Genomic DNA, 243793 nt, shown 5'->3' with positions numbered 1-243793 from the left:
GGGCACCGGATAGGAGAAGTCCAGGAGTTGGCTGAGCCAGGAAGGGCCTGCCAGACACATAGTTCCAGAAGAAAGGAGGGCAGAGTCCAGGAGAGCCGAGATAATGTCCCTAGAAGCAGGTGACACCCAGTGAGCTCCACTGTAGGGTGGAGGCTACTTATCCTCTGCCCATGTCTACACCCACTGATGCGTGTGGGGGTGGGACTGGGAGTGTGGGAGTGGTTGAAGGAGGTCTCGTCAACAATTTTAAGCCAGTGGGAGAGGAAAGCCTCATAGTTCTCCTTGTTCCTGCCATTCTGCCTGTGTCTTCCAGTTCCTAACCCTCTAATCCTGGGCTTTCCATGGAGCCACTCCTCCTTCCTAACAGGCCAAGGCAAGATTAAGGCCCCCAAGGAGAAGGAGCTGTGAGCCAGCACCACAGCTTAATGATTCCTTTCCAAAGGGAAAGGTGCCCAGGAAAAACATGGCTAGGAAAGCTCTGGAATCAGGACTCAAATGACAATGCAAGGGGCAGAGGGTCTCTTGATGTTTACCAAGTCTGAGTAGAAGGACCACAGGGCAAAGAGCAGGAAAGAACCTGATGGAAGAACTTGACAGAGACATTTTGGCAAGACCCAAGGTAAAGCTAGAGGTTGGAGTGATGGATTTAGGCAGAAAAGGCCCCCAAGGGGATAGTGGATGAGGAAGGAAGACCCGGGTGAAGGAGCCCAGGAGAGCTGAAACTGTCCATGAGAGGGAAGAGCATCTCATCCCAAGTGCAAGGTGGGAAGGTCTCAATGGCAATTCATCTACCACCTTCTCAATAATGAAGCAGCCTCTGTGTGCAGAAAGATATAATCACAGATAAAACAATTCCTTTGATGTAAGAGTACAGATGTCTGGGGGGAAAGAGGGGCAAATAAAGGAAAGAACAATCTTGCTTTAGTATGTAAACAAGGTCGATGGGAAAACATTACCAAACAAGCAAATACGCCAAACAAACGAACAGAAGGTTGAGAAGACAAGACCCAGGCTGAGTCGGCACCTCAGATACCCAGGATCCTCTGGGAGCATTGTAGCTGACCCCATTGGGCATTTTTGCTTTTCTTTCAAAGAGTTCACACATGTTCAGGGTGGATGCATTCTTATCCCCTACCTGTTCTCTGCAGAAATTCTCAGCAAGTTTCCAAAGAGGCCTGTTTACTTCTGGAATCAAAGCCCTAGAGAAAGCAGGGTTGCAAAGAGTTTGAATGGCTCCTCCTGGGAAGCAAAGCTAATCGGGAATGGAGCTGAGCTTGTAACCCAGCATCCTGGATGCCTGTCCTGTGATATAACCCCTGAAACACCACTCTTTCTGTTGGGGCCAACTTTATTAGAGAAATCTGTTAATTGGGGGATGGAGGGGGAAGAAGGAGAGAGCAATGCGGTGTTAATATGATTTAACACTTGATGAGCTCTGAAAACAAATAAGGAAAGGGCTTTGGGCTTTAGCTTGGCACATTCATCGTTCCACATACGTGTCACCAAAATGAATATATGCAACTAAGCTATATGCAAGACTCTGAGGGTACAACAGCACAGACTTTGTGGAACAAAAAGGCATTTCTCCTGCCTCCACTGTGTCTCTTGTGGTGCCATTGTCTGAGGCTAAGAACTCACATAATAACAAAAAACAATGCCCCTATGATGGGGGGGAAAACTTGATTTGGCACCAGCAGTGGTGTTTTCCATGGGAATGGTGGTGGGGGCTGTGGCTGGCTGTGGGAATAGTGCAAATCAGCACTTTTTTGTAGATTTTCTTCAAGCCGTTGTTTATTTTGGCTTTGGTCAGATCCGTGGCCCAGCTTGAAGATTCCCACTGGGCTTTCTGAAGCTCACAGACCTATGAGAGATGGAGCAGGGATAAATAAATAATTACAAAACACCCTGCCCCCACCTGGCACTCATGTGTGGGTGTGCCTGTCTTGGTGGGTGTGCATATTCATACATGTGGGTTTCAGTACTGTATATTTGACCCATGCCACCACTGGGGAATTAAAGAGAAACCAAGGTTTTCTCTGGGCTTAGCTGGTTCGTTGTCTCAGTAACAGCTTTCATTTGGGGCAAGAGAGATCAGAGCTGTTTCACACAAGTGCCAGTTTTTGCAAAATGGCCTTGGATAAAGCTTATTTGAAACTGTGTATACACGAGGCCTTCCTAAAGTCCCTTAGACATTTGAACACACATAACTGAGATTGTGGTTCCAACAGAAACAAAAAAATCAGTAATTGTTCTGATAATGGAAGATGAACTTTTATCTCACAGCTCTTAGAAGCTTCTATTCTATGGTAGCCAAAGGATTCAGAGATCAATCAGGCAAAATTTGGCACAAGGTGGAAAATGAGCAAAGAGTATGTGTAGTATGATTATATTATGCTCTAAAATGTGAATACATTGGCTTTAAAATGCCAATTACTAATTGTTCCTGTTATATCAGGAGCAAGTTATCATATTTTTAAAAGTGTACAATGGCTTTCTTGAAGGCTCTGGGAGCAGGTGTGTGTTTATACATACTCTGTAAGTTTCACATGCAGAGTATTTTACAAAGGAATGTACTTTCTCCCCTTTTTTTCAAAAGTTTCCATTTCCAGTAAGAGTCTCTGTGACAAATGTATATGAAGTTGCCTTTGAGCAGGGTGGCTGCACCACACAACTCCAGGGGGCAATATCCTTTGCATCCTCTATGTCAATGTTTCCCCTGGAGGAAACCTCCAAGTGGCTTTGCAAGGTGACAATATGTAGATGGGCTTGTCGTAGAGATGTTTTCTAATGAAGCACAGGAGAGTCTTGTTCACTGTATCTTGTTCCCCTCTTAGATGCAAGTTACCCAGGCTCTTGCCTGGGTGTAGATTGGAAGGAAAAGATCTTACTAAGGGCCAGACTGAGCTAAGTGCAGATAACATTTAATCCACACAAGCACCTTATCAGAGGTTTCAACGATGTGGAAATTTAGGCCAAGAGAGGTTAAGGGACTTGTCCAAGCTCACAGTCTACATGCCCCAGAGCTGGGATTTGAACTCTTCTCTTTGGCACTCCAAAGCAGCCCTCAATTATCCCTCTGACCCCACAGCATCTCCCCGGGGTTGGAAAGCATCCATGGCTGCCCACAGCAACAGCAGTGAAACAATGTCAACTGGGGGGGTCTTCAGAATCAAAGGTGGGATTCAGCTGGGGGGAGGGGAATTGGCTCCTGGCTGCCATTTCTGCCTTTCTGTCAAATAAAAGGGAGCCGGGTGTGGAGGTACCCTGGCGCGAGCTTTGCACAGCTGGACCACCGCTGGAAAGAGGAGTGTGAGGAGACGCTTACATCTCCTCCCCCTTCCTGAAAAATAACTTTGCATTTGAAGGGAGAAAGGAGTGAGTAAATCTGTAACCGGATTTGGGTGGCCTGGGGATTTCATTTGGCTGTTCCAAAGCACACACAGGTGCCTGTATATGTGTGTGGGGTGGTGTGTGTGTGTGTGTGTGTGTGTGTGTGTGTGTGTGTGTTAGTGTTGCGGCGATGGAGCTTCTGGTTACGTGCACGGTTCGAGTCTTCCCATTCGAATTGGGCTTTTATTGTTTTTTAAAAAAGTAACAGCAGCTACCATTTATTGGGGACCTACTATGTGCTAGGCATTGTGCCGGATGCTTTTCGAGGTGTTATTTTTCTGTGAAGAAAATAGTTTGTTTTTACAGAGGTGCACTGAGAGTCATCGAGTATTTTTTCCACTCGGGTGAAAATACAGTGCTCTACACTGTGGCAGGACTTGGGGAGAGGCGGGGAAGGGTGCGGGGACGGCCAGGGGGCGGGCCCTGCCTCGCTAGTCTCCACCTTTTATTTTGACCGGTCCGCTGGCGACAGGCTCGCACTAGGACCCAGGCGCCAGAGCGCCTCCGTCTGTCCTGTAGGTTCATTCAATCTCCCATACACACAGACCCACAGCGAGACCGACACACACTCACACGCACGCACACAACTGCACGCAGCCGGGCTCGGGAAGTCAGGCCGGCTCCTCGCCCGGCGCCTTCTCCGCTCCAGCCGGCTGGGTCTCCCCGGGGGCCCGGAGCTCGGCCGGGCAGCGCAGCCCCGAAAGAGGACGAGCTCGGCGGACCCCCGCTCCTCCATGGGCAAACGCGGGCGGCCACGCAAGGAGGCGCGCTGCGAGGGCGCGGGGCTGGCCCCGGCCGCGCCCCCGGCTGCGCCCCCGGCCGCGGCCGCGCCCCAGCCCCCGGCCCAGCCCGAAGAGCCCGCGGGAGCCAAGCCCAGATGCCCCTTCTCGGACATTTTCAACACCAGCGAGAACTCGATGGAGAAGCACATCAACACTTTTCTGCAGAACGTGCAGATTCTGCTCGAGGCCGCCAGCTACCTGGAGCAGATCGAGAAAGAAAACAAAAGTAAGTTTTGGGGCCCCGGCTCCTCCTCGGCTCCTGGCTCTTTCCTGCTCGCCCACTTGGGCGACCCCCGTCGCCAGCTCGGCCCGCGACCCCCACCCCCACCCCCCAACACACACATCCAACCCTCGGCAGTAAAGCCGATGACACCGGAGAAAGGACACGCACGCACAAAGCTGCTAAAGATGTAACAAAGACGAGCGACGGGGAGGGGGGGGGCTGTCGGTGCGTCGGTCTGTCTGTCTCGGGAGGGCTGAGCGGATGGCCCGGCCGGGGAGCGGGGGAGTGGTGTTGTTTGCTGACAACTGAGAGCTCTTCTCTTCGAGGTCGCCTTTCTTCCTTTTTATTCCACCCCCCCCACTCCCGAGTCTTCTCGGGCAGACAAGTGTTGTTTTTTTTGTCTCTCGTTCCTGGGTGGGGTGAGGATTAGAAGCCGAAAGTTGGAAACCATAGGCAGAGCGCAGAGGCTCCAGAAAGAAAACAGACATTACAACAATAACAACCACACAGCTCTCCGCGGCGTGGGCTCGGGCTCGGGCTGTCTCTGTCTCCTGTCTACTTCGCCTTCTCCTCCCCTCTCGCGGCAGGACTGGGCTCAGGCCATCGCGTCCACGCACAGAGTCCCCCCTGCGCCGCCGTTGCCCGGGGGTGCCACCCCCCCACCCCAAAGAGGCCAGCGGCCAGACAGTGCCAACAGCTCGCCCTAGACCGGCCGTGCGGTGCCGGGGAAACTTGGCCGTGGGGAGGCGACTAGAAGGAAACTTTGGGATCTTGCAGAAACAATAGTTGGGGAAGAAGGTGTGGGCTGTTGTGTGCGGTTGCTTTATTTTCCGGGAGACGGCTCGCGGCTCCTGAGCTAGCGCGCAGGGCGAGGAAGGCAAACGCCTTCCTGGTGGATTTCTAGCGTTCCCCCCCGCCAACCTCCAGATTCAGGTGGAGAGCGATGCGGTGGGGGAGGTTGGGGGGCTGCTGAGAACCCCACCCCGGCCTGGCCTCTTCCTTGTTTGTTTCATTTTTGCCACTGCCAGCCAGGTCCCCTAGCCGTCCCCGAGGCAGTCAACTCAGCGCCCTAACGGGGGCACGCGTGTGCGGCGTCTCCAGCACAGTCCTCAGAATAATAGCTGCGAGAAGGAAAGGGACGAGGCAGATAGACCGACAGACGCGAGGAAACCGGGAGGTTTAATCTGTCCGAACAAGTAGAAAGATCAATGAGGCGAGAAAGAGAGGGGGTGGGGGAAGAGAGAGAAAGGTCCGATTGCAACGTGTCAGATCTTGCAAGCTTCCCCCCACCCAACACAGCAAACCCCAAACACAAAAACACCTTCGCTGACTGACACCCCGGGCCTTCAGGGTTAAAGTAACCGTGCGTTGGCAGCGCAATTGTGCGGACGCTGTAAGGCCAAAACAAGGATTTGTGTTGGGAGGTCGGTGGTGCGTTCTTTTCTTTCTCTTCTCGCTTGTTTTCCCGGAGTGCCTGGGTTGCGAGCGAGGCGCATCGCAGGCTGGGCAGCCGAATCGCTTCGCGATTATTCATGCGGGGGACGGGGGGTGATGGTGGGGGACAGCGTGTGTATTCGTCTGGAGGGTAGTTTTTGAAAAGCCAGAGCTGGGGGGTGGGAGTGGGGTGAAGACGTGGTTTTGTTTGGTGTGTTTGCTTTTGTTGCGGGGGGGAGGGGCGTGATTTCTTTAGCTACCCCCGTCCGGGTCCCCAGTTCTCCGGAGTCTGTCCCGTGGCGTCAGTTCTGAACTAGGGGTGCACCCAAAGAGGGCACCTTGGCAGTGTGTGGCAAACCTGATTTGCCCCACTCCCCAGCGAATGCATTAAGGAGGCGGCCGGAGCCTCCTCAGCGTCCCACCCCCCCTTTGCACCCGCAGACAATCGGAGACCTCCCCCCGCCCCACCCCACCCCCGCCGCCCTGGCAGCCGCCAACTCCTTGTTTACCCCGTGCCGGGGCTCCGGCGTGGCCACCAGTCACGTAAGCAGAGAGCCAGGCGCGCCGGGCTCGGGCTGCCCCGAGCGGGGCTCCAGAGGCTGGTGAAGCCGAGGGGTCTGCGTTGCAAACCTGCCAGCCCCCGAGAGGGGCTCTGGAGCCTTAGGGCCCCAGTCAAAGTCAACTTCGTGTGCGTAATAAGTCCCTCGGCCCCGCAACCCCCCTCCTCCGTCCGGCTCCCCGCGGGAGTATTTTTAGCTCTCTCGCCTCTTTTCGCCGCCGCTGTTTGGCTCTAAATGACGTGATGCCAGCGGCCCCCAGATTTCCCTGAGAGCTTGGGGCGCTGCGCCATGGCCAGCTCGGCGGCAGAGACCCCGCTCCAGCCTCTCGCCCCCTCCCCAACAGCTCACGCAGGCTGGGGTGACCTCCAGCAAACTCCGTGCGACCAACCGCCAGGCCCTCTATTATGCCCCCGGCAAGCAGGAGCGGCCCACGGGACCCACTTTATCCTCCCAACTCTCCTTCCCTCCTCCCGGCTCGGTCTGCGTCTCCTGGTACGGAAAACGGCGGGCCCTACATTTGTCTCGTTTTATTAGGGGCGCTTCTTCGCGCTGGCGGCGCTAGCCGTTGTTTTCTGCTCGCTGCACACAATGCCCGCGCGTCACGGTGGTCCGCGTGTGCACAGCAATAACGCGAGTCGGGGGGCGGGTCGTGCGTGCGCCGGGCTCGGGCACTGCGGGTTGCTCTGCGCGCGCGGGGCTTGTTTTGCTCCAGAGCTCTGCTTTCCGAAACGCTTACATCATTCAGTCGTTGGGGGAGGGAGAGGGATCTGGGCGTTCCGATAGGATTCCAGCATTTCCCAGGTCCCAGGTTTTTGGAAGGAAGCAAGGACCCTAGCTTTTTAGTTATTACTATGATGGGGGGGGGGCGGGTCAGGTTTTGTTTGTTGTGCAAGTCTTTTTATTAGGTCACTACTGCAAAGGGTATTGCTGGCCGGCTCAGGTGCACAACCTCCCTGCCTTCATTTCAGCGAGTTCCCCAGTAATCACTTGATCTCGGTTTCTCCGCCTCCTCCTCCTCCCCCTCCCTGCTAGAGACACATGGTTTCCACATGGAGACAAACTTCTGTCCTCCGACTGGACTTGACCTAGCTGCGTCGTTCAGCCAATCGGCAGCGTCAGCCTCCTCTGACGTCACGCGTTGCTGAGGCTGGAGGCTGGGGGGTGGGGCCAGGATGCAAGCCAGGAAATCTCTGGGAGCTGTAGTGTGGCCAGCTGGTCCAGTCTCTTCTTAAAGGGACGCAATTCTCCCTAGAGATGAGCGTCAGCCTCGATTTTACATTTCAGATTTGGTGAGACCTTCCTGAGATGCACGACAGACCCTATAGTCACGCGTTCACTTGTTCCGTTTTTACTGTTGTTTGCAAAGCACTTACTTAGCAGGAGCTTGCCTTATTTTCCATTGCAGCCAGAACTGCTTTTCATTGCCTCGTTGAGGTTTCCGTAGTAGGAGTGCTCACCAAGTTGTGGCCACAGTGCTGAATTATTTCCAGTAGATAGGGTGAGTGTTCCTAGGGGAAGAGTTCAAATTCGGTCACCTGTATTGACCGTCTGTTGTTTGCAAGGCAAGAGAATCCCTGGGAAATGCAGGTACATTCTCCTGAAATTCCAACTCATGTGTATCCCTATGAATCTCAAATTGGAGTCCTCCAAAAATTCATTAATCTTGAAGACTGTGGCCCTGTTATCATAAATTCAGAAGTTATATGTAAAAAACCACTGGCATCACCTGTATGCAGTTCAAGTCCAGTGGAGGGGTGGCAATTAAAGACTAATAAGTAGAAAAAGATTTAGTCCTTGTTTTGGAAAAGGTTAAAACTCAAAGGGAAAAAGATTCACAAATGCATGTTAGGTGCATAAAAGCTGGTTGGCAGATAAGTGGAAGAAGCAGGTAAGGTCTGGAGGAGAGAAATGGGCTTCCTAGTGTCTCCCAGTCGAGGCAACACTTAAGATAGGGAAGAATGATTACACGGGAGTAGAAAGCCTTGGGTTGCCTCCTCAAGTGGATAACCTGGTTTTCAGGGTGGGGCGCTTTCTTATGGGGCATGGACAGGCCAAGCAGCAGCCTCTTCCTCTTGGTGGAGGGAGGGGCTGTTGTGTGGTGTCATTTGGCCCCACCCTGTCTTCCTGACAATCTCCTCTGCCCCGCCATGAAATCTCTGCTCCTGTCCAGCAGGTCCACCAGCAAGCTTCACAGTCAAGCCACCGTGCTTGACTCAGGCTCTTCCTTCTGTCTAGAATGCCCTCCTCTCAAGACTTAAGTCAGTTCTTGCCTCCTCCAGGAAGCCTCCCCTGGCTATTTCTGCCTACTTGGTTCTATGTCTTAAGTTGGAGTAGTTGAGAGAATGAAAACTTTGCAGACAAATGGAGCAGAGTCCAACTTAACACTCTGCTTACTGGCTGTGTGACCTTGGACACAAGTTACTTAGCCTCTCTGGAAGTTCCATTTCTTTTTTGTAAAATGGGGATAATGAAATAGCACCAGCCTCACATCATTGCCAAACAACTGCATGAGGTACTGCACCTAAATATTTCAAGTACCTGGAATATAATAGGTGCTCGATAAATAATAACTTCTCTGAACTTTGATGACCGTGCAATTCTCTACTTGCTTCCTGTGTATTAGCTTTATTTTCACAGGGAGATTATTAGCATCTTAAGGGAAAAGATCACCTACAGTATTCAGTATATGTCACCCATTACATATAGCATAGCACTGGCATATGGAAGACAATATAAATTTGTTAATTGGTTGGATTTGTCATTTACTGGCTATGGCACAGGGATTGGGTTTGGAGGCCAGGGGAACACATGATAGCCTTTCTGAAGACCTGGAGAGAGTAGGAAATACTGATCTCTGACTGCCCTTGTGTGGTAAGACCAAGGCCTGCAAGATGATAGATCAAGCCTGGAGAGCTGAAACTGCATTATGCCAACAGCTGTGACCCTAAGAATGAAATAGTTACTGGCTTAGAAAGTAGGGGACTAGGGCAACTTGTGCTAAAATTGAAGACTTTGATGGCAACTAATGTTCAAGCTGGCCACATTTCTTCCGGGCAGCCATCTTATGATGAATTCATTCATTCCACAAATTTGTATTGAGCATCTACTATGTGCAGTTGCTTTTTTCTGAAAACCCTGTAAGTTGATTTGTGGTGTGAGTGGAGTCGGGTAATTGTTTTTAGTGGAATTGTGTGAAGAGCATTCTTAAATCAGGCCCTATTTCCTCTGCATCCTAAATTATGTCCCCCGATTCAGCTTTTTTTCCCTAGTTTTAAATATGATCTCTGCCCACTGGTAAATGCCAGAAGACGACTTTTTTTGAGGATATTATTGTGACTTTCAGAGTCCCAGAGTTCTCCAGGACAGGATGCCCGGGGAAGGGGATTTGGGGAAAGGGACTTAGGAAGTTAGTGAAGCTGAATCGTGCCATTCCTGGTTTGGGAGGTAACAGGAGGCTCCATTAGCTATCAAGGCAAAACAGCAGCTGTTCACTCATCTTTCGTCTGTAACCAAAATACTTCCCCATGGACACACCCAGACATGGGGATTTTCCTGAGGATAGCTAGGCAAAAGTCTAGAGGTGAAACTGAGGAAAATGCAGAGGGTGCCAACATGCAGCTACAGAGCAACTAACTGTATCACATAAGATCACTTATTGAGTACTGACCACATACTGAGTGTGGGACTGTCCATGCATTATCCACCCCAATCTTCACTGCAACCCTATGACAGATGCAATTTTATTATCCCATTTTACAGAGAGGGTAAACAAGGAGCAGGGATGCCAGGTAACTTGTCCGAAGGTCGCATGATCACTAAGTGGCACAGCTGAGCCTGCGGTCTTCACCAGTTTTAACTGTATACACATGTACTGATTTTATAGCCAAGGAATGAGGTCCAAAGAGGTGAAATGACTTGCTCAAGGTCACCCAGCAACCTGAAGCAGAGCTGATATTTGAAACACCTTGTTGATTATCCAAGCAAGGTCTTCCTGCACACACCTTGCTTAGAAAAGGGTTAGAAGTGAGGCTGAAGACAGAATAGCCAGCCAGAGAGGATTTTTGTTTTTCAGAGTTGTTCAACTCTGCTGGCCCTAACTCAAGTTTAGGGTTCCTAGGAAACACCACCCCCCTCCTGCTGCCTTTCCCAAGTCTATCCTCTGGGCATATTAGAGGACTTGGGGCTGTTGCTATGGTACTGGGGCCAACAGCAGGTTCATCAAAAGCCCGGTCTTTTGCCTTTTAAGAAAAAGCCCAGCCTGCAGAAGTGAATTGGCCACAAAGATTTGCATCAGTCATTGTGGCTTGTGCTGTTTTAGATCCCCCTGCCTCCCTACCCACCCCCTCCTCCCTACCACCACCACTTTCTATAAATACAGTTGGATAAATATTGATTTAAACTGAGTTTCTGGAGGAGAAGCACATGCTTGCCCTGGCCTGGTCTTCGCTTAGATACCACCAGTATGTCGAGCCTAACACACCTAACCCCCAACAGCTCTGGCTTCCAGATGACCCGTTTGGGGGAGAATTCTGTGGTTTTGTAGCTTTTGAGTTAAAAAAAGAGAGAGAGAAAGAGAGAGAGAGAGAGAGAGAGAGAGAAATAAAAAAGCAACAACCCAGCAAGAAATGGGAATCTTCTTGCAGAATGAGGAAAGCAATTTTCAGCAGGCAGAAGTGGGGGGAGATTGCTGGAGGTCTGGCCTATGGAACCATCTTTTCCCTTCCATTTTTCCTTCTCCTCCATTTTGGGTTTTGTTTTTAAAGGAGGCAGGGGGTAAAACAGAGCATTAGGGCCAGAAGGAGCCCCAGGGATCACAGAGCATCTGTCATCCTCACTATACAGATGTGGAGACTGAGGCCCAGAGAGGGACAGTGGCTTGCTCAAGATGACACAGCAGAGGCAGAACCAAGTCTTCCTGGGCTGGGTTCCCTCTTGCCTGATATGAGAATGGGTCCCAGGCTGAGACCCAAACTGGGCTTTTGTTTTACACGTCCAGTGCTTATAAAGTCAGCAATTCTCAAACCTGGTTTACTGATCCCAGGGTGTGTCCAGTTATTACAAAGGTCATTGCAACATTCTCAATCGCCTTTCAAAATGAAGCTAATTTAAATTTGCCATACTTAGAAAAGTATTTTCTTTTACATTTGAGGGGTAGGAGGAGGGAGGGAGGAGCTAGAATGTGGTGACAAAGATGAGCCCAAGACTTAACTGAGGAGGAGAAATTCATGTCTTGGTGGGGGAGCTCCTTTTTGGGGTGAGACACACACACACACCATGCAGGTTTCAATTCCCCAGGGACAGACATCTACCCTCTGGCACTTCTGCTAAACTTAAAGGAAGCAATTGTCTTATCATGGTACCTGAGTGGCCTGGCCAGAGGTGTTAAAGCTGTCAACAGCTGGCTTGATCTCTCCAGCCAAAAATAATGGGCATTTACTACCATCATGCCCAGCAGGAGGCTACTTCTTTGCTTCCTCATCTTGGCACAATGTGTGCTGGGCCCCTTGCTTGTGAAATGTTTTGAAAGTTCAGGTAACCCCTGCTTTGAGCAATAAGTCTCCAGGAAATATATGTAAACAGAATCCCTTTTTAAAAAATTTAGACTAGAGAAATTCTCTTAAACAGGCCCTTGCAGCAAATATTAATGCTTTGGTAAGATGTGGAATTATGTTGTGTGCCAGTAATTCTAAATTTGTTTTCTGAGTTTGTTCGTTTGTTTATTCATTAAACTGAGACTTGAGGAGCACATACGTGCTTTATGTCAGGCTCTGTGCTAGGTCCTGAAGGTATAGTACCTGGCGTCATGGAGTGTATACTCTATTGCAAAGCCAGGTTTTGGAAATTCAGTTGTCTTAAAGTAAACCCCAAAAATGTGAGATGGCATTTGACTTGGGCTTTGTGTCTTTGTTTCTAGCCATGATTACAGACAGAATAATAATTTATCCTGGGTATCTAAAAGGAATAGTTCCTTCGTTCCCTGCTTGTCCCCTCCATGTTTAAAATCCTTTGTGTTTTTGTGTTTGTCCTTATAATTTCTACATATCTGACTTTTTTTTCTTCTTTTTCTTAACTGCCTGAGCTTAGGAAACCAAGTACCATGTAAGTAACTTTGTAGATAAACAAATCCACTCTCAGTTCTTTACAGATAGGGACCTTCTACACTTGGAGGGTTGTCCGCACCAGTGTGCCTACCAAGCCCACTCTCCCATACGTGCAACATGCCCTTGGCACATACCTCAAATAACCAACTCCAGTGTCTGCTATGGAAATTTAAACACAGCAAAATTAGAAAGATAAACACACTGTCCTGAGGGGAAAGGAGATTGGGAAATTCAAACTAAAGCCAATAAACAGGGATTTGGATTACCTACTATTTGAAATATCATACTCTGTGTCTTCATTGCCATTAGCAAGGATACTTGAATAAAGATGATCTGGGACTAGGTAGGCTGTTGTATTAGAATGGAGAGCATGTGCAGGGCTGCTCTGTTTCTGGCTGTGGGTGGCAAGTGGGAGCTGGTATGGCCTTTGTTTTTATTTCTACAGGGGCCTAGAACTACCATATGGCACACCTGTTTTATCTACCTCTTAACCTCCACCACAGCCTGGCCATCCTACCATATTTCTTGACTCCGAAGACTCTGAGTGTCTTGTGTACAACTTTCTTTCATTCTTTCTACCAGCTGTAAAATTAAGCTCAGTTCAACACATTTCTAAAACCTGCCAGGCACCAAGCACCATGCATGGTGCTTCCAAAGTGAAGCATGTATGGTCTTCAGTTCCAGTTCCATACTCCAGTTCAAATGACAAATAGAAACCAATCAACAATTCTCGTCTGTCTCCTGGTAGTGTAATAACCTGTTCCCAAGAGGGCTGCTGACAAGTGCAATGCCTTCTCTGTTTTCCAAAGGAATAGTGATAATGGCCTCCATTTACTGAGCATTTACTATGTGCCAGCACCATGCTAAGCACTTTATATTAATCCTCACAAACGTCTAAAGGGTGGGTGCTCTAATTACCCTCCTTTTATAAATGGGGAAAGCCTTGTCCTTGGCAAGGCTGACTAACTTTCCCAAAGCTACACGCTAACAAAAAGTGGAGCAGGGACGCAAACCCAGGTTTTTCTTTCTTCCTAGAGAGATCTTAGGACTCTGGCAGAACCTTCATGGAGCAAGAAGTTAGCAAGAGGCAAGAATTTGAATCTGTAATGTTTTAAGTCCAGGCTGAGGGTCCCTTTGGGAATTCCCCCAGGTGGCTTCCTTTTCTCCCCACTCATCTGAGGACAGAGAGAGATTAGCCAAAACCTTCCAGGGCTCTCTGGGCATTGACACTGGAGCCACGTAGGCCCCTTTGTCTAGAGGGCAATGGTCTAGGGTACTGCCGCCTGCACGTGCAATGCTACCTTGCCCAGCAGCCCCTGGGGAACTCACCCAACCAGTAGGGCTCCTGTGGCTCTGCAAGCTAGGGTGTCAGAAGTGTGAGCCCACACCCTGTCAGGCTATACTAGGCTTCCTGAAGGCCTCGAGCTTGTAGGGCAACTGGGCTGGCCTGTATGTGGGGCCAAGGGCTTCTGCCAGAGAAGCCAGGAGAGAGAGGCAAGTGTGAGCTGCAGAGATGAGCTTTAGGCCCTGGCTGCCACTGTAGCAGTGTGCGCCAGCTGGTTCTGGTCAAACGACGTAGGCCCAACCTCTTCCTCTCCCAGATTCAGATCTAGGAAACAAGAATGATCCTAAATATAACTCGGTTCATGTTACTCATTTGATTAAAGGCCTCGCTCTGTCACCCAAGCTGGAGTACAGCGGCACAATCATAGCTCACTGTAGCCTTGAACACCTCGGCTCAAGTGATCCTCCTGCCTCAGCCTCCCAAAGTGCTGGGACAATAGGTGTGAGCCACCACACCTGGCCAAAGCCCTTCAGTAGTTTCTTTCCTGTTTCACTTAGAATAAAAATCCAAACTCCTTGCCATGGCCTTCACCCCTGCTGTTCAGAGGGAGTGTGGTTCGAGGATGGGCCACCTTGGCATCCTCTGGGAGCTTGTTAGAAATGAGACTGCCAGGCCTCACCCCAGGCCTGCTGAAGCAGAACCTCAATTTGCCACAATTTTCAGGTGATTTGGGTACTCTTTAAAGTTTGGGAAAATGTCCTAGACAGCCTTTGTGATTTTCCCAGCTCCCCTACCTACCCCACTGTAAACCTTCCTACCCTTTTATCATTTACCCCTTATCCTATTTATCACAATTTACAATTATGTTACTTGCTTACCATCAGTCTGTCCAGCTAGAATGCAAGCACCTTGAGGACAGAGACCATAAGTGGTTTTGTTCCTTATTCTGTCCTCAGCATCTAGCTTAGGGCCCAGCACATGATAGATGCTTAAGGAATATTTACTGAATAGAGGAGTTTTCTGTCTTAACTTTCTGACCTAGTGTTTCTCAACAAAGGAGCTATTGGTGAGACAGTTCTTGTGCAGATTAGTCTGGAATACTGCTGGATTTAAAATCCTTGGTTTCCACTCACTAAATGCCACTGGAACCCCCACCCCCAGTCATTGTGACATTCAAAAAGACCCTCCTACACGTTTCTGAAGCCTCCTAGAGGGATGGGATTGCCCCTGGTTGAGACCATTGCCCTAACCAATTTTGTTTGACCTTATCTGATTGAACCTAACATGGATGTATGCTGTGGAGTCCAGGAGTCAGAAAGTCTAGGTTTGAATCTGATCACTGCTTGTGTGATCTTGGGCAAATCACTTAACCTTTCTGGTCCTCATCTGTAAAACAGGAATCTCAGAGGTGTGCTGAGGATTAAATGAACTGACTGCAGCAGCAGTTCTGTGCATGTAGTCAGCTCTAGTTACATGGCAGCTAGTGGGCAAACGGATGCACATTGTTCTAGGATCTATGGGGAATCCCGGCATCCTAGAATCAGAATACTAGAGCTAGAAGAGACGGTGAGATCACCTATGTCTTCAGATAGGAAAGAGCCTGGTGTTTTTATTATAAATGCTGCACCTGAAGCTGAGAGAACTCAGACACAAGGCAGCAGGAGCTGAATGTGTGGTTTAGTGTCTAGCCTTGGCTGGGCATAACAGTGACCTCTGCTGCCTGGAGGCGGGTGGTGATGCCAAGGGGTGGGGGCAGGGCAACTCTAGGGCAGCTCCTGGCAGGGGAGGGAGGGTTACCCAGGGCTGTGGCAAGAATGTGGGGCATCCTCTTAGCAGCAGGAGAAGGCCTCTGGCAGCCTTTTTTTTTTTTTTTAAAGGCTTTAAAATCAAGTTGCATCTAACTTTGAAAAGAGTAGATCATTGCAATACCAAAACCCATAAATGCAACAAAAAAGAAAACTATTCTTGCTTTTGAATATAGATGCAAAAATTCTAAACAAAAATATTAACTCATGGAATTGAGCAGTGCTTCAAAAGAATAACATACCGTGGCTGACTAGGTTAGATGGCTGAAAGTCATGAAATCTACCAGTATAAATGATTACAGCCACAAAGTATAGAATAACACGTGACTACAAAAACAAATGATGAAAAGTCATTTGAAAACAGTATTTGGGAAGCATTTCTCATGAAGGAAACTACTTCCATACAACAAAGATTGTTTACCTGTGGTGGTCTTTTAATTATAGTGGAAGAGTGAGTTTGGGCTCAGGGCTTTCGGTCATCACACAGAAAAAGAGTTGACTCTGAGGGCAACCTCTCCTTAGGGAAGAATGAACCATGAACAGAAAAAAGCAACATTGGGATCCTTTGGGCATGTAACTTGATCCTGACATTTAAAGGATTGGGGCCCCATAGGTTTAAAAGATCAGAAAACTTACTCCACTTTGTTTTTTTTTTTTTTTTCTTTAAACATGAATCAACCAGAAACAGAATTGGGGAGATGAGAAGAGAGCACAGGACTGCAGGCCCCAGTTCAACCCTTGTTCCATCAGTTTGGTAGACAGCTGTGTGGCCTTGGGCAAATTACCACACCTCTCTGAGCTTCAGTTTTCTCAACTGAAAAATGGAGACTTACTGAGAAATAAGCTTAATAACATAAATTTCTATGACATAAACCATGAAATGTTCTTTAGAGAAACATTCACTTGGTGAAATCCTCCCAAATATCTTATCAGTTGCACCTGAGGAGCACCCAAGTAGGGTGCTCCAGAGTAAGCAAGCCACTTAGATGAGCATATTAATTCAGTCCTGCAATGCAGATTTCTTCTTGGATCCAGGTTCATGCAAAAAAGAAGGAAAAGGACATTGGAGAGATTAACACGTCCATTATAATCACTGAAATAGGCTGCTGTAATAAGGGCCATTTAATAAAGTGTAAGAAGCCCTTTTCTAACAGGGAAGAGACGGGTCAGGGTGGAAGTCAAGTGTAGCTGTTTGAGTCTTTGCCAGTGTGGTCTGATCTCACCAGAAAAACTGGAGTTAAAAAACAACAAACTTCCAGATTCAGCCATCTCAGATTAACACTGCCTCCCCCTGCTGCTCCCCCCACCTCGTGTCCTTTCCCTTTCTCCCCAGCTCGGACACCTGGTGGCTTGGTGCGTTTCTGTGTGGTTGGGATGTCAGCCTGCAGCTCTGGTGACTGGAGCCCTGGGAGGCGGCAGCTACCTCTGGGTTTAGCATTACGTCATCCCTTCTAGACCCAAATTTATCTCGGCTGCACACAGACCCGCAGCTCTGAGCTGCCGCTGACTTGAGGAGAGCTTACGCATGAAGTTAAGCGAGGCTGACTCACTGGGCAGAGGGAAAGGTTTTCTGCTGCTGTTCACGTTTCTGGGCTCTGAAGAGAGAGGTGGGGAGGAGGGCTGCGGTCTTCATTTTGGGGTGGGGGATGGAAAAATATACAACTGTTATGGTTCAGAGCTCAGAGCTCACTCTCCCTTGTCCCCAACTTTGATTATTTGAGAACCCCCATCCTTAAAGATAACTGCAGAAAACAGTGCCTTACACAGTAAGCACTTTGCAGTTTCGAGGAAGTTCTAAGCACCAGGTGTCACCAACACAGTGACGTGGGACTTGTAACTTAACATCATGGCCTCTTCACCTTGCTCCATCTCGCCTCTCTGCAGAAAAGATATAACATACCAGCTTCTATTGTTTATGAATCTGCAATAAATCACTTGGAAATCTGCACTTAGTAAGCTGTGCTGGAAGAGGACCCCTGAAAATTGAAAGCATTGCCTGCTTCCTTCAGAAGGCAGAATGCCCCCATCCAGGCTGTGATTGTTATGCCTGGGGGACATTCTCCATTTTCAAATGAGACTACCCCCACACCCCACACCCCACACCCAGAGAGGTACTTTAGGGAGAGGACAGAACCAGAAACTATGGGTAGGATTCCTGGTTCTTTTGTCAGTAGACTTTGGAAGCCTTGCTTTTCCTGTTTCCCCATCTGTATTTGTAGTAGAAACTAGATTCATCTGAGCAAAAAAAAGGCCATGGCTGCCTCTGGGTTTCTCCAGGCTGAGACTGTTGCTGAGGGATGGTTTGTGGGTAGCATCGCTTTCCTGAGGATAGCCCTAAGGTTTGTGCTGCAGGAGGCTGGTGTGGCCAATGTCCAAGCCAGGACTTCAGGAGGCAGCCAGAGCAGGGAGAAGGAAGTGGGACCTCAATTGCTTTTAGAAAAGGCTGGAGATTTCTGTACATAAACCAGCCCTTAACACTAGCCACTGCCCATAATCACAATCACCATTACCTCTCTTCTTCAGTATTAGCAGGTGGCCTTTCGGTGACTCTTGCTGTACTTTCCATTTCCTCATCTCTGTCTTGGCCCTCTAGAAGGACTGGTTAATTCACTTGGAGATTAACTATGAAAGGCCAGGCATGGGCCCCAAGCATCTATTTAGCCTTTTACTAATCTGCTATGGCTGTATGACCTGTAGAATTAAATCCATCTTGAATTTACGTATATTTTCAGTTTGCACTACTTTTCTTGTCACATGGGTTTACCGGTCATTGGGCAAAATAAACTTGTATTTGTCATAAACTGCCTCTTTTAAGTTCCTGGGATAGCCCTTGGCAATTTGAGACCTAAAGCTTAAAGGGGTTCTGCAAGTGGTAGAAACTGACTTCCAACCTGATAATGTCTACCCTCAACTAACAGATGTTCTGAATGAATGGTATTCTCTTGTAAATAATTGCATCCCACCCCTACCCAACAAGTCCCTTGTTAAGGGTGGAGGGTGATTGCTATCAACACCCAATAGGAAAACCCAGATCTGCAACAATCTAGCCAACAGCTGAAAAAACTTTCTTTTTCAAAGCCTTTACAAAATAAATAAATTAATTAAATAAAATAAATTCTCCTGTGGCTTACGAACACCTCTCATTTGGGGTCTCCTTACATTTGATGGAACATCTATTTGGTTCTGAAGTGTGGTGCCAGCTGTAGTATTTAAAAGAGCTGGCAGAATTTTAAAGCTTGTGACCTCACTGGAGATTTCATTCACTTTACAAAAAAACAAAAAAGTACAAGAGAGAGGGTGTTAAAATGCAGCATGAAGTCCATAACATTTTTGAGAGGGTAAGATTTCCATCCCAAGATAGTATTTTCTGTAGTAGCCAATGGAGTGACCACAGGCAAGGGGAAATTCTCCCCTCACTAGGAGCTTCCTGTTATTTTGGATGTCAACCAGCAGGTTAAAATAATCACGGCGGGAAAAAGTTATGGATTTGTTTACATAGTTCCCAGCTTGCTCTTGGAGCCTTCGATAGTTAAGATCCTCTTGTCTTTCCTCTCTCTAGATCAGTTACTCTCAACTGGGGGCAGCAGTGAGGGCGGGGAAGATTTTGGGCCCCAGGAGACGTTGGGCAATGCCTGGAGACATTTTTGGTTGTCACACCTGAGAGGTGGTGGTGTGCTACTAAACATTCTACAGTGCACAGTTCAGAGCCCCTGCTCCAAGAGGGAATTAACTAGCCCCAAATGTCAGTGATGCCAAGGTTGAGGAACCCTGGCCTAGACTTTGAGGACTTCGAAAGAAAGTGGCAGTGAGAGTAGCCAGAGGCACCCTTTATTTAGCCAGGGCTTTCAGTTACCTCTCTACAAGGAGAACATTAGAGGAAACACTTACACTCACAGCCTGCACTTATTGAGTGCCTAGTGTATACTGAATGCTGGAGTTATTTCATTTAATCTTCACAATAAACCCTACTAATATACATTCCTTGAGAGTAGGGTCCGAGTCTGTTTCTATAATTACTGTGTACTGTGCAAATGAAGCAATTATATCCATTTACTACATGAGGAAAATGAGGCTTGAAGTCCACACAGCAAGTGTAAGCAGAACCCTGTGTAACTCCAGCACCCAATCACTTACCTACTGAATCGTATCCTTCCCTTGCAGCACCAGAGAGGTTCTTCTGGAAGGCACTACTAGCGAGGGACAGAAGGAGAAAGTTTTAAAAAATAAGATTAAAAAACCAAACCAAACCAAACCAAAAACCTGTCTGTGTGGACCAGAGCCTATGGAAGCCCTGGTGAAATAGTCCCTTGTTTTTGAACAGCGATTTTGACTTTTCAAGTGTTTCTGTGTGTGCTGTCCGTGCAGGTGCGTTACTTTCCCCATTTTGCAGATGAGGAAACTGAGGCACATAAGTTACATGAGAAAGTAGTGGTAGAGGACTGGAACATGGCACTTCAAATAAGGAATGCCTTGACCCCTGGGCACCCGCAAGGAGGGAGTCATTGAGAAATAAGCTTCCTGGGAGTGGGCTTACAACCGGCTCAAATCCTTCCCTCGCACAAGCAAGAGGCGGCAACTTCTTAGTCTTCCACCCTAGAGAAAAAAGGAAGCCCAGCGGGACTACCCTTCCCAGCGGGCACTGCGGAATCCTGCCGGACGCAGGCGCACTGAAGCTGCGTGTGTACTACGATTCCCAGCGTGCAGTGGGCGGAGGCGGGACTACGCTCCCCAGGGGGCAGAGGAAGGGACGGGCGGGGGCGGGCCGCGGCGCTACTCCCGCCCCTACCCCGTGCTCGCGCCGGGAGGTAAACAAACCGCGCGCTGGCTGCTGGCAGCTCGGCGGGCGCGGCGGAGAGCGCGCAGAGCCGCGGCCGGGCTGGCCCGCCCGCCCGCCCGCCGCACATGTCCGGGGGCGGTGTCGGACTGTAGCCGCCTGCGGCGCCTCCTCTCGGCCGGGGAAGGGAGTGTGGGGAGGCCCCGGTCGCCACCCGCGGTGTTCATGGAGCGGGTGCGGATGATCAACGTGCAGCGTCTGCTGGAGGCAGCAGAGTTTTTGGAGCGGCGGGAGCGAGGTAACGGCTGGGTTTCCCCGCCTCCGCCGCCTGAGCCCGCGCGGGGAGTGCGGTGCGACGGGTGAGGGAGGGCGCGCGTGTGCGCGTGTGCAGCGCGAGACGGGGTGCGCGCGGGTGAAATGAGGCGCGCGCGCGCAGGTTTGTGTGAGTTTGTAGGTGGAGTGTGCGTGAGGCACACAGGTGTGAGAGGAGGTGCTCGTGCGAGTGGGGGCAGTGAGGGGGACAGCCTGGGCTGGAGGGGCGCGGGGACCCGGAGGGGGAGAGGGCGAGGGGGCGGGCGGGTGGCTCTGGGGGCCGGAGTGGGGCCGGAGTGGGGCCGGGGCGGGAGCCGGGCGGGTCCGAGTGGACGGGCGAGGCTGTGGGAAAGTCGGGGAAGGAAGGGCATCCCGGTGTTCGGACTGCGTTGAGATGGGCTCCCTTCAGGGGTGGCCACCAAAGGAGCTGTGGAGAGCAGGAACTGTGGTGTCAGGAGGGAGACCGTCCTTGAAGACCGGGCGATTGAGTTATCTGATGTACACAGAAACGTGGGGCTTAGAGAGACACTCTGGAATGGAGAGAGTTAAAGGAAAAGGGGCATTTTGACACAAGTGAAATCACTGAGGGAATGGTTAACTGTTCTCAGAAATTAGGGTATTTATGTCCGAAAGAATTCTTGGAGAAAGGATTTTGGAGAGGAAGGAGAAATTGTTTGGTTTAGAGGAAGTATCCTCTTTCCAGGCGGTGGGTTGGGTCTGTATATGTCTCAAGATGGATGTCTAGGCAAGGACTGGGATTTTTATCTTCCAACTAAAAAGAGTGAAAACATTTTACTTCTTTCAAAAACCTGTTACTGTAAGGACTTCGGATTTGTGGATCCGTGGATTTGGGTATTTAGGTTCTTCTTACATCTTTTTTTCTTGCTCTCTTCAGAGTGTGAACATGGCTACGCCTCGTCCTTCCCCTCCATGCCAAGCCCCCGACTGCAGCATTCAAAGCCCCCACGGAGGTTGAGCCGGGCCCAGAAACACAGCAGCGGGAGCAGCAACACCAGCACTGCCAACAGGTATGGAGCTGGGGAAGTTTAGAAAGGGGAACTGCAGGGAAGGAGCACAAACTCAGGCAGAAGTGCCTGACCTATGGACCTAAGTTTCTCCTCTAATCCTAACTCTGGAGCAACGCTGTGGGTTTCTTTACCACCACCCTGGGGATTTGGCCCTTTTAAAGTAATAAAGTCTAAGAATCATAACCTGGCTTTGTGTGGAAGGGAAGGAATAGGATCTGGAAAGACAATCAAAGAGGTTCTTGCTGGGATTATTAAGATGGGGAGGTCTATGACTGAGAGGACAGTAAGTTGAGAGACTTGGCAGCATGTGTCCATGCATGCAGTAGCGTGCTGAGCATAATCTTGGGCCAGCTTTCATTGTTCTGTCCAAGTTTAAGATAGTCCAAAGAGAATTTTTAAAAATCCGAAATAGCTCTGGCAGGGTATAGAGCAGAATCAAGGACTTTGTTAAAAGAATACAAGCATTTAGGTAAAGTAGGAAGTTAGTGGGCAAGGTCGATTAGTTAAGGAGTAAGGGGAAGACCACACTACGGAAGTTTTGCCTCTTATTTGATGAGATAGGATTGGTAAGCGGGCTTTAAGCAAAAATTGAAAAAAAGATGTTTGTCCTTCAAGCAGAACAGATCCTTTAGAATATGCCTGTCTGGATGTACTCAGACATAGCTGACTTCCATTTTTTAAAACTTTGGGTAGTGTCTGGCTGTCTCTTTAGTGTTTTTATTCCAGGGAGCCAGTGACTTCCTAGGATTCATCTCATACGAAGTTTTCAAAAGGCTTTTCTTAAAAGAAGATCAACAGATGGCTGCCTTTTCCATTGATGAGATTAAATTAGACCTTTATTTCTGATTGCCAAAGCTTTGTCTAGAGAATATAATAAACATTCATGGGGAGGGGGGCTGGGAGGAGCCATCCTTGGGTAACTAAGTTTCCCTGGAGACTTTGTAGAGCTCTAGCCAGGTGGTTGGTCAGTCATCTGGGGAGGCAGATTAGGGAGGGAAAAGGATTAGGGCTCTTGATGCAGAAAACCTGAGGCTCCCATAGATAAAAATTTAGAGCACATGAGGTTGGATTGTCCTCTGTATTTCAGACATCACTGAGGCAAAGCATTCACTCTTCTCCCTTTGACTTATCTTTAGAGCTGTTCGCTTTATTTTATTATTTTTTTTGGCTTCTCCATTAGAACTATTCTGTATTAAGCTTTATTTCTTAAATTATAAAAATAGTCTTAAGCTTAATATGGTACATTTTTGTGTATTTTTCAATCCATATGTAGATTAAACAATTTTTTTTTTTTAACCTGGAGACTTGGAAAGAGTACCAGATAGGAAACCAGACCTAGGTTCTGGCATGCTACAAGTATTTAAGTCTTTCCTATTTTCTAGAAATCAGGTATACGATCTCATTATATTTCCTTTCTGTTCTTTGCCGTTTTCATCTGTAAAATGAGGGGATTTATTAGATACTCACCAAGGTCCCTTCTTCACCTGAAGTTCTATGACTCTGATTTAGTGACAGTTTTAGAGATCAAGTACTGTATTAGTAGTTCAGTATATCTCCCCATCATTGCAGATGTGACATTTTTACTAACAACCCAAGGATTATAGAGGCATAAATAAGATGTACATTTCTAGATTTTACCAATTATGTTACAGGTCATTAATAAGAACGTCTTTGTCATCTGTTGTCTTATATTTTTCTCAGCTTGGGGTTTTGATTAAGTGATGTTTCTGTTTCTTGGTATTCTGTTAGGATTCTACTATTGTGTGTGGAATCATACTGCTAATTACTGTGCTTTAGCACAGGATGTTAGAAAATTTGTAAAACTACAAGAATGCCATGTTGTTCTGATAGGTACCCAAGGGAGAATACATGTACATTGGACTACCTAAGACTAAGGAAAGTACTTTTTCATGGGAATATAAGTATTAAGAAAGAAATAAAAAGAGAGAAAGAAATAGATTTTAGAAGTTAATATCTCAAAGTCCTTCCATGTGTGGGGTTTAGGCTGGGGCACATGAGAAAAATGTGTGCACGAGTGTGTGTATGTGTTTCAAGGCAAGCACCAGGTGAAATTTATTGAGGGGGAGCAAGATAGGATTATAGAGCAAGATATAGGTTTACAGAACAAGGTACATATGCCACAGATGATGACCAGATCCCTTGTAGCAAAGGAGCAAGAAACTAGTATATTAAAGTGAAACATTAGAAATTATTTCTCCTTAGCCACTTATTTAAAATTTCTGCCTCATGGAAGTGTACAGGAGCTGAAGATCAAATTCCAATACTGGGGTATTTGGGAAATAGTGTTAATCCATTTTTAAGGGGGCACTTGTAGGCTTCCCTGTTAACTTTAAGCTTACTTTTGGATTTAATAAAGATTTTATTATACCCGTTACATAAAGTAAGAAGATTTATAGAAATTTCCATTTTTTCATCATCTGAAACAAGGAAAGGAATAGAGTTAATGAATGTATGTGTCTTATTTTTTCCCAGTGAAAAAGCTACCTTTGTGGAAGTTGCTGTTCCTGCTATACATCTTGAGCATTGATCATTGATATATGTCATAAAATGACATTTGTTTTTCTGACCATTGTAGCATCTTTAAGATACAATGGTAGTTGACTTTTTCAGGTATAACGTGATATTCCTGAAAAAATATTATTTTATAAATTTATGCTGAGCATTGACTCATAATATCAATCCTATATGCCCTTTCCCCTAATCCTTGAAATCTTATTTTCTCAGAAGTACAAAGGAGAGAAAATAAATGATATAATACGATATTACAAGTATGTACCTTGCAAATACCAATAATTTTATCATTTGGGATCCTTCTGACAGTTGGGAGGTGACCTATGATATATAATTGTTTTTTAAACACATGCTTGATAGTACTGTGGTCTTGGTCACAGCCTTCTGGCACACTTCCTAAAATCAGTCTTGCTAAGCTGTTACTGCTATTAGAGGACCTGGCTGCAATAGCTGTCTGGCTCATTGGGGAGCATCAGATAAGCTAAAATTCTCTGCTTTACTATTCGGTCTCACAACTGGAAAACCTCAAGTTCTGTCATCTTTAAAACTCTACTAGATGAGCCATGACTTCAGTGTAACACTGATTTCTTCCTCAATGTCTCTTGGATCTGCCTTCTTTTCTCTTACCTTCATTGCTATCCTCCTAATCTCAGATACCATCATCTCTCACCTGGACAACTACAGTAACCTTCTACCTGGTGTCCCTGCAACCATAATTCTCATGGATTATATTGGCTGGCCTTCTTTCACTTCCTTCAATATACCATGTTTCCTTCTACCTCAGGGTCTTTGCACATATTCTGTTCCCGCTGGGAATCATTTTTCCTCTCCCTTTGCCAAGTTATCTCTGTATAATAATACTACAACTTCAGCTCAATTATAACTTCGTCAGGGAAGCCTTTCCTCATCTGCCATAGTAGATCAGGTCTTCACATACTTCATGGCACCTCTACTTTTCCTTCATAGTGTTCATCACGTTTGTAGAAATACAGTTTCTACAATAGGATGTTTCTTATATTTGTGTCCTGTCCTCTGTGAGGGCAGGAGTTGAGTCCCTTCTGCTTAAACATTTATCCCCAATACCTATCACAGTGCCCTGTACACAGTAGGTGTTTCTTAAAGTAGTGGTCCCCAACCTTTTTGGCACCAGGGACCGTTTTCGTGGAAGACAATTTTCCACAGACTGGGGGGGATGGTTTCAGGATGGTTCAAGTGTGTTACATTTATTGTGCATTTTACTTTTATTATTACATTGTAATATATAATGAAATAATTATACAACTCACCGTAGGTTGGGGACCCCGTCTTAAAGAATAGGTTTTCAAACTCCAGGTAGTCTGTCTTACATAGAAACTGAGTTTCTTTTTTGTGCTAGGTACCATACTAGACTGGAAGGAGAAATGATGGAATAGTATGCAACTCCTGCTTTGGCAAACTCTGATTACTTTTATTCTAAGGGATGTTGATTGATAACACATTTGGAAAGGAAAAAAATATGTAGTATTTGAAGAATTAAAGTCTCCAAACTGTCAGTTCTTTTAAACAAGTATATTATAGTAGGGTGCAGAATACTACACTTAATTTTAAAGAACATTTATTGTCATCTTATGTCATGATAAAATGATACCAAAACTTGTATATTCAACAATCAAAAAGTCTATCATATATTGGTAGTAAATATTGATATGAGTCTATGACACATACATAGTAATTGCATTGTCTTAAGGTGACCTGGAAAGTCGTAACTAACCAATTTAATGCTTGAATTTCAAGTTGATACGTAATTTCTTTGTAGTGTCCTATGGATACTAAATCTCACAACAGTGGTAGTTCAGTTCTATCTTCAAAGATTGAGGGCATTAAAACACAAATAATTTTCCTGTTGCTTATAAGGCTTTAGTTTAACTTTTCTTAAACTACAGAGTAAAGAAATGTTTCAGTCTTATTAATATTTTAGAGGGAATTATTGTATTATATTTTCAGCTTTATATCCTTTCTGGCTGTTGTCTTCATGGATTTTTAGTTTTTTGGGGGGAGAGATGGTGATAAAATTCTTTTTATAGGATAGTTAATAGAGGATTTTTTTCCAGTAGTAATTTGAGATGTTTTATAATATCTTCTGGTTTTATCTGTTTGATGTATCTGTTCACAGAAGAATTAAATGAAGCCTTAGTTTCATGAAGTTTCTTTCTACTATCTACTATCTGATCAAGTCTGATGGATGAGGGAAGGCTTCTTCAGGTTGAACATTCTGCAGTCTTGCTTTCACTTACCTTGAACATTTCTTTATGTGCATAGTTACATATCTGTGGACATTATTTTTAATAATTATGTGAGATTATACTTCATGTATGTACCATAATTTATTAAGCCAGTCATCCATTGATGATTTAAGTTATTTTCGGATTTTTTTGTCATTCCAAACTGGGCTGTTATGAAAATCTTTCTACAGATACATTTGTATTTGTCCACCTAGATCCTTAGGGTAAACATGAAGAATTAGAATTGTTGGGTCAAGGGGTAGACTCCATCTTCACTGATGATAATAATAATAATTGTAACACCTTGCATTTAATATACTATGTGTACATAAAGTCCTTTAACATACATTATCATCTCATTTAGATTTCAGGACAGTTCTGTGAAGTAAAGTGGAATTATTTTCCCCATTTTTTGATGAGGAAACTAGACTGCTGTGTCAGGTAATTTCCACAGGTAGAACTAGAAGATGAGACAGATCCCTGGGATTTGTTTCTCCAGCATTAGCAAACAGCCTTTCGTAATAATATACTTAAAAACTAAGACTCAGTGACTGTAACTTGAAATTTTATGTGTTAGTGCTTTGCTTTTCTGCTGTCAAATGCCTGAAATGTGCTGCTGCTTTTAATGCCTTCTTGCCAGTACTATTTTTAACTCTCTGTGGTTTGCTTCCTTTTTCACCAGCTATTGAAACTGCTCTCTTGAAGGTAATTAGTAACCAAATTTATTGAATTTACATAGAATTGTTGCTATACCTGCTACTCTGCCATGAGGCCTGAGCTCCTTGAGGAACTTATGGTATATTTGGAAATAGATTATCTACATAAAATAGAACGGTAAATAATACAAGGCAGTAAGATGCTATAAACAGGGCCATTTTTGTGTCAGATGCAAAGTACAGAGAGTGAATTGTTTAAATTTATAGAAAAAGATTACAATATGTTATTGTAGGAATGCTATAGATTCACAATATACACTTGACCATTGGTTAACTTCAACATGCATTCAGGGAGATACAGGGATTTCATAACTTGGTGTTAGCACTAAATTCCTTACATTTTGTCTGAGGAACTGACTTCTTATAAGACAAAATATTTGGTTCAGTAGATAATTTTGTTATTAATGTTACTGCATACATTTCAGGGAATGTGTTACAGATTTTATTTCACTTGATGACATTGGATAAAAGGGTTTCCATGTGGTGCTTATTTCCTTGCCTTTGTTTATCAGGGGAAATATTTTTGATAGTTCTTTGAGAATACCATGTAAATACATTTTTGGAGGCTGAGTGGCCAGAGTCTTGAAGCCATTTGAAATGGGCATTTCTCAATTGTAGAGAGACATAATTTTAGTCTTTAGCAAGTCATATATTTTGATAAAGCAACTGATTTTCTTTTATTCTGATTTTGATTAATTAGGCAGGGACAATTTAGGATTCTCATTGTTTGAGAAACTGTAAAAAAACCTTTCCTTTTATGTAATAAAAGAGACTAGAAGGTAGTGTATAGTAAGTTTGCCTTGGTATTAGAAGACGTGAATTTTCAGGTGTTTAATTTTGATTCCACTATAGTCTTGTGTGATTGTGTATATCTTCTATATGAATAGCAGAACTAAAGTGATACAATATATAATATGTAAATTATATCTCAATAAACTGTTTAAAAAAAGATTGCCTGTTCTTATTTATTGCAGTAAGTTAATGGAAAGTCTTGAACATGTGACACGTGCTAAGAAGAACTGAAGGTAGACTGGGTGAATAAATATTATGCAGAGATTCCTTTAAGACTTGAAATAAACTGATAAGGGATGATGAGGAGGAATGTAGCCAGTTGGAAGATGGCACTTCCACTCCTGCACAGCTCCCAGAGCAAGGAGACTCAGTCATCCTGCTAGCCTCTCCTCCCATATTCCCTTTGAGGACCACCTTTTTGTGTGGTATACGTCTCTTAGAGACAATAAGATTCTTTGAAATAGTAATAGATGCATAATGTCTCTATAGGGAGGAACTGAATATATTAACAAAAATTAGGAGCAGCTTCCAAAAATGAGCTTTATATTTATTGGTAATGCTGTTAATTATAGTGCCATTCTTTTTTTTTTCCCAGCAAGTATTTACTGAATGTTTATTTCATGCCTCTTTCCTAAAACACTGAATTATTTAGGAAATCGCTGATATTTTCTCCATTTTAAAAGGTTTATAGAGTATTGTTCTGTAATAGAATGTGTTATAAACTGATGAGGTAGTCTGAATAATTAGTAGTTTATCATAAATGTCCTTTTTTAACTTTTGAAAATATGTTTAAGAGCAATCATTAACCTTCAGGATTCTCTGTAGTTGATTATTTCACAAATAATATATAACTTTAGTATGTATAAGATGCTTCTTAATTTCTGGTGGTACTAGGAATAGAAAGTGAACTAGTTATTTTAAATTCATTCTTAACATTTTAAAAAAGTAGTATATGTATATGATTTTAAAAGTCAATGGAAACTAAATAGCTTATAAAGGAATATAACAGTCCCCCTGCACTATCTCTCCTCATCTAATTTTTGCTTCCTACAGGTTACCACTTCTAGTATTTTAGCAGTTTCTTTAGCTGTTTGCCTCATATTTCTAAATAAAGTACATGAGAGCAAAATATTCCCCAAGGGAATGATGTTTTCAAATTATACGCTTCTTAGTAATTTATATTATTGTCTCCTACAATAAGGAATTGATGTTTTACTCTCATCCCTGAGTACTTTGTGGTAGATTATTGCCTCAATTTCATGATAAGGCTTAATTACTTTACTGAAGTATTTCCATACAACAAAATTCCCAAATTTTTAGTGTGTAATTCATGGACGTGATGTGTATACAGTCATGCAACCATCAACACAGTTATTATGTAGACAGTTTCTATCATCCAGTACGTTATCTCGTGACCCTTTACTATCTCTTCTCTCTTCACCTCTGGTCCCTGGCAACCTCTCATCTCTTTTCTGTTAGTGCAGTTTTACCATTTTTAGAATTTCATATAAGTTGAGTCATATCTGTATACTCTTGTGTATTACTTCTTCCATTTAGTATAATGTCTTGAGGTTCATTCATGTTCAGTATCAGTAGTTCAGTCCTTTTTATTGCTGAGTAATATTCCATTGTATGGCTTTATCATAATTTTTTATCCATTCATTTGTAGACATTTAGGTTGCTTATCATTTTTAGCTATGACAAAAATGTTATGAACTCTCATGAACAGGTCTTTTTGTGCATGTGTTTTCATTTCTCTTAGGTAAATACCTAAAGTGTAGTTGCTGGTTAAGTGTATATATAACTTTATAAAGAAACTGTCAAACTGGTTTCCATGGTGGCCATACCATTTTACATTCTTTAAAAAAATATATATATTTATTTATTTTTTAGAGACAGGGCATTACTCTGTCGCTCAGGCTGGAGTGTGGTGACTCACTGTAATCTTGAAACTCATGGACTCAAGCAACCCTCCTGTCTCAGCCTCTGTGCCACCTCACTCGGCTAATTTTTAAATTTTTATAGAGATGGGGTCTTGCTGTATTGCCTAGGCTGGTCTCGAACTCGTGGCCTCAAGCAGTCCTCCTGCCTTTGCCTCCCAGAGTGCTGGGATTACAGGTGTGAACCACTACACTTGGCCTCATTTTACTTTCTGACTAACAGTTTGTGAGACACGTCCTGGATAGCACTGGGTATTGTCAGTCTTCTTAATTTTAGCTATTCTAATAGGTATGTCATAGTATCTCACTCTGTTTTAATTTGCATTTTCCTTATATGACTAATGACCCTGAGCATCTTTTTATGTGCTTGTTTGCTACTGATACATCTTTTTTGGTGGAGTGTCTGTTCAAATCTTTTGCCTATTTTTTTTTTTTTTACTGAGTTGTTATTGAGTTGTAAGAGTTCTTTGTAAATTCTCTATACAAGTCTTTATTTCATGTCTTTTGTAAATATTTTTCTCCTACTCATTAGTTTGCGTTCATCATTTTCTTAACTGTCTTTTGAAGAGCAAAGTTTTTTGTTTTGATGAATTCCAATTTATCCTGTTTTTTTTTTATGGTTCATGCTTCTATGTGTTAGGAAATCTTTGCATAATTCAGGATCACAAAAATTTTCCTTATGTTTTCTTCTAGTAGTTTTATAGTATTAGGTTTTACATTTAGATTGAAGATTGATTTAGAGTTAATTTTTGTAGAAAGTGTGAAATAAGGGTTGAAGTTAATTTTTTTTTTTTTTTTGCCGATGGACCTCCAGTTGTTCCAGCACTATTTGTTGAAAAGTATGTAATACTTTCTACATTAAATTTCCTTGACACCTTTGTAAAAAATTAGTTAGCCACAGATGTGTGAGTCTATTTCTGGATTCTCTGTTCTATTCCCTTGATCTAAATATTCATCCTTACTCTAATACCATAGTGTTGGAATTACTGTAGTTTTTCTAATAAGTCATGAAATCAGGTAGTGAATGTCTTCCAACTTGGTTCTTCTTTTTCAAAAGTTCCTTTGGTTATTCTAGGTCTTTTGCATTTTTACATAAATTTTAGAATCAGCTTGTCAATTGCTACAACAAAGCCTATTGTAATTTTGATTGGGATTGCATTGGATCTATACATTAATTTAGGGAGACTTGACACACCTTAACTATTGAATCTTTTAATTCATGAACAAGGTATGTTTCTGTAATTATTTAGGGGTTTTTAATTTTCAGCAAAATTTTGTGGGTTTTTAGAGTGTGGGTCATGCACATACTTTGTTAAATTTATCCTTAAGTGTTCTTTGATGCTATTGTAAATGGCAGTTGAATTTGGCATGTTTATCTTGTAAACTGACTTTGCTAAACTCACTCCAGTAATTTGTATATTCCTTAGGATGTTCCAAATAGACAATAATGATGTTTGCAAATAAAGACCTTCTTTACTTCCTTTCCATTCTGTATGATATTTATTTTTCTTATATTATTTCACTGGCTGGGACCTCTAACCTGTAGTAACAGTGCTGAATAGAAGTGGTGAGAGTGGACATCTTTGCCTTTGTACTGATCTTGGAAAAAAAAATCTATTCTTTTACCATTGAGTATGATAACTGAAGTTTTGCCTAGATACCTTTAGGTTGAGGAAATTCCTTTCTTTCCTAATTTGCTAAGAGTTTTTATCATGAATAGATGCTAAATTTTATCAAGTGCTTTTTCCACATCTGTTGAGATAATACTGTGGATTTTCTTTTTATTCTGTTAATATGGAGGATTACATTGATTTTTTTATATCAAAATATTAAAGGGGGTACAAATGTTATTGTTACATGGATACCTTTTATAATGCTTACGATGACGCTTTTAGTGTGCTCATTACTAGAATAGTGTTCATTGTACCCAATAGCTAGGTTTTTAACCCCTCCTTTCACATTAATTTTTGAAGCTTAAATCAACCTTGCATTACTGGAATAAACCCTACTTGGTCATGTTGTATTTTGTACTACTGCTGTACTGATGCTAACAACCCACAGTTAGCACAGACTCCACAGGTTTAATAGTTTAGTTTCCAACATGTCTGTCCTTACCACAAATGCCAGCCACAGTGTAAGAGTCCTCGGGTCCCCCTGACTTCTGACCAACTGGCTATAAATTCAGAGGTTCTCACATCCCCCTCAAGTTTAATAATTCAGTAGAACTACTTGTAGAACTCAGGAAAGTGCTGTACTTATGTTTTTTTATAAATGGTACAGATCAGGACCAGCCAAATCAAGAGACACATAGGGTGAGGTCTGGGAGGGTCCTGGACATGGAGCTTCTGTACCCTCTCTGCATGGAATCAGGATGCATTACCCTTCTAGCACATCACTGTGTTCACCAACCAGGAAGCTTACCCGAGTCTCAGGTTCCAGAGTTTTTACTGGGATATTATTACATAGACAGGAATCATTGAATCATTGGTCATAAAATTGTCAACCCCTAGCACCTCTTCACTTCCTAGTGGTTGGGCCAGTCTCAGTGACTCAAAGCCCAACCCTCTAATCACATGGTTGGTCTTTCTGGCATAACCAACGCCCATTCTAGGTCATCTTAGCATAAACTTAACATTTGGTCCAAGGGCCCACCACAAATAACTAAGACATTCCTAACTGCTTGGAAAATTCCAAGGTTTTAGAAGCTCTTTCCCAGGAACTAGGATATTTTCTATATGTTGTTGGGTTTGATTTGGTAATACTTTGTTCAGAATTTTTGTATCTGTATTTATCAGAGATTAATTAGTGTACTTTTTTGTTTTTCCATGTAATTTCTTTGTCAGGTTTTGGTATCAGGCTAATACTGGCCTCATAAAATGAATTGGGAGTGTTCCCTCTTCTTCTGTGTTTTGGAAAGATTTTTGTAGGATTGGTTTTATTCCTTAAATGCTCGGTAAAATTTGTTAATGAAGACTTACAGATTTGAGGTATTTTTGTGGGAAGGTTTTTTTTTTTTTGAGTCAGAGTTTCACTCTGTTCCCCAGGCTAGAGTGCCATGGCATCAGCCTAGCTCAAACTCTTGGGCTCAAGTGATCGTTCTGCCTCATGCCTCCGGAATAGCTGGGACTACAGGCATGTGCCACCATGCCTGGCTAGTTTTTTGTATATATTTTAGTTGTCCAGCTAATTTCTTTCTATTTTTAGTAGAGACAGGGTCTCGCTCTTGCTCAGGCTGGTCTCGAACTCCTGAGTTCAAATGATCCACTCACCTTGGCCTCCCAGAGTGCTAGGATTACAGACGTGAGCCACCGTGCCTGGCCTGTGGGAAGGTTTTTTAAGAATTACGAATTCACTTTCTTTAATAGATGCAAGGCTATTCATAGTTTCTTTTTCTTCTTTAGTCAGTTTTGGTAATGTGTATCTTTCAAGAAATTTGTCCGTATCATCTAAGTCATTGAATTTAAATGATATGGATAAATACCATTGGCATAAAGTTGTTCATAATATTCTCATCCTTTTGATATGTGTAGGATCTGTAGTGATGCATAATACAGTCTTTAATTACTAATACTGGTTTTTTTGTTTTTTTCATCAGCCTTAGAAGTAGTCTATCAATTTTATTGATTTTTTTTTTAAATAAAGTCACTGTTCAGTTTCATTAATATTCACTGTTGTTTCCCTTTTTCTATTTTTAAAATTTGTATCCTTGGTTTTATTACTTTTTTCCTATAGAGTTTCTCAACCTCAATACTAATGACATTTTGAGTTAGATAAATCTGTTTTGTGCATAATAGGATGTTTGGCAGCATCCTTGGCATCTCCTTACAGAATGCTAGTAGCTTCGCCTAGAAGTGATAACCAAAAATGTCTTCAGACATTGCCAAATGTCTCTTGGTGGGCACTTTGCCCACAGTTGAGAACCATTGCTCAACAACTTCAGTTTTGTTTGTTCCTTTTTCTAGCTTCTTAAGGTAGAATCTCAGATCAATGATTTTTGACCCTCCACCCCCAAACATAAAGACTTCAACCTAAATACTTTTCTCTAAGCACTGCTTTAGCCATAGCTAACAAATTATTTTATGTTGTGTTTATCATTCAGTTGAAAATATTTTCTAATTTGTGATTTGTTCTTTGATTTATGATGACATTGTTTCCTTCCTCTTTTGGGGTTAAGCTCCTCTTTTTCTAGCTTCTTAAGGAGAAAGACTATTGATTTTTGACCCCTTTTCCTCTACTATAAGTATTTAAAGCTAAACATTTCTCTCTAAGGATGCTTTAGCTACATCCAGTAAATTTTGATATGTTGTGTTTTTATTCAGTTCAGAATATTTTCTCATTTCTCTGCAATTTGTTCTTTGATTTGTGGTTTATGTTCCAAATATTGGAATTTTTCTAATTATCTAACTGTTACTGACTTCTAATTTAATTCCATTGTGGTTAGAGAACTTACTGTTATGATTTAATTACTTTTAAATTTATTAAAAGTTATTCTTTGCAAAGTGCATATCTTAGAGGTGTTTATGTAGTATGTCATAAAATTTGTCAGAAACTTAAGTCAGGGTGTTTGCCATATTTGAAATATGAATTGATTTTCACATAGTTTGTATTTTTTTGGTTATTGAAGTAAAATGTACATACAAAAAAGTATACAAATCCTATGTACAGCTTAATGAATTTTCACAAAAGTGAAGAAATAGAATATCATAAACTCTTCTCAGAAGCCTCTCTGCTCTTTTCCAGTCACTGTCACCCCCTCCCTGAGGTAACCGCTATTCTAACTTTTTATATCATAAATCAGTTTTGCCAGTTTTGACCTTTTATGAATGAAGTTATGCAGTATGTACTTTTTTGTATGCATCTGGCTTTTTTCATTCAACATTATGTTGAAATTATGGAGATGAATCCATGTTTTTGCATGATAGTTTGGTATATATTAGTTTGGTATGTGCCTATGAGTAGAAATGCTGAGCCATAAGGTATGTGTGTATTCAACTTTGATATGTGCATTTTAAGGAAGAAGATTGTTGATTGTAGTTATTGTCATGTATCCTTTTTGGATACCTTTTATGGGCTTAGTTATTGTGGTTATGTTTTTGTCACTGTTACGGTAGAAGCAATACATTTATTATGAGGTATTTTTCCTAAAACTTTGTAGTATTCCAAATTTTACTGTCTTTAATGTTTTTTTAAAATGAGGTGTACCTTTTGATGGAATCAAATGTACAAAACTACCATTCTGAAAGACTAATAATAAATATAAATAGAAGTTTTACTGTTCTAATTCTAGTAGATTTCTTTCTCAACCTCTTTTAGGTATATACTTGAAAGACCACTGCTCTACTATAGCTGAAATTTTTCTTTTTTTCTTGCGCTTTGAGTATATTGTAAGCTTTAGGATACCAGTTAGAAGATATTCATTTAGCTTCATAGAATGTATTCTTTTCATTGTGTGGAGGACAGCATCCGTGAGGCACTTTAGGATTAGAAACTAACTGAAATGAAAATGTTAACAACTTCGAGGTTGGCTCATTAATTCAGCAAAGATAGAGGTCTTTTCTTTAGAAGAAAGTATTAATTCTAAGAATGGTGGCTTTTATTTTCCTTCCACGGCAGCACTACTCTTGACCCAAACTGTACCATTTTGTGCAGTTTCAATTCTATGCTTCATTTCATTGACGGCCACCAAACTACACCCTAAAGAATTAGAAGTTATGTGTTAGACCTATGTTGTAGTCAATGAAAAGTCACATACGTGGTTGAGATAATGACTCCCATTCAAATAGGGAATACATTAGGATGTCTCTCTTAAGGGGATGTTATTTGTTAAAAAGATTACCTGTGATTCAATGATAAATTGATAGAAAGGTCTTTCTCTCTGTCCTTGGAAGTTGTTAAGCGTTCAGAATAAGGGTGTCTGAAAGGAAGACAGTTCATTAGTGTTTGCTCTCAGAGGTGCATTTTATTTGGAGAAGAAAAGTGGGCTAACCAGATGGATTATTCAGAACATCTCAACCTTACAGGGAGTTTATCATAATTGAATATTTCAGTGGTGCCTTATTGGAAGGACTTAGTTGGACTAAAAGGCTCAGAGAAGCAAAGGGGTTGTTTCTGAGTGTGCTAGTGTGTGATACGTTTAATTACTTGTTTATTGCCAGCACTGTTTGGATTATTATTTTCTCTATATACATATGTAATTAGGCATCTTTCTCACTGTCATAGTCCTAAACCCTGTATTGTCCTCATAGCTGACTAAATGATGTGGCTTCAGTCACCTGTCTTTTCTTTCATTTTTCTCTTTTCAGCATTATGGTTGGTTGTTTGCTTATTTCCAGACTAATTTTTTTTTTTTTTTTTGAGACAGAGTCTCGCTCTGTTGCCCTGGGTAGAGTGCAGTGGCTTCATCATAGCTCACTGCAACCTCCAGCTCCTGAGCTTAAGCGATCCTCTTGCCTCAGCCTCCCAGAGTGCTAGGATTACAGGTGTGAGCCACTGTGCTTGGCCTACTTCCGGACTAATTCTAAGTGTTATCGAGAACCTATCAATTTGTTGTCCCATGTAGTATACTTAATAATGTTCTGGGTGGTATATTTTTAGTCTTGTAAAAAATAGTAAAAATACTAACAGTAGCTAATATTTATTGAATACTTATATGCTAGATGCTTTTTCATATTTTTCTCTAATTCTCTCAGTAACCCAACCAAAGTATAGTGTAATGTGCCAGTTTTACAAATGAGGAAACTGAATCAGAGAGGTTAAATAGTGTGTCCTAATGTTACACAGCTAGTGTGAGTGACAGAGTTAATATTAAACTCAGGACTTTTTCCCTCTAACACTATGGGTTTTTAAACTCTGTATACATTTTTCTGTGATTTTGCTTTGGACTTCACAACTCTGCTTGTTTACTTATCTTATTTCTTTCACTTGGAATGGCATCTCTTTAGCAGTTCCAGAATCTGTTTATATAGTACATGTACCTGTCACTTAAGCCCCAGACCAAATGCTACCTTTTTCTAAAATTTTCCTTATAGCTCCGTTTGGAAGTAAACTCTGCCTCCTTTGAACTCCCATGACACTTTATACCTTTCTTTGTATATTTATTTTGCCTTGAGTTATAATTACTCCTATACATGTCTTCATTTACCAACTGGAGACTGTCTTTGATTTCCTGTAGCCTAAGAAAGGCTTGAACATTGAAGGTACTCTCAGTGTTTGTTGATTAGACATTATAGGCAAAAACTCATCAAAATAGGAGTAAACACTATTCATGCATTTAAAAGATTGGAAGAACATGGCAAGATGGTAATGATTAGTATATTTCTGATCATTTTTGTCTTGTTATTTGAAAATGTTGTTAAATTTTGCTGGTGGTATAGCTAAATGTGGCATGCATTTCCTGGTTTGGTGGAAAGGTTTATATTCTTAGCTGTTTTTTTTTTTTTTTTTTTAAAGATAAATAATAAAGAAAAGTCTGTTTGACAGAGGTAGGAAGAACCTGCTGTTTTAATTTTGTTCACAGCAGTGGGTCAGATTATGTTCTTTTGGAGCTAGCTTTGATAATAGACTCAATATAATATTGGAATTCAACAATTGGTTGTTGTTGGATATATTATCTCTTGCATTTATGGCTATTGGTGGGATTGCCAGACTGTTTAGAATAAGTTTATGGTAAACAGTCTGCTCTTCTCTAAATATAATGTTTCCATTTATTACTTACTCTAGTATTTTACATGTGCATTGTCTTTTGTTTTTGTTATCCTTAGTTTTCAGTAAGGCAATTAAACTAAAACTTATTCAACCAAGAGGGGGTGGGAAATCTCATTATTGATAACCCATTCAAATTTTGAATGATACTTTTTCTTTTAAATCTCTTAAAATATGCCTTTTCTCTGTTCTAACTTACTGATTTACTTTAACACTTTATTCAAACAAAAAAAATTTAACAATCAAAACTTTTAATAAATACTTATATGGTGATAGAGGTTTTATTGTCATTTATTTATTGAGTTTTGAGCTGAGTCTCTGTTAAAATACAAGTTCTGTGGTTTTATAGTTTCTTCCGTCTGAATTGTACATAAATTTGCTGTTAATTTGGCTGAACTCTTGAAACATCCTACGACTCTTTATACCTACTTTGAGGAAGAAATCCTTTTATTAAGATAATCTCTTTAAAATGAACATCAGTCTTTTTCATCCCATGTCACTTGGATTTTATGGAACTGATAATAAAGCAAAAAATGGACAGGAGACAGTAACTCACGTCTTTGGCTCTTGAACTAGGATAGTGGGTAAAATTTCTCCAAATTATGAGGTTGGCAAAAATATTCCTATTGTCTAGGTTTGGGAATCTGGTTATTAAATATCCATTGGAATAATATGTCAGGTTAAAGCAAATCAGTGATGTAATATTCTGAAGGCATTTGATGTTAACCAGAATATATAAAATGATGAAAGTTTTAGTTCTTGTGACAGAAACTTAAATTCTCCTTTATAAAATTTCTGTTGTTGTAAATGCTAAATTATAGCAAAAGTAACGTGTATTCATTCAAGGGAACTAGGATACCAATTCTAGTAGTAGCTAACTTTATGTAGAGTTTATTATATTTTGCTGTTAAGTGATAATAGAAATCATACGAGGCAAGTACTGTTATTTTTCCTATTTCATAGAAGAGGAAAACAAGCTTGGAGAAATGAAGGGACTTTACCAAGGCCACACAGTATTTGAATCTAGTCAGACTGGCCTTAGAGTCTGTGTTCTTAACCTATATTCAGTATTGCTTCTGACCATGTGGTTAAGAATTTGGAGTTGTAAGATAGATCTGGGCTTAAATTATGGCTGCTGCTTACACTCTCAGGACAAGAGTATGTCTCTTGACATCTCTGAGCTTCAGTATTCTTATTTATAAAACAAAGGTGGTTTTAGGGATAAAATGATATGATACATGTTAACTGCTTAGCCTACTGTTTAGCAGGCACTGTGCTTATTCAGTAGGTGGAAGTATTATGACAAATACTGAAAAGTGGCTGGGCGAGGTGACTCATGCTGTAATCCTAGCACTTTGGGAGGCCGAGGCAAGTAGATTACCTGAGGCCAGGAGTTTGAGACCAGCTTGAGCAAGAGTGAGACCCCGTAGCTACTAAAAATAGAAAAATTAGCTGGACTTGGTGGCACATGCCTGTAGTTCCAGCTGTTAGGGAGGCTGAGGCAGGAGGATCGCTTGAGCTCAAGGAATTTGAGGTTGCAGTGAGCTAATGATGATGCCACTGCACTCTACCCAGGGCAACAGAGCGAGACTCTATCTCAAAACAAACAACCCCCAAAAACCTGAAAAGCAACACAAAAAATGTCATCAAAAGAAAACAATCATTTCTATATTGTCCAGTCTTGTAAATCTTGTTTCTTGATCTTACTAATGTATCTTCTTTTCTTTATTTATATTCATATATTTTCTTCCTTGCATAGCTGCTTTTTGTTATTATATATGTCACACAAAAGGCAGGCAGTCTTGGATTTGCCTGTGTCACTTAGCAGTTAAGGCAAGGCTGTTTTAGCGTCTGTGCTAGCCAAAGTTTTTTTTTCTGTGTTTAGGAATGGGTAAGTGGAGATAGAGGAGGACATAGAAGTACACATACCTTTTTCTTTTCTTTTTAAACAAAAATGGGATTACGTTTAAGTTAAAACTTCTGATACAATGTCTATAGATCAACAAAATGCAGGATGCTAGAAGTAGGCAGAAGCAAATGTGCTAGTATTAATTTTCATAAAATAACAATGAACTCCCATTGTTAACTGAAAACACCATATCCTAATGAACAATCCTGATGAATGTAGACTGTTTCCTCTTGATGAGTGAGATCGTCAAAGTGTGACCATATATTGCATTGTTAAATAAATTTACAGGGTGTGTGGTATAGTAGTAACTAAACTAATCCCCCTTTCTATAGCCTTAGCAACAAACCATGGCTAATGCTCTTTTTTTTTTCCTTTTTAGATCTACACACAATGAGCTGGAAAAGAATCGGTGAGTCAGTGATGAGGTGCAGCTTTTAATTATGTTTAGTTAGATGTTCTGAAAATTTGGGTTTTGACCTGGCTTTATCACTCAATAAGCTTGTTTATTGGTGTAAGCCATTAATTTTTTGGAATCTTGGTTGCTTAGTCTGTAAAATGAAGAGTGTATGTTCTACCACATAAAAATATTGGGAGGATAAAATTTGCTAATAAATATGAAAATGTCTACCATAGTCCCAGGCATATTTTCAATGCTCTGTGTATGATTGTCATTCAACAAACGTTTATTGGGAGCCTACTATGTGCCAGGGCTTGTTCTAGAATTCATTCATTAATGATGATTGGAAAGTACCATGATTCAGTAGTACAAGCACAGGCCTCCAGATTGGGACATCTGAGCTTAAGTCCTGCCTATGTTTGTAAATTAGCTGTGGGACCCTGGGCAAATCACTGGCCCTCTCTAGGTCTCTGCCTAGAGACTAGCCAGATGGGCTAGAACTCCAAGGCCTTTCCATTGCTAAAATAATTCATAAAAAAAAAGCAAACTCATTATTTTACCAGTGAAAATAATGTACTAGTGCATATATAGTTGTAATTTTATTTTTCAAATTTGTAGCCCTATCATGATTCTGATATATATGTATTGGCTCCAAAATATGACTTAAACAGTAAACTTATACTATCTAAACGGGAAGAAGTAAATATATTTTTAAAGCTTATTTGAATTTTGAGTTTAGGTATAGCTGCCTTTATTTCTGTCCCTGAAAACAGGTTAAATTGTGATAGGGTTATGGTTTACATATGGTCTTCTTAAAGGATAAGGTTTCTGAAGAGTAGGTAGTAAACGTGACAAATTGGAGGGCATTGAATTTTTCTTTCTTTGTAATTTATCATTCATTCATTCATGCATTCAACAAATATTTATTAAGCATGAACTATATGTCAGTGCTAGGCAGACAGAATGCTTTACATGGGAAATATAGGAGTGTGTAAGATAGTTTCTGTCCTTGAGGAACTCAGAGTTATGTAGGTAATTAAACTACTGTAAAATGTGTAAGTATGGTAATGGAGAAGCAGAGGGTACTAGAGGATACTGAAAGATTATTTTGGAAGGTCACCTGATTCCCCTTTGAAGGGAATCTTGGCAGGCTCTGCAGAGGATGGTGAGTGAGCACTGTATGCCAGGGAAACTACAGGATGGTCAGTATGAGCGTAAAAGATTGTAGCATTAAGTAAGCCAGGCCAGATGTTGAAGAGTCTTGTCAATTTTGCTGAAGAGTTTGAACTTTTCCTGAAACTCATAGGGAACAATGGAATGATTTTAAGATGGATTTTCATGTGATCAGCTTTGTATTTTGGAAAGGTCACTTTGCTTACAGTGTGAAGAATTGATTGGTTGGAATGAGGGATATCAGAGACATGAAAATCCTTTTGAAGGCTATTGCAGTAATCTGGGTATGAGATGATGGTGGCTGTAGAGACAGAAGTAGACAAAGAGTATGGAATAGAATCAATAGAAATTGGGTATTAGTTGGCTGTAGATAGTTAAGTTTTAGATGGTATTACCATTTACTGAGAAAAGGAATATAGAACAAGATTGGGAGAGAACATGAGAATCGTAGGAATAAAATATTCTCTTTTTGATATAGAGATTAGATTTATAACCAACAAACTGGAATTGTCTGCACCACCTATTTTTCACAAACCGAGATCTCATGACCTCCAGCTTTTTTTTTTTTTAATAGATTGACTAGCCCAGCTGCCTCATTGCAGATGAGTTTAAATGTCATCCTCTTGAAAGGGCTTAGCATAGTCTTTCAGGCAGACTTAGTGGCTTTTACCACTTTGCACAATGCTCTGTTCATATCTCCTGTTGTAAGACTGATTAGGTAACATTGTAATTATCTGTTCATATGTCTCTTTCTGCCAAATGACTGTGACTACAAGAATACTTTTCGGTTCAATTTTTTAATCCCCAGTGCCTAGCGTTTGGTGCACGTACAGTAGATGATGGCTTTAATATTGAGCGAAGGATAAAACTGGAGCTCACAGTCCAGTGGTCTAGTCAAAGATTTTGTTAGTTAGTGGCAAAGCAGTTCAGCAGGAGATCTTCCATTTTAAAGACTCTTTTTTCTGCCTTATATTTCTGGTATATTAAAGATCTGGAGGGATTAAAGGAAGTATCTGACTAGTTAAACATAGCAAAAAAGACTAAGAAATGACAGCTCTGAGGATTCTAAAAGTAAAACCTTATATTGGAGTTTACTCTAAATTAGAGCATAGAGTATATTTTGGGCCACCTGGGTTAAATGCTGATAAATATGTGGCTTTTATAATTATTTCACCCACTGGATGTGCTCCTTGAGAGACCCCCTTTGGAAACCTGACAAAAACCTTTAACACTGGAATAAAGAGACTTTTTTTTAGTAATTATTTGGAATGGAGCTTTGAAGTCTTTGATTATATTTTGTTTCGTGCATTTTGCATATTCATTTCTGACTTACTGATAACTTTTTAAAAAAACCTCACAGAGGTGTTATGTGTATCACCCATAGTATTACTTTGATATGCACTATAAGTTGTTTAATCTAGTATCTGACTGTGGCACAGGTATAACACATATATGTGGGTTTTATTACCTGGGCTGTATGTAATCTCCAGTAAAGGTCTTTTGTTCCTATTTTATTTACTTAAATCTAAGACTTTCTGACTAGTTTCCTTCCATACTTCACTTAAGGCATGGTTACCTATACTCTTCTGATAGCCCTAGAAGGGCTAATAGACATTCTTTATTACTTAAATTATTTGTTTCTCCCTCTGCCTTCTTTTCCTCCCTTTTTTCTCCCTCTCACCCTCACTTCCCTGAATGAAAGTTGATACACAATTAACTTTTCCAAGATGTATTTGTTTTTAAAAGGGGTTTTATCAATATTAATAAAACTCTAGTAGCATATGTTGGAGGGTTAGTGCCAGAGGAAAAATCAAATTTAATAACCCATACCCTACTCTGAAAAGTTACCAGCTGTTATCTGGAAAAAACAAAAATTTTGGTACACAAGAAGATTTAAAGGGGGTGGGAAGATGTTTTAGCCAAATAGTAAGAAGGCAGCATAGGAATATTTAAAAAATTTAAGCCTATATTGTTACTGCATTTTTTAGACCCCCACCCAGTCCTTTTTACCAAGGCAACATTTTTATTTGATTTCTTAAAGAAAAAAAAGTTAACCTAGCTTTGGGATCCTATAGTATAAATAGAATTTTGGCTTTACCTTTCATCTGCCTCTGAGTGTGATCTTATATGAAGAAAGTAACTCATTATCAAAAGGGTGATTTAATTTTGTCTTCATTCTGAAAAGACATTTTTGAAGTAATTCATATTCTTTAAATTTTGCCACTGTAAATATAACATATTCATGTCAGAAATTGCTTTTTTCCTTTTTAGCTTGGTTCTAAAATCTTGCATATAAAGCTTCTCTGAGTTGGTGTTTTTTTACCGGGGCAAATGCAGTGAGAATTAGAATAGGTGATTTTAAATTGTTAGTGAATGGCAGAGTAATTCCAGATGGCTGTCTTAAATAAAGCCCTAAGATCGTTGAAGCCCTGGGGTCTGGCCTTGAGGAGATAATAGCCCACAAATGTTGAGATTGGTATTTCCAGATCTCAGAGGGAATCCTAAGGGTGGAGATTTGAGGTATAGCAGGCCCAGAGTAGTTTGCTTTGACCCACAATTACCCCAGGATGCCTACAGACTGTTAGGGAGCTTTACGTAGTTTCAGGACTGATACTACCTAAATTCAGATTCAGGAGGTAGAGGTGAAGGTGGAGGGGAAGGAGAATACCTTTAGATGTATTTTGGTTTGTTAGGAGGAAAAAACAAGATTGGTTTGCAGAACTTTCATTACAACTCTTATCTAGCAGTACTTTAAGGGTATTTGCTTACATTATAGACAAGTTATGGAGTTAGGGAAACCAAACCTTTATTGTAGGTTTCAAATTAACCTATAACTGAAGCTGGATTAAAAGTCTAGAGTTTTGGATTGGGTCCTATGATTTCATATGAGAAGTTTAGTTAGAAGCTCTTAGCCTTGTTTTATTACTAAGACACAAAGGGTATTAGCATGTCTCAATATGAAAATACCTTAGAGTAACTTCCTCAGCCTAATAAAGAGCACTTACGAAAAACCTACAGCTGATATGCAGTGATGAAAAACTGAATGTTTTCCCTCTAAGATCAGGAATAAGACAAGGATGTCAGCTTTCATGGCTTATACTCAACGTTGTACTGGAGGTTCTATCCAGGGCAATTAGACAAGAAAAAGAAATAAAAGGCTTCCAGATTGGACAGGAAGAAGTAAAACCATTTCTATTTGAAGCTCTCATAATCTTATGCATAGGCATACTTCATTTTACTGCGCTTTGCAGTTATTGCATTTTTTACAAATTGAAGGTTTGTGGCAACCCTACATCAAGCAAGTCTATCAGTCCCATTTTTCCAACAGTACCTCCTGTCTCTGTGTCACATTTTGGTAATTCTCACAATATTTCTAACTTTTTCATTACTATTATATCTGTTATGATGATCTGTTATCAGTGATCTTTGATGTTACTGTTGTAATTGTTTGGGACACCATGAACCGTGCCCATATAAGATGGCAAACTTAATCGATAAATGTTGAATGTGTTCTGACTACTCCACTAACCTGCCATTCTCTGTCTCTTTTCCTCTCCTCGAGCCTCCCTATTCCCTGAGACACAGCAATATTGAAATGAAGCCATTTAGTAGCCCTACAATGGCCTCTAAGTATTCAAGTGAAGAGTTACATGTTTCTCACTTTAAATCAAAAGCTAGAAATGATTAAGCTTAGTGAGGAAGGCATGTCAAAAGCTGAGATAGGCTAAAAGCTAGGTCTCTTGTGCAAAACAGTTAAATTGTGAATACAAAGGAAAATTTCTTGAACGAAATTAAAACTGCTACTCTGGTAAACATAAAAATTATAAGAATACAAAACAGCCTTATTGCTGTTATGGAGAAGGTTTTAGTGATCTGGTTAGAAGATAAAAATAGCCACAACATTTCCTTAAGCCAAAGCCTAATCCATAGGAAGGCCCTAACTGTCTTCAATTCAGTGAAGGCTGAGAGAGGTGAGAAACCTGCAGAAGAAATGTTGGAAGCTAGCAGAAGTTGGTTCCTTAGGTTTAAGGAAAGAAGCCACCTCCATAACACAAAAGTGCAAGGTGGAGCACCAAGTATTGGTGCAGAAGCTGCAGCAAGTTATCCAGAAGATCTGGCTAAGATAATCAATGAAGGTAGCTACGCTAAACAACAGATTTTCAATGTAGATGAAACAGCCTTCTATTGGAAGAAGATGCCATGTAGGACGTTCATAGGAGAGGAGAATTCATACAGAAGAGAAGTCAATGCCTGGCTCCAAAGCTTCGAAGACCAGGATGACTTTCTTGTTAGGGGGCTAATGCAGCTAGTGACTTAAAGTTGAAGCCAGTGCTCATTTACCATTCTGAAAATTTTAGGGCCCTTTAGAATGATGCTAAATGTACTCTTCCTGTGTTCTATAAATGCAACAACAAAGCCTGGATGACAGCACATCTATTTACAGTGTGGTTTACTGAATATTTTAAACCCACTGTTGAGATCTACTACTCAGACAAAAAGATTCTTTTCACAATGTTACTGCTCATTGACAATGTGCCTGTTCACCCAAGAGCTCTGATGGAGATGTACAAGGAGATCAATGTTGTTTTCCTGCCTGCTACCAGAAACATTTATTTGCAGCCTATGGACCAAGGAGTAGTATTGACTTTCAAGTTTTCTTATTTAAGAAATACGTTTTGTAAGGCTATAGCTGCCATACATAGTGATTCTTCTGATGGATCTGAGCAAAGTAAATTGAAAACTTTCTGGAAAAGATTCACCATTCTAGATGTCATTAAGAACAGTAGTGCTTCATGGGAGGAGGTCAAAATACTGACATTAACAGGAATTTGAAAGAAGTTGATTCCAACCCTCATGGATGATTTGGAGGGGTTCTAGACTTCAGTGGAGGAAGTAACTGTAGATGTGGCAGAAATAGCAAGAGAATTAGAAGTGGAGCCTGAAGATGGGACTGAATTGCTGCAGTCTCATAGTCAAACTTGAATGGTTACAGAATGTCAATATCTTTAAAGTATGTCTATATAGAAAATCCTAAGCAAAAACTACGAGAGCTTATAAACGAATTTAGCAAAGTTGCAGGGTATAATATTGATACACAAAAACCAGCTGTGTTTCTGTACACCAACAATGAGCAATCCAAAAATGGATTTAAGAAAACAACTTTATTTATGATAGCATCCAAAAGAATAAAATACCTAAGAATAAATTTAACCATGAAAGACTTGTACACTGAAAACTACAAAACACTGTTGAAAGAAATTAAAGAAGACCTAAATAGAAGGAAAGACATCTCATGTTTATGGATTGGAAGACTTAATGTTGTTAAGTTGGCAGTAGTCCCCAAATTGATCTACAGATTCAACACAGGCCCTTTGAAAGTACCAGCTTTCCTTTTTACAGAAACTGACAAGCTGATCCTAAAGTTTATATCGAAATGCAAGGTACCCAGAATAGCCAAAAACAATCTTGAAAAGAATAAAGTTGGAAGACTCACACTTCCTGACTTCAGATCTTACTACAAAGCTACACTAATCAAGACAGTGTGGTACTGATCAAAGAACAGACTTACAGATCAGTGGAATAGGGTCGAGATCCAGAGATGATCCCTCACATTTGTGGTGAACTAATTTCTGACAAGGGTCCAAAGAGAATTCCGTGTCTTTTCAGCAGTGCTTATACAACTGGATACCTACATACAAAATAATGAAGTTAGATCCCTATCTCACACCATACACAAAATCAACTCAAAATGGATTATTGACCTGAATTTAAGAGCTAAAACCATGAAATTCTTAGAAGAAAACATAAGAGGAAATCTTTGTGACCTTGGGTTAGGGAATGATTTCTTACATTAAACACCAAAAGCACAATCAAAAGAAAAAATAGAAACATTAGACTTTATGAAAATTATAAACATTTTTGCTTCAAAGGACACCATCAAAAAAGTGAAAAGACAGCTTTCAGAATGGAAGAACATATGTGCAGAATATATCTGATAAGAGCATTGGGTCCAGAATATATAAACAACTAAATAATACAAAGACAAATAACCCAATCTAAAAATGGGCAAAGAATTTTAATAGACATTTTTCCAAAGAAGATGTGCAAATGGCCAGTAAACACATGAAAAGATGCTTAACATTAATAATCTTTAGGAAAACGCAAATCACAACTACAAGATACCATTTCACATCTACTAAGATGATTAACTAGGGTTGGTCACCAACTTTGTGATCATCCATTCATCATACTAGTCCACTGATGAGGGGAAAGGCCCTGAAGAGTCCATTGATCTTGCAGTTTGGCACTTAAAAACTGCTGATATCATCATCAGTTGATGGCACTGCACAAATGACTCAACACTTTCTAATTACTTAAGACCTGTAATTAACCACAGATAAGTTTCCGATATATTATGTAGTACCAGTGCCTAATGTGGTATAAGTATTTAATAATGGGAAAAGATTGGGCTCTATATAGCATATAAAAACGGTATGTTTATAGATTTTGGAGAACTTCTAATTAACAATGAATTCTAACAAAATGAAGACCAGATATTGAAAGAATGTAGTAATTTTATTAATTTCATTTAAGGTATAATAAAATATAACTTAATTGTATTTGTTATACCTTGAACAACAGAATTCAAAAGTACAGTTGTGGAGGGAAGGAGAAAGAGATTGTCCAATGACCAGGAAGCAACTACAGATCCAGTTTTCTGACTCAGCAAATAAAAATGTTGGTTACTTCCTTTTGTGGAAAACTAATACCACTACTTTTAATTCACGTAAAAGTCCTGAAGGAGATAATTACACTCTTTGTACTTTTTTAGGCAGTAGGAATTCAGTTACAGTACAGAATTATAGAGGATCACTATAGAACATTAAAAAAGTATGTATGTTTTGGAAAGTGGGGGACACTTATTTAGTAAGATTTTCTCATGAAGCTGTAGAACCAGAAAAATATGTCAGTTAACATTATCAAACAGTATGAAGAATAGCATCATCATGTGTCAGAGAGACATAATTGATGTATTTATTTTTGTATGCAAGTAAATAATTTAACTGTATTTTTATAGGGATAGGAATGCTGAAAACTGTAGAACAACTATAAATAGTTGTCAGAAGTGCAGAGATGGGCACCTGTTAGCATTAGAATTGAATGTTATATGAGATAAAGATGAAGTAATGTGCAGGTTTTAGAGATAAAATTTATGGTTAATAGAGGAAATAGAGCCAGGATAAAATTACACATTTAAAATGCAGTCTATGCAATGAAGTCATTGCACTTGTGTCTAGATAGATTCACAGTTTCTATATTGACCTTTGTCAGAAATAGCTCAGTAAGACTAAGCTTTCTACTCCTGACCTAGGCTACACAGACTGCAAGGTGACAGGCTGACTCAGAGAGAGACAAGGACTGCATTCTAGAAACCAAGTGTTCGCAGTACTTCAGCTATCCAATTACTAATGTTTAAATCAGTTCTACAACAGATACATGGGAACAGATGAGATTATTAGGTTTTAAAAAAATAACCCAGAAAGATAACTTGAAACTCAGATTCTAAAATTTTATCTAGAAACAAACAAATTAAGTCAGACCTTGAATAACTGACATGGCAAGTATTGTATCAAAGGTATGGTAGCTTTTTATCCAAGCGATTACATAGTGTCTATCTCAGTGAAGCTGTAGCTTATTTAGGAAAACACTTCTCAAACTATGAATCTGTAATTGAAAAAAAAACCAGGAAGAGTTTAATGGATTTTCCTGAGATATTTTAGATGATGCAGTACATATTTTATATGCAACTTTGAGGAATGTGTTTGATCCATAAAACTGTACCTGTAGTACTGATGCTTGTAATAATTATGCAGCAGAACTCTACTTGATTTTAAGCAATATACTATTTTGCTAAATTATTTTGTTACACATGATGAATTAATACAGTGTAAATGCTCTGATAAATATTGAAAGCTTAATAATAAGCACAATTCAAATACTTTTTCTCAAACTAATGTCTTATTTAAAGAAATTTCTGTTACAAATTTTGTCAATTAAGGCATGCTAAGAGGCATATAAGTAAAATCTTTTTATTAGATGACAGACTGTTAGTATCTTATCTTTATTTTCTAAAAATTAAGAGAGGCAGATTTCTTTTGATATATTTTAGCTGTTGTGAGGAAAACAATAATTATTTTGCACTTGCTTTTTATACTTATTCTGGTGAATAATGTATTTGAAAAAAATTCAGATCTAAATGAGGATTCATTAATGAGAACAGATTTTCTTAATCTGATTACTTGCTACCCTGTTCTTGAAAACAAATTTTCTTGGAAAAGAATTAATTCAGCACTGGGACGCACACGACATATTGCTTATACTGATATCTTCAGAATCAAGAAAAGTTGGAACTTAACTTATAAGTACATGACTTCCTTGTTTTGTTGGTTTTTTGGGGAAAGCCAGGTTTTTTAATACTAAATGTGGTTTGGGAGCCAAATTGTCAAGAAGGATACCCTGAATCCAACACAGATGGCTTTTTTGGGGGATATATAATGCATTGACATGAGAATTGTACCAGGAGTCAGGAGATACATTTTTTCCTTTCATCTCTACCACTGATAGGCTGTGGATGTTGTATAACTTCCTGGAGTCTTGCTTTTTTTGGCTGTAAAAGGAAGAGACTGAGATGATCTCTGAAATCCCTCCCTACGTGAAAAGTTTTATAGTTCTGTGAATTTTTAACTTCAGTAACTATAGGCATATTAGAAACTTAATTGTTACTGTGCTGTTGCTGAAGCGTTTTCCTTAATATAAATACATATGTACATACACATATGTACAGATGTATATATCTGGCACCCCCACACATACAAAATGAAAGGCCAGTGGGAAAAATCAGCTTAGAACCTCACTTCATTTAAAATTTGATACTTTGTAAAATATCTAAAGATTATTATAATACATATTGCTGTACCTATAATAAGGTCTTGTTTTATAATGAAGTACTTTGATAAGTAGTAAATATTTATATAAAACTAAAATTTGCACTAAGAAACATATTTGTGTGTGTGCTATAAATTCATTCCTCAAAGCTGCATATATGTATGCATATATGCATAAATATGGGTAGATATAGATTTGAATTCTGAGATTTAAATGCTCACAAATATTCAGAATCTCGTCCCTTTTGAAAAACTGACTTCTAAGGAAATGTAACAAGTTAATCTGTAAACATTATTGTGCTATGACTCCTAGTCACTTTTTTTTGTAGTCTCTGACAAGTTTATATTTGCTCAGGCTCCAGAAATTCGGTTTTGTGGTTTTAACTATATTGTATTGCTGTATCTGATCAGTCACTTTAATAGCCCCCAGTGATCACTAGATGAGGTGTGCCATACCGGGAGGAAAAAGCACACTGCTGTTACACAAAACAAGGAAGGACAACTTAGTGCATCTAAAATATTTGTCTATAAATCTGAAAAGAAAGTAAGCTGCAGGTCAGTATATTGTAATCTTTCTTCCTTACCATTTAGACAATAAAAGTAGCTTTTCAGTCCTGTCCTCACTGCTTTGATAGTCTGCCAAGCCCTGTTCCTAATTCAGAGACATCTCTGTTTATTTATTTTTGCCTTCAGAGTTGGTAAGAGTTGCTGGAAATCAGAGATGTGCTGACTGGATCCATTAGAAATTTATGCTGTCTTTAATTGCAATCTCCTTGTGGACTGGCCGTTCTTCTTCTTGTCTCCCTTATAGCATTTATCATAGTGACTATTGAAACCCTTGTGTTATTTTACCCCTCCAATAGAATGTGGGGCAAAACCACAAAGCCAGAGGTCATCAAATCATATTCTAATTTACAGATGGGGCTTTTGTTCCTCTAAAGTTAGGTGGTACGATTGAATGATCTTTTAGTCTTAAAAAATCCTGAGATTTCAAGTACCCAATCCCACTTTTTACCCTCAGATCTAGTTTTTACACCCAGGACTAGGATTGGTATCTCCCACTCTTTATTTCTTCCTTTGCTGAAAATATGGATGCCTGGTTTGAGCTTCTTCATTTTCCCCTATATTTTTGATTTTTGGGTCAGATTCATTGACTGTACCCTCACCCCTTTGAATTTATATGCATGCCTAGAGAGACATGAACAAGATATAACAAGTGTTTATAATAACCAGAAATTAGAAGTAACCTGGATTTCTGTCAATAGGGGAATGGCTAAATAAATGATATGTCCATACCATGCAGCAAGTAAAAAGAATGATGTAGACCTGCATGTGCATTATGTGAAGATATTTCTAAGACATAAATGAAAAAAGCAAATTGCAAAATAGTATTTCAATATGATTTCATTTATGTTAAAAAATAATAAAGCAAAATCATATATAGTTGGCCCCCCATATCTGTGGGTTCTGCATCTATAGATTCTACCAACTGCGAATTGAAAATATTTGGGAAAAAAAATTGGGTCTGGCCGGGCACGGTGGCCTCATGCCTGTAATCCTAGCACTCTGGGAGGCCGAGGCGGGAGGATCGCTCAAGGTCAGGAGTTTGAGACCAGCCTGAGCAAGAGCGAGGCCCTGTCTCTACTGAAAATAGAAAGAAATTAGCGGGCCAACTAAAAATATATATATATAAAAAAAAATTAGTTGGGCATGGTAGCACATGCCCGTAGTCCCAGCTACTCGAGAGGCTGAGACTGAAAGATCGCTTGAGCCCAGGAGTTTGAGGTTGCTGTGAGCTAGGCTGATGCCATGGCACTCTAGCCCGGGCAACAGAGTGAGACTCCGTCTCAAAAAAAAAAAAAAAAAAAAATTGGGTCTGTATTGAACATGTACAGACTTTTTTTCCCTTGTCATTATTCCCTCCACAATACAGTATAACAACTATTTACATGGTATTCACATTGTATTAAGTATCATAAGTAATCTAGAGATGATTTAACATATATGGGAGGATGTGCATAGGTTATATGCAAATACTGCACCATTTGATATTATATCAGGGACTGGAGCATTTGTGGATTTTAGTATTTGAGGGAAGTCCTAGAACCAATTCCCCACAGATACTGAGGGAGGGATGTATTTCTGTATGTACATATATGTGTATGTAAATGTATTGGAAAAGGCACCTGTCAAAAAAGATAAATGTCAAAGTGATACACTTGTTAACCTTTGGGGAAGGGAGCAAGATTCAAGGGGAAACTATCATGTACCAAGAATGCATTACTTACGAACTTAAAAAAGATATTTTTAAAAAGGCAATATATGTAACCTATCTGTACATGTCCATAGATAATAAAGCTGAACAGTGCCTCAGAAAATCATCTAGTCTAGTACTCAAAATCTAAGTCCCTGTAAATTATAATATGCTGCACCAAGGTGGTTAATGACAAAGTCAGGGTGAGAACGTAGGTTTTCCGATTCCCATACCAGAGCTTTTCACACTAGCTTCAAGGCACATTGTATATTTTTCACAAAGCCTTTCCTGATTATCCAAAGTGATCTCTCCTCTAAATTGCTGAGATTCACTGTTTGTGTCACTTATATGAATTTTAACCCATACTACTTTATATTGTAATTTCTCCCCTATCTAGATCATGTATATTCTTTCTAGATGATATACATTCCATGAGGGCAGAGGTCGTTACTTGCTCTTCTTTGTATCTGACATAATGCCTTGTACTTAGTACTCAAGGTACTGGGTACTTTGAGTAACAGGTACTAAGTGAATTAGTAACAGACATTTTTGTAGCAGGTTCTACACCTTTTCTTAGATTAAGAGAAAAAACTCAAATGCCAAATCAAATAAATAGCTGTGTTTTTTTGTTGGTTTTGGTTTTGGGTTTTTTTGTTGTTGTTGTTGGTTTGTTTGTTTTTTTGTTTTTTTTTTTGTGAAACTTGCCGTTTCAAGATAGAAAATATTTTAGTAAGGCACTTAGTGAGATATTTGCTACCCTGCAAATATCTTCCCTTTCCAAGAAAAATAGTTTTGTTCTTCACTCCTGTTTCAGAGATAACAGTTTGTCCCCATAGGATATTCTAGGTAATATGACCCACTTAGGAAATATGTGGTGATTGTGCTTTATAATGGGACATCTCTGCTAAAGTTGTTCCATGGAAAAATGCCTCTTGAGTGTGATGGTTTTACAGATGAAAGTACATTTCTTTCTCTGTTTGAATTGGTACAGCAGATCAAGAAACTCGATTGTGATTTAAAGTTTTACTATAAATAGTGTAGAAGCTGTGACAGGTCTTTTTTTGTTATGAAAACATTTCCTCAAAATATTTGGAATTTATACAAGTATCTTGCCCTTGATGCTTTGTCACCCTCTTCTGTCTACATAGCTCTATAATTGGGTATTAGTATCTTATTAAATTTCAACTTGATTTTTTTGATATAGGCTCTTTTCTATGATTTTCATCTGCAGTTGTGTTAATCCTGTTTTGCATCTGATTTTTTAGAGTTTGGTTTATTCTCATAGTTATCTAATTCAACATCACTGAAAGCCTGTAGAATTGTTTAAACGAATAGATTTTTTTCATGGACGTTTCCATGATCAGCTGGAGCAGTGTTCTTGGGTGGGGCCTTGGGAAGACTTACTCCTTTTTGAAAAGCTAATGTCTTTCTTAGTTTAGAATTAATAGCTTTAGGAAAATACAGGATGCTGTGAATTTCCATAAATGTTGCTAGCCACAGAGATTGTTATTGAAATGGCCAGTTGGTGCTTATAGATGTTCATATAGAGCCACTCTTATGTTATTACAATTAAAAGGTATATGTGTGAGAGAGAGAGAGAGAGATAAACATCTTTTTTTACAAAGATATATAAGAGTTACATATATATCCGTTCTGAGTTTGGCTCATTTGAAAGCTGTGAAGTGATTAAAATAGAGACAGCAAGAGGTTATTAAATAGGAAATGATCTGTAACCATTTTAGTGAGTTTCAAATATGGTATATTGAAGCTTGTTCTTGCTCTGTTATGCTTCTTACTAGAAATTTAAAAAATAGTTTTGTTTAGCACCTTGTGATCTGTGCTTAGAAGGAAAGATATTAATGGTTTGAGGTCATAAATTTTAAATTTTCATCCAGATAAAGATTCCTCATATAGATTAATTTACTCATGATAAAATTAATAGGCATTCACCTATCATTTTCTAAATTTTAATTGGCCTAGAATTTGCTATAATAAAATTCCATTTATTTAAAAATTGTGGTCTTATGGTCAACAATGTTTAGTAATATTTGAATGGAATAGAAAAAATGATTTTTTAAATACTAGCTTGAGGGTTAGTGCTTTAATTTTAAAATAATTTTTTTTTCAAATGGCAGTTCTCTAATGGAGAAACATTTTTGGAAGTGGTATAAAGAACTGTATTCTCCTTCTGTTTAGGATTTTTTAGTTTGGATTTGGAAAGCTGGAACTCAAACATATTTGAGCTTGGCACTTTCAATTTGCAAAATGGACCCATCTTTCTTGGCAAGTGAAGGTTAATCTGAGGTTTCTCAACATTTTTGGTAGAGCTTTGAGTACAGAGGGGTTTGATGTTAGTACAGGCCTATCAGTGGTTAGGAATAAAGAATAGTTAAGAATTATAGATCTCCGAAACTGGATGTGGTGGCATGCACCTGTAATCCCAGCTACTCAGAAGGCTTAGGCAGGAAGATCTCTTGAGCTCAGGAGTTTGAGGCCAGCCTGGGCAACATAATGAGGTCCTGCCTCTAAAAAACAAAAATTAAAAAAAAAGGATTATCTTTTAGCAGCAGTTTTACTATTTTTAATAAAGTACAATTTGGCCTCTCCCTCCAACTCTTTCCCCTCCCGTACTTGGCACTTTCAGGTGAGATAATGAGGAATAAATGTTGAAAATTTAGAAGTTTGTTTCAAACTTCCTTGATTACTTGATCTTGAAAATTTAGGGTTTGTTTTGAACTTCCTTTGATTATCAATCTAGGATGAATTATAAGTTATGGGTAGTGCTCAGATATCTACGCTAATGTCTATTAACAGTCTTATGTGCCATTAACCAACCCCAAGTTTGTGTTTTCTAATTTGAAATTTTTGGTGGAAATGGGAATTCATTTGAAGCGGCTTAGTTCCTGGCACTGATAAATGACCCCTAAAGATAATTACAAGTCACTGACAAGCAATTTTATTAGGCATTGACTGTGTGCTAGGTACCAGGGATGGGATAAAAAAAGTAGAAGTCCTGGGCCCTGCTCTTGAGGATTTGTCTAACTAGGTAGAAGACAAAAGATACTATTATAAAGCCCCTATAAGAAGTATATAGTTAAGTGCTAAGTTGTGGTGGGTCCCAGATAGGAGTTGAAGTAAACTCATAGCAGGGGGTTGTCATAGGCTGAAGCTAGTATGAACAACTTAGTCATGAGTGATTATTCCTGTGATGTGCATGGTTCTGTCCAGGAGTGTGCTGAAATTGGTTTTATCATGTTTTCAGTACATTTGAAAGTGCTTTCAGGAGAAATGCTGTGTCTGAATCTTTTTTGCTCTGTCTTCTAATCATTAAAGTATAGTTTGCTGCTTATTCTGGGGTGAAAGTGAATTTGCAGCTACTCAGCATGGATAAGATAGCTATGTTAATGTCCTTTGCCCACTTTTTCTCCCCCAGGATATTATGAGGGTACAAACATTTTGGTTACATTTTATGTCTTTGCCTCACCCAAGTGAGGATTAGAGGCATGCTCTTCCCCTTTACAATACTTACCGCGTCCATTAGTTGTGAGTTTACGCCCCCCAATCCCCTAATCCCTGGAGAATATTACTACCGTGTGAGCACCATAGTGTTGATCAGTCAGTGCCAATTTGATGACAAGTACATGTGGAGCCTATTCTTCTGATCTTGTGATACCTCACTTCGGATAATGGGCTCAAGCTCTATCCAGGAAAATATAAGATGCTAGATCACTGTTGTTTCTTATAATTGAGTAATATTCCATTGTTTACATATACCAAATTTTAATAATCCCCTCATGAATCGACAGACACTTGGGTTGTTTCCACATCTTTGCAATAGTGAATTGTGCTGCCATAAACACTTGGGTGCAGATGTATTTATTATAGAATGTCTTTTGCTCTTTTGGGTAGATGCCTAATGGTGCTATTGGTGGATCGAATGGTATTTCTATTTTTGGCTCTTTGAGGTATCTCCAAATTCTTTTCCACAGAGGTTGCATTAATAGGCAGTCCCACCAACAGTGTAAGAGTGTTGCCATCTCTCCACATCCTCGCCAGCATTTGTTGTTTTGGGATTTTTTGATAGAGGCCAATCTCACTGCTTTGCCCACTTTTTAATGGGGTGGTTTGATTTTTTTGCTTCCTGATTTTCCTGAGTTCTGTATAGATTCTAGTTATCAGCCCTTTATCAGATGTGTAGCATGCAAATATTTTCTCCCATTCTGGAGTCGTCTGTTTGCTCTCGTGATAGTTTCCTTGGCTGTGCAGAAGCTTTTTAATTTGATCAGGTCCCATTTATTTATTTATGTTGTTCCTGTGATTGCCTTTGGGGTCTTCTTCATAAATTCTTTCCCTAGGTTGATGTCTATAAGAGTTTTTCCAACATTTTCTTCTAGAATTCTTAGTTTCATGCCTTAGGTTTAAGTCTGTTATCCATTGTGAGTTGATTTTTGTAAGAGGTGAGAGGTGTGGATCCTGTTTCAGTCTTCTGCATGTGGCTATCAAATTTTCCCAGCACCATTTATTGAATAAGGGTTCTTTTCCCACGCGCTTGTAGCTCTGACTCAGGCGGGGCAAAGGCAATATATGTTACCTACACATTTGTACCCCCATAATATTCTGAAGTTTAAAAAAAAAGGATAGATATGGGCCTAAGAGTAAATTTAGAGAATGTGATATAGCCTTCTTATTCTCTTAATTTATAGTTGCTTTCCTGGTATGTCTCTAATGACAGCTAAAATACAGTGTCATTTTTAATGGCTGTGTTTTTCCTATGAAAGGGTATCTACCATGGTCCATCCTCTTTTTGTAGTGGCAATATTGGTGAGTGCCCAATATCTTGTAAAAACAACCAAAAGCTTCAGCTGGGATAAATAAATCTGCTATACCTCTGAGTAAATAAGGATAACTGAACACTCACTTCCTTAGCCCTTCAGAATCTCTTGGATGCCATTGTTTTGGAGTACTGTTGAAGATGTTAATTTTATTTTCATAAACCCTATATGATGAAGAGTCTAGTAATTTTTGAGATCATATATTTCCTCTTGTACCTTATATTTTATCTGAGTGCTTCTCAATGTGTCCTTTAATAGAGAACCCCAAAAAAGATGTTTGTGTGGGAAATCCTATGCCCTTTTAAACTTTCTGCCTGGGCTAGTACATTGTCCTAGATTATTGATTTTTAAAAATCTTAACCCACAACCTGTCTTTTTAAAGCTTGTCTAAAAACTGAGGTTGATACAAGATTTTATGCTATTACAAAAAAAATTGGTTTTCTCTTTATTTTCCAATACTTTTACCTGAAGTAATCAGAGAAACACTGGCCCTTTAAAATAATCTAAAATTAAATGTGAAAGATACGGGCTTTCTAATCTGGAAGTGTAATGACTAAATTAGTATAAGGAAAAAATCTGGAAATTAGGAAAGGGTACACTTAGATTCCTTCACCAAAATCATAATGACTAAAATTAGGGAGTATAGCTGCTTTGAATCTCAAAGGAAGAAATTTCAGATTAAAAAAAAGACATTCCTGCTTAATACAATGCATGGTAACTATATAGGGACTAATAGAAAATGAAAATAAAATCAAACTAAGTTTAGATGAGTTCTTTGATAAAATATTGCTATTGGGCTTTGGTAAAATGATATTAGGGTTATGTTTCTATAATATATAGGTCATTGTCATGGAGGACAACTGTCACAGTTTTCCCTTAGCCATCCATTGGTGACACTGACAAAAACTCTTTGGCATTTGGACCATTGGTGTGACCAGTGTTGCGTTTTTCTTTGAAATTGTAATGTTTGTATGGTTTTCCTATCTTGATTCACTTTATTCCAGCCTGACTCACAATTATTCCTTTACAGAACAGCTTGTATTTGGCAAAGCTGTACAAAAATCCAGTCCCTTCTAAATAAGGTTCTTTTTCAATTAGAAATTCCATCTTTGCAGTTAAAACATTTGTAAATATAACACAGTTTAGATAGAGCTGAATGATTTTGCCAGACTGCTATTTTTGTAATGGAGAAGGCTTTTCCTAAACAGCAATTTGATGATACTGGACTCTTAGAACTTCCTTGAAAATAGTTGGAATTTACTGCTGTGTGTATTGAGACAGATGAATAGAGAGCATGGGTATATGGGCTTGCAGTGTTCAAGAAATATTGGTATTTTTGAAAATACTGAAAAAATATTGGGTTTTATTTTTCACCATTTCGAAGGATCCTTGATACACATTTTGTTCTGTGGGATGGGAGATATTGGTGATCCTCAAAGATGTTTTAGGCCTTTCATCCTGCAGTATCTAAAAGGAAATGTAGCCAAGTTTGATAAACTTAAACCTCCATACTCTACCAGCTTCATTAGTTGGAATAATAGTCTTTATGTTCTTATTGTTGGAATGTATTCTTAGGCAAGAGAGCCACACAATCTGTGATGATGAACATCCAGGATTTTGACTGGCAGTGGTAACAAAATGAAACATTTTCCCTCAGCCTGGCTCTTCCTTCTTGTCCCAAATCCATGGACCTGTATAGATTTTTCAGGGCTGCTCTCCTGAGCTATTGATGAAATCAAAGTGTGTAATTATTATTTGTCAATTAAAAGAATAAAGAAATACAAAGAAGAAAGTGTAATAGCACTTGTATAGCTGTCCTTGGAACAGAAAACTCTGATAGTATTGAGCTGAGGCTGGAATCACATAAAATAAATCCTACAGCTCTTATTCTTCTCTCATTTAATCTTTTCCTTGGCTTTTCCAGAGGAGAGTCAAACAAAGATTTAGACAAATATAAATAGAAGCAAGTCACACAGTGTAGTGTTGCAACCTAGCCATAACTTAAACTCAGTCTTTCACTTGATGAAAGTTTACCATTTAGGAGATTGTTAATCTTCTGAACACCTTTCCCTTTTCAGAGGGTTTTTGAAAAATAGAATAGTTTTCAAGACATGTTCACTGTCTACCTGCCTAAAAGTGCTCTTCTGTCAGTGCCCTAATATGACACTGAAAAAATTTCTGCCTTATCAGAGGAGAGCATGCCTAGGATTGGTGCCAGGTGTTGTGTTATGCTAGGCTGCCTCCAAAAGTAACTCTCAAAACTACTCTTAAGTTGGGCCCTTTGTGGTCAGAAAAAAATGTGATATAGTATAGTGAAAGAGAAAGCTCAGAACAGTTAAACAATTTAGAACTAAAAAGATATAACAAAACATTAATTCTCTTTCGTTATCAGGACTATGGCAGATTTTAAAGTCTATGACTTTTAGTTTTTTGGAGGTTCCAAATAGCCTGTGAATGCCCCAGGGTTATTAAACAACAACAACAAACTACACAAACACATCAGCCAACAATTGCTCTTTGTACCCTTTCCCTACTCCAAATGTTATCCCCTCCTCACCAAAAAACAAACAGACTGCATTTTGACTTTGGGAAAACTGTGCTAAAATAAAGTTTAAAAATGACTGAATTGGCAGATGTCCAGCAATGCCAAACCATTTGCCATCTGCCAGTAGTAAGCATGGTTACCACTTTTAATCATTTAGCTCTCTATTTCGGGTCACTCATATTCGATATAAATTGTGACTATTCACCTTCCAGTGATACAGTAATTCTTAGGCCAGAGTGTTCCTGTTTCATTTAATAAAATGTCTTTCCTCCTAAGTGAATATATCCCCTTAAAACGGTGGTCCCTAACCACCTGTTAGGGACCAGGCTATTCCCCTGCCCCCACCCCAGTCCGTGGAATAATTATCTTCCATGAAAGTTGAGGGGGGGGGGGGGCGGCACACAGCAGGAGGTGAATGGCAGGAGGTGAGCAAGCAAAGCTTCATCTGTATTTACAGCTACTCCCCATTGTGAGCGTGCGTGCATCACCACCTGAGCTCCACCTCCCACCCTGTCCGTGGAAAGTTTGTCTTCCATGAAACTGGTCCCTGGTGCCAAAAAGGTTGGGGACCGTTTGCCTTAAAATGAGCTATTACACTAATCACATCTTACCAGTGGGGCCATTTTTAATCTCACTTTACTATTTTCATTTTATGCTAATATGAACGGCTACATTACAAAGCCTTCTTCAGGTGTGCTGTGTAAGATCGTTTATTATTAGAGATCAGTAATAGTATTTCTTCATTTCTCTCTGCCATCCTGGACAATAATTTGATGTAATTAAACAGTTATACTGGGCTCTGGGTAGGAGTGGAGCTGTAAAAGTTAGACTTAAACTTTTGTAGAAGAGTAGACTTAATTTTTGTTATATGCATTTTGTGTATAAAACTAAGGCAATGTCTTATGGAACGGCATCACTGTGTCTCAAATCTGACTTGCCAGCACGTAGGAAGTTTGTTTTGGTTTCAAAATGTACTTTACCCCATGGTGGCTGGCAGGGTACAATACTATTGACATCACTGTGTTTCAAATAGAAAATTAACAAGTAGCTACTGTTGTGATTGCAGATTGCCTTCCCAGTCCCTGTGAGAGAATGCTTTTTCTTTTGGACAGCAATACTTCTCAGCCCCTTGGTACCATTAAATCAGCCAATGGGGGCTGCCAGAATAGGGATGAACACCAACAAAAGGCCAGAGAGTAGAAACACTGTTAGGCAAAAATCTTTAATCAGTTTCCAGATTGATGTGAAAGATAAATAATTTTAAAAAATTCTCTCCCACTCACGCTAAGTTTTGACAGTAGTCCAGGTTCAGAGCCTGATCTCTTCAGAGAGGAGTATCCTTTCCCTCCACCCAAACCCCTGGAGAGTTGCCAAAGGAAAATAAGCTATTTTGTATTTAGAACAAATTGCCACTGTTTTCTCCAGTGATGTAGCCCTATTTCCCAGACTTTGAAACTTGGAATACAGAAAGTTCTTGTGTGACCAAAGAAGAAATATGGTGAATGAATGATCAAGTTTTTCTTTTTAACCAAATCCTCATAAACAGATAAGAGAGGGGATATATAGATAGAAACTAAATTTAGCACAGAATGGATATTAAGTGAGGAATTTCTTTTAAATCACTTTGGAGTGGGTTTCTTGTGGGAGTTCTAGTAAAGACAAATGCCTCTGGAACAAGATTTTAATTTTTTTTTTTTTTCCCGAGCAAGGCTGTCAAAAGTGAAGTCTTCCTTAGAGATGGATGCAGGACAATAAAAAAACAATTGTTTATGTGTTCTGCTCTATAGTCTTCAGTCAGCAATCCATTGATCTTGCAAACCTATGTACACATTAGTTTCTCATTTATCAAATGGGACAAAAACTGTCGATTTAATTTTTTTCTTCCTTGCATTGTGCATATTTCTTTTTAGGCTTTACCCTCTCCTACCTGGGTTTTCTTAGCTGTTTCTTTTCTATTTTCTCCTTAGTGATTGCCTTCCTCCCATTATACTTGTTATTATCACTATTTCATTCTTTTTTTTTTTTTTTTACCATGGCATATCTTTCTCTAATTACTATTTCTTGAACAACAGCTGGAACAAAGGTCAAACTTAAATTTAAGTTAGATCAAATTTTCTACTTGCTAGGCGGCCTGTTAAATGAGGTCAAAAAGTTGAAATTGGTGACAAAAAATTGGATTTAAAAAAATTTTCTCTGAATTTCATGACATTGTTTTCCTAGTCCTCCATCACTGTAAAAACTTTGATAAAGTCATTCTGTTGTAATGCAATTCTTAAGCCCTCTGCTTCACTATTAAGAGAGATGTTGACTCTAATCAAGAGTTAGGTTGGATTTATGCCTGTAATCCCAGCACTCTGGGAGGCTGAGGTGGGAGGATCACTTGAGGAGTTTGAGACCAGCCTGAGCAAGAGCGAGACCCTATCTCTATATAAAATAGAAAACTTAGCCAGGTGTGGTGGCATGTACCTGTAGTCCCAGCTATCGGGAAGGTTGAGGCAGGAAGATCATTTGAGCCCAGGAGTTTGAGGTTGCAATGAGCTGTGACGACACCACTGCACTCTAGTCAGGGCAACAGAATGAGACTCTGTCTCAAAGAAAAAAAAAAAAGGTTGGAGACTGTTGGTTACCCGAAATGTAGATCTTTTGGTGGAGCACACCTTAACGTTCACTGGTAACTTCAGCTGCACCAAATACAAACAAACAAATAAGTGTTAAGAGTTTTGGCATTCATAAGCAGATCTCTTATGAATGTTGCCCTGGCATCTGGTTATACTACTTGAAGGCCCCAGTATTGATTGTTACTTCAACTTCGGTGAGTTAGAGAGTCCCAGAAACATCCACTAGAAATTAATGGTGTGTGTGTGTGTGTGTGTGTGTGTGTGTGTGTGTGTGTATTACATATCTCTCTTCCCCATAGTGTGTTTGGTATTGGAAAAACAGAAATGATTGACCGTATGCATTCAATCTCAATTAAAATACAATGTGATTAGTGTAAAAATCAAGTATTAATCATTCAAGGAAGGAGAGTGTGGCAAGGAAGATCTCATGGAAGAAACAATAATTTGGCTGTGGGCTCAAAAGTGAGTTGGATGCCAAGTGAACAGTTGGAAAGAAGGGCATTCCAGGTAGGGAAATCAGCAAGTAAAAAAAAACACATTTGGTTGTGGAAGAGGTTTGTAAGAGTATGAGTAATGGGATGTGAGGCTAGAAAGGTGGTAGGCAGAGAACTAAATTATAGTCTTCAATGAGGTAAAAATTACTACTGGCAACTTTTAAAATCTTTATAGCATCTAGCTTAGTGGTATAATAGGGTGGGACTCATTGTTTACTGATGATAATTGTTGTTGACTGAGTGGCACTTCATGCACTTCATATCCCTTGAGTTGTAAAAACTACATAAAAGTTTAGCCTACATGAAATCTGTGTAGTTTGAGAATATACTATTTCGTCATCTTTAATTTACTTACATCTCTCTCCTCCCATATCCCCTCTGCCATCTCTCCTGTCCCTTCTCCTTCCCTCTCTAAACCTTTGAGACATAATCCCAGCCATGAATCAGAAATGGTGTTCTGAAGTCCAAAGCTCTCATAGTGATCTGTAGTGATTTGTTCTAGCAGTTTGAACACAGATTCCTGGAGGTCCTGGGATGTAGTACAGGTTGAGCATTCCAAATTTGGAAATCTAAAATGGTCCAAAATTCAAAACTTTTGAGTGCAGACATGATGCTCAAAGGAAATGCTCATTGCAGTACTTTGGATTTTTGGAATGGGAATGTTCAGCTGGGTGTAATGCAAATATGCCAAAATTCAAAATCTAAAACACTTCTGGTCCCAAGCATTTCAGGTAAGGGATACTCAACCTGTATGAAATAATGTGAAATTTATTTGAAGACTTCTTTTATTTTATAGGTACATTTTATATTATCTGTGCATGTTTTTATATAAAAATAATGTTTTTCTTCCAATCTTTGAGAAAATTATGACTTACGGAAGGAATGCTATATTTTAACCTAGTAGCTTCAGCTACCCTCTGGCTCAGTATTGAATACCTCTAGGGGTATACATAGCTTTCCCTAAGAACTACTTAGGTTTTATAGGGAGAAAGTGGTTTTTAAAAGTCTTCTAAAAATAAATAACATGTATCTCAATTGATTTTAATTCTCATTTGTATATAGTTGATAATGGGACAGTAGAATATATTATGTAATATATATGTTATATATAATATACAACTTGTATAATTTGCAACTTCGTTATAATACTTGATATTTCTGTTTGGTTATTCTATAAGATAACAATTAAGAAGTATATTAAGTAAAAGCAACTTCTTTTTGAAAAGTGAGGATAGGGTCCCAGCTAGTCTCCTAAGGTTTTACTTCTGTTGTCATTGTGTCCCATGACTACCACAATCAGATCTGACGCTAGGGAAATGCCACTTGCCAAGTTACTACCTGGGAGTTAATAGCCTGTTTATTTTTTGTGAAGTGGATAATATATGTGTTGTAGATGAAACATATAATTATAAAATGCCATTTATAGAACTAGCTTGTCAAGGTTTCTTATTTCATAAACATAAGCTGAACAGCAGAATATGATCATATATGTTTTAGTAAATAAAATTCATGAGGAGCAATGTGCTTTTGACATCTCAGGATCCATTTTTCATATCATTTTTCGTAAGAAAAGTAGGCAGGCAGATTTTTTTTTGGTAACTTTGGAGGTTTTTAGAAAATTCTCAACACATTAAATTTTAGAGAAACGTTGGTATATAGAATGTGTAGGATAAGCAGCTAGCTGCTGTCATGTGCAGGAGAGTGTGGGGAGTTGGGAAACCTGGCCACAAGCCACCACAGCTTTGAAGAATGTGGCTCATGGGAGGACTCGCAGCCCGTTGCATAACATTCAGCAGAGAGGAAAATATAAGCATTGTCCCTATCACTTGACTTGTTTTCCATTTTGATTTAGTTACTTGGCAAAGTCTTGGTATCCTGTAGCGGAGGAATGAAAGACAAGCAAGTTCCAGTGAAGGACCATGCCTCTAAGGGCGTCAGCCAGTGGATAGTTTGTGGGGCCAGATGGGGGTTAGATTTCTTATTGTTGGGCCAGGTGGATTAGAGTTTCGAGAGACTTACATGAAAAACATCATCAGATGATACTTGCAATTTTTTTCTGAAAGGGAATTCTTTCCTCTCTCCTCCCACAACAGTGTGTGCTGCTTTTAGTTGACATACCTGTGCTTTAAAATGTCACAGCTACTGGGAAAGGCCATTTTATAACAAAATCATTTCCCTTCATGTTCTGGGGTATGTCAGTTTGGCAGTAGAGTTTACAGGGTTTGAATTCAAAAGCATTAGTTCCTTCATGGAAAAATGATCCCAATGTACCAAAATAAAAGCCAAACAGACTCTAATTGTTCTTTTTCCCACAGGGGGCTTGCCCTTTTTGAAGGTGTGGTTAATTTTGATAGGACTCTTCTCTCTAACAGGGTTAGTGGCTGGGAATTGCCTTTTCTCCTGGGTAAAACCCATTTTCAAATTTCATTTTAAAACAGACCTGTAAGTGTCTTTGAAAATAAAAGTACCTTGGTATCTCTCCATTCTCTGACCCCCTCCCTCTCAGCAAGGAGACTACAGTTTTTTCACAAGGTACCTCCTGCTGCAATGTCTAATTCTAACTTTGCTTTGCTGTCACTCATGCTAAATTAGGAAACGTTTCAGGTTTATAGCTTTCGTTGAGTTACCTGTGTATTTTTAAAAAGTATTTATGTGTTAATAAAAGTCAAGTAAATGCCAACCAGGGGGCTTAATTTTTTTTTTTTTATCATTTTTCACCAAGTCTAGTTCTATAAAGTTTACAATGCTGGTTTTTTTTTCTACTTGCTGTTGTCTAGTGTTCATCGTAATATTCGGCATAGCACCATTAACTTTCCCCATCCTTCTTTCCCTACTTTGACTAGAGGTGCAGAACCATACCTTTTGTGAATCTTTATTCTCCATGTTAGCTCTTCCACTCCTCAGAGACTTGAAAAATAGCGTATGATATTTGTTATTTTTTTCTCTGTGAATACAGATTTTCAGATTAAACTAAGCCTTTTTCTTCTGTCTCTTGTCCTCTTACCTTCCCCCAAAGTCTTATAGTGCCCGTGATTTGGCAACCCCATGCAGGAGGCTTCTGAGCTAGCAGTCACGTGAGAGTGAAGGCAAGAAAAGAAAGGACCAGATGGCATCAAAAGATATGCCTTTCTAGGTCACTGGTGGTTAAGCTTGCAGTCTGGTTACCAACAGGGAGACTGAGAGGGAAAGGGTGGAGAGCGGCACCATTGTAAGGGAAGAATAATTTTGCCATACAATTCTTGTTCCAAGAATTTGCTGGAGAGAAAAAACTTACACGTGGAAGAGAATGGGTTTTCTAATTTAACCCTTTCCAGTTTTTAGTCACAGGGTACCCATTGCTTTTGGAAGGGTGCATTTACCTAAGTGGCATATATGCACATGTGGTTAACTATACGTGCATTATTTGGATGGGACTCTGAAAAGTGTGGCTCCCTGTTGGTCAGCTGCTGTCCTTCAACTATCATTAGATCGGTGTTATTCCACTCTCCAAATGCCTGTTCATTTACAAGTACAAAAACTAGAGGAAATGACAGTGAGCTCCCACAGATACACCTCTCCCTACAGGAGAGCAGAGGATACCCATTCATTGTTCATCCCTTGTTAGTGTCTATTTTGGAGGACTGTATTTACAAAACATGGAGAATGGGATCACTAGCCTTTCTGAGACATGACACCTCGGGGTATGTTTTCTTGGTGTAAGCTGTATGTCCGAAGAGATTCATAATTACCTGACTGAAGAAATGTGTAGTAGTGGCTGATAAAAAAGTATTTTAGAGGGTATTCTGCCTTCCCTGTTTGTTTAGGCATTATTCAGACTTCCATCTAGGTAGCCCCTGATTTAACAGTGCTATTGCAGATACCCAGACTGCTGCACTTAGCTGGTATATTCTTAACGGAATTCCAAGTCAGTTGTTTTCCCTTAAATGAAAGAAACTGAGGTATTTTTATTTATTTTATTCATTTATTTTTGAGACAGAGTCTTGCTCTGTCACCTGGGCTAGAGTGCAGTGATGTCAGCCTAGCTCACAGCAACCTCAAACTCCTGGGCTCAAGTGATTCTCCTGCCTCAGCCTCCTGAGTAGTTGGGATTACAGGCGCCCACCACCATGCCCTGCTAATTTTTGTATTTTTAGTAGAGATGGGATCTCGCTCTTGCTCAGGGTGTTCTCGAACTCCTGACCTCAAGAGATCCTCCCGCCTCGGCCTCCCAGAGTGCTAGGATTACAGGCATGGGCCACCACACCCGAACTGAGGTATTTTTAATTTTAGGTTTAAACTTGGTCCTAATCTATAAAGTTAGTTCCTTTACTCTTTTAATTATCTGGAAAGTCTTTGCTTCTTCGTAGACAGATTCAGTATCCCTCAAGTCCAAAGTTACGTTTCAACCTCTTTTACAAGTCTATACCTCCTCCAATCATTATCTCTCCATTTATTCAGTTTCTGTTTCCCTTGATATCTGATGACTCATTTCAGTATGAACCAAATGAGACAAAATAGTTATGTTTCGTTCTGAAGTCTATAAACTCTTAAAGTTTACATTTCTTTTTTACTTTTTCTGCAAGTATCTGGAGCAGTGCTGAGTCCGCAAAAGTCATATAATAAATATATGACTGAGTGATTAAAAAGAGAAAAAAGACATTTTAATATTATGTTAGTTATTTTCAGCCTAGGTTTTAGTAAGTCTCACAAAATAGAAAATCGACCTGCCCTTTTTTCTTTGATGTGAAACTACAGTAAGGAATCATTTTGAAGTTTCTTAAACTGAAAAGTAAAAGATAATTCCTATATATACTGAAATTCTGGGGTTAAGTAATTTGAACAAAATTGACAAGCTATTCTTGAGGTAACATACTTGTTAACTTTACTATTTGCTTTGTTAACTTTTTCTAGAAGACTGAATTCAGAACCAGAACCTCTAAGAGAACTGCTGGTGTGTCTCTCCAACCTCCAGTCATATCATATGAGTGCAGTTGTTAGGCATATGTCATAATAATCCTAACGGGCAGTTTGAAGGCACCTTTTTACCCTGTTCTTTTTTTTTTTTTTTTTTTGTCTGCTCAACAAGAGCACTCTATAATCACGTGAGATTCCTCACCTAAGAGATTTTCCAGTGAAAAATGAAAATTCTGCTAAAGGTTCTATGAATTTGGAGGGAGGAGAGTGGCTTTGAAATTGTTAAATATTATTAAGGGGGAATCGATTGATATATGTTTAATGTAGGGAAAATGAAAGCATTCCTTTATCCACATCGGGTATATCAGATTTCTGCCTGGAGCCAGTTATTAGACTTGAGGTATTGAACTCAAAGAGATTTGGAATGGACATACTAACAAACCTTTAGCTATAGCTGAGCTAGTAGGTGCTAAAAGAATCTTGACAGTTCATCAGCCAAACCTCTGACCTCACTACCCTTAATCGTCCTTGCTTGTCAGTGACATAATTGGCTGCATATCGCCTTCTCTTTCAAATTCTTAGCATTTGAGAATTTCATTTGACATTTTTTGTGTATTAAAACAGTAAGCATAGTTTGGTGGGTGAGTTAGTTAAAACCATTTTGGTCCTTTTTGAAAAGAAAATGTTAAGTGTTTTGTTCTGATGAGTTGAGACAGTTGCTAAAGTTCAGTTTTAGCTGCTTTTAAGGAGTAGGGGTGAACATTTGTGGATTTTCTTTTCAGATACACTGTAAACTGCTGAATTATATTATGCCTTATGAGGCATGGGACCAAAGATATGGACTAGTATTGTTTTAGGATGAAATTATATACTTAGAACTCATTCTTATTACCACGATCATAGTTCCTTTTAGAGCCCAGGGAAGGTAAATCCATGGGGCTCTCTGTTAGCATTTTCAGGAGAAATTTCCCCAAACTTTCCCACAGGATGGGTGGATCAGAGAATGCAATAATGACTTTCAGTAAAGACTTTGTCACCTTGTGTAGAAAATTGAAGGCAGGTAGTGAGAGAGAGAAAGGGAGGGAGGGGGAGAGGAAGAGAGGAAAAGAAATAAAAATTAAGCTAATGAGCTGGTACACTTAGATGGGAAGCAGGGGACTATTTTATGGGTTGTTGTTTCAGTGGTTAGAATTGGCCCCAGGGTGTATATTTTGTCCACCACCTAGCTGGTCACAGAATTTTGCTGTTTCATTTGTGTTGGACCACAAGAAATTGGCATTTTTGTAAGTAAAAAATGGTTGAATGTCAGAAATGGTTCAACCTAATATATAACAACATGTAACACACTGTAGGATGGCTACAGTTGCAGAGAGGGGTGTGTGTGTGTGTGTGTGTGTGTGTGTGTGTGTGTGTGTGTGTGTGTGTAAGTAAAAGGTGGAAGGAAATAGAAACTTGTGAGCATTTTATATCCCCTTGGGGTACCACACCTGAAAACCCCTACTCTAGCCTGTGGTTTTAGGCATTCAATATAAAATAAAATTGCCCTAGTATGTTTTCATATTTCCATATTAATACAGTTGAGACAGTTTATGGGTGGCTAAGAAATCAACCATCTCTGTTACAGATTACCATTGGGCATAATAATCTGAAGTCATTTGTATCTACAGAGTATGACAGAAATGGCAGAGACCGAAATGCAGGTATCCCTGCACTTGCAGATACTTTAAAACTGAAGCATTAGGAGTGTAACATCTATCCTAAGGGCTGAATGATTGCAAATTATTATTTGTCTTACAATAGGCTTTATGATGCTTCTAGTGGAATATCTAGGCTGTGCTGATTTGACTTTTTGTCTTTCTTAGACGAGCTCATCTGCGCCTGTGTTTAGAACGCTTAAAAGTTCTGATTCCACTAGGACCAGACTGTACCAGGCATACAACACTTGGTTTGCTCAACAAAGCCAAAGCACACATCAAGGTGAGAAGTTTTACTTTCAGATTTGAACAATTCTCTTGGTTCTGATTTAATTATTGGCAGTGATTTCTATTCATATATATTAGCTAACTCACTATGCCCTCCTTAATAACTGTCCTCAAGAGAAATCTTTCTAAAAATTTACCAGCTAATCTGATGGGAGCAACATAACTTGATTAAACTAAATTGTTTTGACAGCGTGGCCATTTGAAGAACTAGGAACCCTAGGAAAATAACAATTACCCTCCTGATACTCAGAAGGAAGCAGTTGTGCCCTCTGGTGGAGATGACTTCATTCGGCTGTGTTCCTCAGTATTTTTCCATCAAATACCACACTACAGAGGAAGTTTCTCTGTGATCACTGACTTGTAGAATTCCATCTTGTTCAAGTAACATAGGATTCGTTACACACACATACACACACAAGTAAAGACAGAACTATTTTAGATACTTAAAAAATGTGTATTTATGTATATTTTATGTGCACACATGTATATTGATTCATGCTTTCTATGCCAAAGAAAAAAATCTTTTAAGATGTTAGTAGAAATCAGTTTTATTGTTTGTACTGGACTATACACAAGCATCATTTCATCGTTTTAGAAACTTGAAGAAGCTGAAAGGAAGAGCCAGCACCAGCTCGAGAATTTGGAACGAGAACAGAGATTTTTAAAGAGGAGACTGGAACAGCTGCAGGGTCCTCAGGAGATGGAACGAATACGAATGGACAGCATTGGATCGACTATTTCTTCAGATCGTTCTGATTCAGAGCGAGGTAGGCAGTATGCCTCTTCTCTAATGAAATACTAAGCATGTCTCTGTCTGGATTTAGGGAGGCCATGTTGGGTGGCACTATATTTGCCTTCTTTTTAGCCAACACTGTAACATTTTAGATTTTATGTAATAATATCTAGCAGTGCCTGTGTGAAGTATAGAACTTTGTTAAATTTTTTTTTTTTTTTTTTTTTTTTTTTTTGAGACAGAGTCTCACTCTGTTGCCCTGGCTAGAGTGCTGTGGCATCAGCCTAGATCACAGCAACCTCAAACTCCTGGGCTCAAGCAATCCTACTACCTCAGCCTCTTGAGTAGCTGGGACTACAGGCATGCGCCACCATGCCCAGCTAATTTTTTCTATATATATTTTTAGTTGTCCAGTTAATTTCTATTTTTTTAGTAGAGATGGGGTCTCGCTCTCGCTCAGGCTGGTCTCGAACTCCTGACCTCGAGCAATCCACCCACCTCGGCCTCCCAGAGGGTTTAGGATTACGGGCGTGAGCCTCCGCGCCCGGCCTGTTTTCACTTTTTATAATGGAAATTCTCAAACATACTCAAAAGTAGAGAGAATAGAATAATGAACTCCCAATATACTCACCATCCAGTTTGAACTGCTGTCAACATTCTGTCATTCCTGTTTCATCTATTCTATACCACCCTCCCCCTCAATATTTTTTCTGGAATGTTTTAAATCAGATCCCAAATAACATCATTTTGCCACTAAATTTCAGTATGTATCTTGAATAAATAGGACTTTAAAAAATGTAGTTATAATACTAATATCATACAAAATAAAATCAGATAATCTAAATGTCATCTAATACCCAGTCTGTGATAAATTTTCTCCAGTTGTCTCAAAAATGGTATTTAACCATTAATATATATGTTTGAATCAGGATCCAAAATCCACATTGCATTTTAGTGCGTGCCTTTTAGGATACTCCTGCTTGCTTTTTCATACCATTTTGGTAGAAACAGAAAACTGATTTATAACTAACATCTCAAAAAGACTTCTTTGCAAAAGAAACATGAATGAATATACGCGTTTGTGTGTGTGTGTGTAAGAACATACATAAATACATATTCTTTTAACAATAAGAAACTGGACCATTTTTCTTACAGAATTTCCCACATTCTATATTTGGCTGATGGAATCCTCATGGTGTCTTTTAACATGTTCTGTCTCTCATATTTCCTGTAAACTGGTTGATAGATGCAAGATTACTTCATTAGGCAGTACTTTGTACTTCCTGTTGCATCAATATTGTGTCTAGTTGTCTCACTTTTAGAGATGTTAGATTAATCAGTAGGTTGAGGCAATGTCATCTTGATACATTTATGTAAGTGTGTCAACCTTTCACTTAATAGTTTTAGTAATCATTGATAATTTTTGTCCTGATTATTTCATTAGGTGTTATAAGACAGTGATTTTCTAATTTGGTCATTCCTCATGTACTTACTGTTTTTTTTCTATAAAGAACATTTCCTCAACTTTTTAGTTACCCCGAAATAAAGTTCATACAGAGAAGGTGGGATAAATGCTTATTTTTTTTTGCTTTATCAATTTTCCAAATAGAGTCAGTGCCATGGCAGCTTCCAGCGGTGACAAGTTTTGTTTTGCCGTTTTTTTGATTATATCTATAAACTCATATTTTTATGTATTGAATGTGTTCCAATCCCTTGCAGTCATTCTTTTTAATTCTTTCAAATGCTCAAATTGTCCCCTATTTGGTTAGGAAGAGCCTTTTAGATTGGTTTTTGATTCTTTTTAATATACCTCTAGGAGTCCTTATTTTTTGTTTTTCTATGTAAAAGATTATTTTTTATGTGGCACTCAGTTTTGAAGAAAAGTACACCAGAGGCAGTAGCAAGAACTTCAAGGACATGCTACATTTGTGGGTGACAGTGAGATGTAGCAGAAATAACCCTGAATTAGGAGGCTGACCTTGGTCCTAGGCTTTCCTTTACTGCTAGTGTGACCTTGTCGGGTCTTGAGGCTTTAGCTGCTCTCTTATACCTCTTCCTAGTATCCAGTCCTTCCACCTCTAAATTTCACAGAAGGTGTATCTCCATCATTATGGTTCTCATTTTTTTTTTAGTGCTCTCAGTGCCTTGTGCCTTACCAAATACCATTCTTATCCTGAGCTGGCAACCCCCTATTCCCAGTGTTAGGGGCTTTTATTAATAGTAACATCTCTGGTCCATTTTGCTAGAGAAGTTTCTCATTTTACTTTGATTGAGTTCAGCATGCCATGTTGGATATAAGGTGCTGTGATATTATTTCCCAGTTGTAGGTTTGATGAGTGTTCTGTGATGCTGGGAAACACTGAATGGCTTCTAAAGCATTTTGGATGTGAAGCAAATAGTTATGAATTCATAGATTATTTGAACAGCTTGTTTGGACAGCTGCCTGCATTTTAAAAACAATTCTTTAAAAGTTTTGAAGCAACAAGCCCTTTTGAAAAGTACTCTTTGGAATAACTTCACTCTGTCTTTTTGGCCTCAGCAAGAATGCACTTTTCCTAAAGCAACTGTTATCAGTGAGAACCCGTAAAGTCAGTGCCACGTGTGAAATGTTAAGCTTTAAGTTTGTCTGTTTTAAGAGAATTGAAAAATCCTAATTTTCACTTTAGCTCTTAGTGGAGGAAACAATTTTTTAACTCCCTTTTGAAGTGTGTATTGCTTTCTATATATAACTGGTGATTGTATATGTAGTATTTAACAATTCAAGCATCTGTTGATAGCCAGGTCTTATATGTATTAAGGGATTTTTAAAAAATATTTGATTTTTGAAGCTATAAACCACTACCAGAATGCCTTTACTATAATCTTTACTATAGATCTCACTATGATCCAGAGCCTTTTAAGCCTCAGACCCTTACTTCAAGCTACATTTGAGGAAGAAAATTAAATTGAAGACAAATCCCTCAAAGTCTACTTTACGATTGGTTTATTTTAGTTACTGAATAGTCAAAGATCTTTATGATGAATCCTAGAAGCCTGTCAAACTATCTGTAGAATGGTACCACCAAAGGCCTGGATGGATACATTTTCGAGTTTGCCTATTCAGTTTACGTGTTTTTTTCCCCTTTAAGGCAAACCTGATTAATAAACAACACTGAGAATTAGTTTTTGGTTTAATGCAAAACAGATGTTGTTCAAACCACTTGGGGTTGAGATCTTTTAATATTAAGCACTAATTCCCAAATAGGCCAAGTGCTTTTAGTGGGAGGTCCAGACGGACTGGCGTCAAAGGGTTTAGTAAACTCGCTGCCTAAATTAAGACCACCACTGTATACCAGACATTCCCCTTGGCAAAAAATATTCCTGTGTCTGTTCACCTTCACTACCTCTGTTGTCCAGAGTCCACTGATAATAAGCTTGTTGTATAACATTCTTTTATACCACTTTTCCTCATGCCCTGTTAGTTTTTGAAGGGGCACATATACTAGCTTATTAATGTTTTTCTTCTTTTTTTCCCTTTGGCAGAGGAGATTGAAGTGGATGTTGAAAGCACAGAGTTCTCCCATGGAGAAGTGGACAATATAAGCACCACCAGCATCAGTGACATTGATGACCACAGCAGCCTGCAGAGTATCGGGAGTGATGAGGGTTACTCCAGTGCCAGTGTCAAACTTTCGTTCACTTCCTAGAACCCAGCATGACATAACAGTGCAGGGCAAAATATTCACTGGGCCAATTCCATACAAACAATCTCTTAAATTGGGTTCATGATGCAGTCTCCTCTTTAAAACTAAAAACACAACTATACTTGAACAAAAGGGTCAAAAGACCTGTATTTAAGCAAATACTTTAGCAAAAGTGGAGCAGAGCCTCCCCAGCAGAACAAATATTCATATTGGAAAAAAAATCACAATTTCTAACAGCAACAGAAAACTTGTGTGAAATTTTCTTGATTTGATTGAGTTGATTTAAAAGAGGACATTGAAGATTCTATCCTCTTTTCTTTTCTAGTTTGCTCATACTACATTCAGTAGACATGTTTAAGGATGGGGTTATGTACCCTTCCTGAGCTTTATGGTCCTAAAAACAAAATCAAACTCACATATTGAAAAGATAATCAGGTATTAATCTTGGATAGCTAAAGAGCTATTACAGCTTAGCCTGGGACAGCTTATCGTGAAGCCTGTGGATGATCAATTCTGTATTAAAAAAAAAAACATAAAAAAGCTCATTTCATGCTCTGCAAAAGGAGAGACTCCCATGAAGCCTTTTGAAAGGGAACATCATGCAGCTCAGCTTTCTGTTGGATTCCATGCTAAGTAAGCTAACCTTATCCTGCATTGTTAGCACTAGGGCACCCAACCGCCAGCTCAGCTCTCCAGCCCACCGCCCCAGGCCGCTTGGGGGCAGTCCATGCATGACAGCCTCTGTCACACAAGGCCTATACGTATGGATTGGGGGGCCAGAAGGAAAAAGCTCCACCTGCCTCTGTGTCTGCGTGGGTCAGAAGAGTTGTGTGCGCAGATTAGCAGGCCAAGGTCTGAGCCACGGCAGCATTTTTATTTCAGATTTTGATAACTGTTTGTATGTGTTTAAAACCAAAATGACATCTTTTTAAAGCTTGTCCATAAAAAAAAAAAAAATAGATGTCTTTTATAGTGGAAAAACACATGGGAAAAAAATCATCTATTTTGATGCAGCATTTGATAATGATAAAACACCTCACACCTCACTCTTTATTGTGCACAAAATGAATGAGGTCTGGGCTAGGAAGAAAAAAGGTCAATGCTGTTTTTGTTTTCTTTTAGAATCATTACCTTTTACCAGCTTTTAACCATCTGATATCTATAGTAGAAACTATCATAGTTAACATAGTTAAGTTCAGCACTTGTCTCATTTTAATGTAAAGATTTGCTTCCATTCCTACAGGCAGTCTCTCTCCTTCCTCACAGTCCCACTGTGCAGGTGCTATTGTTGCTCTTACAAATATTTTCAGAAATGTAATTTTCTTCTAAGTGAAATTTCTAGCCTGCACTTTGATGTCATGTTCCCTTTGTTTCTCAAACTCCAAGGTTCCCTTCTGGCCCTTTCTCTTACCCTGGGAAGCCTTCTTGGAGACCTTACCCCTGGCTGTTTGGACTTTGTATACTTTGAATAATTTAACTACCCTTAATTACTTAAAAAAAAAAAAAAAGCTTTATGATTTTCATAACTTATTGCTGATTTTAATGGGTTGTTAATTTCAGTCCTGTAGTTTTATTTTATGTTTAGATAGGGCTGGGCAAGGAAAAAGAAAATAAAGACAACCATATTTAGCAGTGCAGTTGAGTTGTGTGTTAATGTTAGACTATCCTTTGTGAGTAGCACTTTAACAGCATTCACTGCTTCTATATATGAAGTGTACCATCTTGGTCATGTTAGGTCTCAGTTTTATTTACTTGTTCTTGTCTTCCTGTGCCTCCAAAAGTTTTCCTTGATTGTGCTATGTTTGAGTGAAAGAAATTCTTTGAAGTAGATGTGTATGAAAAACTGCATGCCTTTAGAAGCCCAATATTAGAACTTGCTACATTTCAGCTGCTGGGGACTTAATGAAAAACATGACAAAACAAATTGTTCTGTGGCCCAGGTAAATTATTTCTAGTTTCATTTATAATTACTCCTGGCTGGGTCAAGATGTTGCTTTCTACATATTTGCTTATTTTCCCAATTGAGACAGCGTAAAGACTGTGGTAACTACCCCGGAAAGTAAATGGAAACCAATAACTAAGCTTCCACTTTGTTATTCCCGTGGTATTCACTTGCATCATTTGGCCTAGGTCTGGAATTTGGGACTTCATTCAGGTGAATTTGAGGTGCTGCCATTTTATTGTACATGTACAAGATGATGGGTTGGGAAACCTTTATTACAAACCTAAAGTACATATTTCAGCTGCCCCCCCCCAAGTAATCCTTCCTTGGGGCGGGTGTACAATGGGTAAGAAGTATTACTTTTTTAAAATGATAAATCAACTTTGAAGGCACAAAAGTTAATTGCAAGAAATAAAAACTGTGAACAAAGAATACCCGAGTTATTTTTGTACCACCCTTCTCTATGAAGGCAAAAATATGGATTAGTATCCACACCTTAGAGGGAACTATCTCCTAAATGTCTGTTGATACTACATCGGTAACTCTGCAATTAATGGCGTTTGAATTGTAGTTGCTATTCCTGTTCTACAATTTAAACAGGTGCTTATCTGATAACTCCATATAACATAAGTGCACATGGTTGAATGTACCCAGTAATCTTAACTGCTTCAGATAAGACACAAAGCCATTTGTCATTCTCATTATCTGTTCTGTTAACTTTTTTTAGGGAATTCTTTTAGCTACACCTTTAGTCAAACTGAAAACAAGTCTGCAAGTTCCCGTTTAGTCCCCACTAACCTTATTTAGGGTAACCTGTTAGTAAAATACCTGTGAGTGATACTAAGAGGTAAACCTTTCCAGTGCATATTACCAAAGGATTCTGATGGTCATTGTGACTCCAGTTTCTGGTTAGGTACCAGAACTATAGAAGTGACTTTTCCAGTTCCCATGACCATGACTGCTTTTAGCATTATGAAGGGATTTTAAAAGGCATGAAGGGCCAGGCACGATGGCTCACACCTGTAATCCTAGCACTCTGGGAGGCTGAGGTGGGCGGATTGCTTGAGCTCAGGAGTTTGAGACCAGCCTGAGCAAGAGCAAGACCCCGTCTCTACTAAAAATAAAGAAATTAGCCAAACAACTAAAAATAGAAAAAAAAAAATTAGCCAGGCATGGTGGTGCATACCTGTAGTCCCAGCTACCCAGGAGGCTGAGGCAGGAGGATCGTTTGAGCCCAAGAGTTTGAGGTTGCTGTGAGTTAGGCTGACGCCACAGCACTCTAGCCCAGGCAACAGAGTGGACTCTGTCTGAAAAAAAAAAAAAAAAAGGCATCAAGGATTGTTGAGGCAAAGCTCATAACCAAAGTCAGAGATTCCCAACACACCTACCAAAAACAGCATATTGTAGGAAAAGCAATTTTAAGTATATTTTAATGCCAATTCCAAGCATTTGCTCATCATGGAGCCTGTTTCCTCTTGAAAAGTTATAATACTACCTCTATCTTGAAAGGTTATAAGGAGTTAAAGTGATATGTTTAAATCAGCTCTAATTCCCCCTCAAATCCCTAAATCTAGGAAGATGTAGCACCAATAAGGAAAGAGGTATGTACTTCTCTAGTTTCTCTGATGAATGCAACCCCTAATTTTTTCATCTTTAATATTGAATTTTAGTTAATTTTGACTCTAGGACTTAACAGAAAAAAGACTACTTCCAAATATTGGTTCGATTTTGGCCAGGTGCATTGGCTCATGCCTGTAATCCCAACACTTTGGGAGGCTGAGGCAGGAGGATTGCTTGAGGCCAGGAGTTCAAGACTAGTCTGGGCAACATAGCAAGACTGTCTCTACAAAAAAAATTAGCCAGACATGGTGGCATGCTCCTATAATCCCAGCTACTTGGGAGGCTGATATTTGAGAATTAAGCTTGAGCCCAGCTGTTCAAGGCTGCAGTGAGCTATAATCACATCACACCAGGGCACTCTGGCCAAGGCAACACAAGAAGACCTTGTAAAAAAAAAAAAAAAAATCAATTTTGATGTCCGACAGAATTTTTAAAATAAAGGCTTTATAAGATTAACATAGCATTGGTTTTAGTAATCATCTGGTCTTTCTTAAGGACTAACCTGAGGTTGAGCATATTTATACACTGATAATTGAGTGCCTTAGTTAGTATTTAGTGCTGATCTTGCCAAGAAAAGAAAATCAGCTATCTTCTTGACCCATCTACCAGATTTAATAGGAAACTCGTGGAATATCTCATTCTTTTAAATAGGCAGTGTGCTTCAAAATGAATGTACTGGCTGATCACTTCCTGGTTCTGTTTTACCTTTCTATACAGTCATAATAGATTCAGGGAAATACTGCCAACTAACTTGTTTGTAATTGTGAAATTTTTCCCACATCCTTAAGCTCTTAGCACTGTTGCCATGGGAAACGGTTAAAGTCTTTATTATTAGTAGGGCAATAACTGGGATATTTACTTTAGATGTCCACACCAGGTCACAGAATAGCATTGTAAAAATATAACAAAATCCATAACATCTCTAAAATTATAAAAAGAATATAAGTTCAAGAGATCAGTGGTTTCTCAATTAGTAGCTTCATCACACTTACTTTGAAAGCTAGGTCAACTAAACCTGAGAGCACTTTTGCAGGGAAAAATTCCAGGCAGAAGAACCAAAGAGATACTTACTCCTTCCTGCTACTTCTGAGCAATGAACAACTGGACAATTACCATCTATTAAAGACTAGCCTAGCTGCAGAGCTTAGGCTTCAACTCTAGTTTTCCCAGGATATGGAGTCAAGTGTTTCCTCCAAGCCTGAATTCTTTTGTTTCTCTGGTCAGAAATTCACTGGATCTTGCTAAATTAAGTAAGTACAGGGCTTGAAAGGGGAAAAAAACAAAAGCACATCAGTTTCACCAAGAAAGAAATCCTGAACCAGCAAAATAATAACCATGACTTTGGGCCCCAAGTACTACCACAAACCCAGTGTTATTCTCAGATCTGCTTTACCCCACTCAAGGGCACAAAAGAACAACTATTATATACATAAATTGGAAAAGCAAAGAAGGCACTTGAGAAACCTCACAGAAATCTGACATGTTCTCTTTTACTTACTTTTTTGGCTAGGCCAAAACAAAATCTTAGAATGCCCCATCTATAATATTGGTTTGTGAACCTCTTAAGAACATAACTATGCACATATATATATGCCTTTTAAAAATTGATAGGATAAAGGGATTCAATTACTTGGGTTTTCCAGTTTGTTCAAACTACAGTATTACCTGGTATTTTTGCTTGCTATGCTCTTCCTCTCCACTGCAGTAAAAATTCAGTTTAATGTGCAACTCAAAAATCCTAGATATAAAGAATGTTTACATTTACCGTTGAACATGTAAATTGCCATTTACACTAATTGATTGCTTCACAGTAAATACAAATACTTAATACAATTCAGCAGGTATTTATTGAACCCTGTCAAGCTTTTAACAAATACAAAACCTTGCTGGTTTTAATTGATTTTCTTCCTTTTATATTTTACTCAATACCCAAGTTAAGGCAAAAAAGTCAAATCAAAGATTTAAGTTTATTTTTTGGCTGAATTTACAACTAGTATTTTTCACCTTATAAAAGATGTAATTATAAAACTACAGTCTATAGATACAAATCACAAAACTATTAGGTCATTAAATATGAAGTGTCCAATTTCAAGTAAAAATTTAGTTTATTATATCTCAAACAAGAAGCAACACAATTAATCAAAGAATGTGCCTAAACTGTTGACAGTTTTGCCATCTTTATATTTAACTTTTTAACAAGAGATGGGGTCTCGCTCTTGCTCAGGTTGGTCTTGAACTCCTGAGCTCAAGCAATCCTCCCACCTGAACCTCCCAGAGTGCTAGGATCACAGGTGTGAGCCACCACACCCAGCCCAGTTCTGCAATCTTAACTGTAGCCTGTTTATGCTGGCAGTGAAGAAGCCTGGAGAGTGAGTGATGGATGATGAAATCTCAAAAGGTGTTTCACAGCTTGTTGACAATTGCATTTTCCTTGCAAGAAGTGGTAGTCAGTTGGTACAAGGTCTGGTGAATACAGTGGATGACAGAGTTTCCAAGTCCAGCCTCTGTAGTTTGAGCAGCGTCGTTTGTGCAACATGTGGTCGAGCATTGTCTTGCAAAAGGATTGGCCTGTCTCTGTTGACCAATCTCAGCTGCTTAATCACAACGTCCTCATTTCGTCCAATTGGTTGCAGTAGACATCTGCTGTAATCAATTGACCAGGTTTCATGAAGCTACAGTGGATAACACCAGTGCTGGACCACCAAACAGACTTTAGCTCTTTCTGATGAATATTCGGTTTTGGATTGTGTTTCAGCACTTTGTCTTTATCCAACCATTGTGCCATACATTTCTGATTGTCAAAAAGAATCCATTTTTCATCACACGTAACACTATGGTGTAGAAATGGTTTGCCTTTATGTCGTGACAGCAGAGAAAGGCAAGCTTCAAGACAATCTCTTCTGGCACTTGTTTAGTGCATGTGGAACCCATCTATCCAGCTTCTTTACCTTGCTGATTTGTTTCAAATAGTCCAATGTTGTTGGAATAGTAATGTCAAACCTTGCTGATTCGGGTGTAGGTTGAGAGGCATTCGCTTCCACAACAGCTATCAGTTCATCATTATCCACCTTGGTCTCTGGTAGCCCACGTGGACCATTTTCAAGATTAAAACAATCAGAATGGAACTTCTCAAACCATAGATGGACTATGCACTCATTAGCCACATCCTTCCCAAACACTTCGTTGGTATTTTGAGCTGTCTATGCAGCATTGGTTCCATGGTGGAACTCAAAAATAACATGAATTCTGGACTTACCCATGGTTTTACAAAACTTGCTCTAAAAAAATTTTTAGAGATAATCACAAGCCAAACCACATGTTTGAAAGAATGAGGATGTACCTTCACAATAAAAGAATAAGTGTCAAACTGAAATGTCAGATACCGTCAAATTTAGTACTTAAGGAAATAGGACATTTCATACTTAATGATCTAATACGAATTCCCTTTATATTACTTGATGGTTTCCCTTGCTATTTTCAAGGCTGACACACTCAGCATTAAAAATACATCATACTGAAAACACACACACCCCTTTCATTGTGACAGATAACAAGTTTTTAAAATGTGTTGCTATATTAACACGCATTTCATTTTGGTTTGATGCCTCGTCTTCATAATTAGGCTACTAAATTTGCCACTAAATTAGGTAATTTTTCTTCATTTCCAAAGTAAAAATGTAAAATTGCTTTTGCATTTAACCCCAAACACGGTTGTAGCCAGAGATGCACATGAGAATCACCTGTGGTGTTTGTCACACAGACACCTTGACCTGGATTAAGTCTGGGGTAAGACTCAGACCCAAGAATTCCCCTTTACTTTTAAACAAACATTAGGGGTGATTTTTTATTAGAACCTTCACCCCCTTCCCATTAAGAAACATGCCCTGGTATAAAAATTAATTTAAACCTTTACTAGAATTTACCTAATGTATAACTTTGGTAATTTAATAACATTTCAGTAATACAGTTATAATTTGGGGCTTCAAGTCATAAGCAATGGGTACTGTTATCCATTGTAATGTGTATCATTATTCAAGTTAAGGAAAACAGATCAAGTAATCACCATTGCCACTCTGCACAGTAATAGCAGACCCTTCTGTAGTGCTTACCATATGCTAGATATTCTATCAAGCTCTTTACGCATATTAACTCAATCTTTAAAACCAAATAAAACAGGTATTTTCATTCTACAGCTGAGAAATACACAGTAGCAGAGTTAATACACATAGTAATAAATGGGGAGCCAGATTGAAACAGCAGTCTGGTCCTAGGGTCCTTACTCTTCCAGTATGTTCTATAGCCTCTTCTACATAAGTCAAACAGCATTTGTCACCTGTGGTTACTATTAAAATTAAAAATTTTGGTTACCAGTTTTTGAGGTGTTAGTGTTCTTTCCTTGAAATGGTCAACAAAATCAAATGCCAAGCTTTGAGAAGTTACATGCAATCATTCCTACTTAGGAGCCATAAATCAATATTTAACATTTCAGTCTGTCAGTTTCAGAACTTCCTCTTTTCTCAACAGAGAAAGCAAATTCTACACTAAATTTTATAACAAAGCTTCATGAGGCTAAGTTTCATATTTGGTTTAAGAAGACAGAGTTTAACTATCTTCATTTTTAAAATACTGTTGGTGGTATGCTTCTCATTTACCATCTCCCCAAATTCAGCATCACATTTGTGTGATAGGTACTCTGTCTCCCCTGGAGTCCTAACTTTTACTTTAGTCCAGAAACACCAACATCATTCTGACACCAGGAATTTCTAAAGGGCCACAACGTAGGTCTTTTGACACAAAGGTTTCTTTCTGATTTCCTTACCTACGCACATCCCATTTTCAAAACAAAGGTTTTTTAGGATAGCGTTACTTCTGTTTCCTTTTCTGTCTCTCTCTCTACTACAAAGCCCCCGGGGGAAATTAACATGCAGAAAAGGCAAACCATAGGGTCAAAGGAGGGTCAAGTCTGTTAACAACAGTCTTGCCTACACAAACACCAGGTGAACTTACTATTCCAACAAACACACCAAGGTAATCTCAACAAAAACCATTTTCTAAGGTCACATCATTACACCAAATTTCTTTCCAGTTTTTTTAATTCAAAGGATTCTCTTGCAATCTTTCATCCCTACTCTTATTAGTACACTCTTAAGATGTTTGTTACAATGGTAACAAAATGAGTATTAACATTTTACTTAAGAGTTTTTCAGGCTTTTTGTAGCCCTTTTTCTACTGCAACTTGTGCCTTTCTTTCTATCCTTCATGTTCTACCCTGTGGCCATAGGTTATAGGAAAAAAACAGTGACCTCCTAGATTGAAAGGGGACTGAATGTAGAAAGGAGAGATGAAGAATTCTACTACTCATCACTATCCTAAGTTTCAATTCATCAAAAAATTAAAATTCATGAAATAAAAACTCATTTTCCCCTTCTACCAAAAATTTACAAACACCCCTATAGATAGCACAAGCCCTTAAAATAAGACTGGCTTGTACTTTAGGATCCAATTTTTTATCTAATGGAAAGAATACTTAAGGATTTATTGAAATCTTTATCACATACTGAATATTCTCTTCCACGGCAATGCTGTGTGCAAGTACTTCAAAGGCTTAATCGCTATACCAACGCTGGCAGTTAAAGACATCATCCTTTTTTGTTAACACACCCTGGAGATTTCAAAAACACTTTATTTAATAAAAGTTAAACATACAAAAACTGAAATTAACATACATCCTAAAAATCATCTTCCATTAATAGGAAGACCCTTTTCTATGCATGTATTTGGCTTAAACTCAATTGACAGTAACTGTGATGTTCACTTATACCAACAAATGCTGACTTGATCTAGTTAAAAAATTATAAATTCAGCTACATGAACATAATATACAGGAAAATTATGGTCAGATTAATGCACAAGAAATACAGGAAATTTTAATGAAACATTCAGTACTCTTGTTCATTAATTTAGCCTTGTTTTTACAAAAATAGTATCTACACTGTATACAGGGCTATACATCAAGCTTTTTGTCTTCCCATATAAACATTACACATCCACATGGTACCACAACTAAGTGAAAAATCAACACAGGAAAAAAGCAAACATACAGAAAACAAAAATACCTTCGAAAAGGTAGCTCATCCTAAACATGGTTTCTTACATAAAACTAAAACTTGAATAAAAATAAAAGCTGGATCAACATTAGTGATGGCATAATAGGCCGAGGAAACAAAGTATTGAAGAAAAAACCTCAAAACAAACGTTGCCATTTACAAATTAACCTATATTTAGGCTGAACTGGACAAAAGCTAGGTTTTAAAGTTGAAGATAAAAAAAAAAAAAAAGGTAAAGATCTCTCTTTAGCAGGTTGTTTTGCCTTTATGTTTCAATGAATTGCTAGAATATGTATCAAGTTCAAAGCATCTGAAAATTCCAAGTGATGACTTACAAAAGGTATATACCATAGATTAAGTGGGGGCCTGATAATAGGAAGATCAACAATTCATCTAAGCGCTGTACTAAGCAGCATTTAGAAAAGTTGCTTTATTCAACAAACTTTGAGGGAACTGTGGTAGTAGTAATGAAAAAAGTTAAATGAATAGCAGTTATCAAATTCAATTTCTTCAAGTTTCATTCTATTGAAGTCAAACATGACAACAACGGTGTCTTCCTTACTCATCTAACAAATAATTTACCTTTAGAAAAATATAAGGATAAAAAGGTAAATGTAAAGCCCTGCAGAGATGAAATCCAACAGTTTTTCTGATTATTGAGGCATCAAATGCCTAACATTGTATTTAGAAGTATCTTGATATTGTGTCATAGGTTTATCAGCAATTCCACAAGTTCCTACTCCAACTTTGCCCGTTACACTCTCAGGTGAAGCAAAAATACTCCTCTTTACCTACGGGAAAGAAAACAAGAAACCATTCCTGATTAAGTTTTGGAAAAAGTAAAAGTTTCAAATTTTATGTTAAAATATGTTCTGGTTTCAGTATTTACAAAAGAAAAGCACACTGCCTTTGTTTGTTTAGTGTCAAAATGGTTACTAAAATGGTCTCATGCTGAAAGCCATTTACTCCAACTTGTAAGTTGTGGAAAATACCACTACGTGCTATTAACCCTCATAACACTTGCCTTCAGGTGTCTTAGTTTTGCAGACTCCAATCCTAAATTTAGCTATGAGCTATCCACTTTAGCATGACTAAAACCCTGGCCGTACTGATGTTTACTGCAGGGCCTGTTATGATGCCTAAATTGTCCCTTGGCCCTTGTTAGTCACAAAATAAACATCTTTATAAAAAGGAAGTGCTACTTTCCAGAAGCCATGTCGACCACTGTAGGAACTATCTTGACAGCAATGAAAACTAAAATACGGCTGAAAGCCAAGTTATCCTTATTCTGAACTTCCTATATGAATACTACGATTATCTTCTACCCATTCCCTCTCCAGACACAGACACACACACACACACACACACACACACTTAGAAAGATAAATGTATCAAGGGAACTTGAACGCTCTTTTAAATAACATCTACCAGTGATGCCCAGCATAAAAGCATGTTAATAAAGCAGGTAGAGTTCAGCAGACTGCCTGTAAGTGGTAAGGTAGCAAATAATTTTTCGAATTTTAGTTTGTAGAAGGAAAAGAGCATAGACTTTTTATAATTCCCGATATAAACTCAATTCATATTTTTTATTGCAGAGACAGTGGCTAACAGGTTATTTTTTAATAAGCCAAACTGAGGATTAACGATTCTGAATTTAAGATCTGGTTAAGCATGTACTTCTAAAAATCTATATACCTCTCCTTTCATATTAAAGTTATTGTAATGACAGTCGCACTTTTCAAATTTACAAAGTGTGATTAAAAGATTTACCAACCTGGCCTTTTTTGTTTTTAGAATAGGCTCTGTTGTTGAACTGTTGCCATTTCACCTTCTGGTCCTCTCTTTCCTGCTCAAGTTCTTTTATTCTCTGTGCTTTTTTCAAAGCCTTCTTCTTTTTATATTCACGTTGCTGGGCCATCATTTCTTTTCTGCGTGGAAAAAACAGAGCTAAATGTCGACTGTTAAGACTTAAAAGATGACTTCTTCGTAGACATCAGAAGTGCAAAAACAAAGAAAAACCCCAATAAACTTATATATTCTTCTCCATGAATAAAAAGTACTAACTCATTAAAATCAATGCCAATCACCTAGCACTACTAAGAAATGGTTTTTTTGAAAATATGTAGCATCGCTGGAAGCTTTTAAACATAACTATAATCTATTACACATATAAATCAAATATTTCAATGTAAACTTTCATTTGACTTTTATATAGATTTTGCCAGTTGTTTTAGGAATAAACTGAATTTCAATATTGATGGACATCTAAACCTTTATCAATTTCCAAATAGATATAGTTAGCAGGTACAGCGTTTAGAAAAAGTGTATGAAGAGATTCAATGCAGATAAAACTATTTCACTTAGAGCAATACAGCAGCAAAAAAGGAAACCATTGCTAACAATTCTTATAAAAACAAAAAACCAAACGTTTCCAAAAAATTCTAAATAGAACTCTCAATTTCTGCTCAGTTAGCACTGACTTTTAACCAAATGAAGGATGAAGAAAGAGATCTTGAAGAAAGGCAAAATCTAGACTCCCAGTACCATATCACCACCATGAAGCTAAGCATGGCTTTTTCCACAGAAGTCAAAGACTAAAAATACTGTTAATTTGGCCTGTTAAAAACCATTCAAAACCATACACTTCTCCATTCCCATTGATACTCCCTGAGTTCAGGCTGCCATCATTGGATACCTGGATCATACTAGTAGCCGCCTTCTCTTTTGTCAGCTATCATTCTAAAGCTCAAATCTGATCACATCATATCCCTTCAACTTAAAATGCTATCAGTGGCTTACCAGCTCCCAATAATCTGGACTCTACCTCTCTAGCCTCTTCTCAAACCACCCACCTTCCAGCCCCTAAGTTTTTACCACAGGGATTTGTTACTTTTATGCCTCCTCCTTTTAAAAAGTAAATATTTATTAAGCCTTTACTACATGTCAAGAACTGTGTATGTGCTTTATTAATGTTATCACTTTAATCCTCACAACCTAGTTAATGTACGTAACTACTGCCCCTTATTCTACAGATGAGGAAACAGATGTGAAGCAGCTTGTCCAAGGTCACAGGCTTTTTAATAAAGATAGGATGCAAACCCAGATATATATATACTCAATGTCACACAGCCTTCTGTTTTTAATCCTGACTAACTCCTATTCTTTTCAAATCTCAGTTTACATGTCATTTTCTCAAAGAAACCTATCCTGATAATGAAAGTATATAGTTTTGGTACCTCTTCTTTGTTCCCTTAAAGTACCTATTATAAACCCCCTCTTCCCAACTTTTATACTTTATTATTAAAGCACTTGTTTAATTATGCCTTTTCTGCCCTAGATGTTTAATAAACTCAGTTGGGACAAGGCCCAAGTTGGTCTTCTTCACTGTGGTGTAAGCCCTAGCACCTGGCTTATAAAAATATATTGGGAAAATGTTTTTAATATCCTCTTAATATTTACTGAATGCCCAAGAGTAAACCAAAATGTCTTCACTTTACCTAGGCATACACATACAATGTTAACCCTATTATCACTAATCTTCAAAACAATGGTAATCAGTATTGTAACTTTCTCACCTCAATCTAGCCTACTTAGATTCTCTCTGCATACTACCTCAAGTACCCAAATGGGGAAGATCACACCTAAAATAATAAAGTCAGTTACTTACTTTGACATGGGTTTGTTGCCACTATCCTCTTTTGCCTTCCTTCCTTCTTCTACAGGCTTGAGGTTCAACAGTGGAGTCACTTCAGCATTGCCGTAACCAGCAAAGGTGATTGCAGCGGTGCCATTTTCTTCATCTATCTCCTCAATCTCCGCTTCATAACACCTGTAAAGATATCATGGCTGTAAGCAGGTGAGTAAAGGTTTAGTACTCAGCCTACAAGACTTATACTGTAGTGATACAATCATTACATGTGTCTAAAATGAAACTTCTATAATCAAATGGCCTTTTGACAAACATAATACAAAGAGTGAAGTTAGCCATCTGCTATCAAAAAAGGAAGTTCTAATCAAAATATTGTTACAAAGTCTCTTACATATGTATCTGTTCAATGTTCTTTAATCTCTTTGAGAAAAGATTATTTCTTATAAGAATGATTTCAGTGTGTGCGACTCACAGAAATCTGAGATAACCAACCATTCACTCAATTTTTAATTTGAAAAGCATTTAGATTATTTTAGAAATAACCATTCATTTTCCTCTGCTTTCATTTTTCTTTCCTCTAGTATCCAAGCCATTATTCTCCCCCTAAACTTCATCTAAAGCCAAACTAAATTGTATTAATGGCAACCATCCAAGAATCAAACTGGCTCTATAAATCTTATTGCCTATGTAGAAAGATTAAAACAGTAGTTCAAACTGAATAAAAACTTCTTACCATTGTATTTTATTATTTCATGTTATAGTTAGAGTTTTTTTTCTACACTTACTGTCCATCTTCACTCCAGATTGCCATACACTTGTCTCCTACTTTCCATGAATGAGTGGGCTGAGTAGAAGCAAAACTGTCTGAACTTGCAAGAGTTTCAGAAGGTTGAGTTGACAGAAGGTCTTTGGTTAGTTCTATGACTTCCTAAAAAATGAAAAACAAAAACCGTAGCATTATTTTTATAATTCACATTGTGAACTACTTTGTTATTGATGACAACAGCTCCTACACTGTACAGCACTTAAGTACTCTACATGTATTTATTTGCTGTTCATAATACTATTGAGAGTACTGTGATTATCCCCATGTAGAAACCGAGATACAACCTTTTATACTAGTAAGTGGTAGAGCTGTGATGTAAGCCCATATAGTTGCCTTTCAACTTAACCACAAATACTAATGGAAATAGAGTAGGCTTGAGCTTAAACTCCATGCATTATTTCTAAGTAACTATTTTAGCTGACTAGATCTCTTTAAAAGGTAAGAAATAAAGTCAAGTATGAGGGACTAAATTAGATTTGAGATCACTTTTATTCTTATCATTGTCATGTATATTTTACGCAACTGTACTGTTTTATAGGAAATGACTTGGCAGTAGTAACTGTCTAGACACCTCGTCATTTTTAAAACACTTGAAGCAGCCCTATTAGTAATGAAAATGTTACTACTTATACATATTTCTACTAAAATACTATAGACATATATAAAAGAAACCAGTAGCCATCCTATTCATTCATTATAAAACTCACCCCCCAGCTGGGTAAAATTACCAGGTTAGATTTAAAATATACCATACCTTAACATTAAGCACATAAGGCTTCATTTAGAAGGAAAAAATACAGTAAAAACACAGACAGGCAATGCCTCTGTGTGGCAGACATTTTTTGTAATTCAGGCTTATATTTAATTGGCTTCATTCAAAGATGTTTGGTATAGGGATGGTTTAAAAATTAGAGAAATAGTACACAGGTAGCTTCTGCTACCTATCTGCTGTATTTTTTACTCTAACGAAGATCCATGTTATAGTTCATCTTATCTGATTTAACATCTTGCATACCTATTCCCCTACTGTTGCATTTAAAACATCATACTGTGTGTTTAGGGAGAAACATGAGCAAAGTTAAACTGTGTTCTTTTGGTTCCCACTCAAGTTTTCTGATAGTAGTTCTGATTCAGTAGCCAGTAAATATTACCTCTCTCCTGAAGATTCTAAATTTTCCTAGCTATTTCTGAAAAACTAGTATCTGAGTCTTAAAAAAAAGTAATATAAGCTCTTAGAGAAAGGTCAGTACTACAAGACTCAGATTTGAGTTAAAAATTCAGTAGAAATAACATCTCTAAGTTTTATTAGTTGCCAAGCAGCCATTTAAATACTTTTTAGGTAGTCCTTTGCAACTAAAGCTAAGAACCTTCCAAATAAATACACTGTATAATATACAGAGAAGAAGAGTAAATTATCCAGTCTTGTTTTCAGTTAATCAGTTTTAGGGCCAGGAATATAATCCAGTAAACTTGACTCAAGAACCCACACAATCCCTATCATTAAATACTTCCACATCTTCCTAGGGATCATTTAACTATTAAAGCACAAACATGAATTCTGCATTTGTAGGTCTCAAATTCAGAACTCTATTTCTTTTAGGACACAACATTTTCCCACTGTATTTTCATAAGGAAATACATTTTCATCAAAAAAAAGGGGGGGTCCTGAAAAGCTGTGCATATTATAAACAATTTTCAGAGCCCTGTGTTGAAATGACCCTTTAAAAAAAGTCCAGAGCATTTGCTCCTAGTGTCCTTTAACTTTACTATAGTTTTACATCCACTTCCAAACTATGAAGAAACTTCTAATTTTTTTTTTCTTCACATGTGCATATGGACCAAAGTATTAGAAAAACTATTTTATGTATGAGGGGGTTTCTTGGAAGTACATACCATTAATTACTTTTCCTCCCTCAAGTCTGAGTTCTGAAACTGCTCCTTCATCGACAGATGGGCAGCAGTTACAGTGATCAGCAATTCCAGGAAGCATCAGGTGTTGTGATCTACATATCAGCAGGTCAAAGGGGGTGCACTCAAGCACTCTGCTTACTGAAGGAAGGCGTTTCGGGGATGCAGAGAGCCACTGTAATATATGAGACAAGTGACTTGACCCCTGCCTCCTTTAGAACCAGTTTATTCAGCAAAACAGCCTAATAAATTCACTATTTCTGTGATTATCATAGACTACCCTGGGAGCTAGTTAGCCTAGATTTTACTACACCCACTTTTAAAGTGAAAAAAGAAAGGCAATTAGGACTTTAGTAGATTAATTTGCTGCCTGCTGAGTAACTTTAGTCTATAGGAAAAACAGTACATAAAAGAAATAAACATGGAAACCTTAGTGGCAAAATGAAGTCATTGAAAAAATACATAAAGAGCATTTTGTCATAAATCAAATGGCAAACAAATTAATAACCAGGTTAAGGATATAATTCCAAAAGAGGAACACAAGGAATTAGGAACCATGATAGTTCAAAAATATGAAAATGAGGAAGCCACAAACTCAATCAGGCTGAACAGACTTATCACCAAACATGACAGACAGAATTAAAAACCAATGGCATGAGATACTTCCCAGAAAGCAGAGAAGAAAAAAGGAGGGAGGGAAAAACCCATAGCAAAATAGAAGCTGTAACTGTAGCCTCAATGGAGACAATTACTAAATGGAAGCATGTAGCCAAATACTTTTCAGAATGTTACTTAATCCTAAAAGATGCCTTCCATCTTTGAGTAGTTTTCAGTTTAAAAGGGACCTAACCTAGTAACCAAAATTAAACTTTTTTTCTCATGATAGAATAAGAGGGAGAGAAACTGATCAAAACTGGTCACGAAAGGCATTGTTATTATTACTTAACCTTCTAAATCTTTGGCATCCAACATGGTCATCACATATAATTATTTAATCAAATTAAAAACTCAGCTCCTCAGTAACCTTGACCTGTATTTCAAGTGTTGAATAGCCACATGTGGCTTGTGGCTATGGTACTGAACAGCAGATATAGAACATTTCCAGCATCACAGAAAGTTCTACCTGATAGTGCTGTTCTAAGTGGTTATAGAAAAGAGGGTATTTTACATGATTCCCAGGTCATTATTAACTGAACACTAGGTAAGCCTTTTAGGTGCTTACTATAATGTCTACCACAATGGTTTCTCCACACAGTATAGATCATGTCACAGTAAAGCAGTTCTACCCTGACTCTAATGACAATTTATTCTAGAAATATTAAAAAGACCTGATGATAATATTTCAAACTCCACTCTCAATTCCCCCTCTACCAGTTCCACATTTACTGCCCAGGAAGCAATATACAGAACATCGGCACGCAATGTTTTTCTTTTCTTCAAAGAAAAAAGGACTGCTTTTAGGTTGGTAAAAGTAGACTAGACATCTCTCGTTGGGGCAAACAGAAAGTTAGTATTTCACAGAGTGTAAGTATAGAAGAGGTCAGTTTGCCTCTATCGCCTCATGTTCAATGTATACTCACAACATATAAGCAGATCAAATGAATGGGCAGATAGCAAACCATTGGGTTATTTTTACTGAAAGGCCTGTGAGAGAAATTGCCCCTAAACACCTTTTTCTTACTGACTGGCACCCTAAAATCCACAGACCTAGCTTCTATACATCGAAGGGGGGGTACTACTTATATTGAAATTACCCCAGATAGTTTCTGTTTTTAAAAATATATTATCCTACAACTAGAATTTAAAAATATTCAACTCATCTTAATTATGCCCAGATAAGCAGTTTCAGAATCCTAAATCTGGACCCGATTTCAGTTAAGTTCCATTTGTCTGCAGTTCTAATATCCCTAAAATATTAATAGTTTTAACGGACAACAGGATGATAAAGGGAGGGAAAGGATTATTTAGATATAACACAGATTTGAGTTTCATGCTGAATCAGTAAAGAGATCATCAAAATACCCTTAAAACTTTTTTAAAAATCAGGTTCGGAAGTTAAAGGAGGTTCTTAAGATGAAAAGTCCCATGTATTAATATGTACAAATTATATATGCTGTTTTTCTTAATAAAGCTGGTATCCTAAGAAACAAAAGATATTTACTATCAGTGCTTTGTCTTGAAATCCCAGTGGTTTAAAACAAAACAAAACAAAAAAAAAAAATTTCGTATCTACCTTAACCTCCCATGACAGACCAATTAACATCTCCTTTTCACCACATCAACAATTGTCAACAACTACACAGTAAAACCTAACCTTAACTTCAAACATCTATGCAGAGAACATGTACCTCTTAAGGTATTTTTATGATGTATTGTTTTTGTTTTTTAACTTGGCCCTCTCCTTTGCTGAAATATGTTTTTCTTTTCTTTTTTTTTTTTTTAATTTTGTTTTTTTTTAGACAGAGTCTCACTTTGTTGCCCGGGCTAGAGTGAGTGCCCTGGCGTCAGCCTAGCTCACAGCAACCTCAAACTCCTGGGCATAAGCGATCCTACTGCCTCAGCCTCCCGAGTAGCTGGGACTACAGCCATGCGCCACCATGCCCGGCTAATTTTTTCTATATATATTTTTAGTTGGCCAGATAATTTTTATTTCTATTTTTAGTAGAGAGTAGAGGGGTCTCACTCAGGCTGGTCTCGAACTCCTGACCTCGAGCGATCCACCCGCCTCAGCCTCCCAGAGGGCTAGGATTACAGGCGTGAGCCACTGCGCCCGGCCCAAAATATGTTTTTCAATACAAGGTATAAGGCACAACTCTGGGGAAAAAAGCCACATTTTCGTTTTCAAAGAATCTTGTGGCATTAAGAAGAATCTTAATATGGTTATACTTTTTTTAACCTTAATTGTAATATCTTTTGAACTAAATTTCCCTTGCCAGGTCTTACAAAATAAAAGCACTTTTCACTGTAGAGTTGTATGTACTTCTCTTGAGAATTTGACAGAGACTTCCAAAACCAATTCTTATTTTTAAAATCATTCTTTATATAAATCTTGGGTGCTTCTATAATGTGTCACTCATTTTGATATACACAGGAAGCAACCCTCCTACAAGCCACAGTGCCTATGTGCATACACATAAAACACTAAAACAGACACACATGCACGCAACACAAACACAGGAGGGGTACCCTCTCCAAATGGTGCTTTGGTGCCTAGATTCTATGCAATAAATCATTTAAAAAAAACACAGAAAAACTACAATTGTCCACCTATACTTACTTGTAAATCTTTCTTCAATTTTAGCAAATCTTCATTTTCTCCATTTCCAGATAATGCTGCTTCAACTTGCTGGAGTTGAGCTTTGTAGCTTGCTAGCTGCTTTGCTAAATCTTCTGACATCTGGGGAAAATAAAAAGGGTTAAGACCATGAAAACTGGACCAAAAAAAAAAAAAAAATCAAACCATAAAAACTAATTTCCCTATCTGCCTGAATTAACTAATTTTTGCTTCCAATCCCTTACTAACAACACTGCAATTTCATTGATCACCATTACTCTTACTCTTAGTTCAGACTTGAGCTAAACCACAAACTTCAAGATGATAGATTGATTCTGAGGATTATAAACATGCGAGATAAATTTCATATAAAGAGAAAAGCAGAAAAGGAGATAAGAGGGAAAGGGAAATTTCTAATTTTCTTTAAACTCCTATTATATGGAAGGTACTGTGTTTGGCTCAACAATCAAGGCTGTTATATCTTTTTAAAAAGCACTTGTCTATTTTAAGAGTTGAATCTTTTGGGGAAAAAAAAATTTATATTTAAGCACTTACTTCCAAAAGCCAAATAAGAATTTTTTTAATTAACTATATAACTCTACCTGAACTATTCAATTAAGAGCGCATTTAGTTCTTCTCCAGAACAAAAATTTTTCACCCAGTCGCCTAAACAGTTGTCGATGCATTTTCCTTCAGTAAAAGAAAACAAGCACAAATACGCTCCGATTTAAGAAAGGAACATGCCTTTTGCCAAATCCAGCTCACTCGTTTTCCTGAAAATAAGATACAAACTAACTCTTTTTTGATGACTTGTAAGCAAACATACAGGATTCCCTTGGATTTCCTTATCTTTCTTAAGATTTCCGTTCAACGAAAGCCTGGAATCTGGAAAGGTCTCAAAGGGTTAAAGCAAGCCAACCTGCCTCCTTCCAGTTCCCCAACACCTCCAAGCCCGCCACTACTCGCACAATTATTTCAGACCTCGAAATTCAAACATCAGTTGCCAGGGGAACTGCCGGAGCCCCACAACCCTCGAGCAAGCTCTTCCCCGAACCGCCGCGGGTGTCCCAACCCCACCCGCCTGGTTGGCCTAGTTCGCTGCCACGGCACTGGGGACCCCCCCCCAAAGCTCAACTCTGGGCGGGCGAGGAGACGGCGGCTCCTAACTCTACTGCCGACGCCCCGACTTCTCCGACGAGGCTGGCCAATCGGCCTCGGGCCTCGGCTTCAATTCGGGAGAGACCGAAGGCACGGCGAGGCCTTACTCTCTCCCCCACGGGGTTTGTTACCTTGTGTGGGGTTGGGGGCAGGGCAGCGGGAAAGGGTCAGGGCAAATGAGCCCGGGGGTGGCGGCGGATAGCAGCGACAGCAGCAGTAAAAAAAAAAACCTCCGCGACAACAAGGCGACTCGGTCTGAAAAGGAAAAACTCGGTCGGCGGTGAGGGGGAGGGGAGGAAAGCCGGGCGCTGGAAGGAGGAAAAGACAGAGGTGGGTAAAGTCTCGCGAGAGACACAAATACTCGCGAGATGTCGCTAGACTCACGTGACTCCTCGCGCCCTCTAAGCGTCCGCCTAACTCACGTTGGGGACGAGGAGAAGGCGGGTGCAGTCGGAGGGAAGTGGCGTAGGCGGGCTGCGTCGGGCGCGGAGCATAGGTTCGTCTTACCTCGGTTCCGGCTTGCATCGGGGAGCTGTTTCTTTTGGGTCCTTCCTGAGGTTTCCAGACGACTAGTCGCTTGTGCTTTCTTAGGCGAGCGGTGCAGGGAGGTGGGAGGAACGGGGTTTAATGCAGCCTTTATACCGGTGGTTGGTTATCAAAGTGTGGTCCCTGAACCCTTTGCATCACCTGGGAATTTATTGGAAATGCAGTTCTCAAGCCCTGCCCCAGATCTTCTAAATCCAGAAACTCCGGGGGTGGGCTCAACGATCTGTTCCCACAAGCTTTCCAGGGGATACCGATGTCCACTCAAGTTTGAGAACTGCTGCTGTTAGAGCCAGATTCCCTCGGCCCCGGGGGAATCTGGCTCTAACACTGCTTTACATATTAATTAAAAATTTTAGGCCGGGCGCGGTGGCTCACGCCTGTAATCTTAGCACTCTGGGAGGCCGAGGCGGGAGGATCGCTGGAGATCAGGAGTTCGAGACCAGCCTGAGCAAGAGCGAGACCCCGTCTCTACCAAAAATAGAAAGAAACTAGCGGGCCAACTAAAATATATATAGAAAAAGTTAGCCGGGCATGGTGGCGCATGCCTGTAGTCCCAGCTACTCGGGAGGCTGAGGCAGTAGGATCGCTTAAGCCCAGGAGTTTGAGGTTGCTGTGAGCTAGGCTGACGCCACGGCACTCAATCTAGCCCAGGCAACAAAGTGACACTCGGTCTCAAAAAAAAAACAAAAAACAAAAAAAAAAACAAAAAGAAAAACTTTAGTAGCAACAGGAATCTAATTAAATTGTAGCAGAAAGAACCTATTGGAGAGGAGGTTTATTTAAAACTATTTTGTTGCCGTGGCACTCTAGTCAGGGCAACAGAGCGAGACTCTGTCTCCAAAAAATAAATACATAAAACTATTTTGTTAAAACTTACTTGGTTTTAATTAAGTTAATTAGGCTAATCTCATCTGATAGGGAACAATCTCCAAGTTACAGTCTTGAATGATTAGCAGAGTAGTATGAATACCTCTATTTATGTTGAAGTATTACACACACACATTAAGTGTGTGTAATAATATAAGCGAGTTCTGGACAGATACACAAATCTGTCTAGAGGTTTGAAGTAGAAGCCAAATGTTTTCATTGATTACCCTTTTTACGATTTACCCTTCCTTTTTTTTTTTACTATATATAATTTTATTACAATTTAAAAAAAATTTTTACATGTGTTATGAAAAATAAAGTCCTAAGATACCAAGAGGCTATGTAAAATGCCAGGAAGGAACCCTCCCAGGGGGATTGAGGGTTTGTTGATGGGCCCATAAGAAGGCCGCCTTCTCAGATGGGTTCTTTTGAACTGTGCCAACATCTTGCTTTATTTATTTCTTGTTTTCTTTTGAAGGAGCCTTCCCTTTTATTCTTTACTTACACACACATCATTCTCATGGTGGGTCACATTACCTATAGAGGTGGAAACGAGGTCAGGTTTGTGAGTGTGATTGGGATGGCCGTCAACTTGCAAGGATTGAAAATGCTGCAGAGGGCAGCAGTGTGTAGCCAGAATTAAGAGGGAAGACAAACCAGAAAGAATGTACTTTTCCTTAAATAGAGACTTGTTTAAAATAAAATGTAGTTTTTGATAACTGCTCTTATTCTAATTGTGTATTTTAAGAACTGATGCCTGGAGGATCTTCCTTGAATATAAAGTAAACTTCACAGTTGTGTAAAAATCTCAAATGAGAACTCTTCCTGAACCCCATAGATCAGAAAACAGGGAAATATTTATTATAAGTTCCAGTATTGATTTCTATACCATCTTGATAGTTCTGTTTTCAGGTTTTTAGTCTCTGTGCAACATTGATTTATAAAGAAAAGCTATATTGAATTTTAATTCTCACAGAGAGGTAACAGTTGTATGTGCCAGATAACCATTCTAAGCACTTTACACATATTCATTTAATTTTCACAATGAGTTTATGTGACATTAAAGATAAAACTGAAACAATTATAAGCTTCGATTGAGTGATACTTCATATAGGCTTTCTGACTTACCTCTTTTGAAGTGTCAAAAATCCACTTTCAGTATCTGATTTTTCTTGAAACATTTGCATCCAAACTTAATCATGTTTATTCTCCAAAAACAGCAATGTCTAAAACACATGTAGTTCTTTGAACTGGTATTTATTTAAACCCATTGAGTGAATAAAATTTAAAGACTCCAAATTGTCATCAGAACATGCAGCTATTTCCTTTCACTGCTAAAGAAAGCTGAAGCATAGCTCCTGCCTTTGGAAATGTGTTAACCCACTGCAGAGCACAAGAGTATGCAATAAAACTAATACAGGTTGGTCAATTGAGAGACTGAATTCTTTAGATTAGCTTTTCTTGTATCCTTTCCCGATTATAAATAGCCCCAGATTTGCCCACATTTTTTTTCTATCTCGACAAATGCATAAGGTGACGAATTAGAGCTGTGTGTGTAGTCCTAATAATTGTTGACTTTCTTTAGTCACGATAGGTGCCTGGAGATTTGCTACAGAACAAGCTACTTGCTTTTTTTGTGCTTATATGAGAGATTTATCTCAATGTACTGGATACAGTGCATTCAATACATATCTCCTGGGATGATGCTTAGTTGATGGAAAAACAGTCTTAAATGCATGTTTATTTAAATTTGTATTGCCTTGCTAAGTCTTAGGATGTGCATTTTTAGCTATTTTGTGTTTTACATTTACCACTAAAGAACAGAAACTATATCACTAAAGAATAGAAAACATACCACTAAAAGCAGAAAACAAGAATTCCTTCAGTTTGAAAAAGATTATAATTTAAGGCTTAACAAGCAAGGATCAGAGATGATAGTGCTTTAGAGGTATTCAGAAGTGCTTAATAGTACTCTAACCATACATTCTTAGTGGTATATATTTCTGGGGGAAAAAAGAACCCAAACAAGCAAGCAAACAAAAACCCTCAAATGTTGCAGATATATTGCTAGTACTGCTATTGGCAATGTAATTTTTGAACTCTCAGGTATGTTATAGGTTAAAAAAAAAAGTATATTTGTTGGTAGAAACTCTAAGGAAAGAAATTCAAATATAAAAGAAGTTATGGGGGGAAACCCTCTGATGTTAAATTTGAATTACAATTTTTCATATATGTCTTTCTTAGAAGTAATGTCACCCCACTAGAGGGTGCCCACATCTTGATATCTAAATACCATTCCCCACTAAAAGAAATGGTATTTCTTCGAGAAATGGCTGATTTGGGGGTCTCAGGCCCAAAAAGTACAAAAGAACAAAGTTGAGCTTGAAACACCTTGCCAGAAAGCAAGGAAGTGCCCCTAAATTAATACAGTCAAATGAAAAGCCCACAGAACCCAGTCTGAGGTTACTTCACTGGCCACTAAAAAGAATAATAACTATAATAGGTTGTCAAAGCAGTTTTTTAAAATTCGTTCAGTCCAGAGTGATACTCAAAGAGTGGGGAAAGGGAGTTTTTCTTTATAGGAGAATGCCAGCCAATAAATGCAGATGAAATAATAAAATTAGAAAAATCACCATTTGTAATCAATCCCCAGTGATTCGGACAAGGATCATCAAGAGAAGATAAAACTCATCTGGTAAAAGGAGGGAGGGAAAGGCAGGATGTTTGCATAGTGTCAAAGTGTCACACACACGTACAAAGTATCACACACCACAGATTAATAAATACAAAGGGAAACTATGCCTTACTATGAAGAAATTCAGCAGTCACCAACTTAACCCAGGGAACAAATTTAGCACCACCAATTGTGGAACAACCCGATTTTGTATGCCTCTTGATTTGATGCAACATGAAGTACTAACAGCATCACCTGTGAAGGAACCCTGCCAAAAATGCTTAACCCGAATATAATCAAGCCTTTTGACCCACCTTCCAGTATACAGGAAATACAGGCATAGAGGAAAAGGTAAAAGGACTGTGAGCAAAGAATCAGGTCCAGAATGTGGGACATTCTATAAGGAAACTGGCCTAAATTTTTCAAAACGTCAGTGTCATTAAAAAGAGTGGGGGACTATTCTAGACTTGAGACAAAAAGATGTAACAGTCAAGTGCAATGGGTAAATCGTGATTGGATCCTGGTTTAGAAAAATAAAGCTATAAAAAAAATGGGAGACACTGCGAAATTTGACTATGGACTTGATATTAGATGATATTGAGTTTTATTAATTTAATTGGTGTGAGAATTATTTATGGTTACTTAGGAGAATGTCCTATGGTCAGGTATTTACAAGGGTGAAGTACCATAACATCTGTAACTTACCTTCAAAGAATTTGGCCAAAAAAGTTATGTAAAATTTTACAAAATTCACATATATTGATATATGTATATGTGAATTACATATGTATACGTAGAAAGAGAAAAATAAAAATGTGGCAACAAAATGATAAATCACTGAATCCAGGTGGAAAATATGTGTTCATTGTACGAGGCTTTCAACTTCTGTATGTTTCAAATTTTTCATAATACAATGTATTCATAGACTGGCTAGAACATCTTTAGAGTGGTTTTAGGAGTGTGTGTTTGGGAAAGATCAAGCAATAGTTGAAGGGAACTCTAGGAGTTAGCAGTAGCTTAACAAGCCCAGAAGTAATACAGAAGATTACAAAAGCATTGTTAGAAAAAAACAACAGCAACAACAAAGACAGTAGAAAGCCAGACGGATCAAGTCTTAGCAGAAAAGATGTGGGCAGTGGAGGCTGAAGCAGTCACCAAGAACTCTTTGAACGCCAGGAAGGAAAGCATGATTAACATGTGAAAGAATTACTTTGACTTCCCCACAAGCAGGAGAGAGTCCACTGAGCCTTGCCTTCTGATGTGGTGATAGGCCCTTTTTTCATTCTTTGGCCCTTTTTGGCTTTCAGCATTGGTCTTAAGATGGCCATTTAAAGCTGGAGTTAATTGGATTCATCTGCATCACAGCCTCCGAAAATACCCTCCTTATCTGAGTATTTCCTACTCCCATATTCATGTCGCCTAAAGCTTATTTATCTTAGAAAAAGGAAGAAAAGGGTGAAATACTCCATATTACTTTTATTGCACAGTGGATAACAGAACAATCTTTTTGAAGGTTATGTCAACCAAACAACCATGGGTGGCAGGGGATATACGTTCCCAAATGTAGAGAGTAAAAAAAGGAGACAATTAACTTGACTTTTTCCAGAACCTAAATGAGCCCCAGAGTTTTGCCCTGTCAAGACTAGTGGCCCATAGCTGGATATGGTCACTTTTAGCCATTTTGTTCATATAATGTCAGCAGTTCAAAATAAAAACCAAAAAACAACTACACAAGTTTAATGCTCAAAGATTCCATTAGGTGGCAGTCAGATACAGGCATCTTTTGATGTCTGATTTTTCTTTTTTGTTTTTTCCCCAGTGATGGAGCCTTAGATTGAAGGAACATTGCTAAATAGCTACTGGGAGGGGTGTGAGGATGAGGGTGGGGAGAGATACGGAAAAATAAACAACCAAAAGAAACTATGGCTTGCAGTATCCAAATGATGAAGAACCACAAGTTACCTGAACTCAACTTCCATTTTGGTTCTAATATACACGTTTTTATCTGGCCTTGCTGTGATTCTTTAATAAATTTTATAAGTTCTTTTATGTCCAAAGCCTTTTAGAAGGCCACTTGTGTACTGTTTACAGCATCTCTTGTTTTTACTTTTAGAACATGAAAGCAGCAACAAAATGTGGCTCATTTTGTTCAAGACCCAGATATTTAATAGGTACTTTTATAGTGACACCCTCATCCTCTGTAATTACTGCTCATGAAAGGCTCTTCATGGTCCTGGAAGGTTTTGTAGTTTGGGTTTCCTGAGGGAAGGACTCTGAGATTTCTGTGCAAGAGGTTTTTTGGAGAGTGCCCTTGGGAACATTACCTGTGAGAGGTGACAGGCAGGACAGGGCAGAAGGAGGTGAGCTGCCACGCAGTTGCAGCACGGGCTCAGTCAGTCCTGTAGGAGCTCCGGAGCTGGGATGGCCGTTCTGCAGCTGGGATGGCCAAGTCAAGGGGCCATGGCTTTATACTCACCCATCTTCAATTGGTCAGCCAATAGGTGGGAGGTGCCCCTGTGAAAGACACTGAGAGCAATTCAGCTGAAAGCAATTCAGCCATCAGCAGTCCCACCTAATGGGAGTGAGCACCTCAGTCCTAAAGGGGGAATTTGGGCAAAGTACCCCAGCAGCCACTACGGTAGGGAAGAAGGCCTCAGGTGTCACCCCTATTTTTGGTATCTCTGACATTTCCACTCTTGCAGAAGCTACCCATTTTAGAAACCGTGAAACATCACCTTCTCATCTTATTTTCTTCCATTAGTTTTAATAATGGAAAAATGCCCAGCACTTCCTGCAGATGATATCATGTTTGTTTGAAATTGATTTCTGATATATATTTTATGCTGTAGGAGAGATTGTGTATGTAGAAGCATCTTAGGTACAAAGAATAAGCATTTCCTTTGTTGAAAAATACTCCAGAATTTTTTGGCACAATTGGTGATAGTTTACTCTGGTACATCAAAAGGTATTAGAGTGAATTTTATAAAAGAGGAGGGAAGAGGAGGAATAAATGGTATTTCCTGAAAATAGCCTCTTTGCAGTTAGTAAATGTCTGATTGACTATAAAGAAGATTTTTAACTTCTATTTTTGCCTGACCTTGGCTTCTGTTGTATTCTGTGACCCTGATGCTCTTCCTAATTTGTTTTTCTAGTTTCAGCTGAAGGAATCACTTTCCTCCCGTATAGTCATTTAAGTAACTGTAAATCCCCCCTAGAAGTCTTTTGGATGTATTTCCTCTCCTCCATCTCCTGTACTGCAGACCAGCCTGTCATCATTTCTTGCTTGGCCTAATGCAATAGCCTAAGAATGGGATTCCTTTCCTGAGATGTGTCCTCTACTCTCGGCTGTCTGATTGATCTTCTGGAAACAGCAATCTAAGCATGCCCACACCTACATGTTAAAATCCCAACTTGTTGGCCCACCACATAAGGCCATTGGTGATATGGCCATAGCCTTAGCACTGGCCACACGCTACATACACAAACTGGCCTCACTGCCTTTGCTCCTAGTGTCTGCTCCACATGACATGCTTTTCCCACTTCCCTGCCTGGAAGAATGTCTTTAAAGACCACATTCATGTGGGCATTGGTGACAGCTTACCAGCTTTCACAGATAGAGCTCCTTGCTTCCCTCTTTTGTTCCCTTAGTGTTTTTACATCTATTAAGAGCAACCTGGACTATTGGTGTTTATAACTGGGCTCTTCTAGAGATTATATCCAATGGGTGACAATCACATTTTATTCTTCTTTGTATCTTCAACACCTGGCAAGACGTGTCTGGCACTGGTAGATACTTGATAATGTGACTGTTGAGTTGGACTAAATTTGGTCTCCTTGAAAACACAGAGGAAGCAGATTTTCAACATCAGTGAACATTATATTTGACTTTGGTGAATATTCTAAAGCTCTCTTATAATTAGTGTTATTTCTCTACACTTGGGCATATGATATCAATTTCTTCATAAGTTTATTACTATAGTAAGATATAAGGAGGTAATGTTTTTGGCATTTGCATACTGGAAAGAACTTTTGATTAATCCTAATTACAGCATGTCTCTTGCAGGCAGTTGGAAGTGATTTTTACACTCATGTGTGCTGGTAAGGATATAAATAGGAAAAATGAAGACTGTAATAGCAGCTTGATTATAAGCAATTTAATCAATGTATCTCTGGTTTATTTTTTTCAGTGTTACTGAGTGGCTGCCTAAGTTTGATACTTTCTGCACAGGCAAAATGAAGTAGAGTCAATTAACCTGACAATCAGTAGAACAAAATTAGTATAACCGAGACAAGAAAGTGGCATTGATGTATAGACATATGTGGCCATTGATCTTGTGGTTTATGTCATAAAGGTATTGAGCACAGAACTCATGTTAATTTAGTTTCTTTTGCTGTGACTTGTAAAGTGACCTGGACTAAGTCACTTTACTTCTTTGTGTCTTATCTGGAGGGAAAAAATAGAAGGTAACATATTGCTCTGTATCTTTATAAGACAAACAAAGTGATGTAACTATAATAACTGCTTCTAACAGTTTGTAAGCCTAGATTACATGGTCATGGGCTCTTTTGGGTTCTTGGTACTCTGTTTTGACTTACTTGTTTTTCTTTCATACGCTCTCAGATCTCTATTTTATGATCAAAGGGAGACATGTCAATATTCTTTCTTGGCAGGTGGGACAGCACACTGGATGGGAATCTGTAGTTCTAGTGTGGATTCTGCCTCTCACTAGCTGTGAAAGCTTAACTTCACTGGGCCTCCATTTCCTTATTTGTTTCTCTGTAGCCCTAAGACTCTGTGATTCTTAAGTTTACAGGAAGTCAAGAAAGTTGACATAATAGTCTTACCTGATGAATCCAGTCTATAGATAATCACTCAATCCTACCCGGATCTCTCCTTCCTCTGAGTTTCTACTATAGTGTATCAGGGTTACACAGTCTAACCCTTCTTAGTCTCCTGATGCTAAGTTCTAGTAAGGCAGGGTTCCATGTATTAAATCCTATCTCTGCCCCCCTCCCCAACGCACCCCAGCCAAATCCCAGGTCTAGGCATTTGGTGTGGACTCAGTTAATGCAAGTTGACTGAAGGAGGAAGTTGCTCAGGAACTCTACAGCAATCTGTAAGAGTTGTGTTCCCCTTTTACTTTACAAAGAAAAGGAAGGTCATTTGGCAAGAATTTCCTTACATAGCTTCCCCGCCTCCAGCCCATACACCTAAAATTGATTCATGTTGATTCATCCTTGAAAAAATTGAAAAGTATAACTATTAAATATATTAAAATTTAAATCAGGTATACAACCAAAGACATCATTAAAAAGTTAAAGACAAGCCACAAATCAAAGATATTTACAATAAAGAATTAGTAACCATAATAATTTTTAAAACCCTATGTACCATTAAGAAAACAGATAAATAGCCCAATGGAAAAATGAAAAGTAGAAGAAAGAGGAAGACAAGTAGTTAGATGAACAAAAAATTTACAAAAGAAAGAACCCCAAATGGCCAAAAAAAAAAAAAAAAAGACAAATACTCAAGCTTATGAATAATTGGGGATGTACCAACAAAAACTAAAGCCCCTCAGATGGGATAAAATTTAAAAGTCTGAGAATAAAATCAGAAAATGGTAATACTCACACACAACTAATGGGAGTACATGTTATGCCCACTTTGGAGGGCCAGTTGGGATTTTCTAGTCAGGCTGAATGTGGGTAACCCTGGGAGCCAGCAATTCCACTCTGAGAGAAGTTCTAGTGTATGTAATGAGGAGATACATAAAAACTTTTTACAGCTGTGATTTTATTATTTAAATTTTTTTTTCCACTTATTTATTTTTTTTTGAGACAAGATCTCCCTCTGTTGCCCAGGCTGGAATACAGTGGTGTGATCATAGCTCATAGTAGCTTTGAACTCCTGGGCTCAAGTGATCCTCCTGCCTCAGCCTCCTGAGTAGCTGGGACTATAGGCATGAGCCACCATGCCTGGCTAATTTTTAAACTTTTTGTAGAGATGGGGGGTCTCACTATGCTGCCCAGGCTGTTCTTGAACTCCTGAACTCAAGTGATCCTCCTGCCTGGGCTTCCCAAAGTGCTGGGATTACAGGCATGAGCCACAGCACCAGGCCACAGCTTTGACTTTAAAAATAAAAGCTTTAAAACAATAGCCTGCATGTTCATCAACAGGAAAATGTAGGGAAAAGTATGGTATATTTATTCAGTAGGATGTTGAATAAATATTCATGAAATGAGTGAAAACGCATGAACTAGAGGTACATGTATCAACATGGATAAATCTCAAAAACAATGTTAAGCAAAAAAAAGTAAATTGCAGGGTAATATATACCATAGGAGACCATTTGTACAAATTTTTAAGTCATGTAAAAATACTTTATATTGTTTGTGGGAACACAGTTGTAGCAAAAGTATAAGACTGCATGGGAATGAAAAATACCACATTCAGGACAGTGGTTATCTTCGGGGAAGAAGGAGGGCACTGGGATCAGATGGTGGTGCTATAGCAGGCTTTTCACAGTATCTATAATATTTATTTCTGCAATATGTAACGTTTAATATGTTTAAAAAGAGGAAGAAAAAACCAAAATCCCCTAAGAGTCCTCTGTATATTTGTTGAAAAATATGTAAGTTTTATACAGGCCACTTTTGTAAATCGTAGGAAAAGATACCCCGTCCCTTCAGCAAATGTGGTGCCACAGAGACATGGTTTAGATGCTGCATTAGTAAAAATGTACCTCTTCCTCCTGGTGGACACAGTCCCACATCAGGGCTATGACTTGGAGAGCAGAATGCCCCTCTCAGCCAGGGGTCGGTCCACAACAGGACATAACCAATGCAACCATCTGTAGCGGTCCTGACTCTGTACATCAAACAAATGCTTTCATCCCCTCCTTTCTTGCCTCTCAGAGTCAGAATGAAGTCTCCTTCCTCGTGCCTAAGGCAAACCCCTCCAGCTGGGCTGAGTTCATCTCCTCCACATTCCTCTCCTGATTCCCTCATTCCTGCAGCTTCAGCCTTGCTTCCCTTCTAGCCCTTTCTCCCAGCCTTGGACCTGTGTTTCTACTTGCTGCTACTCCATTTCGCACTGTGGTCTGGCTTCCTCAGCTACTGTGTCACTGAGATGACTGTCACACACAAAGTCATCAAGACGCTCCTAACTCCTAACAGCAGAAAAACCACTCTGCAGTTCTCACTTCACCTGATCTTTGCAGTATTTCACGTCTTCCCTATGGAAACTCCTCTTGTGGCTTCTGTGACATTATTCTTTCCTGGATTTTCTCCCTTTGGCCGCTGGGACCTTTGTCTATTTTACAGGCTCTTGTTCTACCACACTGCCTGGGAATGTTAGTGATCTTTCCTTACCTAGGTTTTCTTCTCACTCTTTTTGATTCAAGTAGCTTCAACATTCATTTAACAAAAATTTATTGAACATCTACTCCATGCCAGCCTCTTTTCTCAGTTCTAGGGATAAAGCAGGGAAAAGGCCTTGCCCTCCTGGAGCTTACGCTATAGTGAAGGGAGACAGCAACAATTTAAAAATCAGATCTGTAATAGTTACATGGTGATAAGTGCTATGGGGAAGAATACAGGACAGCAAGGAGAGCAGTAGTGCAAAAGGAAGGCATGGATTCATTTTATAGCAAATGGTCAGAAAAGTCTCATTGAAGTTGACTCTGGAGCTGAGACCTGGAGGGAATAAGAATTGTGAACCACGTAGATATCTGGTGGAAGATCATTTCATGCAGAGGAAACAGAAGTGCAAAGACTCTGAGGTAGGAGTGTTTTCGTTTGGATATGTTGAGTTTGAAGTGCTTTTTATGCATTCAAGTGGAACTGTCAAGGCAGTTGGGAAAATTAAGTGTATGGTATCTATTAGAGATCAACACAGAGATATAAAGTGGGTACTTGAATTTATTCAACAAATATTTATTGAGCACCTGAAATTCCATCTCTGTTAATAGCAGAGTAGTTCATATTGGATTAACTCTTCTGTAAATGACAATTATGAAAATTAAAATTACAAAAATGACCTAAAGGCATTAAAGAGTGACCAAACTAGAAACTAGAGAAGAGTTGACATGTGGAAGAGGGAGCAAACACTGGATGAGTTTCCTGGTTGGTTTGTTTTATAATGACTTTTTGCCTGAGGGCAGGCCTCAGTCAGCTCCAAGCTAGGATAGTTAGAATTTGGACAGAAATCCATAACTTTGATTAACTAATTTGAGGGATTAGAAGACAGAGCTTGAGGCTATCACAGCTATCACAACTGGAAAATGGTTGTGGTGGTGGGTATCCTAGAAAGGAGAGAACCACAGAAGAGAAGCTCCAAATTCTGGGTATAAACTTTCCCCAAATCTCTCACTGACCTCTGAATTATACAGATATGGGACAGATGTCAAGAAGCTTAGCTAATGATAAAAGAACTGAGCAGAATTTTCAATGTCTTACCACCATAGAGGAGAAAGAGCTTAGAGTTTTAGTCTAGCTATGTTAACTGGTTAGTAAAACAAAAAATTAAAAACTTTTCAGAGGAACATAATAGAAATCAGTATCTACAGTGTATCACTCATAATGTGTAGGTCACAATTCAAAATTACTGTACAATCAGAAAAATGTGACCCATATTCAAGAGAAAAGGCAATCAATAGAGAACCTAAGATGATGCAAAAATTGGAATTAAGATACAATTATTTTAAACTAGCTATTGTAATTCTGCCCAATGAATTAAATAAAAATATGCCCATAATGAATGAACAGAGGAAACCTCAGCAGAGGAAAAGAAACTACGAAAAGGAACTCAAAATTCTAGAATTAAAAAATACAATATGTAAAATTAACAATTCATTCAGTGAGTTTCACAGAAGATTGGAGATGGCAGATGGAAGTCAGTGAACTTGAAGATGAGTCAATAGAAATGATCAGAACTGAAAATAAGAGAGAAAAAAGATTGAAGAAAAATTAATAAAGCCTCATTGACCTCTGGATCAATATCAAAAATTCTAACATAGATATAATTGTAATCCCCAATGAAGAGAAAATAATACAGAAAATTTTTTAGAATATAGTAGCCAAAACTTTTCCAAATTTGGTGAAAGACATAAAATTACAGATTCAAGAATCTTAGTAAACCCCAAGCAGGATAAATACAAAGGAAACCATACATGGACACATTTTACTCAAACTGCTAAAAGTAAAAGAAGGCACTTAACACACATATCCAAAGTGGAATTTATCCTCTTCCCTTCAAAGTTGCTCCTCCTCTTATATTTCCTTTTTCAAGGAATGATGCCACCTGCCACATTCTCCTACAAGAGAGAAGCCTGAGATCCCTCTGAATTCATTCTTCTCCTTTTCTACCTCAGTGGGGCACTGACTCCATCTCTTATACCATCACGTAGCTCAAACCCCTTCTCCCCTCACCCGGCTGCTGTCTTAGTTCAGTCCCTGCCCATTTATGGCCTGGGAGTCTCCTAGACCGTCATCCTGCTCTCTTCTCTTTCAGCTGCCAGAATGGTTATTTTAAGCCCAGTTTGTGTCACTTCCCAATTTAAAATCTTCCAGTGGTTTTCTGTCCCTTTGGAATTAAAGTTTGTGCACCTTAGCATGACCTAAAAGGTCCCTCCAGATCCAGGTCCTTCCAACATGTCCAGCCTGAGTTATACCAAATTATTTGCAGGTTTCCAAGGTATCACAACTCTATGGCTTTGCCAATATTGATTGATCTTTTTTGTGGACGGTTCCCCTTCTCTTGTTTCCCTGGCTAATCTGTACTCCTCCTTTCATTCTCAACTCAAGCATTACCTCCTCTTGGAAAACCTCCCAGGCCCCTTTCCCCAGGTGGAAGAGGATGTCCCCCGCACTCCTGCCTTGTGGTGCCATGGTGTCCTGTGCGTACTTAGCTCTATTATATTACTATCTGGTGTTCCACTGTACTCTCATCATTGATTTTCCTTTAGGGTCAGGTCTTATTCATCTGTAGATCTCCAGAACATGGCAAAACCTGAGTGAAACAGAGTTTGAATTGATTACCTATATGGAGCCTATCCATTTCTTAGCCACCAAGTTCTTTTGCCATCATAAACCTTCTCCAAACAAAAATATCGAGGTGAGAAAATCAGAAAAGAACCTGAGGCAAAGGCCCAAGGAGAGGAACTTTGTATACATGCTTAGGTACGGGGACCCAAAGGCTGTGAGGCAGCTGGGCTTATTTTCCCACCAAGGGGTTGAGTTTGACTAAACGATTCACCTCCCTAACCTTGTATGATCATTAGGACATGAGTAGACCAACAGCTAGCTTAAACCAGGAGAGTGATCTTTGTCTGTGAAACTGGTTTTGCCCTCCTCTCATCTATAGGTGATAGACTACCCTTCTTTGCTTTTATACCCCTTTTTTGTGGAATAGTGCTCATGCCCACCATTCATATCCCTAGGGTTCTTAAGCAGCTCCTCAGCATCATTGATTTCAGGTCTTCCCTCAAGAGAAGACTACAGAGTTGACACTACAAAAATGATTCTCAATGAACTTAGAGATCAGCTCAAACCAGGAAAGATGTGACCACCAGAAAGCTCTGGTTCTCCCAGCCAAACGTATGTAAGTCACCTTTAACTTTTCAGGAAGGCCTCTGCCGCAACGTCACCCACATATCAGCTGCCCTCTTGCACAGTCCTGCTCCTGCTTCCCCTCCCTCTTCCATCTTCCAAGGCTGGTTGAGCACAGGGGTGGAGACTGGGCAAGCCAGCTCTTGCCTCTGCCCTCACTGGCTTATGCTAGTCCTCTCCTCTGTGGCCTGGTGTTTTGTTTTCTTTCTTTTCTATTGTCTCGATAACACTTCTCTTATAAAGGTTACATTATGACCCCTACTTGAAAGATATGCACAAATTTTATTTCCATTGCTGCAGCTAATTACTGCACTAGTGCTCTCTGTAGGTGCCTCTTCACTAGCCCAGAGTTCTCAACCTGAATCCACTTAATAGATCACATAGGCAAGCCCTCTTGAAACCTGGGAGGAATATTCCTCCAGTGTCCAGCCCAATCCACACATTGAATGTCTGTTGCCAACTCTCTTTCCACCCCTGAGAAACTTCTTTAGCATGAGGCAGAACCTTCAGAGTTCGCTAAAAAGCAATTTAGAAGCAGAAGAAATAGCATCACCAAGGTAAACCAAAGGAGGAAAACAAGTTGTCAAGAATAGTGAGTAATGATAGAGTTAAAAAAAATCAATACCTATCCACATATTTCTATGCATGGGGTGTATCCATCAAAGTGAGTGGGTGACATTTGTCCCAGCCCAGCTGAGCAAGCCAATGCCGGGTGACTCACTTTCTATGCCATCAGCAAACCACCGAGCCCCTGCCTGGTTGTTACCAGACTCACTAAAGGAAGCTCTATTCTGAATCTGTCACTAATTGAATCTTTAAATGTAATCCAATTGCCGGCCAATTTACAAACTTCCTCCATATTCTCCAGGTTGTTTCCAGTCTTCCTCCTAATCACTTTTGCCGGCCTGGCTGGATTTGATCAGATTTATCTTTGTGTGCTTTGACGAGGAATTGAAACGCCTCCTTCTCTAAGAAGATGATTGTGTATCCCTTGCACAGCTTGGGTAGAGCACAGAGGTGATCTCACGGGGTTTTTCCATCCAGTGTATCTGATTTTAAAAACATAAATATGTGAAAGCCCCAATGTTGCCTCTTAAATTCCCCTTTGTGCTCAAAGAGGAAGCTTGGTGAATAGTTTCGGCAAAGTATCAGGAATATCAGATAGCACTGATTCACCAACTTCTGGAAACAAACCTTAGTTTCTCCCGTCATCAGTTCATGATGAGAAAACTTCTCTTTCCCGTGAACACGGTAATGACCAGAGATCAGCCCATCCTCCGACAAAGGCAACGCATGAATTTGGCAAGCGTTCCACCCTTCTCCACCTGGCTGCGTTGCTGCCGTCGGTTCCCCACTCAAGTCTTATTTGTCTTTGGGGGTCCCACTGTCTCCTAGTAACCTTCCTTCCCCAAAATTCTTTGCCTGTGGGGGGCTTTTCTTACCCCGAACTCCTCTGGCTTGTATGTCAAAATCTCTTAACCTTGACAATGTTGACATTTAGTGTAGAGTTTCCAGGGCGGGGACTGTGCTGAATACTTTGCACACCTGTGGGATGGCACTGCTTGGCCCACAGCCCCGGTGTGCAGGGTAGGCCGAGTGTCACAGTCACCCATGGGCATTTAAGAACTGCTCCAGGCCTTTGGGATCACAATCACCCCTGAGGTGACTCTGACTTGCCCCTGGATGGAGAACCACTGCTTTACTGTCATTGAAAGGATTAAATGAGTTCACATATCGCACTTGCCTTTCCCGACAAAGGCTAGTTGCTGTTTGTGGTGGATGCTATGGCCGCCCCGCGCCCCCACCCCAGCCCCTAGCTCCTACTCCCTTTCTCAGGGGTTCTGTTCAGAGGGCCGCCCCTTCTCCATACAGCCCCTTTGCTTTATGGGGAGCCAACCTCACCCTCAGTGTCAGGTGAGGGTCTGATTGGTCTGAGGCTAAATCTGTGATTCAGGAATGTATGTGTGACCCAATTCTGGCCATAGAGACCCAGGAGGAGTGCTGTGGTCTTCCAGGAAGGGACTTATTTGCTTTTGCAGGAAGCTCCACTGTTTCCTGTCATTACTCCTGTTGTTACTGACAGCCACTCAGTGATCTCTGTCTCTTCCTCTCCTCTCCCTCTTCCCCAGAGGGAACAGGTCTTAGGATGATGCTGTGAAAAAACCTGGGTCCTTGATGGTGGATCGAGCAAACCTGAGCTGATGTCAATTTGGAATTCTCCTCATGGGCACTGGCAGATTGTTTAAGGCAGCTCTGTTTCTTCTGGCTGAAACATCCTCCTGGCTACATTTGTTTTTAATTCCTTCTCTCTCAAGTATCACCTGACACAATGACCTCCTTAGTAAATGCTTCGATAAGCATTTGTTGAATGGATGAATTCATAGTCTTTGAGTGCCTAGATATACTGAGTACTTGGAGATAAAGTAGTAGCTAAACAGAGCCCCTTTCCTCATGGATCTTGTGTTCTGGTGGGAATAAAACTGCACTGTGGGTCAGGTTAGCAGCTGCTCTAGAGAAAGAGGCTTTATGTTTCTACTCATGCAAATAGAGAGGTTCAACCAACTTAAGTGCTCAGAATGGGAACACTTGTGCCAAAGGAGCACTGCTTAGGAATTCACCTGACCACCAGACTGACTTTCTGCAGTTAGAGAAAAAGGAAATAACAAGTGGGATCATGAAGAATACTTTGTCCCCACGTTTATGACTCAGAGGGAAAACTACAGTGCTCTCGCTCCCAGATCTCAGCCCCAGAGCATGAGACAAGTGATTACAGAGGACCAAGTGAGGAGTACCAATCTAAAAGGATTAGGAACACTTGATTTTAATAAATGAATGAAATTGCAAGAAGGGGAAACTGATGACTTACTGAATGTCAATATCTGAGTCTGTGCAAGGTACTCACGGAAGGTAGCAATCAGCTCAGCCTCTAGGTCTTCTGTCTGTATGAAATCAGGCAAAGGGAGGATGCCATCAACTTAGAGATTGTCCAGTGGCAGGCAGGCATGGCAGCTTATGCCTGTAATAATCCCAGCACTTTGGGAGGCTGAGGCAGGAGGATTGCTTGAGCCCAGGAGTGCAAGGCTGCAGTGAGCTATGATGGAGCCACTGCACTCCAGTCTGGGCAACAGAGCGAGATCCTGCCTCAAGAAGAAAAAACAAAGGAGTATCCAGTGCCAGCTTAAATTGGGGAATAGCCTTTCTTAGTTAGATTTTTGCATAGGATAGGCTCTCTTTTAAGGCTGCCTTAGATGTATTCTTTGCACAAGTGATAGGATGATCCCATAGCTTCTCTAGGGAGGCGAACACTAACTAGGGTGGGTACATTCATCATGGGGGTTAAGGAAGGACTCATTGGGCAAGTGAAATGACTGCAGCGAAGGCAGGCTCTGGGTAGCAACAGGTCTGGTGATTCAGTGGGGCTGGCCAGCGAGCAAATTTCAAGTGGTGGGATAGGAAGGAGGCTACTCCCGCAAAATGAAGTATGGGGCAAAATCAGGAAGATTAATGATGTTGCCAGGCAAAGGTAAACCTCAACCTAGGGAGATGCTCAGGACCCTAAAGCCTGGACACCAGAGACACAAGAGATCAGGACTTTGGCCTTAAGATCCGGAAGTCAAGTCTTAGTAATAACACTCAGCACCAGATGACAGAAAGGAAACTGATAAAGGGTGACCCCCAGAGTAGGAGGTGTCCTATAGGCCGTGTGAGATATGATACTCAGTCGGTGCTGTATAAATGTTCAATGGGTGAATAAGGTCACTAGGCTGAGCTGTGAGATGGCAGCAGTCAAACCATTTTTCATCCTCAAGCTCTAAAATTACAGCAAAAGTTTCAGTAATATGCTTTAGTTCCCTGAAACAAATACATAATTGGAATAAACTTTTTTCTCCCCCAACTTGCATCTCTTAGCCTAGTGATACCATTGCAGTTTTCTTTGGGGGACCACCCTCCTCTGCTCTTAAACCATGTGGCTCAGTTGAACCAACTCCCAACCATGCTTTCCCATCTAGGAGTGGGCAAGTGGCTTGACTGGGCTAATCAGCATATTCCATCCCTCTAGACACAGTGATTGGTTGGGGGGGTGGGCAGCAGAAGGTCCAAGTTGGTCCAGTGGAAGTTAAATCTGAGACTTTTTTTTTTTTTTTTTAGATAGAGTCTTTCTCTGTTGCTTGGGCTACAGTTCTATGGCGTCAGGCTACTTCACAGCAACCTCAAACTCCTGGGTGCAAGCTATCCTCCTACCTCAACCTCCAGAGTAGCTGGGACTACAGGCATGCACCATCATGCCCGGCTAATTTTTTCTACATATATTTTTAGTCGTCCAGTTAATTTCTTTTCTATTTTTTAGTAGAGACGGGGTCTTGCTTTTGCTGAGGCTGGTCTCGAACTGCTGACCTCAAGCAATCCTCCTGTCTCGGCCTCCCAGAGAAACAGGAGGCCTGGGCTTTAATTCCACCATTGCAAGTGAGTAGTTGTGTGATCCTAGGCAAGTCACTTAGCCTCTCTGGACATCAAGTTTCCTTACCTGTAAATGGAGAGGATTGAGCCAGATGCTCCCCACTGTCCTGTCCACCCAACATGGTCTGACGTGCAGTTTCCACCACCAGGGATCGGGCGCTGGCGCTGTTGAAGTCAGCCTGAAGCCCCCGCTGACCTTGGCCAAGGGGGAGCCAGGCCTCGTTCATGTTCCTCCTTTCAGAAACTAACAGTTGCGGCTGACGGCTGACGTCTCTGTGGTACCATTTGTCACAACAAGGCAGCTGTGAAGTTAATGATAGTGCAAATAAAAAGCTGCTGGTAATTAGGCGGCTGGATGTTCAAACATTATTGTTATTTTAAAAAATCAATTAGCTGAATAAGAAAATGCCATTGAGACAAACATTTATTTTTCTCCCTAGCATGATTCCAGCTGGGTAGGAGGGTAACGCGGTCAATTCCAGAAGGGGAAAATATGTTTCTATATATTGGGACTCAATAAGTTTGTTTTTTTAACTGCATAGTGGGAAGATGGAGGCTTTTAATGTTTTTTTGTTTTTGTTTTTTTATGTTTCTGTAAGGGAGGGAGAAACTTCATCACAATGATTACCTGTGATTTGTCCCTGCTGTCCCTTCTTAACAACCAACTTGAGCCATGACCACGTCCCTGTTTCCTCCTTTTAGAAGATAATCAAAAATGCTTCTAGGGAGTCTGGGGTTCTCGCCCAGTGGTCCTGTCTCTGGGATAAGACCTGGATAGTCTAGAAAGCACAATAAATGAAGCAACAGAAAATTTTTCCTATACTTCTCTTGTTCATTGTTCAAATAACTGCATTTAGCCAAGCAGACACTCTAATACGGCTGGGCTTATCTGGAGCTGTCTTCTGAAGACTGCCTGCACCTGTGTCCTGCATGACTGGGTAACCCTGGGCACGTTACATAACCTTCCTGAGCCTCAGTTTCCTCATCTGTAAAGGGAGATACTGCTAGTACCCCCTCAAGGTGTGTGTGCGCACATACGTGTATGTGTGTGTGTACATATATGCATGTGAATTAGATGACATAACCCATGGAAAATGCTTTGCTCAGTGCCTGGCATGTAGCGGGCACTCAAAAAATATTAGCTATTTTTACTCATGGGTAGAAGCGGTGGTTCTTATGCCTGTGGGGAAGGGGCCGGCAATGTCAGGTGGCAGAAAGTAGGTCTGACTGTTTTCCTTTTGTGTGGCCCTGGGAACTCCTGCAGACAAGGGCTCTCGACCATTCTGGCTCTCACAAGACCCCCAGCAGGGCTTTCAGATTCTCTGTGTTTATCAGTTTTCTGTCCCTGCTCCTCACGCTTTTGGAACCACAAATAGCCTGGGAGGGAGGGAGTCAGATGTTTTGAGTCTCCCCCTGCTAATGGACGGCGACCACACCCCTGCTGCCACAGCTGGTGACACAGGCTTGAGCACAATGGAAGGCATTTGGGGATCTATTTTCTTCTCCCTGCGCAGAGCATTACTCACCTCACTCCTCTGTGTCACAAGAAGGAGAGGGGGGAAAAACACAATAAACTGCTGAGGATGAGTCAAATTTCAATAGAGTATCTTTGCTCAGGGGCTGCGACTGCTGTTTCTTATGCATTCCTGAGATTCACATTGCAAAGCAAGTCCTGAACTCCTGCTCCTTTTTTTTTTTTCAGGGAAGGGTAGTAAATGGAACTGTGCTTTGATTGTGTTCTTTCTAGGTTAGAGAATGAGGGAAAGTGGTCCTCTCAGAGCTGGCTTCTCTAGGGGACCTGGGGGGCTATATGAGCACCACAGGCTGGCTTTGCCTCAGCTCCCACAGTCCCCTGAAAGGTCATCCCACAACTGAGCCCCGTGCGTTTCATTTCCAGGAGTGGCCGTGGGGGCTGTGACTTTTTAGCTGGCTCTAGATTAAAGATGAGTGTGGAGAACTTCTTCCCTGACCAGTATCCTGCTGTGGCCCTCTTAGCAGGTAGATGGCCTGGCTGCTGCTACAGTTATTTCCTGGCAAGAGGCTGGTCCCCTCCCACGTAGGTGCGAGTGCCTCCCCCTATAGCTCTGACCTCTCTATAAAGCTCTCTTCCTAGGCTGGCAGGTGTCAAGAGAGAGGAACGCTAACAGGAAGGAAGAGATGCAAATCAGCTGTATGGCCTTTTGGTGTTTAAGTTAAAGGGTTTTTCTTACAACACGTGGTATTTGCCTGCATTTTATTTCCATGGTGTGAAGCAATGGAGATATCAGAAGGGGAAGGAGAGGTCAAGTTCGGAGTGCAGGGTAGGAAAGAGAACACACAGTCCTGTGGAATGAACCACCTTCTGTCCTGCGTGAGGCATCTTCTGAGCATCGCCACAGGCCGTAGGAAACAACATCGCAGAAAACATCCATTTTAACTGAACTGTTCTTGAGGCTGGCAGTTCCCAAACTCGTCACAGGGAGCTTTCTGACGAGAGACGTTCTGGGTCCTGCGCCAGGGAATTCTGAGTGCCTGGCTCTTAGGTGGGAATCTTCGTTGTAGAAATTCCCCCAGGTCAGGTTTGGGAACTGCTAAGGGGGGGCCACATGTTGAAGGGAAGTGGTCACGTATCATCTACCATCGATAAGGCAGCTCAGGTTTATTTTTAAACCATTTATTGTGAAATATAACACACATACGGAAAAGCATACAAAACAGAAAGGGAGCTCAGTGATTTTTGCTCAAGGGAAACACCCAAATGTCCAGCTCCCAGCTGAGAACTAGAACATTGCCAGCAGATGTACTTTCTGGCAACTAAACAAGCTCTTGAAACTTTTCCCCATTTACAAACCACTGGAGCTATTCCATATCTGTAGCACCTGAATTGGGAGCCTTGGATTTTAGGTGTGTCCCTGACACGCTTACGCTTTGCTTTGACTTAATGAGCTGACTTTTTGTCCTTTGTAATCTTATGCTCTGATGTCACAATTAACCAGGAGTCAGAACCTCTCTTCAAACCTTAACTCCTCCATTTGCCTGTTAGGGTGACCTTGGACAAGTTACTTAACATTTCTGGTCCTTAGGTTTCTCATCTTTAAAATAAGGAGAATAGGCCAGCACGGTGGCTTATGCCTGTAATCCTAGCACTCTGGGAGGCCGAGGCGGGAGGATCACTTGAGGTCAGGGGTTTGAGACCAGCCTGAGCAAGAGCGAGACCCTGTCTCTACTAAAAATAGAAAGAAATTAGCTGGACAACTAAATATATATATATATATATATATGTGTGTGTGTGTGTGTGTGTGTATATATATATATATAAAATTAGCCAGGCATGGTGGCGCATGCCTGTAGTCCCAGCTACTTGGGAGGCTGAGGCAGGAGGATCGCTTGAGCCCAGGAGTTTGAGGTTGCTGTGAGCTAGGCTGACGCCACGGCACTCTAGCCCGGGCAACAGAGTGAGACTCTGTCTCAAAAAAATAAATAAATAAAAATAAAGTAAGGAGAATAACAATATGTACCTTAGAGGATTTTGTGAGCATTAAATTTACTGAAAAAACTCAATATTGCCCGGAAAACCTGCAACACTTTCCTATCATATCCCGTTTTCATTTTGCTCCTCTTAAAATGAGACTTCCCAGCAATTATCCTCTCTCTCCTTTGCGTCTGGGCCCTGTGCCAGAGGCCTGTGTCATTTCCATCCTGCTATGGTTTGAATGTGTTCCCCAAAGTTCATGTGTTGGAAATTTAATGCCCAATGCAATGGTGTTGGGAGGTGGGGCCCAGTAAGAAGTGATGGGATTCATGTCATTATCGAGGGAATGGGTTCATTATGGAGAGAGGGGGGCTTGTTATACAAGCGAGTTTGGCTCCCTCTTCGTCTCTGGCCTTTCTGCCTGTGCCTTGGGAAGACGGGGCAAGAAGGACCTTGCCAGATGTGACCCGGGGCTTCCCAGCCTTCAGAACTGTCAGAAACAAATCTCTGTTCTTTACAAATTACCCAGTCTCAAGTATTCTGTTACAGCAACACAAAACAGACTAAGACAATCCATGCAGACCTGCTCTCTTATCTTTTACCTTAGAAGGAAACAAACAAACAAAAAACCCTCCTTGATCCCACATCTGGTTGCCTGCTGTCACCTTATTTTTCTGCTTGCCTTCACAGCAAAATCCTTGTAGTTACTCTCTCTGCTTCTTCACTCTATGTTCTCCCCTCTACCCTCTGCAGTGGGGGCTGTTTCTCCACTAAGCCACAGAAACCACACCTTTCAAGATGGCTGGAGTGTCCGGGTTGCCCAAGTCTGGTGATTACTTCTCTGTTCTGAACTTAGTTGGCCTTTCAGCAGCATTTGACAGAGTTGACCATGCCAAAAACATTCGGAGGCAGAAGGAACTGCATGTGCGATGGCCCTGAGATGGGGACAAGTTTAGTGGGTTCAAGACACAGAAGGTAAGGCTGGTATGGCCGAAGCACAGAGCTGGGGAGGCAGAGGTCTGCGGGGGTTGGGGGGGGCATCACGTGGCACCTGTCAACTGGCGGGAAGCTTTAGCACCAGGCTTGGCACAAGCAGGTGCTCAATGTTGGTTATTCCCATTGTTATTGCTAAGAACTCAGCAGTGCCAAGTGTGAGAAGTGGGGAAGGGAGCTGTAAGGGAAACAAAGAGAAAGTCCCAGGCCTCAAAGAGCTTTCCATCTAGTTGCGGGTCGTACATGTTCCATAAGTACCTGGACAAGGAGCCTATGATTTCTTTTTTTTTTTTTTTGAGACAGAGTCTTGCTTTGTTGCCCAGGCTAGAGTGAGTGCCGTGGCGTCAGCCTAGCTCACAGCAACCTCAGACTCCTGGGCTTAAGTGATCCTACTGCCTCAGCCTCCTGAGTAGCTGGGACTATAGGCATGCGCCACCATGCCTGGCTAATTTTTTCTATATAGATTTTTAGTTGGCCAGATAATTTCTGTCTATTTTTAGTAGAGACGGGGTCTCACTCTTGCTCAGGCTGGTCTCGAACTCCTGACCTCGAGCAATCCACCCGCCTCGGCCTCCCAGAGTGCTAGGATTACAGGCATGAGCCACTGCGCCCGGTCACCTATGATTTCTTGATGGTTAATTTGTGGTCATCACCCCTGCCCTACCCTACTCATCTTCTTGGTGAATTGTGGCCCATCCAGCCATTGTCTCTAGCTACTTAAGGTTTACTTTTTAACTAGAAAGGGGACAAAAGTGGTCTGTGGGCCTCAGTGAAGAAAGAGATGACTAAGAAGATAGCAACCATCAGATCACAGTGCGGGCTGGGGACAGACACCAGCCCTGGTCCTCTCTGCTTCTCCAGTCTACTCAAACTAATCTCCTCCAAACGGCTGGTCTCTGGTCTTTCATCTGTACAAATTGCAAACCACACACAAGAAATCAGACTCTGGAAGCAGCCCTTTGGATTCTTTGGATGCAACACGTGTGACTTAAGGCAGGCGTGTTTAATCCCATGGTGTCCTTACCACACACATCCCTACCACAGGCACACTTGCAGGCACCCACACACATACACACATGCTCAACAGACAGGCACACAGCACATACATTCAACATGTATGCACACTTAATAGACTCACTCAACACCAGGACATTTAATATACTTACACACTCAACACACACACACTCACCACGCATGCTCAATACACACACACCCAACAGACACACAACTCAATACACATGTCCACACACACAGACTCAACACTCATACATTCAACACATGCAAACATTCAGGCACAACCTGAACATCCCTGATGCTAGTGGACTGAATTATTTCCCCTGCCTTGGCCTTAACTGCCCAGCAAACTGAAAATTGGACGGCATGGAAAATTGAAGTGAGTCAGGGAAGATTCACCACTTTCCATTATGATTTTATGCCACTTATCTGCCAGATCAGAGCCTGGCGGAAAGAAGATCAAGAAAAACGAACAGGTAATTCTTACAAAGACACAATTGGCGTGGTGTACTCTCTTTTTCTATCCCCATGTCTCTCTGACACTCTGTCTCTGACTGTCTCTGTCTTTGATTATGGAAGAGCTGGCCCAGAGGGGTGGCCCATTTAGACATGAGCTCAACAAAAAGTTAACATGTACTATGACTTTTAAAAGAGACCTGTTGGAAATACGCCACCCTGAGTTAACGCCCACAGCACTTGAAGGTTCAGAGAGTACTCCAGATACCATCTGGGCAAATTAACTGACGTTGGATTACATGAAACCAAAACTTTAATGAAGAATTTCATAAATAAGTGGAATAGATGATCTTGCCATATCTAAAATTAATTTGCTTTCATTTCCAAACTCTGACGCTGGCAGAGTTCTTCCTCAAAATGATGAACCCATAAAGCATTCTGGATAATGACATGTCAATGAGTAAGATCACCATGTTCCCTGGTTGCGATTCTGGTAGACCATTTCATATGGCAAGAAATGTGCTAGGGTAGAGTGTATTCCAGTCTTAATCTGGTTGTTTTCAGACTTTTCTGTTTTGAGAACATTTTGTCATTATCCTAGTTTTCTAGTGTTCCTCTTTTTCATGTCTGGTAGCTCAATTTTCTCTTCTTTCATGCTTCATTTTCAGCATTCAGGCCAATATGATGTCTTTATCCGTTCCATTCTAGATTCTAAAGCACCTGTTCAATGTCTAAAGGTGTCTGGCTCAATACACGTGCTTCACTTGCAGAAAAGCTAATAGAATATTAAAAGCCAAAGTCACAGAAAAGGACTGGCAAGATTTCCTTGACAATTGTCTTAGCATATTTAAAATTTTTAATTTATTTAATAATCTTATTTTATCTTAGAACACATCGGTCTGCCACCAATGGAAAAATGGGTCCATCACCCACAGATAGTTTGAAAAGCAATAAAAATAGGTAACATGAAAATCAAGAAATTCTAGTAATGAAAAGATACACACGGATGACAAAACAAGCCACAAAATGGGGGAAATTTTGCAACATATTAATTGTCAAGGGAGTTATAAGAACCAGTTCAAATAAAAATGGGCAAAAGAAAAACATGAACAGAAACTTTGCATGAGGAAATCTCATTGCTTGATAAACAGGTGAGAAGGATCCAACCTCATGATCACCAAGGAAATGAATATTAAAACCACAACAAAAGCCACAGAGCCACCAGCTCAACAAAAACTAAAAAGTCTCAGGATCCCAAATGTTGGTGAGGACACTGAGCATCAGGAGCTCTCGGACGTGCTGGTGGGGAAATAAACCAGTCGAAGCCCTTTCACTCTTTGGCAGCATCTGCTAAAACTGAATATAAAAAGCTGTACCTGGGAACAGTCATTCCGCCAACAGGATTGGTCCCAGGACCTAACAGCAGTGAGTGCACGACCCCAGAGACGAGGACGGGAACGTTCACCACAGCATGATTTGTGACGGCTGCAAAGGGGGAACAAGGCAAATGTCCACGAACAGCGGACCGGACAGATAAAGGCTGTCATAGTCACATTATGGACCAGTAAACAGCAGTAAAGACCATCAAGCCACAGCTGTAGATATCATTGGTCCTGTCTAGCTTACCCACGGGATCTGAGGACATCTCAGGGACAGATTCTCCATCAATTCAGTGACATCCTAGTGCTGGAGCTATTCCTGTCTACAAAGCCTGCCCCTGCTTGGTGCCCAGATGTCATGGAGGGTGAGAGAGGGTCTCTGCTGCTGGCCTTGCCCCTGGTCATTGCTGTGGTCGTTGCTGTGGCTGCCTGAGCGTATTTGGCCTGCGGGGTCACGAGCCAGCGGTGCTCGTTCAGGTTGAGTCTTACAGCCCTTCTGCTGCTGGTGGACTGGGTGCCTGCTCTTCTCAAAGTACTTCTCCAGCCCCTTCCCCTGTTCCCCCTGTGGATTTGTGTTCTCATGCCACCTCCTCAGGCTCGGGATCCTCAGGTCTTGTGTCTTTCATTCCTTTGTTCCATCCCCTTGAGCTTAGTACATTTTTAATGGTTTTTGCCACCTAGGATTTTCAAGTCACATACTCACCCAAAATAATGTCCCCCAGAAGCATTAGACAATGAGTCAGTCACGGCCCTGTTCTCCACAGATGTAGCCCAGATGGAAGACTAGCTAGAAGACGCACAATGGAAACCGTAAGACTTTGCATGAATGCACAGACAGAGCACTGAGGACCTGCCTTTTCCTCCAGAAAATAACCGGCTGCCTCTCCCTTCCCAGCTGCCAGTCCCTGTGGCCCCACTCAGTGTCCTGCCCCGCCCCCACCCCCTGCAAAGGCTTCATTTACATTTTGCCTAATTGCTCCAGCAGCTTTTGTGGCTTTTTTCCTTCTAGGAGCCCCCAAAATTGACTCCTAATCTGCACCCTCTCCTCCAAAATCAGCTTCCAGGTAGAATAAGCCCCAGCTCTAGCTTCTGGAAGGAGCCAAGTCACAGATCAGCTCTGGGTAAAAGCCCAGAGACTGGGGTCTGCGAGGCCTTCACACTAAAATGGGTATGTTTCGGTGGTTGTTAGTTGCTGTATTTCTTTTTTAAAAAAATTAATCTGCTTGTAAAAAAGGTAAAACATGTACATTGTACAAAATTGAAAAGGTAAAAAGGGGTACACGGTGAAAAAAATGTCTCTTTTGCTCTCATCCCTGTCTCCAGAGGTAACATTGTCACCAGTTTGTGCCAGTCTATGCATATGCAAGCTACGTGTATACACAGCCTTTTTCTCTCTTAAAACCTCAAGCAATAGCATGCTAGACACAACGTCGGTTTTCACTTAACAATAATTCTTGCAGTTGCGCCATACAAGGACACGTAGCTCTGACTTGCTAAAGGCTTCATACTACTCTACTGCATGAAGGTTCCAATGGACGGACACTTTCAGATGTTTTTCTCATTTCTGGCTATTATAAATGAGGCTGTGGTGAACAAGAACCTCTGTTTCCATCATCTTTCTCTAGACGGAGTTTCCTGGGGTAATCTTTAAAATATTTAACTCTTTCTTTGAAGAAAAGAAAAGAGTCAAACATTTGGACAAGGGAGTGTGGTCTTCCACGGTACCTACGACTGCGTCACCTTGGGAGAGTCGCTTACCACAGGGAGGGGTAGGGGTGAAGTGGGAAACTCCCATAAGAATGGTCTGGAGAAAATGCAAGAACACATTGGCAAGGTGCTTTAAGAAGTTGAAAGCGTCATACAGATATAATAAGGTGCAGCTGTAAAATAATGGGACAGATTCTACTGGAATCTTCTGATACCCAGAAGATTGAGAACACCTAATTCGCACTGACGTAGGGGGAAACTGGAAATGTACTGTCTCGTGTAGCTTAGAAGTCCAAGTGGGGAGGGCTGTCTTTAGGTATGACTCGATTCAGATACTCAAATGATGTCACCAGGACTCAGTTTCTCTATCTTGGCTCTGCCTTCACATGTTTTGGCTCTAATCTCATACATTCTCTTATGTGGTTTTAACTCCTTCCTCCACTTCCTCTCAAAATAAAGTTCATTTGGTGAGAACTTCCTCAGTTTCTTTTTCTTGCATCTCAGTGCCGGCACCTACGTAGGGAGAGCAGCCTTCCCAGGGTTTTAAACCCTTGTAGTTTTACCTGAATTGTTTTTGTTTGAGGTTTAAATGGATTCATTGATTTTTCTGACCTATTCAGGAACTTTGCTATTTTTAAACCAAACGGGGGATGTGCCAAGCCTAAACCACTTCCATGGGTGAAAATCACCTTCAGGAAGGACAGACCAACTTTCAGAGGCCTGGCAGAGTAGTGGGAGGGACTCCAGCCTGGGCTCAGCGGGGCCGGGTGCTGAGCCTGCTCCGACCCCAGCCCTTGGCGGGTGGCCCTGCACATCCCTGCCCTCTCTGGACCCTGAGGGGTCCGTCAGGTGCTCTTGAGCTGCTCTCTAACTCTGACAACTCACCTGAGTCCCCTGAGCTTAGGGTCAGTGGAAGTCACCCCTTCCCCATTGCAGCTAAGCTCAGGAAAGCCCCAGGGCGTGGTCACATGCGGCAGCCTCAGTGGGCTTTCCTGTGTCTCTGCACAAGACAGTCATCATGCCTGTCTGGGTAGGGGGTGGACTGTGAGCTTCAGTTTACAGGAATGGGAGGAAATCAGAGAAGAGCCTCTCTGTGTTTTGTGAAGACCCTGGATGAGCCAACCTCTCACTTCCACCTACTGGGCTATGTATGACTCAGGAGTGGACCCCTTGGTTGGGGTGGGAGAGGGGCTCCCTGCACACACAGAGTCTCCCCATAGTCCCTTCAGGGTCCCTCATATTCTCTTCCCTCCTCCAGCTCTCGTCAACACTGAGTGGCATATGCTGGGGTGGTCAGAGGGGAATGGGGAGAAGACTTGCTCCTTCTCTGCACCCCTGTCCCTCCCAGAGCAGCATATGAATCACCAAAGGGGACACAGAGCTGGTCAGTCACTAGATATCCACCATCCCTTGGGTGGATCCCATCATAGTGGAATAGAAGAAACTCCTGGAAGAGTCACAGGCTTGGGGACACCTATGGCCGGGACAGTTAATAATAAAATACCCAGTTAATGCATCCCAGGACTGGAACAACTAGCAGCCGTTCACCCTCAGGGCCCCAGGGAGCCATGGCAAATGCTCAAAGAAGCTTGGAGCTTGCTGAGGGCTCAGTGTCAGGCATCAGGAGGAAATGGTGGGTGGAGGGAGACATGGGACAGGGGCTCAGGACTCCATGTGCCAGGTAGCACAAGCCTGCCACCCAGTCATGCTACCATGCCCTTGCTTGTGAAATGGGATGAGGCTTACAGCTTCAAACATTGCAGTTTCCAAGCCTGGCTGGTCTTCTGACTCCAGGCTTGACCTATCCAGCTCTTTCCACTCTTCCCAAATGCTTTTCATGGGCTTTCCCTGCTCGGAAACTCTTATGAGTTTCTGATTTTCTAAAGCAAAACAACCATGGCCTCCCCTGACGGGCCGGTGCTCCAAGCTGTCCCGGCCGTCCAGGCTGGGGCCTCCCCAGCCCTTCGTCCACTCCTGCCCTCTGTACGCCATCAGGGCAGTGAGTGGCAGCCTCCAGGCCCACCCACTCACTCTCCTCTAGTCCTTGCTCTTTTTTCAAGCCCATTTCTGGGTCCCCTTCCTGCTTGAAGTCTCCAGGCGTCTCTCTTCTCCCTGAATTCCACTGAGGGAATGAAACCCTGCAATCTAGTTCTCACCCATAGATTATAAGCTGCATGAGGGCAAGGACCATTGCTATTTTGTTCACCAATGTATAACATCCATCATCTAGGACAGTATCTGGCACGTAGGAGGTACTCAATAAACATTTGCTGATTTCATGAATTCCATTTATTTTTGTTTGCCTTGTTTCATGCATGCGGTTTGGTTGCCCCAAGTAGACTACAAGCTTTTCAAAGCCTAACCCTGGTTCCATAATTCGTGAAGTCCTTGTATATTGATAAGGTGGCCGCCAGAGCTCAGGGACAGTAGTCAAACGATGTAGGATCAGATAAGGTTGAGTGTCTCTGTCGATGCTTTTTCTGGAACGCAATTTGACAGTACAAACCTAGAGCCCTAAAGCTGTCCACACCCCTTGATCTTGGAATAGCACTTCCACAAATCCATCCTAAGGAAATTAACTGAGATGTCATCAGCATTAATAAAACAAGAGTGGCTGCAATTTGCTAAGCGTTTACATGTGCCAAACACTGTCACAGGCCACGTTACATATATTCTTTCCTCTGATCCTCTGAGTCACCCCATGAGGTAAGTATTATGATACCCATTTTACAAATGAGAAGACTGAGGCTCAGAAAGGTTTATGAAACTTGACTGTGATCCCATCCTTGGTGAATAGCAGAGCCAGGATTTGATTTGAGAATATTTGACTCCAGAGCCCCCGCAAGGCATCCTTATTGTAATGGTGGAAAACCATGAGTGATCTGTCTAGAAGGAGGAAAGTGAATCCAAATAATTATGATATATCTATGATATAGAATCTTAGCCATCAAAAACAATGTTTTGGGAAGACTATTCAATGGCATAGAAAATACTTTAGATAGACAGATGAAAATAACGGTACTGTAGTGGGTTGAATAGTGGTACCTAAAAGGTACGTCTATGTCCAAATCCTTGGAACCTGGGAAGGTGACCTTATTTGGAAAAAGAGTCTTTGCAGATGTAATTAAGAATCTTGCGATAAGATCACCCAGGTGGGTGGTGAATCAAATGACAAATGTTTCCATAAGAGACAGAAGGGGAAAAGACACAAAGGGCAGAAGGCCATGATGTGGAGACAGAGGCAGAAATTGGAACAGTGTGGCTACAAGTCAAGGCATGCCGGCCACCACCCGAAGCCAGAAGAGGCAGGAAACAGGTTCTACTCTAGAATCTTTGGAGGGAGCCTGGCCCTGCTGACATCTGGATTGCACACTTCTGGCCTCTAGGACTGTGAGAGAATAGATTTCTGTTGCTTTAAGATACCCAGTGGTTATTTGTGACATCAGCCTTGAGAAACAAATCCAGATTTATAGCCATATTTGCCTGTAACACCTCACTGCCACCTGGCAATACAGATCCGCTGCGGTGTGACCCGACCTACATCTCAGCCAGACAAGCATTCTGCAGAACCTGCCCCAGAAAATGCTGTCCTTTCTCCCCTCAGTCTGTGTCCCTGGAGTTCTCCATCCAGCCTAGGAGATAAATACACATATAGGCATGTACCTATATGTCTCATACGAAGATCTGTACTTCCTGCCACCGTTGGGATTCGGTGCAGCCAGCGCTGACCAAGTGCCAAGCACTGTGCGGGCACCGAGGACGCCGCGAAGATCCACTTCCATCATGTAGGGCTTCCAAGTTTGCAAGTCACGTCCATGTGCATTAGTCTATTTGATCTTCAAACTACTGCATAAGGAAAAATAATTTAAACCTGTTTTGCAGATGGGTAAACTGAGGCTCTGGAGATCTTAAGTACTTTGCTCAAAGTCATGCATCAGGGCCAGAGCTTAAACCTAAATTTCCTGCATATTCTTTCCACGTTACTAAGCTCCCTCCAAACCTGCTGCTTTGGATCAGAGAGAGGACAGTAAAATCTCATAGCAGGGATCTGGGCGAGCTTCTTAGAAGAGGTGGGAATTAAGCAGAGTTTTGTAAAGTAAATCGCAATAGATCAGGGATTGGCAAACTACAACCTTCAGACTAAATCTGACCCAGCCCGTTTTTGTAAAAAAAAGTTTTATTGGAACATAGCCTGGCTCATTCATTTGCATATCGTCTATGGCTGCTTTCACACTACAACTGCAGAGCTGGGTGGTTGTGACAGAAACTGTGTGACCCGCAAAGTCTAAAATATTTGCCGGCTGACCCTCTACAGGAAGAGCTTGCCAACCCCCGCATAGATGGTTCCTTGCCTCAGGGAGGAGCTTGTGGGGTGGGAGGGGCGAATGCCTACAAGCTAAGTAAATTCACAGCTCCTGGTTAAAAGTAATATTCCATTCCTTGGCGTGACAATGTTTCTCGTTTTAATACTAAGAGCAAGCACTTGAATGGTGCTTATTATTTGCCCGGCAGTGTTTTAATTGCTTTACACATAGCAACTTTTTATTACTATTGTTATTAGTGTTATCATCATCTCCATTTTATAGGTGAGGAAAGAGGGACACAGAGAGATCAAGTAGCCTGCAGGAGCTTGCACAGCTAGCAAGGAGGCTGTGTGCATCTCACACCCTTAGGAGCCCTGGGTGTGTGGTAATCCCTTCGACAAGAATGACAAGAATGTACAGAGCCCTGCTGCAACGAAGGCCCGGTGCTGGATGCTGGAAAAAGAGCCAACTGTTTCTTTCTGCTTAGGAATTTCCTGACCGTTTTCCCAACAGCCCACACACCTCGTGTGATGCCTGTCGCTCACCTGGGAGCAGAAACGCTTATTGGCAGGATGGTGATTCTTTTGATGCACTGGCCTTGGGAGGTCAGGGAAGCTATGACAGAGCAAAGGCTTTTCCGGCAAAGAGACAAAGTGCTAAAGCCATGATGCAGTGATCTAAGGCACAGTCACCGGTTGAGTAAGGCGGGGAGGGGGGCTGCTGGGCCCTGTCATGATGCTCAGAGACGAGTCAGCCGGCCGCGAGGACAGCTCATGTCCACTGAGGCTGCGGGGCTCTCAGAGCCACGTTGTGACTAACTGGGGAGGAGAAGGATGGGCAGCGATTGCACCCCCGCCCCCGCCTCACCCCCATCAGCACCAATCGGCTATACTCAGCTGCCTACAGATCCCAGCATGGCTTATTTCCCATCCCCCTGCAAAGGTGATTGGTACAAGAAAATTTGGCATCTGGTGTCTTGTCAGGAGACAAAAAAAATCTCATACTGATTATTTCATCTGAGGTCGGAGGAAGGAAGGAGGCTGCTCTGCTGGAGTGTGTTTAAGAGGAAGCCGGAGCAGGCTGGAGCAGGCGCCCACCTGCTGGGGCGAATTCACCTGTGCCTGGCCCCTACCCCTGCCCCTGCACGCCCCCAGCGCAGGGAGACGGGAGGGGGAGAGAGACTGGCTGCGACAGGGGAATGTCCAACCACAACCCCCGCTCCCCAGGCAGGAGCCTGGGAGGAGAAAAACAGGTTGTACCTCAGTGCTTTGTTGTCACATAAATCCTCCTCTCCCCGCCCCACCAAGCCAATACTGAAAAGAAACAGAGGAAGAAGAAAGAACCCTCGACCATGTCGCCCTGGCCCTCGGGAAGGGGGCAGTCACACACAGCATCAGTCACGGAGTCGTGGGTGTCGAGTTGAAAAAAAAAAACATACACTCTACCCCGAACTAAATGGAATGAAAGAAAAAATACCTGGCTGTGAACAACAGGGCTTCCTCTCGAGACAGCTCCATTACCTGGCGGCGAGGCCTGAAGGCAGGAGAGGGAACTGTTTCTGGGCTTCTTAGTCGTCCCGGTGTGTGCAGCCCCCAGGGGACGCCCGTTAGGCCATCTGCTCACAACCTCGGCTGACAGCCCCTGACAGCCCCGGCTCAATCGCTGAGGAGCCGGCTGAACAGGGGCTGGGGGACCCTCACAGCTCCGAGAGAAAAGCGGGGAGCATCCGGAACCCACCTTAGAGATACACAGAGCCTGCCTGGAGGTCTGCGCCCGCCTGGCTGGTGGCTCTGCTCTGAGGAGTGCGCTGCGGGCACCTGCTCACCTTCCCTTCGTGCCCACGAGCTAAAGGCTTAAGCAAGCTCCCAGCTGTGCTCAGGCCTGGCCAGGATGTCAGGAATGAGCTTGCCAACGGGCACTTATTCCAGGTGCCCCTGTTCAAACCGCGAGATACCACGGTTCATTTAAATCAGCGAGTGAGTGAGGAGGGCCTCCACGTGCCCGGCCAGAGGTGCCCAGGGCCCAGACCCTGCTCACAGGGAGCCCAATCTCTAGTAGGGGCACATGGACCTCATACAAAGAAATACAAAACTGTAAATGACTTTGTATGCTACAAGAAGGAAAAGCCAGGTGCCAAGGGGGCAGGTTACCGGGAGATCTAAGTTAGTTGGGGGTCAGAGGAAGTGCTGAAGCAGCTGTGCAGCGCTGTGGGGGGAGGGGAAGCCATGCGGGCAGAAGGAGCCACACCTGCGGGGCACACAGCTTGGGGCACCAGGAGGCCTCCAGCCCGAGGTGGGCAGGAAGGGAGAAAGTCGGATGAGTGGGCAGGGAGGGGCTCAGGTAGGGCCCCATTGGGAGGGACTCTTCCTGGGATCTCCCCAAGCCAAGGTCTCCAGGTACCAAATAGAGCAGCCGGAGTTCTTTCTCAGGAGATTTGCATATTATTTGCTTTCTCTCTCTTTCTCCCCTTTGTATTTCTCATTGCATTTATACTCCAGTGCTGCAGCAGTCTTTTTTCCTGTGTTTGTGTTTAAATGCCATCATTCCTGCCCTCTCTGAGTGACACTAGACAAAGAATATGTCTGGGAAAGAGACCAGAAGACACAAGAAAGACTGTCTGAGGGGCTCTAACTGCCCAGTGCCAAAGACAAAGCTGTCCCAAGGCAGGAGGGGAGGGAGTCAGGGCTGGATCGGAGGCCTTGAGGAGACCTTCAGAAAGGTTGCGTAGCTCTCATTCAATTCCCAAAGGGGATCAGGACCCCAAGAGGGTTAGGGACTCTTGCCCTGGGTGATGTCTGCAAGCCCACAACTTTCAGGAAAGTTGACCCTGAGGTTGTGTCAGAGGTGCTCAGGGAGATGCTGGGAGCGTCTACGCAGGGAAGGGGAGCCGGGTTACAGACAGGAAGCGTAGCTGTGTATGCATTTCTGGTAAACTGCCCTCAGAGATCTCTGAAGAAAGAAACGAGTCTGTAGGGTGTCAGCAATTTGCTGGCATTCTCTTCCCCCTCCATCTAAATATTCTTTTTTTGTACTTAATTTTGTTTCCATAATTTTGTATCCTTTTTATCAAGGAGTGCCCCATAAGTCTTTGGGCCCCACACAATCGAGTTTGCTCCTGGGTCCTGGATGTAACCAAGGTGAAGATGACCCAGTGGGCACAACCAGCGGCTGGGCCTGTGGCCATCGGACACCCGGTGCCCCCACGGGCTCTGCTCGGGCTGGGCAGCCCTCCTTGGAGCCATCCTGGTTTCTGTTCCTCCCCTTGCCTTCTCTCTTTTTTCCTTTAATGTGGATTCCAGGGAGTGGGGTGGAAATGACCGGAGTGAGCAGCAGCCCACCTCCGTGGGACAATGGCCCGGTATTTTTGACGTGGGCGTGGCGTCCGCTCTGACTCAACCCCGGACCGGCCCAGGGACGACACCTCCTTCGGAGCAGCCGCTGCGTTTCGTTTCGGGCAGCCCAGCTGCGTTCTGCATGACCGGGTTGGACACCTCTCACTTCCTCTGAGAGCGGAACTTGGTGTTTGGATGACGTGCAAGGCAAGTCGGTTTGCAAAATGGCACAACTCCACCTTTGGTCTCCCCCCGCCAACCCCCAAGGCCTAAGAAAAGAAAAGAAACAGAAAAGAGCAACACCTGAGAGGAACTGGGCTTCAGACAATAAAGACTTTTACAAGAGCCACACGTGCAGACCTCGGGACGGGAAGGAGGCCGTGGTGGGCTCCTGACACCTGTTGGAATGTCAGATCAGTGCTGTCCTCACTGCGTGACCTAGGCCAGTCGACTTCACTTCTGTGAGCCCTGGTTCTCATCCTCACGGGAACGACAACATACATGTCTCGGAGGTGTCAGCGGTGTGGCACCTGGCAGTCACTGATGGACTGTCCTCCTCCTCCTGGGGTGTCGGGAAAAGCTGGGATAGGACGCAGCCACTGGCCCTGCTATAGGGCCAAGCTGCTAAAGCACCTTCCCAGCGTGGAAATGCCGCCTGCTGGCACCTTCTCCCACCCCAAATGGATTAGCCCGGTGGTCTAGGCTCCAGCCCATTCCAGAGGTGGCCAAAGCCTTCGAGTCAGAGGGAAGCCCCGTCCCGGGAGTCCCGGCTTCCCCACTTTACAAGTAGCACAGGGGACAGATGTTTTGGTCTCTGAACCTGCCCATTTCCTTCCTGCTCACAGACTCCGCAGCTAGACTGAGGCTCGTTGATGAACAAATCCTCCAGGAATGATGCTCCTTTGAAGTTCTTGGCTGAGTTAAAGAAGCAAAAACGAAAATATCTATAAGGCACATGAGGCAGCGTCGGTTTATATGGTTTGTATCGTCTGACTCAGCAGTGGAGTTTCTGCCGGCCGCGCTCACGCGGGGAAGGCGCGGAGCTGTCCTCCCACGGGCTCGGTTTGCCTGAGGACAGGTGACGATAAACAGGCAGCTCGGAGAAGACCTAAAAGGCAGAGATCCGGGGCCCACGCTTCCGGGCCATATGAACTTGGGCAAGTCACTGACACTCTCTGGGCCTCAGTTTCCTGTTTGTGAGGGAATTTAACACCCACCTGAGGGAGGCGTCTTGAGGGTTAAGTGAACGTGACTTAGCATAGTGCCTGACACGTGGCAGGGCTCCCACACCAGGGAGCTCAGCCTCTGGGTCCTGCCAGCCAGACTGAGCAGCAATCTGAGGCCTCCCCTCCTCCTCACTGTCACGTTTGGCGGCCAGGGAGACCTGATCATTTTGTCACCTGGGCAGCCCTTGTCATTGCTGGGCTCTGGTCTGGACTTTGGCCACCATCCCCTGTCCAAACCTGGCCCCTTGCCAGCCCCCTCCCATGCCACGCCGTCTTGCTGGGCACCTCCCATCCTTCAAGGCCCTCCGGGGTCCGCCCCATGCCTGCCCCTCCCTAGACTCCTCTCTCCTCATCTCACCCTTGGGCTCTGGTGAATCCAAATGTCCCCGTTGTCCCCGTGCAGCCTCTGTCTGCCCTCCCGGCCTTTGTTGCCCCACCCACGGCCAACAACTCGGATTTCAAGGTTGGTTGAAGCATCGCTTCCTTTGGGAGCCTTTACTGACCACCATATCAAGCCCCTCAGCACTGACCTCTCCTGTTTTTGTTCCTTCCTGGTCACCGGACTCCATCTCCATGGCACCTGGGGCACTTCATGCTGATAGCTGACATGTTAACATATTTAGTCTTCACCCTAAGATCAAAATCACCCTACAAGGCAGGTCCTATTATCCAAACTTTTACAGATAAGGAAGCTGAGACAGAGAGGTTAAAGTGACTTGCCAGCAGTCACACAGCTACTCGGTGGCAGGACTCTTAGACCTTGGGGAGGTTCTGTGCTCCTAGGCATGATGCTCTTCTGCCAGTTTATGGCCTTGGTCTGCTTTGTTTTCAGGCCTGCCTCCCCTCTCTTTACACCGAGACCCCCCACTAGGGTCCTTCCAGCTGGGGACCTGCAGACCTAGTGTGAGAGCAGGTCCACATCAGGGGCCACTGGAAGTCCCCTGACTGAAGGATCAGGCCTCTGTCCCCCTTTCCAGCACAACGGGGAGGCTCCAAGTGTCCTCATTCCATCAGGAGAGACGCCAGGCTCTCAGCTGAGCCCCTGCCCCCACCCATAAGGAGGAGGAGGAGCAGGTGGGGGCGCTGTTCCCGGGATATTCTGGGGGAAGGAGCCTCTGTCCTCAGGCCAGCCCTCTCCCAGCACTCCGTGTGCCCACAGTTGCAGGAACACAGGATCGGTGCTTCTTGGCACACTGTGTCACGGGCAGGTTAAGTTTGCCCACTGAGCCCCCGGTCTGACAGCCTGGAGTGCCTTCCCAGCCTGCCTGAGTAATGTCTCCCTCTGGTTTTGACGTTTCTGCCAAGGAAGAATGTCGCTGGAATGCAGCCTCCACAGACACCTGGGCCTCTGTTCCTCAGGCTTGAGGCTGGCCCAGCTGGCTCACATGGTGGGTCATGTGGCCACCAGGCGTGGGGCCAGGGACGCCTGGTGGACCAGCCACACTCTCCCCATGGGCATGTCCCCAACACAGGCGGCCTGGGTTAAGAACACAATCTGTGACTCGGAATGATGGTGACAGCAATAACGACAGCAATGAATAGCAGCTAGCCTGGGTGAAGCACGTCCTGTATGCCAGACTCTGAGCCAAGCACAGCCCATGCAGAATCTAACGTAGTCATGCAGGCAACCCAGCAATATATCAGCATCCCCATTTCACAGATGAGAAGACTGAGGCTCTAAGATTGAGGGATTTGCCCGAGGCCACAGAGTGGTGGAGCCTGTTCTCCCAACCACTGGGTTCTGCTGCCTCATGGAAATGGTCAGTGAAGCTGACCCTGTGCCCACACAGAGGTGTAGGACAGCTGGGTGAATCAGCACGAACAAGTGTGTTTGAGTGAGGCTGCCTGAGACCAGTGGAGGGAGCCCCCACCAGGCCCCAGGTGGAAGCAGGCGGCTCCTCGCCTGCCCTCCCGGCCTCCCCATCCAACCCCCTTTCCTCTTCCGTGTGTTTTCCAACCACCCTCCCACCATCTTCCCGTGTCTACCGGAAAGGAAGAGAGAGATTTTTGAACACCTGCAACACGTCAGTTTCTCTCCGTCATCCACTGAATCCTCACCCCAGCGCTTTGAGGTTGGGTGTCATTCTTCCCGATTTACATGGAGAAGCTGAGGCTCCAAGAAGTCAAGCGACTTACTCAAAGTCACTTCATGGGCAGAACTGGCTGAGACACAGCTAAACCTGAACCAGAGCCTATACTCAGTCTTCCATCCCACAAAAGGGAGAACCCTTCGCAAGTATCGGAAATGACTTCAGAACCTTGGAGAGCAGGGCCATGCCTGGCTGGGAAGGAAAGACGTGCTCTCCTCTGGCAGAGCTCAGCCCAGACCTGCCCTTCTCCGGTCAGCTCATGGTCAGCTCACTGCCAACGAGAAGGAGGATGCTGGCCCTCCAGTAGACAGGTGTCTTTGGGGTGAGCCACCCCTCACCAGCCTCCTGTGTGGCTCACTTAGTACAAGGCATTGGGAAGCCAAGCTCGGCCTCCTGGGGCCTTGGATTGCATAGCCATTGTCCAGGAAGCTCCATAGTGGCTCCCCCAGGCGACCAGAGGTTCCCATACCAAAGACCTGGGCTGGGCTCTATTACCTCCCTTTGCCTGGCCAGGGCCACCCAGACCACAGGCGCCGATGCACCCACCTGCTGGCTCTCCCTGAAGAAACAGAGGTAGGCAGGGGCAGGTGGATTCCATAGGGCTGGAGAAACTTCAAGAAGGTGCACACTCTTGGAGCCAGGCACTCCTGGGTTAAATCCCATGCCTCCTCTCATTAGTTGGACGACCATGGGTGGGTTAGGTCGCCATGCTTAGCCTCAGTGTTCACCTTTATAAAAAGGCATCAGTTATACCTCTTCCATAGTTTTGATTGGATAAAAAAAAATTGCCATAAGCATCTATCCCCGTAATGGCTGACACATCACAGAAGCCCTTTAAGTTAAAACTTTTCATTTTTATTATAATAATAAATGTCCTCAAAATTCACACAGTCAGACCTCTAGAATAATGGCAAATGATGGAACAACAAAAGCCACTGCTGATTGAAATGTTCTCTGTGACTAAGAACTAAAGGACGGTTATTTAGCCGGGAGTGAGTGTGGTGATGTCAGGAGAGGAAAGAGGACGGAGCCGGCTTGGGTGCTGTGCTTGCACCGAGGTGTGAGTGCGTGCGGAGTTTGTGTGAATATGTGTGGGTGAGAGGGAGACGAGGGGAGGGGGATTACACATCCAATAGACCAAAATCCCTACCCTCAAGGAATTTACACATAACTGGAATACAAAAAAAAGAAATGTGTCAAAATCGACATCTGCGAGGTACGAAGTGCTATGAGAACACAGAGAGAGGAAAGTTCGCTTCCAGCTCGGGTCCTGAACGATCTGCAATGCTTTGTGGGGGAGGAGCTGTTCCAGGTAACTGCAGTGAGGGTGAGATTTTGACGTGTAGTCAAGGGGGCAGGATGCAGAGAGAATTGTTGAGAAAAGCCACGAGACAGGAGAAAGCAGATTTGTTCAGTGAATCTTAGGTCATATGGAAAAAATACCAGATACCACAGGATGATGGCTGATTGATCCTTGTGTGTGCCTTTCTGAATTTTCTGAGTTCTCTGAAATGAGCCAGATGATTTGTATATTCATGAAAAAAATCATATTTTAAAAACCAGCATCAATAACAAAATCAGCAAAAAGACAGTTCTTTTACGGCTGAAAGGAAGGAAGCAAGAGTGTTTAAAACTCTGGGGAATCTCACCAAAAACATTGTGTTTGGCAGGAAAAAAAACCCAAAACCCTTCCAGGGCAAACTGGCCGCAGAGGAGGGGGCTATTCCAACCGGGGTCTCAACTGAGCACTGTTGCCGTTTTGGACGGGACCATTCTCCATCGTGGGGGCTGCCATGTGCATTGTGCATCCTGGCCTCTCATGGCTAGATGCCAGAAGAAATTTTTCCCCTTCCTCCCTCTTGCCCACCCCAGTTGTGACAACTGAAGATGTCCCCTAAAGGGCAAAATCGCCCCACTCCAAGCCCTGGCCTCTCTGATGTGAAGAAGTCAGCCCTGCGTAGTTCTCTGCGTGCGCAGAAAGCATGATCCCGTCACCGCGTCTTGGCCCCCTAAAATGCCTCCCTCCTTCATCCATCCCACCCAATCCAGGAGGCAGAAAGTCTGCAAGCTTCAGTCCCATCTTAACACTACTTGCTCTATGACCTTGGGTGAGTCCAATGGCCGCCCGGCCTCCGTTCACTTATCTGTGAGATGACCAGTAGACTAGATGAGCTCTAAGGTTTGTGAGCACATGTGTCAGTGCCAACCCCCTTATCCTGTAAGTGAAGAAAATGACATTTGGAAACATATAGATTTGCCAAGGTCACATGCCTAACCCTTGGCGGGGCCATTGCTAAAACCCAGGTCTTCTGATTCTGCATACGCCTCTCTCTGTCCCGTGTGTGTCTCCTTGGACTAGGGGCCATGCTTCCTTGTGCCCAAGAGAGGATAAAACTGGAGGGCGATGGAGCCAGGCCACTTACATGTGCCACTGAGTGAGCAAATCGATAGAGAAATCTCTTCTCTGTAAATATCAACACTGCCAACTATGTGACTTTCCGAATGAGCCAAAAAACACAGGGCTAATTGGCTCTTTCAAGACAGTGGAGAATCTGAGGGTGATGCATTTTGTGCTTTTCAATGGCAGGCTGCTGTGACAGAGGGCTGCAAATGCCACTCGGGGGACATGTTAATGAAGGCTCTGCATGCACAACACGAGAGGCAATTATCCCGTTCTCCCTGGCACCGGGTCCTCCTGGTAGGAGCGCTGCCGGCAGGGTTGGAAGGAGTTCAGTGGAAAGTTCACTGAGAAAGCCAGATGGAGAAGGAACAGGACTTGCTGTCTGGATCAGCCATCGCCCAACACACCCAGCGCTCTTGGGTCTGCATCGCCCCCATCCTGGGGGGCATGAGGGGAAGGTGGCTGATGGGCGGAGGTGGAGGAGCCTTCAGCTGGCCGGTGGGAGGAGATGCGGCTGCTTCCGCAGGCTCGGGGAGACCTTCCCTCCTGGCCTGGAGATGTTATCAACGTCGGGTGCTGGGGCCATCCCGAGACAAAACAGGGCTGGCAGGGAAGTTAGGAAAAGGGGTGACGATGTGGATCAGCTTGAGGATGACCTGCCAGGCACTCACGTCGTGGGCAGACCTAGCCTCTTTCTCTCAGGTACACGCAGGAAAGAGGCTCTTAGAGGTGCCAGAAAGAGGATCTGTCAATTTCCTGCTTGGGACCAGCCCTATTAGTGGAGTTGTCCAGGCAAATCTGGTCCCCATCCCAACCAGATCAGGGGACGTCAGGTTAAACAGAGTATCGAGGGCTGCTGTCAGGGGCCAGTTTGACACAGGGACTCAGGGTGTGGGGGTTATAAGTAAGTGGGTCCCCCATGTTTCCCAGGTGCTGTTGGGGCAGGAGCAGGTTGTGGAGTCTGTGGAGGGGTCACACGACCCCGAATCTTAGCAGCAGCCTGCCCCCACCCCCGCCTGCTGGCATTTCCAGGCCAGGAGGTATCGTTCCGCCTCACTGTGTCTCAAAGGCCACCTGCTGCTGCCTCAGTGAGTCAGAAAGGCCTGCCTGGCTTGCTGTGGGTTGCTTGGCACCTGGCCACACGCCACCCTTCTCTGTTTCTAACTGTGCCTCAGAAGAAGGCAGTACCACCCAGCACCCCCAGCCAGGAGGTCACCGTCACTAGCTCGACTGAAGCGTCATCTCAGGGCTAGTTATCTGGTAAGGAGGGCAGTGTGGGGAATTGGGACAAGTCAAGGTGAGTTCTACAACAAGGGGAGAGAAAGGAGGCTTCTGCGGGCAGCTTCTCAAAGGAGGGACCAGGGAGCTTTGGAAGCTGAGTTGTCCTTGGGATGAGTTGGCCGTGGTCCTGGCAATAGAGACATCGTCCCTGTGAGGACTGTCCTCTGGGCCCAGACAGCTCAGGCCTGGGGCTGGGTAGCTCCATGGTTAGGCCCAGCTAATGCAGGCAGAGTGTGAGGACAGCTGCCAGGGGCCGGGGGAGCTCTCCAAGGGCCGCCCTCCTCACTGAAGTAATCCTCAACCCTTAGTGCCTCGTGCAGGACCCTCTGCCACTGGGGCCTTCCTCACCTCACGCTCCACCGACACCCCACAACCCTCTTTCCCCCACCCCTGTGGAGAGTGCAGCCCAGTGCAGGGGATTTCAAACTTTATGTACATAAGAACCTGGAAAGATTGCCAGCGGCAGCTTCCCGGCCCCATTCCCTGAGGTCCTGATGCTGTAAGCCCGGGCAGGGCCCGGACGCTGTATTTCTATCAAGCATCCTGGCACATTCCTAGGCAGCTGCTTCCCAGTCTCCACTGTGAGGGTGCTGGTTTGTGGCGAAGAGCTCAGACTCCGAACTAACACCAGAATTCAAATCCCAGCTCTGCCGCTTACCAGCCCGGTTTCTCCATCTGTAAAATGGGAATGGTGACGTTGCCTTCCTCCTGCTGTGAGGATTAAATGAGGCAATTTATGTAAAGATGCAGCAGACTGACTGGGAAGCAATGAGCACTTAATAAATGTCAGTTACTGTCGCTGGTGGAATCCCTGCTGCTCCAACCCCAGCCACACACACACAGGTGCTCGATGCCCAGTGACATGTTTATAGCTGACTCAAAGCTGCCCTGTTCTTTAGAGGCAATGGTGTAGGGGCTTTGTGGGTGATCTGCCCCCCGTTTAGAGAGGACCCTATTTTCCCACCCCCAAAACGAATTAAAATCCTGTGTTTGGCCAGTTCCTCATGGAGCAAAGAAATGAAAGACTCTTCCCGGCACCCTCCACCCAGCCAGAATGAGTGTTGGAAAAGTCTCTCTGACAGCTTGATGTCTTTTTTTGGCTTTGACAAGAAAACAGAAGTCTGCTCGTGAGTAGCACCACCGCTGAACTCAGAGCCCGAGGGAGCGGGAGTGGGCTGGGTAGAGCTGGGCTAATGCCAGGAACGTCGTGAGGAAGAGGAGGCTGTCCACGTGGGGCTGCTGGCAGCCGAGCCCTGGCCTCTCGGGTCTGGGCTGCCCTGAGACTAACGGACCCACCAGGGCCCAGCCTGGGTCTGGCCCCGCCAGGCTCCCTTGTCCTTGCCGAACTCACACGTCCTTCTCCCCGACTCTCCTTGCCCCCCTATCTCTGGGGCCCATCTTCTGGCCTCTTCCTTTCCTCTTAGGCTCACTCACACTGTGAGAATCAGGAACCAGGGGCCAGAGGCAGCGGCTTGGGAACACATCCCAGGGCACACGGGCCTTCTCTGGAAGCCAGGCCGGGAAGCGGGGCTCGGCAGGCTGACCCAGGCCTCCCATGGCTGGTGGCCTGAGATGGGACCGTTCACTCAAGGATCAGGAAAGCCCACGGACAGGACAGAAGCCAAAGCAACCCAGAAGATGGGTTTGCTTACAAAAGCTGCTCAGAATGACTATGTGACAGCCAGACCCTGCCAAGTTTTCTCAAAATCCTCCTTCACGTTTCTCCTGGGGGTCCGTCCAACAGAGCCTGAGCTGTGAGACCTGGATATAGTCTCAGAAGGTGGTGACCCCATGGCGTAAAACCACCCGTCCCATCCAATGCCTGAAATTCTACCACTGGAGCACTTCAGCGCCCATGGCTTTGAACCCCCTCTAATGCCGCACATCCTTGGAAGAGGTAACACCGTGAACTCTTACACAGTGCGTGTGTCGACGCTGTGCCAGCCCATGATAAGCATTTCATACTTTGCTAGCTAATAACAAAAGCAATAAGTATTTAGTAGTTCTCATCATCGTTATTAACATGCTAGTATTACTGAACTTCTAGTTTTTCAAGCGAGCACTGGGCCTCCACAGGAGAGCAGGAAAGGACTCCATAAACTCAGCTGCGGAGCCTGATAAATTGCGTGGCCCTGGGCAAGCCAGCCGAACTCTCTGGGCCTCAGCTTCCTTTTTGGTACAGCAATGATGGTTGTTCTCTTGTCCTTCTCTAGCCCCTCAGACTTTAAAATAAAATGAGGTAATAGTTCTCTGTGGGTTTTGGACCCATATTTGCCCTATACCTAACTGCAAAGGAGTGTGATTCCTAACAACTTCTGTTGGTATCAGCACCCCAATTCTGCGGTTGGCTCCACAGCTATGGACCCAGGAAGTGCTGTGGGTGAAGACCAGCTGACCACCCTCCACGTGACAGTGGGCAAGGAGCCCGGCCCAGATTCTATACCCTGGTTACAAGCCCTGACTCCTCACCCACGGCTGGGTTCGCCCTCCACCTGCAGAGTAGAAAGAGCAGCCCCCCTCAGAGGCATCTCGTGGGTAGTTTGGTGGGGGATTAATAGCACAAGCCATGGGGGCAAAACGTTTTGGGAGTTAGGTCCTGACCCTACCACTTATCAGTGGTATGACCTTCAGCAAGTTCCTTTCCATCTCTGAGCCTCAGTTTCCTCCTCTGTAGAACGGGGATCGTAACTGGGCTGTGGTGGGGACCCACTTTGTCTGCGTGGAATGCATTTGGCTCAGAGCTGACTTGGCAAAGAGGAAAACGATATGCTCGTTGCTGCCCAGTTTGCCTTCTGTCTCTTGGTGTCCAGCCCAACACGCATTCCGCGTATTTTAATTTACTTCTCCGTGGGGAGACAGAGGAGACCACGCTTGAAAGCGACTGGATTTTTAGCATTTTATGGAGCACACTAAGCCCGGGGAGGAAGGAGCTCAGGTGTGCTCCCGGCTGACCGTGGCCGTGGGGAAGTGCTGAGGGCGTTTCTCCTTTGCGGAGAGGCTGCCCTCGTGTTCTCTTGTCTCAGGGAAGTGGCATGTAGTCCCCGGGAGAATCCAGGGGCTGTGTCATCGCTGCCAGTCCTCGAGGCCGAGTATTCTTCCCGAGCCCGGGCTGACTCACGTCCACAGGGCAGGAGCTGTCCCCCGGACACGGCTGCCCTTTCAGAGAAAACCCCCTCCTGCTGTGCGGAGAAGTGTAAGTGGTGTGAAGGGGAAATAGAAACTCACTTGACTTTTGCCTAGAAACTCCCTGTTTACTGCCTGATTACTTACTATGTGCTTCTCTGCTCCCTCGGCCACAAGCTCTCTGAGGTCACCTTGTTCACCCCGTGCCCCTAGTGCCCAAGTAAATACATCCAGAAGATAAATGGATGGATGGATCCATAGGCAGGTGGTTGGATGGATGAGGGATTATGGTGGCACCCTTGCCCTTGAGCAGCTCACAGGCCAGGTGACAGGTCAAGATACACCTAAAAAAATTCATGAGTGCAGAAAAGCAATCTTTGCCACCAGGCCCGGGGGCTCACGCCTGTAATCCCAGCACTTTGAGAGGCCAAGGCAGGAGGATCACTTGAGGCCAGGAGTTTGAGACCAGCCTGGGCAACAGAGTGAGACCCTGTCTCTACTTTTTCTTTAAAAATAAATAAATAATTTTTAAAAGGTAATCTTTGCATGATCATCAAATTGAAGGTATCGTGTGTAGAGTCCAGTGCTTTGGGGAAGCCATAGGAAGTGTAATTATTAATAACTATGGGCTCCAGCTGCTGTGTTCTGAAATCCATCACTGCTGAGCCACATTCCCGTGGGCTAGCCCCCAGCTCATGACTGAGCACAGCAGGGTTACCAGGGCAGGCTCCTGCCTGGGAGACAGTGAACTCCTCTGACAGCTGGCTTTGGCTGGGGACTCCCCAACAGCCTTGCCAAATCTCCCTTAAACCTCATGGCAGCCTGGGAGTCTTTCACCCAACCTCCCCTCCCTCTGTCCTTCACGTGGGGTCAGACTTGCAGGGAGGTCTGACGGCTCTCTCAGCCTTTCTGGCTCCCTCTCCTTTTTTTCTCATGTAGGCATTTTCCCTAATAAAATCCTCTCACGTTTAATCCTGAGTTGGTATTTGCTTCTCAGAGACCTGGACTAACCCAGCTTTAGAAGTTTAAAATGGTCGGTGTGGGCTGGGGAAGCCAGAACAGGCTTAATGAAGGAGGTGGCGCTTCATGGGCTTTCACAGTAAGGTGCAGAGTCCTGGTTAGGGTGGTGGAGGCTCAGGTTAGACGGCCAGCTCTGCGGAAGAGATTGTGTCTGCATCGTTCACTGTACATCTCCTCCATCTAACAGTGCAAAGCACATAGTGGTCCCTCCCTCAACACTTGTTGAGTAAATGAGTGATCAAAGACTCCTTCTCCCACCTCGCCAGCACCAGAATGCCTGTGCTTGCCTGTGTTCCAGAAGCCGTCACACTTCACTGTTATAGAAATAATTACTCATTTATCTTCTTGGAGACAAAGAGGTCTTATTCTGGAGACTCAAAGACCTGGCTTAGGGATGGTGTCCAGAGACAGAACTAGTAGACTGAACAACCATGGCCAAGGGAGAAGCTGGTCATGTGGCTTGGTTATTACATCTGAGAGGTGGCAGCTTCTTCCAGCTGCATCCTGACACCATGGCTAGCTCCTTTCTCTCTAGCAAACATTCTGTGGTCTCATGAGAACCTTCTATATAAAAGTATCTCACATTTTTCAAAGTCTCACCACATACATAATTTCATGGGAACTGTACAACTCATGGCACAGAGAAGTTAGCTAGTGTTCCCAGTTTCACAGATGTAGTAACAACTGTGGTTTTAGGCTGCCCTCAACAACCAACACTTCTGCTGGTAATAGCACCCCAATTTTGCTTTGAGGAACACCCTTCCCTAATTGGATTGTCCTGTGGGGCGGTCCACCAACATGCCCCACCCTTTCCGGGCCAAAGGGTGGTCATGTGACTTGAGTAAGGCCAATCAGACACTCTTCCTAGAGTTTGAATCTTGCATAGAGAGACAGTAATTTAAAACAACCGGGGCTTACCGTGGTCCAGCAATTCTACTTCTAGGTACATACACAAAAGAATTGAAAGCAGGGATTTAAACAGATATGTGTATACCCATGTTCACAGCAGCATTATTCATAATAGCCAAAAGGTGAGAGCAACCCAAATGTTCATTAACCACTGAATAGATGAACAAAGTGTGCTATATACATACAACAGAACATTATTCAGCCTTAAAAAAGAAATTCTGATACATGCTACAACATAAGCAAACCTTAAAAACATGCTAAGTGATAAGGACTGAACTCTGATCTTTTCCTTTGCTCCAAAAAGTTCCTTTTTAAGAGGGCCTGGTGAGTCACATCTACAAATGATAAAATCTCAGTAAACAGGTTTTTATGATGTGGTTTACTTCCCAACCGGATTCCAGTATAGCATCACATAAAAGATAGAAGACCCTTATCTTAACTCAAGCGTTCCTTCCCACTGATTCCTCGTCTTTTGGACAAAACCTAACTCAGCCAATTATCAACTAAAGAATCCTTAAATCCACCTATGACTTGTAAGCCCCTGCTTTGCCCCCACCTTATTGGGCCAAACCAATGTATGCCTTCCATGTATTGACTTATGACCTTACCTGTAATTCCTGTCCCCTGAGATGTATAAAACCAAATTGTAACCCAGCCATAGTGAGTCCACTTGCTCAAGGCTTCTTGGGCATGGTCCTCAAATTTGGCTCAGAATAAACCTCCTTAAATTATTTTACAGAGTTTGTCTTCTTTTCCGTCAGCAGTGAAATAAGCCAGACACAAAAGGACAGATAGTGTATGATCCCACCTATATGAGATATCCAGAATAATCAAATTCATAGGGACAGAAAGTGGAAGAGTGGTTACCAGGGGCTTGTGGGGAGCAGGGGAACAGGGAATTATCCTTTAATGAGTACAGAGTTTCTGTTTGGGTTGATGAAAAAGTTCTGGAAATGGGTAGTGGTGATGGTTGTACAACATAGTGAATGTACTTAATGCCACTGAATTGTATGTTTAAAAATGGTTAGAATGGTATATTTTACTGCAATTTTAAAAATGCAAAAAAAAAAGAGTAAAAATTAAAAAAAATCAGTTGGGGCTGATTCATATCTGGTGCTGTGCCCTGAAGGAACTTTTCATTAGTTTCTGCTGCCTGGACCTGCAGGTGTCCCTTATTCCTGTTCTGGGTTAGAATCTGGGCTCCACCACGTGCCAGCCATGTGATCTTGGGCGAGTTACTCAGCTTCTTTGAGCCTTGATTTTCTCGTTGGTGAGGATAATGATACCCAATGCACAGGTGGTTGGGTTCCATGATATTAATAGAATGCACTTCAAGTGCTCAGCACACAGCCTCGCACAGCACCTGCTCGACGAATGGGAGGTGCATTGTGCTTATGGGCACAGCTTCAGCTCCTGAGCTGAGAGAGGAGAGCTCGGGAGCCAAACTCACATTCACACAACCAGCCAAGGACAGAGTTGGGACTAGGACCAGACCTTTAGGTCCCCAGCTTGAGGGAGGAGAAGATGACATGTGGGGTCTTTGCTTGGTAGTCCCAGTGGACAAGAGAGGTTTTGCATCAGTTCTTTGACATCTTCTTTGAGTGCCAGTGAGGGCAGGGCCCGGGCCAGGAAGGGTCCACCCATAGACCGGTGGTGGTGAGTGGTAATGACCTGCAGCCAGGTCCGCCCAGCACCCCTGGGCTCCCAGAGCGGGCAGGAGAAGGTGCTCCACCAACATGGGTAAAAGAAGGGGAGGAGGAGGAGAAGCCCGTGGACAGCACCGGCCGGCCATGCTGTTGGCCACACTCAGTCCTGCAGCAGAGACACCAGGCAGCCTTGCCCCTCCCCTAGCAGTGACACGGAAAAGCAGAAAAGCATGACGTGGATCCCCAGGACAGCTTTGTTCTGCAAAGCCTCCCTGGGAAATCACCCCAAGGCCCCTTCCCCAGGAAGCCCCTCTTCCTCCACCACCAACTCCCTCCCACCACCTGCCCGGCACCACTGCTACCACGAAGGATCCTTGAAACGTGCCCCTTCGCTTAAAAGGCACAGTCTCCAGGGCTCTTTTCTCTCAAAGCACACATGACTGGCTGCTTAGCCCCATTTCATGATGTCTACATGTTTTTAAGATGGCACAGAGGACCAGGTGGGTTTTTAAATTGCCTTTTTGTATTCTTGTAATGCTACAGCGTTGTGGGACCTGCCAGGGGAGCAGGGAAGGACTGAGGGGTGGACCTGGCTGCGGGAGGGCGGCTGCAGTGAGAGCCGGGGCTCCCTGCACTCTAGATCCCACAGGGGAAAGCGCCCACCCCCGGGCAACCTCCCCTTAGAGCAAGAGCAGGGATAATCCCCCACCCATCCCTCACGGCCTTCAATAGGAACCTTCATTTCACGCTTACTCTGGGCTAAGCATGTCACCTGTGTTAGCTCATTTCATCCTCACCATTCGATGATACCCTTATTGCCTTCATTTTGCAAATGAGGAAACTGAGGCGCAGGAAGGTGAAGTAGGTAGCGCAAGATCACACAGCTGGCAAGCGGTGCAAAGGGGCCTTAGGCCCTGGGAGCCCAGGACAGCAAGCTGCAAGCTCCCCTGAGTGGTGGTTCTACAGGCCCGTGTGGAGGGAAGGAGAAGACATGTGTGAGCGGGAGAAAGCCGGGTTGTGATAAACCCGATTGTGATCACAACACCGCGGCGTTTACTGAGCACTCCGTGTGCCTGTGCCTGGTGCGTTACCTGTAGCTTCATTCTCACCAACACTGTGATGGGGAAGGTCCTACTGATGCCATCGCTGGGAGAGCGCTCACTCATTCATTCGTTCCTTCATGTGTCCGTTCACGCACCACTCCTTGAGCTCACACAGGGTGATTGATTCCGAACAGTGGTCCAGACGCCCAGCGAGAGCAGCCCTGGCCTGGACTGTGTCCACCAGAAAGAGGCCTCCTGGGTGCCCACGGGTCTGGGGTGCACGTGCTGTGCATCTCCCTCCTGCATCCATGCTCTCTCTGGACCGGCTGCCCTCCCAGACCCGCGGTTCCTCCCAAGCAGGCCTCCAGCCCGTGCACTGCCCACCAAGCACGGCTGTCAGGCCTGCTCCTGCCCCGCCTGCCTGGCCTGCTCACTCGGGGGGCAGGCAGATGCCCCACCCTTCACCCGGCCAGGCTGGCCAAGCAAGGGTGGGCAGTGGGAAGTGCGCCACACCCAGTGCACAAACCCTGAGGGCAGCTCTGTCTGGGCTTTGTTGGCCTGGAGAGACCCCAGTGCCCCAGTAACCCCCGCCCCCCTGCCCTCATCCCCAGGGCTCGGCGTCTGGATGTCCCTCCAGGAAATTTGTCCTTCCTCCCTGGGCAACCTGGCCTTGGCCAGGGAGCATCCCAGAGTGTGATTTCCGTCCGGCTTTGTTCCATGACCACTATGCAATGGAAACGCCACCCTCCACTCCCCTCCCGCCCCGGCGCCACCTCAAGGCCACTTCCCGTGTGACCTTGCTGCTCTTGGGATCAGAGTCATTCCCACACTGGCTGGGGCTGGGGCCAGCTCCTTCTCTCCCTCCCTCCTTCTGTCCCTCCTCTGTCTCTCCCACTCTCCGGAAGGGAAGAAGTGCTGTCACCGGGCCCCACAATTGATTAATGGTCCAGCTTTCACTGATAATTCCACCCCTGACGGCTGCAGCCCAAAGCTTTGAGTAAACACAGTGATTTTCCTTAAATAAACATCCTCCCCACAAAGTGAAGTTGGTGACCCACCAAGGCCAGCTGACCCAGCAACTGTTTTCACCTCCAGGTCCTTGTTCTCTCTGCCCCCCAACCCCCATGGCAAGTGTGTGGGGACGGCCTGGGAGTCAGACTGCACGGTGGGCCCAGGATCACTCAGCCTTTCTAGACCCTGTCTTCAGCCTAGGGAAGCTGCCCCCGACCCCACAGCCCCACCGCCACCTGGAATTTCTAGCCGTCCATTCTTCAGTCTCACCACTCCTGGTCCCTGCCACCGCCGACCCTTTCAGCGGCTCCGGCCTCCACCCCAGCAAAGGGAAAGGTAACCAGGCCAGTTCCCTGCTTGTCCATTTTCACCTGCAGTTCCAGGCTGCCCTCTCAGCTCTCTTGAACTTGGGAGGCTAAATACTCCTGCTTCTGAGCTCCCACCTCTGTTTCCACCTTGTCTCTGCAGAGTGTTTGGACCCACCTTCCTGCCTCTGCCCTAATGGCCTCAGTTTCGGCACCCTCCCCCCCAATTCCATGTCCTACCTAGGGGGTAGGGTGGAGGCCCTGGGGACCCCACACTGCAGGACTGAATGCCTTGGGGGCAGAAACCTGCAGAGGACAGAGCCCACTGCACCAGCTCATGAGAGACTCAGTTACCGAGGGTCACAGAATGGAAGGGCAGAGCAGCCTTGAACCTGTGCTCTTCAGAGGGATCCTTGCATGGGACCGTCACCCTGTGGCCTCTGGTCCCGTACTGAGCCCATTGCATGGGACGCTGTGGTCACTTAACCAGCCAGATATTCTAGAACACTAATTTTTCTTTCTTTCGCTCTGTGGTAGCTCCTTTTCCTTTCTCCCAAACAGAAGTAGTTTGAAAGTCTGGTGGGTCTTTGTTTGCGCAAAGATCAAGGGCAATTTAGGAAGTTTGCAGAGGAGATAAACAGATTTACTGGGATGAACAAAAAGCCCCCGGGGAGCAGGTTCTCAGGCATCTCCTGGCTGAGCAGGAGGTGGGGAGGCCCCAGCAAGTGGGATCCCAGCCCTGCTTCCTAGCAGGGTGTGCAGAGACCAGAGCACAGGGAGGAGTGGCCCCCACAGCACACACGCTTCCAGAGTCATCAGCACTGGGTTCCTGGCCCTGCCAACGACCAGGGCACAGAGACAGGGAAGAGTCAAAGATAAGGATGACGGCCATGTTGGGGTGCCGTGGAGGGTCGTGGAACATCTCACAAACCTAGAAATGCCAGGAATGATGGGGCTCAGAGTCAGAAATTAATTTCACTTACAAAATATGACTTCTGTGGTTACCAGAGCATAGCACCCTATTTCCTATCTTCTTGCAGGGCTGTTCCCTCTGTCTAGAATGTCCTTCCTCCCCACAATCTGTTTGCTGACCCCCACTGGCCCTTTAAAACCAGGTCAGATGGTGCCTTCTGTCTAGGAAACTGCCCCTGTGCCTCTCTGTGTGCTACTCACCTCTGCCCTGTTACATAGTTATTTTTTCTTTTCATTGAGATACAATGTACGTACCATAACATTCACCCTTTTGAAGTGTACAGTTCAATGTTTTTAGCATATTCACAAAATTGTGCAACCATCACCACTGTTTAATTCCAGAACATTTTTATCAGCCCCAAAATAAACCTAGGTGCAGTGGCTTACGCCCATAGTTCCAGCATTTTGGGAGACCAAGACGGGAGGATTGCTTGAGGCCAGGAGTTCGAGACAAGCCTGGGCAATATAATGAGACCCCCATCTCTACAAAAAATAAGAAAAATTATCCTGTTGTCCCAGCAACTGGGGAGACTGAGGCAGGAGGATTGCTCAAGCCCAGGAATTCAAGGTTGTAGTGAGCTATGATGGTATCACTGCACTCTAGCCTGGGCAACAGAGCAAGACCTTGTTTCCAAAAAATAATAATTATAAAAAATATACCCACATCCATTAGCAGTCACTTCCCTTTCTCCTCTGCCCCCAATCCCTGGCAACCACTAATCTACTTTCCCTCTCTATAGATTTGCTTATTTTGGACATTTCATATAAACACAATCATTCACTATGTGGCTTTTTGTGACTAATTTCTTTCACTTGGCACAATGTTTTCAAGGTTCATCCATGCTGTAATATGTATCAGTATTTCATTTTTTTTTAGATAACAATATATTTTAATACTTGAACAATCTATTTTTAGTAGTAAGCTAGTTGTTACACCACTAAAAAATCTCGTTTTCAAAAGGAATTACTCTATAATTACTCATCTTATTTTTGCAAACAAATAAAATATAAAGTTTAAATAAATTTTACATCCATTTCACACTTTTTTAATCCTTTCTTACTAAAAATGATTCAATCAGTTTTCATATAGTTTTTTTCTCTACATAAAGATTGGTAAAATTATAGGTAAGTATTATTACAACAGAAATTCACAGAACATACTTATAATCTCAAGAGCCCAGAAACTATTTTGAACACATGCCCTTGTTTTTATAAATATTAGTTCACCATCACATTTTTCCATGTGTTTCTGTACCCACCTTTTCTTGGAACTTAGGGGCAGGAAATGATAGAAGGAGGCAGGAAAAGGAAACTTCAGAGTTTTTTGGGAAGGACTGCATTTTCTAGGGCGGATAAGATGGATGACTTCCACATACCTCTCTGGTCATCAAAGGAATAGGAAGAATAACAAATTCACAGTACAGTTATCAACCTCACGTAAGCTCATCAGAATGAATGATTTAAATGAAAGATTCAAGTCATAAAAATAAAAAAAGCATCTTTCCAGATAATCCTCTGATATCCCCAGCGCTCTCATTTATTGACCTGTGCATGTGTTATTTCATAAACTGGAAGTATAATAAAAATAATCCAGAATTCAAATGGAAAGTTGACATGTGTTTAACACAGAAATTGAGTCAATAGATATTCTAAATATATTAAACCCCACATTTTTTTTCTGTTAGGAAGAAAAAAAATACATTTTTAATTTAACATCTTGGGTTTTGTGTCTTTTCAGAACTTTCACTTATTCATAACATTTATTTCTTATTTTTTTAACTTTCAATTTTTAAAAAAATGAGCTGCTTTATATTTCCCCTTGTGGAAAAAAGAAAAACTACTCAAGATAGCTTTCCTATTATCAATTGAGTGTACTCCATTTATTTGAATGGATAAATAATATTCTATTGTATGGATATGGCATGTTTTATTTATCCATTCATCAGTTGGTGGACACTTGGCTGTTTCTCCTTTGGAGCTATTTTGAATACTGCTGCTGAGAACATCTGTTTACGAGTTTTTGTGTGGACATATGTTTTCAATTCTTCTGGGTCTATACCTAGGAACGGAATTGCTGAGTCACACGAGTGACTTTTGACCTATGTTTAACCTTTTGCGAAATTACCAAACTGTTTTCCAAAGCACTGCACCATTTTACGTGCCCACCAGCAGAGTGTGAGGGTTCCAGCTCCCCACACCCTTCCCAACGCTTGTTTTATTCTCTGTTTGTTGAGAGCCCTCTTAGTGGGTGTAAAGTGATATCTCCCTGTGGTTTGGATTTGCATGTCTCTAATGACTAATGATGTTCAACATCCTTTAATGTACTTACTGGTCATTTGTTTATCGTCTTTGGAGAAATGTGTATTCAAATCCTTTGCCCATTCTTTAATTGGGCTTTTCTTAGTTGCTGGGTCGCACATGTGCATATTTCCACTGGTGCATTTACCACACTGTTCTGTAATCTATGTTTTACAGGCAGAGCTCCCTGTTAGACCGTGGCCAAGTGTGCGCAGGGCCTGGGGCTGGTTCAAGTTTGTGCCCTGCTCAAGGGCACAGCGCAGGGCTTGTGGTGAGCGCTTGGTAAGTGCATCAAGACTGGGGACCCACGCTCTCCAGGGAGCCCTTGCGGTCTCCTGTCAGGTTCTTCCTTCTCAAAGTACCTGCATTTCTAGATTATTTCTCAGCAGAGGCCCATGGTGGGTCTGGGGTCCTTTCCTGGGAAGTAGGGATAGAGCTCAGGGGTCTGAATTCTGGAATGTACTGCCACGCCGCCTTGGGAAGGGCCCTGCCCACACCCCACCTGCCCTCTGTGCCTATTCTCTTTTCTTGTTTCTCTCTTCGTTTTTCTGGTGGGGGAGATGGGAAGGTGAAATGGTTGCTTTTGAGCCAGGGTTGATGCAGCCATGGTTGAATTTTAAATAAAAGATGAAAATCTCTCTCTCTGTGCCACTTAGATACCAAAACACGCTGGGCTTGTGGCCACACACAGTGAATCTGATGATCCTACCTTGGCTAGGGTCCTGGGGACCTTCTGTTTGCTGCCACCCACCCCTCTGCTCTCTATGTCCTCTGTGCCCATAAGCTGACCTCGGTGGGCTACATCACTGGGCTCCTTTGGTCTCTGGCTCCAGCTGGATCTGGCTAATGGGTCACTGGCTGGACAGTGGACACAGAAGGGAGGCGAGCACACTGGGGATATTTATTCCCTCCTTGCAGAGTCGCTGCTGCCCATGTCCCTCACTGAAGGCACCGCTCCTGCCGGGGAGCCTGTCCACACAGCCCTCTGGCCTCAGGTTTGGGCCCGGGAGTGCTGTCCAGGTGGCTGGTACAGGCCAGGGGCACTGTGTTCTCCGTTCGGGCTTTCCCAGGCTCTGCTCGCTCCTGTGTGCACAGTCCCTTTATCACTGGCCTCAATTACCCATTGGGTGTGCCAGGACTGGCTGATACAGCAGGTGACTGTCAAGTGTGATGGCCAAGAGTCAGCGTGTTGGTCTCAGACTGCCATACTTTAGCTGCATTAGCTTGGGCAAGTTACTTATGCTGTCAAGTCTCAACGTCCTCATCTGCAACATGGACGCAAGACCAGCTCCTCCTTCACAGAGTTGACGTGAGAAGGAAAGAGGCAGTGGCTGTCAGCACAGCACCTGGCACAATCCAAGGCCCCATCCATGCTAGGCACTTTCTGGCTTATTTCACTTGGCATGTTTTCAAGGTTCACCCGTGTTATAGCATGTATCAGAACTGCATTCTTTTTTGAGGTAGAATAATATTCCACCTTGTGTATGTATGTAGCACATTTTGATTATCCATTTATCTGGCAAGGGACATTTGGGTGTTTTCACCTTAACTGTTGTGAATAATGCTGCTATGAACATGGGTATACAAATATCTGTCCCAGTTCCTGTGTTAATTCTGTTCTATGTATACCTGGAAGTGGAATTGCTAGACCATATGATAGTTCTATGTTTAATTTTTTGATAAATGTCCATACTGTTTCTCACAGAGCTTGCATCCTTTGACATTCCCACCAGCAATGCCCAAGGGCACTGATTGTTCCACATCCTCGCCAACCTTGTTTTCTAAAACAAAAAAAAGTCATGGCTACCCTGATGGATGTAAAGTGCTACCTCATTTTGGTTTTGATTTGCATTTCTCTAATGAGTAGTGATGTTGAGCATCATTTCAATTTCAGGGGCTTATTGCCTATTTGTATATTTTCTTTAGAAAAATGTCTATTCAAGCCTTTTGCCCATTTTTGAATTGGTTTCTTTGTTTTTTTTGTTGTTGAGTATTAAGGTTTCTTTATGTATCCTGGATTAGTCCTTTAGCAGATATATGATTTGCAAATACTTTCTCCCATTCTGTGGGTGGCATTTTTATTCTGTTCATAGTGTCCTTTAATGGACAAAGTTTTAAATTTTGATGAAGTCCAATTTATCTAAAGGAATGACTTTTAAAACATGTCAAATGAAAAAGAAGAAAAGAAACACAGATGGAAAAAGAAAAAAGAACCAAAGGGGCAGAGACACGTGGAACTAAAGGTGAATTCTGTGGTCCTTGGCTCTTGTTCCTGGCTCGATGCCACCTGCACTTGGGCCGCCCCAGCCCAGGGCACAACCAATGAGAGCAGGTGGTGGAGGGTGGGCGAGAGGCGGGTGGGCCCTGGCAAGCCCCAAGCTGGGGCCTCAGGCCTCCCGACTGGGAGTGGGCGTGCGTGTGGAGGGGGCTGTGCCCCGGGGTTTCCCTGAGATCTGTAACCCGGGGCTGGTGGGTGGCCTCAAAGGCAGGAAGTTCGCAGTTAGGAAGCTTGTGGGTGCGCCCACCTGCCTCTCTCCCCTCTTGAACTGCAGGTTAAATTCCGGGCCCCAGAGCCACAGTTTCTAAACAGCATCTTTCTCTCTGCCTGTAAATCACTCGTCACTTTTCTTTTGTTTCATGACAGTTTCGGTTTCTTTTTTCTTTTCTTTTTTTTTTTTTTCCTGATTCTTTAGTAACATACTTATAGCAAACTGACCAAGGAATAAAGGGAAAAACAAACCACAAGCCCACCATCCTATGGTGACAACAGTTACCATTCCTTGGGTGCAAACCTTGTGCCAGGATCGGGGCTTCATACTCCCCGGATACCCCTCCAGGCTTCCCCCAGTTCTTCACACCCATGTGGCCCCCAGGGAAACTGAGCCACTCAGTGAAGTCCTGGTTCGAGTACAGTTGGGCTCCTCTCCAGCGTGTCTGGTTCTAAAGCCTGTTTTTCCTTTAGCCTGGATTCTACTACTGTGAATGCTTGCATTTAGTTTTTCTAGCCTTAAAAAGAATTATTTTATATTTCAAAACTCCCCTTACAAATGTATATAGTCACTTGGTTATTTTAGGAACAATAAGATATGCTATTTTAAACATCATTTACTCATAAAATGATCACATTTGGTGTTATTAAAAACTAACAATATGGAGATTTTTCAAAATACTATTATAATTAGAGAACTACCAAACAAGCCAGCAATCCCATTGCTGGATATTTACCAAAAGGAAAAAAAAAAAAATCAGTATATCAAAGGGATACCTGCATCCCCATGTTTATTTCAGTGCTATTCACAATAGCAAAGACATGGAATCAACTGAAGTGCCCATCAATGGATAAATGAATGAAGACAATGTGGTATATGCCCACACTGGAATACTATTTGGCCGTGAAAAAGAATGAAAGCTTGTCATTTGCAGCAACATGGATGGAACTGGAAGTCATTATGTTAAGTGAAATAAACCAGGCTAAGAATGTCTAATATTACATGTCCTCACTTATATCAGTATGAGGGAGCTGAGAAAATTAATCTCAGAGGTAGAGAATAGAATGACAGTTGCCAGAGGCTGGGAAGAGGGTGTGTTGGGGAGGGGAATGAAAAGACGCTGGTCAGTGGGTACAAACATACAGTTAGGTAGAAGGAGTAAGTTCCAATGCTCTTACAACAACCGTGTATTGTGTATTTCAAAATAGCTAGAAGACTTGAAATGTTCCCAACACACAGAAATGACAAATACTCGAGGTGATAGATTCCCTAAATACCCTGACTTGATCATTACACAGTCTGTGCATGTAACAAAATATCACAGGTACCCCATAAATATGTACGAATGTTATGCATCAATAATAAATCATTTGAATCAGGATCATCATTCTGTGCTACTTTCTGCGCCTGCCCCAATCCCTGACATGTGGGGGCTGCCTGGGAGGTCTTCATACTGCCCAAGAGTTCTCTCGAGACAGCAGCTCGGCCAGGCTTGGAGGCTTATGCGTTTCCTAGAGGCCAGTCACTGGGTAGAGTGTGCAAGAGCTGGCGTCTAGAGCAACTCCTGGTCCGCACCACCTTCTGGAAAGGGGCGAAAACTACGGGGTCCCCAGAGTGCTGCTGTCCTGACCTGTCACCCCAGACTTACCACGGGCTGAAGAAGGATCTCTCACCTCCAATACTGAAGCTGAGACCATGTTTTTTCCTCATTGTACAAATAGCATATATTCAATTTTTTTTAAAGATAACGACAGTAAAACACAAGTAAAATAAAATTCATCTGCAATCTCACGACCTAGAAAGAGCCACTGATAACACACACATTTTGTGTCACATATATGTGTACATGTGGGTGGGCGGGTGTAGGTGTGGGTTTTTAAATACAAAATGAAATCATATTATAAGTGATGTTTTCTTACCTGCTTTGTTCTCTTATCTAGTATGTCATGAACCTCCTACTAGCTATGTGACCTTGAGCAAGTTACACTCTCTGTGCCTCAGTCTCCTCATGTGTAAAATGGGAATGTGGTGAGGATTAAAGAAGCTGTTGTGTGTAGAGAACTCAGAACTGGGCCTGGCCCGTGGTGTGCTCTCCGAAAGTGTTAGCTATAATTACTTGTATTATTATCCATCATTCTTAATGGCTGCATAGAGTTCCAAGTATCTCCCAATGGATTTGGTTCTTAACTAGACAATTGATCCCAAGGCAATGTTTGGAGACATTTTTGGTTGTCACAACTGGGGGAGGGGTGCTATTGGCACCTAGTGGCTGGAGGCCAGGGAGGCTGCTACATGTCCTACAGGGCACAGGACAGTCCCCCACAGCAAGTCAGTAGTGCCAAGAGTGAGAAACATTCCCCTAAATGATCTTTCCTGTTCTACACCACCCTGCAACAGACCTGCCAGTGGAGGTTTCAGGCTGGAAAGAGAAGTGATCTTAGCATGTCTTGGGGAGAGCGATAGGGTGGTAGGGTGACGAACATGACAAACTGAGGAGCATGGGGGGTGGTAAAGGGGACTACATTAGTGACTGTCCCTGTATGCAGCCCTGGACAGTGGGGTAGGAAGGAAAGTCGGAGACGCGTGGCCCACGAGACCTCTTGCACCTCCTGTGACCCTTCCAACAATAGCGTGAAGCACAGAGTTCAGTCACAGGGCCAGCGATAAACCTCACAGTTAACGATCCTGCCTCCAGGAGACAGGACTGGCTGTTATGCTGCCCTGAGATGTCTGGGTGGGATAAGGGAGGCAATTGAAAGGGCCCTATACACTGCGCCTCCGAGCAACCTGCAGGGGAGAGTCAGGGGATGTCCTCCCTGGACTGACTCCAGACTGGAAATGGAAGGATCCCTTGGGACTGGACACCAAAAGACACAGTTTTTATAAAACCACTTCTTTGCTGTTAGCTGAGCCTACGGTGCTCATGAAGAGTGTGAACAGGCTCTTGAGGTCCCAGAGGTTTAACTGGCCGGGGTGGAGAAGCCCCGAACGCCGGGCTGTGGGGTCACAGCACACAATCATTTCCCCTGGTCTGCCTGCTCCCTGCATCCTTCCTGCAGAACGGCAACCTCGCCCACCCAGGTTTCCAAGGCACACGGCGCAGCTCGCCCCTCTGCACACCTGCAGCCCTTGGAGCCTCTCCTCTGCTTTATCTCATTCCCCCTGCTCTGCGCCGAGCATGGGACAAATGATGAGCAACACAGACGAGGTCCTGCCTTCACGGGGGAGGACAGACCATAAACATGGAAGCAAATCAGTAAGCAGGTGATTCCAGCAGGTTGACTGTGGTGACAGAACTCAACTGGGATGAAGCAAGTGGGACCAACTTTAGCCAGAGCCCCAGGGGACTTCTCTGGGGAGAAGGCATTCAGAATGCAACCAGGACTATGAAAAGGGGCCAGGCAGCGTGCGAAGATCCAGAGGGAGAGATGTCCAGGCAGAAGGAAGAGCAGGTGCAAAGGCCCTGGGGTGGGAAGTTACATGGCCCATTGGAGGGAAAGAAAGACACGTTTAAAAGCAGAAAATCTCAACTCGCCCAGTGCTGCCATTTTGTGCATAGGGAGGCGAGGGCCAGAGAGAGAACCTGATCAGCCCAGTGTCTAGTAGCTAGACCTTCTCTCTCCCGGGCTGGAAGGTGTGTGGTGATGTCAGTGGGTGAGGGTAACCCTCCTTGGTGCTAGGTGATCTTGAACCCAGCCTCCTTATCCATCGACATGGCACCTTAACAGTCAGCAGCCGAAAAGATGACGTGGCTTGTGACTCCCCTCACATGGGTCACTGACCACCCAAAGGCTGAGACCCGGTGGGCTGCGCTGGACTGACTCTGAGGGTCGTGTCAGTCCGGCCTTCTCCTCTAAGATAAGAAACCCAAGGACGAGCTGGATGAACGGCTCTGATTATGCAGTCAGTGCCTCACTTTCCTCATTGAAAAGCAAGCTCAGGTCTCAAGTCTTGTCTGTCTTTAGGCATTCGCCTTGGCCTTGGGAAAACAGCATTCTAATTCAAGTAGTTCACAGGAGCTTATGACAATGCTGACGGCTCTCACCCAGTGCCTAGACAGTATAAATAAGAAAATTCCTTGGAAGGACAGATGGCAACCCCATGCAAAATACTATTGGCTCCTAAACGCAGAAAGGTGTTCCTCCACCTCCTAAAAAGAGAAATGAAAATTTAAGCTACTCTGAGACACCATAGTTCACCTGTCAGTTTGGGGAAGACCAAAATGTCGGCTAATGCTATGGGAGCAGGGGCAGAAGTACAACCCTAGGGAGGGCTGAGTAGCAACATCCAGTAAACTGACAAAGGTTCATACTCTCTGATCTGCTAGTGCTATTTCCAGGGCTTTAATCTACAGATGGACCCACAGCTGCATTGTTTATAATAGCAGGTGACAGGAAACAACCTAAATGCCCACTGGTGTGGGACTGGCTGAGTAAACTACGGGGGTCCACACCCCGAATCCTCTGCAGCTGTGGAAAGCGTAAGGCGCTCTCTGCACGCTGACAGTGCAGAGTCTCAGGAGATCATTAAGTGAAAATGGTACCGAGATATTTTTCTCCACCATCACCCGAGGAATCGCCAGCGCCTCCTCCAAAGACCTGTCTGGGAGATCGCAGCTTTTGGGGTCCCCCCAGTCCCCACACACTCTCTAGCCTAGCCTAGGCTCTGCCGCTGGTTGGAACTCCGGGTTGGCTTACAGAGTGAGGGACCCTTGGGGTTACCAGCGGCAGGTGCAGGGAGGTCGGGCTGGTGTAGCTCTGCTGACAGCCGCGGCTCCGGGCCCGAGCCCTTGCCCCACAGCCCTTTGGTCCTTCCTCGGTCTCCCGTCCTGGGACCTGTCTCCACGGGCCAAGCCCAGCCTGGCTCTCTCCCTCCAGGAATATCCCTATGCTCTCGGCTTTCCCAAAATCCTGGCTGCCCTGTCTCAGGGAGCCCACCCTGGGGCTCAAGTCTTCCAAGAACACCTGCCTGTGGCTCAGCTTCCTGGGGACTCTTTTTTCTTCCTCCCACCCATTTCACAAATGACTTTTTCTCAACAGGCAAGGAAGGTCACCTGAGCTGGGGCTCTGGTGGTAAACTGTGTGGGCTCCAGTCCTGGTCCTGGGACTTCCCAGTATATTTGATCTTGGCAGAGTTACTTACTTGCTTCTCTCTTCTAAGAAATGGAAATGCTAATAGCTTCTCCCTTTAAGACCTACTTAATAGCACTTGGCACAAAGGCAAGTACCCAATAAATGTTCCTATTATTGTATGGACCCCTGGGAAGCCAGCTTGAGTGAATCCACAGCTATTGAGAGGGAATTTATTTCCTCACCGTTTCCCTCAGCGGAACTTAGGAGGAGAAAGTCATTTGGCAACACTGTGCCCAGCAGCCCTGCAATTGTGTTGGGGGAGGCAGCCCTGTCTGTCCCTGGGCTGTATTGTGTTGTAAGAGGTGTGGCCCAGCCAGCACTGCCTGCCCAGTGCCACCCGGCACCCCACCTCGGGCGGGACGATGGTGTGATCCCTTCTCTGCTGGGGTCTGTCTCTGGCTGAAAATGAAGGATTCAGGGCGGGGCTGACACCTGGGAAAGTCCAAAGTAGCTTAAGTCACCCGATTGAGTCAGTGGGGCCTTTTCATTCTAGCCATACAACCGCCACACAGGGGAGAGGGTCTGGGAGCCCCTCCCCTGTCCTCTCTCGCTGTGGCTTCCAGGTAGAGCACATAGATCCTCCTGCCCTGGGGGCTTCTGCCTCTCCCTCCAGCCCCCAGGCTCAGAGCACATCCCTGCCAGGTCCTAGTTTCAGTCCCTCGCTAGAGCTAGAGCCTCGAGACCGGGCCATGTCACCCTGTCTCTGGACAGGAAGCCCCTCTCCGCTGCCCCCTCGGTCCCCCCCCAGCCTTTCCTCCCCACCCTCTTCTGCCTCCTCCCTGCCACACTTCCTCCCAGCCAGGGGGACTGTTCCTCCCTCTTTCCCAGTGGGCCTCGTGGCTCTAATCTTCTGACATTCCCCAGATTTATGACAATGCCGAGGAAGCAGCAGGTGCCCCAGGCCCCGGGCCTTGTCATGAAGACGCATCTGCGCTGAGTGCCACTCTCTGGAAGCGGAGGTTGGAAGCCTCACCAGCAATTTTCCTTCTACAAAAAGTGGCAAATGTGACCCAGGGGCTTTGTGCAGCCAAGCAGTTTGCTGCTTCCTTAACTCTGAAAGGGCGGCGGGGAGGAAGCCCAGAGGGGCCCGATAAACTCCCCCAGGCGGGAGTATTAACCAGGATTAGCGGGGAATTAACTGAGTACAATTTGAGCCCTGGGACAGGAACTCTGCAGCCCTCAGGGCAGAGAATGAGGAGCCGAGGCCTGGCCTGGCCCTGGAAGGACACGCTCTGCCTGTCCCCTAAATGGGCTCAAACTTGACCCCGACTTTCCCATCGGTGGGGGCATACACCACCCCGCCCACTCAGGTGCCACAGGCAGAGGTCGCTGACACGTCTACCGCTCATCCCTGCACCCAACGGCTGCCCCCCAAACAGGCTCACGAAGACAACACTCCCCACTCGTACCCCTGCAGCTGACGACAAGGGACACAGGATGGACACAGAGCAGCCTCCTGTAGGCGACAGGTAAGTCTCCACTCACACCTCCCACCCGGCCACTCCCACCCACGAGGCACACGCAGCGGATCCACAGGTGCAGAGGGGACGCCCGGCCTGCCCTCCCCTCACACGGGCCACCTGCCACTCCCGGCTCAGCCCCCACCCACGCCCTCAACGACCCTTCTCACAGCTCTCAAGATTCACGTGGGGCAACTTCACGCTGGGCCCTTCCTCTCACTTGGCCACTCACAAGGGACACATGCGTGTGTGCACATGCACATCATGAGAGAGACAGAGAGAGAGCGAGCGAGCACTGCGCACACACAGGTGCATCCCTCACACCCCTGCCTGCTTCTCCGCCTCCCTCTCTCAGCGCTCCCCGCCAAGCCCTGCAGGGGTGAGGGTGCTCTGGGCTCCCAGGAAAGCAGCTCTGGGAAGCAGACCCCACCCTCTCGCAGGCAGGGGGATTCCGACCCTGACCCATCACCCAGCACTCCCACCCCCCACCACCTGTCCCAGTGTGAGCTCCGGAAACTTCTGGGAAGAGGGTGACCAGGCTCACCCTGGCTGGCCAGTGTCCTGGAACCCCTTTTGTCCTGAGCAAACCGGGAAGGCTGGTCACTATCTGGGGAACCCAGTTTGGGCCTGGCTGGGGAGGAGCACCTGGCTGTCAGCGTGTGCATGGAGGTGACTCATTTGCTCCGAGTGTCCCCCTCTGCTCACAGGTCTAAAAAATGAAACCTTGGCTTTTCCTTAGCAAGTGGCCTTGGGCCCTGGCTGCTGTCCCCAGCCCCTGGCCGTGGCCTCCTCACTCCTGATGCCTCCAGCCTGAAGCAGGGAGATGCCCAAGCGATGCCATGCACAAGCGGATCTGCCCAAGCCCTGGGTTTGTGAGTCCAGAGCTCCCAGCAACAAGCCTGGGGGGGAGGGGGGTGGGCAGAGGAAGCCAGACGGGGCAGCCGGCTCCAGGAGTGGGTCACTGCACCGCAGATACGCTTTGAAGGGGGCGTCCCAGTGGGACCACCTGCCTGAAGTGTCTTCCACTGCTGGTTATGCCACCATTAAAGCTCCAGTCCTTCAGGTTTTGAAGACTTATCTGTCACCTGCCTGGCCAGGGTCATGGGGCCATATGAGACTCTTCCTCTGGTCTTACATGGCCGGCACATATGCACTGAAAAGCCAAGAAACACGTACACACTCACTCTTCTGCTCCCCTCTACGAGGGCTCCATCCTTAGATTCTCCTAGCAGTGACCACCGCCAGGCTTCGTCCCTCAGCTGCACGCCCGCCGTGTGAAGACAGCTCCTGTCGCCCTGCAGGTCCAGCTGAAGTCCCAGGGTAGATTCTGATTGGCCAGGACGAGCTATTGCGCCCCCTCGGGGATCTGGAGAGCGGATTCGCCCCTCTGAAGCACTTAGGGCCATCACCTGGCAGGGCAGGTGGGCCAGCCTTCTTTCTTATTCCTGTTTTGTGGATGAGAAAATGGAGGCTCAAAGACATTGTGTAACTTTTCAAATCACACAGGGCAAGGGGTTGAGCAGGGTCCCAGTTACCTGGCTGCTCTGAAGGACAGCGCAGCTCTCCGAAGCCACCTTCGTCCTTTCATAGACACAGAGAAGGGTAAGTCCAGGCACTCGCCAGAACCCCTCCCACGCTCAGGAAGGTGTCAAAGGGCCGCCAGGGCAGAGACGTGGAAGATGTCAAAGGGCCGCCAGGGCAAAGAGAAAGAGAAGCGACAGCCCTGTCACTGTCACACGAGCCCAGGACTGGAAATTCCCGAGCAGAAAGCCAAGTCAGTGTGAGATTTTATAGCCTGCACGAAGACCCAGGTGACCTCCCAGCAGTGCTGTTTGTAAATCAAAGTTTTAAAGAGCAAAGGTTATCTAGGCAGCCCTTGGGTTATTTTTAACCTTTCCTCCCTTATCAGTTTGCTCTTTCCTGCTCTCCAGGTGGTTATTGTTAACAGATACCACCCTCACCCAGGGTGGGACCCGTCACACCTGGGCTTCAAGGAAAGGAACGTGGGTGTCCCTGGTCCTGACTGCTAGGTGGATCTCTGGACTGGCACAAGAGGGTGAGCATTCAGGGAGACCATTCACTCAGGGAGATCCAGGTACAGAATGAGCTCCCGGAGAGGGAGGACCCCCCCCATCTGTTACGGGTTGAATTGTGTGCCCCCAAAATTCACAGGTTGAAGTGCTAACCCCCAGTATCTCAGAATGTGACCTTATTTGGAAATAAGATCTTTGCAGATGTAATTAGTTACAAATTTGATGGGTTCCTAATCCAATATAACGTGTGTCGCTAGAAAGAGGAGAAATTTGGACACACACAGAGAACACCATGTGAAGATGAACACAGAGGCTGGGGTGATACAAAGCACCTCACTAATAGCTCTTTTTGGCAATAGAAGGCAAAGAACACGAACAATGGCCAGCAAACTTTTAGAAGCTGGACAAGAGGCACAGAACAGATTCTCCCACACAGCCTCAGAAGGAACCAACCCGTCACCACCTTGATTTCAGAGTTCTAGCCTCCAACATCACAAGACAATACATTTCTGCTGTTTAAGCTGCCCAGTTTGTGGTACTTTGTCATGGCAGCCCTAGCAAACCAATACACCATCTCTGGAGGATTCCAGATGAGGCTGGACAGCCCCTCATCAGGGACATTGTCCAGTGGAAATATTATGTGAGCCATGTATGTAATTTAAAATTTTCTAGTAGCTACACTTAAAAAGTAAAAAAAAAGGTGAAATTAATTTTAATATTTTATTGCATCCAATATATCCAAAATATTATTCCAACATGTGAAAAATATTAAAAGGAGATATTAAATGAGAAGTGTTATTATTTTTTTGTTTGTTTAGAACTAAGTCTGCAATCTGGCATGTTGTGTTCCACGTATAGTGCAGCTCGGTTGGATCCGGCCATGTTCCAAGCACTCGGGAGCCACATGTGACCAGCAGCTGCCATATTGGGTGATGTAGGTTCAGTTCTTCCTCCCCTTAGCATCCATGTGGCTTCAGGCAATCTACTGAGGCTGTTAGAGCCTCAGTTTCTTCATCTGTGAAATAGCACACTAGTACCTCCACCAAGGGTTGGTGTGAGGATTAAGAAGGATGTGCCCGCGCTTAGTGGGCTCCTGGCACGTGTGAGCGAGCCTCCACAACCGGGCACTGCTCATGTGCTACAGGCCTGTGCGCTTCAGGCTGGATATTTAAGGACCTTCCCATTCCAAAGGATCATACGGTGGCCTCATTCCTCACTATGTTCCACACTCAGACCCACCTCCAGGCTCCCCACCTGAGCTGACTGAGTCCAGCTCCTCCAGGAAGCCTTCCTAAGTCCCAGATCCGATTTAAAATTCCTAGAGCGCCTAGGGAGAGTCTTGCCATGTAACGCTTAATTGTTCTGTTAATTGTGTTATTATAGTGAATGAGGTTTCAAGTTCCTTGCGGGCCCAGGATGTGCTGCCTCTTTTCTCCTCTGGACGTGGAGTTGAGGGCCTGCGCAGTCGCTCCGTCAGGCAACAAACCATTATTGAGCACCTACCCTGAGTCAGCCATCGGGCCCTGCAGACCTAGAGTGGGTGCCAGTTAATGGTATGCAGGTTGATTTACCTATTTGTACCCCTCAGAAGTCCCAGATGAGATACCCACCCCCAGACTAGGGTAGCCATACCGCTGGGCCAGCCCAGGGCAGCGGAGGTCCTGGAACCTTCCAGGCAAAAGAGTTCGGATGGTTTTAGCAGTGACCTCTTCCAATGTGCTTCACCCCAGGGAAAGAAAGATGGGCCTCAGGTAGGAGCTTTAGGGAAGCCGGGATGCTGGGCCCAGGATGAGACATGGGTCTGCAGGAGACTGAAGGTCACCACTTGGCCACCTTCCCCTCCCATTTCCCTCTTGCTTGGGTGGCATTTTGTGACTTGTTTACTACAAGTCACACCCTGATAGAGGTCCCCTGGCTGAGAAGGGCAAATGAATCACCAGCGTCTCCATAGGAATTGCAACCAAGCCAGCCCAGCCCGGCCCCTCCTAATCCATTGCCCTCCACCCGCCAACACACAAACACAGAGTCATGTCAGCCGAGTGATCGTGCCAGGGCTGAGCCTGGCACGGGACAAGGAAAGGCCGGCCGAAATAAGATGTCCGCGCCCACTTCTGCTTCTGTGAGCAATGCCTCTCCCTTCCCCTGTCAGCTCTAACTGGACCAACCTCTACACAGATTACAGAGGGGGCATTTGTCCCCCAAGACCCATCCCACACAAGTCTTCTCTGCTACCTCATCTCTTATTCCATGGAGGCAAAAGAGCTAAGTTTGAACCTGACTCTGGTACCTATTAGCTGTGTGGCCTTGGTCAAGTTGCTTAACCTCTCTGAGCCTCAAATTCCTTAACCATAGCAATGATACCCAGCCCATCGGCTTGTGAAATTTAAGTGATATGATTTACATCATATGCTTGGAATAGTGAGTGGCACAGAGCAAGTGTGCATGTCAACTGTTCTCTTACGATGGCAGTGATGAATATCATGTGCTTATGTAGCATGGCAGGAGGCTTATTCAGCTACCAGAATGCACATTCAAAACACAAGACGTCAATTTTACCTGCTTTTTTGGGGTTTTGTTGCCCATGACTTGTTGTTGAGGAATTTGCACTGATACAAATTGACTTATTCATTCTACAAATATGTACTAAGCACCTGTTAAGGAAGTGACGTGTTCTTGGTGGTCCCAAGAGCAGAACCGGGGGATGTGACGTGGATGAGACGCTGTCCTGGCAGCTGCCCAGACCCGTATCATGAAAGTTCCTTTCACGATTCACTAGGTGACGGCAGGTTCTTTTCCTGTGTGCCTACATGTTGGGGCTGGCGTGGCCTGGAGGTAATGTCCAGGAAGGTGAGGCAGGAGGGGCCTGTGTCCCACAGTTTGGACCAGTGTTGGGGTTTGGGTCCCAGCTTCACCTCTTCCAACTCTAGAGACCTTGGGAAAATCAACCGACCTTACAGAGCCTCGGTTTCCTTCTCTGTTAAATGGGCATAATAGTATCCAGCCTGTGACCTCACAGGGTTGCTGTCAGCTTATGCGTGTGAAAGCCATCCTCTTAATAACTGTATTTTCCCCTTCATTCATTCAGTCCTTCATTTGCCCCTCATCCGTCCACCCCACCCTCCATCCTTATGTTGATTATCTACTATCTTTCAGGTGCTATAGGAGGAGCTGGGGTTAGAGGGAAGCCCAGACAGACGCAGGGAAGTGCTGACCACTAAGACTCAACAGTGAGGAGGCCACTTAGCTGTCACTGTTAAACACTAGGCCACAGCCTTCACCCTTTGCTGGAGGGAGTGCTTATCTTAGTGTTCTGCTTTGGGGACCATGTCCTGCTTTTGGCCACCCCTGCGGACCTCTGAAGCCAGCACTGGACACTACCCTCCATGCCCCCTGCTCCCTGCCATGGCCCACTGGACCTCTCTTGCACTGCCTTTGCCTTCCTGGCCCTCCCTGCCCTCTCTGTGCTCCCTTAATGCCTCTGTGTTCCTCCTGGGTTGCTCCAAAGCCTCCTTGCTGACCCTCCCCATTCCCATTGCACTTCCCGTTTGCATTCCTTCCCACTGTGGCCAAGGTGATCTTTCTAAAACGCTGGAAACCCTTCAAAGGGTTGAGAACCAAGAAGATAACCTTTCCCAGAACCCTTCCCCCCAACCCCGCCGACTACTTCTCACAACTCAGTGGCCAGGATGGCATCACATGGCCACACCTGCACCAGTGTCTGAAAAGGGAAGTGGGATGGCCTCAGTTGACCCAGTGGTCAGGCACCTGGCCCTGAGGCAGAGGGAAGATTATCCACACCCGGTCAGGAAAAAGGGAACGGCTGTGGAGGGAGACCCTGTCTACACCCATCTGGCACATAGACAATGTGTGATAAATAGTTGCTATTGGCCAGGTGTGGTGGCTCACACCTATAATCCTAGCACTTTGGGAGGCTGAGGCAGGGGGATAGCTTGAGGCCAGGAGTTCGAGACCAGTCTGAGCAAGAGCAAGACCCTGTCTCTCGAAAAAGTAGAAAAATTACTCAGGTGCAGTGGCACATACCTATAGTTCCCAGCTACTCAGGAGGCTGAGGCAGGAGGATCACTTGAGCCCAGGAGTTTGAGGTTGCTGTGAGCTATGATGACGCCACTGCACTCTAGGCCAGGTGACAGGGAAAGACCCTGTCTTAAAGAAAAAAAAAAAAAGAGTCAATATTGGCTTTGGATTTAAACAGACGTGATGATGTAGCAAAAAGAGGACTGGACTGAATGAACTGATGGACAGGCTTCACGCTACCATGGAGGGCTTGAGAAAAGAGGGTCTTGGATTGTTTCCCACTTCTGTTTTTGTGTTTGGGTGAGACTCTCTCCATCTCAGGCTTGGGCTTTTCCAGGGACCACATCTTTTACTTCCTCCCACTTCCACCCTGTCCACTGCAAAGCTGGGCACACGGTGGGCTCCCAAATATGCAGACATTGCAGCTGCAGAGCCCAGATACCTGCCCCCCACCACCCAGCATCCTGGAAATATATTGTTCTCTATTCCCAAGAAGCACCCCAAAAGTTACCCTCCAAATCCTGTTCTGCTTGTCACTTTCAATCTGTGTAATTAAACTCAACACCTCCAGGGTGGTTAAAAATTAATTTGGCATTCAACGGGCCCGGAAATGCAATTCCGTGGGAAACACACTTGGTGAGCCCGGCTAGATGTAATTAGAAAATAGTCCTGCTGGGGGAAGAAGGGTAACTAAGGCACTGTCACAGCCACAGAGGTGACAGTAGGGAGGTAGGTGCCCATGCTACACAGTAACAGGCTTCTTCCTGGGCCTCTAATTACTCTTATTCATCTGTTGCTGACAGTTGGCTTTGCAAACGCAGTTGGTTTTCACTTCTAAATTGGTAAGGACACATAGGCCGGCTTCTGCCCAAGCCTGTTTGAGTCTCCACTCTGCTGTCTGTGCAGTTCCTCCCCTCAACCCCTGCTGAGAGCTGCTGCCATCCGTCCCTTCCCTCAGCCTTCCCCATCTGCAGCAGGCCCCACCCCGGCCCCTTGCACCCTGGCACAGTCCCAGCATCTCTGGGCCTTCTGCCCCCAACGCCTATTCCAGCCTGAGTTGGCCCCCTCCTCACCCCTCCCTCTGCTTCCAGCTCCTGTCCTCCAAGGCCGGTCCCTGCTGCAGACTGGCCGCCCCCTGGGAGGTCCTCAGCACTCCTTGTCTCCCAGGCAACAGTCCCATTGCTGGAGACGCCAGCCCGCAGGCTGGTATTCCAGGATGCCACAAAAGAGCATTTCCTTTTCCCATCTCGGAAGCCACCAGGAGGCCTTCACACCTCCCAAACCATCCAACTTTCCCATCTGGTACCTTCGAACACCAGAGGCAGCAGGAAATATCTAGTTAACCCTCGAGGGCTAGAACGTCTCTTTTGAGGCGCTCAGGAGGCTGTGGGGGAAACCGTGTTTCATTCAAGATGATGCCTCACCCTTACTGCAAATGGCTTTCAATGAGAAGTTACTGCAACGATGTCTGAGGGGAAGTTCTAGGTTCTTCCTTGGCCTTCTGGAAAGATTAGGACAGTGCTGTTCAATATGGTTGCCACTAGCCTTATGTGGCTATTAAATTTAAATTAATTAAAATGGAATGAAATTTAAAATTCAGGTCCTTAGCTGCACATGTGACTAGTGGTGAGTATTGGACAGTGTGGATAGAGCATTTCCATCATCACGGAAAGTTCTACCGGGTGGCGCTGCACTACAACATGAGCTTTCGGCGTAGGCTTGGAGGTCGACAGACCCTCTGCTGTTGACTCCGCGGCTCTGGGTGACTCACTCAGCTTCCTAAAGCCTCCCGCGTGTCTCAGAGAGTCACCGGCGCCGAAGAGCTAATCCAGGTCCACGCGCAGCACCGCGTCTGATAACAGAGAGGGCTGATGAGTAGAAGCTCTTGGCTCTTGGAGGACAGGCTGCAGCGCGGTGGAGCAGAAAGACTCTGGACCAAGAGGACTGAGCTCTGTCCCCGATTCCGTCACTGCCTGTAAGTCCCACGTGAAGGCTGTGAGCCACGCAGCCTGAATTTCAAAAAATGAATCAGAAAAAAATCAAAACGTAATAAACACCCGCACTACCTTCAGGGGGATCTAAACATGAACAAAGACACCCATGTAAAAATATTATAATGGTAATTACAGTGATTTGCTTTCAACACAGTCCCACCTAATAGGCAGACCACAACCACCACCCAATTTCTCATGACTTTAGATCTCTTTTCTCTCGTTAGCCTCATTCCCAGTCCAAGATTTGTAACCAACTACTCCCAAGGTGCTAACCAGCCAAATAAGAGTAATTACTTCTCACATGCCGACTTGCATAGAAACAGCAACAATTTCTGCTTTACATTCGAAAGCTTTGTATGAAACATTATTATCATCATGCCGGAGCATTGCCAGAGATATGCTTCTCCTTGTCTTATGAATATCAAACATAAAAGAAAGCCATAAAATATGTGTTTCCTTCCTACCAGTTTGTTGTGTTTTATTTGTTTAATAATAAATTAACAGATTAATTCCAACCTAAGAAAAAGAGAAAAAAATCAAAGTGAAATGGAAAACTCCCATACAGATTTCTCTAGGGCCTGGGATCCAACATTTGACTGCTTACCGAGCAGCCCAGCTAGATGCCTTACAAGGTCCAGAGAGTCAAGAATCCCAAAAGGACAGAGCAGGAGTTCTGATGTCTGTTCCAGCTTGAAGTTCCATGAGAGAGGACCAGACGGGAGCTGGGAGGCCCAGTGGTCATCTCCCATGCCCTCCAGGCCTGTAAACTCTTTAAGAACAAACACTTAGCACAGAAAAGCCAGATATAAAACCATTCACATACAGCCAACTGATCTTTGACAAAGCAGACAACAACATACATCGGGGAAAAGAAGCCCTATTCAATAAATGATGCTGGGATAACTGGATAGCCACATGCAGAAGAATGAAACAGGATCCATCTCTCTCACCACTCACAAAAATTAATTCAAGACGGATAAAGGACTTAAATATAAGGCATGAAACCATAAGAATTCTAGAAGAAAATGTTAGAAAAACTCTTCTAGATATCAGCCTACGCGAAGAATTTATGAAGAAGACCCCAATGGCAATCACAGCAACAACAAAAATAAATAAATGGGACTTGATTAAATTAAAAAGCTTCTGCACAGCCAAGGAAATAATCAGTAGAGCAAACAGACAACCTACAGAATGAGAGAAAATATCCACAAGCTATACATTGGATAAAGGACTAATGACAAGAATCTACAAACAACTCAAGCAAATCAGCAAGAAAAAAATCAAACAAGCCCATTAAAAAGTGGGCAAAAGACATGAACAGAAGCTTTTCAAAAGAAGATAGACAAATGGCCAGTAAACATATGAAAAAATGTTCCACATCACTAATAATGAGGGAAATGCAAATTAAAACCACAATGAGATATCACCTTACCCGGGTCAGAATGGCCTTTATTAGAAAGTCCAAAAACAATAGATGCTTTCATAGATGCAGAGGGAAAGAAACACTTATACACTGTTGGTGGGACTGCAAATTAGTACAACCTCTATGGAAAACAGTATGGAGATTCCTCAAAGAACTGAAAGTTAACCTACCATTTGATCCACCAATCCCACTACTGGGTATTTACCCAAAGGAAAAGAAGTCATTTTATCAAAAAGACACCTGCACTTGAACATTTATTGCAGCACAATTCACTATTGCAAAGATGTGGAATCAACCCAAGTGCCCATCAATTTATGAGTTGATTAACAAAATGTTGGTATATGTACACCACGCAATACTACTCAGCCAAGAGGAAGGATGAATTAAGGCCTTTTGCAACAATTTGGATGGGACTGGAGACCACTGTGGCAAGTGAAGTATCTAAAGACTGGAAAAACAAACACCATATGTATTCACTATTAAGTTGAAACTAACTGGGCCAGGCATGGTGGCTCACGCCTGTAATCCTAGCACTCTGGGAGGCCGAGGTGGGAGGATCGCTCGAGGTCAGGAGTTCGAGACCAACCTGAGCAAGAGTGAGACCCCATCTCTACTAAAAATAGAAAGAAATTATCTGGCCAACTAAAATATATATAGAAAAAATTAGCCGGGCATGGTGGCACATGCCTGTAGTCCCAGCTACTCGAGAGGCTGAGGCAGTAGGATTGCTTAAGCCCAGGAGTTTGAGGTTGCTGTGAGCTAGGCTGACGCCACGGCACTCACTCTAGCTAGGGCAACAAAGTGACACTCTGTCTCAAAAAAAAAAAAAAAAAAAAAATTGAAACTAACTGATGAGCACATATGTGCAAAGAAGGAAGTAAAATTCACTGGAAATCAACTGGGGGCGGGGGGGGGGGAGAGCAGGAGAGGAGAGGATGGGTGAAAACCTACCTAACAGGTACAATGAACAATATCTGGGTGACAGGCACTCTTATAACCATGACTCAAGCATTATAAAAGTGATCTATGTAACCAAAAATATTTATACCCTGTAATACTTTGAAATAAAAAAAAAAAAGAAGAAACACTTGGTTGCACTGTTTGTAGCCCCTGTGGTATAGGTGTGGTGGGTTTGGTGTGGGGTGTAGCATCTGACAGCCATGTCCCAGCTCTGCTCCTCAGCTTCTGGACTGCAAAGTCTAGAAGGCTAAAAACTACATTTCCCAGGCTTCCTAGATTCTAGACATAATTCAGGTCAGACCACTTGGAAGTACTTGCATGAGATTTGAAAGTGGAAGTGGGGTGGAGGCCAAACTTTTTGCTGATGTGGAAACTTCAGTGTTATCCCAGTAATGTTAGCAAAGCCCCAGCGTCCAGTTGCTGGCTTGGAGGGTATTGAGAGGCAGGACGTGGGCATCCAGTGTGCTTGGATCACATCAGGCACACGGAGCTGGAAGAAAAGTGGCTTCGTGGTCATGGTGTCTCCTGAATGTGACAGTAGTGGTAGCTTTCTGACTGCAAGAAGAAGCAGCAGTTCTCTCGGTGGGTCAGTTCTGCAGTGTGACTGAGGCAGTCACTGCTGAAAGCTCAGCCTTAAGTCTGTTTCTTCAATTTTCCCAATGATTCTGCAAGCCAGTTAACACCCTGTCACAAACCCTCTCCTCTTCAGAACAGCTGGAGTGTTTCTCTTCTCCTGAGTTGAATCCTAATTAAAGCAACTGGTAAGGGCTGGGTGCACTGAGTTCTGAATACATATTTTAGCCAATTGAAGAGCAAGCTTTTGGTGCCCATTCTTTTTCAGGTGCTCTATTAGTGCTCAGGGTCACACAAAGGGCCTTTGTCCTCAAGAAGTTTGCTGCCTAGCAGAGATGCCTCCCAGGAGGCAGGGATGCAGGAATTCAGAAAAGGGGAAAAGTGTCACTGAGGGCTTATGTACATCTATTGTTTTGCCATCAGCTTTCATTCACCCGTCTCCTGGTGAGCACTCCTCAATCCCCTCTAGAGGGGAGTGAAGCCAGCTCCACCAGCATCTCCAGGGAGGTGCAGGAGATTTAGGTCTAAGCTAATCCATTAGGTCAGGTGTGGTGGCTCACGCCTGTAACCCTAGCACTCTGGGAGACTGAGGCAGGAGGACCACTTGAGCTCAGGAGTTCAAGACCACCCTGAGCAAGAGCGAGACCCCATCTCTACTGAAAATAGAAAAATTAGCCAGGTGTCATGAAGCATGCCTGTAGTCCTAGCTACTCAGGAGGCTGAGGCAGGAGGATCACTTAAGCTCAGGAGTTTGAAGTTGCGGTGAGCTATGTTGATGCCACTGCATTCTAGCCCTGGTGACAGAGCAAGACTCTGTCTCAAAAAATAAAATAAAGTAAAATAAGCTAATCCATTAACTCTATCCCCCTGGACTCATTGATTGGACCCAAGTCAGTCCAATCAGTGGCAATTCATCTTAACTTCAAGACTAAGTTTGAGCTATGCAGAAATAAGAGTCTTTTCACTATTCCTGAAACTTGTAAGAACGTAAGAGCAGGAACTGCTGTGCCCTTTTGCTATCATATAGAGCCTGAAACTCCAACCCTCATAGAAGAAGGAAGAACCAAGATTTGGAGAGAAAGAAAATAGTGATGATGTTGTTTGAGCTCTGAATCGAACCTTACCTAAAATAAGATTACCTGGGTATTTGGGTTAGTGATCCCAAAACACTTCTATTTTCTTCTTAAGCCTGTTTGGGATGGAAGTTTCTGTCACTTGCAATCAAAAAGGTCCTCACTGATTCAGAAGGTGGCCTGGAGGAGATGGAAAGAATGAAACCATGAATGACAGATGGAATCCAGAAGGAAGAGAGGTTGTTAATGAAAACTTGGCACTTGTCCACAAGGCCAAATCAGAAGAACAAGGACAAGTATTTTGGGGATGAGCAAAGATTTTTACTTTGTTGGTAAAGGAGGAAAAACAGTAGACCTCATCTCAAAATCCCAATTTCCTGAACATAAGCAGAAACACAGAGCTTTTAAAGGGAGGGCCCCTCAGTTCTAGGTTATTGTGGTTAACTACTCTAATCATCCCATCTCTGCCAGAGACAAAGCCTGTGAACTCCCCCAGCTGCCCACCTGGGGGGCTAGCACCACCTGGGATAAGAAAGGCCTTCTCCCTGCTCCTACCTACCACTAGCCTGAGGCAGGGATGCAGGTTTCAGTTCTCAAAAAAAGAGTGGGTGAAGTTTCAAAGAGACAGAAAATCTGTTGCAAGGTGACGGGACAGCCCAGGCAGAGAAATAGTCCATGGAAGCGTGTGCACCAGGGTTCCTGTTGGTACTTGAAGACCAAACATCAAATGCTGACTCTATCACCTGGGAGCCTCGAACTTTTACCTCTGCCTGAGCCATAGTGGCCTCTTGAATCAAATGGACGTAATGGTTTCAACCTGTCAGGGCTGTGGAGGTGAAGGTAACACGCACCATAATCCAAGGCACCTGGCTCTCGACACGTGATGGCTGAGCAAACAAGCTGGAGAAGAGAATGGAATAGGAAAGAAATATGTGATAAGGTGTGAACAGCAGGGAAGGTTCATTTATCAAACCCTACCATGAGCTTTGTGCCTCTTATCTCCATCCTCACACTCTGTAGAGTACTGCCATCCTGTTTCCAGAGAAGGACACTGAGGCTCAGAGAAGTGAAGTAACTTGCCCAAAGTCACACAGCTAACAAGCACGGAAGGCTACAACTCCAACCCATGTCTGATGGACTCCAAATCCAGGCTTTTTCGACCAAAATGACCTGTGGGCAGGGGCTGAGTCCCCCGTGGGCCTCCAGTGCTGGCTTCCTGTGCTGGCTGAGCAGAATGGCCACTTTGCTGTAAGTAAAGGCAAGCTGCCTGGCCCGGGGCAAGTACGGAAAGGAATGTTTCTAAGCCACTACCAGGTGATGAATAGGTAGACTGAAGGCCAAGTATGGTGGAAAGAAGACATTTCAACCAGCCAGCTCTCTAAGATACTGAGTCTGGCTGGCCTCCCTGGGAAACGCAGACGGAACCCAGGACTTGGGGAGTAGATTGTCTGAGCTGCCCATAGAGGCTGGAGGAGGCCTGGGTCCCTGCGCCAGCTACATTTTGAGAACATGCAATCCCGGCCCAGAAGGCCCTGCTATGTGGGCCCTAGGGCGAGGCCGAGGCCGGGGGAGGAAGAGGGGATGGAGCCTGAGGCCACTCCCCTAGTGCCCAGGGCTGAGGAAGAAACCTCTTTTCTCAGCCTTGATTTGCATCTGAGCCTGGCCTGTAGGAGGGGGTTGTTTGTGGAAGGAGTGGGTGTGTTTGCTGTTTGTGTGTTCTTCCTTCTCCCTTTAGCCCTCTCTTCCCCCTCTCGATAACTGGTAGAACCTGCCAGCCTGGGTCCCTTCCTCTGATTCAGTGGAAGGGAAGGGAATGTTGTAGTAGAGAGCCGCCCACATCCCCAGCTGACAGCCTTGTCCCCAGGGCCTCCAAGACCAGCTTCCACAGGGCACTTGCGGGGCTTCTTGTTCATCTTTCTGCTTTTCCTTATGATGTGGATGCCTGCAGGGCACACATGCATGGCCCTTGGGCCCAGGCCTCAGGGCTCCGGCGACCAGGACAGGGAGGGCAGCGCATGAGCCCTTCCCCATCGCCTTCACCCACCCAGGCTCACCAGATTCCCACCTCGACTCTCGGGGCGGGTGGTTTCACTCCCATTTTACAGAGGAGTCAAGGAAGGCCAAGAAAGGGAGAGCGACGTGCCCAAAGTCATATGGCTAACAAGTGATCTGGCAATGACCAGAATCTGAACTTTTGGTCCCCAGTCTGATGTTCTTTCCGTCGTAGCCAACTAATGTGCTCATGCAGGGTGTGGGGATGCTGCTTTCATCTCTGATTTGGGACCTCGGTTGACTCAGTCCCCACAGTCTGCCCCCAAGTCATCTCTGGCAGTCCCTTGGGTTTCTTGTTAGTGCCCACAGCCAGCCTGCCGATGCTTCTTCCACCCTACCTCTCTGTTGGTGTCTGCTGTGTCCTGGGCACTCTCTCCCTGCCTGGTGGCTCCAGGAGGTCCCTGCTTCTCTGCTCAGGGTGTGATCCCTGGTGCTGGCCAGTGTGGCAGCATCTCTGTCCTCACCACAGCAAAATGGGTTTGTGCTCTGAACTGAAACAGACAGAAGCCTCCTCTCCCTAACTTGTGTCCCAATTGGCCACCCAGGCCCCAAAGAAGCCCCTCCAGGTCTTCCCTGCAGCCCTCTCTCTAAGGGAGTGAGGGGGTCAGCGTCCCCCCGTCACCCTGCCCCATCCACTCACTTGCAGTAGCAGCCTCAGCTCGGGTTATACGATTCCAGGGCAGCTGCTTCTATCACCACCATGACCAAGCCCCTTCTACACATCCCCTTCCTATACACTCAGGTCCGGGGTGGAGATCATGACCCTGCAGTCAGTGTGCTCCATCCCTCTGCCATAGTCTCTGGTTAAGGAATGGGTATATGACCAAAGGCAGAGCTGATGAAACTCAGTTCCAGAAGTTTGCGCTTACGGAGAAATGAACTGGTCTTTGCCCCTGGTGAGAGGGTGTGAGGCCTGGAGCTTCTGCATCCACCTTGCTCCCATGGCGGGGAACCAGCCTGTGACAGAGCTGTCGCCTGGAGAATTGCTGAGCCAAAGAACCACAGGGAATACCAGGTCTTGGTGACATTGTTGAGAGTCCTGATCAACCTTTGTCTGAAACCAACCACACCCCTTAGACTTCAGCTCCAAGATCAATAAATTCCGTTGTTGCATTAAGCGAGAAAAAAAAAAAAGGTTTTCTTTCACTTGCAACCACAATTCTAGCACTACAGAGAGTCACACTTGGGCCTCTTGCTTCTCTCCCTACCCTACCCCTGTCCTCTCACCAAACTTCCTCCTGGGAGGCCTATCTGCCCCCATGCAAATTAACTCATGGGAATAGATACCCAGGCCGCCCACTGCTCACCCAGAAGTGCCTTTGTACTATTTAGATCTATTTGTTCTATATAGAAAAAGTTGTCCTGGATGCAGTCCATACTTGGCCTGTCGGGGTAGGGGTGGGTGAGGAGTGGAGAAAGCGGGTGAGAGAACCAGGCGCAGTAGCCAACACTGGCTCTGGCCAAGCAGATTCTGAATCCCGGCTTAGTCCTGCCTGCCTGAACAGACGGCGCCCACAGGCTTGGCCCAGGCTGGACGTGCAGCAGAACCCAAGAGAGGCCGCCTGACTCGGCCTTTGGGGTCTCCCCCTATTGCTCCCAGCTAGAAGAAAGAAGAGACCGCCAATAATCAGGTTGTTGGTTTTTTAAAAAAATTGGCCACTTCCCGGGATGAATGGTCCCTGAGCTAAGAGGCCTCTTCATTTCTCCTCGCACCCTCTGGCCTGGCTTCCTTCCAGCCACACCCCACCCCCAAACAAGTCCTTTTCCTTCTTAGAGCAGGAGCCTGGGAATGAGTCAGTGCCTCATTCTCCTCATTCCTTCCTCACTGGCCAGGCCTCACCCCTTTCCTCGGCCATATCTGCGTCATGTGCAGCCCCGCGGTTCCCACAGGGCCAGCCCAGAGGATCCTCCGTGTGTGAGGGAGAAGGGGGCAGGGCTGACCCCTCGGCTCCGGGGGTCTCTTGGGAGGGCTGGGCCTCCGGGGATAGGCCACAGCTACCGGGGTCCGTCCCAGCCCCCAAAGAAGGATCTTTCCCTGGAGCCCTGTCTTCCTCCCCACCCACCCCGTGTCAAGTTCATCTCTGTGTCCGTCCCAAAGACGAGGAATGGAAACTCCTTTGGAGAATGCCTGTTGTGTCCCAGGCCCTCCTGTGAACTTCGTTCTCGTTCTCACTCCTCAACGCGGTGACCATGAACCACACGCGCTGAGGAAGCCGCTCGGGAAGGCGGCACGGCTGTCCCCTGCGCTGTGAACACGCGGCCTCCCCTGGCTCAGGCCCTGACCGAGTTGCTCTCGGGGGACTGTAGCTATTCTGGGCGTCCCTTCTCTCCCTGCCCTCCCCTCCAGCAAGCTTTCTTCGGGCCCCAGGCCAGGAGTGGATTCTTTCACACTCTCTGGGCTAAATCAAGCTGCGTCAGGAGGAGCCCCCGTAGCCCTCCCGCCTTATTAGGAAGAAGAGCCGGAGGCCAGACAAGACATGGTTCGTGTGCCACACGCCTCTTCTTATGGACCCCACCACAGATGCCGTCGTCATTCTCCAGGGACTGGGGAATCTGTGCCCCGAGAGCAGGGGTGTCGGAGAAAGAATAAAATGAAGGGGCTGCCTTGGGCTCTAGAGGATGGCAAATACTTGCGGACAGTAGTCATTTTCTCCCTGCAATTAAAGGAACTCTCTCTGTTAAAACAAATAAAAATTAGAGGGAACTTGGGAAACCATGGGGAGCCTGTGGGTGGGACCCTGGGGACATTTTCCGGGAGGGGACGCCAAGAGGAGGGGTCTACTGGGGCCATTCAATCAGGGTCTGGTCTCCCAGCGAGGGTTCCCTCCGGCTCAGTTCCGGGCCTGCCACCGCAGCGTTCGACCACTGAAGGGAAGGCTTAATAAGCACCAGGTAAGCCTGGTGTCTCCAAAGAGCTAGAGAAAAGCAATCTGGGACCTCGTAGAGTCTTCTAGCATCAGTTCACAGCCCTAGGTGCACATTAGAATCACCTGAGGACCTTTTTAAACCACCCACTCTAGACCAGTTGTGTCATGATCTCAGAATGGGGCCGGGGCAACGTTTCGTCTCCTCTGCTGATGCTACTCAGCTGTGCTACGCGAATTTCCCTGATGACAACGCGAGGCATGTTGTAAAAAGAGAAAAAGACTACCAGGCCCCCAGCCCACCAAACCCACCAAACCAGAATATCGAGGGGTGGCTCTAGAAAAGTCAGAATCTCTGGGGAATGAGGCCCAGGAATTTGCATTTCTAGCAGGTTCCCCAGGGGACTTCTGTGATGACTGAAGGTGGAAAACCACAGGCTCACGCAAACCCTTCCTTTGCCCGGCTCACTCAGCCATCCTCCGTCCACCCCCGGCTCTCCCCAGAGGCCTTTCCTGTGACCTCCCCATAGCACACATTCTCTTCACAGCACTTACACTATTTGTGCTTGTATATTCATTTCTGTGTTTCTCCAACGGCAGTCTCCTGCCTAGACTATAAACTGTGTGGGGGCAAGAGCCAAGTCTGTCTGGGTCCATGTAGTGTAGCGGTTAACTAACAGTGTGAGCTCTGAAGTTCGGACTTGCTGCCCTCAAATCCCAGCTCCCTACTCAACTAGCTCTTTGCTCTTCGGTGCGTGGCTCTTCCTTTCCGTGCCTCAGTGTTCTCATCTGTAAAATGGAAATTAAAATAGTAATATCTGCCTCACATGGTTCATATGAGGAATAAATGAGATTATATATGTAAAACATTGAACGTTATCCCTGGGACCTTGGAGATGGTCAATAAATGTTAATTTTATTCATAACAAATCACTCCAAAACATAGTAGCTTAAAACTACAACCATTTAATTGCTTATAATTCTGTGGGTTTGGCCGGGCTCACGTTCATATTTTTGGTCAGTAGGCTGGGGCCTGGGGGCTCTCCACGGCCCAGCTCGCTTGACTGGCTGTTGGCTGTGGCTGTGGCCAGGGTGCCTTGGTTATCCCCCGTGTGGCCTCTCCAGCAGGCTGGCTCAGGCTTCCTCATGCAGCAGCTGGGTTCCAAGAGGGCAAGAGCAAAAGTACAGGGTCACTTTTGCAGCATTAGTCAAAGCCAGTTACAAGGTCAGCCCAGAATCAAGGAATGGAGAAATGGTGCCAGTTTTTGTTGTTGGGGGCGGGGGGGGGGGGGGCGGAGTGTGCAAAGATTTCCTGGGCATTTTCAGTCTTCCCTAGTTGTTATTTTCCTGTATTTAGCATGGCATGCACAGGTGTATATGGCCCAAGATGCCTTTAATACATATTTGTTGAAGAAATTAAAAAATAGATAAACAGAGGAGAAACTAGAGATCAGAGAGGAAAATTGACATGCTCAACGTCACATAGCAAATGAATGGCAGAGCCAGGAGTAGAAGCAAGGTCTCCTGATGCCCGATACTGCCTCTTCTCATTATATCAATCTGCCCAGACAGCTGCCTGAGGTGGGGCTGAATTCTCCAAATAATTGCCTCACTCCTCAGCTTCCGTTGAACCTCTGGAGGTGTATCTAGAAGGCCAGGACTGTGCTTGCTTCCTGAAGAGTCTGGGACAGGGAGAAGGGAGCATTTTTCATTTCCTGGGGCACAGAGCATCGCAGAGAACGGTCAGAGCCTCAGCAGCCGGCCCATGGCACGTGGGCAGTGTCCAGGGAGATCAGAAACGAGGATAGATCCCTGTATAGGTGCTGTGTGACCTACTTATCTTCCCACCAACCATGGACATGCACATGCGTGCACACACACACTAACACATGTGCAGGCTTGCACACACATGCACGCACACTCACGCTCCTTCTCTCACCTCTCTCTTTAAGGTCTGGGAGAAAGCTGCCACAGGTTTGGTAGCTTGGCCACGTGGCTCTGATTTGGCCTGGACCAGCAATTTCATGGCCTTTGAACGGTGAGTTTGGAGAAGGGGGCAGGAGAAAGTTATCGGGCCCAGGAAGGGGGTGTGAAATACATAGCACATTTCTGTTGTCAGCCCCTTCCTGTTGACCTAGCACCTGGGGGAAACCAGGGCCAACAGGCACCATGTTTCCTGCATCTAGAAGCTTCCCTCAGGCTTGCCGAGTCACCCACCTGCTGCAGGGAACGCACCTATTTTTAGCCCGAGGTAAATGAGCTCTCTAGTCACCCAGACCACATCCTCTTGTATATCTTTGTCACAGCTAGCGTGGCTGGATGGGGACCTCATTGCAGGTACCCCCTACCCCAACCAAGGCCCCTTCCTCTTCTTCCTCCAAGAAGCCTCCCTGCATGGCAGTCACTCGCAACACCCCAGGAGAGAGTGTGGCAGAGTGGCATGGGTGGCACACCAAGGGGGGATGGGAGTGGCTCACGCTGTGGGAGTAGTTTATCATTGACGTTCATTAGCATTGCTGGTGCAGCACTGCTGTTCGGTTTGTTATTGTTTGTAATTTTTCTATAGATGATACATTCTCTCATTGTGCCTGGATGGACCATTCCCATGGCCCTGCCCTCGGGGACAGGAAATTAGACTGTGGAGACCCTGCAGCCAGCAGCCTGGTTGAAGGCAGCCTCACCACTTACTAAATAACTGTTTGACTCGGGCAAGACCCTCAGCCACTCTGAGACCTGAGCTCTCAGCTCCTGGGCCAGCACCCAGGCCACGGAGGCCGATGATTGATTCGCAGGAGTCAGAGCAGGAAGGGCACTTACGTGACATCAAGTCCAAGCCCCCCTTTATTGATGGGGAAATGGAAGCAAAGGAAGGGGCAGGGGCTTGCCTGTGTCAGGTGCCCAGAGACCCTTCTGAGACCTTGTGCAGGAGAGCCACCTCTTAGGTAAAAAACCAGTAACGTGCAGGTGCTGACGGGGAGACCTGTGCCAGCCAGAGCCATCAGCTCTTCAGTGTGTGTCCTGGTACCTGCACCCAGCACAACGTAGGGAGGTGTTTCTCAGAGAGGAGTCCGTGGACCCGCCGCATCAGAATTACCTGCATCACCTGGGGGGCCCTATTAAAAGTGCAGACTGGGGGTGGTGCCCAGCATTGTCAGTCACTAGCTGCGGGTCTTGAGGGGTGTCAAACCATCTGTGCCCCAGTTTCCTCGCCTGTGAAATGAGGCTCACCTTTCTTGTGTAGATGGGAGGAGCCAACGCATTCCCAGGTGCGAGGTGCGCAGCACGGCGCCTGGCACATCAGAACTGAGCCACGTAGGATTTGAGTAATTAGCATTTGTTTCTTATCCCCAGGAAGCACCTGCAAGGCTTTGCTGCCCCTGCCCCGGCCCTGAAACAGACCCCACCTCTTCCGGATCAGGCCGATAGCTCTCACCCGCCAGAACTGACCCTGCAAATCTCTGCCAATCAGTGGCACACCTTGGACCAGAGCTCAGACCTCAAGATGTTCCATGGTCTGCTGAGAAAATCCCCCAACACAGCTGTGGGACACAGAAGTCACTCAGCAGCAGCATGCTGATTGTATCCCTGCTCTGTGTCTCTCTTTCTGGGGACTGAGCCCAGTGCCTGTCAGACCTTTTTAGAAACAGAACACTTTTTCTGAATGATATTTGAGAGGGTACGGGGCCCCAGCGTACACAGCTGGTCAAAGCTGTATTCCATTCAAGTCTATTTTCTAAGTTCAAGTTCCCACCGGGTTGCTGTGTTACTTAGGAAATCAGTGTGGACGTGAGTGGGCTCCAGCAGGTGAAAATCGTGTATTGCTTCAAAACGTGCGTGGCACTGCTCAGTACGAACGTTCAGGTGGTTTAAAATGCATTTTGGAAATCACGTTTGAATTGAGTGTCGACAAAAGCCGCAAAGCTCATCGAAAAAGGCCAAGATGTTGTATAGCACATTTTGCAGCCCCTGGGGGATTCCAAACACCTTTTATTGGGTAAGGACACTGAGGCCCTGGTGGGAGAAGAGCTACGTAAGTCCCGTAGGTGGCCACAGCAATGAGAACCCAGGCCCACTGAGTCCCAGGCCGGGGTTCCTCCTACACACACACATCCCCAGCCTGGCCACCCAGGTGGGCCACTCACAGGCTGGGAGCCCTCTCAGGTGGCTCAGGCCATTGGTTGGTCTTGAGTGACAAACTGTCTGTGGCCCTCTGTGTCTGTGACTGAGCAGGGGGTGACAGGGACAAAGCCAGGCCCCCAGGCCGGAGGGTGAGGGAGCAGTAGGGGTGTGGGCCCCATTTGGGAGCAGGAAGGAATGATGCTGGCCTCAACTTTGACCACTGAGCTCTTGGTCCAGGCAAACACTCTGCAAACAGCATCTGGCTTTTTCAGTACTTTGAGATCCTTAGCTAAAAGGCTGCCAAGAAATGTAAATAATTATTATTGTTGATGACAATTTCCTCCCTGGCTGGCAGCCTGCTAGGCTGTGCTCAGGCCAGTCCCTGCCCCCTGAGAAGGGACCCCAGAGCCCTCAGGCCACGCCCAGGGCGTCATTGCCAGTGGAGAAGCCAGGTCACCACTGTCTTTCCCACCACGTCCCGCCCACCGCAGCCGGCACACGCCAGCCAGCCTTCTCCCTCTGGAAGAGCAGCTACCAAGGTGCTGAGTCACCACCGTGGTGTCAGTTGGCACTCCCTACCCTGAGAAATGTGCCCCACGAGGGTGTGGCAAATCACCCTGTGCCAACAGGCCTGTGATGACCTGCCTGCACCAGGGAGGAGCTGTACATGATGATGGGGGGAGGAATCTGTCCCCAACTCTGGGCCTGGGCTCCTGCAGGGACCATCTCATGTGGCCTCAGTGCACAAGGGTTGAATAGGGTCTAGGCTCTGTCTGCAGGGATGGGGTGAGGGGTCTTGTTTGCTCCCTGCCTCCCCCTGAAGTGTCCAACAGAGAGGAGCAGGGAGGGGAGGCCACAGAGAGTGGTACCAGGTTCCTGGGGGTTCTCCCACTTAATAGATATGGCTCCTGCGTAGGTTACTTCAGTTCTATTTTGTAAGTGGTTTGGAGTTTTTTGTTTTCTTTTTTTAAAGGTACATGCAAACAGTTTTTCAAACTGAACAGAAGGAAGCCTCATCCCTCCTCTGAACTCTTTTATCTAGTTCCCGTGTCCCCCCAGCCCTTCCCCAGAGCAACTGCTATCACCAGGCTGGGGGTATCCTTCCAAAGATACTCTGTGTACCTACAAGTACACATGTGTGTGTATGTGCATGCCCTTTTATTTCTTTAAAAAAAGGGAACATACTGTATACATTTTTCTGGAACTTTTTTATTTAATGCCATATTTTGAAAATTGGTTCATATTGGCAGCTGGGCTCTGTGTCTATTTCTAAGGGCTCTGCGCAAGCCCCTAGACCCACCATGCACTGTGTAACCAGGCCCCTAGTGACAGACACTGATGGGTCTCCAGTCTTTGGCTCCTTTGAGGAAGAGTCTTGTGAATATGTCTACTTTATCTCTGTTCCTCCTGCGCTTGCTGTGCCCCGTGCACCCAGGGCACTGGCAGGGAACAGGGGCCTCACAGTGCGTCAGCAAATGCCTGGCTCTCAGGTGGCGAAGGCAGCCCCACCAGGACCTAGGGGAGCCCTCACGAGAACGACGCTACAGAAAGAGCTCAAAGAGGAAGTGGGTGGCGTGGATGAATAAGGTTCATTTTTGAAATTATTTTAACAAATTATTTTCTGATGATAAAGAGAAACATACTCCTTATAGGAAATTGGGAAAACACTGAACATATGTGAAAACAAGTCACCTGGAACCCCCCCACTGGAGGTAACCACTACTGATGTTTAGAACATTTCCTGCCAGCCTATTGTCCAGATGCAAAGGATTTCTGGGGATCAAGCGGTCACGAAGGAAGGGCATCCAGGGAGGGTCATCTCTGAGCAGAGGTGGAGCTGTAGGGAACCACCGGACTCTTTCAGAACATACAGAGAGAGGGTCAGAAGCAGGAGGAGACAGGAGGAGATCCGGCAGGTGGGATGGGGGCAGGAATAGGGTGTGACACTGCAGGTGAGCCTGAGCGTGGCAGGGAAGAATTTGCCCAGATCATTGGGGACCTGGGAGCTACTTAGAGGCATTTGAGCACAGACTGACAAGATCAGCCTGGCAAAAATCTGAGGAATCTGGCTTTGAGATTTTGGAAGGATATCTAAGGAAAAATTTCACTGGGACTTTGGAAGAGCAAGTCTAGGGCTCCAGAGGGAGGTCTCCTCTGACAATATTAATGTGGGAGTCAGGAGAAGAGCTGAGCAGCCTGAGTGTGGATGGGACTGCCAAGAGAAAGGTGCAGCTTCGTGACGAAGAGCACAGACTTGGAAATAGCAAGATTTTGGTTCAGTCCCAAAGATGCCACTTGCCAGCTGTGAGGCGATGGGCAATTTACTTATCTTCACTGGGTCTCGGCTTCTCCACCTGTAAAGTACAGATGACCCTGATACACCTATATCAGAGGGTCAGTGTGAAGGTTACACAAGGCGATGCAGCCAAGGCCCTAGCATGGTGCCTGGCACCCAGAGGCACTCAGTAATATCGACAGAAAACAGAGTGAGATCAAAGAGAGGGTGAGATTAGAACTATGGTTGAAGGTGCTGGGAGGAAGAAATGCCATTAAACATTCCAGAAAAGAGCAGCCTTCTCGACAGGAAAAGAGTGCCCTTGTGCAGAGCAGTGCCTCAGGGTTTCAGGGAAGAAGATTTGGTGACAGTGCAAACACTGCCTTAGGCCAAGGATGGGGTCAAGTCCTACAAGGTCCTTGGCAAGTGGCAACTTCGGAGCTGTTGCCATGGTGATGTGGATGGAAGCCAGAAGCTAAGAGGTCAGGGTTAGGGTGGTGGGAGACAAGGAAGTCTGGTGAGTGAGTTTTACAAGACCCTTCAAGAAGGTTGGCAGTGAAAAGAAAGGGGGAAGTCATAGCTCATAGGAAAGATTGTAGGGAAGATGGAAAGAGGTGCTTTGTTTTGTTTGGGATGGAGGATATTTCAACATGTTTATAGACTGAGGAGAAGAATTCAACACAAGTTCTCAAAGAGAGGAAGTGACTAAAGATGTTCTCCACCTCTCTTAGACTTCAGTTTCCTCATTTTAAAAATCAGAGAGTGGATAAGGGATCTCTGAGGCCCTGCCAGCTTTTTTAGCTCTTAGCTCTTTCATTCATCCATCCCTCCATCCATCCATTTCATCCATCAATCCATTCAATCCATCCATCCATCCAATCCATCCGTCCATCCATCCATCCATCCATCCATCCATCCAATCCACCTATCATTCTATCCATCCAATCTACTTGTCAATCCATCCATCCAATCCATCCAGTGCATCCATACATCTAGTCCATCCATGCATCCATCCATCCATTCATCCATCTCTCCATCCATCCAATCCACCTATCCATCTATCCATCCAATCCATTAGTCAATCCATCCATCCAATCCATCCAACCATCCATCCATCTATCCATCCATCCAACCCTTTAACACACATTCCATAGACCTCTGGCCTGGCCTAAATGCTAAGAGGGAGGCCAAGGAGTCCAAAGAGGGAGTGACAAAAAGTAGAAGCAAAGGTCCCTCTCTCCAGGATCTGTGTTTAACAGCAAGATTAAAGACCATCAGGCAATGACTTAACCACATCACAAAGGTACCTCAAACTTATACCCCTGTAGCCCTTTGAAATGACATTCTAGCCATTACCCAACCCCCTACCTGCCTCATCCCTGGCCTGCTACCCCCTAGCCTTTCAGAACCTACCCTTGTTTTATTATTCGACTGGGTTCTCCCATACTCAGCATTGTGCTGGCTCATGGAAGCAATCAGATAATTAGTACCTACCATGTCCATTCATCCAACAAGTACTTATTGAACATCCACCACGTGCCAGACACTGGGAAAGAATAGTGAACAAAAAAGAGCCTCCCCTCCTTGAATTGGTTGGTCTTGACTTGGTTGGCCTTGAATTGGATGGTCTTGGGAAGCAAAACTTCTCTGAAGAAGTAACTTGGGTTATGAAAGAGCCGTGGAGTTTACCAGGTGAACAGCATTCCAGGTGGGAACTGGGATTCAGCCCGTGCAAAGACAGAAGCTAAAAAGTGGGGGCGGGGAAAAGGAGAGAAGAAAGGAGAGAAGGAGGGAGGGAGGGAGGACAGGAAGACAAGGGCCTGAGAGAAGGCAGCGTGATTGAGAAGGAGCAGGCTCTAGGGTAGAGAGGCAGGCAGGGTCTCATAGCCAGCATACGGAAAGTGCTCTTTATCCGAAAGCTGTAGGAAGCCACCAGAGTCATTCAAACGTGGCAGTGAGATGATCGGTTTTGGTTTCAAAAAACATCCTTGAAGAAGTGAGTTGCAGATCAGCCTGTGTAGTTTGAGCCTCTCCTAGCACACTATATCTGGGACTGGGATGGGCGCTGGCTTTTACCACTAGTCTAGACATTTTGGTAATTTTTTATAGTTAATAAGCCTATTCTGCTTTTGTTATCAGGGAAAAAAATAATAAAGAGTATAAAATTACAGAACAGCCTGGGGAAGGGCAAGCGCGCATGCTTCAAGGCAGAGAGGTGCCCAGCCAGCCCCGGAGGGCGGGAATTGTGCCCAAACCAGGCGGAGTCGGGTGGAGCTGGGCCTTGGAGCTGGGGGCTAGCTGGGTTTGGTGGCTGCTGGACCCTCCCCTCCTTCAGAGGGCTCTTCTGGGGCTGTGTCCTTGCCAGGGCAGCCCACTCTTTCCAAAGGTGTGAGAGAAGGCCTTAGGCCCAAGGAGGCGTCCACATTTCCCGACAATTGTTCCAAACATGAAGCCACACCACCAGCCACCCGAAGCTGGCCCCCGCCCCCTGAGCTGGCCTTGGGGAATGGGGCTTCTCCCTGGGGGATCATCGTTCTGGTCCCTGGCAAGGGCTGGGCCTGTGGGGAGGGCTTTGTCGCCGGTGCCCAGCAACCAGGCTGGGTTTTGGAGGGAGGTTGGAGTCCCCAGGAGGAAAGCTCTGTCCAGCAAGTCTCCCACTGTGTGGCTCAGAGGACGGGCTTGGGTGGGAGCCCAGGTGGGTGTCCCCTTAGCCCCAGGCCTTTAGGCCGCTCCAGAGGGGCCTTGGCTCCTTTCCCCAGAGGACCGGCTGTTCTACTGGCTGTGGGAGGGGGGAAGGAGGGAAGGAGGGTTCTTCCCACCTCTCGGATCCTATGTGATCTTTGAGAAGTCCCCAGGTTTGCCCACCAAGCAGTGTGGAGGCTAGAGGTCCACGGTTCCAACCCTGTTGGACACGGGGACCCGTCCAGCTGCCTGCAAGTCCCACTGGCTGTGTGTGGAGGGGAGGCAAGGCCTGCAGGCTTGGGGAGGGGACTTCCGGTGTGGGCCCTCCAGGAAGAAGAGTCAGTGTCTTCATGGAATTGCACTCAGAGGGGAGCTGTTGGTTACCTCAACCCTGAGAGCTGCAGCCCAGATCTCAGACTTTGAAAGAGGTCAAGGGGGGAAGGACAGGGGAGGTTTAGGAATCTGACAGTCTGGGAAATGGAAGTGATGCCGCCTCCGGCTCCTCCTGTGCATGACTCCCGTAGGCCACCTCTGCGACCCACTTCCACCTCCCCACCCCCGTCCCACCTCCCCTGTGTCAAGAAACCCAGCCTGACCCGGTGGCCAGGGGCAGGCCCTGAGCACTTCCCTCTCTAGGTTTCAGTTTCTTCATTTTCTGAAACTGGGACCTCTGTGGAAAGGCCAAAGGCAGGAAAAGCAGTCATTTCTCATCTGCAGGCAGTTTTTGCCTCATACGAGGTGGAGGCATGACACAGGCTCGGGCATGGGCTGAACCCAGGATGTGTACCGAAAATCCCGAACGGCTGAATCCGTTTTGTCTTCCGTGAGAACCAACAGCAAAGGAAGGTGCGATGATTTCAGCCACACGCGTGCACGAGACATTGGGTTGTCTCAGCCTCGCCCCATTAGACGTGTCCTGGGAGGGGTGGCGAGCTGGAGGGTGGGGGAGCTAGGGGACCTGGGGAGGGTCATTTTCCTGGAGTGGGGGCTGAGGGCCTAGAGAGGACACAGAGGAGTAACTCCTGAACCGCTGTCCTCATCTTCACTCTGTAGAAACCTACTTTCTAGGACTCTGTTCTATAAAATATTAGCACAAATTCGAAAAGCTATACGCAAGAGCGTGTTCATCACAAGATCGCTTTTCTTGGTAAAAATGGAAAGCAACCCACAAAAACATCCACAGCATGCTGCCAGGGTATCTAGATCAAACTGGAATGTGGTCCATGATATGTTACTGTAGGAAAAAGCAAGTCGCAGACTTGAAGGCATGATGTGATCTCATTTGATTACCATATCCTTACTGTAACTGAATATAGTATATGAACTAATGCCACAGACACGTGCATGTACATGTGCACACACATACATATTTTGAAATATAGAAAAGAAAATCACAGCAAACTGTTAATAGCACTTACCTTTAGGGTAGAAAAAAAGACTTTTCCTTCTTTCTTTTTTTTAAGAAACAGGGTCTTGCTATGTTGCCCAGGCTGGTCTCAAACTCTTGGGCTCAAGTGATCCTCCCACCTCAGCCTCCCAAAGTGCTGTGATTACAGGCATGAGCCGCTGCACCTGGCCTATTTTTTTCCTTTATACATTTCTGTATTGTTTGAATTTCTTAAAATTAGGACATATTATATCTGATTTATAGCCCCCTCAAATAAACAAGAAAGGAACTAGAAAGGGTCAGATGGTCAACCTTCTCCTAGGAGCAACCAGAGGAAGCTGAGGCTAACATGTTGCAGGATGATGCCCCAAATACAATCCGAATTAGTTGAGTGAGACACCATGGAAACAGGAATGAGGTGGAGTGGGGAAGACCAGCCCTTGTCCTGCGTCCAGGGATCCTGCCAGTCCACACCTCCATCCTGCAGGGCCTGGTGAGCCCCCCACAGTGTTAGGCCCCAGCTCTGCCCCTCAGAGATGACCTGGGCTCTTTGGGAGATGGGGCATGTGACCGTTAAGCCACTTTAATAGTCTGGAATGTTTCTGAAGCACGCTGTCTCTTCATCGTGGGATACTCACTAAAAGAACCTCTACTACCGATAATTAACCCAGTGGTATGATAATGCCCACCATTTGTCAGCCTTTCCACGTGCTAAGCGCATTACACCTCTCCTCTCTTTCCGTCCCAATCAGTCCTATGAAGTAGGTGGTTCCATCCTTTAATTCCATTTTTAAACAAATAAGGAACCCGAAGCTCAAAGGGGATGTGTAACTCGCTGCTGGAGGTCACACAGTCACAGAGGCAGAGGCTGAATTCAAAACCGCTTACTCTGACTCGGAATCCACCTCAGAGCGGCCAATCGGTGGCCTCTGAGTGACACATAAAGCAAGAAGACACCAGTGATTTTTTGGGCCAAGTCTTCTTGGTAAAGTTACCATTAGCCTGACCACAGGCGTTTCTCAGGAAGGAGCTGAGGGTTTGGTTTGGTGATGCCAGTGGCCAGGGTCAGGTGGGCCAAAGTCACACTAGGCCATGAAGCCCGCTGCTGACGGTGCTGGCTGCTGCCCAAATTTAAAGGAGAGGTGGGAAAAATAATCCTAGTCCACCATGAGGCTCGGCTGGCCATTGTGTTTACACGGTTAAAAAAGGTCGACACTGAACAATGACATAACCCAAATTACCACCGAGGTATTCCTGTATCAGGAAGATGGAGGCAGCGGGTGAGCCAGTTGCCGCAGAGCTGAAAGGACTCCTCGTCCCCCAGGGCAGGAAATTAAGAAAAAATGCCTAAAACTGCCAAGATCAAGAAGAAACCATCTGAGGTGTTATTTAGAGATCTGAAAGTGAATGTTCCAAAGCATCAGTCTCGAGAGTTGAAAGTGGCCACCCCTGGAGACGGATCAGGGCTGCAGTTGTCCATGACTAACTTTGGAGAAATCTTTGCGAAATCCATGCTCCTGTGTAACTTTGATTGAAGGAAAAAATTAGAGGAGGTCCAAAGCAAAAACAAAAATAACAATTCCGGCCCCGGCTGGGGAGGGAGGTGAATGGGCCGTGGCTGAGGGAATGGGGACCCCGGAGAAGGGGAGTCCTTTGTCACTCGTACCAGGGGAAGCTGGTGGGCCAGGGCAAGGCAATGGCTCTGGTGGAGAGAGGTCTTTAGAGTGGTTGCTTCACTTGGAGCTGGGGAGGGTGGAAGAAGGTAGGAGGGTTAGGGAAAAAAAAGAAGAGGAACCAGAGGGAGAAAAGAAAAGAAATCCAGATCATTCCACAGCCAAGGTCGCACTCCTTTGAGACCTACGGCCTTTTGTTGGGGACATGGCTGAATGGGCCCTTTGGTTACTCACATGTAAAACAAAGGTGTGGTCTCTCCACCAAATGGGGAAGTTCCCACCATGAAGCCAGCATGGCGTGGAGCAGGGTGAATTGTTGAACCCATCCCTGGTGCTCAGGCCCACACAATCCACACCGGGGGTGTAGGGGCCTGAGGGGCAGGGGGCAGGGGGCAGGAAGGGAAGGCCACATCGGTATATTCTGAGAACAAGTGGCTTATACAGACATCAAAGGTCTCAAGAGAGGGTGTGTTCTTCCAGACCGGTGAGGCCCAAACACCCACAGACAGAGGAGCCCAGCCTCTCAACCCCTCCCCCAGCCCCAGCACCCAGTCATTGTCGCCTCGTCCCAGGAGGTCCCAGTGGAAGGAATCCAATGGGAAAAGGGAGCCACACTCACATCCTTAGGCCCAGGCCTGGGTCAGGACTGTCTCTGGAAAAGCCACCTCTTGGGAACCGAGCGAGCCCAGGCCTCCAGACTGGCCTCTGCCCTCCAGAGTCGCACCACCTCCTCCGGGAAGCACTTTCTTGATAAGCTCAGCCACGCACACCTTGCCTTGCATAACTCGCTTCCTAGTGTCCTGACCTCCAGATATTTGGTCTATAGAGGACACCTCAGCCCCTATCTGAGAGATGCACGATGCAGTGTGGACAGGCCCAGCCTTCAGGGTGCCAGGCCTGGGCGTGGACCCCAGCTTTTCTGTGTGGTAGTTGTGTAGACTCTGAGGCTCACTTTCCTTACCCAGGAACATTAGGATTGAAAAACTCACTTTGTACAGCTTAAAAGTGCTAACCTGGGTCACGTACTGGCCCAAAGTGGAGCAGGACTAGAACGACTGAGACCCAGACACGGATGGGGATGGGGTGAGGTGGGGGCTTGGTGTCCCTCTCTGCCGAGGCAGGAATTTGGACTGGACACCTTCAGAGACCCTCTGGGCCAGGACATGCCCACGTCACTCAAGCTCCCACCATTACTTCTACCTTGGAGAGGAGGCTGGTGCAGGGAAATCCTTTGTGAGATGCCGACTCAGGGCAGGAAACAGGATTCTGTCCACTGGGCCTCGTTCAGATGGGGAAGCAGCTAAGTTCTGCTTCAGACAGGCTTGGAAGGGGGTCTGTCTGTCTGTCTGTCTCTCTCTCTCTCAGTTTGGATTCAGATGCAGAGGGCTCCTGGGAACTAAACCCTTCCTACACTTGGCCTATATCCATCTTCCCCGGATGCCCCGTGTCTTATAGCCATGCCACCAGGGTCACCAGCCAGGGCACATCACTATCACATGGCCCCGAACCCCCAATTCTGACTCTTACCTGCAAAGGCCTCCCTCTGTCCCCTTGACAGGTTTGGTTTGCTGGCACTTTGCCGGTGGCTGGAGAGACAGAGTGAATCCGGTGACCAAGTCTGGTTGCCAATCAGCCCCAGGTCCAGCCTCGGGTTCAAAGGAAAGCTGGGTAGGGTGCACAAGAGCCACTGGCTGTTGGCACTGTTATCCCTCAAAGCCACCTCTGCTACCACCTAAGAAAAGGAGGTGTCATCATGTCCCCAGCTCAGCTGCCCTCCATGTTTCCTGTGGCCCAGTGTGGCCAGAGCTGTTGCATCAGCGTCCCCTGGGAAGCTTGTCAAAAACACAGATTCCTGGGCCCCACCCTGGAGATCTGATTCAGAAGGTCTAGTGTGAGGCCCAGTAATCTGCATTTTCAGCAAGCTCCCTAAGGGATTCTGATGCAACAGATGGCCGATGGTTCCAGTGTGCAGCTGCCTTTAAGAGCCACAGCAATCTAATTTCTCCAGGTGGGTTTAATGCATTTTGGGGGGAGGAGGTGAGTGAACAGCACAGTTTCTTGGGCTCAGGAGACTTAGCCATACCTGGCTGTAACTGATTCGCTTCACAGTCATCTTCCAGGATTCTTCGAGCACAGGGCTGGGCGATTTGCTTAATCCTCACCTAACCTGGTAAAGCTGTCATCATCCCCACTTCATAGCCCAGAAAAGGTCAAGTTACTTCCCAAGGTCATAGAGCAAAAATGACTAAGTCTGGTTTTGGGTCTGAAGTTGCTCACAGATCCTGGGGGGGACTAGCTGTGCAACCCCCACCCCAGCTCTGGAGGAATGAAATTGTCTCACCAGGAGAGGAAAAGCAAAGAGCTCAGCAAGCGCAGAGGAGTGAGTCACGCTTGGTGGCGGGCGGGCTCCAAAGGAGGGGGCAGCACTTGAGCTGGACCTTCCTGGTAAATTCAATTTGGGCGTCGGAGAAGAAACGGGGAGAGGAGCAGGCAGAGGATACACGAGAGGCGCGTCCCTGAGGTGGGGACACATGCAGTAGCAGCAGTGGGTGGTCTGATGTGGTCACAGCGTAGGGTGTAGGGAGGGACTCTGGAGTGACGACACAGGCCAGGGCAGCTGGGGCCCCTTTACTTAGTGGGCACTGGGAAAGAGCCAGGAGAGTCTACATGGGGGAGTAACAAGGCCAAGCCGGCTTTACGAAGGTAACTCTGGGGACAGTGGGCTGGGCGGATCAGAGCGCTGGGAGCTGGGTTAGGAGACGGCTAGACTGGGCAGGCAAGACGCAGAGTCACTCTGCTCCTCTAGTCGGTTTATCATCTCTAGGAGGGAGATCATTGTCCCTCCATCTGTCCCAGGCTGTGGCGAAGATGAAAGAAAAAGGGAGATGGGAGAGTGTTGGTGATCCCCAAGGAGGATCAAAACCAACCTGTTTTTGGTTACAGCCAATCCCTTAGGGAGCTTGCTGAAAATGCAGATTACTGGGCCTCACACTAGACCTTCTGAATCAGATCTCCAGGGTGGGGCCCAGGAATCTGTGTTTTTGACAAGCTTCCCAGGGGACGCTGATGCAACAGCTCTGGCCACACTGGGCCACAGGAAACACGGAGGGCAGCTGAGCTGGGGACATGATGACACCTCCTTTTCTTAGGTGGTAGCAGAGGTGGCTTTGAGGGATAACAGTGCCAACAGCCAGTGGCTCTTGTGCACCCTACCCAGCTTTCCTTTGAACCCAAGGCTGGACCCGGGGCTGATTGGCAACCAGACTTGGTCACCGGATTCACTCTGTCTCTCCAGCCACCGGCAAAGTGCCCGGCCTAGCCTGGGTGCTCAGCAAATATTTGTTGAACCAACTGAATTCCCTCGGGGCCAGCTCTGGGAGGACACCCAGGACCCCAGTCCCTGCTCCTCCCTCTGGGCCTGGCTGTTTCCCTGCAGAGGCTGCTTGACTGGTTCCATGGGGAGGGCATGTACAGCGGGGAGGAGGACTGTCCATCCTTAGCCCTGAGGAAGGGGAGCTGGGCGCGGGGGTGGACGCCTGGGGACCCCATCCTTCCACCAGTCAGCAAGGATTCACTGAGCTGAGGCCCTGTCCTCTGACTTAGCACCCGCCCAGGGCCTCTCAATCCCACCTGCACGTTGGAATATCGGAGAAGGTTTAGAAAGTCCTCGTGCTCAGGCCCACCTGGGACCAAAGAGTCAGAATCTCTGGGCTGGCGCCTGAGCATCGACCCTGCTATAAAGCAACATGTGATTTGCCGGTTCTGTCAAGTGGCTAGAACTGAAGACCTGCCCACCTGCCCCTCCTTTCCACGCCTTTTGCCCCTCAACGCTTACAGTCTGATGTCTCCTAGAAATCTACTAGCAAAAATTACAGCTCATGATTGGCGAGCCCTTGTGTGTGCCAGGACCACACTGGTTCTTGTAGCCAGAGCAGTGACGACGCCCCTGCCTTCACAGAGGCCGCAGGCCAGCGGGGAAGACAGACTCGCCCACAAATCACTGCCAGGCAGACTGTTCCAGGGTGCCCGCGAGGAGCCCCTACCTCGGACTCTGAGGGTTGGCAGGAATGAGGGGCGGCTTTCTAGAGAACATGGAGCCCAGGTGGAGGTCTGAGGGACAGGTAGGACAGGTAGGGATTAGCCCGGGAAGGCAGGATGGGAGGAGTGAGGCAGGCGGAGGGAACGGCATGTGTGAAGCCCCGAAGCAAGAAAACACCCAATTCATGGAAGGAGTGAAGAAGTTCAGATCTGGGTCTGCTGTAACGTGAACGGAGGGGTCCCCAGGGAAGGGACTAATGCAGGAAGGTGCACAGGGCCAGGTCGCAGAGGTTTGTAAGCCAATTCTGATCCTAAAAGTAAGAAGCCAGTAATGGATTTATAAGACAGCAAGTAGAGACTGGCACGAGTGGCTCTGTGTTTTGCCCGTGCTGGGTGCAGACAGGATGGCAGAGGGGCTGGCAGTGGAGGCAGGAGACCAGTCGGGAGCCGGGCACAGAACTCTAGTGGGGGGCAAAGGCTTCCTGGCTTGGGTAGCAATGAAAGGACGTGGCAAATTCAAGAGCTACGGAGGAAGTGACTTGAACAGGGCTTAGTGATGCACAGGAAAAGGGGCAGAGCAGGGACGCCCAGTATTATGGGCTGGACTGCATCCCTCCAAAATTCACTTGTTGAAGTCCTAACCCCATGCCTCAGAATGTGACTGTATTTGGAGATACGGCCTTTAAAGAGGGGTGATTAAATTAAAATAAGGCTGTTAGGGTGGCCTCTAATCCTTTCGGACCAGTGTCCTTAGAAGTAGAGGAAATTTGGACACAGAGAGACTCCAGGGGTGCCCACGCACGGAGACAAGACCACGCGAGGACGCAGTGAGAAGGAGGCCTTCTGCAAGCCAAGCAAAGAGGCCTTGGGAGAAACCAACCCTCCCAACACGCTGGTCTTGGACTTCCAGCCTCCAGAACAGTGAGGAAACCAATTTCTGCTGTTTTCACTACCCAGTCTGTGGTATTCGTCACGGCGGCCCTAGCAGACTAACATGCCCAGGATGAGGCCGGATTTCTAGTTCGCACGGCCGGGTGGGTGGATGCCTCATGCTAAGCTGTGGAGCAGGTTTGAGGGGAGGATGAGAGGTCGAATTTGAAGCCTGCTAAGTTGGAGGGGCTGGGTCACGGCTGCACTGGCCGCAGCTGCTTCTCTCCTGATGGCACAGAAAGGTAGCCACGGAGGGAGGGAGGAATCGGAATGAGATGTCCGGAGGCCGTGTTCTAGGTTTACGGGCACACCGTGTGACATTGCACAAGCCCCACACCTGCTCGGGGGCCCTGTGCTAGCGGGAGAGATCCGCCTTCTGGGTCCTGGCCGGCTGGGACGCGTTTCAGGTGCTGTTGTTCTCAGTCCTCCCATCCAGGATGTTAAGCAGGAAGGGGCCTGTGCCCCCGGGGGCCTGTGTGGTGCAAACAACTTTGAGTTGGCAGCGGTGCCCTGCTCCTCCCGCAGAGCCTCCCTCTGGGATGCAGCCTCCAGGGGGTCCTCGGGCAACCTTGCCTCAGACGCGGGAGGCCCAGAGCAGAGCTCACGGTGCCAGGGGTACCCTGCCAGGGCACACAGAGAGCTGCGCCCAACCAAGGCCGGCTCCTGCTCCTTCCGACGCCCGACCTTCCTCTTCTTCTCATGCTACCAAATGCCCCAGAGACAGGGTTGCAGATTTAGGGAAAAAAACAAACAGGGTGCCTAGTAAAATTTGAATTTCAGATAAATACCAAATACTTTTTTAGGATAAGTATATCCCAAATATCACATGGAACATATGTATATTGAAAAAGTATTCGGTGTTTGTCTGAAATTCAAATGTAACAGGGCGTCCTATATTCCATCTGGCACTCTGACCCAGAGTGGACCACAGGAGCCAGGCAGTGATCCCACAGAGGAACAACACGGTTCTTCTGGGGTCCCCCATGGCCACCCCACTGCGGAGGCCAGTGAGAACTTGTCCTTTCCCAAATCCCTGGCAAGCGGCAGCCCTCACAGATGTTATGGCTGGCTTTGGAGCCAGGGTGTCTTTGGAAAAGTGTCACGTCTAATTTACCTAATAAGCAGGCTGTAAGCTGTGACCGGAAGTGGCAGAGGATTCACCCTGACAGATGGGGAGGAGCGGGTCACGCCTGCTGCGGGCGCCTGCCCACAAGCTGCCGGCTGTAGCCTGCGGAAGGGCTAATGAGAGGCTTCAGCTTCACATCAGACACAGGGCGAGCAAAATTCACGCCAACATCATATTAGCAGTGACAACAGCTGCCATTTATGGAGCCCTTCCTATGTGCCAAGCACTGAGCAAGCATAATCTCATTTAATCCTTAAACAATTCTGGTAGGCAGAAGCTATTATTATGCCCATTTAACAGATGATGAAACTGAGGCCCAAGAGGTTGAGTAACTTGCCCAAGGTCACAGAGCTAGAAAGGGATAGAGATGGGGATTCAAACCCAGTCCTTCAGACTTGACTCTGCTTTTAGCCACTGACCCCCCATTTCTTCCCCTCCCCTCAAATCATTTTCAAGGCTTTTGGTGGATGATGTATACGGTATACACAGAGATGGAAGGAAGTACCATTTGTTCATTTCATCAACTTTGATCAAGTATTTTCTGTATTTGAGACATGTCCCCCTTCCTTCCGACTTCAGGGATATCATGGTCTGGATATGGGAGAGACACGTATCAATACATTATTGTTAAATAAATAGAATAGAAAAGTTCGATGAAATATCATAACTGCTATCACATGATATTTCTGTTGAGAGAGGCAATAGAGCTTGGGGATCAAAAGCCTGGACCCTAGGGCCAGGCTGCTTGGGCACAACGCCTCCCTTTACTAGGTGTGTGGATTTGAGCAGGTTAGTTTCTCTGTGCCTCAGTTTTTCTGTCTGCAAAATGGGAATAATATTACTTGCCTCACAATGTTGTAAGGATTAAATAAACTAATACTTGAAAGGGACTTACACAGTGCCTGGCACATAGTAAGCACCTGATTCAACACATATTTATGGAGCACCTCCAATATGCCAATCACTGGTCTAGGCTATTGGGATACATTGGTGAACAGAACAGACAAAAATACCTACCCTTGTAGAGTTTACATTGTTGCTTGGATTCTAGTGATAGCTATTATTTTTAAATGAACTGGTTTTATGTAAGTAATGGTATCTGTTCATATTTAAAATTTTATTTAATAAAACTTGCTCTTGGCCTTAAAAGGACACAAAGCAGAGAGGTATATAACATTCTGGGTTGGCACAGGGATATTTCCTGTGGTTTCAGAGATGCAATAGTGACTTTATTTTAAATTCCCATTGGGTTTGGGGATGGGAGTTGATGCTATTGAAAACCTATCAGCCTCGAGGCAGAATGGGCTGAAACTTGGGAGTGGGCAGAGGAATCATGGAATGGGGTGTCGGGGCTGCCAGGCTGGGGTTGAGAGGATGAGAAGCCTGTCTTGTCCCAAGAATCCTTTGCCAAAGTCTGCATCTGGGAGGAAGGCTAAAGTTCACAAAAGTGGCTCAAGTTCACAAAGGCTAACGTGGAGAGTGAGCCTGGCATCGTGGCCGGGAGGGAACCAGCACAGCTTCCGGTAGGCTGACCAATTGCTAACAGCAGGGTTCCAGCCATCGACCCATGACATCCCAGGGTCCCAAAGACTTCTAGGAACTTCCGCTCAGCCTTAGCGTCCCCGCCCTGACCCCAGCCCTGGCACACACCTATCCAGGAGAGAACGACTTCCGATTTGTCATCTGTCAGGCTGCCTGCCTGCTCCAGAGGATGGGGAGGGGACGGAAGCCCCGTGGGAACACTGAAGCTGTTGTGAAGATTAGAGGGGGGCAGAGGGGAGAGGCAGGTGCCCTCCCAGGAGTGCCTGGGAAACCCCAGAACAGGTGCTGGGTTCTCACACCCTCATTGTCCTGAGAGAGACAAAGCCTGGGGCTGAATGCAGGGAAGGTCACATGTCTAGCTGGGTGACTGACCCCTCTAGCCCCTGTGCAAGGTGTGGGGGCTTGTGGTACTGCAGGGTGCTTAGTTTGTAGCCAGTGAGGACTGAGGGGCTGTGGAGACTGTTTTTGTTTGGAGAGGCACACAGTTTAAACTTCCAGCTAATGGAAGATATTTTTGGTTTAGGGGAATGAGGATGAATTCTGGGCCCACCTGTACACGTGTATATTCAGCTCTGAGCCTGCACCCTGCTCATGGGAGGGCACATCTGCTCTCTGTGTCTGGGTGCCTGTGTGTCTGTCTCCATCCCTGGGTGGATCTCTGTGTGCGCGTCTGGGTGCTTGCTGTACGTGAGTCTGTTTGTGTATGTACATGAACATGGCTTGTACGTCTGTTGTGGTAAGCAGGAAGGAGATTTATTGAGCCAGTCAGAGAGTGTGGATTCCCTGGGGTCTGGGACCTCTCATAGAGGGGGCCCTTGGGTCTGTCCTTTCTGAGCTCCGGACTCCCCTGTTGGCCAAGTTGCACTGGCTGGTGCTGTTGCCCCTGAGTAGGCTGAGCTCTTGGTCCCCTGGTCTGGAGTAGGGAGAGGACCTGGGGCTCAGGGGGCCACCACAGGCTGGCAGCAGGGTCATGGGATGCACCCCATGACTGGCTAATTGGTCCCTTAGCACCGAGCTCAGGCACCGTCACCTTGGCACTGCTGTGCCTGCTCCCTGCCATGCCCTCTCTGCTGGGCTGCCCTGGGAACAGGAGGAGGAGCCTCGCCAGCCCCTGGGCCAGGAAGAAATCAGCATGCAGTGCTCAGCCTGGGCCCCGCCTGCTCTGGCCACTTCCTCTTGGAGGTGGCTCCCAACCTTCCTGAACTCATGGTGAGAAAATGCTGCTTGCAGAGAACTTGCCCAGGACAACTGCTAACAGGGAGGAGGTGGAGGCCAGTGGCCATCCCTGAATCCGGTGGGCCAAACAGGGTCTGCAAAAACCAAAAGCGCATGCCACCACGCATTTCCACTCAAGCTTCCTCTGTCTCCATCTTTCTCTCTCATTTCTGCCGCTGGCCATCTTATTGGAAAAACTCTAGTGCAATGCTGTTGGATGGGACTTTCTGTGACGGTGGAAAGATTCTCTATCATGTAGTAGCCACCTGCCACATGTGGCTACCGAGTACTTGAAATGTAGCCAGTGTGAATGGAGAACTGAGCTTTAAATTTAATTTTATTTCAGACAGCACAGCTCTAGTGAACCAATTCCTACTGAAGGGACCAAAAATGGCATCATCATTGAGCTGCCCACACTTGATGCCATGGAGGAGCTGGACTTCTTACCTGGAAGCTCAGCGGTCCCACGATGCTGCCAGCAAAGCCTTAACAATGAGGCCCAGAAAGAAAGGACACCAGTCCCTGTCTCACAGGCCATTCTGAGGGTGCAGTGGCAGAATGGAGGGGCAGCACCTCTCCCAGGGCCTGGCCCCACTGTGACCCTCAGCCAGCTATGACGCCACCGTGTCTAAAACACCAGTCTCCCCTCCCCCGGGTCAGTGATACAGTGACACTTCCAGTTTTACCTTCCAAAGCCCCTCCGTTCACACCTCGCTCTCCAGCCCAACCACACGGAATCCGTGAGACACACACCCGCCTCTGCACCTTCAGCTCACTCCCCCCTGCCCAGACGCCCTCCCTCCTGCGTCCCTCTGGCCAACATCTGCACCAGGTCTCCGCTCCCAGAGCCCTCCTGCCCCTCCCGTGGAGCTGGCTTCCTCTGTCCCTCAGCTCAACACAGGTGACAGGGGCCCACCTGGACAGTAGAGATAGGCGGGGCCCCACGCTTGGAAGGGCCTTTCTCAGAGGCCATAAAAGCAGCTGTGTGGGACACTCGGCTGTGAGAATGACAGCAGACCCCAGTGGTCCACACAGGGGCTCCGGAGCCAGGCTCCAGGGTTCAAGTCCTACTTACAGGCTAACTTCCTGGTGCCTCCACTGTCTCATCTGTATCACGGAGATGATGATAATAGTGCCGGCCTCCTACGTGTGCTGTGGGAGTTAAATGAGAGATTACATGGAGGGCACCTGCGTTTGCTGCCTGCTGGCTGCTCCATCATTGCTGCTCCTGCTGTTGCCAATATGTGCTCTCGTAGGCGGGGCTTGCGGGCCTCTCATCCCCCCCGTGAGCTGGGACTGCACCTCGGCAGCTGGGAACTGACCCCCTGTGACCTTCAGCCCACTCCTCGCCACCCCACCCCCACCCCTGAGCTCCAGCCAGGCCTCCAGCAGCCTTCAGGCTTTGTGTCCTCACAGCCCCCACTGCCTGTGACAGGTTGGGGTGGTGGCAAAGCAAGGGCCCAGGGCAGGGGGCAAGAAGAGGCTGGCCTGGGTCTCCACTCCTCGCTGGGCCCTGCTCTTCCCTCTCCTGCGAGGCCTGGCAAGGAGGCTGCCAAAGCGAGTAGGGCCAGGGGCCCTTTCCAAAATCTGCCTAGTGGCCTGGTCTTAAGCTCACACTGCTTGAGGGCCCCAAGAACACATCACGTCCGGGGGGGGGGTCAGTCTCAGTGTGTGGGGTAGGCAGATCTAGTTAACCAAGTAGTCACTTCGTTGTCCCTTCCCTTCCCCATTCCACAAAGGCTTCCTGCGCACCTATTGTGCACCGGGCACTATCCCAGACACTGGGAATACAGAGAGGGCAGGACTGTAGAGGTGGACCCTGCAGAGGTGTGCCTGTGCCTGTGAGGGGGTAGCCACTTTGCCACCTGGAATTCTGGGTGCCCTGCTCGGTCCCCTCCCCTATGTCACCTGTGCCCGGCGTGGGGGGTACAACATAAGCTCTGGACTCTGGGTGGATTCCAGTCCTGGCTCTGCCCCTTCCTCCCTGAATGGCAAGTTGGCTTGCTTGCCTCCCTGAGCCTCAGTGTCTCCATCTGCAGGGTGGGCGCGCAGCTGGCAGGGCCAAGTAAGCAAGGCCTGCAAAGGCCCCAGCACGTAACAAACAGCCTTTGTCCACCCTCTGCCATCATCTGCCATCCCCACGGCCCCCCTCCTCAGGCCGGAATCTCTCCCTCCCTTCTGACTTCCTGGGGCTGGACGCAGCTTTGCTGACAATAGCCAAGCCGCCCTCTGGCCCCCAGAGGATGCTGGAGACCTTTCCTGTGAGCCATTTGCCCCCTGCTGCCGGGGTCACAGAGGTCTTAAAGCCTCGGCTTAGAGAAAGAAGAGGGGGAGGGGACAGGGGCCACATATCAGGGGCCTGGCCCAGCTGTTGGCAGGGATTCCTTCCCAGCCAGGGACAGATGGGATCAGTCTCCCGGGGTCTGGATTGCCTTTGCTTGAGCGTCTGGGGTGGGGGTCGACACCAAAGGTGAGGAATTCATGTGACCCTGTCATCTCCAGTCAGGGGACTCCCATACTCTTCTTTCTGTAGCCAGGAAACAGAGTGACAGGTCACTCTGAAGGGCAACTGATGACAGGCCCTTCTGTAACATTTATTTAGAACCAGCAGCTCCCTCCTGCTTCCAAAAGGGGCTAAGGGAATGCTCTGGACATTTAGGGGACGCCCACCGTGTCACCGCCTTTCTGCATTCCCACTGCCATCGCGTCCCCACGAGAATTCCCATTTTAGCAATGAGGAAACTGAGGCCCAGACACGTAAAGTAACTGGCTGATGTCACCAGCTAGTCCGAGACAGAAGAACACTAGTGAGCTGGTTCCCCCAGCTTTTTTAAATGCAGATACAATAAGACAAAAAAATATATAAAAACCAACTATCAAAGCGTAGAAAGGCAACAGTTCTTAACTTCTGGGAGAAACTTTTAAGAAGAGGATACACATAATGCATTTCTAATGCTGCTAAATGCATTAAGCATTTTCTGGAGGAATATTTAAGAAACAGCAATAACACAAAACTTTAGGAGCAGAAACTGGGGCAGGGAGGGAGGAGTGAGAGAATTCTGCTCCTGTAGTCTCTCCACAGCATGGAATTCTTTTCCCTAAGTGTTTAAAAAGTGAAAACAAGGGGTTGTCTGAGTGGTAGGAGTATGGGTTGTTTTAATTTTCTTCTTGACTCTTCTCTGAATTAAAAAAGGAAGAAATATGATTTTTTTTAAGACAAACTTTAGGAAGCTGATGAACTGAATCCCAAGAAAATTTCACAAATATGTTTATTCATATAATTAAGAACTCTTTGTAGGGAAGATTGGAGGGGACAATTATACTTAAAAGCCAGGCTAAAACAAGATTTTCATGACTGGAAGCCGGATACAGTTCTCTGATATCTATATGGAAGCCGCCGTTATCAATAATTAAAAATGGAAAAATAAAAGCTAGGCTAACATGGTTTCTGGAACCAAGCATTTAGTTTTACTTGAGCCCTATGTCTTCTACGGAGACTCGAACACAGTAGAGGCTCACAAAATCCATTGGTTGAGGGACAATTTATTTTTCTTGCTCACTAGATCCTGAACCAGGTGCCCAGGCAACACGTGTCAACAGAAACCAATGATAAAATGCCATCGATCCCAACTATTAATACCATCCCTGGACCCCAGGTGGGACCCTAACCCAGGTGGGAGCAGGGGAGGAGTGTGGCTGGCATTGGGCTGGGTTGTGAAGCTGTGGGCTCCTCACCCCGCAGCAGGGCGAGGGGTGGGAGTGGTGAGCACAGGCAGGGTCTTCCTTTGCTGATCGCCCTTTGAATGCAGTGTGCGGAGGATGTGTGGACTCAGCCTCATCAACATTTACTGCCCTTCCAGCTACCAGCCCTCTTCCCAACATGCAGGTGTGCCCGTGAGCAGAGGCCAGGGCTGAAATCCTTGTTCCCATGTCTCTCCGGGAGCCACAATCCAGCTCCCCGGGATTCCTTTCCTGAGGCCCAGGCTATGAGACAGCTCCAGAAGAACACTGCGGGCTCGCCATCGCCTCTAAGGCCACCCCTCCATGTGAAGGCACATCTTCCTCCAAACCAGACGACTTTTCCCACTTCCCTCTCTAACACACCCCCATGTTCGCCTCATCGCCCAAGTCCAGGGCCTCAGTCTCCTCCGTCTCCACCCCAGTCCCCCCAACCCAGTCTCTAGTCACCAGGTGTTGTGAGCACTTCCACCACCAGCCCACCTTTCCATCCCCCTAATCTCATTGGCTGCCCCTCACGAGACACTCAGCATGTCATGCCTGGACTATTGCAGTAGACTCCTAACTCGCCTTCCTGGCCTCCACCTCCAATCCTGCCTGCACAGGGTGAATCAGAGTAAAGCACCCTTTTCCTCCATGCATGGTCCCGCCCAGAAACATCCAAGAGCTCCCAGTTGCCTTCAGGGCTTGCTCACCAGCATTCATTTAATTTAACCAACACTTATATATCACTTTGGACCAGGTGCTATTTATTCAAAGGTGCTTTGCAAATATTCACTCATTTAAACTTTACAAAATGAGGTCGGTACTGTTGTGATCGTTGTTTTACAGATGGAGAAACTGAGGCACAGAAAGATTAAGTAACTTGTCAAGGTCCCAGCATCAGTAAGTGACAGAATCCGAACTTGAACCCAAGTAATCTAGCTCCAGAGTCCTCATTCCTGTCTTTGGGCATTTGTGCCCAAAATACCCTGTGCCACTACCCCGGTTACCTTTCCAAATTCCTTCACTTTTCCAAGCTCCTCTTCCATTCTTGGTAGCTCAGAGCTGGTCAAACTGACTTGAGCATGACTGTCCTCTGATCCTCTCCTCCCACGAGGAGTCTTTGCTCCACATCCCTCCTATGTGGAATGCCACCTTCACCCCCCTCTCCAGCTAATTCTTACCTTCTGTTAAAGCTAAGCTCTCCCCACTTCCCCTGCACCCCCACCCTTCATTCTCAGTGGCCGCCCACCCCTCCCTGCACTTCCCCTGAGCCCTCACCTAGTGCTCTTGTCCAGTCTGTAATGTCAGTAGTCTTGTGGGGGCCACACAGATTCTATCTTCCCAGTTCCTTGAGGGCAAAGACAGAGCACACTGCAATTCCCGCTTATCTCTGTGTTGCCTCCTGCCAGAGGGAGCCAGAGGAACTGGTGCGACTGGAGCAAGGAGGCAACCGACAGGAGGGGACGTAGAGTCAGCTGGGGGGAGGGTTTGGCTTCCTGGAGGAGGTGGACCTGCATGGACTTGCTGGGCCCTGCAAGGTGAGAAGGGATGGCCCAAGACCCAGTCTCCGTCTGTCTCTCCCACCTCCTGGTCTTCCCATCACCCCTTCTCACAAAGCTCCTGGCACCCTGGCCTCCCTATTCCCCTCCTAGGGCACCTGTGCAGGGAATGCTCTGTTCCCAAGGGGCTGCAGGGCCGGATTCTCGAGTCACCTCCTCTTTGAGGCCTTCCCTGATCACTCTACCCACTGCTGCCACACCCCTTCCTCTCTCTCCTCTCTCTCAGAATTGCCCTGTTTTACTTCTCTTTACTGTACTTATTATCTGTTCCCTAAGGTACTTACTTCTTTCCTCGTTTGCTGTCTGTTTCCCCTGCCACCCCAACTAGAATGTATGTTTGGACATGTCTCCCTTGTTCACCTCTGAATCCAAGCTCCTTGCAGAGGGCTGGCACACAGTAGGCCATCAGTAAGTATGTACCGAATGAAAGAATGCACGAAGGACCAAATGAATGAGTCTTGTTCGTTGCAGACAACATAGCCACGCATGGGCCTGTCCTTCTCCCATCCATCTCTGGGAAAGGCCATTTGTGCCCACAGGTGACTGCAGCAGCCAACCCCACCCAAATGAAGATCAAGCTCCTAAGGAGGCCTGTGGGCAGATCTGGAGAGGTCTGGACACAGGCACTTGGGGTGGGAGTGGTCTTGGTCCCCAGAGTTTCCTGCTTAAGTGGGGGTGAGCTGCAGAAACCCCTTTCTGGTTTTAATCCTGAAGTAAATCTTTAAAAAGTGTAGGCCATTTTTGCCATTGCGGTAGGCAAAACAAGCTTAATGCAGGCACGGCTTCCTTAACCAACCATTTTCCTACCAGGCTCTCGTACAAGCCCTAATAGGTAGGCAGGGATCTGTTTTAATGGGAGATGAAGTTAAAGTTCAAAGATATCAAACTACTCACCGAAACTTACTCGCCTCTAAGTTCTTATGCTGGACCAGAGCATTATCCAATGATGTTTGATCTCCTTATCGGTATGGCAGCAGGTCATTTACAGAGAAGAGAACCTAAAAGGGTGGGGTTGGTGCTATTAATATTTAACCCTTATTGAGCCATTTAAATATGTCAGGCACTTGTCTGAGATAATGACATGTAGAAACTGATTCAATCCTGACAGTGTCCTTATGAGAAAGGAACTACTGTAGTCCTCAGTTAACAGGTGGGGAAACTGAGACACACAGAGGTTAAGTACCTCACCGCAGACACACAGCTAGGGAGTGGGTGTGGAAGGAGTGGTCATTCTCTCTGAATATTGCATTTGCTTCTCTTTACTCCCACCCTCTTCCTGGAAGGCTGGGCTGTGACTAGTTCTAGCCAATGACATATGAGTGGAAATGATGTCTGTCATTTCCAAACCGAGGCAGGGAAAAGGCACAGGCACAATTCTCCAGTCTCTCCTTTCCCCTGATGTAGCACCTGTACAGCTGTGCAGATGGCACAGCTACAAGATAATGGCACCTCCAGCCACCACCTGGATCCCTAAGTGACTGTGCGGAGCAGAGTTCCCTACTGTCCTGCATGGGACATGCGGCACGGGGAAGAAATAAACTTTTACTGTGTTAACCACAAATGTTCTTAGGGTGGTTGGTCACCGCTAGTCTCTTCGCCTGCCCTGACTAACACAGCTGTGGAATCCAGGCTCAAACCTCGCCGCTCTGTTTGAACCATGAATTCTAAGGTTCAGCCTTTAGAGTGTCTGGGTATGTGTCGCAAAAATCATCTGGACAAGCTGGGCCTCTTCTCTCCTTCCCCAGCACCCTCAAATATGGAAGGGACATATCTCATGGAGCCCTTGGGTATCTTAAAGCCTTTATTAGTATTCCTGCTTTCTGTCCATTTGCTTCTGGTGTAGCCTTTGAGCCAGCCCGGCCAATCAGAGCGCTGAATCCTTCCAACCTCAGCACCTGCGCACAAGACTCCAGTTGGTCCAGACAGGGCAAACCCCAGGACTCATGTAGGATCTACCAGGAAAAGAAGGGCTCTCTTTTCTGCTGACCCTTTTCTGACTCCCGACACTAGGGTGTGTAGACCTGAGCTGATGATGGTTTTGCCACCGTATGGGACCTAAGAGTGAAACCAATATGAGGTGAGTGCTGAGCTGAAAGTCCAAGAACAGATGGTACCATCTGAACCACTGGATTTAGTGGTGCCTGAGACTGGCTCTACTCAAAGATGTCTGTCCTTGAGCAAGGAAGTTTGAGTAGGACTTTTCTGTTGCTTGCAACCCAAAGAGTTCAGAGTGGTATCCTGCCGCACCTTCTGTCTCTGTTGTGCTGTAGAGCGCTGTGTTCCAGATGCAGGCAAAAGAAGAGAGACACTCTGGCACCTGGGAACCAGGAGCAGGGGACACCACCGATAGTCACAGAGGAGTCTGGAAGAGATGGTGGACTTGGACACAACGGGGCTGAGGTGCTGGCAGGATGCCGGCAGGGAGCTGCACGGCAGGTGGGCAGGAAGTGTGCCTGCAAGTCTGCAGGGTGCTGGCGCCTCTGACCCAGATATGGGAGGTGGCAGCTGAGTGCGTGGGAGGACATGAGATCATGGAGGGGCGGCCAGAAAGAGGACACAGAATGCAGGCCAGAACCCTGGGCAGCGGGAATCTTATGATACTGCATCAGGAGGAAGAATTAGGAGCGAAGGGAAATCAAGGAATGGAAGGTGGATGCGGCCTGAGCCACCCTCTTCCTCAGTTGTTATTTTTTTTCTTCTGTGAAAGGGGTTCGCAGTGCCTACCTATGCTGTGTTGTGGTGAGGATGGAGAATGCATATCAAGCTCTTCTCCATGTGCCCAATCTCAACGCCAGCTAGTACCAGCCAGTGGGAGATGGGAGCTAGAGTGCCCAGTGTGGATGTGGAAGGAGAGGGATTCCAGAAGGAGCTGCTTCCTTCCTAACATTCCCCAACCACTGCACTCCCGGCCTGCTGTGCTGCAATTGCCCGTGGCTGGGTCTCTCTCTCCATGCCTGGGAACTCCTCGGGTGGGAGCTGGGCCTCAGTCCCTTTGGCCAGAGAGCGCGCTGGGTGAGTGCTTGTCGATCTTTAGAGGAATGAGACAAGGACCAGCCCCAGTGCAGAGCTCTACAGAGGTGGAGGAAGGGGGCCTGAGAAGGGGTTGTTGGATTGGTCTCATCAGAGGCGACTGTTGGCAGCTGGGCTTCGCAGGGTTGACCAGGGGTCCAGAGCCACTCCAGGCGTCCCTGTCTCCTCTACAGGTCACTGCCCACCGGCACCTGCCCCCCAACAAGTTGGGGGACAGGGAGGATTGGGCTGCCCCCTCACTGAGTTTCCCAAGGGAGGGCCCAACTCCCTCCCTCTCTCAGGCCCAGACTTGCCAAGGCTGCTGCCCCCTCAGTTTGGTAGGGGCTCTTATCTCATAGCTGCTGGAAGAATTTGGCACCTTTGACCCTCTTTCGTCACTCCTAGGGCGGTCTGGGAGACAAAGCCGCTCCCAGCAGCAGCTGAGTTCATCCACAGCAACACCACACACATGCAGGTGGCACTTGGGTCACCTCCCCCACAGGGAGCCCCCTTCCCCGGGGAGCCTGCTCTTCATTGCACCTGCCAAGGCCTAAGGACAGACACACTGGAGGGCCAGGCTGGAACCCTGCTGCTCCTGAACCCTGACATTGCACAACTTCGCTTGCCCTGAGGCCCAACATTCCCTCCTTGGGGTTTAATTCACCTGGGCTATGAGTCCTCAGTTAAGACAAAAATGTCCCCAGGGTGGGATACAGTCACTGTGGGGAAAAGAGACAAATCCCACAGCTGAGTCCCTTTGGACCCGCGGGCTGGGACCTGCTGGAAGGGCAGCTGCGGGAAGGGAGGGGAGTGGAAAAGTACCGCAGAAAACTTGTCCCTCCTTCGCACCTCTGCTATTCAGCTGGGCGGGTGGAGCTCCGCTTCCACCTTTCTTCTCTTCAGTAAACATTTACTGGGTGCTGACTCCCTGCCAGCTGCGGGCCGGGTGCCAGCGACACCCAGTTTGTTCAATCCAGTCCATTGAGGTGAGGGGCAGACGAAACTCTCTTTCTCTCAGTGCCTGCGAACCACTGTGCTGGGAGGGAGAAGTGGGGGGCTGCGGGGCTGGAGAGGCCTTCCCGCCTCCCCACTCTCCCAGCCCCAGCCTCGCCGCCCAGCCTTCCATTGCAATGCGGAGGAGAGGCCCGGGCTGATGGGGCGCAGAGACGCAGAGCCCAGAGTCCCAGGCTGGCCCACAGCTGCTGGGGGACTTGGAAGGAGCTGCCCACTCCTCTCAGCCCCCCCCACTCCCTGGGGCGGGGCAGCATGGCCCAGGGTGAGACAATCGCAGTCTTCTAATAACAGGAGAAGGATTTCCCCTCCTCCCCACCCCCACATGACTCCCAGGGTCACTGCTCACCTCTACAGGAGAGGGATGTTTCCATCTGGAACATCTCCCCACCCCAATCTCGGTGAGCCATTTGAACAAGCCCTCTGGGTGATTCCGAGCCACTAGTTTGAGAACCACTGGTCAGGAGAACAATTCGGCTGGAATTTGCTGAGGGACTGGGTATGGAGTGGGGAGACGGGGGAAAGGACACCCCAAGGGCCACCTGGCTGGTGGCAGCAGGTGAGCTTCCCCAGGGAAGCAGCTGGGTCAGCTCCAGGGCCAGGGGCCTGCCCCCCACTCTCAGGCTGGGGATTCTTGTGGTGAGCAGGTGCACTGGGGAGAGCCAGTCCCTGGTTTTGAGGAGCTTTCTGAAGGGATCCGAAGCCTGCAGAACATCAAGAGCCTTTCTCTGAAAAGCTTTTAACACACAGTTGACATTAGAACACGTTCTCAGCGGAAACATTCAAGCCACACCAAAGCAGAGGTAGCAACAAGGAAAGCTGATGTCCCCAGTGCTGGGTCCTTCCCAGAACAGCCCCCGCTGTCTGTTTGGGGTTTATCCTTCAAGACCTTTAGGTGTTTTTATATGTACACACAGAAGCACGAGGTTTCGGGGGGAGGCTGTGTTTAACAACACCTCTTTTAGAACCTCTGCTTCCAGTGCTTGGAGATCCCTCACCAGGCTCTGGGCCTCCTCTCAGTGGGTCTCCAGGGTACCAGAGCAAGAGGAAAGAACATTTTCATGCCACAGGAGAGCATCAGGGCACCCCCCTTCCTTGGATCATTCCACACACACATGGACGGGTGTTGGTCTGATTTGAGGACACTCTCCCCGTCCTCGCCCCGTGTGCTGACCCCTGGCCTCACAAGCGCTGTGGTGCTGAGGGGCTGGGGCCCCCTCCTGCTCCAGAGCAGGCCTTTCTTGTCCCCGAGAAGGCCCTCCCTGCACTCCCAGGACAGGTGAGCCCTGGAAGGGCTGTGTCGCCGCTGAAAGAGCTGTGCGTGTCTGTGTGTACCTTAATCCTGAGCGGGAGTCCCAAGCCTTCCCTCAGATCCCCAAAGGCCCCTGAAACCCCAAAAAGGATTAAAACCACAGTTGTAAATTGACTGCCTCTTAATGGGTTTTCTAATTTATAATCCAAGGCGTGGGAGTCAGCCTGCTCTTGGGGAGGCGGCGGCCTCATCCTCCCTGCGAGCCAGCCGGGCTCAGGACACCCTCTCTCTAAATGGCAGAGCGAGGGCGAGGGGAAGTTCAAGATGAGAGGAGTGAGGGGTGAGCAGCCCCGAAGCCCCCCCAGGGTCCCCAGCCCGCTGGGACTGAAAGGCCCCTTTGGGTCAGAGGGTCTGCGCTGTGCTCAAGCAGGGGCGCAGCAGCTCCCAACCTGGGGAGGTTTCCCCTCATAAACAGCCAAACCAAACACATGTTCCCCTCCGGGCTCTGCAGTCACCTGCCACTTGGCAAGGAGAGGACGTCAGCCCCACTCCTGCTGGCAGCACCGACAGGCGCCCATCTGCTCCGGAAGTGCCCGGCCTGGATAAACAGAGCCAGGCTCTGCCTCCCACGGCCGCCCCAGCCGGGCCAGGCGGAAGTCCTGGGCCTCGGGCCTCAGGTCTCCCGGGGGTCACTCTCCACCCCAACCTGGCCCCGGCTGGCTACGACAGCAGGAACGGGCATCCCTGGGAAATGGAATGGAGAAAGAGTGGGGGTCCACCTCCCAGGTCACTTCCTTGGATCCCTGCCAGGCCCAGGGTCACCGCCCCCTCCCATCTGCCCCCCTCCTCACTCACGCCCACAGAAAGCCATCTGCCACCCTCGCCCCCTGGCAGGCATCACGGCCTTATGACTCAGCGCCCAGCCCAGAGCTGCTCTGTGGGTGGCCGCTCCGGAAACTTGGTGGGGAGGGAGGCGCTTGAGTGGGGGTGGATGGAGGGAGCAGGCACGTGCGGACCCCAGGTGGCCTCTGCACAGCACCAAACCCTGGCAGCACTGCCGCCATCCAGTCTGTAAAGCAGATCAACTCTGCAGCAGAGGTGTCCCTAAAATATAAAGGTCTAATTGAAATGTACCTAACTCAGTTCCTGTTTGCCCTCCAGGCTTCACCACCTGTTCTCCAGGTCCCGGCCCCCAGCCAGACCGGACCTGTGTGTCTCTCCAGTGTATTCTACCCCTGCTTCTTCCGGCGGCTTCCCCAACTGCATGCAGCCCCTGGAACAGTATAGTGACCCCCCAGCCTTGAGTGGATAAAGGGCCACTAAGGTATTAGACTTCAGGTCATCCCTGCAGACTCTGAGTGAGGGGCTTGACCCCAAATGCTTACCCCAAAGGACTTGTGGCAATGGTGAGACTGTAGGTTTCCTTCTGGGGAGGGGAGTGAGTGAGGGTGGAGGATGTCACCCCCACAGCGGCAGGGCAAGGGGCTGGTCCCTGCCCTGGGCATGTTGGGCAGGTGGCTCCAGGTGCCATTCTGAGTCAGCCGCTCTTTACACCTGTTGCTTTCACTCAAGGTGGCTCAGCCCCTAGAACTTGACTCTCGAGGAAAACCCTGCAGGCCAGGCCTGTCCCACAGGGGGGGGGAAGGGGCCTGCGATCCCAGCCCCGGAGAACCTGCTTTGGGAACGTCTGCGCTCACTGCTACCGGGTCCCACCCAGAGGGCTGCTCCTCCTCGAAAGCCTCTGGAGCTGGAAGAGAGACTTAGCCACCTGGCCACACAGCTGAAGGGAGGTCCCCAGGATTTGGCCCTGGCTCCTCCCTGACCCAGCAGCCCCCGTGGGGTCAGATTCTCCCGCAGAGCCAGGCAGGGGTACCCCTACTTCTTCCCAGCCCCGCGTCCCCCAGATCAAGCCCGCAGCCTCTTAGGGGTTGTTTGCTTTCTTACGGGTTGTTTTACTGCTGGGAACCACAGGGAAACAGGCCCTGCCCAACAAAAATAAAGACTCCTGGGAAGTTTCAGGAAACCTCAACGCTGTAGCAGGAAGAGCCCAACTGCATTGGAATCCCAGCTCTACAGCTACATGTGACATTGAGCAAGACACCCTCCCTGGGCCTCGGTTTCCTCAACTCTAAGACAGGGATAAATAACAACAGTACCTTCCCCAGAGGACTGTTGAGAACGTTGAATGAGGCACAGAATAGTGAAAATGCACAATTTGAGACAGTTAGTCTGGTTCCTTCCTTTATGGAAATGGACGCAGTCCAGTAATAGTAATAATTAATAATAATCACAGCGATCATTCATTAGCACATTCTGTGTCCACACAGTGGGCGTCAGACATTGTCCTGAGGGTGTTGCCTGCACTGAGCCCCCTTAAGTCTGCGTCCTTTTAAGCAGTCTTTCTTCCCACACCCTGTATCCAGAGATGGCTCCCCTCCCCCAGAGGTGCCCTTTCTGGCATTTATGTCCCTCCCCTTCCCCCAGGCACTGGGATGTTTCCAGGCAAACCTCCCTCCAGGGAGCGTCTCCCAGGAATGCGTGCTGCTTTCCCGAGCAGGAAGGTGGGCAGAAAACAGCCCCAACTGGAATATCAGCCCGTGCATCTGCACAACTTCTTTGGAATAATAGACAATCTAGAAGAAACAAAAACCTCCACTCAGGAGCAGCTCTCTGCTTTGCCCTGGTGCTCCCAGCCGGCCCCATTTCACAGGTGCAGAAAATGTGATTTTCCTGAGGCCACACAGCAAGTAAGCAGCAGAGATGTCACCAACACGGAGCATGCACGACGCCATACACTGCATCCCTTCACTTGGGAAATACCCATGGCGTAGGAATGATCGATACCAACAAGGCTGGTTCGCTCATGGCATTGGCATTTGATGCAGAGAGACCAGACCCCAAACAAATCAGCAAGGTCATGCTGAGAACTGACTAACACCATGAAGAACGTGAATTCAGGTGGTGTGGGACACAGTGGTGCGAGGGTTTAGGGGAAGGGGCATCCTCCACCTAGAGCGGTCAGGGAGCCCTCTCTGAAAGGTGACATTAAGTCAAGGACTGAATGAAGCTGCATATGCAAAGGTCCTGGGGCAGGAATGTGTTTGGGCTCTTCGGGGAGCTGGAAGGTCTGCAGTGGTTGGAGCAGAAATAGATAAGGGGGAGTGGGAGAGGCGAGGAAGAAAGGGGTCGAGGGCCAGGCCATGCTGGGCCGCACAGCCACGGTAATGACTTTGGATCTGATCCTGATAGCACTGGGTTAGGAGGGTTTTAAGCAGGGCAATGACCATTATGCCTTATGGTCTAGAAAGTTCACGCTGGCGGCTGTGTGAAGGATGGCTCCAAGGGAGCAAGCGTTTGTAAGGAAGCTACGGCAGCCTGGACGACTCGCCAGCTGTGAGACACGGGCAGGCGGGAGGCACAGACCTCGATACCATCGCACGGGAAGCACTTGGCACTGGGCCTGGCACACACCAAGGGGTGTCAACCCAGAGCCGGGGGCCGGAGAAGGAGGGGTGCTGTGGCCAGGGTTAGGACACTGGGCAGCAGTGACGGGGGCGGGGAAGGCCCCTTTCCTGGGCTTAAGGCGACATGCAACCCGGGGGAGGCAGCGTGTGGAGGCGACTCTGGAGAACCCCACATCCTACTCTGCTTCCCTGAAGCGTATGACGTCTTCCCATTCTTCAAAGGTCACTGTCAGAGCCACTATCTGTGACATGTAAGTGTTCTAGAAATAAAAATCTGCAAGCAATTAGAACAGATGTAGCTTACATTCTTTTTACATTTCAAAATTTTGTTTGAATTATACGTCCACATGATAAAAATTTCAGAGTGCAAGAACACACGGTGAAAAGCAACTCTCCCTCTACCTCTGCTCCACCTCCCTGGAAATAATTCTATGTTCTGCTTAGTTTTTATTTTTCCAGAAATAGTCTCAGCACACACACATTATTTTTAACATAAAGATAGAATAGTATACATACCGTTTTGTATTTTTAAACATAAAGATAGAATAATATATGTAATGTTTTGTACCTTTTTTTCACAAAAAAATTTTTTTTTTTTTTTGAGACAGAGTCTCACTCTGTTGCCCGGGCTAGAGTGCCGTGGCGTCAGCCCAGCTTACAGCAACCTCAAAGTCCTGGGCTCAAGTGATCCTCCTGCCTCAGCCTCCCGAGTAGCTGGGACTACAGAACGAGCACCACCAGACCTGGTTAATTTTTTCTATTTTTAGTAGAGATGGGGTCTTGCTCTTGCTCAGGCTGGTCTGGAACTCCTGACCTCAAACAATCCTCCAACCCCAGCCTCCCAGAGTGCTAGGATTTTAGGCGTGAGCCACCACGCCCGGCCTCCAGAAAATATTTCTTGAAGATTGTTTCCCATCAGTCCATGGATCATGATCTCATTTTTTCCTAGTGGCTACATAGTATAGCATTGTATGGCTATATCATAGAGAAAAAGGGGCAGCATGTGGATGGTTTCTAGGTTTTAGCTACTATAAACATTGTCACAACAAACATCCCCACATGCAGGTCTTTGGTATTTTCATTGGACAAATTCCTAGAAATGGAATTTCTAATTAGATTTTTCTGTTTTTATAATATTGTCAAATTGCTCTTGGGAGTAGTGGCACCAATTCACTCCTCACCCCCATCCCCATCCCCTTCACAATGTCAACACAAGGCATTGCCCAAATGTTGCATCTGTGCCAATCTCACGACACCTTATAATTTGCACTTTTTAAGTGTAAGCACACCTGCACTGGTGTTGTGGGTATTATCATCTCTGTTCTGCAGATCAGAGAGCTCAGGACACCCACCCTAGGACACAGAGCAGGCCCCCAGCAGTACTGTGAACAACAGAGAGGGCAGAAGCCACGGGCTGAAACAGTCTAGGCAAGGCCAGGGTGGGAAGGTCGGCACAGGCCAGGGAGTGGCTCCTTCCACAGGTACTAGGACTCTGGCAATCAGGATGGGGAAGGGGGTACACGGCTCAGAAGCCAGGAGACAGGGCAACGGTCGGGTCTGTGAACCCAGTCTGCCGGGACCAGGTCACAGCGCTGACTCTGCTGCACCCCTGCCTGGGCCAGCCTGAGCCATGTCAGGGCGATGGGAAGTAGGTCACTGCAGGAGGAGTAGGGAGTTTGGGAGCAGAGATAAGAATGGATGTTGACATTAGGACTAATGCCCTGAGTTTCCTTTCTTCCCACCACGAACAGGCTGGCAGTTGCAAAGCAGGAAAATGCAGGCCCCATTAAAAACGAGAGAGAGAGAAAGAGAGAGGCCCCTGTCTATAAACCACAGCAGCCAAATGAACCTAAGTTTAGCAACACTCTTAAAGCCTGTTTGGGAGCCTCTTGACTGCCGATTCTTCTAATGGGCTCCACTTCCGTGAACTCAAAGGTAATGGAGTCAGCTCCAGCAAAAACAATGTTCTAAATAAAGAAATGCAATCAGAGCTACTGACCTTCGACAGAAAAGTCTTCTTGCAAGCCTTGGGCTTGAAAAGAAGTGAGGAATGTGCACTTTAAGTGTGTGTGTGTGTGTGTGTGTGTTAAGATTATGAATTTCAGGCATGGCTGAAAACAGTGAGAAAGTTCTATCATGTTACTACGACTTGCCTATGGAAAAAACTCTGAAGAAGAAAGTTAGCGTAAGCAGGTCAGGGAAACATGGCTGTTTTGAAACTGACATCAAGGTCCATATGGGTGTAGGGGGCATTATTCATAGACAGGATTTCCAAAGGAGTGGGTTTTCAAGGCTGGACTCTAAGGCTTACAGCACATACATGATCAGCAATGTGAAACGCCCCCTAGGCAGAGTCAGGCATGAAGCCCCCAAAGCAGGCTCATACCAGAAGCTTGTGTCCATACAGAGAGTTTGCTGAGCACTGAGAGTCAGAACGGAGGCCCCATGAAGGCCCCAAGGGCTCCAGAGAAGCCCAGAGTCCACGGCCACCACTAATGTCTGAGATGGTAGGGTTTTCAGTTGATCATCTTTTTTTTTTTTTTTTGGTATAGATAGGGTCTTACTATGTTGTCCAGCATGGTCTTGAATTCCTGGCCTAAAGGGATCCTCCTGCTTCAACCTCCCAAAGTGCTGGTATTACAGGCAGTTGATCATCTTTCTGGGTGAAGATGGTCTCTATCCTCTCTCCAATTTTCTGGTTGTCTGTCTTCCATGCCACCTACATCCATCCCACTGTAAATAAACTATTTTTGAGCCCACTACAAGTCAGAGATTGTGCTAGGCACCATGGGGAGATACTGAAAAATAGGGCACAAGTGGTGCTGAGTTGTTGCTGGGGACTCTTACATGAGGTGGTGGGCAGTATAAGTGGATGTTAATGGTTTTGGAAAACAATTGGACATTATCTTGTAAAACTGAAGTTGCACATACTGGTCACCAGCAATTATTCCACTCCTAAGTATATGCCCTGGAAGTTCGTGCATGTGTGTGAAAAACTTGCACAACAATGTTCGAAGCATTGTTCATAATAGTAAATTATGATAATCCCAGATGTTCTTTGCCTGGAGAAGGAATAAACTGTGAATTGTGGTCTATTCCCACAATGTAATATTATGCAGCAATGAGAAATGAATCAACTACAGTTATACACAATAAGATAGATGAATCTTAGAAACAAACGATGCTTGAAAAAAAGCTAGTTTCAGAAGATGACAATACACTATACCATTTTTTCTAAACCTTAAAAACAAGCAAAGCTAAATAACATTTTCTGAGGAACTCATACAAATGTGTCATAAAATGTTTTTAGAGTAAGGAATAATGAGCACTCTCTCTGCTTCTCTCTGTGTGTTGGCCTCATTTTTTCCTACTGTAGACGGGTAGCCTCCATCTGGAAAGGGGAGGAAAGGCAGGAATGCAGGTAGCTCCAGTCTGGCTTGCATCAGCCAGTTTAGCAAACTCACAGGAAAGAGCTTTTTCCCCTGTGCTCCATAGACAAAATCCCAGGCAAGGATTCCGATTGGCCTGCTTTGGGTCCCTGAGCCAATCGGTGTAGCCAGGAGAAAAGGTATTGTGTGATTGGTGGTCCCACCTAATCTCAGGGAGTGGAGGAGGGGCTATTCCCCAGGGGAAAGGGAGTGCTGTGGTCAGAGGAAGGAGGGGAAGAGATGCCGGAAGACAAATAGGGCAGATATCCATTCCCACGGCTCAGACTGCACGTGGGAGTGGGAGTTCAGGGGAGCGAGGACAGCAGTGATGCTCTTTGGAAGAGGAGGTCCTGACCTTGTAAGCTGAAGGAGGAGAAGAACTTGGAGTCTTTGGGGAGGGAGAAAGAAGGGAGGCTCCTGCCAGACCCTGGAGGCCGGCGATGGACTGTGCAATGCAGGAATGGCTCCAGGGGACCCTGGGGGAGCCATTTTAATTGCTCTGTGGGCAGGTCGGCTCCAGGGTGTAAAAACAAACCGTGATGGGAGGGATTCCCTGGAAATGGAAAATAGGTAAGCAGAAGGCAGAACACAGGATGTTACAGAAGCCCGGAGGACGCCCCCACACAGGCCTCGGGCTGACTCAAGCGGACGTCTGGGGCCGGGGAGGGGGCAGACTGGAGGCAGGCTGGGAACAGAATGCAGCTCTGGACCAGGAACTCTTCCTTCTAGAAGGAGTTTCCTGGAGAGGTGGTTTCCAGCCGGTGATCTGGCTCACCACCCCCAGACTCTCAGTGGATATGCCAGGGGGGCGGCCCTCAGTGTGAGACCAGCTCCCAGCAGGCTCAGTGGCCACTTTCACGGCCTAACGGGAGGCTGGGATCCCCAGGCCCAAGAGTTCCTGCTTTAGAGAAAAGGGGTGGAGGATGGTGCCAAATCACATCAACAATGCCATGTATCAGCGAAGAGTCCAGGGCTCTGGAGTTTGCCCTGGATTTGAATCTCTGTTCTGCCACCTAACAAATAAATGGCTTGGGCAACTCGCTTCACTCTCTGAGTCTCAGCACCCCAGTCAGTAAAATGCCCCTAATACAGTAGCTGTACCTGCCTGAGGAGCCATTCTGCGGCTCAGGTGAGCCAGGTTATGGTTGGCTGGAGGTTCTCCATTCAGGTTCACCATGGTTATAGCCATGATTTCATAACTTACAGAGTCCCTGAGTCAGATTTGTGAGCCCTGGGACCATGCAGACAGCCACCCAGAGGCCAAACAATCCCTTGTTGAGCACACTTTAGAGGCCACCATGTGTTACCTGTGTAGTACCTTCCTGCCTCAGGGCCTTTGCACATGCTGTGGTCTTTGTAGGCTACATGCTGGCTCCTCATCATTCAGGCTTAGGATGTCACCTCCTCAAAGAATCTTTCCCTAAGGCTGGGTGTGGTGGCTCATGCCTATAAAAGGCCGAGGGGAGAGGATCACTTGAGACCAGGAGTCTGGATGGCTTGAGACCAGGAATTTGAGACCAGCCTGGTCAACATAGCAAGACCCTGTCCCTACAAAAAATAGAAAAATTAGCTGGGCGTGGTGGTGAGCACCTGTAGGACCAGCTACTCAGCTGGCTGAGGCAGGAGAATCGCTTCAGCTCAGGTATTTGAGGTTGCAGTGAGCTATGATGACACCATTGCACTCTACCCTGGGCAATAAAGTGAGACTGTGTCTCAAAAACATAATAAAAAAATAAAAATAAAGAGAATTCTTCCCTGATCACCCTAACTAAAAAAGTAAGCTTTCTGCCCTAAGTCCCATTACTCTTTTATGGTCTTCCTCTCATTACCCTCTGATGTTAACTTATGTATTTTACCTTATTATCAGACCCCTCTCTGGAGCATACGCTCACTAAGGACAGACAGCTGTCTCACCACTGTATCCCTAGCCTAGCCTGGCACACGACAGAGGCTGAGATATTTATGGATGAATAAATGAAGACTGACCTGTAGCACTCAGGCCTTGCATTTAATCAAGGCACAAAGAGGCTGAGTTTGCCCAGGACTGCAGGCTCTCAGCCGCCACATGCCCATGGCTTCATTTGTATCTGGCATCTGGCTGTGAGATCCTAGTTCAAGTCGAGACATGGAGACACCAGAGTAAGGTACCACCTCCTGGACCCTCATTCTACCCTGACCCTCCCTGGGGTCCATGTGGTCCACCCAGAACCCCTGTGTGGAGCTGGGGCTAGCCAGCCGGAGCGTGGCTGGAAAATCTATCAGTCTGTCAAAGACTATTTGCAGAGAGCCTCCTGCAGGTCTACCCTCGGCCTAAGGTGAGAGCAGTGATTGAAATCTGCTGCTGGGGGCTGTCCTGGGACGACCTGGTGTAGACAAGGCCTGTTGGATGTCCTCCTTGGCCAGCTGTCCTGAAGCCTTCTCTGAGGCACTTACTGGGTGGTGTAATGTCTAAATGTCTAACCCTGAATGACAGCTTATGATTTCACACTGAAAAACGTCACTGACACACAGTGTGACAATCCAATTTGCTGAGTCGCATAACCCTCTCTCCGTGATGGCCAATGCTTTTCTTTCTTTTTCCTTTCCTTCCTTTCCTTCCTTCCTTCCTTCCTTCCTTCCTTCCTTCCTTCCTTCCTTCCTTCCTTCCTTCCTCCCTCCCTCCCTCCCCTCCCCTCGCCTCCCCTCCCCTTCCCTTCCCTTCACTTTTCTGACAAAGTCTCGCTCAGTCTCCCCAGCTAGAGTGCAGTGGGGTCATCGTAGCTCACAGCAACCTCAAACTCCTGGGCTCAAGTGATCATCTGGCCTCAGCCTCCCGAGTAGCTGGGACTACAGGCGTGCACCACTGAGCCTGGCTGATTTTTCTATTTTTTGTAGAGATGGGGTCTCGTGAACTCCTGGTCTCAAGCGATCCTCCCGCCTCGGCCTCCTCGAGTGCTAGGATTACAGCCATGAGCCACCTCGCCTGGCCGCCAGTGTTTTTCAAGGCATAGTCTGTGGACTCTCCACAATAAACCATGAAATAGTTGTTTAAAACAAAAAAAATATCAGATTCCTAGCCAGCCCAGGCTTGCTGGATTGGAATCTCTGCAGTGGGTCTTGAAATCTGCATTTTTCTCAAGTCTAAATAACTGGTGCAACATCACACAACTAGTAATTGATGGGAAAGGATTCAACCCAGACAGCTGGGCTTCAGAGCTCATGCTCCTTTTAGCCAGTGGTGCCTCTCAGTATATCACAGGCCCGCAGCTGTCTGCCCTCCTGGAGGATTCTGCAACAATCACCTCCCCGACTTTCATTTGTGCCCATCCAATAAACTGGTTCAGTTCACCTTTTTTCTTTGGTTGCATATGGCGAAATCTTTTGCGAGTATGCAAGTCTTTCTGTCTCTCCCACAAGCTCAGAGGGTAGGAAGTTATTCAGGTCACTTCTGTATCCCTGGAAGCCGGGACAAGGCCTGGCCCAGACCAATGCCAGTCTCTGTGGGTTGCAAGAAGCATATATTCATCCAACCAATGCTTCTTGTGTCTACCACATGCCATGCCTTTTCTAGGTATTTGGAATTCAGGAGAATAAATACAGACAAAAAATCTCTTCCCTTAAGAAGCTTACATTCTATGGGAGAAACATACATATGAAATGATAATGGCTTCTGCAAGGCCTGCTGGGAAGTAAATGCAACAGACTAAATGTAGAGAGAAAGGTAAGAGCTCTGTGGGCTGAAGCAATCAGGGAGGACTTCCTGCAAGAGGCCTCATTGGCATCACCTTTATTGTTGAAATCACCTAAAATAAGGTCTCTTGAAGACTTGGATTTTCTCCCTAGAGCCTCATGGCTATGGCCGATGCTGAGGCCCTGATATATCAGGCACTGTTCCTGTTGTTCACAATGCCTTGCCCAGGGTCTGCAGGGAAGGTGTGGGAGTAGAGAAACAAGCCCGGAGGTGCAGGGGGATAATTAGTAGTTGTAGTGTTATTTCTTTTCTTTTCTTTTCTTTTCTTTTGTTTTTTTTTTTGTTTGAGACAGAGTCTCACTCTTTTGCCCCGGCTAGAGTGCCATGGTGGGACTCCTAGTGTTTTTGAGAGTCCAGGAGTTGGAGGAGGGCTTAGTGTAGCCAAAAGGTGTCTCAGTCATAGACAATCCACAGGGCCAGTGTATCTCCAGGTGGGGTCCCCAGAAGACCACCCCAGAGATAGTGAGGCAGAGGTTCTGTGCTGGAACACAGATATATGTAGGTTAACAAGCTCCCCCAGTGATATTTAGGCCACTCAGCACTGAGAACCACTGTGTTCAGTGTGGCCACGCTCAGCAGGCCAGAGGCCCTGGGGTTTTGCCTTTCAAAGCAAAGCAGCATTTGGAGACTTTCTTTTGGAAGCACCATGCAAGGCTGAATGCCTGAACCCTGCCTTTGGTTTCCTGGAGTAGGGCTTTGCAAGTGCAGCCAGAGAAACACCTGATTTGCAGGTCCCTGGGGGCTGTGAAAATGCAGATTCCTGGAATCTGCAAGGCTGTGATCCAGAAACCTATAGAAGTGAGCTCCTGAGAACTCTGGCTCACTCTGGCCCTACCTGGGTGCTTTTCCCCCATAATTCCACCTCCTGTGCTCTGCTGCCTTCCAAGGCCCAACGCCATCTCCTCTGTGCTACGGGCTGCCAAGGCTGAGCCAGCCCTCTTGCCCTGTGTCCCCCATCGGTAACCGCACTTACACCACCGCACTGTGGGATCTCCTCCCAGCACAAGCTCCCTCCCTTGCACACCTGCATCCATTCATCCCTCTCATCTCAGCTCCCAGCAGGCTGTGCACCCTCAGCAGGTGCTCCACCAATGTTCCAGGTATCAATTTGGGGGTTACTCTTTCTCCCTTCCCCCGTCCCTCATTACATCAAGGATTCCGAGAAGGCAAGGTGTGCATCCAAACACCAGCCTTGCACTATCAGCAGCCTTCGGGGACCATCTGGTGAAATGAAAGTGACTCTCCTGTTGTGATGAAGTCCACACTGCCCACGGGTCCTAGTAATTAAGGAAGACTCAGCTATTCTCACAGAATCAAGATCAACAATTTCCTAACAAAGCAGAGTTTTTACCTGCTGATGGAGTCCTACTTAATGACTGGAAATGACCTGTCTGCCGCTTCCCAGCCTCTGATGTACGGCCCCCAGAGGAAGCCAGTGGGAGCCAGTGCCTGGAACCAAGATCAAGGACTGCCTGGTATTCCTCTCCCTGCCTATGACCTGGAAACTCCACTGGCTGAACACTCACTATGTTTCAGCTAACAGCCAGCGGCTTCCCATCTGGCCTAGAGTAAAAGCTCAAGTCCTTAGGACACCAATCAGGCTCTTGGCCATCTCCCTCTCCACCACCTCCTCCCCATGTCCCCACTTCTTGTTATCTCTCTGACATCCTCTCCTGCAACGCCTCTTAAGTAAGCCTAGACTTGAGTTTCTTCACCTTGGCACTCTTGACATTTTGGGTGGGTTAATTCTTTGGAGAAGAGGGAGGCTGCCCAGTGTTTTGTAGGATGTTGAACAGCATCCCTGGCCTCTACCCACTGGACCCTAGCGGCACCTACCCCCGCCCCCACCGAGTTGTGACAACCAAAAATGTCTGCAGACATTGCCAGATGCCTCCTGAGGGGAGAGGGGAAAAGGGCTCCTGTTGAGGACCACTGGGTCTAGACCACTCCATGCAGCCCTGCTGCCCTCCTGGCTGTTCTACTCACTCCAACCTCCAGGTCTTTGCACTTGCCCTTCCCTCTGCAGGGGTCTCTCTTGTGCTTCTTCCAGGTCTGTACTGTCATCTGTTCAGTGAGACCTTCTCCCACCATCCTGTGTAAAATTGCAACTCATTCCAATAGTTCCTGAAACCCTTCCTTGCTTAAATTTTCTCTGTAGCATTTATCACCATTCAGAACACCACGAGTCTTACTCACTTTTAGTGTCTGTCTACCTCCCATAGGATGAAGATGAGATTTTGTTTGTTTGATGTTTTGTTTCGGTCTTCTCTGTCCATGGCTATATCCCAGGGCTTAGAACAATGACTAGCACAGGAAAGACATTCAATAAATATTCAGTGGATGAGTGAAGGGAAGAGACTGCTCTAGCTTCTTTCCACCTCTGAAGCTCCTGGGTGGTGAGAGAAGACAAACCTGTGCTACCTCTTTAGCTAACCCACAGCTCCGTGTTGGGGGTGGGGTGGGCTCTATGTTGAGCCTGTTTATTTATTTATTCTTTTTTTAAATTTCAGAATATTATGGGGGTACAAACATTTTGGTTACATATATTGCCTTTGCATCACCCAAGCCAGAGCTACAAGTGTGTCCATCCCCCAGACAGTGTGCTTTGTATCCATTAGTTATGAATTTCTCCACCCACCCCCCACCTGCCCGGCACCTGATGAATATGACTTCCATGTGTGCCTAAGTGTTGATCAGTTAGTACCAATTTGATGGCAAGTACATGTGGTGCTTGTTTTTTCATTCTTATGATACTTCACTTTGAAGAATGGGCTTTAGCTCCATCCAGGATAATACAAGAGGTGCTAGTTCACCATTGTTTTTTATGGCTGAGTAATACTCCATGGTATACGTATACCACATTTTATCAATGCACTCATGTATTGATGGGCACTTAGGTTGTTTCCACATCTTTGCAATTGTGAATTGTGCTGCCATAAACATTTGAGTACAGATGTCTGTGTTATAAAATGACTTTGCTGGCCTTTAAGCACCGTACCTCCTCCCACACTAGGGTTACCCCTAATTCCCCTTCCTGAGAGAAGAGTGGAACATCCACGGGGCAGGAGCTTTCACACCTGGGCATTAACAAGCAGTCATTCCTCCTTCTCTTTCTTCCTCTCTCACATTTCTTTTTACGACTGTATGTACCACAGGAATGCAGGCACAGACTCACGGTACCCTACCCTTTGATAGGGAGCCTATGTTTACATGTATGCACGAGTGTATATTTATACGGACATTTCTTTTTACTTATAAAGTAATAATAATAGTTGGCCTTTTTTTGAGTACTTACCGAATGCCAAGTATTGTGATAAGTACATGGATTCCCTCATTTAACCCTCCAAACCAACCCTATCAGGTCAGTTTTATTATTACTGTCATCTCAGTTTTACAGATGAGCTGCAAGAGCTTCAATATCTGGTGCAGAGACACGAATCTGAGTTTGAAGCCAAACAAGATGGCTTGATTCCAGTATCCCCCTCATTCCCAACCACTAGCATAGCTGCCTCTCTTGAAAGATATGCTCATGACCATAAAGTCAAACAATAAAGAAAGTAAACAAGTAGAGCCCACCACACTCCCCAAAAGGAACTGCTGTTAGCTGATAATACTTTTATACTAGCAGAATTTTTTATACCAGTAGAATGTATGTAAGTATATAAAAAGAATGTATTTAAGTATATAAACACACACATACCCCCCCCATGTAGTTAAGTGAGTTTATTTCTTTTCCTATAGCGGTGGTGTCAGACTTTTTGTTCCACTTAGTTTTTTCACTCTCTAATAATATAGTTTGAACCAGACCTTTAGACTTCATTAAGTCGATGCCTCTTTTTTTTTTTTATAAGCTTTAGATTAACATTCTGGCTGCTGGGCCTGAGGATAAGGAGACATGATGAAGATAAGATTAAGGATGAAGTGAGATGGGTACATAATGTTCTGGCCAGAACAGCAGCTGGACGGGTTTGGACTCTCACTGGTTTTCAGCAGCCGCCTTCAGAAGGGGTGTTTGCTTGTTGTTGCTTTTGTCTTTTAGCTTAGCTGGCTTCAGGGTACCATCCCATTGGCTAAGAAATGAATAGACTTCCCTCCTTGGATCAGAGGTCCTCAAAGAAAAGCCCTCCTGGCTGCCCCAGGTAACCCTGGAGACTGGGCTGAAGGGAGCCAAGCAGGGCGCTTCCATTCTTAGGATCCTTAGGGTTGGACCCGTGACTCACGGCTCATTTTGCAGACGTAGCCACTGTGCTAGGTGCCGGGCTCACGGCAGCAGTTCATTTAATCTGCACGGCCCCATCAGGTAGGTCTCACTGCCGCGTCTTACAGATGAGAAATAGATGCCCAGAGATGTGAATAACTCACCCAGGATCACACAGCTAGTAAGGGGTAGAGCTCTATCTTTCTTACTAAGGCCTTAGGGAATCAGAGCAGAAAGTTGGAGCTGTTTGAAGCCTGTTAAGCGGAGCCCCCTTCTCCCATAAAAATGAAGCGCAGTAGCCCTGGGCTCTGACAGAGCTGGCTGCACGCCACACAGCAGGTGTGAGGAACTGGCTGATGTCCCTGGTTTTCAGACTCTATTTGCTATAAAAGACTGCCAGGGAAGGGGTGGAATTAAATGAAGTGGAGTCAGCTCTGCATCCTGGTGCCCCACAGGCGTTAGAATGCCTGCCTTCCTGAAGAGGATTTGCCAACAGCTAAGCAAAAGAAAGCTGCTTGTCGATATGAACCAAGGGTGGGGACCCTAACCTATAACTTCCCCCAAAGAGAACAGCCCTAGTGTGCAGATAGGGCTGCCCTGGGGGTGGGGGTAGACCCAGCCCCTCCATTTTTACCAACAAGGACGTCTTTGAATCTGGAGCCCCTAAAGAAATCCCTCCACCCCCGATCTGCCAAAGCCACAAATGGAGCCACCTAAGTGCATTTCTTTTTCAGTCCATTCTTTTCTGTTAAAACAAACAAACAAAACCCTCTGCCGGAAAAGGTGTAAGCAAAGATGCTCCTTGCAGGATTGATTGTATTAGTGAAAAGTTAGGAACTTTCTAAACGTCCTTCAAGGGGAGACCCCGGGAAATAAATTATGCAAATTCCCAACAGTGGAATAGTCTGAGCCACCCCCTCAAAGAAGAAGAAAGGGCATGTGGAAGATAACAAGGCCACCTAGACCTACCGGTGAATAAATAAAACCAAGTTGCAGAATGATAAGCATGATAAACAACTGAAAATTAGGAAAGAATAGAAAAAGAAGGCAGGTATGGTGGCTCACGTCCATAATCCCAGCTCTTTGGGCGGCCGAGATGGGAGGATCGCTTAAGGCTGGGAGTTCGAGGCTGCAGTGAGCTATGACTGTGCTACTGCACTCCAGCCTGGGTGACAGAGGGAAGCTCTGTCTCAAAAATAATAAATAAATAAATAAATAAATAAGATTATCACAACTTCATATGGGAAAATTTGGAAAATACAGAAAAATGAGGGGGCAGTGGAAATCACTCCTTCCACCACCTCCCATTTCTGAAAAAGGACCATTGTTTACATTTGCTATATTTCTCTCAGATTTCCTTGCTGGATGTGGTCCTGTTATATAAAGTGGTGGTCAGAACACACTGAGTGTGACCAGGGCTGAATCCCAGCTCTTCCACTCCCTACCTGGGCCAGCCTCTGTCTCCAAACCTGTTACATGGATGTGATTTCCATGCCCTCGGGGTTGTGTATGGGTTAACTGAGACCAAACAGGGAAAGCACCCAACCCAGAGGAAATAACACTGCGTAAATGACAGCTATTGTTACTATTTGTAACCTGCCATTTCCCTTAACATTTTAACATCATCGATTTTGAATACTATTCAGAGTCTTTGGAAACATCCCATTTATTGGTTGCTGTACATACTGGTGTCTTTGCCATTCTCTTATGAGAAATGTTTTCACTGTTTCCATTTTTACCTTCTTATAAATAGCTCTGGGATGAACACTATTGTGGATCTAGCTATATTTCCTCTGTATTTTGGAGATTTTCCTTAGGATCATTTCCCAGAAGTGGAATTAGGAGGTCAAAGGGTAATAAACATTTTTGGATTTCATATACATCACGCCTGACTGCACAAAGCAGGTGTGATTTCCTGTACCTAACCTTCCCCACCTTCTTACCATTCCCAGAACCTCCCTGCCCCCCTTGTCCTCCCTGGAAATGACCCCTGGCTGCTTCCCACCTGCCTGTTCCTTCAGCTGCAAGCCTTTCCCCATCCTCTGCCTTGAATAAACCCTCCATGGTTTTGAACCCCTACACCGTCCCCCAGTCCTTCCTAAGGTCAGGAACGAAGTCATGGGTTCCTCTTCCTTCCCCGCTCAGCACAAGGCTGAGTGCTATGGCACTAAAACCCAGTCCCAATTTCACAGATTCGTGGGCCAAAACATCTTCCTAGGGCCAGCTGTGGGCCAAGCTAGGGAATGGTGGCTGCAGGGGCCTTAGAAGCGGACTCTGCTCAGGGGAGAGAGGGAAACATAAATAATCACGTGCATCCACAGAGGACAGGGGCTTTGATGCAAGTTCCTAACAGAGGAGAGAGAAGGGAGGATTGGCTCAACCTGGTGGGCTTTGCTCAGGGTGTGATCCTTGTTGAATGTCTTGTCTGATCCTGAGCAAGTCACTAAATCTCTCTGAACCTGGGTACCCTCATCTGTACTAATCTCTTCACTGGGATGTACTGAGTTTATTCAGGTGAACTTGCTTAGCCAGACACATGCAGCAGGTGCTCAATAAATGTTTGTTCATGGTGAGGGCTCAGTACAGACTTGTGGGTTAATACACTGTCCAGGGCTACATTGGGAGGAGTCACTTATCTTGGGGGCCTGTTCCTCCCGTTTGGGGACTAGGTTGTTGTGTGCCCATTTCTTCCACTGCAGGGTCGGCTGCCTGGATCTCAAGTCCCTACTAGGACCCCTGCGAGGGGCTGGAGTCTGGGGGGTGTGACGTGCTTTCAAGGAAGTGAGTGTACTCGTGAATCACCTCTGCCTCCAGTGTGGTGAAGCAGGGCAATGGAATGTGGAAAATGCCTTCTTTTACATCCTTTTTCTGGGCATGCTGCAAACTCGCTCCTGTTCAAGCTGCGAATCATCCTGCCTTAACAGGGAGAGCTTCGCACAGGCCCAGAGAACAGAGGCTTCTGGGGATGATGTCACCTGAGGCCCCAGGAATGCCAAGGGTGTCAGGCCGGGCTGTCCAGTTATCCATCCTCCCCATAGTCGAGGCAGGCCCAGAGCAGCCTCCTCCCCGCAACAGATGAGGCTCCAGGCTGTGGCCAAGGTCAGGCCTGTTAGGTTTCTTTTGGCGGTGGGAAGCAGCGGGCATTACTATCTTCAAATTTCACCAATTAAAGCTGAGGGAATCCTTAGATACCATCTAATTCAACCTGTCCCCTTTCCGTGGAGAGGGAAACTGAGGCTCAAAAACATCAAGAGGCTTGCCCAAGCTCCCACAGCCATGGCACGGGTTATAATGCTAGGACTTGAACCCAGGTCTCCTGACTCCTGGGACATTGCTCTTTCCAAACCCCACAGGTATGGTAAGTCCCATCATCCTCTGCTCCATCGGGGGTTACCCTTCAACTCCCCCCCCTTAAACACATAAATCACCATAATATCAACAACTGAGCTACTAGCTATTGGTAAGTAGCTGACGTAAGCCCCAGGCTAAATGCTTAGGATATATTGTCTAATTTAAGCCTTTCAACACCTCCAGGGAGTTAAGCACTAGAACTCCTTGCTGCTCCATAGGGTCCAGGGACCACCACCAGCAGCAAGACCTGGGAGCCGGTTGGAAATGCAGACTTTCCAGCCCCTGAATGCGAATCTGCATTTCAACAGGCTCCTCGTGATTCCGTGCACATTCGAGTTGGGGAAGCGCTGCCATGACTGCTCCCACGTTGGAGGTGAGAAAACGGATGCCCAGAGCGGGGAGTAACGCCCACAGCAGGTCAAGGGCTGGTGGGGCTCTGACGGGGCCTCCGGCAAAGCCCTTGCTCTGAACTCTTGAGCATTAGAATTTTTTCCCCACTAGTTTCAGGCCAGCAGAGATAGGGTTTCAGACCCTGGAGCGAGGAAGTTACTGACAGAAACGACTGGACTGGCGTAAGCACTTTACCAGGTACTTTCACATCTATTATTTTGTTTCCACTTTACAATTTTATGAACTATCCCAATTTTACTCAAGAACAGACTGTAGCTCAGAAGCGTCGAAGCCATTTGTCCAAGGCTGCACTCCTGGTCATTGCCAGAGCCTGAGCCTGGTCTCTTTCACTCCAGAACCCAATTACTGTTTCCCCACGTAAGGATGGCAGGTGGCATCCTTGGTGGCTAGAGAGGCCACTGTAGGTGGTACACAGATGAAAGTCTTCCATGTGTATTGTCATATATTTTACTTTCTACTACGAAAAAAACCCATAGAATTAGGTTATCAAACCCCAGATATTAGTGCTTAAGACAGAATAAGGAGTTTGGAATTTCTTTTCTTTCAATGAATCTCTGTAAAGTTAATTTTGGGGAATGATAAAAGTTGTAATACTCAGATATTGCGAAATCCATGAGGGTGGTAGGAGACTGGAATCTGGGAAACACTTCCAGACACCCATCCTCCTTGCCCCCAGGGTCTTAGAATGGAGCAAATACAACGCTTACTCAAGGGTGCTGCCTCCCAGTTAAAAAAAATAAACATCTTCAACAAAACAAAAGATCAAGTTGCACTAGCCATTTATCTTTCTGGCCAGAATCTCTAGGGCAAAGCTGTAGAGAAGACAATATCCTAAACTCCTCCCACCCCAAGCCCACTTCCTGTAGGCTTTCAAGGATGCCTCAGCACCATCCAGATTGGACTGAAACCACCGAAAGGAAGTGCTGCATGGGAGAGGCCGGAGTTGGGGAATAAACTCCCACTTCTACCCTGCAGGGATAGCATGTGGCTCCTCATGGGAGGGGGAGGAACTGCATCTCTTTGCTTTCAATTGTTTGTTCTCTTCCATCTCTTCCTTTCTCTAACCCTGTCCAGGTTAAGAGGGTTAACAGCAACCCTTTTTCATGGGACCTTTGAACTTTGAGTAAATGGACATTCTCTGTTGCACCCTGGTGTCATTCAGGGATCACAAGTAAAGAGTTCCAGCAAATAAACAAAAATGTCTTCTAAGAGTCTGGAAAACAAGTATTGTAAGGCGCGAGTTATTTTAGAAGCGACAAGATCATCATCTTCAATATTTCAAAGAGGGTCTAGTTGTATCCTATATTTCTCCAGACCTGTAAGCAAAGGGCAGAAGACACAGAGAAGTCAGCTCAGCTGCGTGACCTTGGTCAATTGCAAAATGAAGACAACAGTACTTACATCACAGGGTAGTTGTGAGGATTAAGTGAAGTACGTAAGAAGCACATACCTAGCATCTCCTAAAATTCCAGGATATACTTGTTTCCTTTTTTGGCCTCGTTCAAAAATGTCTCATAAGGCAATAAGCTCCCCCTCTGGAAAATTTCAAGGTGGAATTATAATTCTTTACTGCCAAGATTCTGTGCTTCAGTGCTGTCCATGACTTTTCAGAAAAAAAAAAAAAAAATCCTGGCTCACATGGAGCCCTCACTGTGCTCCAGGCACGCCGAGAAGGGCTTTGTGTAGGTACTTCATTTAATCTTCTCATCAACCCTGTGAGGTAGGTACTATTATTATCCTCATTTTCTTTTTCAGATGAAAGAATCATTGCTCACTGAGATGAAGTAACTTGCCCAAGGTCACCCAATCTGTAAGTGGCAGAAAGGGACTTAAACCCAAGTTGTCACCCGCCAACGTCCCTGCTCTTAGAATTGCAGGGATTTTTAATCAAATCTAAATTCTTCTTCCAGACCTGCTCTAATACTCAACCTCATTGATCTTTCTCTTCTCTCAAACGTCTTCAGCTCTCAGTATGAAAACCAACCAATTTAGTGCTCATTATTGGGTGGGCAGCTTCATGCCTCTCCTCCTTTACTGTAAGTGGGTCCGGGGATTTTTATTCTTTAAATATCCTCCTGTACTTAGTCGGCCTTTGGAAGAACGAGTTCACAGGCTCTTAGTAATTCTTTCTTTGACTGCCAGCTGAATTCGACAGAAGGTAAGTCCTGCTTCCTTGTCGTGCCAAACCCCATCTTTTTTCCTGTGCCATTAGAGAACAGTCTTTTCTTGGCTGGAACAAATACTACATCCTTCTGAACTAGCTAATATTTATTGAGTTCTTAATATGTTCCAAGGACTGTTCTAAGTACATTACTCGCATTAACTCACTGAATCTTAAGTACCCTATGAGCTAAGTCCTATTTTTATCCCCATTTTACAAAAGAGGAAGCTGAATGTACCAGTGCATCAATATCCGAGTGAGTAAATGAATGAACGCTTTGCTGATGGATAATGTTATTAGCAACAACAACCACACAAATATCTTATGCTTGCATCATGCAATACGGCTTTATGTACATTATGTCATTGACACTCACCATTAGCAAATAGGCACTAACGTCCCTGTTTTATAGAAGAGGAAACCATGGCGCTAAGAGGGTGAGTGATTCTCAACAGTCACACAGCAAGTGCTGTCTGTACCCTCAACCGAACATTGTGTTTGCTTCATTCTAAGATCCGGGCGACAAGGGAGATGGGAAGGGCTCGGGGAGAGAAACGCCTGTATACCAAAAGGCACTCTATAAATATTAGATAGATAAATAAAAGCTGGTAATAGCAGAGATTTGGTGGGAATCCAGATCTTTGATTTCTAGTCCAGTAGTGCTCTTTCTTTTATCTAAGATGGTGGGAAGCAAGTCTTAGGTCCAGATCTGGTAGCAGCTTTGATTTAGGATCTTAAGCCAGAGAAAGCAATGCCCTAAAAAAAAAAAGCATCATTTTCATTTCTCTGCCTTTTCCACATTTTCAGCCATGAGCATATCAAACTTTCATAATCAGAAATGAAAAGTAAATAAATGGAAGGGGCAAAACGTGCCCTTCTGAGAGGGCTGGGGCTTGTTGCTCTGGACCTCTGTGTTTGTGGGCATCTCTGACCCATCCCCACAGGCCACTTGGCCCACCTTATGGGCTGGGGAGCAGCTGGGGTGGGCTCGCAGAAGCTCTACTGAGGCTGCAAGGAGAGGAGCAGACGCAGGAGTTCCTGGGATTATGCAGGCCTATGAACTCCCTGAAACTGTAGGCTGGATGCTGCGTGTGCAGTTTCCAAGGAGAGGGCCCACAAAGGGGCACCCATGGCCTTCCAAAGGGTGTCCTTGTATTACAATGATGAACCAAGGCACAAGGGTTAGGATAACTGGTTAAATGAGGGCCAAGAACGCTAAAAAATTTCTTGCCCCTCTGAAAATAACTGGCAGGGAAAAGAGATTAATGAATAGAACAAAGTCCTGCCTTATGGACTCACAATATTAATTTAAATTCTGCCCCCCCCATGCACCCTCACCCGCATTCCAAAGCAGTAGGGGGACAGGCGTGATTATTTACTCCATTAAGCCCTTGCAGTCTCAGATACCCTCCTCTTCCTCCTAGACCTGTGGCCCATGAGCTCTTCTAGTTCCTGATCCTGTGGACCGTGCACCCATAGCTTTCTATTTCTTGCCCTGTGGCTGAGGCCCTGATTCAAGCTGTTGCCAACTTTCTCCCCAGGTGCCTCCTAACAAGCAGGCTGCTCTCATGTCTCAGCAAGCACTGAATTCCATTCCCCCAACGCGGATTCAGCTCTCACCATGTGAGGGTGTTATGAGGGAGACCCAGATGGTCGATAAGGCCTCTGAGTCTGGCTGGGGAGCCTGCAGGCTAATGGCAGGACAGATAACACTCCCGTAGCAGGCTGGGAGGAGGGGGCACTGCACAAGCCTGTGCGATTCCCCAGGAAGGGGGGCTGCTAACAGGCTGAGGGGTTAACGGGTGGCTTCTTGGAGGTGCAGCAGTAGCTCCAGAGCTATGTGAAGGTGGAGAGAGCCCTGTACAAAGAACAGGGGAGGGGCGAGAAGAAAGGGAGAAACAAGGTTAGAGGTGGGTGATGGCCAATTGGCCAGAACAGGGACCTTCGTGTTCCACTGAAGGAATTTGGATTTTATCAAGACAGTGTGTAGGTGGCATCGAATGCTTTCGAGCAGAGTAGGTGGGCTCTACGCTCAGATCCGAGCTTAAGAAGATCACATTGCAGAGGATGAGATGGCAAGGAGGGGGCCTGGAGACCGGGAGACAGGATGCCCCTGGGGGGCATGTAATGGGACACTTTTTCAACTACAGTCATGGTCAGGAGCAGCTACATAATTTGTGGGCTCAGTGCAAAAGGAAAATGCAGGACCTTTGGCCAAAAATCATTAAGAATTTTTTAAATTTGGATTGATACATAATATTTTACATATTTATGGGGTACACATGATATTTTGTCATATGTATAGGATGTATAGATCAAGTCAGGCTATGGGTGGTATCCATCACCTTTAATATTTGTCATTTCTATGTGTTGGGAACAATTCAAGCCCTCTCTTCAAGCTACTTTGAAATAAACAATACACTGTTGCTGTTGAACATTAGAACTTATACTTGCTCTCTAACTGTATGTTTGTACCTATTAACCCAATGGTCCCCAACCTTTTTGGCAGCAGGGACCGGTTTCATGGAAGACAATTTTCCCTTGGCAGGGAGGGGAGGCAGAGCTCAGGCATCCCAGTTCCTAACAGGCCACAGACTGGTTCCGGTCCGCAGTCTGGGGGTTGGGGACCGCAGCATTAACCAACCTCTTTGCATCATCTCTCCCACCCATACACCCTTCCCAGTCTCTAGTATCTATCATTCTACTCTCTATCTCCATAAGATCAGTGTTTTTAGCTCCCACATATGAATGAGAATACGCAATATTTGCCTTTCTGGAAAAATTATTAAGAATTTAGTGGCCGAGCGCGGTGGCTCACGCCTGTAATCTTAGCACTTGGGAGGCCAAGGCGGGCAGATCGTTTGAGCTCAGGAGTTCGAGACCAGCCTGAGCGAGAGCGAGAGCCCATCTCTCCTAAAAAATAAAAAGAAATTAGCTGGACAACTAAAACTACATAGAAAAAAAATTAGCTGGGCATGGTGGCGCATGCCTGTAGTCCCAGCTACTTGGGAGGCTGAGGCAGAAGGATTGCTTGAGCCCAGGAGTTTGAGGTTGCTGTGAGCTAGGCTGACACCACGGCACTCTAGCCAGGGTGACAGAGCAGGCCTCAGCCTCAAAAAAAAAAAAAACAACAAAGAATTTAGTGACAACAGAGCATTAAAACAAGCAAGGCCCTTCTTCTAAGCACAGGGCCCTGTGCGGCTGTACCAGTCACACACACACCCATGAAGCCAGCCCTGGCCATGGGACTGGTGAGGGCAGGTCAGAAGAGCGACCTGGGAAGCAGAGCCCCAGGATTTAGTAGTCTGGTGGACGTGCAAAGTGAGGGAGCCATCCAGCAATCCAGTGGACAGATGACCTTCCTACACTGGTTTCCAGGCTACCCTTCGGCTTGCTGGGCACCCCCCTTGGGTGGCCATGATCAACTTTAACTTATTAATGTTTAAACTTCACCCACTCCTCCTCTTCCTGCTACCTCCCCAGACCTGTTCCTTTAGGGTCCCTATCTAAAGAGCATTCACACAGTCACCCCAGTTAAAAACTCTGGTGTCACCCTCCACTCCTCTCTCCCACCCCTTCCAGGCAATTTACTTCCTAAATGTTCTCCCAATCTGTAGCCTTTCCACAGCTGCTATCACTGCCAAGTTCCGGCAGGCCCTTATCAACACAGGCCTAGATTACCCACAAAAGCTTCCTGTCTGTCTCCCTGACTCCGGTCTGGACCCCTCCCCAACTTACAAATAAAACACCCATCCTCCACCTTGCTGCCTCCAGTGAATGTCCCCAAATGCTAACCTGACCAGGTCACTGAGTGAGACCCAAAGATAAGATCCCAATATCTTAAAACAGCACAATATCTTAAAAGCCCTCTGTTGCCTGACCCTGCTTAATTTTCTAATAGATGCTGGAAGTGCCTTGGTCTCCCACACACCTTCAGTACATACCATGCTGGGTTTTGTGGGTTTTGTTTTCTTTACTGCAAGCAGTTTTCATGCAGAGGAAGTAAAGCAGTTTTCCTCTTCACAGCCTGGCTTACCTTGATTTGGTGGACTCAGCTCTCACCTCCTCTGGGAGGCCTTGTCCAGCACCCCCTCGCTGACCCCCACCACACACACCCTGGGTGCTCTTCCGCACTCACTACAGGCCCTTAAAGAGCCTTCCCTCTGGGCTAGGGGGCAGCTGGGGCACAGAGCTTACTTTAGTATCGCCAGCACCCAATACAAAACCCTGGGCTGAAATGTCTGGGGATGGATAGTGCTGGTAACAGACACAGGACATGCGGCAGGAGGAGCAGGTTGCAGGGGAGGAGCAGGTGGCAGGGAAGGCTGGCTCAGATAACCCCAAAGAAAGGACCCCCACATCACAAGACCTCACTGGCAGGGCGAGGACAGTGCCTTCGACTGCAGCTGTGACCCAGAGGCAATGCTGGCTGTCCTGGTGTCTGATTTGATTGCATTTGATTTCTGCTTCCTTCTAACAACCTCATTCCCTTATGTCAGCTGTCAACAAGCCCCTCTAGTGGAGGCAGGCTGTTTTCCATCAAGCAGTCCCAGACAGACTACCAATAAAATGCTTGGCCGTAAACTTGAGGGCAGAAACATATTTCCAACCATGTGTCCTGCAGCTAGCAGAGCCCTGGAACAAAGCTGACCCTCAATAAATATTTGCTGAATGGATGAATCGTGTGTAGTCCCCCAGGAATAGGGGTGGGAAGCCTGAAGCCCCTGGGGACTGGTGGGGGCAGACAGGCTGGGATTATACTTGATCCACAGATAATCCCTTAAATCCAGAAGCCACCTGGACAGCATTTGGCTGGACTGAGCTCCACCGTCGCATGCATGTTGTTGCTGCTGCTGCTGAGCTCATGACAGGTTTCCCAGGGACCAGAAAATGGCTCCTCCAAAAGCAATTTATTATTCTAATTATTATTGGAGTGATAGAGAAAAAGACTCTCAATCCTTTGAGGGCAGAATCCATTTGGGGAGATTAATTGTTGGCTCTTCTCCACACACAGCCCGGTCCCCCGTTTTTTTATTTTCAGGAACTTTTGTTATGGAAAATTTCAAACATACAGAAAAGTGAAGCAAACAGTTTAAGGAACCCCAAGTACCCATCACCGAGCCTCGAGGATTACCAACAGCCACCTCATCTCGCGTCATCTATACCCCACCCCTTGAAGCAAATCTCCGTCTCCTTATACGCGTGAAGGCTTCGGTAATGACGGGAATCCACTGCGGACCCCGTGGGGGCACTGGGGGCTCCCGGGCCGCCCCGGCAGGTGCGCGGCCTGCGTCTAGGACAGCCCGGCCGTGCGGCGCCGGCCCCGCCTCCCCTTGGCGGCTGCCTCCTCTTCCCGCACAGCGTGGGTCACCGCGGCCCCGCAGCGTTCCGGACACCCCACCGGCAGTCGCGGTGATGCGCGAGTGAGTCCCTCCGCGCAACGCCAAGGAGAGAATGAGGCGGCGCCTTCCACTTCCTCCTCCCCCGCTGACTAACGCCCGGCGCCCGCCCCGCGTGTCCCGCTCCCCGCGGTGGAGGCGGCGGCCCCGCCCTCGCCCCGCCCCGGAGGGCGTGGCCACGCCCCAAAGGGGCGGGGAAATACCCGCATTTGGCCTTATATGGGCAGTCGCGTCACAGGCGGCGCTCATTCACATAAAACGCTGCGCTGCCGGCGGAATCCCCGGCTTCCGAGGCGGCGAGTGGCCGGGCCGGGTTTGGAGCGTGCGGGGCGGGAAAGAAGAGTTGAGCCGCCGCTCGGGCGCCGGGCTCCGTCGCCGGCCGCAGTCCCCGGGTCGCTCTCCCGTGCCTGGCCCGCAGGCACCCTGGCCGTGGGCACCTGCGGGGCGCGCGGCGCGGGGCCGCTGGGCGGCGGCGGCGGCGGCATGAAGGTCACGTCGCTCGACGGGCGCCAGCTGCGCAAGATGCTCCGCAAGGAGGCGGCGGCGCGCTGCGTGGTGCTCGACTGCCGGCCCTACCTGGCCTTCGCCGCCTCGAGCGTGCGCGGCTCGCTCAACGTCAACCTCAACTCGGTGGTGCTGCGGCGGGCCCGGGGCGGCGCGGTGTCGGCGCGCTACGTGCTGCCCGACGAGGCGGCGCGCGCGCGGCTGCTGCAGGAGGGCGGCGGCGGCGTGGCGGCCGTGGTCGTGCTGGACCAGGGCAGCCGCCACTGGCAGAAGCTGCGCGAGGAGAGCGCCGCGCGCGTCGTGCTCACCTCGCTGCTCGCCTGCCTGCCGGCCGGCCCGCGAGTCTACTTCCTCAAAGGTGAGCGCGTCGGGGCCGCGGGTCCCCGGCCACCCTCCTCCCGGGCCCCGGGGTCCCCTCCCCTCGCTGGGCGCCCTCCTGCGCCCTGGAAAGCGGACAGGCGCTGCTAACCCGAGTCGGCACACTGCGGCTTGACGTGCGCTCGGGAGGGCCCTGCAAATGTCAGCGCTCGGCGCTTCCCCCTCCCCACCCGCGTTCCTCGAAAGCGCCTGGCAGCCTGTCTGTCCGCCGGGCTGGGTGGAGTTGGTTGTGCTGCGGGGGGCGGGGAGGGTGCTGCTGTTTAGCGCTCTGGGGGGCGTCGGCTCGTGCCGGGCGCGGGCGATGCGGGCTTCGCCGCTCTCGCTGGGGTCTGGGCTCCGAGCCTTCTTGATTCACGATCTGGCAGGATCAGCAGGGCGCGACACCCCCGCCCCCACCCCCGCTAGTGTGGCGCCGTGGTGTCCCCCTTCCTCCCGCCTAGCCTTTCACGGTACTTAGGCAGTGTCTTCACCGACCTCTCTTGCCTTTTTGCCCCTGGCGAGTCTCTCCCTTTCCACTGAATTACATTGCTTTTCATTGTTTTCCTCCGGCTTTCTCTTTCCCCCTCCTGTCTTTCTCAAATTCAATTTGGAGTTGACAGCCTTCCCACCCATTCTCCCTCCGCCCGGGATTATCTCTGGGACCGGTCCTGAGCCTAACAGCCTGCCCGCCAGGAACGGGAGAGGTGCGGGGGCAGGATGGCCTTTGATTTGAGACGTTCAGGAGCTGCCTGCTGCTTGTCTCCACAGGCCTCCATTTCACCTGCTGGGGAGATAACTTTGGCTTCTGGCGGTGGGTGGGTGATTGACTCTCAAACTTCAGATCACTGGTTTCTGGGTCACTTCCTATGGCTGCTCCTGCTTTGTATTTGAGTCCTTTGTAACCTCAAATGATACCTGGGGAGAACTGGCCTGGGTGCCTTGGGCTTAGCCCCAGCGGGTCCCCAAGGTTCTGCCAGCTCTGGTGCTGACACCTTGGGATGTTGTGTGCTGATACCTTGGGTGCAGTGAGCTGAGAGTTTTAAAGCCTTGCAACTTGGGAGTTACACTCCCAGCCAGGAAGATTCCAGAGGCACGTGGGCGGCTGCCCCCTCTATTAGCACCTCTGGCTGACTGTCCCCTGTTGATTCCTCTTGGGGAGATAACAGAGATAGATGATAATCTTCCTTCTGGTGTAGCCTCAGCCTCCAGGGGACAGAGGCATGACCTCTCCTGGCTCTGGGAGATTTCACACGTGGCTCCTGATGTCTTTCTCTTCCTGATATGGTTTTTTTTTTTTTTTGTCTCCTGTTCTTAGGAATGAGTACAGGAAAAGCTTCTGCCTCCCCAGTAGCACAAAAGATGTTCCAGGCAACCCCTGGTGGTCCCACCTCTGCTACTTACTCTTCTTCTCTAAAGGGACCATGCTGGCAGTTTAGAAGTTACTGCCACAGAAAATGGGCAGTTCTGTAGACTTGCCTCTCAGGAGAATTATATGTATAAAATTTTTTTTAAATGAAAGTAACAAATACACAGGTAAAAATTTGAACGGCACAAAGGCTGTACTATGAAAAGCAGGTCCTCTGCACACTCTAGAGCACAGTTCCACTCCCTGGAGGCAGTTACCAAGTATTTTTTGTTGGTCTTCAGATAATTTTCCATAAGTAGCTTTTAAAAAATATTGATTTTGTATATTTCCTGTTCCAGCCTCTTTCACCCACCTAGATGTTAGAGACTTGTCCATGTCAGAACATATGTGCTCCTCTCAGGTTTACCCAGTCCCCTGGCAATGCCATTTTATTGCCTCCAGCCTCAAGGTTGGAAGCAGTACTTGTAGAGGATACTTCGTCTATGTGCTGTATCTTTCAGTGAAATCATGACAATTGCTAGGTCAAGAGTTACGTGCATTTTAAATCTCAGTAGAAATTGCTTGATATCTACCCTTATCCTAACACTACTAAACTTTAAATTGCTTCCAGAGACAATTTTTGTATTTTTTGCCAAACTCATATAATAAGTTCAAGTTTTAATCTAGTGGCGTCTCAGATCTTGGGGAGCAATGCCTTTTACACTTCCCATAATCCCCTGCCCCCCCCCAACAACCCACTACGATGAAAAGGTGATGAGCGAATCTCATGGGCAGTGCTTATTTATACGTAGCATCCGTGCTGCCTTGGTAATGCGGGGGTGATTGAAAGCAGACTCTCTGAAGAAGGTCGAAGCAGTCATAAGAATCACCACTGCTCTTGCAACGCAAGTGAGGCACCAGAGAGGAATGTTCTATCTCTCCACACCTCTCATAGCAATGGCTGAAAGACAGAGACCATCTAATCTGGAGGATTCCTCCAGACCCCAGCTGGAAGAGGCAGGGACCCTGTTTATCTGTCCTCAACTACACTGAGACCCTTTGTCTGCCTGCCTTATTTTGTCAACAGACAGGCAGGATCCAGCCCATACCCACACCTCCTGTCTGTCCTCTTGACAGCCAGCTCTTGAGCTATTTAAAGCCAAGAGATGGGGTGACTTGAAGGCTTTTCTTCCCGAGGCCTCATTCTGAAGTTTGGGAGAGCCTGGGCCATTCTTAATTCCAAATTCCTGTCCAGAATCACTCCTGGAACCTGCCTGCTGGAACCCAAAATGTTGAGGCCCAGGCATGGGAAGCTGTCAGGTGGTTTGCTGAGGAGAGACACCCTTCCAGGGGAGCTGTGGGTCACTTATAAGTCTGTGGCCTTCACTCTGCCCCCTGGAAGGAAAGGGTACCTGGGGCTGTGGCCCAGCGGGGGGCACTAAGCCACAAATGCCTCCACCGCCTTCCCCTGCCTTCTGTCCTGCCTTCTGTCCAGCATGGCCTTCTGTCATGGCCGGGAACATGGTCATTCCGGAGGACCAGAAGCTCACCGGGGAGTGGAGTGACCAGAGGGGAGAGCTGGGTGTACTGAGTGGGGGCGGGGCAGCTCCTGTGAGCTGAGAGGAAGCAGTAATGCAAGATGACTCATTCTAGGAATTGGCTGCAGTTCCCTCCGCCATGTAATCCATTAACCATTTATCTACTGCAGGGCTTCACAAAAGTTGGCGTCACAACACCAAAAGTCAGAAGAAAAAAGGGGAGCTTTTTGGAAAATCAGTGGTCTCAGAATGTATATTAAATTGATGATTTGACACCAAGTGCAGAAAAAGACAGAAGTGGGTTTTCTGGCCCTAGGAAGTACTGCAGTTTGCTCTGGGTTGGAAGCAAAAGGGTTTTCCAAGTAAGCCTGGCCTGTCACCTGGCAGCACTTGGCATTCTGAGAGTTCCAAGGCCAGTTTTTCATTTGGTTCTTCCCCAAGGGGGCTAGTGGGCCTGAGAAGGCTTACATATATATGCAAGTTTCTGTGACTTGATCAGAGAGTGTTTTTACCTTAAGTGATCCATTTGGAGAAGTTTAAATGTGATAGTAAGGATTTTTACAATTGTATGTGTCAGTAGTTGGTGTATTGATTTGGAGGGGGGTTCAGAAGGGTAGGATAGTAAGATGGGGGGGGTAGGTGGCCTTCAAGAGAACAGAGCCAGTTTTTAGTTATGGGGGCTGAGCATTAGGTTCAGAAGTACTCATTCCTCCAGTGTGCTTTAGAAGGTTATTAACTGGATTGATGATGCAAATTGGACCTATAGAAAGGATTGTCAGCAGTTTTAGCACCTTGGGAGTGAGAAGGGGAAGCTGTTTTACTACCCTGGGTTGAAACTTATTAGGCCCCATTCCCTTAAGAATGGAGTGAGTTACAGTTATAATCCTGCTAAGAGCAGATGGGCTGGGGAAGAAACCAGTTTAAGAGTCTCTTCTCACAAATTAATGGAATTTTGCATAATCACACCTTCATTTTAGATAAACAAGAGAAAATAAGCTTTTGTTTTCTGGAGGGATTTGGTTAATATTTCCCAGATGCCAGGTATTTCCTTTCGCAGTTTAAGCTGCTTCTGATAGACACAAAATGTTAGTCTCTGCCTCTCTGGACTGCAGCTTTTTAGACGTGTGTGTATGTCTGTGGGTATGTAGAGCCCATTTTTAATGTAAAACTGTTTGTGGTTTTGCTCAGTTTTTTATGACCAGAATCTATAGCATCTTCATATATTTTTAAACTATTCCACACACCCAGTATTGATTAATTATGGATATTTCCTGATAGCCTGAGAAATCAGTGCTTACCATCTTTCTCACCTTTTTGTCTGGTGTTTTGTAGGGGGATATGAGACCTTCTACTCAGAATATCCTGAGTGTTGTGTGGATGTGAAACCCGTTTCACAAGAGAAGATCGAAAGTGAGAGAGCCCTCATCAGCCAGTGTGGAAAACCCATGCTAAGCATCAGCTACAGGCCAGCTTATGACCAGGTACGTGGTGTGGAAGAGGTGTCCTGAGCACCTGTCTCTGCTCCTTCCTCTCCCCACTCAGCAGCAGTGGCTGGTTCTTTTGTGCATCAGGGTGTTGGCCGAATCGTCTAGCTTTAGAGAGCTTCTGTTGCTTGCCAACTTGCGTTTCCATCCAAGAGTAAATGGGCTTCCTTCCAGCAAACAAGCTGACAAGAGCCACAGGATGCTTGGCAGCTTCTGGGTAAAAGGGGAAGTGAAAGATACATTATTATCATCCGGCTTGGGAGGTTCAGAGAAGCTTTGAAACACTGGTTTAGGTTTCCCTGAAGATGTTTCAGAGCTGACTTTCAGCTTCCTGTGTTGCTCTTCTTTGTCATTGTTCCTGCTCTGCAGTTTCTGCAAACTATCTGGGTACCTGTTAAGATGTGTCTTTTGTTGGTATTTTTAACTGAAACAGGGCAGGAGTTGGGGGTAGGGGGTATTGTAGAGAAACTCCTTCTTGGATGGATAAGCAGGCTCCTGAGGCTTATAATTTCCATAAATTCTGAAGCCAGAGGAGATTGAGAGACACTGGAGGGCTTCATGTTTCTGTAAATGTGCGTAGGGTTTGTTTGTTTTTTTACCCCTTCAAAAAATTGTGCTTTGTGATAAGTCATTACAGGAAAAATAAAATGGGAGGCTTTGGTCAGGGGGTTACCTAGCACCGTACAGGAAGATGAGGAAGAGGCAGGTGAGAATCCAAATCTGTCAGAAACCAGAGATCAAAACCTACCTCCCCATTTTATAGAAGGGAAAAGTACTGTTCTGTGGCTGGTGAGGTGATTGATTTGCAATGAATCCTACAGCTGGCTCAAGGCAGTGTTAGGCTCAGAAGCCCTTTCTCTCAGCACCCTGTTCTGGTTTCTGGAAAGAGAAATAAGAATCAATCGGGACCTTGTTCTGTTTTCCACGTGCCCTCTAATCCAAACACCTGACTGGGTGGGAAGAGCTTCTCAAACAGTTCCCATAAACCAAGAACACATCCAAGTCATATGAAGAAAGCCTTCTAGATGCTAAATGCCAGCTCGTGACCTTTTAGGGTACATGAAAAACAATTTTTTTAATGGAAATTAAAAAAAAAAAAAGAAAATGCCAGCTCCCTGCCATGAGCAAAACCCTGCCCCTGGGAATAAACTTCAGAGTAAAGCCAGGTGACCTTTTCTTGAGTTGGGATCCTTGGTCAGGAAGCCTGTTAGCTTGGTGAGGTGCCAGTGTTTTGATTGTGTTTGTTTTCCCTTATTAAACATCCTCACAGTGTATGATGAACCCTGGTTATCAAGCTGTGGGCAGCTGGCCTAATGGGATTTCTGTTTTTGTTTGGGTTGTGTTTTTTCCCCCGTTTCTCAGAAAGTGAAAGAGAAATAAGAAGTGGCAGGGTGTTGTGAAAGCATGGCAGACCTTTGGCCTCGTGGGGTGGGGAGGCCCTGATGTGTCCTCAAGATTCATCTGGGGAACCCCCTAATGGGACTTCTTAGAAACGCTTCTATACTGAGAGAAGCCAGGCGAGGCCGGGTTAACCTTTGGGGTTTCGGAAGGCCTTTGGCTTCTTCCTCACGAGTCTAAACAGAAGTTCAGAAAGGGAAAGAAATGTAGTTTCAGGGGTGTGTTGGGCTGAGCTCCAGGGGAAATTGGATAGGATCCCAGGTCCGGTGTGTCAGCGATTTCCAGGCACTTGGGAGAGGGAGCAGTCTTGAGTCAATTGTCCAGCCTGTCCCTTGGAGGGGGAGCCTATTGGTGCTCGTTGGTGGGGACCTGTAGTTGCTCAGTGGCTGAGTGAGACTGGACTTGGGTCTCCGATCCCTTTCCAAAGAACTTCTGCCACTTCTGCTGCCTTCCTGGTCCCTAACCAGTGGGGAGCTGGGCCAGGGGGTAGGTCCAGCTCAGGCCAGGACCAGACCTGCTGGAGTTGACTAGCCTCAGTATCCAGCCTGTCACCCTGTGTCTTCCCCAGGGAGAGAAGCCATGTCCCATTTATTTATTCTTCAGCTTTGGATGATATTGGCAGCTATGTCATGTGCCAGGTTGTAATGCATCCTTTATCCCATTTATGCATTACTGATGATCCAGAGAGGATAGGTTATTTTATCTCCAATATACAGATAAAGGGTTAGAGGTTAAAGAAGCTGCCCAAGATCATATCAGGTAGTAAGCATGGAGCTCAGACTTGACCCAGCCCAGGTTCTTAACCACTGCCTGGGCTGGGACATTTGCAATGCAAATGGACATTTTGTCTCTAGAGGAAGAGAGGAAGGAAGGGAATTTTTCCTTCCTGTTTTTACCTAAAATACTTTTCTCATACTGATCACTATTGAAATGGAGTCGGACAAGGCCTTGCATCTCATGCTAAGCAGTCAGATTTGAGTTTTAATCCTAGCTCTGCCACTGACTAGCTCTGACTTGGGCAAATCATTTAATTCATCTGAGCCTCAAGTTGCCCATCTGTAAAATGGGAATAATGTTACTTCACAGATTTGTTGTGAAATTAGATGTAGGCACATCTAAAATTTTAAGCCCCAAGGGCCTGCCATAGTAGGTACTGATAGAAATACTGGTAATTGTTATTATTACCTTATGTAAATGCTCTGTAAGTTTCTTCCAAGTGGCCAAATTGGCTTTTGCTTTAACACTTGACTTCTCAGAAAAGAAAAAGCAAATGCCAGGTGTGGGGTAAATTAAGAATTGCCTCTTGGTGGCCTTTGTCACGTGCCCCTGTCCCTGTTACAGGTCTGGCTGAGAGTTTCCATTCTGCTTTTATTCCAGGACAGGAAATGGAAACACAGGAAGCAGATGGATGATTTGGGAAAGGCTCCCAAAGACAGAGCCCCTATCCATCAGCCCCGTGTTTCCCTCTAAATCTCTAGGGGCTCCCATTGTTCTGCCACTGGCTTTTCTTGCCCCCTTAGAACCCTGGAAGTGCTAAGACTGCCAGAGTCTAACCAGCTGGCACTTCTTTCCAGCCTTGCCTTGGGGTAGATGGTCTCTGGTGCCCCCTCACTCTGGATCCTCCTTGACTGGAAACCGGGTGTGTGGGCGGCCTCCCCAGGTGGTGGCTATGTAAGCATCTCTCACCAACCACCCCCGCCAGAGCCCATGTGAAGAAGGTCAAGGGTAGGGGAAACCCCTCTGCTCGTGGCCTAACAACATTTCTTAGTTTATAGATTCTGGGTAGGTAGTGGTTGTTTTCAGTTCTAAGAAACATACTTTTTTGGTGGGGGAGGAGGCACATTTGAACATCTCTGAAATCTGGGTGCATCTCAGGGTCTACAGTGTCTCAGGTGTGATGAAATACGTTATATAAAATGTCAGGGCTGTCAAGGAGGGCACGCACCTTGCCAAACCCTTCTCCATTGCACCTGTAAACTACAATTCACCCAGGCTGCCCGAGGGCGAATGGGCTTGCCCTGGTGCTCTTGGGGCAGCTCGAACTTCACGGGTGTTTCGATTCTTCCCACCACATGACATCTTATCCTTACAGAAGGCTGCCGGCATTCCCTACCTCCCCGATAGGTGCAAAAAATGAAGCTCTTTGCTGTGTGGGTTTTGCTGTCACTGAGTCACAAGGCAGTCGTGTAGGGTAGAGAGTTGGCCAGGATGGAGGTACCACCCACATTCTTGACTGAACTGCCCTGGCTGTGAACTCTCTCTACCTGGAAACCAGAAAGGGAACCCTCCCACCTTAAGAACCAAATAGGTCAGGGCTGTTTTTTCCTCTCTCAAACGAGCAAGCTAATGCAGCATTTCCTGGTTGTCCTTTGCCCCTTCCTCCAGGGTGGTCCAGTTGAAATCCTTCCCTTCCTCTACCTTGGAAGTGCCTACCACGCCTCCAAGTGCGAGTTCCTCGCCAACTTGCACATCACAGCCCTGCTGAATGTCTCCCAGCGGACCTCCGAGGCCTGCACGACCCACCTACACTACAAGTGGATCCCCGTGGAAGACAGCCACACGGCTGACATTAGCTCCCATTTTCAAGAAGCAATAGACTTCATTGGTAGGTTCAGCCACCCCACCTCAGTTATTTTGGGAGCCCCCTTGGGGCGTGGGTTCCTGGCTTTCAGTGTCCTGGTGGGGGGGCTACCTTCACTGAAAGAAAAACGTCTTGTGTATACCACCGCTAAGAGTTGGAGCCAAGAAGGAATGCAGCCACCAAAAAGGCAGAGGAGAGGATTTGAACTGCTATTAATAGGAGCTTTAATGTGCAAGATAAATGAATTAATATAATTTTATGGCAGTACTCACTGCCGATCTTGTTATTGTTTCTAGCTGGGTGGGAGCAGAGCGCGTCCCTGCGTAATGCTCCACACAAGGAAAGCAGGGGGGAGAACCTCCCTAACCGTGCTTCTGCGTAGGTTGGGATATTTTTAAAAGCAAACAGAAGGCTGGAGTGATCACTACTTACGCACTGAGCCCCGAGAGCCCCGGCAGCTTTCCGCAGTTTTGGCAAACGGCTTTGGGGCAATTTGTTTTGCATTTCCAGCTAATTTTGGATTAAAGATAGCACTTGACTCAAGCTCGATGCTTTATGCACAGAAAAGTTGGCATCTTTTGCATGCTTTCTGCATTCCTGTGAGGATGTTGTCATATACTCCATTGTATGCACTTGAAAACCGGGGCCTTGGCCTCTGGCCCCTCTGTCTGGGACAGGGCTTTGGCCTTAGGGTTTCCAGGTACTTCGTATAGCTTGGATTTTTCTCCCATTTGGCATCTTGTCTTTCCCCACCATCCCTCTCCTGAGGGGGCTGGCCTGGCTTGCTTCTGTTTCAGATTTGCAAGCACCATGGCCCCCTTTCCAGAGCCCTTCCTTCTATTTAACATTCCTCAGCGTTGAAACTGAGACGTGATTTTCCTGTATGTTGTTCAAAGGGATGTTGGAGGGGAAAAGGCAGGTGTTAGGTGCAGCAATTACTTAGTGCAGGGAGCAATTAGAGGGCCCCCCCTCAAGCCATGTGGTGGCCTTCTGTTCATCGAGCAGTTTCTGCTCCACAGAAATGCACCAGAGGCAAAAGGCTGAGCCCCTCCTGCCTGTCCCCGAGGCTCCGGGCTGAGATGATTCCTCTGCAGTGTGAGAGGCAGCCAGAAGGATGGGTTCA

General features: G+C 45.5%; 3 protein-coding genes across 10 annotated transcripts in view; 2 read left to right on the top strand and 1 right to left on the bottom strand.

Annotated features, from left to right (window-relative positions):
- The first annotated feature begins 3851 nt into the window (after nucleotides 1-3851).
- MXI1 (MAX interactor 1, dimerization protein) lies at nucleotides 3852-75731 on the top strand. 2 transcript variants are annotated; one of them, XM_045569071.1, is made up of 6 exons: nucleotides 3852-4398; nucleotides 21562-21694; nucleotides 39925-39954; nucleotides 69559-69673; nucleotides 70274-70445; nucleotides 73934-75731. In XM_045569071.1, the coding sequence occupies exons 1-6, from the start codon at nucleotides 4125-4127 to the stop codon at nucleotides 74095-74097; spliced, it is 888 nt and encodes a 295-aa protein (XP_045425027.1). In that variant the 5' UTR covers nucleotides 3852-4124; the 3' UTR covers nucleotides 74098-75731. The 2 variants fall into 2 exon arrangements, with proteins under 2 accessions (XP_045425027.1, XP_045425028.1); XM_045569072.1 differs by lacking the exon at nucleotides 3852-4398 and adding an exon at nucleotides 20403-20652.
- A 7590-nt stretch (nucleotides 75732-83321) lies between these two features.
- Nucleotides 83322-128736, bottom strand: SMNDC1 (survival motor neuron domain containing 1). Of its 7 annotated transcripts, XM_045569063.1 has the most exons (9): nucleotides 128512-128736; nucleotides 113799-114033; nucleotides 100990-101179; nucleotides 95086-95265; nucleotides 93424-93543; nucleotides 88198-88340; nucleotides 87431-87592; nucleotides 85538-85691; nucleotides 83322-84554 (listed from the first exon to the last, which is right to left on the bottom strand). In XM_045569063.1, exons 4-9 carry the CDS (start codon nucleotides 95101-95103, stop codon nucleotides 84417-84419), a joined length of 735 nt encoding a protein of 244 aa, XP_045425019.1. In that variant the 5' UTR covers nucleotides 95104-95265; nucleotides 100990-101179; nucleotides 113799-114033; nucleotides 128512-128736; the 3' UTR covers nucleotides 83322-84416. The 7 variants fall into 7 exon arrangements, with proteins under 7 accessions (XP_045425019.1, XP_045425020.1, XP_045425022.1 ...); XM_045569064.1 differs by lacking the exons at nucleotides 100990-101179; nucleotides 113799-114033; nucleotides 128512-128736 and having other exon boundaries at nucleotides 95086-95365; XM_045569066.1 differs by lacking the exons at nucleotides 95086-95265; nucleotides 100990-101179; nucleotides 113799-114033; nucleotides 128512-128736 and adding an exon at nucleotides 94710-95071.
- Nucleotides 128737-233713: 104977 nt separating this feature from the next.
- The window catches only part of DUSP5 (dual specificity phosphatase 5), a 13630-nt gene continuing 3550 nt past the window's right edge, over nucleotides 233714-243793 (top strand). Inside the window, exons 1-3 of the mRNA XM_045568240.1 lie at nucleotides 233714-234325; nucleotides 238540-238688; nucleotides 242475-242694. Of these exons, the coding sequence (XP_045424196.1) occupies nucleotides 233947-234325; nucleotides 238540-238688; nucleotides 242475-242694 (748 nt within the window). The 5' untranslated portion in view covers nucleotides 233714-233946. The remainder of the gene's footprint in view (nucleotides 234326-238539; nucleotides 238689-242474; nucleotides 242695-243793) is intronic.

This window comes from Lemur catta, chromosome 14, assembly GCF_020740605.2.
Source record: "Lemur catta isolate mLemCat1 chromosome 14, mLemCat1.pri, whole genome shotgun sequence".
Lineage (NCBI taxonomy): Eukaryota > Metazoa > Chordata > Mammalia > Primates > Lemuridae > Lemur > Lemur catta.
Note: the sequence above shows the minus strand (reverse complement) of the source record. Positions and strands in the feature narration are given on the sequence as shown.

Coding starts and splice junctions, on each gene's coding strand:
- SMNDC1 (XM_045569063.1), bottom strand. Junction 87,593..88,197: donor ATCTGGAGTGAAGATGGACA/GTAAGTGTAGAA, acceptor ATATCTTTACAG/GTGTTATGAAGCGGAGATTG. Junction 84,555..85,537: donor CTAAAAACAAAAAAGGCCAG/GTTGGTAAATCT, acceptor TCTTTCCCGTAG/GTAAAGAGGAGTATTTTTGC.
- MXI1 (XM_045569071.1), top strand. CDS start 4,125: ATGGGCAAACGCGGGCGGCCACGCAAGGAGGCGCGCTGCGAGGGCGCG. Junction 4,399..21,561: donor GATCGAGAAAGAAAACAAAA/GTAAGTTTTGGG, acceptor TGCTCTCTTCAG/AGTGTGAACATGGCTACGCC. Junction 69,674..70,273: donor AAGCCAAAGCACACATCAAG/GTGAGAAGTTTT, acceptor TCATCGTTTTAG/AAACTTGAAGAAGCTGAAAG.